This window comes from Camarhynchus parvulus, chromosome 1, assembly GCF_901933205.1.
Source record: "Camarhynchus parvulus chromosome 1, STF_HiC, whole genome shotgun sequence".
In the NCBI taxonomy this organism is placed as follows: Eukaryota; Metazoa; Chordata; class Aves; order Passeriformes; family Thraupidae; genus Camarhynchus; species Camarhynchus parvulus.
In genome coordinates, this window is record NC_044571.1 from 48756975 (window position 1) to 49045332 (window position 288358).

Below are 288358 nucleotides of genomic sequence, written 5' to 3' on the forward strand. Positions count from 1 at the left end.
GGGGAAGGGGAAGGGAAGGGGAAGGGGAAGGGGAAGGGAGGGGGGAGGGGGGGGGGGGAGGGGAGGGGGGGGGGGAGGGGGAGGGGGAAGGGAAGGAGGAAGGGAAGGGAAGGGGGAAGGGAAGGAAGGGAAGGGAAGGGAAGGGAAGGGAAGGGAAGGGAAGGAAGGGAAGGGAAGGAAGGGAAGGGAAGGGAAGGGAAGGGAAGGGAAGGGAAGGGAAGGGAAGGGAAGGGAAGGGAAGGGAAGGGAAGGGAAGGGAAGGGAAAATTATTCTTCTCAGACAAATTCTACCCCTTGAACTTCACTGGCGTGACCAATGTATGTAACTATTTCTAGTGAAATCAAGTGAGGGACTATTCTAACAAAAAGATTGGCAGAGGCAGAACAGTGCATCAGCTCACATTTTCATACTTCTTAGTTTTCTTGTAACATATGATGAAAGAGACATCTAAACCAAATGTATATTGCTCTAAGTTTCCTTGCTTCTCAATAGATCGAAATCACAGTCGGCATGGGTCAATCATTTCCCATAAAATATATGAGCTCAGGGAAGAATAAACTCCAAACAAAAATGACTCAGTTAAGTTCATACATTAGTTGGAACTAAACCAGTTCAAATTTTGACACTCACACTTATCAAACACCTTGTATGAGAACATGAAGCTCTCAGGTAAAAACCTGTATTTGATTCCTATTTGTGTATATTCAACAAGGCCTAGGCCATCAAATTCAGCCAACTTATTTTTAGCACAGAAATTGTTTTTAGAGTTTCAGATAGTCTCAAAAAATTTAATCATCTTGATGATTCATATAAAAAAATTCCATTTATCAGAAAACATTGTTTTTCATTTTTAAGTGCAAAAAAGTTAGAATGTCAAAGTCCCTTCAGTAATGTTGGGTATCCTGTGTCCTTTGCTCGTGACATATTTATTACACCTGGATTTTGTCCAGAAAAATAAGTGACTAGTGAGAATTTATTTATTTTGGTATCACTGCTTTTAAGATAATTGAATTCACAAGATATATTTATTATTAATGACCCCGTCTGTCCTTCCAGAAGACCAATGGGAGTGCTAGTATTGATTTCTCAAAGAAAAGGATTAGGTTAAAAACATCTGAATCAATGCCAAAGAAAAGTTTGTCTGAGCTTATGGCTAATTCCTTAAGCCAAAAATAGAGACAAAGGAAATGTTTCATCCTGATCATTAATATTAACCCATTTTAATCAAAGAATATGTTACCCCAACTGTGATTTTAAGTATGGAAACTGTATGGATTATGCACCCAGCCATTGTCTAGGAAAGGTGATCCAAATTTACTGGTGGCTTAAGTGGTGACTAATGTTACACGTGGAAAAATAATTGGTTAGGAAACAGATGTTAAGATGAGGAATGAATGATAGAAGAGACAATATGACATCATTTGTCCTTGAGTGTATCTAAAATTTATGTGACAAGACACAGACAAATTTAAGAAATCCCAATAAACTCAATAAACAGATGTAGGAAACACCTTTTATTTTTAACTTATTTATCCTATCCTAAACCTTCTTCAACCTAAAACCCGGACACTAAGCTTCACCTTATCTAGTTTTAAACAGCTAAAAGATTGAAAAATAAATCTGAATTAGTCACTATACTCTCACCAGACCCAAAGGAGAGAGAATAATAAATTACCCAGAAGAGAAATCCTCTGAGCCATCTTATAAGTCCAGATGCAATTAATCACCTCCAGAGACAACTGATTTTATTCATGCAAGGAAATCTTATAAAAGCTGCTTCAGGTTTAGCATCTATCATGCAGATGCCTAGCTTGGAAATTACTTTAATGCAGAGTGCAGCCTCCAGCACACTTTTTCTGGGTAAACAAGGAGATCAGGAAAAATAGAGCTCCATTAATCCAGAAAACATCAGCCATTGTCTAGTCATTGATGAAGGTTTTATTTGCCTCCTACTCTTGGAGAAATAACACAGTGCTGTTTAGACATACTATGGCCAAGTTGCAGAGACTCAAAAGGTTACTTAGGTCTCCACCTAGGTTTAAAAGGGAAGGGTTCTTTTTTGTTTCCCTGTTCCACAGCTGCAATTCCCTTACAGTTCAGACTGCAATGCTCCATTGTTTTGCCAGACGACCCTTTTCCATCAGCTGCTCCTCTTCTCTGCTATCTGCATTACAAGAGGATCCTGCTGTGACTCTGTGAGAGCTTTCTCTGCTTACATTGGGGCAGTGACTCACGAGTTGAATGTCATTCCTTGCTGGCAGAAGGCAGCTCCAAGATCCACTGTAACTCTGTCTTCAAGGCTTCCCTGGAAATTGCAGGATATGTCTGTAAATAGGATTAGGCAGGAACTCAGGCATGCTGCAACTTACTTGCACGCATCTAAACCCTCCTCTCCACAATGCATCCCATCCCATATCCACCAAAAAAAAGTGGCTGTGCCCAGATTCTTTACTGGAACAGTCTCAATCATGCATCATCCCATCCATAACACACCCAGGCATTATCTAGGTGTCTAGCTGGCACAGTCATAACCACACTGCTATATGGGGGTTCTCTCAAGAGTGGTGAATTTAACTCACCCACCCATTGGCTAATTAGAAATATGTGAAATTACACTTTCTTGTTTCCCAAAACTTGCTGTTGAACAGTAACATTTAGGCCCATAACTGTTCATGGTGTTCAATGGGCTGGCATACTCACAAAGCAAGTCATCTGCCAAGGGGCTGGCAATAAGTGGGATATTAAGCCCTCAGAAATTATGGTTGATGTACAGTCTTAGGAATATACTCATCAAGATCCAAGGGAATGGCTTGAAGTTTTGTCAAGGGAGGTTTAGGTTGGATAATAGAAAAAGTTTCTTCACCCACAGGGTGTTTGGGCACTGGAAGAGGATTCCCAGAGAGGTGGTCACAGCACCAGAGTTCAGGAAGCATTTGGACAATGCTCCCAGGCACATGCTGTGACTCTTGGGAATGTTCCTGTGCAGGACCAGGAGTTGCTCTCCTCGGTCCTTGTGGGTCCCTTCCAGCTCAGCACATTCCATGATTCTGTGATTACTCAGCTGCTGATATGTGGTAGGAACCACTGATTACATGTTTACAGCTAACTTGAAAAATTAGGGAAGGAATCTGATTCTCTAGCTGTTCCCTTCCTTTTTATTCCAGATGCAAGAAATATATATACCAGTTTCATCTTTCACCTATTGACCCTACTGGGGTTTAGAATATTAAAAGGGGCAAAAGGTTCACTTAAAATAGCAGCTGAAAAAGGAATGATGAGAAAGTGAGTGGAGCATATCTTTTATTAATATCGAGGCCAAGCACAGAGATACATTGGCAGGTTGGTCTGAAGCATAACAGTGTTAACTCCAACTGCCTTATGCCATCAATAAGCAGCAGTAAATCTGCCTATTTGCATTATCAGTCCATAAAAAGAATTCAAATTTAGTAGGAATTAATTTTAATATTTTTACATTTGTACTGGTAAGATACTTTTGGCAAATTGGATGCTACTACAAAAGTTATCAAAAGCAGAGAAAATTACAGTTGCATTCTTAAATGTAATGGCATCTTATTTTTGCCCTAATTCTCATGGCTTCTTGCTCTTTGTATCTGGACTTCTGGCATAACACAGCTTTCTATGAAAGAAATGCTCTCAGTCAAGTGACTCAAAGAAAGGTTTGCATCAATCTAAATGCACAGCAATCATTTCTGAAGGATTAATTTGTATTTAACCAGGAAATTCACACTAAAATAAAGTGTCTTGTTTGAAGAGCATTCAGTGTTTAAAGATAGACAAAGGAATGATGCTCATTCACGTCATTAGAGTAGGTAGGCAAGGAATCTGCATGAGAACATGGGCTAACGGGTTATCATTCTTTTATATTTAACCTAAAAATACAGCTTTGGTACTTTATTTTTAACATAATAGAAGCTAGTTCATTCTGCTGACTATGAACAGAAATGGGGGAAATGGCTAAGATATATTGAAATCCTCTTTGACATCTTGCCCAAATTAGAATGACCCTTTTGGAAGATGCAATATTTGGACTTGCTTTTCTTCCCTTTAATTTTCCTCCTTAACTGCTGGGCAGGAAAAGAAATTATGAAGAACCAAGTACAAAATAGTTATTGCACAATTTCATTCCTGACTAGAGACAACAACAAAAAAATAAATAGACATGGACATAGACTGAGATCTAGAGGGTTAAAGTTGTTTCCAAAAAGTGCCCAGGGCTGCTTGTGCTAACCCAAACTGATTGCACATGCCAGCTAACATGAGGTAATACAGTACTGTGAATTTCTGTTCCGTTACTTTGCACATTTTACATGGTCCCATTCTAAAAGACAATTGTATATGAATGTCAGCCACACCAGAAAAGAGGAACACAGGGCATGGGAGTAAGTCCCCAAATCATTTTATCCATTGTGCAGATTAGCGAGCACAGGAAGACAAAGATATGCTAGAGTAAGATTTCTGGGCCACCAGGAGACAGGCATGGTGGAGAATGAGAAATGAACACTACAGACCTGGAATGGTGAGAATGATGCAGAACAATCTTGGAAAACACAGCATCTACTTGTAATTTTCAAGAAGCTGAATATTTATTTATTTATTTTAAGGACAATATCATTATCTGCAGGTGAAAAACCCTGAAGAATTTATTCCCAGGTTACAAAGAGCCTTTAGCAAGATAGATTCATGTGGACCACAGCTAAGTTTGGAATAAGCTTTCTAAGAGCTCCTCACCTGTTTGAATAGTCTTTCTGAAACTCAAAGCTGAAATTTCAGCACAGAATTAAAGACATTTTATTCTGCCCACCTACGACAGAATTACAACTTATTCAGTTACAGTAAAAAAATACTATGAATACATCTGTAGGAAAATACTGGCATTATGAAGGAGAGAAGGTATCCATTTCTGCAAACAGAAAGAGAGCAAGATCAACTTTCCAGACGTAAAAATGAAACAGTAAAAAAAAAAAAAAAATCAGCAAGTTTCACCGATGAAAGAAGGTAGGATAATAGCAACAATATTTGAATATCAGTTTTGTTAGAACAGATATCTGAGTCATGCTGTTTGGCTGAGAATCTGTGATATGAAGGGTAATACATTCCTGTCATATTCAGAAGCTTTGAAGCAGGAGAGTTGGAGAAGAAATCAGAGAATTGCCTTGAGAAGAAATGGTATTCTGCGGCTGTGTCCTCCAGTAAAGTTCAAGTTCTTCTATGGGAAGATTTCAATAGATGTGGTCAAGGCTTCAGAAAGTATATCAGGTATAACAGGAAGAGATATGTCAGCAGCAGAATTTCAATGACAGGGTGATAAAAATATAATAATAATTTGAAAAAAATAAAGTAATCAAAAAACAATAACAAAAAGACCAGGGGAAAGTGAAGAAAGTAGCTGTGGAGAAGAATAAACAATGGAACAGAGATAGAGCTGGACCTTGAAGACTACATTTGTACCCCATGAGAACTAGGGGAAATGAAGTGTGCACTGATATTGTGCCATAATAGGGTAGAATATCACTTGAAAAAAAAAAGAATGGCAGTAGCAGAAAGTGCCCAGCTTAAAAAAATTATGGAAAGAGTTTTAGGAGTTAATTTCTGACTGACATTGAGGGGAATATGATTTCACTGGCCTGGAATCTTAAAAGAAATAGATACAGGTACACTTCTCTAGAAAAGCAGAGAAAGGGTCATGAAGGAGAGGTTGCAACAAAATGGTACCTAAAGGTCAAGGATGGGAGAGAGCTAAAAACAGGTTAAGGAGAACCTTTCCCTGGAGAAATCAAAATGTATTTTTGAGCAGGAAGTAGCTTTGGAGAGTTCCTCTTGAAACAAGAATACTCCATTTCCTGGAGATAAAAAATAGATTGCTGTTAGGAGCAAAGAAGTCCACTTCTGGGAATGGTGGCTTGGTCTAAGAGCAGATACATGACCGGGCTTCTAGAGCATCTACAAAATGTTATTGTGGATCTGTGAACTCAGAAACATGCAAGGTAATGCTCTGTTAAGGCTGCAGGTGGATTGACTGTACCAGATTCATGTTTGTGCCAGGCGGGTACCAGAGTTCTGGGCTACTCAGCCAAAAACAGACAGTGTGACTGGAAAGACAGCAGCAAAGAAACACAAAAATTATGATCTTCACAAGCCCCTTCCAACATCAGCCCTTATGTTATTCTGATGGTAGCGTCTGTGGCTACCAAACCTTCTCAACTGAAGGACCTAAGACAGCAGGAGAAAATGTCACACAAAACCACAGTAATTTAGAAATCAAAATGGATTCCAGAAAAACAGAGCAAAACAACTCCAATCCACATGGGAAAAAAAAGGACAGCAAACTAAGAGAAGAGTCCATAATGTAGCAACAGAGTGTTCAGTATATATAGGGACTTTGAGGTATTGCAAGTCAATACCTGTAAGGGTTATGTTAAAGGATTATTTTAATAGTGACCATACACCTAAACAAAAGGACCCTCTTGGGTCTTTCAGCCCAGATTCCTCAGTCTGTTAAAATAATGTAACACACTTTTGTAAGGGAAGTTTTTGAACCCAGAAAATCTTGGTATGACCGATAAAAAGTCAGATGTTGAGGCTTCTTCCAGAGGCCATCTTCTACAAATAAAACAGCATCTGGAGACAGAATTCCTGTATTGCCTTGGTTGACAGCATACAATCTTCTAGCACCAAATATAGATATATGTAAAACTGGATATTAACAATTTGAGCATTTACCATATAAAAGGAGAAGACTACACTTCATTACAACATTTTTAGATGCTAGAAGCTAGATTTTGTTCCAAAATGCACAAGGTAACAATAATAGATTCCTGTTTTCAATATATTAAGGGCTGTGTTTGTTAATGTCCTGATAAGACATGCATCTGTAGTAAATACAGAATGTCTACATAGAATACAAATCCTTCACAAAACACTTTGGAAAACATAGTTAAAGTAGCCATGTCATCAAGCAGCTGCACTGATTTGAAAGAGTGTTGTTTCAATTAATTATATCCGGGCCTCTCAAACACCTCCTGCCAAAAATGTGGTTTCCAGTAGAACCAGCCGTGTTAGGAGCTTCCAAAAGATAACAGCCAGCATCAGCATTTGCTGACCTGCGAAGACAGTGCTCTGATGTTCTCTGAATTGAGAGCTGATGAGCTACAAAGACATTTCCATGGCAAACACCCAAAACTGAGAAAATGTCCGAGCACTATTTTCATTCTCAATCCAACATTTATTTGAAATAAAAGTGAAGAGCTTCTTCAAGGGTGTCATCAGTAAGGACTTACACATGTGAGTGTTTCTCTTATGTCCTATAAGAGAAAATCTTAGAGCCCGAGGTCATGACAGAAATTGTAGAAAGACTTTTCAAGATCTCTGAGCATTTGAGTAGCTTCCAGTCAAGCACATAAACAGCACTTCTACCTCTTGGATATATGGCATCTAAACATTATCTCTTGCTTATTTCCCTGAGCCTGTCAGTGCAGTTTGGGGAAAGTTGCAGAATCATGGAATCATTTAGGTTGGAAAAGACCCTTAGGATCATTAAGTCCCCTCAAGGGAACAGCTCTCACCTTAGAAATTGAAGTTTCTCCCTCTTCAGTGCAAACAGAGGATCCCAGGGACTATTTTAGTTGTTAGGAAGTGCAGCCACATTACTGCCTGAAGGCACCCCAGTGCCTTTTGGCAAGAACCAGCTTCCATCACCACTTAGGCCTGGCCCCACAATAATAGATTTGATTTTGTAGCTAGGTGGAACCATCCTGTGCAGAGCCAAGCATGAAGTAAACAAGAAGCCTGTGGACAGCCAGCTCTCTGGCACATGAAATCTCTCTTTTAATTCACAGCATGGATTTCTTTGTTCTGAGGATTCTTAACTGAATGATTTTATTGGTGTGCAGCTTATCAGTACATTTTAAAGCCAGAATGTGGTGGCAGATTTTCTCTATCCAGATGAACACAGTGTTTGTATTACACGGCCACACTTGCAGAAAAACATGGATGAGTGAACAACAGCACCTCTTGCTGAAGCCAGGCATTTTGTCTGGAAATGGATTTAATCCAGACTTGAAAATCTTGCCTGGAGTAATCTCTGTGTACAACTTAAACAATGTATGGCCAGTTATCACCCCCCTTGCACAAATGCATGCATACATTACACAGCAGCTGAAACATGTACTTTTCTTTTAATAACTGATTTTATCTAGGCTTCCTTGGCAATTCTGATCCAAACTTATATTACAGCTGAAATAAAAGTTGTTCACCTTTATTCAATTGAAGTATTGTGGGAAAAAAAACAAACAAACAAGCAAAAAAATGTTTTAATCATTTCCATAAAATTCAGAAATGCTCTTCTTTCAAACCTGCAGCTACTTTCCCAAACCCATTTCAGTAACTTTTCCCTTAATACACAATGATCCAGTGTGTTTTATACCTCAGTTTAATTACATGCTGCTATATCAGTGTCAGAACTGTAATTTACCTTGTGATTTCCTTTGCTGCTGCTGAGTAGGAAGAATGAGGGGAATAAATTTAATAAGTGGCATATTGGCTTTAATTTTAGAGTTAGATGGGAAGAAAAATTTCAGCTATCAACCAGTCTAACTCAAAGGCTTGAACTTAATTTCATTTTTTAAATCCTCAAAATCTTATTAAAAAGACTATAAAAACAAGATGTTTTCTTCTTAGTACAAATTTGATTGTCTTTCATTGTTTTGGTCTTGCAATCATATACAATATAATCTACATTAAAACAGGTATCTGCATCCAGACTTCATGTTTCATTGGTGCTATCTACTGGTAATGTTTTATTGTAACTTTCTATGATAAATTTTGTTTTGTTGTTTCAAGAATTAAGTATTATGTCAATACACTGCAATTGACAGACAACACTATTATTTATGGAAGTTGCTTAGCTTTGTAGAAAAAAAAAGCGTAGCTACACATCATACTAAAAAGAATTCCATGCATTTGCATAAGTTTAGACTAAGAAAAAAAAAGAGACAGATAATGTCCACTACATGAACATACGCAGTTACAAAACTGCAGTATCTTAATTTCTCAAAGTACTTTTATTCTTTCAAAATTGCCATCGGTAATGTTTCTATAGTAACTTCTGTAACACAGAGGACTATTTTCTGACTTTAATTGAACTCATGCATCTAATGAGTGGCTCACACTGAGACAGCTATTCTTTCTATTCATCTCAGACTTACCCCAGTTAGTGGGCAAATTTCCACCAGACTCAATAAAAAGAAAAGCAGGCCTGATGGGGCAGACTTCTGAGGCTGCTTTAGTTGCTGAACAATATAAACAGAAAGCTGATGGGATTGGCAAAAGTACCTGCAAACTCACAACAAAATTCTCATTGATTCAATAAAGTATTACATTAATTAAAACATACAGTCCTGCAGCATGTCTCAAAAGCTTATTAATTAAAGGACTTTTTGATGCCATAATTGTGACCACTTCTCATGATTTGTCCTACACATAAAATAATAGTCTTTAAAGTCTTTCTGTTGTTAACAATCATCCTGGTGTTGGTTACAAGTTATCCAGACTTTTTACTTTGTAAATGGTATTCCAAATTAGGAAAAAAAAAGTCTGAACATTATCAGTCATTGATGGAAATGTTGCATCTGACTTATAATTAAAACAGTGACTGGCTAATTCATGTAATTGTTAATATCTGTTGGGATGAAATGGAGTGGAAGTGCAGAATGCAATAAAATGAGTAATAGGCAGTCTGGAGGATTCATCTTTTCCTGCTTTGTACAAAAGTGAACTTTCCATAGGACAAGGAGTATTTCTGCTACCCAGAAAAAAAAAAGGCCAGACACATTAGCAGCAGCTTACATAATCTTATATAATGTATTCCATACAGTCCAGTAAGGAATTTCTTTCATAGCTTAATTAGCAGAGGCCACTCAAAGGGCACAAGTTTATTATATTTACAGATGTTTTCTCTTGTTGCAGTCTAAATTAACCTTGGTAGTTGATCTTCATTCAAATTACAGTTAATTAGCCAAGATATCTGATATGGTCTTGGTATTTAATACAGTATTATCTTAATCCTCACATAAATTTATATGAAAATACTTTAATTTTCATTAATTAAAGCAGATTTATTCCACAGCATATACTGGGTTTAATTCCTCAAATATCTGAAAAAATACTAGAAACAACAAAGGGTGGTAAATGTAGCTAGTTGCAGCCAGAAGCAGCTTAGATGCTTTGTCATATGGACTCATTTTGTGCAATATTAAAGATGAATGTGCTTTGGGTATCAGCATCTGCCCAAAGTTCTGTATATACTGAGTTTGTATATAGTAACATCAAACATTTCAGAAATTAAATTGCTATTACTAAAACTTCTGGAGCTGGCGTAAGTGGTGGCAATGGAGATGCCACTACTACCAAACATCTTGTGGAGCTGTTAAAAATGTTAGCAAACATATCTCACTGTAGTCACAATATATTTCTCGATTGTCTGGATCAGCATAGAAGCCTTTGAGACTTATCTGGAACCTTGCAAGTAAAAAAAAGCATTTTGAGATTAAAGTTAATGCTGTGTTAATTGGCAAGAGTTTCTGAATGAATATTGCATTTATCAAAACATTGTTCACTTATGGATTGCTGAATTGGAAATCGAGGAAATGCAAACTTGAAAACTGAAAAGACTGTTTAAATATCCAGTGTTCATGCTTTTATCTTTGGGAGAGGAATCAGCCACGGTGTTTAAAAATTAATCATGTTGCACAACACAGTCTGGAAAAGTGTGAACTTGGAAAGATCAGTCTTGCACCTGGAATGCAATCAGCCTCCAGGTACCCTTGTACAGTTTAGAAGTGACTTGGATGGCTTTATTCCACAAATACTGTAATTTAAAATGGGAAAGAAAATCACTGTGACATAAATGAGGAAACTGATCAATAATGATTGAATGGGAAAGGTGATTAATAGAGAAGTCTTTTAAACAAAGATGGAGATGTGAAAGGGAAGATAAATGAGGACAAGGAAAGGCTGTCTGCTCCAGCAGTGCAAGGGTATGTTAGCAGGAGATGCTGGAAAGATTAAATAAATCAGATCACCAATATTGGGAAAAAAGCATGTGGTTTTCAGTGTTTTCCCACATGGATTTGTCAATAACGTAGGTGAGCAGGCTGCTTCTGTAACAAAGCATGTGTATATTCAAGGTTTAGCATCCAGAATGATTTAAGAAAAAAGATCACCAGGGAGATGTGCACAGAGATGCTGACAAACAGTTTTAAATTCAGCTCTCTTTAGTTAGACATGCAATTGTTTCCAACCTGCAGAGGCTGTTCTTAGTCTCCACAAAATCCTGTACAAATCTCTTTCCTCCTTTCCTTACGCTTCACTGAAGGGTGCAACGTCTGGAACGAGTTCGCTGAGATCAGACGCCTTGCTAAGGCTGCCCAAAGCGGCAACCAACCAGACAACCGAACTGCAACTTCAGGGCAGCCAAAATACTATTTCTGATGTAAGAAAGGTTTTGTGAAGCGCTTTAAAACGTGGCACTAAACTCGTAGATGTTGTTCAGGCAGCTTCTTCAGCATGTGCGCCCCTCGGGCTGTGCAAAGGGGTTTCTGCAGCGGGGAGAATCTCGTACCCAGCTACTGGGAGCGAGCCTCGGACAGGACAGCGGGGAAGTGCCCTCTTCTTCCCAATTGTCCTCCAGCAATGCCCATACCGCTTGTAACAACCCTCCTGAAAAATTGTATCAAAGCCCGCCAAGTCAGCCTGGTACAAGACAAGGGGGAGGTCGCAGGGTATTTTGCTTGGTCGGTGCCGAGGCTGGGAGCCCTCGGGCCGGGGGCACTGCTGACAGCGGGGATGGGAGGCTCCGCGGGGCCGGCGGCCGGGGGGGGCTGGGCCGGGCTGCGCTGGGGGCGGAGGATGCGGGTGGGGTCTGGCTGTGACTGATGGGCCAGATGCGGTTGAATGTTTTAGAAAAGGGGGGGCCCTGCACCGCCGGCGCGACTTTGGCTACGGCGTCTGGTGCGCGGCTGACGGACACCGGGCTCTGCCCCAGCACCCGTCCCTGCCGCCTTCCCGAGCGGCAGCGCCGGCCAGCGGCGGCAGCCGGGCCCGAGCGGGGACGCGCAGCTGGGGCGCGGAGCGCGGTGACAGCCAGGGGAGCGCGTCTGCCTTGCCTGGCCGGCGGGCGGGAAGGATCGGCTCGGCTCCGTTCGCCGAGGTGAGGGGCAGACACCGAGCAGGTCCGGCCGGAGGGGCTGCTGGCCGCGGCCGCGCAGCTTTTCGCCCCGGCGCTGCGCTGCCGGAGGAGCCGCCCGCACCGCCCGGGGACAGGCAGCGCCCCGGCCCCGGGGCAGCGAGCGGCGGGCGCGGTGTCCCCGCAGCTGACGCCCTGTCCCCTCTCTCCGCGCAGGTCGGCGCTGACGGCAGCGGGGGCAATCCGCCGTGCCGCGCAGCCATGCCCGCCCTCCTGCTGCTCCTGCTGCTCCTGAGCTGCCGCGCCGCCGCCGCCGAGGAGGACGGCTCCCTGCTCCGGCCCGGCCCGGGCAGGCAGAGCGCCGCTGCCGCGCCCCCCGACGGCCGCGACCCCCCGCGCTGCGCGGCGCCGAGCACAACGCGTCCCGCCCGGCCGCGCTCCCCAAGGGCCCGGGGGCGGCTGCGGGGCGGCCGCGCTCCGCCTCGCCCCCCATGTGCACGGGGCAGACGGAGATCAAGGAGACTTTCAAGTACATCAACACCGTCGTGTCCTGTCTGGTCTTCGTCCTGGGCATCATCGGCAACTCCACGCTGCTGCGGATCATCTACAAGAACAAGTGCATGAGGAACGGCCCCAACATTCTCATCGCTAGCTTGGCCTTGGGCGACCTGCTCCACATCATCATCGACATCCCCATCAATGTCTACAAGGTGAGGAGGGGCCGGGGATGGATTCGGGAGCCGGCGCGAGGGGTGCGGCGGTCACCGCTCGGTGCTCCTTGCCGGACCCCGCGGATGCCCGTCCCCGCCGCGGGGAGACGCGTCCCTTCCTGGCTGGGACACACCCGTGGACTTCGCCTCACGACAAAACCCGGAGGGTGGTATTCTGGTCAGATTTGGTCACAGATGACACCCTCTCTGTGCCTCAGTCCCATCCTTCTCAGCGTTCCAGGCTGGGAATGGGCCAGAATAGAGGTGGCCAAGCTCTGAAAATCACCTGGAAACAGGTGCTGTCGCAGGGATAAAGGAATGCGATAGATAAATGTTCAGTGGGCTGTTCGAGGAATGGAGGGGAGACACAGAAGACCCTCTCCTGTGGGTACCACTTGGTCCCTTGACTTTACATGGGTCTGTACAGTCCCTTTCCACGCAGGGGCTTTTCTAGGAGGAACCAAAATCGTTCAGCTAGGCGGTTTTGTGCATCTCTTGGTAGGGAGGCACGATGCTTTCCTGAGCTGTGAACCTTTTCACCCCTTGCCAGTGTTGCAGCATGGGCAGCTGAGAGGGAATGAGCCACACCTGCTCCTCTTGCACCTTCAGTAGTCTGTGCTTTGACTTGATAAGACCTGCCTTGGAGGGGAGACAACCCCCGTCTTCTCTACCCAGCTTGTGCAATCCATTTGTCCTAAGGAATTAGTTGGGCAGTTGAATCCAGCCTCTAGTTGCAATCTAGCACTCTTTGAAGGTATACTGGAAATAACAGAGCTCCTTCTGCTCTTCAAGTTTACGGTCTGGATCCCTGAGCACCCATCAGTGGCTTCATAAAGTCACTTCTTCTATCACCTTCTCTTCACTTTTTATGCATGATTGTAAACTAGGGGTTGTTACTTGTACTTTTAGAAAGCCACATTCAAGGGACGGATTTTGAATCCATAATAGTTATCCCAGAAGCTGCTGAGAGGAGAGAATCTCCTCTCTTTATCATTTTAAAGTATTTAAGTATTACAGAGTAGGGAATGTCATCATTGTATTAAATTCATTATCCACTTAATTGGGATTACATGATAGTTCTCAAATTTGAAGTTTCAGTGGTTTTTATACTATTTACACTCTCTTAATTCTTGTGAGAGGATAGTGTGCTCTTTTGAATGAAGGTGGAATTTAGAAAACAAAACAACTACTTTAAAAATGTGTTTTTGTAAAAAAATATACTGCACAAAAAGATTATTTTCATCTGTTCTCAGAAAAATCAAAAAGATTAAATCAATAACAGCTGTTCAGTATGAGACTTTGCAATGTCACTGATAATTTCAAATTAATGTTAATATGCAGTAATATACCTCAATTCTTATATTGATTGAATGTCACCAAGTGTATCATCATGAGTAGGTTGGAGCAGGAGGATTAAAGGGTCAGACTGCTAGCCAATAAATATTACACCAGCTGCAAGTCTGGGATCTTTATTGTGCTATTGATAATGCTAGGAGCTGTGCAATAGCTCTTAGGTGCTAAATCTCCCTCACTGCTACTCATCTTACTGAAGAGCCCATAATCACTTTAGATTAACCCTTATAGTAATGAGTGAAATATTTGCTATTTTAAAACAGAATTTTTGAATAAATGCAAGTTTTAAAAAACAAGGAAAAAAACACCTATTAGATAATATGTTTATTTAATCAAACTTTTGAGGGCAGTTTGAGTTGATAACTGTTTATCAACTCTACATCCCATTTCATTCCAGAGCAACAGGGAGAATACATACAGTAATGCAATAAAAAACTGTCTTTGATCACTCAGCAATAAAGCAGAGAAGCAAAGGCTCCCTCAGTAAATCAAGTGTATTTAGCAATTGTAACTTGCAGTTTGAAACAATTTAAGACTGCGTGAAACTGATCCAGATTCAGAATTTGCTGCCCCATTGTCAGTAAGGCAGCTGCATGAAACAGTGTGAGAGAATTTCTCATGTTAATAAAATGGAGCAGTTCTTTCCTCAACACTTGCTCTAGAAAGTGTGAAAGTGGCTGTGAATGCTTTCCAGACAGACTTGTAGGAGAAGATTCAAAAGCTGCACTAGAAGAAGATTTTTATTAGGTATTAAAAGGGATAACTGCAAAAGATGTCCCCTGTGACTATTTCAGTGAACGCATAAGTAGCTGAAAAAGTGCACAAATGACATCTCCTAAACTAAGGGTATCTAAAGAAAAACAGGTGTTATCTGGTCAGGGAGGCAAATGCACTCCAATGCATAGGATGCCAATTAGTCCATTGCATTCCTAAATTTGAATATAATGCAATATGTTCAGTGGAAAATGGAAAATATCAGAATCTGTCACACAGTCAGGAAACTGGCTATGAAATGAGGGCTTGAAGGGTGTTCAGTTCCAGCACGTAGAACCTGGCAGATCTTTTTGGCATTCTGGGTCCTGGTAAATTGTCTGGCTTTGCCTGGATCTCCAAGCTGCAGAATGGGAAGCCGAGGAAAGTCTGAGACCGTCATTCTGCAGTATGTAATGTTTTGGCAGTGTAGGAACTTTGCAAAATTGCTACTAATTGGATGTGCAGGTGATCCTATGCGGCTTCACTAAACAGAGTAAGTCCTTGTTAATTTGAGGCCACAAACAGCAATTAAGGAGCAGAGGGATGGAGTAGGTGGTCAGTGAGATTTTTATGTTCTTCTCTGCACTTAAACTTTGGAAGACACAACAGTGGCAGCTTATGCACCTGACAATACAGGTCTGCAGTTCTGGACAGTTTATGCTGACTTTCCCAAGCAGATAAAGTATTTAAGTCCCATGTCTAAGACACCAAAACATCAGGACTCAAAATTCCAAACTTACACTAGCTTTGCCTCTCATAGGCTTGAAAAACCATAATCAAATCACATACTAACATGCTTTCTCTTGTGATGCACAAACATCTCTCTCTCTTATTTTGTAATATTTACTCCTATATATTAAATCAAACTTATTGTCATATTCCAGTGGACTTTTAAGAAGGGGAGCAATCTAGGCTCTGCACATTATTGTGGGGTGTTCTGAACTCTTGAACTCTTGACAACCAAAAAATGTCTGAGGAAGAATATCTACCTGGCAATACTGTCATAGGTTCCTTTTTCTCAGAGCTCAATGGAAGAGTGGAGAAAAAAATGTCAAGGGAAGGAAAAAAATCTGGTCTTCATCCAAGCCACTAATCAAGGGCCAAAGTCAGCTTTGTAGGCACTGATTTCTTTTCGTTAACTTTATTTAGGGATTACATAAAAATTATGGTTAACATAATATGACATTATCAAGCACTGGAAATAAAAGAAAGACCAGATTAGGGACTCTATATACCATGCAGACACAAATTGGCTCCTTTTTAAATCCAGCTATTCTCTGAAAAAGGCTCTGAAAAAGATTTCCTTGGAAATTTATTTGTGATGAACTCACTAACTCTTGTAATGCAAGCACCTGTAGGCCACGCGTTATGATAAAGCCAACCTTTTTTTCTAACTTTCTAATCAAGGTGCTTCTCCTTAGAAAGGATTCTCACTCTTCCATATTAGAACTCTTGGTTGCTGGTTCTTCTGATGTCAAAGTTAGTGTCCATTTTATTGGAAGAAATGCATTATTTCCTTTCTTTCAAGGTCTGAACCACTTACTTGAGGTCTTGCAAAACTCATCTCAGAATTTCTTACACAAAGTTTATTGATTTCTAACCATATTAAGCTAGAAGTCTGTTTTGCTTAAAAACTCTTTATGGTGAACAAGTGCAGGTTATAGGCATTTGAGAAAGATCCGAATTGTCCAGTGAAGGAACCTGACTGGACTCTGCAGGCAGTGATGGGGAGGGGTCACTTTGTTCTGGATTTAGATGGGAGCAGTTCATTCTGAAGTCAAGTATATGGAGTAGTAGAAATGTTTGAATTCTGTTAAAAGTACACATACATAGTTTTCATGGTGGATCTCCAAACTGAAGTATGATGCTAGTATAGATTTGCAAATTGAAAGTAATTTTTTTCATTATGTATACATTTGTTGTGTGTACATTCACATGCATAAAAGATGCACGTGGCAAATTTCAACGCAAAGTTTGACCTCTTTTGGCTTCTGCTTCTACCCTGTATTATGCATCCCAATCTGACAGCAGCGTGGCTTTCTAAGTGGTTACTTTTAATGCAGTCTTTCCACTGGAGTTGTGAAATTGCTGAAATTTTTTACTTCAACAGCATATTACTAGGTTTCTGTCATTTTCAAGATAACTCCATAAAATTACCTTAAGTTTTTTATTAAGTTTCTAGGAGGAGTTATAATAAAGATACAAGAAAATAAAATAATTGCATGGCTCATATTAAGATTTTACACAGTTTATTGGATAGGTCAGTAAAGCATTCCAAGCTATGCTTGAAAGCAGGAAATATAGTTTCTTGTCTGTAGGGGAGATCCTCACCCTCACATAATTATCACTAAATAGTAATAAGTTTAATGTTGTCTGACTTATCCCTGACCATAACCTTAATTTCCTGGGCAGATTTTCTGTTTTGAAAAACATTTGTTCCTGTAAAATATCTGTATAACCTCCCTGTGTAAACAAAAAAAAAAAAATCAGGTGAAAATCTACCAGTTATTTCAGAGATACATTGGAAAACTGTTGCATGTGAATTAGATGTAGAGCTGCATGTCTGGTTTCTCTTGTGCCTGCTGTTTATAATGATGAAAATCAAGTCCAGTGTCCTGCGAAGGAGGCTTGCTGTGGACGCGCAGCTTGGCGGAAGCGCCAATTCCTGCTCTGTGTCCCATGGGCATTCACTGCTCGGGGCTGGGACACTGGCGGGAATATTCACACGCTTTGCTGCTTCTTCCTGCCCCACAGCAGCCCATGAGCAATGGTGGGTTGGAGCCAGGTATCAGCCTTCTGCCTGGGGAGCACAGCAGCTGAGCCCCAGAGCAGCACATCGAGCTCTCAGCCTGGCTTGTTCCAGCAGCAGATTGAGAACATCTCTCAGCTCTTGCACAACTAAGAGAAAGCAGAGTGGGAATTGTGATTTGCAGGTGTGTCTGTGAATCACAGCATCTCTTGGGGCTTTTTTCATAGCTCTGCAGCTTGCACATCAGTTTAGGCTCAGATCTGTCTGGTCTGAGAAAGTGTTGGCTAGGCATGCATCAGATGTATTGGTTCTTTTAAGTATGATTTCACTTCATTCATTGCAATGTTTTCCTTTTCCTTTTGATCTATTTCATCTTAAACACATTTCTGCTGCTCAGCAATTAAAACTTTGCCTGTGTAAAATAAGTGACTGTAAAACTTTGGAAAGGTCACTCGGAATACAGCCAGTGGTAGAGTACTCTTGGCATCTTACTTACGAAAGCACAACATTATTTTTCTCTTTGCTGCCACTTGGCATTATCTCCTCTCGTGGCTCCAAGTTATTTGTCATTTGTAAAATGACAATCTTTTTACAGCTACCCTATTGTGATGCAAAAGAGAATAATTTTACTCGTACAAAATTGCAATAGGCTACATCTGTATTTACTAAGAGTTATCATTGTCCATAAAGGTGATATTCCCAAATACTTTACATTGGATCTTCACTGTACTTCGAGGCCATATTTGAAGGGGCCATAGCAATACAGAGAACAAACAGAAGCATCAAGGAAATATAATTCAGCAATCAAAACTTTTTTTTTCTTTTACTTTCTTAATGTTTTCAAGCTTTTGATGTAAAGCTTGTATCATTAACCACTTGCAATACCATGATAGAGAAACTTGTGACTCATGCATTAAAATGCTCAAATTTCACAATACATCAGCTGCAAGACATAAAGCACATGTTTTCGCAATCCAGTGCAGACAGCTGCATGTCCATTCTGCCCTGATATAAGCTGGCTGAATGAAAGTAATGTTTTTATGTTATGATAAACCACCAAAGCTAATGCACCCTTTCTCTCAGTAGACTGCATTCAGTGGTGTGCCACGCCTCTATAATCCCAAACTGGAGCTGGCTCAGATCCAGTCAGTTTGGAGCACAGGTGTGACTGTCTGCACCTGAGTGATAAGTATTAGTTCAGCAAAATCTACAACATGTGGCTGAACTGCTGTGATTTTAGGGAAGAGAGACACAGAGTGTCTACACACCATCTAGATGTAAATAAAAGTTTTTAAAAGGTCCTACCAATAGAGATTTGACCAAATTTCTGCATTTCAGTAACAAAGAAAAGAATATTTTACTTCCAAGTGCTTTTTAAATGAGTTCTCTCTAGTATACACTCATGTACAATGTACAGTAGGTGCCATAAATAAGTATACAATGTACTTGCTACCTAATCCTTGATTTCTGTGGCAAATAGATATGAAAGGCTGGAATTTCACTGCCTGATATGAGTCAGTCCAGGTGTCATTCAATTCTGTAGGGTGTAAATTTAGAATACATGTAATTATTCACATTACAGTTTTAATAGTAGGTTGTTACTGTCACCCCCTTACAAAAATTCAGAAGTTGTTTCAGGGAGAGGCTTTACTGAAAATACTTTAATTACAGACTTTACTATTTTCCCACATCACATAAGCAAAAGATACTGTGTGGTTATTACAGCCTCATCCCTACTTCCTCTGCTTTATTACTTTCCATAAAATTATTGAGAAACATTAATCCTTAGAATTTATTTCTCTGCTTCATTTCTGCAGAGACATTGTATTTATTGTCTTACTTAAGTAGATCATTGAAGAAATAGAAAGCTGGGCCATGTTGCATTTTGTCTACTGCTGTTCTTTAAAAGATTCCCTTACAGCACAGAGCTAAAGCAGGTATTTGGAGGTGTTCTGGTATTTGAAAATACTGGTGGGCACTTCATAGAGGTTCCCAAAAGCCTGCAGCCATAAAATGTTCTTAACTTCCTTTGTGTTCAAATAAAATTATATTTAAATTATATCAGGACTCCTCAAAAAACTCTCATGGACCTTGTAAGTGTTTACCCTTAGATGGACATGTATGTTTGCATAAGGACTTTGCTGAACCAATGTGAGCAGGCAACTCTGTGGCTGCCTTCAATTATAGAATCATGGAATAGTTAATGTTGGCAAAGATTTCTTAAGATCATCAAGTCTAGCTGTCAGCCTTGCCACCACTGTGTTCATCCCTAAACCACTGGTCATGTCCCCAAGAGCCACACGTACATCTTTTTTTGAACTCTTCCCTGGTGCAACTTGAGGCCATTTCCTCTGGTCCTGTCGTTTCTTACTTGGAGAAGAGGCCAACCCCCAACTTTATTACAGTCTCCTTTCAGGCAGTGGTAGAGAACAACAAGGTCTCTTCTTCTCCAGACTAAATCTCAGCTCCCTCAGCTGCTCCTCATGCAACTTTATTCTCCAGACACTTCAATAGCTTTGTTGCCCTTCTCTCAACAGCCTCCAGCACCTCAGCCTCAATGTCTTTCTTGTAGTGAGTGGCCCAGAGCTGGACATAGCACATGAGGTGTGGCCTCACTTGTGTCAAATACCAGGATAACCACTGCCCTGGTCCTTCTGATACAGGCCAGGATGCCATTGGCCATCTTGGCCACCTGAGCACACTGATGGCTCATGTTCAGCCAGGTGTTACTAGCACTCCCAGATCCTTTTCTGACAGACCTTTCCAGCCACTTCCTCACCACTCTTCCAGCCTGTAGCACTGCATGGGGCTATTGTGACCCAAGTCTTGTTGAACCTCATACACTCGGCCTTGGCCCATCAATCCAGACTGTCCAGAACTCTCTTTAGAGACTTCGTAGCCTTTGTGGTTCCCAGAAACATCTGCGCAGTATGATGAGCTATTCTTCCGTTCTTACAACCCTCTTATATGAGTTGTTTGAAGAGACCCTTGTTTGAAGCCAAGGGAAAGATTTTCCAGCCTCTTTTGGGTAGTCCTCATTTTTCCTTCTCCTTTTCCATTTTGTAGCCCTGTATCTGCAACAGATTCCAAAGACCTCATTTGAAGAAAGCTATGAAAAACAGAGATGGGCTTAGATAATCTAACTAATTACAGAAACTCCAAAAGTTTACTCTTCTATATAACAATTGCGTCTATTTCTTGGCACAATCCTTGTTGTGGAGAATGTTGTTTTAATGAAAACTGGAAGATTTGGCTGCTGCTCTGGTGTATTTGACCATCAAAGAAGCTCACAGCAGAGTTCAAAGACTAAATGTTGCTGAACTGAGGCTACAGATGTTTGTCTGTTCATAGAATCAGCTCTGAGTAAGGTGCTTTCTGTGTCCAGTAAATCTTTTCCCCTAAATCAGATAAAATGTGCAGCTGGGGATGTGATAAGATTTCCATTAAAGTCTATGATTCAAAGTGTAAGTGAACCATCCTAAAGTGCATTGTGCTGTTTTCTCTATTTCTTAGTACTTAGGGGTATGCTGAATGTGCAGATAGTCCTTTTGGTATTATTATACAGAATGTTGGTGAACTGGTCAATAAAGACCATTAGTGAGGGATTCATCTGACGTTTTTACCTGCTGCAAAACATTTAGATCAAACTATCTGTCTATGCTCCTTGAGTGTCCTTTCATTTGTCATCAGATGGTCAGCTAAAAACTGGGGGAGGTACATTTCTCTTCAGTGTTGCCTGACTTTTCAGCTGATGGAGCCTAGACACTAAGCTTCAAATAAACCCCACCCCAGATATGCACCTATGGCTTTGTCCCTGTTCTGACCAGACTCAAGTAATTTTCTGTATTTTTCTGATCAAGAAATGTGTTATTTGGAACATGTAAAAAAAGCAGTGAATGCTCAAGGCAGATAAAGACAAATCAAAGATGAGGAAGATCCTCATTTGCTCTGTAATTTTTTCCCATAAACACTGGGGTGATGAATTTAGAAGCAAAAGGAGTGGAGTTTGCAGGGCTTAAAGAGGCAGGACTAGGACTTACATGATACTCTTGTCCCACCAGGGTGTGACTATACTGCTACTGTCTAGTTTTTAGGACACACCCCTCAGGGGCTCCCTCGTGAAAAGGTTCTTCTTGACCAAGTTTTGCATAGAATCCTAAAATGGTTTAACTTGAACGTTAGAGATTGTCTAGTTCCAACCTCCATGGCATGGCATGGGCAGGGAGACGTTTCAGTGGACCAGGTTGCTCAATGCCCTGTCCAACCTGGCCTGGAACACTTCCAGAGGTCGGGCATTCACAATATCTCAGTTTAAAGCCAGTCCCCCTTTGTTCTCTGTAAAAAGTCCCACTCCAGCCCTCTTTCGGGCCCTCTTTAGGTACTGAAAAGGTGTCCCCATTACTTTCTCTTCTCCGTTCTGAACAAACCCCATTCAGCAGGTCTTCATAGGACAAGACCTGGTGGAAAAGGAAAACAGTCAAGACAGAACTTCATGTTTAAGCACTGGGAATGACTTTTTAAAAAAAAAATAATTGTTGTTTGCTTTTCACAGCTGCTTGCAGAGGACTGGCCCTTTGGTGTCGAAATGTGCAAATTAGTGCCCTTCATTCAGAAGGCATCAGTGGGAATCACAGTGCTGAGTTTGTGTGCCCTCAGTATAGACAGGTGAGACCCATTTGGCATTGAAGTCTCTATTTTGTTTCCTATACAAGCATTGGCTCAAATTCACCTTTCCACTCAGCTGATGCAATGCAAATAAAATTAATTTAAGCCTGTTAAACTGGGTGAGTTTTCTTATATTTTGGATTTGTGTGTGTTGTTGCTTCAGGTACCGAGCAGTTGCTTCTTGGAGTCGCATTAAAGGAATTGGAGTGCCCAAGTGGACTGCTGTGGAGATTGTCCTCATCTGGGTCATATCAGTGATCCTGGCTGTTCCAGAAGCTATTGCATTTGACATGATTACCATGGAGTACAGAGGAAGGTATCTTAGAATCTGCTTGCTTCACCCCACGCAGAAAACATCCTTTATGATGGTAAGTCACTAACATTGATAAAATCTCTGGGAGAGTTCCTTGGATCTGTGCAGTGTTGTGTGGATTGTAATGTGCACAGGTGTATGTGACATGAATATAATGTCCAAATGAAATACTGACATTTCTGAAGCATACTGGTTCAAAGAAGAGCATTCAGAAATATTTGATTTTTTGTGGGCATTGAACGTACTGCTGTCTTGTCCTGTTTTCTCACCTGTAATGTACACCTTACAGAAATGCTTTTCAGGACAGGCTGACCAATTAGTTACAGCAAACTTAGCAAAAATGCTCAGCATTTAATTCCTAACCATGTTTTTGCTTTGCTTTTTTCTTTACAGTTTTACAAGCAAGCTAAAGACTGGTGGCTGTTCAGCTTTTACTTCTGTTTGCCACTGGCTATCACAGCATTTTTCTATACTCTCATGACTTGTGAGATGTTACGAAAGAAAAGTGGGATGCAAATTGCTTTAAATGACCACTTAAAACAGGTAAAAATTTATCCCTGGCCACTCTGTAACTGTAGATGGGCTAACTAATAACTTTATTGATTTTCCTGCCACATCATTCTGTTCTTGTATCACTTCGGGATTAGAAGCAAAGTGAACTTTGCTAGCAGTGGTGCTGCTGAACTCATACACATATGTATATATCAGAACCCTCAGGAACCTAAGATTTTAACTGAAAATCAAAAAATTGTTTCATTCTTGTTTGGTTTTAATGTTTCAGTTTTTATATGTTTTATTTCTCCTTTGCGGTAATGAGAGTTGGCTATTTTGTGATGCAAACTTAAAATCTTGCTCTAGTCTAGAAGGTGGTACTATAAAACTTAATTATTTTGAAGAAAATTCCTGCTGAACCCTAGTGAGGTTAGCAGTATATGTTCGCAGAACATATTCCAGCAGACATTCTGAGGTACTAGTGCCCCAGACACAAACATCACACATCACTAGAATTAAACTATGATTGTTCTATAATGTGTATTTGTGCTCCTTTCCTCTTACCTGGTTAGAACTGTAATTGGAATCTCTTGGGGCATTTAAAATAAGGTGTAAGATCAAAGCATAAGGAAATGCAATAGAAAAGAAGCTGGTATTTGAAAGTCATCTGGGAGACAAATATGTTCCTAATTTTAATTTAAATTATTGCTTAAACTAGTGTTTTCATGACCCCTATTTTTCATATTACTCATACTTCTTGAAATAAGAGATATATCAAATCAGTGTGAGACATCTCAAACAATAGAAAAGATCAAGCACATATTCCAAGAAAATAAGCTATTTGATGTTTTCCTAACTCCTATTGTGATAGGCTTTTTTAATCTTGTTTATTAAACTTTTGAATATTAGAAGACAACAACAATCCAGAGGGAGAGAGAGGAACTATAACACTGTTTTGTCCAATTTTCTTTCTCAGAGACGTGAGGTGGCCAAAACTGTGTTCTGTCTGGTCCTCGTTTTTGCCTTGTGCTGGCTCCCACTTCACTTAAGCAGAATCTTGAAACTCACTATCTATGATCAGAAGGACCCCAACAGATGTGAACTTCTAAGGTGGGAATGGAAAAATAAAATATCTGTATATTGTGGGCATTCTCCATAAGCATGTTTGTATTTCCAATTGAACTAGCTTACTCTGTGTTTCTCTTGTCCCTTCTTCTTCATCCGGGACCCTCTGCTTTCACTCCAATGAAAAAAGAAAGAAGAAAGAAAATTGTGAGGAGTTTCCTTGCTTTTCCCCATCTTCCTCCTGACCCTTTTTGGGATTGTTCTTCTGCCATGTGGTGCTCTTAGAATAGAAAGGGGATTTCTGTCCCTGTTTTCCCTTTCAACAGAGCAGCTAGGATTCAATTTGTGCAAAAAGACCTTGTGAACATCTTCCAAAAGTTAAGATGGTTGAACTACTTTCACAAGAATGGTCTTCAGACCATTCAGACTTTATTGCTGAGTACAACTGTTACCTGAATGAGTTAATCCTGTTGATTTAAGCCCCATTACTATTATATTCAATAGCTAGTCTTGATTAGTGAAACCAAGTCTAATGTCCATAGTTGTAAACCTCTGCTAAGCCTTTTCAAAGCAAATGACAAGTGTCTCACTTTAATTTCCACACAGCTTTTTTCTTGTGATGGACTATATTGGTATTAACATGGCTTCACTGAACTCCTGCATCAATCCAATAGCTCTGTATTTGGTGAGCAAAAGATTCCAAAACTGCTTTAAGGTAAGTGGCTGCTGGGAGTTGTTCCTCTGGTTAAAAGATGATGTCAGTAATAAAATTCATTCCTTAACATGCACAAAGTGCTTTAAACAGTCATTAAATTTTATTTTAAATTTTAATCAAGTTAGGGCAAATGTTCTCTCCCTCTCCTGCTGAAGCTCCGTAGGAGGGAACTAAGGTTTGAAGGTAACAAAAAGAGAAAGCAAAAGAGCAGATAATGAACCCTCTGGGACCATGCTAATCAGTGCTACATCACTTCCTGGCTGAAGCTGGCACCCAGCTACTTCCAGAGCCCTGACAAAGCAGACTCAGTCTGTGCTGCAGAGGTTCACGTAGCCATATCCTCTGCATCCTGCCAGGGAGGGTGCTGACCCTGGGCTCCCTCATCCTGACTGAGCACTTCAATCAGTCATGTGAGGCACAGGGTGCAAATCTGTCCTTGTCCCTTTCCAGTGCCAACATTTTATGAGACAGACCTGTTTGTAGTCCTGGCTAGGTCTGAGAGAATAGAGCTGGACATTAAATTCTCCACACAGGATTTCAGGCTCTGGATTGCATGTGGCTGGCAGCCCATCAGTCCTTCAGCCTTCGTGTCTGCTTGGAAAATGCAGCCAAGAAGGTAATATGAAGAGCTGGGCTTTTTTTGTGAACCCTTACTATCTTTACACACTGTATTGAAGTCCTTACATTGCCTATGGCAAATTGTTAATTTTTTTCTTTTCTTTCCAAGCATTTAACCACTGCTAGGGTTATTGCCTGGCTGTTTAAATTCCTTACTAGCAAGATGGAAACATCTTTCAGTCAGTAGCCAGTCAGCTCTACATCTAGTAGTGTTAATGTATTTCCCACATAATTGTGACAGCACAGGTTGCAGAGGTCTTAGTGCTGGTCTTGTCCTGTCTATGCTGCTGGCTCCCTGAAAGAGTCACTGCAGCAGAAAGCATGTGAGAGATCTCCAGCATCCTGAGCATGGAAGTAAGTGGGTGTGAGGAAGACACTTCCAGCACCCAAAGGCCAGACAGGACCATGAGAAAGAGGTCTGCAGTACATCTAGTAAATGTCTGAATTGTATGTAGGTTTTCACGCTTCTTCTAACTTCTCTTTTTTCCGTCTCAGAACAAATGAGCTAAATAGCAGCATCTTCCTTAGAAAGCATACATAAGAATACTTTTTTCCCAAGAAAGATTATCAGACAAAGGACAATAAGGGGTCATAATTTTATTTTCAGATGCAGTTAGAATTGCAGACCAGATTTGAAGGGGGGTGTGTGTGTGTCTGTTACTGTATATAACTACTCAGTATAACTCTTCCTGTACTCCAGTAGTAAGGTTGTTAATGAAGCCATTTGAGCAGCTCAGAGTTGAACCCCATTTCTGTGCTTTGTGCTCTAATCCCAGAGCAGCAGCTTGCACATTTGTCATTTCCTACTCTACCCCTGAGAAAGGGCAGCCTTTCAGTGCATTTTGCTACGTGTGCAAAAACAGAGTGATGTAAAACATTTCTTTTTTTATTTTAACAGTCATGCTTGTGTTGCTGGTGCCAATCCAAAGATCTGTTGTCCCTGGAGGAAAGGCAGTCCTGTTTAAAGTTCAAAGCTAATGATCACGGATATGATAATTTCCGCTCCAGTAACAAGTACAGCTCTTCATAAAACAAGCATAAAAGGTATATTCTCTTACATTAATGCTGGTGCCTTTTTAGGTAAAAGTGGCAATTACTTTTGACAAGATGGCAACATCCAGAAAAACCTAGTTTTGAATTTGCACAAAGAAAAGAACATTTTAAAAATTGCCCTAAAACTGTGTCACATTGAAAATCATGGACATTTATGAAATCATCATTTATGGAACATGAAGAGAAGCACAGAAAGAACAAGTCATTGTTAGCACTTGAATACTTCTGAATCAGCACTTCCAAATGATCCCTACTTCCTGTACATTAAGTTTGTATTCTCTGTAACACTTGTAGGAACTGAAGTCACAGTAATTATTAAGCAGCATAATATCAAGTTAATTGGATCAAAGCCATCATTATATATAACTCATTGTATTATCTTTTATAAAGCTAATTAACCACCATCACTATTGTGATTTTTTAAAATAAAAACACTAAATACTTTGTAATGGAAGTCTAAATGTTAAAAAGTAGAATTTTTATCAGGTATATTATAGAGGTAGCTACTGAAAATATTAAAGGATGCAGTAAAGCCAAAAGTGCATTTTACTTTGATGATTGTTTTTACCTATTATTGTCAGAAGGAACCTCCCAAGGGCTCCATAAATTCCTTTCTGTAGCCACTGTGTGTCTTAGTGCATTTGCCAGCACTTTGGGTATGAGTATTTGTGTCTACTGATAGCAAAGAAGAGAAAAACACACCAGAAGCAAAAAATTACCACTAGTAGAAACACGCAGACAACAGCTATAATTTCAGCTATTTTTTGTTGAAAACAAATGGATGGTATCCTGTGTAAAAAAATGGGCATTCCAGAGCCTGATGGTTCTTTACTGGAGATACTTTTGTGACAATTTAAACTGTTTTTGCAATCCAAATACTGTCTTGGGGCAAATTTTTTTAGAAATACTGGGTGAAAAAAAAAGTAACCAAGGTAAAAAGAGAGAATTTGAACTTCTATCTCCATTTAGATTTAAATCTTCATAAAGAAAATAATTCATGAACTGTACTTCTAGAGAAGAGTACTATGTAGCATACTTATCTTCATACTGTTTCAAAATATATTCTCCTTCTGTAGTTCCATATTTATGGGCCTAAGAAGATGTGTGATTAGTTTCTGCTTCTGTAAATAGTAGTGAAATTTAATTAATTGTAAAGTATTAAGATGTGGGCAGGACCCTGCAAGAACAGAAAAATATCAAGATGCCTGTAGTAAACATGATGTGTGTTGCCAGGAGCAATGCATGTTTTGGATGTACATGACAGGTCATTCTTTGACTTTGCATTTCCTGTTAATTTGTTGCAGATGTCCCCAAAGACTTATGAACATATTTCATGCACTAAGGCATGAGTTTATCAAGAAAAATTGTCATATAACATGCTTTTATAAAAGACATGTTTTCAATAGGCTTGGTATTTTATTATAATAAAATTATTTATCAAAACTCAGGAATTTTTTTATTTTAAATTTCCAGATCTCAAATGTAAGGATTTTTTTTTTTTCCAGTCTTGATCAACTTCATATTTTTTGACTAAAGTGCCTTAAAGGTGCTCAGGATGAAAACAGTTTCCATTAAAATGTTCAGCTGCTGTTACCTTATGATGGGTTTCTGACTTTAGGTAGCTACAGCTACCTTGCAGACAGCTAAAAACAGGGTAGTGAGCCCCATTCCTGGTGTTGCCCCAGCAAAAGCTGGTAAGTGAATGCTTGTATAATCAAGCTGAGGAAGACCCCTGCACATGCATTTGGGCATGGGCACGTGTGTGTTGTGTGTGTGAGTGTGTGCAAGCATGTGTGGTGTGTTTACCATAAGGTCGATGTTTCCATCTTGCTGCAGCACAGCCACTCAGCTGCTATAATGCTGAACTTTTATACATATAAATCTATTTTAGGTTTCCTTCTTTACATTTTTACCTTAATTTTCATGGTAACTTTCTCACAGTAAGCCACAGGTATCACTTCACATCACCCTACCTGCATCTATTTCTGTGAAATGCATTTCATCTGTTAAGGATGGATAATAAGTGAAATCTTAGATTTGATACTGGTCAGTGTTATTTTCATCAAGTTATATCATTACAATATTGTACATGTATATTATTGTTATTTTTATTTAAAATATAGCTGTTGTATTGGCAACTGTGTAACATACTTTTCATTATTTCCTGGACTAATTCTTTGTTAAGTCTTGCTAAGTCGGATATTTAGGTTTTGCAAATAAAGACCATATACACTGCCCCCTTTTTGGGTTCATATATAAATATTAGTACACTCTTTGTCATTTTTTCAGTATTATTCAAAGCAGTATTTTTATTGAAGCTTTCATTTCCTGTAATAAACATTTTCAAGACTTCTGTTCTTATACAGTTTTAAGATTAAGTCTCCTAATACTCCACACAGGTGTTTTCTGAAATCCTCAGTACAGGTTTGTTCCTCTGTTCACTGAAATCAGTAAACATTTAACCATTCAATTCAGTTTGAGCAGAATTAGGGCCCAGCATAGCTCTTTGAAAAACCTATCTGACACTCGCTACTTTGAACACAAAAAAAGAAAAAGCTAAATATTTTTTTTTAAGGAGTTGATTAGAAAACATAGAAAAAGAGGGTGAAATTAGCTTGTGGGGTAAGACATCCAGTCCAATGCTCTCTAAATCTCAGGTGGGGTCACAGGTAGCAGAACAATTGCACAGAGCCACAGGAGCTGCATGTGCTTGCCCAGAGCAGTGCCACAGAGCAAGGGTCATCTGTCCCAGTGGTCTGAAGAGTTCATAGAGAATGGCTCAAGGCAGAAAAAACAACTTGTAAGGAACTATATCACAACTCTGTGTTTTGGCCTTCAGATAGAAGTTAGATTTTAATTCCTAGCTGTTCTGAATTCTGCCTAAACTGAACTGAAACACTGGTACTTCACCTCAGAGAATCAAATGCAAAAGTTGATGGTTGTGGAGCATCTGCTGTGAGCTGTGACATTTCAGTGTCCCAAACAGCTCTTAATCAAGACAGCTGGCTTGGCAAGAGAATGTTGTATGTACTGAAATAATGTTTAAATGATTGTTCTGTAATGTTTAAAAATTGTTCTGTATAGCTGTGTAAAATAATTCTATATTTCACTTTCTGTGACCACTTAAAATAGCAACTTCTGTAGATCAAGCAGTGTAAACATTCTAAATTACCAATAAAATATTTGTAATTTTGATTCTTTACAAAAAGGCATCTGACCTTTTTTCTCCTAGGGGGTCCCATTTAATTGTTAAACAGTAACAGTGATGTGAAAAGAAGTAAGCAATCCTAATCTAAATATCAAAGCTTTTGACTGGGATGGTTTTATATAGCTGTTTGAAAACTGGAGAGAGTTCAGACTTGCATATGTGTTGCAAAATTGTCTGATGTTTATTGGAACAATCGTGCCTATCTTTGCTCTGCTTGTTTTAGCTCAGAATGTCAGTCGCAATCTGTTCTCTACACACCCTTATATAGTCACAAATTCTCTCGTGTTTGAGACAACACAAATAAAAGGCAAGAAGCTTTTAGTTCGTTAATTTAGAAGTTTATGCACTCAATGCTGGAATATGCTACATGAAAACCATCATCCTTTTGTATGCTGACAGTGTAATTTTGTGTGTATCTTAATTTGCCTTCCTTGACGTGGGAAACTGTATCAGACTAAAATATGCTGTAAGTGGTCAAATACATAACTTTATTTGCTTGTGGTATCTGTACATCCCAAAATGTGTTTGGTTTGATGCTTCCGCTGTTTTGTTGCAAATAGTTAATTTTCCTTCTCTTTACTTGGTGGCCTTGTTGCATCCATGAAGATTTGTCTTTTTTCATGGTCCCAGGACCTTTAGCATATAGTTTCAAGTTTCCTGTGCCTGGAACAGAAGCACCTATGGACACGAGATCCCTTGTAAGCAAATGTTCTACTTAGTATCACTCATGGCCTCTTCATTGCTTTTCCATTTGCTTTGTGCTGTGGTCCAAGGTCTTCACCAACTGCTCATTATGAGGAAGAGGAAGCAATTCTTGCACATGTTTTTTAAGATCCTACAGCCTTCTACAGGTAGGCCATAACTGCAGCTTGTTGTCAGTTTCTAAACATGCTAGAACTTTCCCATCAGTGTGCATGTACAAGTATCTTACATTCTTCAAACACTGCCTTACTCTGACCACTCTTGAGCAGGGCAGATTTGGCACTCTGGTGTGGCTGGAGCAGGATGACCCAGCTGGTAACCTGTAGCTGGGTCTGGTCCACAGAGTGATTCACATTTTATTGCACTGTCCTGTAGCCTGCTGCTCTGACCGCCACCTTCTTATACTGTGCTCAGGAAGACAACAGAGTTCTCCATGTATATGATGTGCTCTTGGGTTCAAGTTTTTAAGCCAAGTTGCTGAACACTTCAGAAGACCAAGGCAGACAAAAAGACTTAAAAGTGCTGTCATTAAATAAAGCCATGACATCTCTTTGGTCTTGTCAGCCCTCCTATATTCTGTCATTTAGCTGCACAGGCAGTGAAAAGGCACCATGTGCCCCTCCCCTTCTCTTACTATCTGTAAGAAAAATCTACCATAATGAAAAGTAAAACCTTCAGGAATAACTGGTTTACCTTAGTGATCAGTATCCTAAACCTTCATGAAATCATTGTGACAATCCAAGGATGTCCTGATTGTGGGAGGTAGTATGTGGAAGGAATTTTAAAGTACAGTGTGGCAAGTAGCCAGACACATCAATATCTATATGATACGCATCAGTAGATATCTTCAACTTCAGTGTTGCTATAAAACTTTGCATCTTGTGTAGCCAGCCTAGAGGAGTGCTTTGGAAAAAAGTGGGGGTCAAATCCTAAAACCCAGTAAAACCTGAAAGGACACACTGATGAGGAATAAAGGTAACTAGATCTTCTTCAGAAATCACATCCTCCAGAAGTTGCTTATACTATTCTTGCTCTTGGGTGAGTGGGATGAGGGCATTTGTTGCCCTTTTGCCTTTTCATGATCTTCATTTTCCAAAGTTTGTGTGAGTGACTGATACATCAGATTGCCCTGAAGAAACAGATTGATGGTGAAACCAAGGGAGTTAGACAGTGGTTCTCATTTGAAGCTATCAGGGAAAGAACAATGACAAATCCCCAGAAAGCTCACATCTTCCCCAGATAATTGGGTTCAACACATGCAGCCTTTGCAGGAGCAGGAGAGAAACAGGCCAAGTTAACAAAACCAAAACTGGTGGATTTGGTAGGTCTTAGCTGGAGCTGCAAGTGAAATGGCAAAGCAATTTGAGCAAACTGGAAATTTTTTTCTTAATTAAACTGTATGAAGAACCACAATTGCTAACAGGTGTTCACAGGGCCAGAGTGGACCTTGCCAAAGATGCAGGAAGCTTCTTCCTGGAAACCACCTACAGCATGTAGCACATCCTACAAATTTGCCCCCCCTGATCTTGAGGAACTAGCATAGATATAGCATGAAAGGGTCATATCTGCTGTAGTGAAATACTCAACACATGAAATAACCAGGTACATGCACTTTTGATGTGTATTTCATATGAGTACATAGATAAGAATACGTGTGTATTTATATATTTATACCTCTGCATATGCAAATAAAATATATTTCATGTTATGTAATATAAATTGTGTGGCATACAGAATGCTTTTCAATAGTTTTATCTGACAAATTTTCAATGAAATAAAGAATTTTTGAAAAAACCATATCACTCTGAAAAAATAAGGCCCTTTGTCTTAAAAAAAAACCACAAAGACACCACTTATAATGTGTTTTCTCACTTTAATCTCATATTTTGAATTTTAAGGGTGTTTCAATATGTTTGGAGACAGTCTTACATCTGTTCATGCCATAATATGAATAATGTAAGCTATGTGTGTCACTCATGCAAACTATGAATGTCTGCCTAACCACTGGACTTGTCTATTGCATTCTTAAACTTTGTGTTCATTAGCATGAATTATAAAGACTGCTGAGCACTGATGGAAATATTTTTACTGTTTTCTGATGTGGATATCAGTTTACATTAATAAAAGTTTGAAATATTGACAAATCATGCACTACTCACACTGAATGGCTAAACTATGAAATGTAATGAAATATGTATAAATGTTTATTAAGTGGTATTCATCAATTTGAAGGAGAATTGTTTAAGAATATTTTTATAATTTTGTCTTTTTAATAATTTATAATTTAAATAACTCATAGTATCTAGTTTGGGAACTTTTTAGCCATTAAATGACAACAGAAAATATACTTTTCCAAAAAATTCAGAACTTTATCTTTTTATAGGAGATGGAAACAGATTGTGAAATGACCCATGACATTAATGCTCTGCATTGAGCACCTCCACATAGGTTATGAAGACACTTCCTGTCAAAGTAACTACTAAAATTCTCTCGTTAAGTTTGCTTGCCCAAATTCCATGTTAAAGAACAAATAGACAAAGACTAGTGCAAGCTTCTTGATATTTTCAACTCATTATTTGGTATCTTGGAAGCATTTGATCTTATGACAGTATGCACACTGAAGTTGAAATATATCACTTGCAAATGTCTTCAAAGGAAAACCAAAATGTCACAAATAGGTGAGGCCATTTAATATTTGTTTACATATGCATTCAGTTTATGCAAGAATTCAACAAATTATTTTTAGTTGACTGAAAAAGAATAAATTGATATTGTAATAATGTGCAAGTCAAATGCCTTTAAATTACTCTATTAACATATCCCTGCATACGTGCATTTTTACTTCTGTGTGTGTGCAAATACCTACACAAATATACATAAAGTACATAAATCACAATACAGAAGATGCTGAAAAAACTAGAGAAGGTATAGCTGGGGGTAAAAATACCAGAAATATATAGCCTGTGTGATTTGCTGAGACTTCTACTGTGCTTTTGCCTGAACTGAAGAGCTTACAGCTTCCAGCTAGAAGTAACCAAATTTTCCAACTCTTCAAGGCTTGACCATCTTACTCCAGACTTCCCAATGAGTTGCAAAACCTGCAGTAGAGTGACATTTCATGGCCCTCTTACAACAGAGCAGGAATGCCAGCCATGGTGTCTTGGCCAAATGCCAAATTAAATAATTACAGTCTGTTTCCTCTGTTCCTCTCCCTTCCTGCCAATTGCAGCCTGGGTTAGCAGAGCATCCTGCCCCACTGCTCAGTTTGACACTGCATGGAGACATCTGCTCTGTCATGTGCTGGAGGTGACCACATTTCCATGCTAGAAAGTGGGAGCCTCCCAAATCTGTTGACAATTTGTAAAGTATTTGGGAGTGTTTCAGAATGAAAAGTGAAATTTAAATGTAAAATCAGTATCTCAGAGTTTCTTTAAGCATATGTCAACTCAAGGTTAAGTGGATCTAAATCACCTCTTTTTTACTGACTTTGTTAAGTTTTATAAACATATCTTAAAAGGCTTTAAAAACTTTTTGTATCATTTATTTGTATAGTTGGAGAGATTTATTATGATCTGGAATTCCTTAAATAGTGCTCAAATATTTGAAAAGGCATTAAGAATGTCTTCAAGGCTGAGTGTAGAAAGCCATGAGCTGCAGAGACCAGTGTTCTCCAGGCTCAGACTTGAAGCTGCAGTGCTTCCAGAGCAAACCAGAATAATTTCTGCTCAACTCAGATCTTAGCTAGACTGAGCTGGTGTCAGTCTGCTGTCGTGCGGGTGGATCCCAAGTGAGGGTAAACAAATTAAAAAGGCAAGACTAAGTGTTTGAACCATTAGACTGTACAAGTATAATGAGTTCATCATCATTTATTGCCTGTATTAAAAAAAAAATTAAAAAAAATTGTTGCTTGCTTATGCTCAGAAATTTCATAGACTGGTTTGGGTTGGAAGGACACAGTACTAGGAAGGAACAGCAACTACTAGACCTGGCTGCTCAAAGCCCCATCCAGCCTGGCCTAGAACTCTTTGAGGGATGGAACACCCACAATTTCTCTCAGCAAACTGTTCCAGTGCCTCACCAGCCTCACTGTAAAGGAAATTCTTGCTAATATCCAGCCTAAACCTGTAGTTTCAGTTTAGAGCTGTATCCCCTTCTTCTCTCACTATGTGTCCTTGTAAATAGTCCCTCTCCAGGGCCTCTCCAATATATTTGATTGCATTTGTTGGAAACAATCACAAAGAACTGGCAATATTTGCTTTAAGGTATCTAATTACTTAAATGCACTTTTGGAGGATTTGACAGATAAGGAAAGGTTGAGAGAAATGGGACGCCATACCCTGGAGGAAAGCGGGCTTAGGAGGATATAGCTGATGTGTAAATACCTGCAGCCTTCAGTGGGTATTTTGGAAAGATTCTCTTACAACACACCACAACTGACTTCATTGTTGAGAGGGCTGGACAGCTGAAATCAATGGACATTTGGAAGACAAAGATGTGTTGAACATTCTTTAGTTTAATTTAGTTCAGTGTGGGCAAATGCATATCAGGTGTAGTGCTAAGAATACTAGGCAAGCATGTTTACTTTTTAGTTTAAATATTCGAAGTCTGCATGTTTTCTTTCTGTGGACTATCTAGGATTTGTCTACCCTTTTATATCCTTCAATGGGGGTTAAGTTATGATGGTGTCTCACTGCATTATTATTTCATTGTATAGAAAATACAAAGCCCTGATCTCTCAAGAATTTCTCTTTCTGAATAGTTATTTTTTCTATAACTTGATTAAATAAGATGAACCTATTGCATCTTTTGGAGGATGAGAAGCAAAGGCATATGTTATTTGTAAGGTGACACTAGTGATAGTGTATACACACGCCTTCATTTTGTCCCATAAACAATTGTATGCATTTCCAGTGGCGTTGAAGTAGGAATTCTGCTGTTCAGAAACCTTTGATTTTGTTGCACTTCTTGAAAGGCAGGAAGGAAGTTGTGAAACACATATCACATATATACAGATGTCAAGTACAGTTAATGAAGAGAAGCAGATGCATTCCTTAATAGCAATTAAACAGGAGGAGGGAACACACTGTCCGCTTCGACTAGGAATTTTCTCTTCAAGGCTCCCTACTTGACAAGGATTGCCAGCTCCTTCACCTCATTTATATCAATATATTTTTACGTTACTCCTGAAAACATACACCACATTAAAAAAAACCCACTAGACTTCTGTGTAAGACAGGATTATAGATTTGCAGCTGCAGCTATAGGCAAAGTACTTAAAACAGTGACACTTTGCTGTAACAGGCACATGATAGACACTGACAAACTACTGCACAATATTTAAAAGATATTAAAATAGAAGTTAGCTCACAAAATACTTATCATACATATGATTCTCCTTTCAGCATGTTCCAAAATGAGATTTTGGAAAACTGACTTGATGAATCAGAGACCACTAAGGCAGACTGCCTTAGTGGTCTCTGATTCATCAAGTCAGTTTTGAATTCTAGTACCATCTCCCAGATTGCTTCCAGAGTCTATTTCATACTCAATTTCTTAAGTGCACACTGAGTATAAACAGCCCAAACCTGGAAAAGTGCTGAAGAGAATAACATACACAAATGATCCTTGCAAAGTCTTGCTTGAAATGATCCATTTGCTTGACAGAGATAGCTCCTGCTTGAGGATGTTTTTAGAACATTATGAGTTCAGAACAACCTTAGAGTGATTACCTTTTAGATAAATCTTGTTCAGGGTGTTCACGAGGACATTGCATGAGACAAGGTCAAGGAAAGTTGAAGTCCAGCCTCTAAGCTAGTCCTTATTTCTGTCTCATGTAAATCAAACAACATCATTGCTTGAACGACCTTTGAATATACAGATCTCTTGAGTAGACCCTTCCTTCTGTTCCTGTTCATGCTGTATCCAAGTGATTCTGTGGTGCCTTCTGCTGAAACTACCTTCCCACTCTGAGTTTGGACAACACGGATTGTGAGACACAGTAAGGAAGGACTGGAAACAATCCTATGGCCACCGTGACTATCTCAGCAAGACACCTCTTTTAAAGAGCTATTTTCTGGGATATCCCTTTTTCTGAACCAGAAGTCAAGTGAAATTGGTGTCCCTGTCATGGCTACTACTTTGAGCACAGCTAGAGATCTCAGCTAGAGGTTCTGGGCCTGAAGAAATGTTTGTGTGCAAGGGGGCAGGATTCTCAGTGCTGAACTGAACAGTATTCAAAGGAGCTGTGGGAAGGGAAGGGAACTCAAAAATCTATTTTCAGGTCTGCCACATGAGCAGCTCACTCAGTTCGTGAAACTATATCTGAAATACCTTCTTGAACAAAAAGGCAGAGGAAGAGGGAACACTTTCTGGTGCAGCTTGGTGCTCTGTAGATTATATTCTGTACCTCATGGTCCTCAGGTTTTAAAAAGCACAGTCATGGCACATGACCCTTAAAATAGCACAAAACCTGCTCTGGGATGACACAGGATTTCTCAGCAGCCTTGTACTGTCACATGTCTGTCAGATATGCATTGGCCATGACATGGACTCCATAGGTTCACACACTGATATCCCCATCAGACACTGGACTCTTCAAATGGAGATAGACTTTGTTTCTTGAAAAACTAATCTACTTTGAAACCACTGAAATACCCTAAGGACCAAACCAAATCCCAGCAAGTGAAGAACATTTAAGGGCTTATTTACAAACTGCTGTAGACAGGAGACAGAAGCATTTACTTTAGGAGGAATAATTCAGGAGACATCTAAAATTTAAATACAGATTATTCCCTTAATCTACCATGACTTAACCTACCTATGTGTTCACTACTTTTATACCCATCCTCAGCCTTCTCACCTATTTTTTGTGTAATTCTTATTTATTTTTCAAATTATTAAAGTGTTTCTGTGCTTGCATTTAGCGAGAAGGCTGTAATTTTAATTTTGAACTTTCATCATATATTTGTGTATGGGTATTACTTAGGGAAATCATTTTAGAAAGGTTTCTAAAATGTAGGAAACCCTTGTTAAAGCAAAGTATATAATATTCACCCCTAGCCCACACAGATATCATGGAATCAGAGAACATCTCTGGAAAATTCCAAGGATGAGACCCAGTAATACAAATAATTACTTGCATGTTGCAAATGTTTATCTGGAGTAAATAAAGAGTAAGAGAGGTTCTGGTGCAATGACTCACCTACTGACTGATATGATAAACAGTCACAAACAACTGTGAAAATGTCTCAATTTGATTTTTGTCATTTCACAGTTTTCCACAGAAGAGTTATTCATTTCCTCATCATCTATTTCCTCTTCTCAGTATGAATAATGTCACAATAAATCCTCTGTTTCCATGTTTCTCATTAAATGATGCAAGTAGGAACATCAGAGCCAAAAAACAGCAAAGAAAACCAGGAATAATGTGTCCTAATGTGGCTAATATGCAGAGAGAACCAGACACCCTTTCATGTCTCAGCTATATCTGGATGCATAAATGAGTTTAAAATACCACAATACAAGTTACAGTAATGACTCTACCTTCATTAAAGAAAGAAGCACTTTATTGTGGCCATTTTTTTTTTAGGACACAAAAACAAACTTCCTAAGGGTCTAAATTGAACTATACATACATCAAACAGCTGCACAACCCTGGACTGCGTAGAGCCAGCTCCACCAAAGGGAAGCAGCAGAGTCACTTTATCACAGATGATTGACTGGCCCTTGTGCTGACACAGTTAATTAGCCAGAGCTCATCACCAGAACGGCACTGCTGTGCTGCTTATCAGATCTCAGGTAGCATCATCCCCATGTCATGACATACAGATAAACAGCTCTCTCAGAGCACATGTCCATACAGCCACAGATAAAGAGCAGCAGGGCTCAAATGCCCAGTCTGATCCCATCAATGACAGAGTCCACAGAGTCTCACAGGGTTATTTTTGCTTCAGGATAAGTAAACTTGCCTTTTGAGACATGCCCAATGAAGATTTAAAAACTGTCAGCGATACAACATTTCTTCAGTGAGTGAATATAGCCATTAATTTAATGGATTGCTACGGAAAAAAAGTGCCTTATTTTGTGTTGAAGTTTTAACTTCACCTTTTTGACAGAGGAGTTTGTCAGACCTCTGACTGCTGGACTGAGCAGCTCTTTGCTATTTGTCCTGTTTTGTGTACCGTGACCAGTTATCCTTAAGTCATCACGTTGATAAACTGAGTAGATTGCACTGCTGGAGACTTTCCAGGTCCTTAATATTCCCATGGCTTTTTGTTGACCCTTCTCCAAATTATTCACATCCATCATGAATTCTGAGCACTAGAACTGGACACTCTATTCCAGTAGCAATTGCTTCTCTGCCAAGTGTGGCAACCCTGTAACCTTCCATTTCTGTCTGGTGGATATACCTAAGGATAGTATTAGCTAATTTTTTTCCATGTGGTCTAAGTATCATGTCCTCTTCAGAATCTCTATTTCACAGGAAATTCTTCTCTCTTGTTTTTATGGCTTACTTTTCTATTCCTAAATGGTACACCTTCTATTTGGCTGTACAAAACTGTCTCTTTTTTTTTTCCCTATTCTTGCTTACGCAGTGTCCCTGGATACTCTTTGTTCCTGATCCATCTTTTCTTAATTTTTCACTCCTGTTATCCTGTGTCATCACAAATTTTTTCCAGACAAAATGTGATGTCCTTTTGCTCAGTTATTGGTAAAAATGCTCAATTACATAAAGCAAAAATTGTCCCCCTGGGACCTCTTGGAATACAGAGTTAACCAAACAAGATACAGATACACTCATATTTACAATTACGTTTGGAAATAAACAGTTTTGCATCAGTGCTGCATTAACCTGTTTTTCTGTGGTATATTAATGAAAATCTCACAGTACCAAATCAAATCTCTACCAGAAGTTTCTCAGTTCTCCAACCAAACTTGGGTCTTCATTCAAAATATTCAGTACCTTTGCCAAGATATATTTCTCTCAGTTTCATCGACTGAAACTAATTATATTAAGACATCTTAATATTTTTAATGTGTGTATGTATACTGCTCCATTATTTGTCCTAATACTGTACTCTGACTGCCAGACATGCATTATTCAGGTCTGGGCTTTCATCCATTTTCTGTTTTAAAATAATGGCACAGTGTTATCTTCTCTGCAGTCCTCTGGAAATTCCAAGGCTTCTTGAAAAGCAACCAGAGGTTCTTTACATTAATCTCAACATTAATATTGACAAGGGTTTGGTTGCACGATTATTGCAACTGCTAACTTAAAATCGTGTGATGTCCTGCACCTGCTAGCTATGCTTTAGTATCGCTGGAGAATATCAGCATCATCCAACAGGGAAACATAATTTATTTTTCTCCCCAGTCCATAATAAATAACTGAAGCACGTATGGAACGCCTCTGCCTTCTCTATGGAAGACATTGCAATTCTATTAGGGTCATCCTGCTTTTATTATTGTTACTATTAGTTTTGTTTGGATCTACTCAGAAAATACTTTAACCCAGTTGATTATTCTTCCATTCCATAATATTTTTTCATTAATTTTCTTTATTTTCTGGCTTTTATGCTGTTCACTGACACCACTCATAAATATATCTCTAGTATAACTCATAAATATGTCTTCTTTTTTATTATTTGTTCTGCTCTGATTTCTCGTACATCAAAACTGCTTATTTTCTTAGATACAACACTGTTTTCTTTGGGATACTGTAGCTTTTTCAACCTCTAGTAACATATTTAGAAGCAAGTGCTACTATTCATATTTCTTTTCACATTTTTTCTTCTAACTGGATATGTATGTCATATTGAGTGATAAGGATTAGTTCTGTGTATACAACTAAGAGATGCAAACTGAATTGCAAAGGCTGCCACTCCCAGACTAATCAGGCATCCTGACACTTCAGCTATCTGGCAATGGACCAGCACAGGTTTAGCAAGAGAAGACAGCCTCAGAAGGATCTAGTTACCATTGCTTTGTACAGAAAGCAGGAAGAGTGTCCCCTTCACCAGACAGCAGTACTGCCTTCATGTCAGCAGAAAAAGACATATAGGAAAGTTTTGCTGACACTGAAGAGTTAAACTTGTGCAGCATTCAACAGCTACATCTTCGTAACAGCATATACAAGGCCAATGTCAGATATGGAAAAAAAATTACATTAGAAGTTTGTTGCAGTCCTTGGTAGTCTTTTTAATAATATATACTATTTGTGCATGCTTAAAATGTGGTTTTTGTTCTTTTTTTTAATATTTATTGCCTACCTAGAGGCAATTAGAGGAAGCCACAAAATAAAAAGATAAATCCCTCATCCAGTATTTGGTTTGGTTTTTTCTCTGGTTGTAGTAAGTAGAAGCTTTAGCGTGCGTGTTACAACTTACCCTGTTGTCTGATCCCAGGAAAGGGCAGAGTATCATTCCATTCTTTTTCTTGGCTCCACACGTCTAGGCTGCCAGCACGAACACTTCCTGTAGCACCTCTGCAAAAATTAATTCAACGGTTACAAATCCCAGCTGTTCTTTTGATGTGTGGATCTGCTGTTTTTCCCATCAGCCTTCCATGCCAACTTGCTTTCTCAACACCAACTTCATGGCAGAGCAGCATGGTGACAGAGGCCAGGTGGAAATAACTCCCCTAACCTAAAACCACAGCTTTTCTTAAACATGAAATGTTTGATTTTGGCAAAAAGGATGTGCCTATACAGAAACTCCGAGATCCTTAGAACAGAATACCTCCAGTGAAAGCTGCTACTGTCTACTGTGATGCTTTGGCAATCAGCTGGTAGGAAAATTAAGAAACTGAAACATAAGCACTTATTTATCACTAAAGAATAAATTTAGCAAACTAAAACCTTTCATGCTTTCTCATAGATTAAATCTGTCAATTAAATTATTTCATGTATTTAAAAAAATAAAAAGCAATGTTTCAGAAAAGTTATGTAATATATTGTCTTTTGCTTTTTTATAAGTCTCCTATCTATGTGCCAGTACCTCCAGAGATCCCTTCCACTTTTTTCAGCATTCATGGACACCCACTGCTTTCCCTTTGACAACACATCCAGTCATTCTCTTATAGAAGGCAATCAGATTTGGTTAAGTGTGATTTACCTAAAAAATGTAAATCATGTAAATTACATTCTTTTCCTCCATGTGCCTGGAAATGGTCTCCAGGTGGATTTGCTCTATAACTTCTCCACAGACTGAACTGAAAGTGACTGGCCTGTAGTCTCCCAGATCCTCTTCCTTGCACTTTTTGAAGGTGTACTTGACATTTGTCTTTCTCACATCTTCAAGGACCTCCTGCACTCTCTACTGCTTTTCAAAGACCATGCTGAAGAGTACCCCAATGCCATAAACCAGCTCCTTCAGCAATCTTGAAGTTATTCCGTCCAGCCCCATGGACAGAATTCACATGTCCAATTTGTTTTAGCAGTCTCTAATTCTAACCCACCCTACCATAGGTAACAGTTCTCTCCCCCCAGACTCTGCCACAGAGATTTGGGAAGCTGCAAAACAGACCTCCTTGCCAGTAAGAACCAAGTCACTCTGTCAATCTGTCTTTATCCTTCATCATTAAGTCATCCATCCTATTTAGTGGCAGATTTGTATTTTTGTTGGTTTTCCTTTTGCTCCCAATGTACCTGTAGAAGTCCTTCTCATTGCCTTTTCTATCACTCACCAGTTTAAATTCCAGCCCAGCCTGGGTTTTCATGACTTCATCCCTTCAAGCATAAGCTACAATTTCCATACTCCTTAGCTGATCCCCACTTCCATTTTCTGCGTATTTCCATTTTGTGTTTGAGCTCAGCCAGGAGCATGAGTTCCCCGTTCAGCTGAGCTGGCCGCCTGCCACACCTGCTGTTTCCTGCACCTCCGGATGGTCCCCCTTGTGCTTTGAGGAGTTGTCCCTGGAGATCACTGCCCTGCCCTGCTCCTTTGAGAGAGGCCTTGCTACGGAAGTCACTGCCAAAGAGTTCGGATTTTCTACAATTCTCCTAGAAGAACAGTTTATATTAGGGTTTCCTAATCCACTTCAGACAAAGCAAACTCGGTAAACTGCTTAAACTAATGAAATGAACCCCATCAGTTTTTCCCAAAATTATTTAAGTATTCAAAAATTGCTTTAGGGCTGGATATAGGGCAGTAAATGGCATAGAGGTGGTAACAAACAGCTGGAGGGAAACAGACCACTGGAACTCTGTGAATCTATGTCTTCAGCCCAGGAAATACTTAGAGCAAATTCAAATGGGCAATACTTGGACCAAAATTAGGAAAGGTTGATCCAGCACCAATCAAAGTGAATGTTTTTCAAGTTAGGTGGCAGAACTCCCACCTCCCAGCACACAACTTTATATTCATATATATATTATATATGTATATATATGCAATTATATACATATGCAATGTATATATATATGCAATTGTTGAACAAATTATTTTAAATTCGTTTTGATATTCTAAATACCTTATATACCACTAGATACCTGGGATATTTTGATATTTTCTTTCCTTGTATTTTACTAACATTGTTTCACTTTTTCTTAAATACTTCAATTATTTACATGTGAGAATGAATGATTCTTATAATATTCCAAACATGGGGTTTCAGCCAGATGAGCGGCAAGAGTCAAGATCATCTCAGAAAAGGGTAATATGTTGAAGTTGCAGCTTCTCTGTGCGGATTATGGGAGAAATCCTTAATTTTCGGGGGGGGGGGGAGTAGAAGCACTTTTAAAAATTTTTTAAGTGCATAAAGCCCTGAAAACGTCTGAAAAATAAAAACTACTCTTGTAGCTACTAACTGCTCTTGAACTAGTTGTATCCCTTCCTTGCAGTCCCCCTGGATATCTGTACTCCTGGAAACAAGTGCACAATCACTCCAGCAGGGTTTGTGGTGATTTCTGGTTGTTCTCACCTTACCAGCAGGCTTGGAAAGGTTGAAGAATAGTGGAGCTGGAAGAAACTCCCCACAATTACACATGGGCATTGTCACTGTGCAACATCACATCTCCTGCCCTGTTGCTACAAATGCTTTGCTGAATGGTGTGTCCAGCTGATCACAGACACCAATTTTGTGGTTGATATCCACTTGGGAACTGGTTTCTCCCACACTCTCAGCAGACATGATAGAGCCCTTGCTAGCCCTTGCTGTGCACCTCCATCATGGCTCTCATTTTGTCAGGACCATGAGGGCTAGCACAGCAAGCAGAATTTGGGAAGGCTTAATGACTGGTGCCCCGGTTGTGGGATACACCAGAGGCCACCTCAGCACATGGGTCCTGTGTGATACCTCTGCCAAAATCTCAAGAGATGAACAGAGTCCATCTATCTGTTCCCAACTAAACAACCAAATGTTGCTAGTTGCAAATATAGATTGAATTTACATGTACATTTACATTTCAATCATGTTGCTGGCAAATAACCAAACTAATAGGAGAAAATATTGTTCAGGTCCAGACTTCTATTTATTGCAACACTTTTATAAAAATTTGGTCATAAATAAATTATAAACATCAGTGCTTTGGAAAACCAAAAAGGCAGCAATTTTCCCCTTTCTTTCACCTTTTTTTACATACACCTTTTTTCCCCAGTTATTTCCTAGCTAAAAATTCTGGTGTTCCCCTCCATCACTTGTTTTTTTAATAATGATTTTGCCATTGTTAAATCTCCTCCCCTTTACTGGAAATAACATTTCATTTTTCCCTCTCTTCAAACATCCTACTCTGCCGATGAGCAGGATACAGAAAAAGGCACACCTACTTACTGAATCTAAACATGCCTGAGTTATCATGACATCTTCAAAGTGCTCCTCTTCCTTCCACTCTTCCCCCCACCCTTGTTACCACATACATATTACAATTGCTTTTGATGTCAATGTGTCTGGATTCCTGGTTCTAGTGACAACCATCCTTTAGGATACTTAAAAGAAAAATTGAAAGAGGAAGAACGAGTCAGACTAGGTCTATGTATTGTCACAGGAAGCCCTCAAAACATAACTCATTTTGGTCACAGAAATAATTGGATTAAGATCAGGGGGATTTAACCCATTTGCTTTAAGAAGATCCAAGGGCCAAAGCTAGATCCATGGTTTTGTAACCATAGCATAACTTGGTACGTTGAAGCATGCTAGGAAGCAGGAGCCCAAGAGCAGATTAATGGTATCAGCCATGCTAAGGCCCCAGTAGAGGTCTTCAGTTTCCTAAACACCAGTGACCAGAACAGCAGGAGGTGTCCTGCCTGCTCTCCCCAGTGTCCTTTTGTGTGGCATAGTTGATGTTCTCAGTGTAATGTATGGTGAGACACCTCCCTGAGGCCTCTGGGTCATGTCTCACAGATTCCCTCCCCAACTCCCCCGCAGTTACTGACCCAAAAAACAGCTCTACATGGACAGTGATGTTTTGGATACAGTCCCACATCTACACCAGTGAATGTCCTGTGACAGCCTGCATCTAAGCAAGCACAAGATTGGTCCTATTTTGGCACAGCTGAGCAGCTCAGCATATATCTCATGTTTATACATAACTGGGATTTTAAATTATGCCTGTTTTCTGAGAAACCCAGTCTGGCAGGTAGACTCTGTGCACACGTAACACACTTCTAAGGCATAAATTCCATGAAGAATACACCAGTCATGACCATCTTCGTTCTAAAATTCAAAACCATGGCATTTGCTATGCAAAAAAAGGTATTTATTATTAAAAAAAGTTATTCACTGTCTTATTTCTTCTCAACTCTTTATAGAGCAACTCAAGAGACACAGTACCTTCTAAGAGCAGTGGATGACAACACTGTTCTCAAATGTCAATTTGCCTTTCCTCACCTCCAAAACATGTACTAAACAACAGGCTGCAGGCTGTTATGTCAAGAAGCAAAGCTTATCTATCCCTGATGTTCATCTGTGCTACCATATATACATAAGAAGTGCAGCCAAGATTGATTAGTCTGGAAAACAGCAGTAAGCTGACTACTCTTCTCCAGCAATTAGGACACTCACAAATATGGGCTTCTCATTCCTACTCCAATGTCTGCATTTGACATGAAACAGTCACTAGCTAGCATGAGCACTGAGTGCATTCATGATTTTCTTCTATTGCTAAATTTTGCAAAGCCCTGAATGTAAAGAAAAAAAAACAATGAAGTCTTTCTTCACCAGAAAGAATACCTCATCAATATATTTCAAAAGTCATCACAAAAAAGCTGGATTTGCTGTCTGAGACTAAATAGGATCTATTCAAGTCTCTATTTAGAACAAGCACAGTAAGGTCATGGCAAGTCAGTCAGCAGAAGTATTTCATTCAGAAATCAAATTATTTTGCATCGCTCTTTGTATTTCTTGTTATATGTAAAAAGAGAAGAAACCCATTAAGCTGCAACTTGTGAGACATGCCAGGTATTAGTTCTAAATTCAGATTTTTTAAGGTGGCATAGATAGCAAAGATACATCAGTGTTAACATTGATACAGATACACGCAAACCTAAAATTGCTGATGGAAAAAGTCTTATATTTTTCTTAAAACAAACTGTAAATAAGACAGAGTCTACCTAAATGTCATGCAAAAAATTGCTTTGCAAATCTGGGATTTCTGTCAATGTATTTATGCTTTTTTTTTTCTTCTGCACTTAGAAGATTTTCTAAAATATGTTGAGGGGGAGGGTGTGTGCAATATTTTGGGCATGTAAAAAAACTATTTAAATTCTGTTTCATTTCCAGTACCATATATTATCTCTGAAGCAAAACAAACAATGAAACATGTCTAAAATATCAAATCTAGAACTTCACCTGTCGGTTCTTTTTCTTTTAATAAATTTACTTAATGTTTTAAATTTTAACAAGATCAGTGGAGAACATTATGACTTCTTGGTATACAGGTTCTTTGGGCTGTTTTAGATAGATTAATTAAGTTAATTTGAGAGTATGATATAATGGATGTTTTCAGTCCCAAATTCTAAATGTAGCCAATCCATATGTGTGCACGTTTCTGCAGAACATCACACAAAACGTCTGGGAAAATCCAGCCTCGACAACCAAGGGAAACTACACTCTTATCACCTCTAAAACCAGCAAAGCCCTATCTGTCTTGGCATCTGGTCTTTCACTAAGGTCACAGAGAGCAGACCACAGGCAAGCAGGCAACATTCCTACTCCAGGACAGAGGACCATTACTTCCCAGGCTATGCATTGCACGCAGGTTTTGCCTGGTCCAGGCAGCCAACAGAGAAGTGTGCAGGATCTTTACTGTTCCTCCGAACTCCTGAAAATACCCACAGTTATCAGTGGCCATGTTGCTTCACACATCTTCATTTTCTGCCTGGAAAGTTAACTTAGATAGATTAAAATATAACTATTAGGTAGATTTAAGAGAATATTCGATATCCATATAAAATTCAGTGTAGAAAACCTGAATATCCTGATTTTCTGTCTACATAAGCTGAATTTGTTTGCAGCATGACTAGAGATCAGCTGCACAGGAGGTTCACTGAGAATACGTCCCATTTGCAGCATGTTTCACATTTACTTTCACAGCTCAAATGTTGCCATTATAGTGCGAGAGTTCTATTGTCATTACATTAGCAAGGTTCCATGTTGCTAGAGTTCCGTACCTCCTTGATGTTTCTTGTAGGCAGCTCCTCTAGGCACTGACTCTTCCTTGTCCTCACAGCAGCCAGCTGACTCCAGCTCCCACAATCCACTCTTTTATAACACTCTTCTGATTGGCTAAAGGTATGGCCTGTTAACATCAGGCCTGCTCCTAATCTTTAGTAATTGGTTCAGCTGCAACTCTTTAGGGGGTAAGATTACTTTCTATACTTCCTTTATTTACCTATATTCTATTCCCCTACACTCAAACTGAAAGAGGGTAGATTTAGATTAGATATTGGGTTTACTCTGAGCATGGTGAGGCACTGGAAGAGGTTGCTTGAAGTTGTGGATGTGCCCTCCACCCCTTCTCCCCTCTTGGGACACAAGGAACACTCACATTCCTAGGACATTCTCTATATCAGGGATGCAAATGGTCCCCAGAGAAGTTTGAGTTATGGCGCATGCATCAAGCTCTGTTGTAATCCCTTTATTAAGAAAAAGTGGTTGAGCAGTCCCAGCAGAACTGAGCTGAAGCCAGGATGCCCTTCTTCCCCAAATTTCTGTTCTCCCAAGGATTCAGGAGCAGTGACCCGGCTGACCCCCCCATTACCTCACAGATGCTGCCATCATCACAGAACCACAGAACAGTTCAGCTTGGAAGGGACCCTGGTGGTCATCTGGTCCACCACCCCTGCTCAAGCAGAACCACCTAAAGCTGGTTTCCCAGGACCATGTCCAGACAGCTTTTCCAGTGGGGAAGACCCTATAACCACTGTGGGAAGCCTGCTGCAGTGCTCAGTCTTCCTCACAAAAACAGTAGTGTTTCCTGATGTTTGAGTTTGTGCCCGTTGCCTCGTACATTATCCCTGCACAGAGATTCAGCTTTAACAGCAAGTGAGGACAATCCCTGAATCTTTACTTTGACAGTGATTATATAAAATAGGAACTAAGGATTCAAAGTTCTTCGCAAAAAGAAGGAATAAGAAAACAAAGTTCCCATTTCCTATTTTATGAGTTCCATGTCCTGTCTACGTTCACACAGCAAAGTCGAGTAAGTATTTTCCATGTGCTCAGTGGAGTACAGGCATCTATCAACCGCAGAGGACTTTTTCTTCATTTTGTGCAGGTAGCTAAGGACTTTCCAGATATAGAAAGGCTTACAGTCCACAGGAATCACAGGTACCTCAACTGGTAGGCTTAATGTAGCCCTACATGTTCTCATTGGCCTGTAAATGGATCAAGTAATGCATCAATAGAAGAAGATCCTTGACATGTCAGATGGCAAAAGCTATTATATAAAATAAATTGTTAGTAGTATCTAGCAAACACGTCATGTCTTACACACTATCTTACTTTATTAGAATGTAACAAAGATTGGAAGACCTGAAGACAAGCAGCAATTACATTAATAATTTTGTTTATTGCTTGCTGAGTCACTTGAGTCATCCTGAAAGAGACTGAATTACTAGTTTGGCAAGTCTCTCTGAAGAACAGGTACTTAACATTTAACAGAGGCATTATTAGTTTGCCCTTTAATACCCCCTGTACTTCAAACCTGACAGCAGTTCAGCATTCAGCCTCCTCTGCACTCAATCTAAATCCCATTAAAGTCAATGCAGGTCTCTCCCATTTTAATGGGATTTAAATCAAGCCTTTAATCCTCGGTGTCTCTGTCCTTTGTGTCATTCACAGACAAAAAATTATGAATGTGTGTTCCTGATGTAGATATTGCTGCAATGGGAGGTGAATGACAGCAATCAGTGCAACTTACTGTGAAAAATATACCTTTGTGTCTCTTTCCTGTTGAGAGCAGAGTATCTTGTATACTTTAAGAAAAGTTAAAGAAAATATTTAAGCTGTAAAATCTTGGAGCCCTTCATTCTGCTAAATCTACATCTCTGAAGGGATTCATCTGCATTAATGAACTTGCCTAAATATTGGAATCTACTCCTTCAAGTTCCCTTTACAGTGCAAAAGAGTCACCTCCAGAGGGCAATTCAAGTGATCTGTCTTACATGTATGTTTTCAGCTGAGATGAACACCCTTCTTCTGATGCTTATGTCTTGCCATTGATCGTACTGGCTTAATGGATAACTCAACTACCTAATGTTTAGGTGTCTATAATTAAGGCAGATATATCTCACCTCTTACAAGGGAGGTTGTAAAACCATAAGAGCCTGGAAAGTAGGTAATCCATCTCTAGTGTGATGGTGTTCAGTTACATTTCTAAGGCTAGATGCAAGAGCACAACATGCTGGTTTTGAAAACTAATTTTTTCTTTAAACTCAAATACATATTTTAGGGGAAAACAACTGGTTTTATACACATATTTTGAATTACAGAGATATAATCACATGTCTTGTTAGGTTGTTGCTATGATTAATTATCCTTACTACTAAACATATTATTCCAGCTCTGGTAGAATTTCATCATTTCTTTAGTATTTGATGCAAATCCTCTCTAATAATTCGGTGTCCATACATGTAAGGATTGCATTTACCCTTTTAATCACAGGAGTATGTGAGGAGCACATAGATAATTTGTTCACAGAGACTCTTTAGTGCTTTTAGGCATGTTGCTTTTTAAGGCATATATCTTTGAATAGTAATATGATCTATATTCACTTTTCCTGCAGTAAATGCTTCATAATTAGCTGTACTATAAACCTGTTTCTCTCCACTGAAGAGGCTCTGCGAATTTGCTCTCTAGCAGAGCTATTTCAGCAAAACAAAATACTGAAAGTGTTTTTCCACCAGTGTGTTCACCACGCCTACTTTAATGATGCTCACTAAGCCAAGATTAGAGCTGCACATTGTGTGGACAGATAAATGAGTTTAGGGTCTGTGAATTTTTTTTTCCCCCCAGCTCAGCTGAGACATCATACTAACAGAAAAACTTTCCATCATCCATATCCATACCTAAAATTTTGCCCACAGAGCTTTATTAATAAAATTGTTACAAGGGAAAAAAAGCAACCAAACAAAAAGAAAACTTAATGTACACAGAGCTTTCAGTATTTACACCAGTATAAAAATATTGCCTCATTTCTAAGTATTTCGTTGCTACAGAAGTTCCACCCCAAAAATCTGTCCCTTGATGTTATTGCAGTGCTGAAAAAAAGTGTGGGACACCTGTTTGAGTCTAGCATGCAACATGAGCTGCAGGAATGATCTTTCCTCCTCACAATTTAACTGTTAATTCTCTGTGTTATTGACAAAATATAACTGTTATAAAAACTTACTATTATGAGAGTTCAGTTGTAGACATTGTGATGAGGTTTCTCTGTTATACATGATGTAATTATCTAACCATGAATTCTTTTGTTCTTTTCCTGACTTGTATTTGAGGGAAAAAACAAAATACTAGTTAGAATTGAATACAGGGAGGTCATTTTTTGCTGAATTTTCTAAAAGTATAAAAAAATCTGGTTAGAACTAAACTGCCCCTTGTAAACTAGACGCTGGAATACGTGTTAAAATACAGGAAAAGTTATTAGCCTGTGGGTCACATAAAAGATGTATAGCTATGAGCAAGAATGTTCTTCAAGTCACATGTAATTTTTACATGTAGCACATATATTAACCGGTATGTTTTCAGCTGAGGGGAGAGTTATGGTGACAGAAATATAAGGATCTTGAACAAGGGAACAACTTAATAGGAAAAAGTCTTTTATAAAACTCAGAAAGACTTGTATGTGGTTGAAAGTCTCTAACATTTTTCTGATAAAATCATTATCAACTAAGATACACTTGAGAGGAAAAAAAAAAAAAAGAAACAAGTAGGAAGAGCAAAGTGAATAAAGAAAATTGAGAACCAGGAGTTAATTTTTAATTTGTAGGACTACTTGAGAGCTTACAGCTCACAGCTACTGGCAGATGTAACCGCAGCAGTCGCAGTAGGTTGCTTGTGCCTTGTCTTCACAATGCTTCCTTTTGTGTGATGGCTGCAAATGTTTGACAGTCATTAGAAAGTCATCCAAGGAAATACTTCCTTTCCATGTACAAGATCCTCTTCGTGGTTTTTAACGCTGAGCATTCTCAGTAATTCAGCTATCATTAGCAAAAGAATAGTTTCTTACAGCCTGCCTCTGCCCTTAAGGGTCTTTTATAAAGAGGACAGAAGCTCTTTGTTGTCACTCCTTCACACGTTATTAACAGAGGTTTAACAGAAAGAAGAGGGGCTTGTTACATGCCCGCTGCAATTTGTTCTTTTTTGGGTTCATTCAGATTTCATGATGTCCACCAGAAGATGGATTAACCCAGATCCAGGGAGACTGTTTCCATACTGAATGATTCAAACAAGGCAGACAGAATAATCTCTCCCTGCAAAGAATCAAATAATCTAACGAGATGGTGACTATTCCAGCATGCCAGACAACATTTTTGTAAAACAAACCACTGTTTGACAAAGGAAAGTAAACACCAGTAAGATATATTATCTCGATAATTTGATATGATCATCATTTTACCATCATTTTTACTTTTTCGTCTCTGCTGCCTAATTCTTTCCATGCTACCTATGCACATCCCTTGCTGATCCTCCCGATTGTTCTGCACAAAGCAGCAATTTACGGTGATTGCTCCCAATCCCATCGCATTTGGGTCTGCAAACTGATAGCTGTGATGGGGCTGTCAGATGGTGTAAAATGGGAATGCTCTACTGATGACAGCTGACTCAACGCTAGCTGAACCACAGCTCCCTCAGTTCAGCCTTTGGCAGGGTCCAGGCCCCCATAATGACTTGCCACTTTTAGAATTCTCGCAATATTTTCAATGAATTTGGGACCACGTCCAGTATGAATCATACACAACTCTCCAGCACTGCTGCTCAGGGCAGGAAGTTGTAGACTTTTCCATCGTGGCCCAATGAGTCATTTAGGTTTCTGTGAAAATTTCTGTTGGTTCAGAACTTCATAAAGGGATGATGAAAAGTAAAGACACACAAATATGAAAAGGGAGTTCACAACAACTGTCAAGCCAGTGCTACACGTCATGCTGATATACTGAAAACTCTACTAAAAAACTTCTTGACAGTCAAGAGGTCTCAACCTAAGATATTTAAGAGTATCTGAATGATGAAGCTTAAAGACAAGATTGCTTATGTGCTGCTTATCCAGGAAAAGGTAGCTAACCTATCTTTTTCTTAGAGCCTCTAAATCTTCCATATCAAGAACAGTGCAGTGCAGGTCTACTGGTTTAGTTCACAGTAATTAGAGGACACTCCTTCCCTGCAAGTAAAGTTCTTCCAGCTATTGGATGTGTCCTCAATTCAAGGAATGTAACAGTCTCAGAGCCAGCATAGATTTGGTCATGTGTGTGTAAAGCAAGATGTTTTCTAAACAGCCTGGCAAAGAGAGCCAACAGTGCCCTGGTGGAGCCTGTGGGTTATACTGAGTCGTTCAGAGTAGTGTAAGCAAAGAGAAGTGTCCTGAGCGACTGAGCAGTAAAATGGCAGTTGGAATTCAATGCAGATAAATGTGAAGTCATGAGGAAAACCATTTGGAAAAACAGACCTGGTATCACATGTAAAAAATTGTATCATGTGAGCTCATGTATTCTGCAGAAAGATTCTGCACAAAGGAAAAGCTTAGGCTAGATAGCACTGTGAAAGCAGCAAGTCAGTGTTCAAAAACCAAGCAGAATATCAGAAAACATTAGGAAAGCATAACCAGACATAACAGGAAAATGTTTATGTCTTTGTTTAAATCCATCATTTATTCACACCTTGAATAAATATTGTGTACGGCTTCGATGCCTTAGTCGTAGAAGGGGTATTAGGAACTGACAAAATTTTGCCCAAATTTTCCTTCTTTTCATGTCCAGACATGGACATGGACACTGGTAGGGCAGGGTACTGTGCTGGACAGACTCTTTGTCTGAACCATTCCCCATGCCCTAATGTGAAGATTACTTTGTGACTGAGAGGTACAGCTTACAGTTCTGAAAAATGAGTGTTGGCAGCCAGTTCCAGCTGAAAAATGCAATTTGGCAATGGTTTACCTGTTGTATACTCAACATCATGCTTCCATCTGGGGATGGAGGGGAAGACTTAACTACAAAAAGAGCATTTGAAGCACTAAACATATGAGATCATCTCAAGCATAATCAGCAACCAGGGTAAACAACTTGGTTTGCCGCCTATACAGATGTAAAGTTGAATGCTTATGCACGTGGAAGTAATGCTGTAGAATGCAATAACTGCTCAGTACTGTGATCAGGATTAAAATACAGGTCAAAATCTTCACTGTGATCAAGCCATGACAGGTACAGACACATACTACAGTCATCTAAAGCAATGCTCTAACGGGGTTATAAAGTAACAAAAGGCTGCTGCACAGACAGGGCTTTTGATGCCATTCTCCCATGTTCAGTTCAAGCCCACCCCATCTTTCCCAGAGCTGCATACAGGGCACCACCAATGCTGGAAATCTCACAGGCAAATTTATGTGAATTCTGTATTAATGGTTGCAAATCCCACAAGAAGCTGATTATTCCCCCTTTGTATCTGCAATATTTGTGATGTGGGAAAGTACAAGCAATTCAAAGGATAAATTTCTGCTGCTATGCCAAAATAAAATGTCGTTTTCAGATCTCTGAAAATATCACAGACTCTGGTAACACAACAGTACCCTATTGTTGGTGGCAGTCACAAGTAACACACACCCCATTCACTTGGCTGCTCAGACACTAAGGGAGGTATTCTCTTCTTCATTCTGCTTCCCCTCCACTCAGCTGCTAAAATGACAAAAGGAGGCCAGCTGAACACTGTGGGCATTTTTACAGAGTATAAAGCTAGTGCCTTCACACAATCTTAGGAAAACAGTAGTGCAGACACACTCAGCTGCTTCAGAGAGACTGAGCAATATGGAGATACAAGTTGGACTGAGAGAGATCAGCATCAACTCACATCAGCACTGTGTCTATGCTGCTTGCTGACCATGAAAAAAATGGAGCTGAAAACCTAGATATTGCTGACAGTCTCTTGCTCAAATTTTATTTGGATTAGGGCTCACAAGCAGTTTGAGTGGCTAGTCACCCCTAGTACTGGTATTTCAGGTATCAGCTGGGAAAAACAGGTTAATAATTAAGCCAGACCTTGATCAAAGCAGTGGTGAGTTTTGGTGGAAGAAGGTCTAACTGGTCTAACTGGTGGAAGCAGGGACAACAGTTTTTCTGAAATGGGACTTGTGTACAGTATTTGTTTCAGAAACAAGGAGAATATACAACAATCACTGTGGCAGTAACAATGAAATACACCCTTAAGTATTATTAAAAAAATGGCCCACTGTAAATGAAAAGCAACATCCATAGTCAACGGGTGTCAAAAATGAAGGATCCGGAATAATAGTAGAAAAGATAAGGACAGTTAACTCTGTGATGCCATTCACTCTACAGTGAATCCTAGAAAATCTGATAGCCTAGACAGTATGCATGCAGCTAATAAGAAAGCTGCAGTTCATCCCAATACTGGTATTTAACCCAGGATTGCACAGTGAAGGGGGAGGAAGCCACCAAAAGCATAAGAAGCTGGAAGTAGTACCAGTAACAGAGGACCCAAATCCCAAAGATATCTTCACCCTCAAATAGTCTTTATGCAGTGCCACCACCTTCTTTGTGTGTTGTCAAGTGAAATTAGTGCTCCCCAGGTGTGTTAACCAGCCTGATCATGGTAAATCAACCTCCAGGAGCTCAGGTTCCCTCAGTTCTAGATTGGGAAACTTTTGAGATTATGTGGGATCCTGAGTTTTCAGTTCTTAGGGAACCCTGCACAGCAAGTCTAATTGAATTAGAGATTTGCAAGGGCCGTCAGCTGTCTGTTGTATCCTTATTTTTTCTTTTGAATCTTGGCATTAAAACTCAACCTGAATCCAGGTGAATGCATCTCAAATCTCAGTGTGAACATCTTAATGCAACGCTGTGTGCCTTTCTGCACCTAAGCACAATAGCAAACTATACCACTTCTCAAAATGTATTAAACCAAATTGAACAAATATGTTGCTATTGCAGATAAGGTGGTGCAAATAAGACGTCCTCACCTGGTGCTTTTCTCTCTTCCACATGGCAGGGCTTAGAGAAACCCTTCCTTAAATTTTATGGTTTGACTAGATACCTGAATTTATGTGAAATAAACCCAGAACATGTGGCCTGGACAAAAGGGTGTTCACAGTGAACAATATCTAGCAGAAAGGCCGCTTAAGTGTCTCTCTTGTCTCTCAGTGAAGCCAACTGGGTAATCATAAAGTACTATTCACGCACAATATTTATGTAAGAATGAGAAATACTTTCTACAGAAGAACATTCGCTGCTGCATTCCTTCAAAAAGCTGAAGTAGATCATCTTACCAGGCAGTGTTCGAGTTTGAACTCAGAAGGGAAAGCAGGAAAAAGAAGGGAAAACAACAGCAATGACCTCCCTCTTATAGTTTAGGAAATACTTGTTTGGAAGAGTTGCATGAGAACATACAGAATTAATGTTTTTGGTTTCTTATCAGGCTGGACCAAGTTCAAACCAGTGACCTCATGGTTAAAAGTCCTACATGTATTTTCATGTTTCTAAACAATCTAACCCTTCCTACTAATAAAATACCTTATTAGGAAGTCCATATGGCTGAATTACATACAGCTTGTAAAAACAACTAAGTCCAGATAAGGATGCTATGAGGTTATGCAGGCAAAAGATTTTAATTTTTTTTAGCCTAACTAGAACTTAATGCTGTCACTGCCATAAAAGACAATTTAAAAGATTTCTATAAATAGGTGAGCAAAAGAGGAGAATCTTCATCCTTTATTGGATGGATATTCTGGCTTGCTGGATGAGCTCAGATGATTGCGGCAAATGATGTTAAATCACCTGGTAGTCGGTCACAAAAGGGTGAACTCCAGGGTTCAGTTCTAGGGCCTGTTTAATATGTTTATCAGTGATCTGAATGAGGGGATTGAGAGCACTTTCAGTAGGTTCACAAATGACACCAAGCTGGGTGGGATTGCTCATCTGGTGGAAAGTAGGAAGGCTCTGCAGAGGAATCTGAACAGGCTGGATTGAGGGGCCAAGGCCACTTGTATGGGGTTCAAAAAGGCCAAGTACTAGGACTTTCATTGGGGTCACAACAATCCCTTGCAGAGCTACAGGCTCAGGGCAGAGTGTCTGGAAAGATGTCTGGCAGGAAAGGACTTGGGGATGCCAGTTGACAGTAGCTGATCATCAGCTGGCAATGTGCCCAAGGGGCCAAGAAGGCCCATGGCATCCATGGCATCCTGGCCTGTCTCAGAAATAGAATGGCCAGCAGGACCAAGGCAGAGCATTTTGGGTGACCTCAGTGACCTCTGAGGGTATATCAGAGATCTGTGTGAGCAGGAATTGCTTTGCCAAGAGCACATGGGTGCATATGAATGTATGTATGAGCCTGTGTGAGCAGAACTAGGCCAAATTCCATCCTGGGGAGGTGTAGTGGGCATAACTGGCAAGGTCTGGGTGGCAGAAGGCTACAGGAGTGACTTGAATGGGAGAAGGCCATGAACTGTCCTGTTCCATCACAGCCAGCTCAACAATCAATCCAAGCTGTGCCGAAACCTCAGCTGATCAGAGGAACACACAGTGCCTCTGCTCAGACATATTAAAGGAAAGGGAAAGGGAAAGGGAAAGGGAAAGGGAAAGGGAAAGGGAAAGGGAAAGGGAAAGGGAAAGGGAAAGGGAAAGGGAAAGGGAAAGGGAAAAGGGAAAGGAAAGGAAAAGGAAAGGAAAGGAAAGGAAAGGAAAGGAAAGGAAAGGAAAGGAAAGGAAAGGAAAGGAAAGGAAAGGAAAGGAAAGGAAAGGAAAGGAAAGGAAAGGAAAGGAAAGGAAAGGAAAGGAGCTGCCAGATACCCAAAGTGCATGTGAGGAGACCCAAGAGGAGACACAGGAGGGGACACATGAAGATACAGGAGGAGGGACAAAGAAGGGGACATTTTGAAAGGCACAGGGGGAGATGCACTTGAAGGAGGCTCTACTTGCCAGAGGACTGGAGCCCATGGATAAAAATGTGCCAGGGTGCACATGCCCATCAAGGGTCAGTGGTCTGTGGAGGACCCCATACCAGGGCAGAGCAATTAGAGCAAGTAAGTGTTTAGGAAAAACCTGGGTCAGTTGTTAGTGTTTCATTGAAGTCCCAAGTGTGATCCAGAGAGATGAGCAGTCTGTTCTCAGTAGGTGTAATTTAGACAGGGAGTATAAAGAGGCAAGTTACAATTGTCCACAGTAAATCACAATTTACTCAGTCTGGATGAGTCCAAAAGATTCAACTTCATCAACATCAAAGAATAAGTTCACCTCATAACAACTTAGGCATTTCAGAGATAGGCACTTTAAAATGGTTAAAAGGTATATTGTCTTTTATGACGCTTTTCCATGTAGCCACACAAAAAAGCCAGACTATTTTGTTATGTGAATTAGCTTGACAACTCAACCGGGTAAATTATGAAAGAAGTCTTTGCATCATATTCTGCATACCTGGATTCCTATAATAGAGTTGCTGATTAAAGCATATACTGTGTCTGAAAATTTCAATTTTTTCAGTTTAATGAAATTTTTGTTTTACTAATTCAGTTCTCTATGTTTGGCTGTAAACACTGCATATATTCGTATTGAATATAGTTTAAATCAAAATGCTGTTTAATTACATAAAGTTTTACTTTATTACAAAGAAAGGTAGTTAGTTCAATATATAGGAAAATGAATGTGTAATTACTATGACGTTACAAAGGTGAATGAGTTGAGGGAATTACAATAATATTATGGGGACACATCCCAAAAGACACTAGTTGAAAGAACTTTGTGTCATTAACTTTATTGGGAGTCCTTCCAAAAGACTCAAGTTGAAAGAACTCATGCCATTAATATATTTGGGAGTCATTCCAAAAAACAGTAGTTGGAAAATGTCTTTGTAGGTTGATTTTTTTTTTTTTATTTGTTGGTTGAAGCAGTTAACACTTTTTGGTATTAGATGCTGGATTTTGACAGAAATTCACTCTGCTAATGGCTTTTGTAAAGGGAGGTAGGATTTCCTAGACTAATGCTCATTAAATGTTGAAGTTAACCACTTGAAATCAGGTAACTTTTCTTCTGTCTTCTCCAAGACCCTTTAAATTTTTTATGGCATGAATACAAATATTTATTTTCTTGATTCTTCACAGTCAGCTTTTCTATATTCTCTCTGTCTTGTATTTATCACTGGCATGTGTTGTTACTATTACTTTTTCATTTGAATCATGCTTTTTCTGCCATAGCAGATCATGTTCCTGCAGACAAAACTCTCAAAATTTTTGATTTACTGGTCAGTGCTTCTGTACTGATAGTAGGTTGAAATGCTTACTTGTCTTCTTCCACTTCACGACTGCCTGAAAAAAGGATATTCTCTGTAGTACATAGACTGAATCCAGTACTAGGAAATTTTCTGTAGTCTCTTACATAATCAGGGAGATAGCTTGCATATTATGCTGGATAATATTGTATCACAGCTCCACCTTATTTTCATGTCTTTTCATAACCCTATCTCACTTTTTTTCTCAGATAATTTTGGGACAGGACTTGTGTTTTCTGTCCTTTTGGAAGAGCGCTGTATATAGAGGGTCCTGGCCACTGATTAATTCCTAATAGTGTCCTATTTTTGTAGCAATGGGGAACAAAGTCTCGCACAAATCTTTACTGTCATGTTGCTGTATCCCATGTTTCACGTTCCAGTCTCAGTCTATTGATCTTCCTGGCCACATGCACGCTGTTTACCATCCAGTATTCCTTGTGGGGTTGTGTTGGAAGGGCTGAAGCCTAAAGAGTTTACTTGTGAAAAAAAAATGCAAGCATGAACTGGAAAACAGTAAATGCCAGGGTTTTGTTCCTATATAAAACATAAAAATAAATCCTGGCAGATCTGGTTTCTTCAGCCTGTAGGCTTCATGGCCTTGTGTGCCCTTCCTGATTCTCATGCTATAGACCAAAACAACATGCCTTAACCTTGGCAACATGCTATAAAACATTCCTGTGCTAGATTGTGAGGCACTTGTCTTGTTTGTGTCCATTGCTGAACAAAATGGTGCCAAACAGCACATAAAGAAGTGGCAGCTGGAGCCAAGAGGAGATCAACACTCATGGTTTCACCACTTCAAATTCAGAAAACATCATCTAAGGCCAAAAAAATAAGCTGGAATTTGAGGGAAGTTTCAGTGTTTCCAAAATATGCACAACATCTTGGATGGAGAATTAGCTATGGAACACACCTATGAAACCATGTGCTCAGGCCACACCCTATACAGAGGTGCTAGATTCCAAGAGACAGGTCTGTGTCCCAGCATCTCCAGACTACCCAAGGCTGTGCAACATCCTACAGATGGTGGTAATCATGGGATTAACTGGACAAGAACACAGTCAGGACATTAATGAATCTCCTCACTGATCATCACTGCTCTGTGGGATCAGGAAGTGATGCCTCTACTGATTCACACAGTTTTAGCTCTTAGTACAGGGAGAGCTGCAGGAAAGTGTCCCTTTAGTGTTGTATATGCACAGTGGGAAGGTGCACTTATTGCTTCAGAAAGGCCAAGAGCCCAAAACAGGGAGGACAGGAGAAGGGTCTTACCTTACCTTCCCTCTGAGTTGGCTAAGTTAACTTTCTCTAAACCATTGTGGGGTGGACAGCTCCCCAGAGCCATTTCCAGTCCATGAGAGAAAGGTTCTGATGGTGCCATGTTGCTGCTGCAGGGCACAAATGAACTCCCCCCTAAGAACTTTCTATGTTCCCATTCCTAACTTCAAGTTTTGGAGGTACTTTGAGCATCCCAAGTCTAAAATATAATGCTGCCAGTAGATGCTGCCATCCCTCTCATCAAGAACTGTTCCTCAACAACAAAGTCTGTGGCTGCCCTCCTGACAAAGTGAGTTAAAGGGTTGTGTTACCATCAAAACAGCCTTGTCTGAGGGCATTGGAGACAAGAGGGGTCCATCTTGCCATGGTCTGCTCATCCTCTGCTAGACATCTTTCCTCCAGCAAAGGGGGTGTGAACAAACCTGAAATATTCTTCCCAGTCATAACCCTGTCAATAAGAAATCAGGAGCCACACCAATGGACAAATTACTTAAGAGGTCCAAATAAGAGGCTGAGTGCCTGTCTCTGTCATACAGAGAACTGGAGATATTTAAAACCCAGGTCGACAAGATCTTGAGCAGCCTGATCTAAGGTGACACTGCTTCAAGCAGAGTGTTATATCAAAGAAAATCAAGAGGTCTCTTGCAGCTTAAATTACTCTTTGATTCAGTGATTCTAACATACATCTATGTTAGAATATCATTATAGTCATGTGTAGGAGAAAAAATAATCACCTAACTTAGAAGACCAATGTGCAGTCAAAATGAAATCATTGCTAGTGATTGTGATACTACAATATAAAAGTTCTTCAGAGACTGAACATACCACCTTTCTCTCTGCCTTCACTGCATATGTGAAAAATAGAATACATATAATAAATAGCACGGAGTAATTTTCAAATTACTTTTTATGTACAGCATTTTTCTTTGCAGTAAATCATTCACTATACAAGATACATTAAGACAAATAATATATGTAGCATGAGACCACAATTTTTAAATGACAGTCTATATCTTGGACTCAATTTCAAGGGAGAATGCCATTATCTGTAGACTTAAACAAGAAACCCTCTTCTGTGGTCTGTCTTTCAAGACTAAATAGTTTAACAATATGTACCTAAACACAAGAATACATATCAAAAAACCAATATTGTCTCATCCAACACAGAGAAAAATTCTGCTTCCCTTTGTCATCACAATCTCTGACTCTGCATTCTCTCCCTCAAAGTTTGATTTTGAAATGCATATATTTGTGCATATCCTGTGCAGACCTAATAGAAGCTCATACTGTGCCTTAAGAACCACTAAGAAACATGTAATTTACCACGCATATAAATATACAATCAGGACCACAGAAATATAGAAACAGCATACACAGGACAGACAAAGGGCAGAGGAAAGGATGAACATACAAGCACAGCAAGCAATGTGGTAGTAGCAAATATTATCTCTGTTAGCATTGCTATTATTTGCTTTATTTGTTGCTTGAATCTCTTCAATGGAGTTTTGAGAGGAATTGGATAGGTGGGAAAAAAAAGATAGAAGTAAATCTGTGAGAGCAAATGGCAGATCTGTATGGACAACAGGCTATATGGAATTAAGACAGCAGAAATAAGCTTTTAAAATCATCACAGCTTTCAGCTTCCAGAGTTTGTGCATTGACTCTGTCATCTTTACTGTTTGGCTGGCTCAGGTCTGCTGCTTCTTTTGTAGATTTTGAAACCTGTATGGCGAAGAAAGGAAACATTTAAGCTGTGTCCAATTTACCATCAGTGATGTAGACTCAGATGTCCACACGATGGTCTGTTTAAGCAGAGTAACTTCTGCCCAGTCTTCATTCCTAGCTTTCACTGTAAGCCAGGAAAGCTGTGCCTCTCCATCACCCCAGTCGTAGATGCACTTCTAAGCCTGATCATCTAGACATAGCCTTAGTGATTCCTAGTCCATACTTCTCAGTTTGGAAAGTTATACAGGTTTACAGAAATCCTTAAGCATCAATTGCCTTTGCAGAGTACACAGCAAGGCTGAGTACTAGCTGAGGATATGGTTTTTAAAAAATAACACATGCAGAGGGTGGTCTCACCAATACTGTAAGAGGGAATTTCAGACTCAGATGGAATTTTGGACAGAAAAAGGAACATTTTTGCACTCCTGCTTTTATAAAAATACAGGTTATTTAAGGATTGAAAAAAACTGAGAACCAGAAATGCTTTATATTGGCTCAGCTGAACAGAGATATTGAGCAAACTTTCAAGATGTGTTGCATATGCCAGAAGAATAAGCCAAGTCAAGCAAAAGAGCCCCTATTGGTGGCACAGGAAATATTGTTCCCTTGGAGCAACATGGGCTTAGATTTGTTTAGATTGGCCGAGAAAATAAATGCACTTTTTTTTTCTAGACTAAGTTTACTAAGAAGCTATATTTTGTAAGTTTGGGTATAGACAAGTTATTGCTAGTATGCCCTTGGTCATAATCCAAGTGCCTTTGGAAAATTTACTACAAATAAATTACAGGATATGACAACTAAATACAGGGTGTCGCCTGTAGGTATTTGTTTTAGTAGACAGGGAGAATTCTAACACTTTTACTGAAGATAGAAGTCGATGTCAGAGTTTTGTGGAAGTATAAATACAGCTGTATGCAATATGATCAATCACCTGACTCAAAGCACTGTATATGCACATGATGGAAATTAGTGAGCAGAACACTAAGGAGATGGAGGAGCAAAAAGTCCAAGAAAAGTGCCTCTGCCATGCACTCTATTCATATGATGATTTACCAAATTTCCCCAATTTCCCACCTTTTCCTACTTACACTGTGGCTAGACAGAGATGGACTACAATACTACTGTTCCACGTGCTTATGAGAGCGACATCAGTAGACAGGTGCTGCTGCCTCCAGTTTCAGGAGAGGATGCAAGAATCATCCAGTGCTTTTTTTTTTTTTCTTTTCTAGTCATGCTTGGGCAGAAGTTACAGCAGATAAGACATCTAAACCCCAGGTTCTTAATGCTACCTAAATAAACAACTTACAATTTCCAATTAGCAACAGTTATGATATTTCCAGAGAGACCTGTCATCTCAGAGACAAGTCAAAAATACCTTAGCACATGATAACCAGTTTATGTAGTATGTTCATTGCAAATGTTTGGAAGCAAGCCCCATATGTGCTGATTAAGGATTAATATGTGAAGTATTTTGGTCAGGATATTGAGCAAAGAATTTCATGCTCTGCATGCATGGAAGATCTCTTAGATTATGCCTCTTTGCTGGCGCAGAGGGGAAAGTAGGGAAGCTGGAGGAATGAAAAAAAAGATATCCTTACGTATGTTTCATGTTCATTCCTTTTTGTATATCCATCTAAAAATTCATACTAAACACAGAAGTATTATGTAACTGCAACTCCAGTAAAAGGCCCTCTAATACTTCATCCTAAACTGGGAGATATTTGGCCTTGACACCTGGATGGTTTTACAGTGACTGAGACACAACCAAAAGTTAGTATCAAGTAATCAGAGCTCTGAAGTTCTTGAACTCAAACTAGAAGGGTAGAAGACATACATTGTTTCTGATTCCCTGCTTCCCCTCCTCCCCTTCCTCCTTCCCTCCTTTCTGCACTCTTTAGCATTGTTTAATTTATTAATTTGTTTGGTTCGTCACAAATATCTGGAGAATTATTTTCCAAAAAAAAATGTTTATTTTCCCAGGTTTCCAGGTGAATATTCAAATCTCTTTTAGAAAAGAAACGTCTAGCAGCCTTGTTTTGCTGCCAACGAGGCCTGAGAAAAAGACTGCTGTTGTTAAGTATTAGCTTGGAAAATAAACTATGGTGTTTGAAATCTTACCTTTAAGGAGTTCATCTTGGAAATTGTGTCACTGATCAAAAAGGGTATATCCACAATCACAAACCCTGAGGTTACCTGGTTTGCCTGTTGACCACAAACTGCTCACCAAAGCATCCCACTTTGGCTGGTGCCAGCATGCTCGCCTCAAACCTCCTGGTTTCTACGACTAACCTCCTAGAAACTTGGAGATATCGGGTTGAAACAGTGCAAAAGAGAGACAGGGAATGAACTAGGAATTAAACTATGTAGACCATGTTGGATGTAGTCCTTGAACTTCTTCCTCACCTCTCTTCTTTTCAGCAGCAAGAGGTCTCTCAACCAGGACAGAATGGAGGAGGTATCTCTGCTAACACTTTGAGGATTGCTCCTCAGAAAGCTTTGGTTATTTCAAGCTATTATGTGGTGTGGCCGTGCTATTATGTGGCTGTCACACCAGCCTTGCACCAATTTACTCCTCTGCATGCAGTGTGTTGCACCATTCACAGACATACAATAAAGCCACAGGGAATCTTCTGCAAGTACTTCCCAGAAGCTGACGCAAACACAAGAGTTCCTGAGCCTAGCTGTTAGCAGGGATGGTGCTGACAGCTCTTTGGAAGAGCCTAGTGATAAGGGATCTCAAGATGTCAGCCACCCTGCCCAGAGGTGGTTTGGAACCATCACACTGCATTTGTCTTTCCAGATCCCCTTTCAGATGGATGGCTTGTTTATCCAGAAAATGTCTCTTCAAGAGTCACCCCTCTTAAAGAGTTGCTGTCTCTTCTGCCAAGGCAAGGAAGGGACTGAGCTGTCACCTCAAAGCCTGTGCTATACTCATGTCTTTAGCTTTAAGGCAGATTTTAAAAATGTTCCAGTAACATAGAACATGCAAAGGACTTCCAGCCTGTGACAAAGCATATTCCTGGACCAGAGCTGCTAGAGGCATTATGTTACATGAATGGTCAGCTGTCAGTTTGTATTCAGTTGTATTTTCTTTTGGACATGGGAACATAGCCATTTAAAAATAAAACCCAAATCACTCTACCGTGCTTACAGATGTAATACTTCTTACAGATGTTATTAACTGCCCTCTGTGACAGAAAAATAATTTTGCTCATGCAAAATCTCTTACAAACACAATCCAGAGATGATTTTTAATAATATTTTTATCACTCCTTCAGGCATTACCTTTCTACAACATTTTAGCACATATGAGGTGTCATATGTTTCATTTAGCACATATGTCATATGGGCTAAAATGTTGTAGAAAGGTAATGCCTGTTGTATGTGACATTCTGTCATGTCACAGAATACCATATGACTAGCTGTAAAAACAAATTGATGTATGGTACTGCATAACAATATAAACATCCTAAAATGTATAAACGTGTACTCATTAAAACCTACCATATAAAATTCAAACAAATGAGAATGAAATGAGCATGAAAAAAAGGGTTTATGAGCTAAATAAACCCCAAGTCACTGTTACTTAGTTTTAACATAGTCTCATTTATCTAACTGGTGCTGAATCAATTACTTTAACACAAGGCAACTGTACACCAATTGGAAAAGTTCTCTTAATAAATAATTCCACTGCTCTCAACTAAAATGCCACCTTATGCCTACAAGTAGAAAAAATTGGCTTCTACAAGTCAGATCAAAACCCATTACAATCAGCAATCTATTTTTCTGAAAAATTTCTGTTAAATTCTGTCTAATGTCTAGCTCTCCAGATGACACTGAGAGTAGTAATTAAATGTGCTTTGATTATAAGGGGAGCTTAGACATGAATTCATTTGCAAGCATTACATTCAAGCATCTACAGTCTGGTACTAAATCCCACTCCTAAATGGTTTAAGTGGTGAAAACTTGAGATTACAGGACTTGATTCAAAAGCTTAACTAGAACAGGCAATCACACTGGGCCTCCTGCCTTCTGTAAGGGAAAAGCACAGGCCTCCCACAAATTCTGGTACTGTATCTCCCAGTCTCATGTGCATGGCTCAAGAGACCTTATGGAGCAGGCAAGTATGTTCAGAAAATTGAATTCGTTCCCACATTTCAGTTTCTAGATGTCATGAACAAATGCCTGCTTCTCTCTAATAAGTAAAAAGAAAGAATATCAGGTGGCTCAGGTATCAAAGCTGAGCAGAAGAATCCCACAGCAAATGACGTTGAGTGTGATGTGATGGTGACTTAACAGTAGCTGTTAAGTCACCGTTTGAAAAATCCTGAAGAGAAATTCAGTATGTAAAGTTCAGTCCAGTCTTTGTGCATATCCAGAGACAGATAAACTATCTTAAAAATGCATTGAATGTATCATCTTGAAGAGAAAACAAGGAAAGTAACAAAGTCATTTCCTATCTGAGGCTCATCTTGGAGAGAGAAAACTCCTTTTAATACCAAGCTTACAGTTTCCAGCTACATTTCAGTGCTTCCATGTGTCAGTAGTGATTGATTACCAACTCACGAAAGCTCCTGTACTGCTGTTTACCCTTCATCTTTTCCTCAGCCTTACAGCATGACAGGTGCAGGTACTCTCCAAGTATAATCTCACCCCAAAGAACCTGGTCTTGGGCCAGGGCAAGATGGAACCTGCAGCTTCCAAAGCTCAAGTCCATCAATAAAGATTATGTGTTTCAGAAGGAAATTAATTTTCTGGGGAATTAATGTTAGAACACACCCAAAAACTCCACACCAACAAACAGCAAGATGTGTCATAAGAAATTTCATGTAAAGGAGTTGTTCTTACTAAGATGGATTTTGTGGTGCGTTATATCAGAAAGGAAAGGTAAACAAGGATGGGGAAATCGTGTATGTTGGTATAAACTGAAAGAAGCTCAAAGCGTCTTCACCTTCATGGAAAAACACTGTGAAAACCAAACTAAATGGATGGGAAAATTGGGGGTTACACAATAAAGATCACAGTTTTATTAAAAAAATCAGAGCAAAAATCCCTCTTCCAGTGGATAATTAACATGTTGTTTTAATCTCCAGGAAAGATGGTATTAGACCTTTCTTTTGCATCTTGACATTTTCCAGGCTAAGATTTTTTTAATTTCCTTTACCTAAGTGCCAAGCGTTTCCATTTTCTATAACCACTCTCCTAGAGAAGAGCTAAAATTTCAGCACTGTCTTTGCTCTAAAAATGACAGTCCTCATTCTTTCCTACCATACTGAAAAATTTACTGTTCATAATTACTCCCAGTCAAATTTCAAGGGCCATTCTCCCACCTTGGAACTATTTTTGGACAGAGAATTTGTTTTGATTTTACTTCTCTGCTTCCTAAAAATTATTCTGTGTGATCCTCAGAGTCTTTGGCTTTTTCCTCTGCAGCAACATTATGGATAATGCAGAGTATTTCTGCAAGCTCTCTCTCTCTCTCTCAAATCCTACCTGCTATTGGTTGCATTGAATTCTCTGAGTTTTCAAAGTGTGTGATAACTGCTACACTCTCCATTCCCTCATCTGGACATCCTTTGTCTGCATTAGATACAGCACTTTGTCAGAAGTCATCATTTAACTCTAAATATCTGATGCTGCAGTCAATGGAGAGAAGAAAGCATTTCAGAAAGACTGAATTACCTTCCTGCTTAGTATTTCCCTCTATTGACTAAAGAGGAAATGAAATTAATAATTAAGATACTGTAGTTAGATCCCTGACTTTCATGAGAACCCCTCCAAGAAAAAAAGATAGAAATTATACTTCTAATATAAAATTGTGAAGTTGAAGCCAGGAGTCTCTTGTGGATGTCCCTCTACTTATTTTGCATATAATACAGTACAAAAATATTAATGTACAGCCATCAGGCTGAGGGACCTAGCTTGATTACTGTCAAGCCTTGAATTTTAAGGTAACATCTTAAAATCCTTGAAAAAAACTCCCTCAGTAAAAACCAGAATATTAAATTGTGTAATTTCCTAGTATATTACTAATATCACTAATACTAATATCACTAATACTAAATACAAAATTTACACCTCTTCATTGCTGTGACTCTCGCCCAACAAAATTCTGAAATAGGTGGTAGCTTTTTTGTACTGGAGTCAAGTAAAAAGAAAACTCAGTTTCTAGAATTTTTTTTTTCTGGTAATAAAGAAAAAAGACAAGAAACCTGATTTTCTTCTCTGTTATCTGGTAAGCGTACTGCTTCTTGCATATAGCTGCTACTTTGCAAAGCCACAACACATCAGCATGAAATGATTTATTAAACATTTACATCTGTTTAGGAATGCACTAAATGTGAATGACTCTAACTACCAGGGAAACAAGTGGTTCCTATAACTCCAGGAATCAGAAGTAAACAATTTGTGAGTAGAAACCACAGAGAAGCATACTTGTGTAGGGGATAAGAACAGCTGTAAGTGATGACAAATTGCCATTTAAGGATAAGAAACATAATAAAGTAAGAAAGTGATGAGATAAAAAAAACTGAGGAGAAATGTCTTATTCCTACATAATTAGTGTGATGGGTGCCTCCCCTGTTGCCCATCAGCACCTTATCTCTGCACAAACTCCAGGGGTTACTTGAGCATTTACTGTTCATCATATTTGCTTTAATGTCTAGAGTAACTTAGCAATCAGAATGCTTCAGACAAAAAAAAAAAAACCAAACTTGTTTACTATACAAGTGGTACAAACATTGTATGTGAGTACCTGCACAAAGAAGAAAGAGAAGGTTCATTTCCAGCACCATTTAAGTCTTTCTGAAGTTTCCCATGGGCACATATCACATGACAACAAATCACTTATTTGAAATGTGCAAACACACCCTCACAAGACGTCACTGAGAAGATAAGCAGTGTTTGGAAGAAATGAACCTTACTTTTGTCAATGAAAGAGCCTTTTAATTCATTTAGTATCAATCCTAATCTTCCACTGGCAGGAATCTTGAAAGCATGGGTAACACTCTTTGCATCTCAGAGGCTCTAGGACATGACAGGGATGTGTTAGATTGGGGACAGGGTTCCTCTTATCACAGAGTATGATTTAGTTCTTAGATCCTCTCTGGCCCTCTCAGCTTTAATGAAGAGACTCTGACACTTTCATGGAGAAGCCAACCTGAATAAATGTCTTGGTGAAAGAAAAATTGCTCCAAAGAGAATCTTATCTTTCTTTGTTGAATATGGGGAAATCCTGTATGGGACAGCTTGAAGGAGATACCTAACTTTGGGATGACTCAATTTCGTTTAAATACATCCCTTCAGAAATTATATTTTTTGCTATATGTTTTTTATATTTCAGAAACAAAGAAGAACAGATGACAGAGCAACATCGATACACCTGCAATGGCACTGAAGGAGGGGGCAAGGCAGTGGGCCCAGCAGGAGCAAATGGTGTGTACAGTGTGGTTATTCTCTATCAGTTACCCCATTTGGTAGTTTTTATCTCCACTTAGATTAATAAATCAAATAACAAAACCGCCTTTCTTGTTTTATTACTTGTTTGTACTGTTTTATGCGTTTACTGGTGCTGAACTGTGAATACATGAAAGCAACGAAAAAGCAGGCATATACAGTGGGCAAACACACAAATCAAACAAAAGAGAAAGGCCCCTTTTGTATTCGAAGTAGCAAATTTCATTTTCATGCAGCCAGATCAGCTGCTGGAGACTGTCTCATACTGACTGGAGAGATTGTGCCGTTGTGCCATTCAGATGTTACTGCTGGCAACTGCTAACGTGGGTCTGCATTTCATATTGACAGATTTAGGTCAAAACACAGAGGAAGCAATTCACACCTGGTCTGAAGATCTGGACAGGTTAATACATACTGATGAAAACCTTCACTGTATTTGGAGTCTAGTTTTTTCAGTGCTGCTGCGGTTTGCTCACTATATTAGCAGTCATGTACAGACAAGCTAACTTCTAAAAGCTGGAAGGGTATTCCTTCCTGCACTTTGTGTTTTAAAATTGGCCAATTGCCTTTGTTCGCTTTGGAGTTTCTTTTGTATAATTTAGCTACTGTTTCATGCAAAACCCTTAAAACTAATGAAAACAAATAGTACCCAAGAAACCTTAGAAGACATGGAAGTAATGATAATAAGCACTGAGTTATCTCCGCCAATGAATTTCCTCTCTTCCTGTGCTTCTCGTGCACTCTAGGCTATTCACATCCAACAGTAATGTATATAGAAATCATTGATAATGCTGAACACATTGCTTGTGTTAAACCAAAATCATCATCATTATGTTGTAGGAGACCTATAACTCCTGATAATGTTTCTATTGCCACCACAAGACACAGATCCCTCAGTGAGTTCCCTTGTCCAATGCCTCTGTCCAGAACAGGTACAGCAGTTCAAGCATTTTGAACAGTGCCCACTGTGAACAGGCAGCAGGCCATACAAAAGGCATCCCAGACATCAATGGGCACTTTATTGTAAAGAACTTTCTTCTTCACTTCCAACCAAACTTGAAAGAAATGAGATGTGTCAGCACTGTGTTAGATCTTCCTTTAGAGGATCCTTGCCCAGCAAACTGAGCAGCTGTGTTTTGCCCTATCTGAGTTTCCCAGGTGGCCTTTTCAGTGCAACCCCACCAAGACAGAGCTTTCCAATGCCACAGCCCAGTAGAATAAAAAAGGACATTGCTGTGGCTAGACCATTGCTCCAAAATTAGGCACACAAGCAATCCATTGAAATCAGAGCAGCTCCTTTGATTTTGTGGGCTAAATACATTCAGATTAGACCTGAGGCACAAAAGTCAAAAACATTTCCACAACAATTTCCCATTGTTTCAGAGATTTTCAAGGGCAAATGAGACCAAATAAAACCCTTAGTAAGCCAATGCAAATAATGACTTTATAATTTTAAAAACTTTTTCTAGCTGACAGTGTTGTCTTTCTCGATCAACAAGCAACACACCCATCCATACCTGAATTCAGGATTGCACCTGAATATAGATTTTCTCAACCTGAAATCCAGTAGACAGTACAGAGAAATGCTTGTCAGGAAGGGACATCAGCAGAAGCAGCATGAACACAGGGATACAATTATTTAATGTTCAGGAGATGCCATGGAAAGAGAGACAGTGGAAGAGCCCCACTGCATGGGCATAGAAATGTTGACAGAATTTGGGAAAAGAGGAACACAGACATGACACAGGCACCTGCAGTCCTTCTTCCTGCACTGTGCTGCAACTTCTCTCCAGGCCTGGAAGAGCAGCGCTCAGCTGCTCCAAATCTAAGTCACTTGCACAAGACAAGAGGGAAGAAAAGCAGGATTGGGAAGAAAATCAGGATTAAGAAGAAAAGAGAAATCTGTAAGTAATTTTCTAAGCAAAATGCTTTCTTAAAGAAATGGAAGAGAGGGAACTGAATGCACTAGTATACTGTTCTGCAGTAAAGCAAAAATGTAAGGATGCAAGAGAACTTGTATATAAACAATTCTAGAGTAAATGAAACATTCTTCTTGATAGCCAAAAAATGGGAAAGATACACTTGAAATTTTAAAAATGAGCTCCCTTTAATATAGTAAAGAAAAAACCTCCAAAATAGTGAGTAAGCAGGAGGGCAGACAAGCTTTATTAAAGATTAAACAAAAATTAAAAACCAAAGCAAGTCCCTTTTTCTTTTTTTTTATAAGAGTACTTCTTAAGCTGGAGTTAAGGAACCACACACCAGAGTGTTTCTGGTTTTTGAGTGTGCCTTAGTGGCACTCAGTATTGAGAATCATTCCTTAGGTGCCTTAAAATCCATGTATACTTTGGTTGTTACTGCTCAGGACTGTGTTTCATTAGAGCCACTTGGGTATCATTTGGGTATCCATAATTGTGGGTCAATACAGTTCATTCTGCTCAGATGTTTGACAAGATACTCCCTGTCCTAAAGGAAATGTGATTTACTTCACCAAGTATGAAAGATCTGCAGACATACATTGAGGCAAATTTCACCATCTGCAAAATCACTGAGGTAAGGGGAATATCACAACCCTACAAACCCTACAGTTTTTATTCTCCCTACAACAGAAATTTACCTATTCAGAGGGGAAGGATATACATATTTTACATGTTAGGTGGTAAAGTATCCTATTATCTCAGAATAAGAGCTTTCAAACTTGAGAATTCTTACTCTCCCTCCTGTCCTCTGGGCAAAAAAGATGCAGTGCAGTTTACCAGTGCTCTGGGGGGTGTGTCGTGCACAAAACTTTAAAAGTTCCTGTTTATTCTGAGAAGACATTTGAGATTCTGGGACACAGATCATAAAACGAGGCCTTTTTTCTTTTATACTTTGCCAGCAGCAGACTGTTCACTCTTCTGTGGTGGCATACATACATATGTAACAGCTTTTGGATCATCTGAAAGACCACATAAATGCAAGCTATAAGGAAGGTAGTGAAACTTGAGATTCATGTGTAGCTTGTCAGACTGAGAATTATGACAGTCATCTACCTTAAGAGGGAGACTATAAAGATGTCTTATGAGGAAATCCATTCTAATTAAAGCATCCACAGACAGCTGCTCATATTTTTAAAAAAATACTATTACCCTGCAGCACTAGCAGTCCTAGTTCTAGTAAAAAAAAATCCAAAAAACCCAAACAAAAACAAAACAAACAACAAAGCTGTGCAGTATTACTGAGTCATATGTTAGTGTGACAACTCCTGTTTATCTTAACTTTCTGCAGCTTTAAACATGAAATCTAAGAGGGAGGAAGCAGGAAGACAATTTAGTGGTCAAGAATAGCTGGTGTGAAAGGAAGGGAGGGAGCTTTCCCCTTGGGCTGTGAAAAGATAACTTGCAAAATCTTGCTGTTTCTTTCAAAATCCACTTAAAATTGAGGATGGTGATTTACTGAGTACACAGGTTCTGATAATTAATAGAAATAATTTCTGCCAACTTTTTTTTTCAGAAATATAATAATCTGCTTTTGGTCCAAAATATTTTTTTAGAAAGAAATAAGTTCCATAAAATGAACAAGAAGATTTTAGGTGACCTTTTGCATGCACATGATTTTGTGGTGTATCTTAAAAACATAAACTGGCTTGGGTTGGAAGGGACCTCAAAGATCATCTATTTCTAACCCCTTTTCCATGGGCTGAGACACCTTCCATTAGACCAGGTTGCTCACAACCCCATCCAATCTTGTCTTTTTTCCTTTATTTTCTATAATGATTTTGAAATCTAATTTCTATAGCTTACAACAGGAAAAAAAAACCAAACAAAAAGCAAAAAACAAACAAAAAAAAAAACTCACAAAAAACCAAAAAAAACCAAAAAAACACACAAAAAAACCCAAAAACAAAACAAAAAACAAAACAAAAAAAAAAAAAAAAAAAAAAAAAACAACAAAAAAAAAAAAAAACAAAAAAAAAACCCAAAACCAAAAAACCCTGGTAAGTTCAAGCAAGCTCTTGTCATTCAAGTTAAAAAAGTTTTGCTTCCAGTTCTAAGTTTTAAAATGATTTTAGAATGTATCTTTTCATACACTTAAATTTCCTTCAGGGAATGGGGTGGATATTCCATTATTTTAGCTGTGCAAATGTCCCCATTTAGGGTTTTTTGCATTCAGCAATTGTAACAAGGAAGAGCAAAACTGACTCAGCTGTGCTGCCTTGTACACTCACAGGGATGGATTTTCTCCTCACTCACAGGGAGTTTCTCTCCCCCAAACAAGCAACAAAAATGGTACAAAGTAAAGCTTTGGACACCAACAAACAAGGAGTTCTACAGTTCTTCACATGCCTGCATGATTTTGAGGACCTAGCCTGTGTAAATCTGCAATCTTGCCACCAAGAGGAATGAAGATTTAGAGCCATGCACATTCACATACTCAGAAGCCACAGGAGCTGCTGCCTGTAGCATCCTTTCTTTCACTGTGATAATTCAGTTACACTGTTGTAGCACTTCCACTCCAAAATTCATTTCCACAGCTTAAAATGAAGCTATGTGATTAAGCAAACTGCTATCTGTAAAAGAAAATTCCAGATTTATAGAGAAAAGCTCAATTATTTTTAGTGATGAGAAGGTCACAGATGCAAGAGACAACTGAACATGTCTTGAGCACAGGTTTTTTATTTACATAGAGGCTCTCAGGTAGACACTGGGACTGTTGGTGGTGACTCTGATGTGAATGCTGCTTTTCCAGAAGGCAGAGCGCTTGGCACAAACCCAAAAGTCATGAGACTTGCATGAGACACAGACATTACCATCTGTACCTTCGACCTCTTTTGTAAAATGCTAAGAACTGCCACTGTTCTCCCCTGAATGGCTTCTAAAAAGCCTAACTAATCACTGTTAATAAAGTACACTGAGGCTTTCTCACAGCACGGGTATTTGGTTCCCTGGGACAGAAGAAAATGAAAAAAAAAAAAAGAGCTATCCATGCAGAGTTGCAATTCCATCTTAGAAAATGAACTTTTATTCTAGGACTACTAAGTCACACAGAATGAGATCCTCAAAATGGCAGCTTTATTGAAGCCTGCTGAACTTACTGGATGTAGCTCAGTAAAATATATGGACCTGTGTTTTTAAGAAGTAGCATTTTAAAAATGTTTGAGAACTGGAAATTAATGCCTGACTGCTTTGGCTCTTCAGACTCAGAATAGCCCATACAGAGTTTGCAATTAAGTGTTTATTAAATATACATTGCAATTAATGTTAGGCACCTATTTTCATGCTTTCCTGAATGGGAGCAATGCCAGTGTTGGTTAACAGCTTTCTCAGTCAGTTTCTTCTAGCTGGGGTTATTAAAACAATCAGATAGATAGGGCTGTTTCTGAACCTTCAAAACAGAACTCCATGTCCCCTGTGTGTAGTGAAACAATATCTATTTAATGTTCATTTCACAGAATACAAGCTCTCTAAACTATTTTTCAACTGTATGTTCACAGTGTTCATTTCCCTGGTATCTGGAGAGGTTAAAGAGCCTTGTTCATCTGCAGCAAAAGCAATAATGTTTCTGCCAATACCTGGAATGAAAGCTGAAACAGCACTCAAAATACATCTTGAATAAATGTTCAAAAACATATCCTTAGGGTAGTTTCCCTTGTTACTGGCAAATCAAGTTTGCATGTGTCTGATAAAATGGTTTGAACTAGGGAAGTTTAATACTGCAAAGAATGTTTGATGATGTTAGGACATGCCATACGACAAGCTCAGAGCAACTCACAATTCTCCTGGTGCACCAGTTCTTGCTGCTAAAAAAAATCTATTAGATGTGTTAAGCTGGACATTCACTTCCTTCATCTTTCTAGCATTTTATAGTTAATTCCTGAAGTTTTACCCCCTACTATTTTTGATAAGCCTGAGAATTTGTATTAACTTGTCTTTGTTACAGCACATGTCATAAAGCTCCCTGAACTATTGTTCCTAAATGTTCAAAATGATAGTCAATGACTTTTACATTACTCAAGTGAGAAACAAGGCACATATTTTTGCCAGTGAGGAGGACAATTAGCAAAAGAAAACTTCATGAGGGAAAAATTCTTGTCTTTTTCTCTCTCCTGAGCACTTCAAATCATCACTAGGTAACTTCCCAGAGATTCAGGTAAACACAGAGGTCAGTGGTGAGATAAGTGGATAAACTTGTAGAAAACAGGAAAGATTTTAATCAACATAGAGTCATAAAAGCAAAGGAAAGCCTACTAAGCCAAGCCAAATGGAAAAAAAAAGGCAAGAGTAGTACTGCATTAAATAAGCTTAAACCTTTTATTGAATTCTAACGATTGAATTGGAGGACTTTACTGGGCAGAGATGCTCTTCCACAACTACCTTTGTAACTGCCACCCCAGCAACGTTTTATGTTCACCCCACTATGTAAAGTTCCACCAACAAGTGGGGAGAGCAAGCCAGTTATGAAAGACACCCCAGACACCAGAGGGTCTAGGATGGTGGGAAATATGGATCCAGTTTCTATTTATTTAATCAAATAGGGGCCCCTAAAAACTGAGGAATTATATTGCACAATACTATTTTCATTTGCAACATTAATTCCATTTTCTCCTACTTGTGAAATTTCTACTTTTCAGAAACAAGATGTTTCCCAATGTCCTATCAGTGCTTGTGGTGGTGTCAGAACCATGGAGTGTTGTATTGCACTAAAAGCCACGGATTTCTGCAATGGAGAACAAAAAGAAAAGCTTTTCAGTTCTCTATTGGTTTCTAGCCATTGAAATATTTAACTAGTATTTTGGCTGACACAGAGCTCTGGTCAAAAGAGAGAACTGGGATCATGCTAGAGACAAACCAGTGCTCAGCAACAGCTTGACTGCATTAAGCTTGATTTGGTGGTGACTCCGCACCATTTTAGGTTGCAAAATGTTCCTTGACTTCTTCCAGGACATACAAACTGCAAACATTTTTTTGGGGGGAAACTTATCAAAACCAATGCACATTAAAAGCCTCTGAAAACTGAGTACAACCTTTTTAAAGAGGTACTCCATAAAGGTATTTGCAAAATATTTGTGGATGGATACATTTGCCTTTGGCTATTATGTTCCAGTTTGCATCTGCAGAGCGATTAAAAAAAAAAAAAGTGTGTTTGTTTGGCTTATGGCTTTAAGTATAGCAACTAAACACTGAGGCAATTAATAATCCTATTATTAGGATTTTAGGACTGCTAATTTTCCCAGCCATCCTCTCCCCTCTTCTGGTCACATTTTGAAATAATAATTATAACTCTTGTAAGCCATGGCCACAAATAAAACCCAAACAGGCAGAAACCACAGATTCTGTCTGCTGATGCTAGTTACTACCACCTGCACAGAGGTTTGCAATGCTGAGTATGTCTAACAGCTGCAGCCCCTTCCAGAAAAAAAGCAGTGAAAAAAGCTCTATTACAACAGATGCATTTCAGATACTCCTGCTGAACACAATCTTTTCTGTGATAATATACACAGCCTGCATCTACATCTTGTACCTACATTTGTCATGACTGCTTTACAGTAACCTCTTTGGGGATTTTTCCAAGCTTTTTTTTTTTAAATAGAACCAATAAAAGGAACTGTAGGCATGTAAACTGCATGGTAATGCCTGTATTTAAGACCTGTTTCATCTACAGAAATAGTCACAGGAGAAAAGCAATAAATCAAACCTAACCAAATCAACACAGTGTTTTCTTTCCCTTAACTATTGGCATTCAAAGTTATGCAAAGTTATTCTCTCTCTCTGGCCTGAAGTTTCCAGTAGTCTTTTTCTGTCCAGTTTAACAGGAGAGGTTGAGGGAACTTCATGGCAGTGGCACTCCTTTGTAACCTATAAAATAGGCCTACCCATCACAACCATTGATGGCTGCATAGAGGGCTGTCGTCTTGGAGAATCTTTTAAGGCTGATAGTTCTTTTCAGGTCTATTAAGGCACATCTTTACTGCTAAATATGAGACAGAATTTGGGTTAAGCAGCAGACCCACAAATAATGCACAATATTTAAATGTTAGTTCACACACTGGTTCCTTTTCAGGCTGCTTCAGGCGACTCTCTCCAAGATAAATTTAGTTCCAGAAGAAGCCTCAGCTGTGCAGCCATGAGCCAGTTTGTGCCATTCGGCTTTGAGGCCACGGGTTGGCTCATGGCCCCTTTTTAATTAGCAGCATAAACATCTCTTCAAAGAACATATGTGGGTGTCAGCCCTCATTAGAGGATTTGTGGTTGTGAATCCCAAGTGAGCAGAGTCATCTCTGCTGAAGACTTAATCCAAGCACCTGCAGTCTAGAAAAAAAGGAAGGATTTAATTAGAATTTCTTATTAGTTAGTCCTAATGGGAGCACCCCTCTGAGGTGTTTCTCTTTCCCTCAGCAATTAGGATGCTTCCTAACTTTACTTAGCATTTTGGATTGCCAACTAGGACAGGAATGCCAAAGGTAGACATCACATTTTGTACCATGTAGGCAACCCACCTCCACAATCACATCCACCCCTACACTCCTCCACAAAGAATTATTCTTTTGCACGTTTTCACCAGACTAAGACTTAATCTCTGCTCATTCAGCCTCTGCTGATGCAAATTTAAATGAAGAACAGAAGCTTCCTGGTTGGAACTGCTTAGGAGTGGTTAAAAGCCCGGGCAGGACAGAACTTCACACAACAGGGGGAAAAAAAAGTGTCACAAGATTTTATAACATCAAATAGCAGAACCATGTTATTTTTCCTCTGCTGGTTTTCAAGTCATCATAGATGCTATCACTCCTGCTCTTCCTTTGCCCTTTAAGGGGTCAACATCAGCTCAGGGATAACCACAGTCGCGTGGTCACTGGCTCAGAGTCCTTGATCTCAGAACTAATACCTCAAGCCCAGCTCCTGTGGCAAATCCAAAAAAGAGGATGCCAAAGAAAGTTGCCAGAGACCTTTCCCTTTCAAGTACAAACAATCTAAACTATATCTGATTTGCTCTATAAAAGTACACATGGTTTGTTTTGTTTAGTATTATATTACTTTTTTTCCTTTCTTTTCAAACTTTTAAACTCTTCAAGGCAGGAACCTGTTCTTGACTTGATCCAGTTTTACCTCCTGACCAACACCATGTGCACAGCAGCTGAACGGCTCCAATTCTGCCCTAACACTGATTGCCCTGAGTATGAGAAAACAGAATGTATTTTTATTTAGATATTTTAACACACAAAACACCAAAGTGTTTAGATTGTGATGGGAAGGCCAGTGAATGCATAACTAATATTTACTATCAGAACACCATGTGTTCTAGCCCAGATGCGCTGGTTCACTATTACATTTGTGAGCCACCCCAATATAATGTAATATAATAACAAATACAGATGAACTGCAATTATCTCAGCTTTCTACCATCCTCTCTCCTTCTCCTCAGTCTTGACAGCTGAATTAGTAGCTGGCACCTGTAAGAATGGGAACAAGAGAACACTAATATTTCCTCCATTTTCTGCTACCTGAATTCAGGTCATACCTCTATCATCTTGTCTCTCCAACATCCCAGGAAAATCCACAATCCTTCAGGATAAGAATCAGTACGTGTGAGATTAAGGATGAGTAGCACTTATCAGTGCTTTTGATGTCTCTGGAGATTTTTTAAACCAGCTCTCTGTTTACAGCTCAAAGGAAACAGCAAAACAGCATAGGGACAATTAAGTGGCTCCCTGTTGTGGCCTTTCCACTGTTGCCCATGACAGATCAGTACCTCCTATGGAAGTCTCCTTGTCTTCAAACAAGTGCTGTTTCCTTCAATTACCTTTATTTCAGATTCTCTTTCTCCCCTTTCCTTTCACTTGTATTTGTCCTATTTTTTGCATTATATGAAAATATGAAACTTCATCAGCACACAGAAAAAATCCCACAACCCAACAGGTTGTGCATAATTATTTCCTTATGGATTCCTAAACTTGCTACCCAGACTTTGCTCATTGACTAAATGCACTGATAACACAAAATAATCCCATTCACACAGCATATATCTGTACAAGAATTTATTTTCAAACTTGAATTACAAAGTTCTGTTATTCTGCTGCTCTTCTTCATTGCTATCTTTGTTCAATAGAATCAAAATTTATTTGCTTCACTGTAGTTCCCATAAAACCTAAACACCAACTCTATGTGTACATGGTAAATTTGCTAAAACAAGAACTGTATGAGAAACTCGATTATGAAAGAACACAAAAATGATCAGCCTTAGAGAAAATGTATAGGAAAGAGAATCCAGGTTTTCTGATTTTCAGTTTACTGAACTGACTGTTCCTGTTTTGGAATTGGTTCTGCAATTCACTTGCAGCTGGAAGAGCTTTATTCACATGACAAGGTGCACAGAGCTTAGGCAATTCCCTCACTTAGACTGCCAGCTGCTTTGGACAAGGATTTTTTGGCTTTATTCCATGAAATCCAAGTTGCTTGCAGCCCACAGACACTACCAGAGCACAAACATTTAATCCCATTACTCAAGTGTGAGCATGTTAGGCAGGTTTTCTGGTACTACTGAGGTTTCAAGAAAATGCATTCATTTCTACTGCTTTGTGATTTTATCCGCAGGCTAACACATGCCATGAGATAGATTTTCCCATATCTCTTTTTCTACCAAGAGGAAAGGGGAAAAAAACCCCAAACTATTTCACAACAGACTTAACCGCTCTGTGGAACTAAGGAAAAGTTTCAAAACAGAGGGCAAAGCCGCCACTTACTGCTCCACAAAGGATTAAAGGAATATACAGGAGATGTAGTTCCTAAGTTCTCTTCAAGGAGATGGCCTGCTTTTATGTAAACTGCCTTTCATCTTATCATATATTGTTCACACTGAGGATATAAAGTAGACAGGATATCGAGTGAGGCTATGAAATGATGCAGCAGGAAACAAGGCTCTTTTCAGCAGCTTATGTTCCAAAACACTGCTGAAACACTCCAAGATTTCCACATCTCCCTATCTTTCTTGGAAATATGCTTGTGCTTATGTAAACTCCACACACACCTGTGATTCGTATTTTGAAGCACGATATCAGTTTCTGGAGCAAACTGTTGGTTTAATCTATATGGAAAGAGTAAGTCTGCTCTTGGGAATGATGGTAAGGCCTTCCATGATGGAGCCCTCCATTATGTTAAAGTCCCTTAAGGGTAGCTTTCGCTCTGCCACATCATAAAGTCAACATGGACTTTTATGAATACCTGATACTTTTCAATCAATATTGGCATTTACGCTCAATTCCGTACGAAGATGTGTGCCAGGGAAAATGATCATCCCAATTGTCTGGAATAGCTTGCCAAATAAATAGCACATTTCTTCCTGTTTCCTTTGGAAAACAGATCACTGACAATGCAAAACAATCTAAACCACTTCTTTTAACAGAATGTTCTGTCAGTGAGTTTGGAATTCCACAGAAGTACAAAATATCCATGCCCAGACACTGAATTTTATTCCAAGCCATTCTCAGTCAATGTCATTGTGAAAACTGCTTTCTGAGTAAACTTTAAGATACTGACCTGTGAAAATACAGTAATGAAACTTTCTTTTAAATGGGACCTTAGTAAGACAATATCAGGAAGATAATTTTTTGCCAGAGTCTAATTTCAGAGGTGCTAAAAGTCTTACCACTTGAACTAGATGCAGCTGGGGTTGCAAGTACTCAGTGCCTCAGAAAAGCATGCCCATGTTGTCAGACTGTGCATAATTACATTTGGCTCCTCATCAAAGAGAAGCACTCAGCTCACACACAAACCACAGGGCTGGATAACAAAGCCACAGATTTGTTATCAGCTAACAGCTACCAGGCTGATAGTACTGAACATGGTAAGGCAGATGCATGGTCTCCCTCCACCCCACCCACCCAACCACAGAGCTCCTCCTGCACAGGATGAGCCAAAGTAATAAGATGTCTTCAGAAGCAAGATAAACTCCACTAACACGCACACAGCTTCTGGATCAGACTGCACTTATCAGTGAGATGAGAGCATAATTAAAGGAGTTGAGCCCAGCTGCACCAACCCAAGTAGCTGCATCTGTAAATTAAATGGGATGGGACCCATTTTATATCATCGGTGCTGTTTCTCATTGATTGAAAGGATCAGGTGCTAAAAGTGTTCCTTTTTATAAGGCAGAAGTAGGTTGTTTAATGTGAATTGAGATCCGGTGAAGAGTGAGCCATTGATAAAGCTATACGTTTTTGTCTGATGCTTTTTTCCTGCTCTCATATACAGAAAAATCCTTTCCATTGAATATGTATTACCTACTCAGACCTCCATAATTTACTGCAGTCAGTGACTGCCTAGAAAAACACGGATTAAATCAAAACACATTTTTATGATTTTCTTTGGCTTAAAAAAAATATCAGTTTTTCTAAATTTTTTTTCTTCTGAGTTCCTGAACTTTCCTTCCAATTCTTTACATTTGAAAGGAACTGAATGGGATATTGGCAACATTATGTAAAGAAACTGTATTATACCCTGATGCTAGCTATTGGAATATTTCAGTTCTAGAAACAATGTAAGTCTCCTAAAGAGGTCAGTATTCATTAAACATATTGCTAAAATTGAATTCAACACATTTGTATTGGCTCAATGAAATTCACAGGAAAACAAAAAGCATGTATCAAGGGTTCCAAACTTGAAGTTAGTATAACCTCCTGCAGGAAGAGTTGAAAAGCAAAAGAAACATTAGAAGTACCTTTTCTGTTTTCTATTATTGCAAAACAAATGGTTCCAAAAATTTCAGATTAGGTGTATTTTAGTTGACATCCTCATCATGTTATCTGCTGCTTCGATTATTGAAAATTTCAGTCTTGGATACAGATAATATACCTTGTTTAGTAACATCTGCGTGCAGACTGCAAAGTATTAAGGGTTGGCTGGATTGCTAGAGCTCAGTTTGGGAATTTGGCCACAGGCTCATTCTTTCTATATGTCTGGCCACAAAGACAAAAGAATATTTTGTTTTTCTAGGGGAACAACAGAAATGTCAGGGGCAAGAAGTGAACAGAAACAAAGAAGAAACATTATTTCAAATTTTTTAACACAGAAGAAACATTATTTTAATATTTCTAACTAAAAATATTAGTCAAAATAGAAAACCACAACAACAAATGCATGAGCATAGTGAAAGAATTCTACAGAGCAGAAAGATCATGTCCGAAAAGGCAAAACATTATCTTTAAGCTATGCTCACAGAACAAAAATAACATGTTTGAGTATCAGTGTCTCGTTGGACTCTGCCCCAGAAATGAGACTCTTTTAAGCACTCAATCTTAGCAAGAAAGGAATGTCTCCTCTCTGGTACCTCCACAGAAAGCAGTGGGCAGCCAGGGCTGCATCTGGGTGCCAGGTGTGCAGGGGGTATCTGTGCTCCTGGGAAACAACAAGGCTACTGCAGAGCAATGGATCTGTCCTGCTGATCCACACTGCATGGCCAAGTCTACTCCATGGCTAGGAGCCACAAGGCCTTTTTTCTGACCAGCCACAAAAACAACTTGCACATCTCAGTATCTTTCAGATGCTCAATCCCTCTTCAAAGAGAGCTGAATTGAGTAAAGAAGCAGCAAATACCTAACAGAATTGCCTTCATTTTTGTGTATTTGTCATATATTTTTTCAAGTACAAGTCACTTAATAATCTGTGAACATTATCTGTTGCCTATCTAGCCATAGTTTCATACAATTTTGACATCTGCATCTAGGAAATGTGCACCCCTTTTGACTGTGTTAGATACCAAACTTCTCTCTACTTCCAAAAGGTCAAGATAGGCTCACTTTTGAAGTATTTCTCTGCAAAAAGTTTAAAGTTGAACCACCATTCATTGTCCAAACTTCTTACCGTGGTTCAGACAGCCAAATCTGTATGTCTGTCCGTTGTTCACATGAAGCAGTGTAAAAACAAGACTACCAGCTGCTTTTATACATATCATATGTCTGCTAAAGGTAATGCATGAATTAAGAAATGTGTTTACTTCTTTAAAGAATTAAGCAAGAATCACAGAATCATTAAAGTTGGAGAAGTCTTCCAAGACGACTGAATCCAACCTTTGGCAAAATAGCAGAAAGCAATATGTATCCTGGGCTGCATCCAAAGCCCCGTGGGCAGCAGGGACAGGGAGGGGATTCTGCCCCTCTGCTCTGCTCTGACCCCACCTGCAGTGCTGCATCAGCTCTGGGGTCCCAGCACAGGAAGGATGTGGACCTGTTGGAATGATCCAGAGGAGGGCCTTCAGCATGATTAGAGGGATGGAACATCTCTCCCATGAGGAAAGGCTGAGAAAATCAGGGTTGTTCATGCTGCAGAAGAGAAGGCTTCAGGGTAACCTAATTGTGGCCTTCCAGTACCTGAAGGGAACGTACAAGAAAGCTGGAGACTGTACTAGAGCATATAGGGATAGGAAAAGGGGGAATGGCTTCAAACTGAAAGAGGGTAGGTTTAGATTAGGTGTTAGGAAGAAATTCTTTACACTGAGGGTGGTAAGGAATGGTAACATTTGCACAGAGAAGTTGTGGATGCCCCATCCCTGGAAATGTTTAAGGCCAGGTTGGACAGGGTTTGGAGATCTCTGGCCTAGTGGAAGGTGTCCTTGCTTGTGGTGGGGGGTGTTGGAACTAGATTATCTTTGAACTCCCTTCAACCAAAACCTTTCCATGATTATGCCACAATCAACATTTGGGTACCAAAGGATTCTTGTTTGTTTGTTTGTTTATAGGTAAAGGATTCATAATGCTTAAGTCACCTAAATAATTATGGCTTATATAAAATGGCTTATTTAAAAGAGGAATGAGGTTTCAAGAATAAGCTTATCTAATCACTCCCTTCCTTCCATGAGATACTTTTATATAAACTATTGTTGAACTGCACATGTAGAAACAGCACCTCCTGGGTCTCTTTAGGTCAAAGATAATCCCTTAAATTTCCCTTGCAACAACCAGGCAGCCTGGTCACATCCAAGTGCAGAGGTATGACCCCTACTCACAGACATTCACTCAGATTAAGCACAACTGCTTACCTGGGCAGGTAAGAGCTGAAAGTCCCATTCATGGAGACAGAAGACACACTGAGCACTCAGTGCTCCCCAGGCTGGAGAGTAAGGAGCAGAACAGCAGGATGGGAATCTGCAGGTGGATGGTCAAGAACTGCACCAGCCACACAAGCCACAAGAGCATGTGTAATCACTGAGAGAGATCATGAGGTTTGAATCTGGGGAGTGCAAGGGATAGAAATATTGATGAGGGGGAAAGATGGCTGAGTAGATGGGCTGGCCAAAAAAGGAAAAAGAAAACTAAATCAGACTCAGCAGAACATACCCTTTTCACCTCAAAAGTGACAGGGAAAGTCACCAGGGCTCAGTCACCTCCTTTTTTAACAAGTAGTTCTGAATTAGTAAGTCATGCCAGAAGATTAAACACCACGTATCTGCTTTCTAGAGTGATTGTGCTACTAACTCAAATCCTTTAAAATGTAACCTCACCCATCATTCACAGTGGATATTTAAATAGTGTGTTCTATATGAAAATGCTGATTTTTAGTATGTGTATCAGTATACAGGCATTGTAATGGTGGGCCTGAAATCCTACTGGGCTTCATGCCTTAAAAATCCAAAGGAAAAAGACAGCAGTTTATGTCTCCAACAATCTGTAGTTCAGGTATAGCTATAATCACCAGTCAAATTTAAGATGATGGGCTTAAAAGCAAAAGATGATAACACTGATAATTTAACTGTGGTCCTGCTTTGAGTGGTACTATGGCAAAGAAAAAAATCTTTTAAGAAGTATTTAAAGGTGAATTTAAAAATGGAGATGCCCAGCAATCCCCTATAGTGAGGGACAACACAGAAGGAGCTAGCAGGTGCTTTACTTGCAGCATGCACAACACAGGCTGGCATAATGGACCTTGATATGGGAATTCACTTCAACACTCAATGAGAAACTAATAGTGGGGATGGGATAGTGTTCATGGCTTTGCAGAAGGGTACAACTAGATCACAACAATTATTTTCAACAGAGAGGGGAAAATCAGCAATACACATGAAATGGTCCAAGTAGTGACATTGTCAAAGCAGAATGAGAGAAAAATTATCTTAGCAGTTTTACTTTGGACAGATTGCACATACTGAAGCCACTACAAGGCCGAGGTTACCTCAGGTGAGGAGGTAGTGGATGAATTTCATATGTAGGGGTGAAAAAAAGAAATGTGTATCTTCAATGCAGGACTTCAGACTATTAGCTTGAGGAAAAATCAAAGACAATGCCCCAGATTATGGGGCTCAAAGACTGGAAACACAGGGGTTTTATTCCCATTGACTAAACAGAGAGGGGAAAAGACCTTTAGGAAAAAGGTTGTGACTCACCCAGTAGCTCAAGAGGTGAGCCCAAGAGTACAGTTTGGACTGAAGGAGATACGTCATTTTTAGGATGCAGCAACAAGGATGCAGGAGCAGGATGTGCATTCATGGACCAAAAGAGAAGAACCAAAGAGAAAGAAAAGGTCCCTTACACTTAGAAATTATTTTTTTCTTGCAAAAAGTTAAGTTTGACTCTTTATTTTTAAAGATAACTGTATTTTCCACTGTCCTGGAGAAGATTTTGCCTCTCACAAAATTGAGCCTGACAGAAGTGACTTTGCGCTGCATATTCCACTCAGTTTGCTCCCCTGAGACTTGGTGAAGTCTGTGACACCGTGCAGTAGTACCCTGGTTCAGTGATGCAACTTTGAGGGGAAACAGCCAGTTCCACCAGCTACAGGCAAACGGCAGCAGTACCACAGCCCGTGGTTGAAATGAGCGTGATTCTCTTGATTCTTAGATTCAGGTGCTCACACCTTGGGTATCCTTCTAGAGCTTGATGGCATCCAGAGTGACAGATACTTGACAAAAACACTTAAAACAGAAAAGCTGTAAGGTTACCAAATATTGACATCATGTGTTACAAGGGAACAGGGTAATTAAAAAGGAGAAAACAAATGGATCTTCTCAAAGAGCTCATAATATTCAGAGCCTAGAAAACAGACCAGCTTTAGCTACAAAAAAGAAAATATTTTCAAAGTATATGCTGCCCTCTTGTGTACAACTCGGTATTAAATACAAGAGCTGCAACCTATTTCAAAAACTGAAAATAATGTGGTGCTGTGGTGTCCCAGATAACGTAGGAACAGTGGTAAAATTCTGGCACTAGGGAACAAATTGAAGAGACAGTTCAGACCAGGGTTGTCATCAATGAGAAACTGATCACTGCCATGGGCCTTCATCCATCTCTTATGAAGATCATGCTGGATCCCTAGCACCAGAAGCCATGAGAGCGCAGAACTCCCCACAGGCAAAAGGCAAAGCACCCCCAAGCCGCCTCTGAACCCCACCACAATCACAGATTGTACACAAATGACTGACTGCTTTAACTAAAAGTAATTTCTTCCAATTAAAGCATCTAACAAGTTTGGTACACTCCTGCTTAAATACTTACCTGTGCCAAGTTAATTTCTTTTTTTGATTATTCTTGATACCTTCTTCAACAGCTCTGTTCTTTTGGAAAAGAAAAAAAAAAACATTTTATCTGTATTAAAAGAACTTCAGTGTGAAAAATTAACTGTTTATTTCTGTTAAACAATGCTATGCTGTGTACTAGTATACATCACTTCTCAGCATAATGAAAGTTTTACTCACCACTAAGTATTTCCCCTCTGCTTTTCAGAAAAGCAGGTCCTCAAGCAACTCTGGAGCAAAACTGAGGGCAAATTCATAGCCACAGGGAAAGGTACACAATTTCTGTTTCCCATTGTAAGTCATAATTGCATGCTCTAAACAATAAATTGAAAAACTCTCTTAAGATCAGAGTAAGACTGATTTGAGAATAATACATCTTTGTCTTCTAGCCATACCATGGCTTCCTAACACAATTTAAAAAAATAATTTTTTAGGTAACTCAGTTACTATTTGCAAAAATCCAGCATAATCTTTATAAAAGTTAAGTAAAAACTTATGGAGCTAAGTAGATGTGAGTAGCCAAATTCTCACAATGTTTACATTGCACACTGAAAAACAGCATTATTGCTGAAATAGATTCTTTATTTCCTGAAACATTCCAAAACAGCAGTATACACAGTTGTAATCAAATATTAAGTCATATGCCATTATAAGAAAGCATTGATTAGTGCAACTGGATTTTGTAAAAGATCTATCAAAAAGATTTATTTGCATTAAAACTCATTTTCCATAAGCAACTGTTAATAAAACATTACAATTTTATTCTTTGTAATAAAGTACTGAAAATCAACAGTAGTTTTAGAGATCACTGTACCTTTGTAAGTGCAATGTGATTTATGCTGCCATTTAAATACAAAACACTATGACAATAAATTAACAATTCAACAAATGGTGATAGACCAACTAAACCATGCTGACCCAGCTGGATGGCAATTTCCAGTGAATGCTACCATTTTTTTTTGTGCTTCTGCAACATAAATATACTGCTTTGTATTGCCAATTGGTAAGAATTTGTAAGATATGTTTCTAGCACTAAAAAAGTACATTACCCCAAAAATATCATTTATGGCACAGAAAAAGTTAAATTATCTCTCTGTAGTTCAAGGTCCAGGCAAGTTTAAATGAACTTAAGTATACAAAATAAAATGTACTGAAAACACTAGAAAAAAATTCAAGCACATACTTAAGTACCCCAAAATTCAAAATAAAATGTGTGATGCCTTTACACTGAATAAATTATCTCAGAACTTCAGTACGGCAAAGCTGCCCAAAAGCAAAATCTCCTAGCTCGTTCCAAGGAAATATTCTTGTATTTTGCACACATATAATACTTTCTTCAGTTCCAAATGCCAACACTGCCATTGTTAGTCTGATAACAATGCAGCTGTTCAGGTAACTGATTAAGTGCAATATTTAGTATTTGACAAGATGTTCATTTTTTAAAAATGACATGGCATTTTAGATGGTTACACATTAAGATCCAGTGGAAAATAATACTGTATGACCCTCCTTTTCCAAATCATTGTTACCCAGCCAGCTGGGTAATGAAATCCACATTATGTGTTCTCCACTGTTGAGGGGCATCCTTCATCAATAGCAGCCGTCTCTCCAGTTCCCATCTCGTATCGTGCTCAGTGATGACAGTGGCTTTGGAGGCTGAAGGAAACTGTATTAACCAAATGACAAAGGGGAAAAAAAGGAAAAGGAGGTCATAATTCCTGTGCAAGATCAAGGTAAAACACATCATTTACTTCTGCAGTGACAATGGCTTTGGGGCTTGCTTAGAGACATTCCTCTGGCACATTTCTGGCTACATCTTAATGCACATATAAAGATCTGTGGTGAAATTAAGGCCACTTCCAATGAGAAGAGCATGAAAGATTTGTAAATAGGAATTGAGTGAATAACTGCAGTAATGAATGAGATGCCTCTCAATGGCAAGATTTGGTTTTTCAGGGATAAAGATAGTAAAAATGTATTTTTGTCACTATGAGCAGAAGAGAGCTAATGGGAAACACTTTCCAAAAAGCTATTGTGCTCAGCATGCTCATGAAAAATCAGCAGTTTATAAAAATACTGTGCAAGCAGAAAAGAATTTTATCAGCTGGAGAACTCCACCAATTTCTGCTCCAGACTCTCTTTTATCTGTCACAAGACATGTGATGATGAGTTTCCAGAGCTACCAGTTCCAGCACTCCAACTCCTGACAGGAGCTCATCATCCCCTAGGACACCACCTCACACCTGGGCTGCATCTCTCACTCATCTACAACGACTTCCAAAACACTTCCTGACCATCTTCCAGACCCTCCAGGTACTACTGAGGCAACTATTTCAAGTAAAACTAAAGAAAGGAAAAACAACCATCTGATTTGATCTAACTACTGGTAGCACAGCAGGCTCTGTATCTTATTTGCCACAACTATAATTTTATCACACCCCAATTTGCTGAAAAAACTGTGTTTCAATTTTGTGAAACTATTTCATATAAAAGCAGACCTCAAGCCTTGTTTTCACACTACTCTGCTTTTGTTATAAGTTACTGATGCCTCCTCTCCCTTCCAAATGCTTTTTGCTGTAAAAAGGCAGAGATATCATGTAAAGCAGGCAGTCAGTCAGTCAACAGAGCAGCTTCAACTCTCTGCTACCACTGCTTTTCTAGTAGCAAAGACACTGAACCTAAGTAAAAACACTTGGTTAAAGTTAGATTCAGCCAAGCTGCTTTTGTGCAGCTCCACTTCAGTGCAGCATCATTTATCTTTGATGTAAATCCAGTTACTTGAGACTAAGAACACAATCTGCCTCTGCTGTTTTCTGCAACTGCTGCTTTCGTTTCCAGAGAAAAAAGAAAGTATATTAATTAATCTTCAAAAAAAAAAAACCAAACCGAAGAGGGAAAAAAAAATTAGCTAACTTAAAAATAATTTGTAAGAATAGTGCTATGTATCTAGAGGTGAATCTTTGCTACAGGGCACTAACAGAAAAACATGCCAGCAACGAAAACCATTTCAAACAAGCACAAGCTGCTGGTATGACATCATGTTGTTGGAGACAACAGAGTTTTGGAGGGGCCATAGTGCATTTCTACTTTTCCATCACCAGCTGGATAGCAGCACCTGGCTCCAGTACAACACAGCATGAATAGGCAAGCCCTGGTTCCGCAGGTATACTTACATTCCTGCCACACTTGTGCCTGGTATCTGGCATGATCCAGACCCTGAGCTACTGACGTTCTGGCTTTAGCTGGAACCTGTTTCATCACTGTGGCCTTGTCTGGAAATTGGGAATGTTGGCTGACCCTGTTCATTATCAGTGCTGCTCTAGGCTGGGCACTGCAGGGCAGCCCAGCTGTCCCACTCAGCTCCCTGCTCTAAGGGCAGTTGCCCCTACCACCCTTCACACTGCATAAGGTTAAAACACAGAGAACTGGAAGGTGGGCTCTGCAAGAAGCCAGACAACTGGAGCTGGAGAGGAATGAGGGTTTTGTGGATCCACTCAACAAGACCAAAAAAAAAACCAAAGATGTTGTCTGAATTCTAAGGCTAAGAAGAGATGGATTACACTATCACAATTTCTTTACACTGCTTGAATCACTGATGGTAAGGAGAAAACCAGTTAATATTTAGTTATTTATCCTGGCTATTATAATTTTATTACAAATTATTAAAAGCACTCCCTCATTCACTGTTTTATTCTATGCAGAAAATAATAAAGTTCCCTAATGCAACCCCAATATAATGTGTCTAAGAACCCACTTTAAGTATCTAAAATACCAGTAACTTGGCTACCTAACAGTCTGGCCAAAGGTAGGAAGACACATTTGCTCTGAGAGCGCACTTCTCCCTAAATATCTCATTTATTTAGAAAAATAAAAGACCTGCTCTATTTTTAATCAAGTCACGACTACAACCACTATTTAAGTTCGAAAGAAGACTCTTAAACTGATAATCAGAAATGCCATTAATTAGAAAAAACTGACAACTGAATTCCTTCCAAGGAAAGTCTGTATGAACTGAAACCCCTTGTGTTTTTCCAAATGAATCTATAAAACTGAATGAGGGTGTTGAGGAACTGCAGGCTGACATCCAGTCTACTTGGGGGTTCTGAGTCCTGTGAACTCCACACTCCTACAGTGCCAAGACCATCCATCTTCAACCATCACTGCTTCGGCTCTATGGCAACACAGGATGCTGCTAAGGCACATTGGAAGGAAAGGAGACAGGAGCCCAGACTTCCTGGACTATAAATAGCTTCGTTACTGATTTGAATCAGCTTCTAATAAAAACAGTGTTGAGAGCACAGTGTCTCAGTCTCCCACTGAAACCCCTTAATTTTGTTTTTCTTTAATATTGTCTGTTGTAGGAGAAGTTACAAAATAGCAAGGGACTGGTCTTCATGACACAGAAAGGCTTCCTCACATGTTGCTATGAAAGATTTAAGAGCTCTGCAGAAGAACATGAAGTAGAGGAAAGGAAAAAGAAAAAAGGAAAGAAAACCCTTAGCTATAAAGAAGTCTAACTGAGAGAGCTTCCTGCTGAGAGCAAAGAAGGTTATAATAGAAATCTCATGGTACAGTCTTCATCAAAGAAGAAACCTGACGGCTCTTTATCAAAGTTTCACCACAGTTGGTCAAAATCTGTTGTTAGTCACATCAGTGTAATCCCCAAGTAACTCAACCAAAGAGCGAATGTGAAACAATTGAACTTATTCTGGATCTAGCCAGTATGTAGTGAAAAGTACAAAAATGATGAGAGCTAAATAGTGACAGTTCATCCAACAGAAAATGAAGTGGCCACATAGCAGGCCCTCACAAGAGGAGGGATGTGCGCAATGCAAAGAAATAGTTGGAGGAGTTAACACAAGTTGAGAGAAGCTTTTTCTTGAGAAGACTTAATTTCTATTAATTACATAACATGCAGCTGAGAGTTGAACTTGCAGCTATGATAAGGTGATTAAAACACATCTTTCATCAAGACTATTTTATTACTTGACCTAAAAATAATTAATTTGAAAATTAATTTCTTTTTTTTTTGCATGCAAAAATTTGCATTTGCTTAACAGTACAGCTTATTGCAACTATGTGATATTCCAGGATTCCCTGTGTGCCTATTGTCTCCCAGCTGGAATTGATAAGATGCTGGTTCAACCCATGACTGTACTATCCAGGGTATTTCCTTCTTCACAACATGCATTTTCACAGACTACTGCCATTTACAACAACAGGGATGCAGCTCTTTGTATGTGAGCACTCTAAGATTAGCTCATGCCATGACACTGAAATAGCAGTAGGCACAAGTCAGAGAGAAGGTGAGCCACATCAGTTAATGATACGAGGTTTGTTTGGATTTCTTACTGACAGGTGGCAATCCATTCCTATTCACACGTGATTACACACTATCCATGATCAGAGTTTACTAGGGGCTACCAGCATGCATTGTCCATCACTATTTCTGGCAAGCCATCGTCACCCATTCAGTGACTCAGCACTGGGAGACAGAAGCTTATGTTTTATCGTTCCATATTCAGGAAGTAAAAAAATTCCACAATTTAAGCCTAAACCTAAGCCATCCACACAGAGACTGAGGCCTGTTTAACCCTCACCTTCGAACTGGCTGTGCAATTTTACTTCTGGGAATGCCACTCCCATTGACGGCCAGCGATGGTCTTGGAAGAGCACTGCGTCCTACGATGCCTTGACCAGCAGTCTTGTTTGGCATTGGGATCCCAGTGTTGGAGTATAGCTGTGAGTTGCTGGACACTGGAATACTGCTACTGGTACTACTCCCTTGTACAGTTGGGCTTACATAGGCAGTAGCTTTGAGAGGCTGTCTGACAGACACTGGAAAATGTCCCACACTGTGAACTCGGTGTTGAAGCTGTCCTGGTGATGGAACTGTGAAGAGTGGCAGAAAACAAAGCAATAAGGTTAGTGTGCAACAATTTAGACCAGGTAGTAAATGCTCATTTCTAGACAGATCTGAATAAGGATAAACACACCATTATACAATTTACTTGCCGCCTACAAACTGCTGAAAAACCTCTTGAATCCAATACTGTATCCAGTAACACTGCACTGAACTAAAATATCTTGTTCCACCCCATCCTGCAAAAAAATCCCAGTCCATATTCATCCTTCTTTCTCCCCTCAAAGAGATTAAATTAGCCATTAAAAGCACACTAAATCCACCTACGCATGTAGAGCTATAAACAGGAGAAACTGCTGAAGGTATAAATTATTCACTGTAAGGTGATTTTGATTTCTATGAGGTAGCATGCAACAACCACATCTTGCTCAAGCAACACTGCATTAAAGCATTATGAAACATCACAGAAGTTTAAGTTTTATGCAGAAAAACAATAAAAAGGCTATAAAAGGTCTTGAATGTAACAGCATATTCCACAGCTGATGTTATGTAAACCATCATTTTAAATCAAGGCTATGAGCTCCAGAAGCTTTATATATAGAGATTTTTCTACCCAATCCTGCCCTCTGGTGTGCGTTTGGCAGGCATCACTTTCTGAGTCCACTGTCAACAGCCTGAAGCATATAAATTAAGACACTACATTTAGAGCAACCCTTTCTCAAGTCTTTGGAAAAAGGACATCTTTAAACCATTTAAAGTCACAGGAAAAATTGCAGGGGAGTGATTCAATTAGACTGTACAGTCAATATATTGTTATGGAACACTTATCATCACATAGCTCCTAAAATACCCTAGCACAGCCACTTACTATGAATGGTTTTTTTAAAAAGTATTTCAGAAAAATGGAATTTTATACACACACATATATAAGAGCATGAACATACAAAGAAATATGTATCTCTAAAATAATAAACAAAATTAAACTTTCAATGCACAACCATGAAAATCCATCTGGAAACCTGAACTATTTCCATTCTCATATTCAAGCAGGAAAAAATACAACAAAGTAACCCATCAGTCAAGACTATTTTCCAGAAAAGAAGCAATTTAATTGAAGACATTTATAACTTGCGCTCAACTTTGAAAGAAAACACCCAAAACGAGCTTTTGCCAACTTCTCCCTCCAAAACCTCACAGAAATGGAGAGCATAAGTTAATCCCTTCTTCCCAAATTATTTATTTTTTCCTCTTTTTCCACAGGATTCTGCCTGTGTTCAGTGAAATTCACTTCTCCCATTTCCACTCAAGAACCTCAACCACTGTGCTAGAAAAGATGGGTTTGGATCTTGATCTATCTTGCTCACATTCTACATTAATAATTCACCTACTGGATCAGTACTCTCTTCATCCCCCCATAAAGAAGTTACCTAAATTAAACCAATTACAGAGAAATTTTAATTCTCCCACTCAACAAGTACATCATACTTGAGAATATAAGCCTCTGTTTACTGGATTTCCTCAGAAGAAAGTGGTTCAGTAGGAGCCACTGCAGTAGGAGAGAGGTCATGTATTTTAAGATAGCGTTTATACAGAGTACTGTACAACCAGCATTGTATAAATTACCAAGAAAAGCAGTTTTTAATTGTAGTATCAAAACTAAAAATGTGAGCTTACATGAATTAATTGCATTTTTGGTGTTTCTACAATATTACTATTTATTATTATTATTATTTCAGTTTTAATGCTAGCACAAGATAAACGGGCAAAGGAAAAAAAAGTGAAAAAACTTTCAATAACAAGACTGGCAGAATTTGCTTTCCAAAACAGAAACATTGAAAATCCTGAGGTATATTAAAATATGGTGCAAAAGAACAGTTTGCTTTTAATTTTTCATAGAACAAAGGATCAGTGATCAGGGCGTGTATTCTACCACTTTCTCCATCTCTTGTGCTCAGGTGAAGAACACAGGTACTTACTACATGACTGCATCCTTGAAATCCCATTACTGGCTCCATGCAAATTGGAGTCAAAGCTCTGACTATTCCTCACAGTGACAGGAGAACCAGCAAAGCCAGCAGTACTGCTGATGGTGGGGGTGCTTGGCATCCGAGCAAGGTTAGGCATGCTTCTGCGGAGTTTGTCTGCAGCAAAAGAAGACAACACCCACAGTCAGGTCAGAACTTCCAACAAACCCAAGCAGCCTCAGTGTCAGTCCTGCAGAAAATCAGAATTATAACAAACTATTTCAATAAAAATAGATGTTTTGCTCTACCAGAAGAATATGAATACATTATTGACAACCTTCAAATTGAACCATTATAGTTATTGTAACAGCATGATTATTCACAAGTAATTTTAAAGACACCAATAGGCAGTACATTTGCACAACTGCAAGGATTTAAACAATAAATAATGATGAGTTTCACACAGATGCGTAAAGTAGGTCAGGTGAACCATGCCCTAAATGCGCCTGTTTCTTGCAGTAAATACAAAAGCAAGCCTGCACTGGCAGTCAGACACAGCTATGCACTCTGTGGATGTTGAAAGACAGGTGAGAAATCCATCCTAAGTGATTGAAGTCTTGGTTTCGGGTGCCAGTAAGATGCTACATAACTCCATTCAGAACCTAACCTTGTTAGCATGTTAAGTATCTGCAGGCAGCCACAAGCAAAATCTGCAATGTCTTGATGCTGTTCAGTTGCTTGGAGCCCTGGGTCAACACAAGAATTTTCAAATCTGGTGTTTCTTCCCTCCTACCTCACTTGTAGTTCCTGATTTGGTAGGCATTTTCAGACTAGGTTTATTTGTAGGGCTTTTCACAAAAAGAAAGCTGCAAATGCCCCAGATGCTTTTGGGGCAGGTACAACAGCTAAGGCAAGTGTCTTAGAGGTCAGAAGATGTCTTCAATCCCATTCACACCAGTTTGTTTGAAGAGAGAAACTGAAACCTTCCTGACATCTCAAGGTATCTTCCCAAGCACAATACCATGAGGTAATAATCTAAGGGAAAACTCTTCTGGTCTCTTCTGCCATCAGACCAAAGGGAGATGACTCAGTTAAATGCAATCAGAAGGGACTGGGAGAAAGGCACAGACTGAAGGACCTGGTCCTGTGACATGGCAGACTTCAGTAAAGCACTGCTGTGGGAAAACAATGGGCATTTATTCAATTGTCATTGACAACATGGCCAAGGTTTGCCTCTTGGCCAGTCTCAGAAGCACAAGTGCTGTGCCCTGCCGAGGTGGCTACATCTCCCCTCACAGCATGGCCAGCACAGAGGTCACCAGCTCCTGCTCCACATAGGTTCCAAAGGCTGGCAAATGACAGCAAGACTTACGCTTCTTACACTGCAACAGAAAGCAGGGGTGTGCTTGTCCTGTCACAGCAGCTACGACTGCTCTCTCCAACAGACAGCAGGGCATTTCCAGACTGATGCTTTGGTTTTATGCATAGGAACAACACAGCACACTGCTTGGAACTGCTGCCACGGGTCAACCTCCTGGCTCATACAGGGCAAGTTCAGTTCACAGAAACTGCAGATTTATTTAGAAATCTCTGTTGATCAGTCCACATAAATATACAACCTATTTAGCACCATTATTAGCTCATCTAATCCTTAAAGCTGCTAACAAGTGAAAAGTAGTAAGATGTGACAGTACAGTTCTATCTATACAAGTTATTAGGAGTCACTGACAGTAACTTCAATATATGTGATGCCTACATAACTCCAGCAACCTGTGTCACAGAAAGGCTGTATCTCCAGCAGGAAAAGGAAATGTAAGGTTTGAATCCCTGGAATCCAGAGTACAGTGAAATCCTAATAAAGAACTACAATACAGACAATCTTTCACCAAACAAGCCAGAATTGTGCTTCAGTGACTAACTACTCACTGAAACTGTCAGTGGTACAGCAATGAACAGCAAGGGCATCACCACCGCGGTGCAGCCAGGTAGTAAGTATTAATATCAGTGATGTAACAATGATAAAACAGTAATCAGGCTTCCAAAACTGTCCTGGGGATGCAAACAATAGCACCCATACAGCTACTGTATGCATCTATCTCTAAAATATTCAAGATGAAGAGGGAACTGTCACCCTGTGATGCAATCCTTGGGCAAGATTGGCAAAAAAATCATGAATATTGGATGTCTGTAGCTACAGTTAATTCTGGAATCCTAGCCTAACCTTTCAAAGTCCTAGGTCCCAAAATCCTAATTCAACATCACAGAACTTGGCAAAGAAAGGTTTGAGCAGCAGGATGCCGGTAGGAAAGACAGCACTGCATAAAACAGCTTTTTAAGTATCATGTTGTATAGCAGAATTCTTTGGACTCTACATGCTCTTCCACTTAGAGACTGCATCAGCCACCCCAGGCATTATTTGTGCCTTGAACTGTCCAGTGGATGCAGCTACAATAGCAGAAAAATAGGTACAGAAGTAGCCTGGATTTTCTCCATGTCTTGGGTGGCCACGTCTTTTGCCTCCTGTTCATTAGTCCCTTCTTGTTCCAGCAGTTTGCTCTGCTGCTGATTCATTCATTCCTCAGGCAGCAGATTCCTGCTGCACCTGCAAATTTTCATCCATCAAGCAGCTGCGTTACTCCTTTGATGGGTCCTTGTGTCTGCTGAGATAAATGGCCCTGAAAAGCAATGAAAATAGCGGGTCAGTTCTGTGTTTGGAGAAACCCAGCAACGTTCGCCTTGATGGCATTTTGCAGCTTTCATCTCTGCGGATGATGCATCCTCTTTCATCTCCTTCTTGAAGTTTGTTCTGTCACCTGCTTCCCTCCTAAGAACAGTAGAAAGAGTCTTAGAGACGTTTTGTTTGTAAATGAAATGATGGCTCTTGTGAGCTTAATATATGGAACCAGAAGGTGGGAATTATGTGATTTTAAAATTATTTCAGGCTACTGAGATGTGAATAGATATGAACTTCCTGAAAATTTATGAGAAGAAAAAAATATTTTTCCATGCTGCTTTCTTTTTCAGACCTCTTTGCAGTCCTAAGACTGGTAAGAAAATTAACAGAGAGGAAAAGGACTAGGGATGTATTCTCAGTTGAGAATTAATTTGCTCAAACATCCTGTTTGTGATGAACACTGGAATTTGCTACAGTTTCTGCTACCTCTTCTGCACTAATCTGGTTCAGTGACAAACCTAAAAAATCATCAGTTGCTTGCAGTTGGTTTTGTTAGGAAGATGTAGATAGTAACACCAGTAAGGAACTTCAAAGGACCTATACCTGTTCAAGAAATGACTGGACATGGCACTTGGTGCCATGGTCTAGGTGGCAAGGTGGTTATCAGTCAATGACTGGAGTTGATGATCTCCAACAACATCCATAGTTGTTACTGTGACCCACTACTGAGTCTCAACTATAACTTAGGCTGAAAAAAATATGGTGTTTAAGTAGAATGCAGCCATATAAAGCACCACAGGTGTATCTTCACCTTTCCCATCCTTCTTTGAGATAAAATATTATGACCCACAGACACTGATTGTATTGTTGAGGTATTTGTACATGTGAAGAAAATTCGAGGATAGGTCATGCAAGGGGAGTTAATAATTGGTTCCTGGCTCTTACCACCTTCTAAGAATAATTCATGCATATACACACGTGCTTGTAATTTCATGAGCTTTCTTTGGGCAGCATACCTTGCCCTTTCACATATCTGCAGCAGAACTGCCTATCACAAGTTTACACTTTTCTCCACATGTGGCATCCATGCTGAATTAGCCCATTGCCTCTACAGCATGAGAAAAGCTGGGAACTGTGAAATACAGATCCTATGCCCTCAACTGAAAATGTACATGAAAAGGTCACCTCATAGCACAGATTGTATTCACTACTACTAGAAACAGGTCAAAAAGCAGGAAAAAGTGCCTTTGTCAAACTTTCCACAAAATGACAGTGAAGACAACAGTTCCTCTCTCACTCAGCTGCCCCAGTTCTGATCTTTTGCCAGGAGGTTCTTCCCCTGATGCTATTTCTTCTCTGAAGTCAGCTCAGGATCAGTGGCCCAGCTTCTTTCTGGCAGGACACCAGAACAGGCAGCACCTGCCTTCTGTCTTCTGATTCCTGCACCGCTGGTGGTTGTCCCCATTCCACTGCTGCTTTCCTTTCCCATTCCCTGACCTGAAACTATCACTCGCTGAAGATTAATTCCATGTAGCATGCAAACAGACCTTGTCCTCAGAGCAAAGCTGCTCCAGAAGAGGCTCACTCTTGGTGGGCTGCCAGATGGAGACTTTTGTAGCAGTTCTTGGTCAGTATCATCTTCTATCTGCCAAAATGCCTCATCCAATGAGGTCCTCCTTGTAGGGAGGGCTTAAGTTGACTTTACAGTGAAGTCTCTTAAAACACTTTTGTTCCTTCACAGTTATTCTCTGCAAGTGTTGTCTATGTTTTATTACAACAAAAGGACTCCCAAACCTCACCAAAAGCACAGAAATGTAATACAATGAATCAGAATTATTGGTGTCTCAGAGGAATCTGTATCTGTTTGAGCTACCTTAGCAGTTTCTCACACATATTTAAATCTTCCACAGAAACCTACAAATTCAATTCTGCCTTATTTGTATTGTATGTACAAATAGGTCAGGGTAAAGCCATAAGGAAAAACCCCCTGTTCTTGATTTTAAATACTATATTCTATATTATGTAGACATTCAGAGTGTGTTCTGAAATCCTTAACAAATTTATAGACTCTATAACAACTTCTTTGGTAGACTCTATTACTACCTCACTTTATGGGATTAATTTCTCTTCCTCATCTCTGAATATGTGAGATGAGTATCTGCATTATATTTGTCACAGTTATAGCATTTGTAACATCTCAAATACATCAGGGTCTTTTTAATGGTCTGCGGAATCACAAGCTGATACAACAGAGACATTAGTGTAAAAGCACAAATACAGATTAAAGCAAGTCCTTCAGCTAAGGGAGTGATGTCGTTCTCAATAATGTCAATACCTACATTTTATTCAGAATTATTACTTCATCTCATCCTGGCTCCACATGCTTATGTCTCCCACCACAGATAGTTAGAGCCAATTAAAGATTTTTCCATTAGCCTTCCATGAGTTCTTCCACTGATCACTGTCCTCAATATAATCCAAAGGCAGCAAAGTAATATTGTTTTACTCCTTTATTGTAATAAAGTCTGCCACAATTTCCTAGAAAGAATTTTTCCTTTCTTACCTAGCAAGAGAGGTTAGGAGCAGAGAACACCTCATAAGTCTATGCTGAACCCATATCTAGACCATAATGTACTGCTGCTCTTCTATGTCTGCCTGGAGTTTGCTTAAAAACCCAAACAACAAACAGAAACCACAACTGCAGCTTTCAAAATGAAGCAACTGCCAATGATGTCCATAATATTTTTGAAGTGTAGGCGAGAAAGTTACTCATAACTAGGAATTTCTGGAAAAGCAAATTTTTTCAAGTGAATGGTATCTGTGGCTTTTTTATGAAGGTATATGCCAAGCCAAAAACTTAAAAAGCAACATGAAAAGGAAATAGAAAATATACATTAATATTAACCACACTGAATGCGTTGCTACTCCATGAGCCATATATTTTTCATCCATTCCTTCTTACTGTATTATAATAAACTCCTTCTTTACCTAGAATGATTTGTCCAAAATACAAAGTTTCCAATTTTCACACATTATAAAAATGGACACTTTAAAATGCACATAAAATAAGCAGTGCCAGGATAAAAGGTTGTGAGCAAGCTGATCTCAAGGGATGGAAAGTAGGCCTGAACACAAGAAAATCAATCCCATTTTCACTATCTTGTCTATCATGGATCTTGATTACTCTGGATGATTCCACAGCACTATAGTTAACCATTACCTTCTGGTTTCAGAAAATCAGAAGTATAAAGGGCAAAAATACTATCAGCTAATTAATAAAATTACTAAATAGAAATAAAATATATTTTTTAAAAGTTGAAGTGAAAGCAGTTACTTTTGCACCAAAGTAAGAAAAAGAATGCAAACCTATGGACAATATAAAGCAGAAACCAGCTTGGTTTTATGAATTTCCATGGTATTTCTTCTATGAAAATTATTATATATAAAGTATTCTTGATATTAATAGTTAGCAGTGTTTTAAGTTGCTAACCAGTAACTTCTTCAAATTAGACTAAGGGGAGAGAGACATAAGCATAAATCTTTCCACTGCAAACATATTAAAAGTTTAATAAAGCATAAAACACACACTAACTAGACAAACTCACTTCAGTTAATTGAAACAGATACTTAAAAAGCTGTTCACACCATATCTCTCTCAGTTTTTCTTTAAATTATCTATTTTCTGACCCATCAACCAATTACAAAATCCCCAAAAATCAGGATACCTTAAAAAGTTTACAAATGTAATTTTTCTGATGTGTCAACTCATCATTACAAAAAATTCAGCTGATTTAGGAAGAGGGTGCAATTCAACAAGGAAAACAAATCCAGACAGATTTCACACAAAGCTTATCTATATTCTTGGCAGAACTGGCAATAAAACCTATTAGAAAGCAAAGATAACATACACACTCTACAGAGAGTGGCTGTGAAAATGCTGTTTAAAAGGTAACAACAAGTACACCTACAGCTCATGCTACAAGTGGCCCCACATACACCTTAAACACATTGCAATATATTTCACATCTAAACATATTAAGATTGGCACATACCTGCCACTTTATACTAGTGTTTACCAGGAGCCTTCCAGTACAGCAAGCTGTTAGGGACTGGCAGTAAATGTGACTGACACCATTCATTCAGACATGAGGGGAATAAGGCAAGATAAAGAACCTGGACCTGAGAGTGGGGGGTAACATGGTGTAGTGTGGTCCAAAAGTGTGTAATTTTATCTTCAAATAGATGTATAGCAATTTAAAACAGGGCAGAGTGTCAATATGACAGCAGGGGCAGCACTTTGCTACAACACATTGGCAAGAACAAAGCTCACTGAAGTATAGCTTCAAACAGAGCTGGAAAACATCTGAGAGACTATTCTCACCCCCAGGAAAGGCAGAAGATCACTAGAGCACTAGAAACTGCAAACCATTTATCTGCTACCTCAAATGCAACCCTCTGGGATGGAGAACAAGCAGACCTTTGGCTACAGTGAGAGACCAGACACCTGGTGCTCAAGTCAGAGCCTGTGTGAAGGCACCTCATGGCATCCCACAGATCCTGGGTTGTTTATGGAAGCTAAACAGCATAGACACAGGGTGATGGGGAAGCCAGGGTGCACCAAAGTACCTCATGCAATTCTACCAGGACAGCTGAATTAGGCCTTTCATACACAGGTAGACATCCACACCTCAGCACTTAAGTGCAGGTGCTTCTCATCAGGCAAACAATACTATACTCCTAGAAGAATTATTGAAGTTTTCCAGGTTTATCACACCTCCACCATATTTTTCACAGGCAGGTAATTAAGTACCTCAGCTAGAGGACCATGCCAAACAAAGATGACTGAAAGCAAGTAGGGCAGCATCTCTCAAACTATTTGCCTGAAGGCAAAAAACTGTAATAAAGCTAAATATGTAGACTAGTTTAGCAGAAATACTGTGTCAAAGCTAAATACTAGGGTTTTTACCCTAGACTGAGTGTCAAAATTCAACAGTCACTTGCTGCTTGTTCTTCTTTTATGAAAAGCTCTGTGAATGCCCAGATGAAGCAGAGGCCAGACCCTTGACTGCACATACAAGAACAAAAGTGATCTCTTTGGGAGAAGACAAAGGAATAAAGATTTAGGAAGACTGCTGGAATGGCCAAGAGCAGTACAGCATGTGGCATGTGTGACTTAATTATTAATTATGGATAATGCTTTCCACATATACTGAAGGCAGAAACTACAGGTTCAGTTTTTCCATTTTCCACCTCCTTCCTTCTCAATTGCCCTTGTAAACTAACAGTGTGGAACACACCATCCATCACAGAGAGCTACAGACAAATTCTTATTTTGCAGTCTACCTCCATTTTAATGTACAGGAATTCTTGAGAGACAATGAAATTGTTGCCAAGATGGTAAGTGCTGATAAGATGTCATACTACATAGACATCCTCAGTACAGTGAACACTTGCCTCCTTATCTCCTTGTCTGCCAAAGAACACAGTCAAACAAATGTTTCTCACCATCAGTATTTGCCACTTAGGTGGATCAGCGTTTCATGTGTTAGAGGCTGAAGGTGTAGAAGCTGAGGAGATCATTCCCTCCTAAAGACAGTGGTACAATTATAGCACTGTTTGTTAATGCTGCAAACAGGCAACTGAAGTCACGTCCCCAGCTTCTGTGTTATGCCAAACACATTATCCAACACCTCAAAGTTCTTGAGAAAAAAGTCAACCAGGTGATAAAACTGGTAGTCTTTTACATGTATACACTTCACAGTTAATAAACTAGGAGTCTAATGTTTTTAGTACCTTAAAGGTTTCCATGTCTTTCCATGCAGGAAATCCAATGCTTAAATTCCACTAACACAGAACATTAAAAAAAAACATTCAAAACATATTTGGGAGCCACATAAAAACATGGCAGCAACAAATCATTCTCTTACTCCTGAACAAAAATGTCCCAAAGCCTTCCTTTCAAACTGCCAACATTTCTGCAAGCCCAGCAATGCTGTCCCATTCTTGTACCTCCCTGACAAGAGAAGTAACATTAAAATTAATATGGCACAAATGCTGTACCAACAGACACCCACGCTGCTCTACCCTCTGTTAACATCACCTCTCCTTCTATATTGTCACTTGTCAATTATACTTCCATGCCAGGGCTTACTTTGAATAGAAGTGGTTTGGGCACCAACCTGTCATGTCTTGTTTGTCAGAAAAGCAACATGCATACCTGTAGCACCATAAATAGCAACTATATGTTGTTTTGAACAACACATTTATTTTCTTGCCCAAGGGTGAGCTGTAACCTGCAATGTTACAAACAAGACCCTGGCTGGAAATGGATTGTTTAGAATTAACTTGAGAGAAAGATTGAAGGTATAGGAAAGTAAAATGCAGCAGAAAGAAGAAAAATTGTGATCATAATAAGGAAAGAAAAGAAGTTAACACCAAAAATGGAGGGAAACTTAAATTGTGAGTAAGCACCGAGACACAAATCTTCCATATTCAGGAATGCATCTCAAATGCAGTGCAAAAAAGCAGCAATATCTCAGGATAGTTTGGGAGTGACATTATCTCCAGCTACTTTATCAATCAGCCCTATCAGACCTGGAACAGAAGCAAAGGGCCATAAGCACTCATCACAGCACAGCTGCATTAACAGCAAACTCAGGAATAAGAAAGGAAATTAAAACCTGAAAACCCAGATCTGTATTTTACTGCATCCACAACGGACGTGTACATCAAGCTTGAAAGCCCCAGAGGTTCTTCTAGCCAACTATTAGCCTGCTAAAACATGGTCTACTTTACTTTCTGCTTCTTTCTTCACTTGTGATCATCTTTGCAGCATTTTAAAACAGACTAAAGCAACAACTTTCATGACCAGGTCACAGATTACATTTTGTACAAAATTGCTTAACAATAACACCCCTTCATCATTTACGCAGGCTTAAATTATTTGTCACAATTTATGTACAATTCATCTTTAAAATGGCACTGGCACTTGGCAGAGAAAAGACCACTTCTCAGAAAAGCATGCAACCCACCTCCATTAATCCTATTTGGTTGCTGCTCTGGAGTTTGGGCTTGAGGAGAGTAGAAGGGCTGCTGATAGGTATTTGTAGGGAATTGTGGGGAAGTAGGGCTCCTCCTGCAGTCCCGGATACTGGAGAAAGTCTGTGAGTGAGGAATCCCTCTCTGGAAGGGGGAGCAGCGAGTCAGACGTGGCTGTGGAGGTGGGAGGTGGTCAAACTCTTCCTCATCCTCAAGACTATAGCGATCATACTCCTGGTCACTGCATGTCCCTTTTTTTCCCGTATTCAGAGAAACACTGGAAGTGTGCCTTGACACAGATGCTGAAGTTGAAGCATAATCTTGCCTAAGGCCTGTAAATTCCAAGAGGAGGATGATTCAGCTTCTGCTAAGTGATTAACTCTAGATATGCACTTCAATCTTGAAAACTACACAGGTAAGTAGATGGAATTTTATATCAAGAATTGAATTTAAAATGTAATCAGGCTGAGGATCTGATGTAGGATTCATACGATCTACCTTTCAGGCATCTACGCCTGATTCTCTCCTTCAAAATCTTTTTTTAAATAAAATACTAAAAAAGGATACAGCTGTCTCCAAACGATGTCTTAGATGCCTTTCCTAAGAGGAACTACTCTCAGGAGGCACATATTTCTTTGCCAATAAGGACTACACGAGTACTAAGTTTTTAACTTCTCAATACTCTTAATTAGAGGAATTACACACACATTAGTTTTCCAAGCTGCTGCTACTGAACATTTGTATTCGCGCAACAAAAATGTTTACAATGACATTTCTTAAACCTACAACCGATCTAAATCTTCTGGCTCGCCAACCTCCCTGAACAAGAACTAGTTCCTGATAGCATCCAGTCTCCTGGACAAGGCTTAGCAGTAACACAACTGTATTTACACAGGTACACAATCTTCTCAGACTGTATTTCACACAGTACACCCTCTTCTCAGAATGCCATGTTTTGAAAACCATCTTACAGTAAGCACTACCCTGGTAAGAGCCTCTTTGCTCCAGGTCGATGAGACGGAAACATCCACATCCCTTGCACATCCCTCCTTTCTCCAGATGCACAGCAACCAAGGAAAAACCACTGCACTTCCAAGAGCCAAGTAACTCTGAAGTAGCTGCAGATAACAACCTTCCTAGACCTTCCAGAAGCCCTAATTTTTGACAGATGTCTTTGCTTCATAATGCAAACTTCTTAATATGCTTCCCCTCCCTCTCCTCAAGAGGGTTTCTATTTGTGGCTGCGAAGAGAGCGTGCCTGTGTGCACGTATAGAACTGCCACTTTCCACGGGATTAAGTGGTCAACAACTGTCACGTGCTCAAACATTCTCCACCAGCTGCTACTACAAGGATGACATACAATAACTGCACACCACAGATTTGAAGAGAAACCAGCATTTTTCATTCCAGTCTGCCAATGACCTGATTCCTTAAAGAGCTAAGTACCTGAAGTATTTTTTAAACCTCACTCTGAAGGAGATGAGCACAGCTGTCATTTAAATAATGCAATCCTTTGTATCCTTGAAAGTCATAACTCTTTTTCTCTTTAAAATTAGAACACTTGTTAATTTCTCTGCTGAACATGATGCATGCCACCACACAGTCAGCAAGCTCTCCTGCTGGCAGGTGATGATCACTCTACCTGCCCAGTCTGGTGGCTTCAGCCAGATCATGGCTCTAATTTTTTCTGCTCATTTTATTATTTTTGTTTTTTATAATCACTTATTACTTGGCATTTTCATTCAAGCCTCGCCTGTGAATTTCTCTTGCTTTTAATCTCATCACTTCCTCCTTGATATCTCACTTTGCACTAACAGGATACGGGAGAAATACTCCACTCATTGTCTCAGTAACCTCTAAGTCAAATTCCCTTTATTAATAAAGACATTTTACAAAAATTACTATTAAGCCAAACTAAAATCTATGTCAAAGAAGACTCTAGACTCAGATTTGTGTATAATTATTAGTTTTAAACCAAGATATTGAATTTAAAAACCCCAATTCTGTATTTAAGTGGGATTTCATTTCAAAACTCATCTGAAAATATAAGAAAATTGAAGTGGAGGCAAAGAAGGCCAAGAGAGCTGCTTATTTTACCTTTCTCATTAAATGTATGCATGAGAAAAATGCTTTAGGATCTTCCCTCACCAGAAATAAAATTATTTCAATGACTATTCAGAAAAACATAAACATCAAATTTTGAAAGATCCAGTACCAGTTCAGATAAACGTGAACCCAACAACATGCACACCTTCTCCATGCAGGTGAAGAGTACTTCCACCTGCCACTCAAGAGGCAATAACACTTAAAAAATATTTACTTCACTGAGACAAGACTGGAGCAGTTTTAACTGTTATGGGAAGTCTTCCTCAGACTGTTATGAAAACCAAAAAAGTGCCACCTACTCTCCTCCTGTAGACGAGCCATGATCTGAACATCAGTGAGGTCCTGCAGCTTGTATCCCATGGAGATGGAATCATCCTCCAGCTCCGAAGTGCTCAGTTCACTGTCTATCGATGACTGTGGACTCAAAGGGGAACTCCTAGAAATGTACCCTAAGTAAGAAAGCATACACTTTAGGCTACAAATACGTCTGACCACCTTCATTCAGAATCATCTGAATTTACATTACAGTACCTTAAAACATTTTCTGAATAGCACATAAAAACTTTCAAAAGTGTAGTTCAATTCACTAACAATTAGCAAAGAGCTTTGATATTCATGAGAAGTAGTAAGTGTAGGAATGGATCATTAATTCCTTGGCTTGCTCCCAAGATAGCACTGCATAGCCCAGACAATGAATAATTTACCCAATACTGTTCTGATACATCTCAGATTAGTGTAGTCTAACCAACATCTGCATTTGCATCTCTCTTATGGGAATATATTTCTCCCTACTCTGTTTTGAAAAACAAGTGGATATGTGTTGCTGACTTCTGCTCAATACTCAAATGCCATTTAGCTAAATTTTACTATTCTTTTTTAAAACTATATATAATTATCATATAACTCAATCTTAGTTACAATTAAGGTTGAACATTATGCAACAGAGAAAGCATTACTTTTTTCATAGAGCTACCTTTTTGAAAGGCTCTGGATTTTTCTCTGAGTGTGATAGTAAAATATAAACTAATCTGCAATTAGTTGCATGAGCTAGTGCTTGTCCAACTTCAAAGAAAAATCCCGTCAACTAAAACAGTAAATAATTTTCTAATGCCCTCTGGACCACCAGAGACCCCCAGCCTACAGGGCATGAACTGCTGTGACTATGGCTCACCAGCTGTGACTGTATCACAGGTGTGTCTGCATCCTCTAGCACTGCTGAAAGCAGCCACCTAAAAGTCATCCTAAATTCAGCTATTTTCTAATAATATCTCCAAAAGAAAAGGATGGTCTGGGGATTACTTTGCTTTGGAAGGATTTGCTTTCTTAAATGTGCAAGTAACACCAGTCCCTGAGGTTCTGCAGAGGTAGTAATAGCTGTGCTCTTTTGGAGCAGCAGAGGGAAGCAAGACAAGGTACCTGAGGATATCTCAAATAGCATGAGTTCATTTAGGAACTAGGCTTCACCCCACTGAATATGGAAGACGTTTCACTCACACGCAGACAGCTACAGCAGGCACTCTGTCTGGAGCTGTTTCTCACCCACAGTGCTCATATCCCTTAAAATATAGATTTCTGCAGTGATTTCAAGCATTTTAAGGAACACTGCACACAGATGGGTGTGACACTGATGATCAGCCCATCCTCAACCCATGCCTGCTCCTGCCAGCAATAAAATGTTACTGCCTTTCACCCAGAAGATTGTTTTCTCCACTGCCACTGCAGTTTAAGGGAAGTGACAGATACAAACTGACTCCTGATATCTGTAGTGAAGAAGGAAAATGCAGATCCTTGCAATTTACAGACCACAGAAAGTTTTTTATTTTCCTAGAATTTGTGTGTACCCTGAAAAATAGTGGAAAACATAAAATAAATCTTGAACATTAGCAACAATATCAGCTTGAAAGCAGGCATGATTCTGCCAGCTCTTCTTATTATAAATTCTCACTGCCAATTTCATTACACAGCTGCACATATGTTTCTGTGGACACAAGGAAGGGGCACCACGGGGCAGAAACAAGCAACAAAGCTGGGGACTGTTTAAGCTGACACAGTCACAACTGCGCTACTGGGGAAATCATTAGTGGTATTACTAGCATCACTCTCCTGTAACATGCTGCATAACACTTGTAGTTAACAGCCAAATTTTAGGGCAGTAAAAAAAATGTCCAAAACTACAATTTCCCTCTGAGATACAAGTTCATATACAATCATCCAAAAAGAGTACTGCTGTTAAATGCTAGCAGGATTAGATAAAATGAAGCACTTTTGTAAGCACTGTAAATCAATAAAAAGATAAGCATTACCTGTCCGTTCAGGTGTTAGTATTGCTTTACTGGAAGTTTTAGAGAAGCTGGGACTATTACAGCCATTGGTATATGGGGTGAGTCTTGCAACAGGACTATAGGGAAAAGCCAAGGAGACAGGTGTAGAGAAGAGGTTCCGCCATCGGCTAGCTGTTATGGATGCGAGGGAGGAGGGGGAGAAAACAAGATTTACAGTTATTAATAGAACAGTACTGTCAGAGAGAAAAATCATCTCATCTTAATCTGTTCATCATACATTTTCTACTTATTACAAGAAGAAAAAAATGGTGAAAATTCAGCAGCGAATCAGAGGATCAGCACAGTCTTCTGCATGTGAAAGTGAGCTCTAAAAGGTTTTCTAGCAAATGTATCTGTTGACTATATTTTGCATATACACCTTTTTGGTATGTATTCATCACATACATCACTGGGTAACCAACACACAAATAACAGAGGAAGTAAAAACTGCTACAGTTAGCAGAGAAATAAAAATGAAATTTATAGTGCTCTTCAAGGAATTGTTCATGACAATTAATCATCACACAATTGAATTAGCAGTTAAATTATCAGTTATGGGAGTTCAGAGACAGAGCAGTTAAACGACGCTTAACAATCAAGTGCTAAAAGCAACTGTAATCCCATATCAAGCTTTTAAGCTACCATATTTTCCCTTCTCTTTTTACACCACCAAATTCCTGATTGCATAAGCATGATTTTTTTTCCCCAATGTTTCTGGAATAACAGAACAAGGCATCCCTTTTCTATACATTGTTTACAAAAAGCCTGCAAGGCATCTGGTTTTCTAAGCAATATCACAAAGCACTCCAAGTTGGTAAAAATTAAGCTAAAAGCTTATTTAATTTACATTTATTTAATTTACATTTTCTTACTCACCCAGTAAAAGTATTAATACAACTGTCCTTTGTTTGCCTATTTTACATACCTTGAAAAAGTGGAATAAACAACATTCACATGCTCTTCCAAAAATAAATAAATATTAGTAATACAATTGTTTTAAGAAAAAGGAAAATTTAAAAATATATAAATTCCAGAGAACTCATACAAATACAAGGAAAGATGAAAAACATATGATGGGATTGCTTTTGTTAAAATAGAATCTATTTTCTACTCACAGATGTTATGTATAGTGAGACAAGAGGGGGAGCCAGGAAAATACTTACACCTAGCTTTGAAATCAATGGCATAACCTCAATGTTCAGCAGGTGTTCTTTGCAGTGTCAGGTGCCACAAACTGATTTTCAAAACCAGAAGGGTCCAAAAGCCATTCTCCATCACATGGCTACTTAATACCACAATTTGGACTTGTTCAGCTGGTCATTTTACATGCTAACAGCCATTCAAATAATATTCATGCTTTCTGTTTTCAAACCTCCCTACCACCAAAATGATTTAGCAGGACATACAAACTTTATTCCTCCCTCCTGCTAACATCAACTTCAAGTAGCCATGGGAAGGACGTCTTGGCAGGCTGTCAATCACATCCTCACAACTTTTGGAGTAATCAGTTTGTCACCAATCCAAACAGTGTCATTTCTGCTCCTATTCCTTTTGCTTTGACCTACTTAAATCTATCCTGGGTTTTTAAGGAGTAAAAGCCTCTTCAACTCTTCCCGTAAGTGCTACTAAGCTTGGAACGAAGACAACTGCCTGGGTCCAGCACAGGCACACAGCAGTCTGCTGGGGACAGGGAGTACCTGCAGGGCTCAGGCTTGAGGAAGGTAGCTTAGTACATATAAGTAACATAAAAATTCAAACTGTGTTTTTTGCTGTCCCCTCACCGAAGAATTATTGTAATTCTCTCATTTTTGGTGATTCTAGCTCCTTCAAGCTCAAAGAAACCCAAAGTGCTGAGATCTTTAAATGCAGCATCAGCACCACTTTGAGGAAATCACTCAATGCCAACCAAGGCACACAACACAGACTTCCCAGCTGGAGTGTTTGTCCTCAACATTCACTAACATGATCAGTTCTAAAGTGAAGCATGCAAGTGTCTGAGGACAAAAAGGAGAGTAAACACAGATGAACATAACTCTACAAACCAGCAATTAACATGAGTCCCCGAGGATGAGATTAATTCACAAGGTGTTAATAACAGCAAATTGATCTAAGGTATTCACTGAAAGAAATCCATACAGTAAGAGCAGCTCTCAGTATCACATCCACAGCTAATGTCTGTCATTTCCACCAGGAACCATCAATAAGAGCAAGGGATGACAGCTGCCTGAGATTTTATTTTCATGTCTAGGACAAGTTACTGCTTTGTAGCAGCCTGATCATTTGCCAGGCCAATTAGCTGCCAGCATGTTCTCATCCCCAGATGTGGTTGGGCACACAGCATAAATAAACATCATTCATTACCCTCTACAATAACCACAGTGAGCTGGCCCACTGAGCACAAGGCAAGTTATCATGACTCTGAAAGCAAGAACCTACACCAAGAATTTAATTAGTATTTACAGCCAACCAGATTTCATACTCCTCTTTCAAACTGCATGTGTTTTCAAGGAAAGATGGATGGATGGATGGATGGATGGATGGATGGATGGATGGATGGATGGATGGATGGATGGGGCAAGAAGCTCTATCTACATTAACCTCTATATATACTAAATCTCTAGGGATACCAATGTAAAATATTCCAAATTCTACAAACTTCTGCCACTCTGCCTAAAATAAAGCTTTCTAGTTTAAACATCAGGAAATGATGGATACTTTTTAGGCATATGAGTAAATCCATTGTTTAGGATCAAATATAAAAAACAAATCAAATATAAAAAACAGCTTTCATTAGGTTTCAAGTGGAACTATCAATGAACATATTGAGCACTTTACTGTACTAACAAAGACAGCAAAATTAGACTTACTGAAGTCTTGTGTGAATGCCAAAACCATAAAAAGTTATGTAGGGAGTGCTATAGACATGTAAGCAAATACGTAAATTCATGTAAAATTTGTAAAATCCCAAAACTGTGCAATAGATAGTAATTTTAGAACTCTTATTTTGCTCCAAACTGAATATGAGACTGCCCTAGTTAGCATGATAGGCACCACTCTGCTATGCATGGATGAGACAATGTTGTTAATACCTTTATATAAAGTTTAAAATCCCAGCTGTTCAGCTCTGAATTTTACAGTATTTGTAAAATTCTGAAATTAAATTTGTAAAATTTAATTTGTAAACTTCTCAAAGTTTACAGTAGCTTCTTCTTAAACCCCAATGCCAGTTACCAATGCAGATGAAGTAAGATGACTGGGTACCCTTTAAAAACAAAGTTTCTAATCTTTGCAGTTGAATAGAAATATAGATAATTCTGCTCTGAGTAATTTATACTGAAGATGCACTGAAGGAAGAAAGAGATTCAGCCATGAAAAGGAAAGCACAGGCATCTAAAACAACAACCAAGAGAAAAGAAGCCAAAAAATCCGTTTCATTTGCTGACATCGAAGACGTAAACACTTTAAATTTCACTTCTTGAAGCATTAAGGTGGTGGAATGAATACTGTAGTAAAATACATAAATTGTATTTATTTATAAAAAGCATAAATAATCCCAGTCATCTTAAGTCTACAGCTATTAGAAGTGTCCAACTTTTTGCATATTATTTCCTTAGTTTTGTTAAATTCTTAATAACTAGACTGCTGCTAATGCACTGTGTTTTACAGTACCTACTCTAATATGTTAAAAAAAGGACCTTCAAACTGACCACATAAGTGAGCAATCAAAACCTTTCCTTCCAAAAATAAAATCGGCAACAAGTGAGACTGCTCATACCTTTTAAATATTTACTAACAGAACTGAAGGTTTAAAAATTAATTAACCTTATTTTTATAACATCCCTGGAGATATCAAAATGCTAAAACAGATGAAAATAGTAACTCATATAGGAAAATATGAACAAGTAATTAAAAAATAAAAATATTCACCATACTGACGCCTGTGAATAATCAGTATTTAATAAGAACTGTTGCAAAATTTCACATGAAAGCCTGAACAAGTGAACATCCATACAATTGTAGCACTCAAAAGGAACCACATACCCTGCAAAACCACAGGATTCTGTACCATTTTTAAAGCAATCCCATTCCTAGAACTAATTCCTTATTTAAGCCACATAAGGTAAAAAAAAATCCTAAACATACACAGAAGCATGTTTTTGAAAGGGAAGATGAAATTTACTATTTAAATTAATGGGAATGTTCATCAGCTGGAACACAAGGTAATAACAGGTAGAGATCCTCATTATGTTGTTTTAGTTATGAGGGGTCACACTGGTGTGAACAGGGACAGTTCAAGAACAGATCCTCTATTTGAGGAATCACATACACCCACAACATCATATGTGACCTATCTAGGACAAGTGGATGACCAACCTGGAACAGGTTGCCCATGGAGATTATGGAGTCTCCCTTACCGGAGGTACTTGAAAGCCATATGGACACAACCCTGTGCAGTGTGTTATAGGATAACCCTGCCTGAGCAGGGAGGTTGGACCAGATGACCCACTATGGTCCCTTCCAGCTTGACCCCTTCTGTGAGTTTGTTGTCATATTAGCTAAGCGTATAAGGGTTTCCAAGAAACCGAACCAAGTACATGCACATTTTAAACACCTTCCCATTTTCAGAACTCCATTATGAAACTCAGTGAGCTCAGTTTGCCAGAACAAGAACTTTCTTTCACTCTAAGCAACACAAATAAACAATATTTTTTGCTATAAAGACAGAAAACAATAAAATCATATATATCAGTGTTGTACTACTGACTAAACATGCTAAATTATATGAGGCATCATCTGGCTTGTTTATCCACTCAATTAGTTAATTTTTGTATAGGCCTCCAGGCAAAGTCAAACATACCTTTTAAGCTCAAGCTTAAAACAAATTATATAGCATACATGCAGACATTTGAATATGGGTTCTAATTACAAAGTCAGAATAAAATCCCCTTTCAAGCCAGCACTGGAGGAACATTTACAATACTGTCAATCCATAGTACTGCAAATAATTTTCTGCCAATACAATTTCTTTAGAGCAGAAAACCCAAACCACTTCCCCTGTGTATTCTGCATGGGTGTGGTTGCACAGCAGCCACACTTACAAGAAAAATCTCTCTCATGGGAGTAAAATACAGAGACCTACATGGAAAACAGAAGCATTTAGCTGATCACAGGAGAAAATCCGGAGTACTAGATGGGAATTCAAAACCCTCCCTTTACCACAGATAAGAATGCCTAAGCCAACTAAGAGGCATCACCTCAGTGAGGCATAACTAGTATCTCCCTCCCAAAGATAGGTATTTAACCTGTCCCTGTTAAAAAGCAATGCAGAGTTTGAGAACTACACCTGCAGTCAGATATACATCTGGGAATCGCTATGTGCCTAACATGCCTGAAAAGACTTTCAGGGAAAAACATGAAGATATTCCCCACTATTCACTGATTAGTGTTGTTATCCAATAACAGTACTGGCTCAAGGAGCAGGGAGCATGGGCTCCCACTACTCAGCAGCCTGTAGAGATTTACTTGAGTCACTTGAAAACCCAGAGTTCCTGTAAGAACTTGAAGCAATACAAGGTACGAGACAGGTGCTAGATACTTACCAGGAACCAACACTGTTGCTCCTATCCAATAAAAGAACTTCAGGGAGCTAAGCTTTCAAAAAAGCAGAATATATATTTGAAGTAGCTCAGTAGCTCCTGGGCACATGAACCTTCGAACTACGTGCAATCCTTTGGGCTGTTTCACAGGGTGAGGCCTTCAGTCCTGCACTCAGAAGGACTGTAATACCTTCCACAGTTTTTCAAAACACAGTGTTCAAAGCTTTCCTTTGCAATTTTAAGTCCTAAAAATTCACTTTTTAGAAAAAATTATGGGTTTATCATTTACAAGGTTGTAAAATCTGGGCTTAAGACAGCAATGTTTTCAGTTCTAGTAACTGTAAGTAAAGACCATTGAGTCGTACCTGTAAATCTGGAAGTTAGTTTGGGGCACTTCCATTTTCCCATCTTGTTGAGTGTTATACAGCAAACTTCTTGACTTTTCAAGGAGCACACAGGAGTTCCAGCCTCCCACAGCCATCAGCTTTGGTCATCCCATCAGCTTATTCAGTTTGATTTCCTAACCACAGCTGTAGCTCAGCCAGCCATCCTACTAGTGGCAGAAACTTTGCTATCAGGCACAGTCACACCTCATATGCTTAATGCACATTTGCAGTCACACTGAAACTGTCATTGCCCAGAACTATCTCCTTGCCCTGTCACAGAGATCACAAAATGCTTGAGGCTTGTTTGTCATTTCTGTCTGTTGATTTCTCCACCACGAGAGGGAGAGCACCCCCTCATTCTCAACTGCAATGAGAACAGAAACTTCCCAGTATAGACTGCACAAAGGGACTCCTTCCAAGAGTCAGAAGAATTGAGGGGTGGAGGGAAGGTGTTTTAAGATTTGGTTTTATTTCTCATTATTGTACTCTGATTTGATTGGTAATAAAATAAATTTTTCCCTAAGTCAAGTCTGATTTGCCCGTGATGCTAACTGGTGACTGATCGCTCCCTGCCCTCATCTTGACCCACAATCCTTCCATTAAATTCTCTCTCCCCTGTGCAGGGGATGGGAATGACAGCATAGTTTTGGTGGGCAGCTGGTGTCTAGCTAGGGGCAATGTACCACATGGACAAACAGAGACAAATTAGGAGGAGCTGAGAAAATTAATAATGCGAGAAAACTGGGAGTACCTGAGAAATTTGTTTCCCAGTTCATTCACGTGAACTGATCTAGTATTAGCATAGAATGAGAAAGCAGTTCAGTTGGTATGTATCAGCACAAAACTGCTTGATATACAGAGCTACAGCATATACCTCAAGAGCTGCCCCAGAAAAAATAGCACAGACCTCTTTTAAAGGTGGAATCAGAAAGACTGTCTAAATTGCAGAAGTTCCTGTAACTTTCAGCTATCACAGCAAGGAATACAATCAGAGTGGTGTCTGGCATACTGCTATTGGTGACAAAAACATAAATCTAAGATTCAGGACTAATACTTTGTGTGACATAGTCTAGTTGTGCCAATGATTACCTATTGGTGTGAGCAGGAAAGTTTCAAAGGTACTCGTAAATTACTCTTCTAGTTTGATGTATTCCAGTGAAACACTGACCTGAAAATTGTTTTTGTACACAATGAATGCTGAAAACAAAACCACAGCACCGTCCAGCTGCAGCATGCTGAAGAGCATGGAAACTCCAATCACCATTCACTGACCAAATTTTGTCACAAAAATTATTTTATGACATCAAAGGATTCAAAAGACTAGAAAGGAAATGGAATCACAAGGTGCAAGCTACTTCCTACAAATCCTAAAGAAGGATTTTAGCTATGCCCTTGGGAGGGTAAGGTTGTGGGTTTTTTCTTGTTTTGTGCGGTTTTTTTAACTTGGCTCTTTTTTGAAGGCAAACCTTTTACTGTATAGCTATGTAAACAGACAAGCACAGAGGCTCTGTGAAAAATGCAACTCTCTCAGCATTCATTTTCCTCCTGGGAGCAAAACTCTACCTGCATTCACACACCCAAAAGCAAATGTTCTGATTAAAGCTAACAGCCAAACTTGGCTTCCCTCCTTTGAGAACCTGGCCAAATACTATGCTGAAATATTAAGCCGTAGGCATGACCTAGGGCCCAAATATCTGTTCCCTCCCCAGTTCCCAGTTTTTACACAAGAAAGTCAGTCTGATGCATTTCCATTCTACTTGGTGGATTGACCAGAACCCATGAGCATACATGAGCAGCTCACATTTCAGCTAGTTTGAAGTAAGACAGACCTTTCTGAGCAGACGTCTCATTCTCATGTACCAATACACAGGGTAACCTGAAACAAAATATACAGCCCCAGATTCTTCTACCAAACTATTAGTATCTCATTCATTAGGAAGAGTGTTTACTCCACTTAATTTAAAAGCCTTCAAGTAAGGCCTTAAGAGCATTCAAAAACAGGATTTTGGTGAGGATTCTTACCAAAGGGCACTGTGAATGCAAAAACTAACACAGGAAGAATATACAAACACTCAAAAGAAGAATCCACCAAAGGTTAATAAATCACATCTAATTGAGAGTTCACATCTGGTTCTGTCAGTCACTGAACTGGCTATACAGCTAGCATGGTGTCAGGGCAGGCATATATAGTACTCCCCCATATTCTCCCTCTTCCAGTATCTATTTATGGTGCTTTAGGATGCTAGATCCTGTGCCCCAGCCACAAGGAAGATGCTCTTACGTACAGACATCAATGGCTGACCTAGTCACCTCAGGACACTATTTATTTACAAGAGGAAGGACAGGGCATGATTCATCTCACCTCTGCTTGCAAAGGACAAGTGAAAAGCATGATTCATCTCACCTCTGCTTGGAAAGGACAAAGGGGTATAGCTCCCCTTGCAAAAGGAGCTATACCCCTTTGTCTGCTCTGCCTACAATGGCAGCCCAGTGTGACTGGCTCCAATACAGATCTCTGCATACATTCAAACTAAACTCTCTGACTGCATTCATTACAGAGAACAATAAACAGAGCTTAAAAACAGAGTTCAAAGACTGCCTTCAGTTTTCACTTTTTCTAAGCAACGGAAAAAGACAACTCTCACAGCACTAGAGCACTGCAATGCTTGCATACATCCTCCTGAAACCAGCTTGTATTCAACTGAAGTCACCAAGCAACTTTCTCAGCAGCATTTCCAGTTGGAAGGGGACCTCAGTGTCAATTTTTTTAAGCAAGGAAGAGTTTCTCAATCCCCTTTACCAGAAAGATGAAGATCACTTGTACCATCACATTTAAGGGAGACATGAAGTGGAGAACAGTGGCAAGAGGGTGGGACAGCTGAAGTAACACTGCCTCCAAAAGAAACACATCAGAGAACAGCCTCCAAGGTGTGTGTAAGGGCAGGCGAGATGAATGCCATGTCTGACATCAGTCATTCACACACCCACACAGCACAGAGTAAAGCAAGAGTATTTTCAGCGTCTTTTAACAATTAGCAACAAAAAAGGGAACAAAATTGTAACTACCTAATGATGTCACTCACTGGATAAAGATCTACCATCAGGATGTGCAGACAATGCACCTCAGGCCACTAAATATCTTCCCCCAACTCTTTCTGGGCCAGCTGGATAGACCTCCTGTCTGCTGGTTCTGGCTGTAAATTCCCAGGTCTCTGGTAAGGTTCACCCAGCATGTACTGACTGAAATGGGCAGGGAAGCCATCATCCAATCATCTCTGCTAGTAGATCTGAAGGGGCAGCAATCCGTGTAAGCACAAATGAAGAGCTCTGAAGAAGCTCTGAGAAGACTAGTGCATCACCCAGGGGAAGGTAGGACTGTGGCAAGAAACTCTTCCACAATCAGCATACCTTGAAAGCAGCCAGCTGCACCCCAGAGGAAATTAATCTGTTGAAATAACTTTGCCAAAAGCTCCACACCACGCTAATTTAGCAGTTGTGGCCCTACTCCTCTAACGTGGAAAGGGCATCTTCACAAAGACTTTGCTATTGCAGTCTGTGGCACTAAGATTTAAGCAGAGCTGTGCCACAAGTCATATCATATCACTTCAACATTGTTGGAGCATTGTGATCATCATGAATCACATTTTACTCACTGCCTGCTAATCCAAAGGGGAATCATTTCTGCTGGCACAATTTGTGAAAGAGTTTATATTTTCCTTAATGAAACACATTGATTACACACATACACATTACTACAACATCATAGGCAAAATCCAAACTCTCGTACTCATTTTGCATAAACATTGTGAAAGTCATCCCAACCTGGTTTTCTCTCTTGAATTTGTTACCTTTGGTAACTGCTTAGTTTGTATTTCAGTGACAGTGTGATACAGCAAAATCCCACAGAATACTGTGGGAAGAGTATTTTGCAATCACTCAGAACTGGTTTAATTGTTCTGTTTGCCACAACATCCCACAAGCAACAAAAACAGGTACATTTTGAACAGAAAAAGGTCTTTTTGTCTTTTTCTTTAAATGCTGGTTGGGTCTGTGGCATCTTCCAGGTCTGAGAGACAGCATGTCTGGGTCTCAGGACATCTCTTCACTGCCTACTTGCTTGCAGAGCGCTAGCAGACTTTGTCTACCATATAGTTCATACCTTTTAAATCCAGTGGAGATTTGCTTTGCAGACCAGTATGACATATTCTTTCTAGGTCTGGAACAGTCAAGGGAATGTCTGCAGATATGCAGCAGCAAGAAGTATGTGGCTGTGACCATCACCTCCACAGCTGCCATAATTCCAAATCTGTAGCATCTTCAGCGAAGATGCCTGCCCAAGATGCAGCTCACATGGTAAAATACTGGTGACCAGTAGTTTGATAGCCACTGTGCCAGATTTATTACCACCACAGTTCTGTGGCTTATGGCCATTACCCAGAATTATGAGGATGTAGGTAGATCTGTTTTTCTGGCTCAAAACTGCTACACTTAGCATCTTGCACAGAGGTGCCTTGACTGTAACTAGACTGCTGACGTATCCTCACAGAGGAAAGAGGCACAATTTTGGCAACCTCACTCAAAATCATGTTGCTTGTAGGGTTTGCCACTGATTTTCAGGTCTGGTATAAAGAAACAAAGAAAGCTTAAAGTCAGGCCCTGATGGAGATATTTAAAAAGAAAACAAAAAACAAAAACCAAATTCTTTCCACTTTGATATGGAAAATAGTTACCAGAGGTGTTATTTTGCAAGACTGCAAACCACTTAACAGAAAGGCTGTAGCACTACAACCCTCCCTGGGCACAATCCCCTGGGGCAGGCTGAGCCCTCTAACTTACAACTCTTGATAGCCAAGATTTTGGACCAATGAAGAGAGAAACCTGGTATTACATTTAAAATTCATAATGTATGTTGGAGTGGGAGTTGCTTCTAATATAGGCCCATGATCAAAAACCCGTGCACTTAAATAAGTCCTTATCATCCTAAAACTTATCCAGTGGTGAAGTTGACTGAGAGGAATCTGGCCTGCTGCTTCTTTGGAAATCCATCTGGTATATACACTGGTTATGTGATTTCTGTTAGATGTCCTCCTCCTCCCCAGCCAGTCAGCTCTGTCCCTTGTGGTTATCCTTATATGAGGAGTTTGCCTCACCATCCAAGAGGAAGAAGCAGTTTCATGCCCCCTATTCAGAGGGCTTCATCCACCCGCATACACATCATGGTGGCTGTAGTGACAATTATCTTCAGTTGCAGTAGAAGCCAGTAAATTCATTTTTGGGTAGTTCTCTGTCAGATAACTCACCGTACTACTACTTATGACAATGCTGCTTTTCTTGGGCATCTATCTGCCTTGCAGCTAGAAGATACTTGTTTCCCCTAATCCATCTACTCCACACACCCACTCAATCCTTTGGATTCCTTAATATGAAAACCAAATAAGCCTGTTGGTGAAGGGGTATTTTGCCAACACAGTAGAATAATATCTGTAAATGACTTTTACACCACTGAGCAAAGTTGCTCTTTATAAAACACTCCACAAGCATTGCCATGAACTAGACAGGCTATAGCAATACAAGGAAAACTTCCCAGAACAAATGTATGTACATACCAGGGACTTGGCCAAAGCAGGTCATGGATGTACATCTTTCCACATTATTGATGAACAAAACCACGCTGCTTTCACATCTTTAGCACAGACCTGACCTTCCCAACACTTGTACAAATGGCAAGTAGCTCTGTTATATGAGTTAGAAGAACCCCATGGTGTCTAGGCAAGTTTTGCAAAGTCCCCCTGTAGTAAAATCTCTAAATATAGGGCATCAAATTCCAGAATTTGAAATAATTTGTACCGATCATTGCCAGCCAAATCTAGAGCATAAAATTACTTCTTTTTCAGTCATGTTGGAAACAATACACATGGAATTTCAGCTTACCACATTTTTAACCTCAAATACAAAGCAGAAGACTCCTCTCAAAGTAATTTGACACTCATTCCCCAAAAGCATACGATTCACAGACAAATACCTGGAGGAACATAAAGATATTACACAAACCCCAGGTAAATTAAAGACTTCCAGTGACTTCAGTAGGCTTTGAATCCACACAGTCTTTTTCTTACTACATTTCTATGATTTTAAGTTTTCTACTACTTCTATCTAGACTATGTTAGACATAATCACAGAAGATTTTTTAAATGGTATTTATTTAGTTACCTTCCTTTGTACCACAGAACTGGAGACACTTGATTCTTGTCTCAGGTTAGTCCTGAAGTTGCAGAAAGCCTGTTTTCAACAGATTTAATTCCAGTATACCACAGGGTAAGTAAAAGTTGGAAATTAATTTTGCTTGATGATTAAAAATTGTTATGAGAGTTACAGTACAGAAGTCAATCTGAATTTCAGTCACAGAGGAGAAGGAGAACATTTGGCAAAACACAGCATATCCTCAATCTTTAAGAAACTGTGACCTGTATTCATCTCAACTAGTGAACAATATTCAAAGGTGACCTCCAGTCCTAACCAATGATGCTACTCTCTGTCACTGGAGGAAGACAGATCTCATGCTCTGAAGATGTTGCTTTTTTCCAATTATAGTAACTGATTTCAAGCCTGAAGTTTAAGATGGCTAAAATAAAGTAGTATGAACCTTATCTTGAAAGCACTTACAGCATGTTTAACAATGTTTAACACACAGAGAAACAGATACGGTAACCAGAAACCTGAAAACCAAAAGATGAGCACTATCATGACATTCATTCACGATGGATCCCAGTGACAGCTATACCAACATGTACTACCCATGCAGCACTGAGCTGTGTAGATATATTGGAGCTAGGCTGCCTGGCATGCTCTGCAGGGCACAGACAGGCTGTGTGCACTGACAGGATCAACTCTGAAAGTCTCCTGTTAGGTACTTATGTTTTGGTAACACAACAAGAACATGTGAAGTCTTCTGTGTGTGTGGATATGCTCTGTATCCTTCAAGGCTACTAAGAACATGAGAAGCTTTTCTCTCATCAGCAAGTTCCTTTCTACATAGCAAAAGAAAATACTGTAAGACCCATAATTTTTAACTTCAGCCTGAGAAGGAGGCCTGTTTTCAAGACCACTTAGCCTAATCAGGCTTTTTTTGGTGCAGAAATAAATCTCCCCACTCTCTTAAAACAGTATATTAGACATCCCCACAATATGCAGCCAATAGCAGATTTAAAATCCCACTGATAGCAATTCATCCACTCTTTCAGAAATATTCTCAGTCCTTAGAAAGTAACAGCTGCTTTGTAATTTCAATTATTTGTATTGGTTGCTGCTGAGTCACTGCAATCACAGCAATCCCAGAGAACTCTACTGAAAAGACTCCCCTTCTGCAGCTTTGGTCTTCAAAGTTGAGTAAGTGATAGGAGAAGACAATAGTAACAGCACCATTGCAGAAAAACAAATTAAGGTCAAATCACCACTATGTAATAATCAGAACAAACATTCAATGACAGTATAAAAATTTTTTATTTTTGAAAAGCATTGAATATATTTCAAGAAGAGCTCAACTGCTATTTGACAAAGTGTACGAAGATGAAGGTGCCTCTGCCCTTTCACTCTGTAAGTCCTCGCTTAGGGAGTTCCTCTAGGATAAGGAGCAAGGCTTCTCTGTGTGATTTAAAGAACAGGTATTAGTTAACTCCCCATGTAGATCAGAGCTCAGCTACTACACAAGGTACTCTCATGCTGAAAATGTACTATTCATTTAGTCTATACATTGAACTAGTATAAAAAATGCTATTATGAACTGTTTAGTGGACTCTTCAGAGACAGTAACTCCAGTTAATAAAAGAGAATTTCATCTCCACATGCCACACAGGATGTACAACACTTCTCCTAAGTGGACATGTGCTATACTGCTAATCAGACAAAATAGCAAGAATTTGAATCAAAGGTATATTTTTGCTCTGAACAAGTTGCTGGAGGAAAAATATAGTTAAAAATATATAATTACCTTTCCTAAATTTAAATTTTGTGGTAGCTTACATAATTCTTTGTTGCAATACCATTGGCAAAACAGAGAAGAATAAAGGGTAGGGGATCCATTCTGCTAAAACAGACTCGAGGAAGGACAATTTCCCATTCTTCTCCTAACAGTATCTTTGTTATATACCAGGTAGAATTCAAATATTTTTGTCTATTAGGATATAACTCTCTTGATCATTTATGATAGATGAAAAGACAAAAAAAATTTAGTCCAATTAGTCCAGGAATAACCCTAAATCGCACTTTTCCTACCATTACTGTTTAGTCCTGAAATTCCTCTGCATCCCAGCAACACCTACACAAACACTACAGCTCCCCCTAAAACCATATCTGCCTGGTATCTGTATTCACAGGTTAAATTTCTGGCAGGACGCTTCTGCCAGAGAGCTCAATTCACAGTTTCTGACTTCAAGATGCCACACTCCCTTCTTTGTTCAAGTATATCTGCTGTCTACATTGAGGCAGACTGAAAAAGCTAAATCTAAGGCTCAAATCGAGGTCAAAAGCAGCACTTACCCTCCAGGAACCCTGTGGCTTTTGGATAAATATAGCAGGTGTCACAGTTATGTGATTATCATGGGAAACTGTTAACACTATTTCCAAAAGCAGAAAAAAAGATACAAAACACTTAAAAAATAAAAGCTACTGTGAAACAGAATTTTCATACTTCTAAAACACCATACAGGAAAAAAAATTCGTGAGAGTTTATGATTAATAAAGTTCTAATAGAGGTTTAACTGACTATTAAATATAATAACATATTCAGAATATGTATTCTCATACAGAATCAAGGTTCAACAACAACCTCGAGTCAAATTAAGAAGCACCAACCAAAAAATTGCTACCAGGAAAATGGGTAAAATGACACAAAAAAACCCATTATCATTATTGTCAAGAGAGTTAGGGCTTCTGCTACAATTTTGAAGCTAAGCAGACCAGCCTCTTCAGATTCCCTAGAGAAAGACCAATGTCTCCCGACACTAACTCAGAGCACACTCCTATATTTAAGGTTCCCTGGAGTGATTTCAGGTATCTCAAGGGAGACTCCTTAGGTAAACTTTGCCTTGCAAGTACCTTCCAGATGTACACTGCACCACCAGCTGACAAAGCATTTAACAAAGAGGCATTCTTTGCTCCTCACTAACAAGCAACACAGGTATCAGCTGGCAGAAGAGAGAGGAGTATAGTATCACTCAAGAACATATTACAACAGGGAAGGCATGAGAATGGCACACCAACAGGAGTCAAAAGCACACACATTGCAGAAGCACCATCAGCACAACTATTACACTGCTGCAGCATCCTTCTGCCTCTGTCTTACTGTTCAGGATAAAAGGTACTCTGCAGCATCTTTTAAGTGTTTCTATCACCAGAACCTGTCATGTCCACAATAAGCAGAAATGGGCTTGGACAATATAATCTGACCTATTCCTTCAAGCTTCTCTATAAAGAAACATTTTCTTTTTTCCAAATAATTATTAGAGATCTATCAGCATCCACATAAACCAGAAAGAGGTAAAATATTTTTTGCACTATGTCCTCCACAACAAGAACATATGTGCCTACATACAAATTGAGATTATTTTTTTTCCATTATAAAAAAGATACATTTGTGATGATAGTGAAGTATTTCACACCCAGTGAAAAAGAGGCAACCATGAGGCAGTTTGAATACTGGCTATACAATTACAATACATGAAGCAGAAATGACAAAATAGAAAACTGAGACACTATGGAGGAACATGCTGAAGCCAAGATTCGACCACTCCACCCTGCCCTGTTTCATGCTGGCCAGCAAATCACTCTATATCCTGCCTTTCCTATGGGTTAGAAAGGAGGAACAAAGAACATGGAAAAGGTTTGCCAGCATTTCACAGAGCTGCTTGAAGGACATGGTGGACTTTTAGGAAGAAAGGACATTGGGATGTTAGGATGCTGAGCCAACTCTCCTATACCTGAAGGCAACAACACAACAGATGACTCAGCTGCTATCACCCACATAACAGCAGGCCACAAAACCCTGGCCTGCAAGGACTCTGAACATGTTATGAAGAAAAAATTGCCTGAAGACAAAAGTCACAGATACATCCAAGTGCCAACTAAATCTAAAATAAAACAAAATAATTTTAAAATAGATGGTACCAGTCAGACGCAAATTCTGAAGATCTACTACTCAATCCTACTTTTTTATTAACTCTACACTGGAGTAGGACCTTGAGCCCGATGAAATTGGAATTTCATGTTATGATCCACTCCTAAAGAATAAAACAAATTAGAGCCCCCAGCCAGCCCTAAGAGCTCACTTTAAATTCTAACACAAATCTTTACATAATTTTCAAACGATTTTAAATGAAGTGGCAAGCAGCTAATACTACTTAAAGCCAACTTGCAGTGGCATACTTTCACCACATGAGTGATCTTGCACTTACTTTCTTGTGTGCTGATAATTTTTCTATGAAATGACAGCATCAACAAAAAGTGCATATTGTATTTTCTTATATGTAAAAAGAATATCTAAACAGAAAAGACAAAAAAATGCATACATACACACAGAAGGGTCTACTTGTAGACAGCCTCACTTTAACACCTACAGTCTGGAGCAAAACCAGTCCTTCAGCATAAACAGCAAGGGCATGATTCAGTCATCTAAAACCAGAATGTAATGACATTTTGGTGCTCCAGCTGGTCCAGTTCAGTAGGGCTGTCGTGCAGATTCTGTATCATACCCATCTGCCCACCTAGATACGCCAAGGATGCAAAAGAGTGTCAGATTATTCTTGGCACCCTCGCTAAGATCAATGGATCACAGTCAAAAGTGACTGAATCTTAAACTGTGTATTTACTAGACATAAATCTAAAATTAGGTTGAACAAACCAGGACCATTATATGTTCTATGAATTCACATAAATACCTGAGACCCAACAACAAGGTCGTTACAGCCAGACACAAGAGAAAAAGTTCCATGTCTGGAGATTGAAACTGAGACACAAAATGTACGTCCAAGGAAGATTCAATCACGCAGATGTACCTCTGTGACGCAAACACAACACAAAGCAATATCCCATGCATCTAACTTAAGACTGGCAGACAAAACAATAGAATTTACACCATTTCGCCAGTGATTGGAATGTGGAACAAAACTTTTGTGCCTTTCATAGAAGCTACTGATAGTTTCTGGTATGTGAAAAGACAAAAAAATCTGTAAGCATCCTGTATCCTCATTTTGGAGAATGAGTTTAGCTTCTAAAAAATTATTACAAACAAGGTCAGAAATAGTATGATTGAAGAAACAGGAGACCATGAGAAACTATCTCTGCATTAAAGGCACCAGGGCTATTGTTGCAAAATGCAGAAGGTACTCAAAACTTGTTAAAAATCCAAATCCTTCTGATGCTAAGTACTCCAAGATTTTTCTCTAATTAGTGGAGAGAAATTACCATCTCCAGACTCAGTTCACCCCACTGCTTAAGAACTGCTGGGTGGACTGCAGCTTTGGCTTTTTCAGCATCCGTGGACAGACAGCTTCTCCCAAGTATTTAGCTTAAATGACGTAAGGTTCAGTGAAATTATGCGTAACATTTAGTTTCAAAAAGAGCTCTTACAAATCCTTATCGTACTTAACTTGGAAACAATCCATCCTCCATCATCTACAGACAAAACTAAGAAAGAGCAACTGGTCTCTCCTACGTAACAGAGGACACAATCCATCAACATTTACAGAAGAATTTATCTGACTGCATGAGGATATCTTCCAAGTTATCCACCCCTAGCTCTGAGTAACCATTTTAGAATTGTGCACTTCAAGGTACAAGTCTCTTCACCCTGAATTAATACAAGGCAGGCAGCAAAATCAACACTGGTACTTGGTACTACCTAATGGGAAAAGACAAGTGAACACAAAGAAGCTTTCTTTCCAAATAGCAGGAGAAGTAGGAGAATTGTTCCAAATCACTCTGCACAAAGTGCAATGCCCCCCTCTGCATTAGAGGGGCACACAGGGTTGCCTAAGTTGAGCAAACAGCCAAAGTGAAAATACAGAAATAACCTTTTGGTAAAGAAGCAGTGCTACCTCTATCACACTTGTCTGCCTCCTGAAATGTTACTCCCAGGTCTCTTCTACAGACATGAAAAAAAACCAGACTGTGAAAGAAAGACAACATGAAAGACAAAAGCTGCAACAATAATTTGGAGGCTAACAAACAGTGAGTAAGTAAGCACATAAGACTATCAGAAGCAATAATGAAATGACAGCATCCACAACAATCCAGTTTTGAAAAGATCCTCATTTCAATAGAAAAAATATCTCCAGAGGATAGGCTTCCAAATGCCCTCAAGTCAATTACTAAAACCTAGGTTTCTTTTTAATTTCTGTACAGGAAAGTAGCTGCACATTTCAGAAGCCAACCCAGGGATTTAGTACTCTACTAGGTAACACTACATGTGCCTGTACTTTTAGCAAAAAGCAGTGTTGATGCTACTTCTATTGCTTTTAGACACACCCTGCATTACAGGCTTTGAACTTACATTGTGAGTATAAATTATTTTAAGTAAGAAAAAGCTTACTGAAATCCTCACATGAATTTTAACTGTGTTTCTAGCTGTTTAACCACTCATGATGATACGATAATCCCAGCTCAGCAGTCAGCATGGATTAAAAAACCACACTCTAAAATGGGATGATTGTCTTCTCAACTGAGGCATGATCTAACACCACCTCTCTACCTTGACAGACACTTCACATTCAGCTTCCGCTTGCAAGTAAAATGATAACCAGAACTCTATTCTAAGCAAATAATTATGAGCTGCACAACAATCAATCCCCAAATATGAAATTAAACTCTTAAATAGTATGTATATTGTAATTTAAGAAAAAATAGAAATCATATTGAAGAGCTGTAGTAAAAAGGCAAGAGATATCTCTGAAGTTAACAGAAAGTTAAGTGATCTTGTACACATTTGTTGCCATAAGGGTTTTAAACCAAACACTTCCATCTTCAAATGTACTTGCAGAGCAGCAATGTTACAGTGACAGAGAGAAATATTCTGTTTGAAATGCAAGTCAAGTATCAAACCTGAGTTTTCCCAAACTGAAATACACAAATCCTCAGCAGCTGTGCTACAAGATCCAGAGATATCAGCATTTGCAAAACCTCTAAGAAGTGTTTGGAGTTATGCAGCTGTTACAAGAAACTACTTCAAATAAATGAAATCTATTACGAAGTAACTGCTGTGCATGTATAGGTGCACGCCAAGCACTAAGCTCGCATTGCAGCACAAGATGCTTAAACAGCCTGATCTCCAAGATGTCACATTCCTCAAAAGGTGCTAAGATGTGGATAAGAGCTATGGCTGCTTATCACTTTTTATAATCAGAAACATACACAAAAAGGAACCAAAACTCCATGCCACTTTTTTCATTCTTTCTAGAGCTCTGAACACCTTATTTATGATGGAAACAACAATCATCTGTAAGCTTCTACACATTATTAGTTCCTGCCTCAAAAGCATTTTACATAGAACTAACCTGCATTTTATATGATCAAGAAAGCTACATGAAATTTTATTAATCCATTTAAGTATAACAACATACATATCTGATCCATCAATGGACAGAAAATAAAATTAAATCTAAAAAATCTGCCATAAAACAAAAAAAAGAAAACCAAAAATTCACCTTGCTCTTGTTTCAGCACCGGATACACCTCAAGCATACAAGATAAAAACTTTTGTTAACTTTTTTTTTCCCCTACAGTATTTTCTGTTTGTTTCTGGTGTTAATTAACTACAGCAAAAAAATTCCCTATGACAGTGGATTTTAACATTTTAAGTGTATTCCATATGTTGAAGACTCATTATTTCACTATGAACCTGTGGAAAGTGGAAGAGAGTTAGGATAAGGGGAGAGAACACTGCCTCTTCCTGCATAAGCCACAAGATACACATCCAGGTAAAACCTTCTGACTGGGGCCCTACCAGCTGTAACCTACCAGATTTTTTTTTTAAATAGGTAAAAAGAACACAGTACTATCAAAATAAATAATTTTGTTTGGTCTCCTCATGGTTTTTCTTCTGGGTATGCTGTGTGTTTGGATATCAACCTTAACTAGTACGTAACATTGGGATATAGCACAATAACAAATAAAATTCCTCTAACAAGAATCTTTATTTTGTGGAATCTCAAGCAAAGGAGAGAAACTGCAATGGATCTGTTTCACAACAAATCTTGTCATCCACAGATGACATAACAGCATTCATCCTGAAGCACAATAATAATTTAAGAAAGAAAACATAGTTTACCTCCCTAAAACTATAAACTACTGCAGCTAACTACAACACCTACAGACTTCAGCTGCCTACTGTTCTTGAACATCTGAAATGGTGTTTCTGAATAAGAACTCATCTAAGCCAAATTCTGAATCAAGCCAATATTTCATATTCCCCAATAAAGAAGAGCTTCCGATCTGGAAGGCTGAATTGGATGAGTTACACTATGCAGCCCTGCATAAAAGCTGAGCTCCTACAGACTGACTCCTTGCTAAGCCTCTAAAGTCCTCAGTTTATCCACCCGCCCGCCTAGGAGCATTTTCAGAAGTGAAGTTAGGCAGAGTATCTTCAGTAAGGGTGTCAGTCACCACCACCTCATCACTTTCAGAGGGGTTACACCCATCTGCATCAGCTAGGAAGTTTACATGTCTCATCTCTCTTCTCACTGAATTAATACATCTTCAACTACTGCTAAGAAAACACAGAAGAGGCTCTACCACACCAATAAGGCTGTTAGGTGGCCCTGTTCACTTCAATTAACCTAAAAAAATAAAATAAGACAGCAAGACTAAAATCCAAACAGCAAGCTAATTGACCCTACAATATATAAAGAACTGCTGTAAGCATAACAAACCAGAAAGGTTTCAAACAAAAGATAACTGATGAAGAGTAAGAACAAAGATGCAATCCAGTCCAGCCCACAGAGATAAAACAACTGAAACAAACAGCAAACAAATGTCACCTCAACACTGTAACTGCTCATGGAAAACAGGCACAATTCCAAGCAAAGATCCTATCATGGGAGGTTACATTAAACTTCCATCCTCCTTAAAGTAGCATGCTTAATCCACAGAAAAATGGTTTGTAATAAGCCTAGTTCATTATAAACATTATAAAAGCTCTACCTACTTAGTGGTAGACGAGAGGAATGCTGAGAAGCTTGCCCAAGTTCTCAGAGTGGCTCACAGAAGAACCACCTGCTGGAGACCACCTCTGTGCTTATAATAAACCTTAAGGATTTATGCCAAAATGAATTCTTAACTTCCACCATGAAATACTCAAAACAGTCATTTTCCCTAGAAAATAAACAGGCTGGTGAGCACAGCAAAGTGAAAAGAAAATACTACCATTCAAGCGATTTTCTGGCCTGAAAGACCAAGTAGCTGTTAGTGTATTTCACTGCCTTGGACTGCTTTGGCAGAAGTCTCTCACAAGACTTTCAGCTTTGTTATGAGATATCCTAATGCTGGGATATTTCAAAAAAACAAATGAAAACTTTTATTAAAATCAGGATGTAATGCAGTAAGAAAAATTCACATCAGGAATAAATGAGGGCAGGATTAAAAATCTTAGTAAGAAAATTGGAATTAGTTACAACTCAAAAATAAGACTGGCAATTTTTTCTTTTTTTTTTTGGCTCATAGTTCTTCTCCCTGCATGAACTTATTCAGATATGCTGACTTGGCAGTCAAAAATCACTTTTCATTGCTTTTTATTTCCATACGCACTCTGGTGTCTAAAGAGCCATAACAACTAAACTGGTTTAATTTTTGGCTAATGCACCATGCACTGAGCGAATTCTATCAAAGAGCCATTTCAGAAATCACACTCTGGTACACTATAAATGTTTTCTGACTACTCATTTAATAGTTTTCAAGTACTTCAGTGCTAACCATTGATTCAGAGCCAAGCAGAAGAGCACAAGTAAATTTCAAAATACCCTTGCAAGGCATATGGCTAAAAGGGAAAAACAGCATTCAACTTACAAGTACAAAGTTTGAAACTTTAGTACCAGAAAGAAGAATGGCATACTTAGTGAGTCACTTATAAAATCAGGATGGATTATGTGAACATTATGATTATTTATACATATATAATACTGACTGAGTGCCCTGCAAAACAAAACATGGGCAAGTCAGGCTACAGAAAGTTTGCTGTACTTCTAAAACCAAATTATTATAGTCTTACAAAAATCTCACATCTGGTTGAAAAACAAAGGAATAAATAAATATAGTGAAATCACCTTCTAAAAAATTAAGAGTAAGAAGGATGACATTTGATTATTATGTATTACTTACAAAGGTACAGGTGCTAAAAGAAAATATTTAGAAATACTAGTGCTAATCAAGTCTTAACTGAACTATTAATTAAAGCAATTTTATCAAAGAATTGCTGCAGTATAAATACAAGTCTATTCACTCCTTGAACATACTGCTCCCATAATAGGTTTTATTTATGGCATATAATTTCTCAGAAATTTACAGAGTTCAGGAAATTCATGAGCCAATTTCCACGAGCAGAACATATGGATCAGAGTAACTCATTGTCAACATAACTCGGTGACATATGCCATTTGCTGTGACTTCTGCAGAGAGAGAGACTGAACTGATAACCATAGAGTGATTTTAATTTGAAACCTTTATTGCCTATTCAATTTAAATAAATCTTTTTAAGAGAAAAAAATAGGTCATGCAGTCCTCTTGCTTGTCTCCACACTGACATTACAGGCTTGACTCAACTGTCCACACTTGGATGCGCCTGCGTACCTGAGAGGCCCTTGGGGAGGCCAAGGTGTCAATAAAGGACAGTAAAAGCACAGGACCTTTGGAAGGTCTGCATCTGTCCTGAATGCATGGTAACAGGCATTCTGCATCTGTCCTGAAAACAGGGTAACAGGCCGTCTCCAAGGGCACTAGTTACCTATGTGGGGCAATCTGAGCAGAGCTTCTACACCAGACTGCACTCCATTGTTGGATGCCCAACCCCACAGAGAGGCACCTTAAGGTAAGCATGTGGGGTTGAGTGCCAAGCACCCACTACTGTCAGTGGACTCAAGAGAGCTCCTAAATTTATTCTACAGTCAACACCTAAATCTTGTCACCTGAGCAGCTCCCCAGATTCCTCTGACTCTACACACAAATCTTTCATTGATATTCAAACATGACAATCAGCTCACCCTACTGAGACCTAAACTCAGATACCCAATTAACAAGCCAAAGTCCACCCTAAAACTAGATGGAATGATCAGCAATATAGGAACCACCGTTTGGCCCATGTAACTCGAGGCAAAGAGGCTCAACTAAATATTTCCAGATCAATAATCATTGTAGCATCATTCAATTCTTTTTTTTGCAGTCAATGCAAAGAGGCCAATGCCTTCAGAGCCTGATTCACTTAAACATTTGATTTTGGGTAAGACTTATCCAGCTACCCATATCCTCCAAAGCATACTCAATCTCTCTTAATGATGGCTGTAGCTAACTTATACAGCCATATGTTCACGCTGTCATTAGCGTTACTCCTTCTTCTGTCATGTTCATGCATTCTTCTTTCCTAGTGAGTTATAAACCTTAATATCCTCCCTTAACTGCTTTCTTCAACAACACTTAATACAATCTTAATGAGACCCCAGATGGTACAAAAATAAGAAAAGCACTGTCTGGTATTTATTTAAAACAAAAGTCAGAGCACACAGAGAACTCCACAAGTTCACCAGCACTTATCAGCCACCAGACAGATTCCAGTATCTGAGATTACAGAGAGGCCAACAAAACAGCACCACAGTCAAGTTACAGCTCTTTTTGGTGGGTGCTAAACTCAGCAAAGTTCTAACACTACATCATATGTTGACAAATATGTCTGTAAAGATTTATAGCCCCATGATAATTCTGACTTTACAAAAAACTACAAGCACCCTTTTCCAAACCTCAACAGATATACCAATAGTAAAGTTAGCATCAGTATTTCCTTGCCAGGAGGTCCTCTATTTTAAACCCTGGATGAAAACTGACAAGTTAGAACAACAAGTTGTGCAGGAGAAAAAAATGGATAACAAAGGAGGCAATTACTTTAAAAACTACATGATCAGAAATGAAAAAATTCAATCATTTGTTAGCATTTATGTAATGAAGGAAGACTTGCATACATATGAAGAAACTCCACATCTGCCATGTGTAAAGCCTGTTAAATTGTGAAAACATCATAGAGGAGTGAAACACCAGACCAGAAATGCCAACTTCATAATAACAAAATTAACACAAAAAGATTACCTTGCTCCAATCTAAAGCATAGGGAACGTTTTGCAGCTTCTATCTCAGGAGTTGGATGATCCAGAACACGTCTGCACCACTGCAAAGGAGTCAGTGATTTCTCTTGAGTAGCGTGAGTCTTGGTAGGCAAGACGTACAACCTTAACCAAAACACACAGAAGTATCAGCAAGATATGCAATACTGCAAAGTTTGCTTTTGTATGCTCACTTTCCTATTAGATCACTAATAATTTATAACATCCAAAGCCCTGCAAGAGGACAGCTAATAAAAAGAAATATATCCTAAAGTAGAAGAGTTTACATTTGTTTTCCTTCTTCCCTCCTCAGAAAAATAGGTGGCAAAATATCAACTCTACAGCTCTGGCATGTCCAAACAAAGTTCAAGCAGATTTCACATTGAAATCTATCTAATCACTACTATTGTCTGAATTTCAGCACTGCCCAAAGTTCAAATGTATTAGGCGCTGTATACACACCAAAGGTGCTCTTGTTTTTCCCTATACCTATATTTACTGGAGATTTAGATAATTTCAGCATCTGAATTTATCTTCACAGAGATGAACCAGATGTTGTTCAAGTCGTATTTGTAATGATTAAAAAATATTCAATGAGAAACACTGAAAATCTATTTTCAACATTCAACACCACCAGAAAAGACAAAAAAAAGCACATATGCAAAAGAAGGTAGCGTACGTGCATTATTCTCAGACAAGAGTTGGCAACTGATCAGTTGCACATCAGGAAAGCAGGTTTCAAAGCAGATTTCATGGGAGAATTCTTGAGGTTGAGATCTGGGTTGCTGCTGTCGCCCTGGCAGATTAGCAGACACAGCAGATGCCAACTCACCTGGGAGAGTGCAAATCTTCCAGGGAGCAAACTATTCTTGTCTGCTGGACAAGACTCCGACTCACAGCTCCCTGGCCTGACCACCTCTGAGATATGGGGCTAGGGATACCCAGAGCCACATTCTCAAGGCACCAGAAAAACACTTCACATGCCTTAAAGGTATCTGGGCTGTACAAAGGGGGAGTGAAAGGCAAGACCAAAAACTAAACAGGATTTTGCTCCTCAAGGGGTTACTAACAGGTAGCAGCAGCCTTTCACCGTCACAGTTTTGGCTCAACAGCTACCCAAGTCCCACCAGAGCACCCTTTCTCCAGAGTCTGCTCCATGGAGCTCTTTGCCATTGAAGTCAACCAGCACTGTCTATCCAGCTCACAAGGAACAAATATCCTCACTGCGATTGCTATCTCTCTCTCTCTCGGCAATCCCAGCAGATATCAACTACTGAAGAACTGCTCTGAGGAGAGGACTCATTTCCCCGGACTTCCTGCAATGCTGACCACATGTTTAAAAAACTATACTGAGAAAACCAAAAAGCAAAGGAAAGAAAAGCTTTCAGGTTTCCTGTAAACCTGCAGAAGTGCTTCAAAAGCTAAACATCTGGACTGATGCTCCTCCTGCAAAAAGCTAAACACTACAAAGGAATTTGACTTGTCTGCAGTTTGACAGGGTTGGTTGTTTTGGGGTTTTTTGTAACTGTAGTCAAAAACAAAACAAAAAAAAAAAGGCAAGCAAAACACAAAACCCAAAGGTTATTTAAGGCCTAAAATTACTAATCAAAAACTAGGATATGCACTGAAGGCTTTGGCTTTCCAGGTAGCAGTTTGCTTTAAAGACTGAGATTACAAAAAAGCCCCAAGCAACTGGCATCACATGCCTGACCTTTCATGGACAATGACAGAGATTTATCCTTGAACTAAAAACATTCAACAGCTAAAACAACTACTCCCAGTGCAATAAATTTGTTAACAAATCGCTGTCATGAAATTCTGCCTGTGGACACATATATGTGTGACATACAGGTAAATTTTGGCACCCAAATCTAGGATTGCTCCCAGAGAGGAAATCAAATCGGAAATTTCACTATGGCACATAATGCGACTATGACTGACTACCACTGTAAAATGTAAACAAGGAGAGCATTTTGTTTAACAAGACATTATCAAACAAATCTGATATTCCTTTAATGCTAGGAAAGCTAGAAGTTAGAACCAATGTAAAATTTGATTTAAGTCTGGACTGACAAGCCCAAACCAGCCCTGCAGACCAACCACACACACAATAAAGCAACGCTGACAAAAATTTCCACACAATTTGTACGATTCTCAAAAGCCGATTTCAGAAACACAGTATTGTGTACCATGAAGCACATACAACAATCAGAAACATTCCTGATATTAAGATTAATTTTTGAACATTTTATCTTAATTAAGGACCAAAATTAAGGGTATTTTAACACATCTTAGCTTCTTTATACTACATTTTATTCTCATCTGACATTAACTTACAGCTTGATTCAAAAACTAACCTCATAAAAAAGGAAAGCTGCATGGAAGCTTAGACAGATAATCTAAAACTTATTTAAATAAAGCTATTGACACTTGCAAACAAATTGAGCATCATTGACGTTCCACATGGCTACACGGCCAATACAGTATTCCAGCACTGCCCCTGTGATGTTCGCCCACGCTGCCGAAACAGGTTTTGAAGCACCAGCTTTACTGATCTACTTATACCTCTACCTTGCAGTCTCCCTTTCTGTTTCTTCTTACGGGAGCGTAACCGTTACGGGTTACACACGTTAACCAGTTCAGGTCGATTTCATCTTTTGCTCTGTCTATTTGCTATTCATTTCCGATTTATTCCATTTACTAGCACCCTGCCGTGCCTTTTGAAGCTACTTGGGCGCGTAAGATACACAATTTAGATCAACGTCTAAAAGACAAAAGCCCTCCCAAATCCCTGAAGATGGGAGTCAATTTGGCAGAGATTTTAGGATGAGCAGGCAGCGCTGCTCAGATCAAGGCTTTCCCGGAACGAAATTCCGCTATTTTTAATTCCTTATGTAAACACGGGGCTGAAACTAGGCTGAGATCTGAACGATATTCCTCGGGGTGGAAAACGAGCTCTGCTCCCCACGGAGGGGGCGACGCCTCGGGCGAGCCGAGCGGTGAAGCCCCGACCGGAGCCACGTCTCGTACACGGGGCCCTTCCCTCGGCACGGCAGCACGGTTTGCAGGGGGGATGGAGGGGGAAAAAAAAGAGAGAAAAAAGCAGATTTCAGGCTAAGCGGGGAGATCAAGTGGATTTGGGGGCTAACGCTAATCAGAGCCGGGAGACCGCTGCGGGAGGCCCGGCCGGGGGACACAGCCGGGCCGGGCCGGGGAGCAGGGCAGGGCCGAGCCGCATGTACCATGTATCCTCGTCCTCTCCGCAGCCGTCCTCAAGCTCCAGCACCGCCACCTCGTCCAGCACCGTGGTCGCCGCCCCCGTACCGCCGCCGCCTTCCTGCCCGCCGCCAGCGGCCGGCGGCCCGGCCGAGGGCTTGAAGTAGGCGAGGGGCTCCGGCGGGCACAGCAGGGTGGGCACCGGGCTGGGCATGCACGGCGGGCCCGCGGCGGGGGCTGGCGGGGCGCAGCCCGCCCGAGGCCGGCGGCGGGGCCAGCAGCAGGTGCGGGCTGGGCGGGCCGGTGGCCACCGCGGCGGCGGCGGCGCGGCTCCGGAGCTGTTCGTTCTGCTTCTCCAGCTTCCGCACCAGCTCCTGCAGCTTCTTCACCTCCAGCTCGGCGCTAACGGCAGAGCCGGCGCCGCTCCCCTTCACCTCCGCCATCATCGCCGGCTTCAGCAAGGCAGCCTCCATCCTGCCGGCCCGCTGCCGCCGCCGGCACCTGCTCCGCCGCGCCGCCGGAGGGCAGCGCCCGGCCCCCGGGGAGGCGGGAGCGCCGGGCAGCGCCGCTCGCAGCGCCGGAGTCCGGCCCTGCGCCGGTGTGCCACCCGCCCGACCGGCCCCGCTCCGCCGCTCCTGCGCCTGCCGTTAACGGCGGCGCGGGCGGGATCCCCTCCCACTCCGGCAGCCCGAGCGCCGCGCACACGCACTCGGCAGGAACAAAGAGCCGCCCGGCGCCCCCGCCATCCAGCCCCGGGGAAGGGCGGCAGGGACCACCTCCGCGGGGAGCCCCGGGTGTTTAAAGAATAAAGTGCCTTCCCCCAGTGCCCCCCACCGCGGCTCGCCCCGCCTCGGCCGCGGGCTGGATCCGGCCCAGGGCGCCGCGCCTCTCGTGAGCCGTGTAATTAGAGCCTGGTGGTGTCAGGGTTGTAATTATGCAGATTGAGAGTGTGAGGGGAATGGGAATCACAAATAGAGGCTTTGTTGGGTTTAAAAGGAACTAATTCAGCCAAAAGCCGCCGTTTGTAGGTTTGAAACATGCTGATTCTGGGAGTTTTGGCACAAAGCGAGGAAAGCGACACGTTTTTGAAGTTGCGTTGGTGGTGAAGCAAACACTGAGCCGAGCATTGCTGAAAACTACGTAGCTATGTTTTGGTTATGTATAGGAGAGCTCCTGAGGTGAAAGATGTTCTCGTATTGAAATGTCTTTCTTAACACAATCCAGATACATAGGTGGGCTTGTAGCTTGCAAATCTTTGACAGACAGAGATATGAGTAGTGTTCACTCACGGTAGTGGTTTTGCGTTGTCTTTCATTGCCCAGCACTGTAAGAAGCCATTGCTTGTGTCCCTTATGTCACCTAGAAGGTGAGCAGGGATTGTGTTGCCCAGGACGGCTCAGGCATCAAACAACCCTCGTTCAATTCATTTCCTCTGACTACAGCTTTAGGGGTCAACCTTCTAAGTCATAGTCCTAAGTCTCCTACGACTCTGATGTGAAATCAGGAACAAATCTAACGAAGTCAGGGCAGGTTTAGATTAGATATTATATTTCTTCACCAAAAGTGTTATCAAGCATTAGGACAGTGCCCAGGGAAGTGGTTGAGTCAGCATCCTGCAAGTATTTGAAAGATATGTAGATGTGGCACTTGGGGATGGTTTAGCCAGGAGCTGGCAGTGCTGGGTTAACAGACTCAGTGATCTTTAATGTCTTTGCGAGCCTAAATGATTCCGTGGGTCTAAGGGTTGTAAGTTGCTCAGCTGCCCACTAAAAGTAGCTATTGGTCAGTCACTACCCAATTATTGATCAGCTTTAGGCAGAGCAGCAGCACTGTCAGCCACTGCTGCCTTCACCCAGCTGCCTTCACCCCGCTTTGTTGCTGTCTCGGGTTTCTGGTGTAAGGAGGAGCAGACAGTGATTCTCTGTTCAGGGCACAAATCAACTTTGAATTCATCCAGCCTGTCACAATTTTGTCTCTTTTGTTTATAATCTGGAAACTTTCTTCTGCATGTGCACAGGACAACAGCACTATTGTTTGTCACTTTGAAGCACTCTTGCAGTATAGATAATAACAGGCAGTTCTAAAGGAATTACTAGAAAGGAAGCTAGAGTGGAGTACAAAGCATTGCCTTCTAGATGATATAATTTCTATCAGAGTAAAGAGAGAGAGTAAATACCCTCAGTAGCCCCCAGTGTACTACTTTGCAACCAGATAGCATTTAACCCAAAACTTTGGTTGGGTCTTCTCTGTCCCTTTGGAAGAAAGAAGGGGGAAATGTTGAGTGTAAAAACCATCTGGCCCCAATTCTGCCATGTTTTATTAGAATGAGTAACAGAATCCAGTTTTCTCTACTACAGATATCTGTAATTTTTATTCCCACAAGTAAAAGGAGAATTGAGCTTCTACATGTTTAGTTCCAGGCTAAATGTGTATCTCTCAGTTTGTTATCACTAATAGTGGTACTAGCCTTAATTCTTAGATGTGCATTGTTACTCCAGTAAGATTGCAAAATGATATAAAAAGATCAATTAGCAGCGTATGTAGTATTGAGTTTATTATACATTACTAGTGTACAATGAAAAAAAAAAGCCAAAAAGAAGTTTATTATAATATCAGCGCTTGATGATGCAATGAGACAGTAGAGGTGCAGTTATATATCATAACTTTTTTTTTCACTGAAAGAGTAGTTAGGCATTGCAATAAGTTGCCCATGTAGGTGGTGGAACCCCTGTCTCTGGAAGCATTTAAGAGGTGTCTGGATGTGGCAGTTTGGGATATGGTTTAGGAGTGATAACAGTGGTGCCAGGTTGATGGTTGGACTCGATGATCTTGAAGGTGTCTTCCAACCCTGATGATTCTGTGAAATACTCAAAAGAGAGTCAAAATGGAAGATTCTTTTTTTTTATTTGAACCAAGGATCCAAAGTCTTTTAGTGGACCAGCAAAAAAACCCACTAAATGGGTTTTTATTATTTAAATTTTCAGTTTTCATAACAGGAATATGGCAGTGTGATCTGGATATTGCATCAGATAATATCTTGATGCAGACACCAGTTTGGAGATACATCTGGAGACACATTTGAACACAGGGTAGAGCATGTAGCATCATAGCACAGGGTCTTAAGAGTCACCATGGGAATGCTTGTCCTCAGTTATGAGTACAAACAGTTGAAAATTTTCAAATGCTCTCTACTCTTTGTGCCACCTACACGATTGTTTCTTGCAGGCATTCATTTCAGAACTCAGTTGCCAAAGAGAAAAAGCTTAGGACAGTGTCGTGCCCTAGCATGGGTACAAATGCATATTCTCCAGAGAGATGCATTGATCACAGACAATGACATATCATCAAGAAAATGGTTCAGCGATTGGCTCCTCCTTGACTGGGACTTCTTAAGTGAGATACCCAGTAGTATGGGTAGAAAGCAGTTTGAAGTTGTGCATACTTCAGCTACGATGCTCACAGTCAGCGTGAGAGACTGTCTTTTTCAGGCCTTTCCTGTACAAGTGGATTTAGTAAAGGGTAAAAATGCATTTCACTGTGTTGTATTTGTTGCTGTATTTTAAATGTACTTGGAATTTCACTAACACACAATTCCACTGATAACATAGCTTCACACAGAGGTGCTGGCAGGTAAAATGTGTGTTGATGACTACAATGTCCCATGGTATTCAGTTTGAGTACTGCAAAGATGATTTGAACATCTTAGTCGTTCAAACAGTTAACCTACTTGTTTGGGTTTTTAAACATAAATTACTCTCCTCCCAATATTGGCATTACTAATAAATTGTTAATGAGTTCCATTCAGTATGCCAGCAATAAATTATGAGTTTGATAAACGCAGAACTTCATCAGCACTTTACAAACCACACTGAAGGCTTGATGGTTCCATTCTTTTTTTAAGGCATTGATAAAATGTCTCTAACACCAACCCCAAACATCCTAATGTGCCATGAAACCTGTTACTCCTGGACTTGAGAAATCATATGCCCTAAATCAGTAGAAATCTGCCATAGACTTCTACTTAAACTGTATCCTCTGTTAGGAATTTCTGAATCAGTGTAGTCTCTAATAGGGTGTCGATGCAGAGAACAAAGAAGCAGGAAGTCCGCAAATCCCATCTGCTCTTTTCTGGTAATAAGCTTGTTGCTTTATGCTGCAATAGCTGCAGGCAGGCTGGATCTGCCTTTCAGGCAAGCCAGTAAAGAATTAATTGCTGTAATCCAGTCTGGGCTATACAAAAGATGTGTAACAGTAAGGTCAGAGCATGGACAGTAAACTCCAAGTCTTGTGAGATTATTTTGAAGTGCAGTTCCAGTCTGAAAAATGGCTGTGAAAGTTGTTTTATAAAAATAGAGCCACTATCATGCCAGCAGAAGTGCATCCTATCCAGTATTCTGCCTTTAGCAAGGCCTGATAGTAGCTTTGTAAGGAAAATATCTCAGAAACAAGAAAAATATTGAGGGGTATTTTCCCTCTTTCAGAAGTCATTGAATCAGGACATCTGGATCATTTAATTTTGACAGCAGCCGATGTGTAATAATATTGCATTTGCTGAGACCCATTTTTAAGCCATTTAAACATGAGGGCTCTACAACCCCCTGTGGCAATTAGAGCTGCAATTTAATAATGTATTGTTAGAAAAACTGCTTCTTATTATCTACTTTAAAATCTGCTGCTTAGTAATTTGATTGGGTGCCCCTTAGTTCTGGTTTTCTGAGAAAGACAGAATGATTAATCATTCTCTATTCAGCTTCTCTTTGTCATCCATGACTATATAAAATTTAGATATTTCTCTTCCCAGCTGACAAGCCCTAATTTATATACCCTTATCCCCACAGAAGTCAGGCCAAACCTCCCATTGTTTCCTGTCTCACTCCATAATGAAAACGGAATTTTCTAACCCATTCTTTTTTTCTTTCTGTTCTCACTTCTTGTTTTCTTATAAAGCCAAATTTTCTCAGTTAAAGAAATCAGCTTAACCAAAAGCATATTGGCTTCTTCAGAAGCACTCATCTGTTCATGAGCATGCCCTGCTTGAAAAAAATCTCCTCCAAAAGATTGAAAAAAATCTCCTGTAGACTCTCCTCCAATGTGTCATACATATCCATAGCTTCTGTATTCTGTTATTTATTCCAGTTTGTACAAATTGGCTTGATTAATTAAAAAAAAAAAGACTAAATGAAATGTAGTCCCCAGAGCAGTTTTCATGGTTTTTTCAAGGCTGATGTCCCAGCTAATGCTTCCAATTTGTTTGGCGCCAAGCCTGCTTTGATTGGTAGGGTAAATGTTTGTGAGAAGTTCAACACTGTCACACTTGAGCTGCCGTAGAGAATTTTGCATAGGTCCTAGACCTAGCAATTTGTTATTGTTAAATTTATATGTTTTCTCTGCATTATTTGAGCAATTAATCACTTTCCTGTAGTTACAGCATGGATTCTTCATTCTCAGTGTGTCTTGCAAACATTTTGACTTCCTGGCTGTTGCTAATTTCATGCTAATTGACTTTCTGTTTTTTATACTGTTTCCTTCTCTGAACTACCATGGTTCCTTCGGGCTTTTTCCTTATTTAATTAATATTAAATTGAAGTACACTGTAATCACCATTAGAATGGATTTGCTTTAAGAACAAATCCAAAATTGCATCATTTCAGTGAGCTCAAATTGCTCCAGTGCTTATGGTATCTCAAGATACTGTCTGTGAATTAAACTCAGGCTCTGCTAGTTCGTAGATCCATCTAGACAGAATTATCCATGACAGCTCTTGTTCAAGGGGTTGTTATTTGATTGTTATCAAATCACTCTGACTTTCAAATGCTTTAGATTCCCTTCCCTTCCCTCCCCCCCTTCCCATTCCTTCTGTTTATTATAAACTGAAAGCATCAAGCTGAATCTTGCAAATCAGGATGGGTTTCTTTCTAATGATCTTCATCGATAACAAAGACTAATTAGACTTTCAAAGAAGTTTGAATATTTACATTGTCTCCAGTATACAAAGATATTGGAGAGTATAATTTGGTTTACCACTGATGAATAAGAAAGAGAAGGTTGAGGGGGAGATGTTCAAGGTGTTCAAGGTTGTTGATAAATGAGCTGATAATCTAAAAGTAAAGTTTTTGAACCACTGTTTGAGTGTGAAGTGGTGAAGATCATAATGACAGAAATACAGCTTCTCTCCGGGAGGCTGAAAATCCATGAAACACCTTCTTCCAAGACTCCAGATTTCAGCTTGACTTATCTTCAGGGAACAGTGGCAGTTGATTCAGGAAAAATGCCTTATTTCCTGATACAATGATTATAGGTATCATCTAATACTGGTTATGATTTTTTCCTTTTTTTTCCTTTTATTCATCTTCTGTCATCTTTACTTTTTGTCTATTTGCATATAGTTGGGAAAGAGATTGAAGGCATTAATCAACTTTGAAAAAAAGTGGAAAAAATTACTGTCCTTGTTAGTAAGTCCATCATGTGGATACATAAGTGATATTTACAGTTTGCAAAATGTTAGTAAGTGTAGGCCAACAGACTCAAGACTTTATGATGCTGCAAAGTGGTTTAGAAGTTATCATCCTAAAAAAATAAACAGCAATGTGCTTAGCATTGGTTATGTGATGTATGTAGGAAAAAAATTAAATCATAGAAAAAACCCTCAGTCCAGCAGTAATTGTGTTTGAGAAGGCACATCTGAATGGCAGCATGTCAAAGGAGCGTGGAAAATTTGCAGTTGCTTGAAAAGCTTTTCTTGTGTCAAAGTGGGCATGTTAGCTTTTCAGATAGGAAATGGTTTAAAAAGATTTGTACCTGAACTTTCATCCAGGTTCAATTTGGTCGAGCAAGAATCTTTGCTGACTATCCAGAAAAGCTCATGTAATTTATTTTTATCATTTATTTTTTGCTGTCAGGTGGGATAGAAAAAAAGCCTGTGAAAATAGTGTGTAAAAACTCGTGTGTAAAAACTTGTCCTTGCACTATCTATAACCCACTGAATCACAAAAGATACAATAAAATGGCAGAGATACCTAGAGGGTAATTTAGGTACCATTAGAAATCTTGCATCCAAGGTTTTTTTTCTGGACCCACTGTTGCATAAACTATTTAACATGCAGAGTACTTGAGATCTTTCCTGCAGCATCACTAGACTGGCATAAAACCCCTTGCCCTTCCTCCACCATGCCAGAGCTCCTGAGTCTGGGTAGTGATGGGTCTACAGCAGGCAGTGATGGATCTATCAATCTTACTCCCTCTGGGTCCCTTTTGTCCATCCTTGAGATGTGCAGTCACTGCTGGACACACTTCCAGGGCTGGGGGAGAGGTGGTCTAAAATCAGCCCTTTCCGGGACAATCTGTAAGTAGAAGAAATGCACAAGGTACATACAGCAAAGATATTTCTTGAGTACATTCACTGGATTGATGAATTGTGTATGAATTGTGGTATTACTAAAGGACTGTATTATTCTTAGCTAGATCTTTTCCTTGTGTTTGCTCCAATTTCATCATGAGAAGCAAAGTCCCTGCTATCTTCACTCCCAGTTTCATTTATGTTTCTACTAAGGAGATTCTGATTCTCAATTAAAAGGCAGGGGAGTTTTTAAAAAGTCCTGGTGATCTCCAAATTAAAACCCAGAAATCACAGTTCTCAAAGCATGTGCCCTCCTCTGACTGGGTATTTGGGATGTCTCTCTCTAGAGTGGAAGAGGCAGAAAAAAACGTTGCTTCTTCCCAGCTTTTGTCCTTCAGCTTTCCACAGATGTCAGTCATGTCAGAATTGGTACGCTTGCTCCCAGACAGAATTTTGCTGTGAGAAAACTGGTGTTTTGTTCAAAAGGCTTTTCTGTTACTTTCACATATGTCACTTGGGCAAATGCATAAAGTCAATGCTCAAATGCATTATCAATTGTGAAAACAGCTAAAAACAGTGTTTAAATGCATTATCAGTCACATACTTCTATAGATTTCCCAAATACTGTTTAACTATTTGGCTATTTGAAATTACAATGCTACAAGTATGGTTAGCTGGATTCTCATTCTTAATTCCAAGATTTGAACTACATACAGGGATAATATAATTCAAAGTTCCGTGGGTGGAAACTCCCTGGAGGAGTTATATCTTCTCCCTGGAGAAGATATGAAGACAGACCAATATTTTCTGGAATATTCATCTTACAGTCAAGTTTGACTATTAATTTCAATGGTACCATTATTTACAACAACACTAGTACTGTTAAAATTCCTTAATTGACTTATTTGCATAACTCTTTTATCTTTCTCATAATATTTTCTCCTTTTTCTGCTTCTTTTAGTATTTAAACATGCAAAAATGGCTTGAATGACTGAGGAAGTTTGTCCTTTCTTTCCAGAATTGATTGTAGTCTTTTTTTCCCAAGTAGTTTTAAAATGTTGGCTGCCAATTGTTTTGACCACAATAGCTGTCTAAGCCCCCTAAACAGATGTCTGATGACTGCACAGCAATGCCAAGATTCAGACAAGTGCTTTTGGCATGATTATATTCAGATATTGATTCTAACAGGACCAAACTAGTCGCTTTTAAGTCCTGGCACCGCCTACAATGCTGTAGCTGTCAATTTATAACAGACACAGTTATAAAAGCCCCATGAAAAGATATTCCATTTCCAAGCAGCTTTCTTGGAAAGGGAGGTAAACTCTGAATTTTTCTTAGGTCATTCATACAGGTGCAGCAGTACCACCCAGAGGCCACTGCTGTGCTGGACACTGCACAAACTGGAGTGAGCTCCTGTCCAAAAGGGCTCAGAGGCTGGAAAGGCAAAGAAAACACTAAGGCTTAGAAGCGATTATCATATAAAGATGTATTTGTAATAGTCCTCAGATGAAACCTCCCAAAATTTCATTCTCTCACTGTCTTACACAAGCCAGATCTGAATGGAGACCATTGACGCTGCTTTTAATTCTTAATTAGACCACTTGGATGAGATGATGAAATTGCAGGATTTGGTCTTTGGTCCCAAGACAACATATCTTTTGTTCAGGAGTCATTCCTCAGCTATCAATAAGCATATAATGAATGTGCAAGCAGTGTGGCTATCCAGTGGAACGTGGGCCATAAGGATCTAGCCTGCTCTGGGCAGGGAATGTGGCAAAAAGACTACCAGGGACATCTTGTTTATCCCACACATCCAGCTGTTCCACTGTGTTACACAACCTGCTTAGGTATGTTGGGGGAGACACTGAACCTGGCACTCCCATTTTCTGGGCCCAGTCCCTCTGTTCAGAGAACATAATCTCCATGGTTTTAAAAGGTGGTAGTTAGTGAGGTGTGAGGTGTTCAAGAAGGTCTCATTTTAGCAGATTGTGCCAAACAAATTAATTTGAGAATACCTGCAGATTCTTCTCTCTGAAATGCAAGGAATGTTTGTAAGTCCTAGTTTTACTGATGATATTAGAGTTGAGTTGCTCAGACCAGGCAAAGCACAAAACAGAAGAGGAGGCCCTTGAAGTCAAAGAGGGACCTTATCAGTTTAAGAACTCAGTTGTTCTGCATCAGTTAAGCAGCTAAACAGAGCTATTTTGGTCAACAATTTCAGACTTCAGCACATCAAACCTATGTATGTATTTAGTCTCCTTATCCTTTGCCTTTATGGAATTATGGATGTCTCTGCTGCTGTGAAGAAAAATGAGGTCTTGTGATGCAGCAGCAGGAAGAAAATGAGGCATTTCTCCCTTGTAGTCTGGCATCAGCTAGTCTGAAAGCTGAAATCACCTCCTGGTGTAATAGAGTAGCTACAATGAGCAATGTTCAAGTATGATCAGAGAGCTAAACCAACCAAGAAAGTGGGTACTTTTCATTCTAAGCAATGCGATTATGTTAAAACATCAAGTATCAAGGAGGCCAAGCAGAGTAGGAGAGTTCTGACCTTATTGTTGTGAGTAAATAAACTGAAGCTATCCCAACAGTGCATACATCCCTATACGAAGAAGCAAGGAAGAGAGGTGACCTACGGAATAAATGTGAGATCCATTTGATGTTTTTTACAAGCCTAGGTAAGGAGACTTTGTGAAGTAACAGAGAGTGTGTCTTGTCAAACTGACATGGATCTTTATTTCCAGAGGAAGAGGATGAGGGGACAGTGTTACAGATGTTTATCACTGTGTCAAGCACTGATAGGGAGGGATGCTCAGGCTGAGCGTTCTGTGGGACCCTACACAGGATACAACAGAATATATTAACACTGCAAAGATGTTCTTATGACATTCCTTGTTCTTGTAAGTATCAGTAGTTTTGAAGCAATCTACATATTTAAATGCATCAATATGCATTATATGTATTATTTTACTCCTTTCCTCTGATTGCTTGATTCCCCTCCCAATAGAGCAATGCCCCAGCTTTGTAAAATGAAGTATCCATTACACACTGAAAAAAATGAGCCTGATGAATCACAAACCCCCACATAATTTAGTACATCATCTCTCAATACAGCTTTTCAGTCTAATTTAATGCATTATTGAAGATAACACATTCATTAAAACAGCTGCCAGCAAACTCTTCATTTGGATTGTTTCATGGAAGGACTAGTCAAAGGGAAATGAAACACCACAGGCTAATGATATGCAAAAAGGACAAAAAACATTTAAGTTTTGATACATTGGTATTGAGATGTTAATATGATTTTTCTTAATGAGTACTGCTGTGCCAGATACAGTAAATCACAAACCTGGTGTTTCTTCTTAGGCAACTTGCAACATATAATAAAAAATAACAAAAAAACACATGGCAAAATTACCAAGGCTGTTCAGTGAGGATGACTTAATGAGCACAGAATTATTATTTATTGTTTCTTATTGCTACTTCTCTGCCAGTGAGCATTTAAGTAGCAGATATTTTCATCCAGAGCTCCTGGTCTCTGGGGGAGTGAACTGAAATCTCTCATCCCCTCAGACGCTAGGAAGTCCTAGATTCTAATGTGCTGGCTCAAATGAATGTCTAACATCTTCCATTGTAACTGAGCTTTAGCAATAAGTGTTGGTCTCTCAACAGGACCAAATTTGTGACGTTAAAATTTTGCCAGTACTTTTTTTGCCCCATTGTATCATTGTTTACTGGTAAACCATATAGTTTTAACAATGATAGTTTAAATAGGACATGTCATCAGCAAGAGACACACACCAGAAAAATTATCAATAACTAAAGATTTATTAGAGTTACTGACATTAATTAATAAGACAATCATAAAATTAATGAAACAAAATATCTGCTGTCTCATGTCTCCATTGCATAATCAGTCTGAACATCCTTTAAGCCAGACAACATACTTACTCAGCTGCAGGCCCAGTGCTTTAAATTACACAGACATCCATACCTCCTGCTTTCCCTATGAAATGTGCAGTCAAGGAGAGAGAGTTTGACTGGGACAGTTACTCACCAGTCTATTAATTAACCTATGGTTTTAATACTTTGCATGCTTTTAAGTTCTTGCCTAGGTCCAGCAGCCTTCAACACTAACTCTGTCATGTCCAGGAAGTCCATTTAAACTGAGATGTAAGGAAGAAGAATCTGTTCTGAATAAACTGTAATCTAAAGCATCTCATGACAAAGATTAGTGTCAATACCTTTGTCTGTCCAGTAAGCTACTGAACTATTGATTATTTTAGACAACATATTATAAGAAAGCATGAATTCTTCTTTCAGTTTCAATAGTTATATTCTCTCCAAAAGGAAAAAAAAAAAAGGTTTCACTGTAGTCTCAAAGGAAAAGCTGTGTAACTGACATAGTGTAGATGTCTAGAAATCTGAGCTGTTCATTCCAGGTTCCTTTGCAAACCATGGAAGTGAAGATGTACATTGATTAATGTCACAGTAAAATAGATGTTTGCAATCTGACCAACTGAATTGCTTCCTACAAATGTCTGCTTCTCTACATAGGATAGAATAAATCAAGTAACTCAAAAACAGAAATCTACACTGTAGATGTATAAATTTAGGCAAGATTAATAGATCCAAAGTGTTTTGATAGTCAGTTTAATAAAAGTAGGAAAGATAAATACAACAACATACTGTCATGCAAAGTAGGTGTTTCATTATTTCATGGCAACTATTAAGTGTGCACTTCTTAAAAAAATGGTGATTAAATAGTTACCAGAATTGCAAACATGGACTGGGGTAGTTCTTAAAAACCTCTAGCAATTTTTGTCAAGATTCCTTCTGCAGTAGTAGAGATGCATTTTCCAAAAATCATTTGCTCCGTCTCAAACTTATCATTTAAGTTATTTGGAGTTTGATGTCTCCCCTTGGAGATGCAATATGAACCTACTTCCCTCTGCATGAGAAACAGTCATTTAAACTGAATTACTGACTTCTAAATGGCTAATCTTGATGAGGAGAATTCCATTCATGCTATATTAAGTAAACAGGTCTTTATATCGGAGGAAAAGATAATACAGCCCCTTCAAAACAAATATGTAGGAATGTCCTGACATTCAGAAAATTTCAATAAATTATAATTGATTTTACATAAAATTTAGTGGTTTCACAGATCTGATAAATATACTGACCAATATCTTGTTTTGCTTCCTGCAATGTGTGTATGAAAATGTATCTAAATTCTCATTAAAATAATTCTTTTAATAACCATGCAGTAGGACTTCATTCAGAGAATTCCCAGGAGTAAAAATGAGTAACTTCCCTTAGTGTTTTGAATTAACAGGCCAATACAGTTAACTAAACAATAGTAATTTCTTCATCATACGTTCTGTATGTCAAAATTAGTAGATCCATTTTTCTGCAAAAGAGAAAAGATTGGTCAGAGATGCCAAGCAAAGCAGTATGCTCTAAGTGTCCAACAAGGAAACTTCAGATTTTTTTTTCTTGTTTTGAATATCTACTGAAGTCTGTCTGTCTTGTAACTTGATGAAATAGGACATGCCAATTTATTGTGCTTAATATAGAGATCCTTGGTATGTCTTTCTACAGTTTTATAACTGTTACCATACTTCATTCATTTTCTAATATGATTATTTGCAAAATTCCCCATTCCCATCAGATTTTGCAATGAATTAATAACAAAAGTATTTTAAGAAAACAAAGTTTAGTTAACATGATCAGAATTACATAGTTGAAAACCAGCTTGTCAGAGTATTTCATCTACATCTCTGTTTGTGTTAATTTGGTACAGAGGTCCTGATTTATATTATTGTGAAATAATAATTGCCATGAAGAGAGAAGACTTAAAATCTAGCAACTTCTGGAAAAATTAATAAAACAAAATGTTTATTTGTCCCTGCCTTCCACATTTTTTTACTCACTTTGCTCCTCACAAAGGTAAGAATCATAATCACATGTAATATCTTCATTATAATTTCAAAGATTTTATATCTTCTCTCATCACAATTACTCCACTAGATGAAAATAACTCTGCACCCTGGCTTATTTGTTTCAGTAGAACAATCTGATTCTCAGATGGCCTTGCAATTTATTCTCACTTCCAGGGCAAGATGCCATTGCCTCCCTCTATGTGTCTCTATTGATTGCACAGGTGCAACTCTACAGAGAGGCCTGAAGAGATGAACTTGCAGTGTGACCAAGATCTCCCTCACAGATACAGAATAATTGTGTCTAGAACCTGGGGTTGGATATCATCCAAAGCACACAGATTAACTGAAGCAGATGCTTGAAAAGGTTTAAGTACACACAAATGATCAAAAGCTGTGTTGTCATATATTGAACTTCATATTTGAATGAAGTTCACTAAATGGTTTTTCTCACCTTTAGTACTATACATCTTGTGCCTTACCTTTAACTTTGGAATAACAAGGCTCACAGTGCACAGTTTGTTTGTAAATCCAAATGCTGTCTCCTGCTTTTAGATCTTCCAGAGGTCTCTTACATACTTCACACTTCAACACACATGTCAAAGAATGAAGAAAAATTAAAATGAAACATTTCTCTAATACTCTTACCCAGCATGCTTTCCTTTAGGAAACAAGCAACCCCAGATTAGAATAGGAGTAATTGGTACTGCAATATAAAAAATGAACTCTGAAAGAGTAGTTTTAGAAAACAAGAAGTTAGGTATCTGACTATGTCACTTTTAGATATCTAAAAATCAGATACCAGTGTCTCAACTGGTTGCCTAGGTACTCATTACACTCAACAACCCTGTCCCTCCTCCAGACATTTCCAAAGGGTACTTTTACTTTCTCTGTCTTAGCTTAAGGGTTTATCCTGCAATAAGATGAATCACCATTTTGAGATCCTTTTCCTTCTTCACTGAATAAAGGGAGACTGAGCACACATAATCATCTAACTCAAAGACTCAGAGTAGATCTTAAAGAATCTAGATCTGATTATTTCAAAATACATTATGACACTTTATCTTAATAGTTAACTATGTTTCCCATTCTTGCAGTATCTGAACACTGCTTTCACAAACATCTCAAAAAAGGTAATTTTTTTGAGATAGAGAAGCATTTCCCATGTTTCACATATGAAAATGCACAGATACACACAGATGCTGACTTACCAAGATCACAGGTAAAGCCTACAGTGGATCAAGAAGCATGGTAATTCAATACAGAAACTAGGATCTTGATAAGCAGGTAATTTTATTTATTTATTTAAATCTGATGAAAGAATAGTAAATTCTGGTTTCTTTGCATATTTTATCCACTGATAAGTGAAACTCAGCATTAGTATTAAGGTGCTATTAAAACAACCTGCTGTCTTCACTGATTTTATATTTCTTTGTTTAAATCAGCAAAAGGGTGGCCATGTGTTCACAGCTCTGATGACCAATATGAGCTAGAATTTTTACACAGAGAAAAAAAAATCTAAAATTTGTGTTATTTAATTAATGTACTTTTGGTATATACCTTTACAAGGAAATGAAGATGGTGTACTGCTGTCAGCTATGTGCAAATCTCTAATGGATAATATTCCTGGCCAGACAGGTCCCCATTTGATAGTAGGTAACAAAAAAAAATATAGTTTCAAAAATAAATGTAAGTATTTAACAGATAATTCAGCCACTACCAACATGTTAATACTCCTAATGAAAAGCCCATTCTTCTTTATGTGGGTTGATCTGTCTAAAAAGAATGGAAGCAGAGAACTTACATTTACTTGCAATAATAGTATTGAGGACATATTATATAGTAGTTCCCATGGAAGAAAATGCCTTTCTGGCGCTCAGAGAGCTCAGAAAGTCCACAGGAAACAAAAAGCACATGAAGCTTCACACATGTGAAGTGTAACCTTACTGCTGTATTCTGATTTGTGTTACATTTCCTGTAGTAAATAGGGACTGTTGTCAGAAACAGAAGTAAAAGCTGTGAAGGACTGGGCAGAAGTATGAGCTATGCTAATGCAGTGACTTTGCTGAGTATTGTTTGTTAGAACAACAAACTCTGTGTGTAGAGGCAAGCAGAAATAAGATAAATGAGGCAGAAAGAAAACAGACTATGGGACTGAGCACTGCCAGGCATACCCTGAGAAAAGTTAAAGAGTGAATTTTAGGCTGAGGACTAGGGTTTGGAATTACAAACAAAAGAGAAATTTCTTCTGTGCTTTCATTCTTAATGGAAATAGGAAAAAATTACCTACTTTTTAATAATTATGATAGGATTAGATGTCAATAAAGAACACCTAAAAACTTAATAAAAAACTGAATAAAATTTTACAACAGGAAGAAAGTGTAAGTTGATATAATTCACTGTATCAGACTTGAAATGAAGGCTTATAAATGTGTAGGACTTTAAGAATACATTCACCTGCATCCTTTATCCTGCTTATGGTTGCAAGGAAGGAGAGGCAAGGAGGAGAGTAGAGGGAGAAGGAGAGAGGGAGATAGAAAGAAAAAGGAAGGGATTGTGTAGGGAAGAGAGGGAAACAGAGAGATTAGTATTTCCAACATTAATCTTCTCCTCCAGTCTCAAGATTTCGTGTTCTCACAGGTAGAGAAGGCCTAAGGCCTAAATAATCTCTTATTATATGTGTACTATAATGCAGGTCTTACAATCAAATTTCATTTCTTCATAGCAGGTGAAATCTTCTTACCTTGAAGCAAGTCGAATGACAGTGAATTTGCAAGGCATCTAAGATCATCTTGGCATCTATGCCCAAGGGCTTCCTGCAGTATGTACATATATCTTTTCCAATTATACTCCTGTGTATATAATATAACATCAGCTGTCAGAAAAAGAGCTGCCATTGAAATCTCAAGCAGAAAATTGATAAGGTTAGCACACTGCGTGGGAAAGACATTTGTATACTGGACAATGGCCATAATAGGAAAATGTCACTTGTGTATTCTCTCCATTCCAGTTGACAGGTGTTACACATGTGCTCCTGTGATGGGCAAATTGCTGAGCATAATTGTCAAGTAGCAAAAATACCTTGGTAGATAGAATGGTCTTCTCTGATAAACTGAATTAAGCTGCTGGATGTTTGGGAGCATGTATACTAAACAGGGATAAGGTGGAGAGGAATGATTTTAATGTTTTTATCTCAAAAGTAAACTGGTAGTTGAATTCAAAGTGCCATAATTTGATCAGTCTGTTTCACAGAATTCTCTGTGACGCAGAGGTGCCTGAAAACTTTTTTGACTTTCTGTGCTGCAGACAGAACTCATAGCTTCTTGGCAATTACAGCAAATTAATGTATGAACAGCCTGCAGGGTATTCCTGACAATAACATTTATAAAAATTTTCTCACCTCTTGCTGCACTCCTATGCGACATCATTCTGTACTCTGTCTAAATACAACTGTTGGTGTTGTTTTAGCATTCCTAAATCAATGGCTCTTGCTCCTTGCCTGTCAGGGACAAACTGCTGTACTAATATGTAATCATCCCCAAAGTTCCTTATCCTTATGTTGGAAAGGATCCAAGTTTTTCTGATTAGGTATTTCCAGGTAGTAAGGATGTCCAAATGGAATTGAAAATTGTGGGTGCTTTTAACTTCTTTTTCCCCATGAGGTAAGTTATTACAGATTGAGCAAATATCCTGCTTATATTTGGGAATGTCTTACTGGTGTGAAAAGATAGTTTTCAACAGCACTGTCACGTGAACCTATTCCATCCGCGCTTGTACATAAATTTGGTCATTACCATTCTCACAAAGGAAGGAAATTTTGCAGAGTAAGCGGCTGCCTGAGATAGAAACCTACAGAATCACAAAGCCAACTCTGTCGCTTAAGGCATTGGCTCTTGTTTCTATAGATATTTTCAAATGTCAGCTGTGACAAACCTAACATAATATTAGGCTGCTGAACTGTGGTAATGACTTGATGGCAAGATCTCACTGAAAGAGAGCTTTGTATGAAAGGCTGTCTCATGATGGTGACTTCTAGGGCTCTCTTTTGTCTGAAGACTTGAATGCTTATGTAAATGTCTGTGTCCTTTGCTACTCTATGATGTTATTATTGTGTACTTACCGATCAGAAGTAGAATAAACAGTTTTGATAGTATTTCCAGTTATATTTTTTTCATAGGCACCAAGTGATGATTCGCTGTGAAGCAAAGAGTACATAGCTATCACTAAACAGTACTACATTTTTAAAGGCTTCACTACATTGATGATAATATGCAAAAAAAACAAGACAACATGCTTGTAAAAAACATACTTGGTGATGAGTTCTTTTTCTGGTTTTTTCACAACCATCAAGAATAATATATCAAATAAAAAGTGTAAATTAGTAATATAGTAATATTTGTCATATAGTGTCCTTAGACTGTGTTCTATTTTCTAATGATTCTTCAAAATTAAATCCATGAGCCCACTGAGCAAAGTTTACATAACAGTATTGGGTTTCCTGTGCTGATATATCAGCCTAAATGATACATATCAGAAAATGGTGACAGACATTTTTTCGTTTTCCTCTTCTTCTTTCACTTGTCCTCAAAGAGCTGCCAAACAAAATTACAATATGTCCCTAGAATTAGAGTGAGAGTCTTTATAATACAGGCTTTTCAGTGTATGATTTGTGTTCACTACAGTAACTGTATTGTTCCTTTTATCAGAGTAGAAAGGAATATACTGAATTTAATTATCAGGGAAGTTAAATCTTTCATTTTTAACAGTCCCATTTCCAAGTTACTTAAATGTCAGTTTCCATGGAAGGGATGAACATGTATGTGACAGTTGAAGAAGTAATCTTGCCATATGTGTTTTGAAGATTTCCGAATTGATTTATTTATCCTTTTCTCCATAAATTCTTAAGGCATATAGTAATTATTACATGTTTCATATCACTCCTGAATAATGCTCTGCAACATTGGGAGCAATTGTTTATAATCATGTGTATTTACCAAATGTTGATTTTTTCCAGGAAATACAACAGATTGATAACGTGTGTGTAAGGTGTTATGAAGCTCAGATAGTCTTTTCTACATACCTGCATTTTGTAAAGTACATATGTCTTATTTGATTTCTGTGCAGCGCCAGAAATGAATTTAAATTGCAGTTACTGATAAGCTGAAATGATAAATGTTTTATTTATATTTCATAGAACATAACATAGAAATAACATTGGGCTTGTTATTTAATCAGAATGTAACAAACCTGGGTTTGCTCACCACAGAGGAATTATCTCCTCACATGAACACCTAGAGCTCCATTTATATTTCAGGTGAGATGAAAGTAAGCTAACTAAGTAGGAATGCAAACTAAAGTTAAGTGATCACTTTTTGAAAAAGTTTCTCTGACTGAGAAATTTTCTTGACCAAGAATGTGCACAACACATGTCACAGGGTGGAATATATTGGTAGTGCAGTTGCCTAAAGTTTCTTGTTACAGTGAAAAGTGGCAAAGGAATATGATTTCTTTGTTCCTGTGCTTGTTGTTTTTGTTGTTAGGCATATTTTTTTCCCAAATCTTAAATTCAACTTATATTTAACTGTGGAATCTTGGGGAAAGTGGTAAGTACTGTGTATTGGACACTCAACATAATATGGGCATTTTCGTGCTGCATGCCTGAAAGTAACATTATCTTACAGGAAATCAAGTGTCCTAGTGTAGAGAACAGCAGCCCTTGGATTTTACTAACTGTATTATGGTACATTAAAATACACAAAAATATATATAATCACAGCTTAGGTAGAAAACCACAATTGGACTGTGTAAAACAAAAAACACTGAAGCGACAGCAAAAATATTTCCAAAGCATCAGTTTCTAACCTTGTCAACTGAAAGTGTAAGGAAACTCAGAACATTTAAATAAATGCATAGTCTGACAGCTTGACGAGACACCAAGTGAAAACTGAGTCCCAGTGTAGCCTGAGAATTGTGCATCTGATCACGTCCCCTCTTTCAGTTCATATCAGTCACTCCTTTACTTGCTATGGTGTGACTTGTTCATACAGCAAACTACTCAACAAAAATACTCTGTAGAACCCATTGCATAAAACCTGAAAGAATAACCTACAAAGATCATTCATTTAATAAGTTTTCAGAATTAAAATGGGACTAGAGATTCAGGTAGAGGGTATAAAGTCTATCAAGTGTAAGGTAACATTGCATATTGCAGCACATTTTTTGCCCTGTTGTTCTTCTACTACTGTTCTCTATTTTAACTTCCAAAGATAATCAGAATATTACAACTCAGAGTCTGTATGTGCACAAAATTCCGAAAAATGCTAATTAATTTTTCTGTTGAATATTCATTTTTACTCTTAAATTGTAGGCTGTTCAGCTTTGCTTTTATTCTCAGCCAATTTATGGGTCTGTCCTTCAAGGTCATGCAGAATTTTCAGAATACACAGATTTCAACTGTATTCCAACTGCAGATGTGAGAATATCAGGGATTAAAGATCCTGTGCCCATTCATATCTACAGCAAGGATCAGGTGTGCATAAGGTTAAGGATGGGGACATTGACCATAATTCCTATTAAGTATCAGACTTTGACCTTTACTTTCCCTGTCAGCAAGGCTCAATAGATTTCTCCCCTCCCTGCTGAGTCATCAACCCTGGCCCAGGCAGTTTGCAACTATTATACAGCAATACAAACCTATAGGTTATGTCTTTAAACAATCCTTCCTACATAAATAATTAATCCATATAGATGGGTAGATTGATACTGAAGAGAGGTTTTCTTAATCATAAAAGGTCTTTCACTCAAGAACTATATATATTATACTTTTTGTTGTCATATTTTGTGAAAATAATTTTGACCGTGAAGAACAAGATAACGTTTCCTTTTATTTCAATTATTTCCTGATACCAATAGACATGGTATACAGCTAGTTCTATTTCTATTATCAGATTTTTCACTCAGGTTTGCAATAAGTGGGTTTGTAGAGGCAGAATCCAGCTAGAGCATGAAGACTGCAAGAGAAATGGTTTTTAAAATAGTTTGTTCTTGGTCAGAAAGTCAGAATCCCATGCCACAGTGTCAGTGATTGGGTTGATGATATGTGGGTTTAGATTCATCCCATATAGGTGTAGGAAGTTAAAAGGGTATTTTAAGGGAAGAGTGTAATGTTTTCCTTACAGTCTCATAAAGAAACAAGTTAATAAGAAACAAGAGCATTCAAGAAATGCCTTTCCTCTATTGATTAGATAAGAATTCTGGCTTAGCTGCCCTCCTAAATTTAATGTTTCAGCTCTCTAGAGCTATACAGGGTGTGTCTTGTTCTCCTCACTCTGTGTGCTAGAGTTAGGATTTGTGACCTTCTGTGCCTGAGATCCTGGAAGCAGATTTGGAAAGGGACTGCCATGATTCCAGAGACCAATGACAGCTTTCTAAGCATTACTGAATTTCTTGCATAAAAAAGCTTTTTATTAGTTTTTTTTTAAAGAAATGGCACTTTAGCCATTACAGTACCCAATTAATTTTCCACAGTACCTGGTCTTTTTTTCATTGTCACTAGAATACTTTATTTCTGGGAGATTATTTCGAGCCCTTGGAGGATTTTCATATGCTTTCTCAATTATCCTAAAATAAAAAAGAAACCACACAACAAGAAAATAAACAATTTTTAGAAATCTTTTTCAGCTACACAGTTTTAATTTACACTTACAGTCATGAATGCAGAAGCTTGGACTAGAAAAAGGTAAAATAAATGTAGCTTACTTTGGTCAAATCATTGGTGGTGAAAAATCATGAAGTCACTGACCTATAATTTTTAGTCCTCCTTTATGCTGATATATTCATATATATTTATATTGGAAATTTCATCTAACTTTAATTGAACTCTAGCTCTCTCAAAGTGCCCACTGGGGTTTTCAGCTGTGCAATAATTCTCAGTTGTTGATGGCATCCCACATTTTCTTGTCAGTATTCCATAATGTTGTATTCTTAGGCTTTTAGTTCCAAATTTTCTATTTTGGATGTACTACTGTTATGTTTTAATTAGAAATTACCAAATAAATGTAGATACGTAGACTAATTTCAAAAAGCAGGACTATGATTCAAGCAAGAGAAACCTCCTCCTGCAGTTTTCCCTGCCACAAAACATGACAGGCAAACAAACATAAAAATAGACCTTGTCATACAAATTATGGGATATCAGGAATAAGTGCTAATAATGTTTCTGATGATTTTACAAAGCAGCTCAGACAAAGGCTGCTCTTGTTCGGTTCTGCCAATGGATATATTCTGGAACAACGTGCTCATTATCTGCCCTAACTCTGGATGTGTGGGCTGCAGCTTGATTATTTCAGTGAGCTTGCCAAGGACAGAGGCTCTGCTGAGCGACCCTCACTCAGTGCTCGTGGTGCTTTATATGCAGAGCGGGGCTGCAGGAAGCAGCACCTCCTTTGTGCCCAACTCCTGATGGGGCAGGCCCCTGCCAGAACTGAAAGAGAAACTCATTTACTGGAGATGCTTAGTACATGCTTCCCTGGTAAGACTGTCCAGTGGAACTGCTGGATAAAAATATTTTCTATTAAAAAATAGCAAAACTGCCTATCTATACAGATAACTACATTCTCTCTCTTCATGTGGATATATAACAAAATGGAAGACTCAAAAAAGACACCATCAGAATGGTGCCTAAAACATACTACTAATCTCACTTTAATTGTTCAAAAATTGATCCTAGATTTTGTAAATAATGACATCTAGTAGCAGTTAAGCTTTTATACTAGGAATGCTTTTTCTTATAGTTGTTTGAGATGCCAACAGCTGAATTCACAAAACACTTAGATAAGCACAAAAATACTTAGGAGGATCTTGTCACTTGTCATTTTCATTCTCCGTGAGAGATTATAGGTTTGACTCATTGCTTATCAAAATACATGCAGCTTTATTGTTATATTTGGTTAATCAGGGACATTTTAGAAATAATACAGATATCTTACACTGGGCAAATTCTGTCTGCTTGTAATAGGAATTAATATTTTCTGATTCTACTAAACAACTACAAGTCTTGATATTTGATCATTAAACTTTAGAGGGAATTATGCATTGATTCTCACCACTTTTTACTCTGGCTATCAGCAGACTTTACTTCAGTGTGATCCCCAAGGTACTTATCTCTGAAAGTGAGAAAGACCTCAGAATTAATAGAAGTATTTTATTTAACCTAAACATATTAAATGGTCTAAATTATTTATGCTGAAGAAGAAAAAAAAACCTATGTGCATTTCCCAGGTAAGACTCCTGACTACAATGAGTGAGTTATCTGTTCAGGTTTTGATATTTTTCAGTTTCTTTCCAATGTGACCCTGCAAAAGAATTACAAATGGCTCAGAAATGTTGAGTCCATTATAGTATTGTAGGATAATTCAGGTTGGAATTCAGGGACTTCAGGACCTCTTTGGTCCAACCTTCTTCTCAAAGCAGGGGTAGCACTGAGGCCAGACCAGGCTACTCAAATATTTGTCTAGTTGGGTCTTGAAAACCTTCAAGGAGAGAGATGGCACAATCTCTCCAAGCAAGCTGCTCCAGTGCAGGACAGCTGTCCATACAGCCAGTCAGAATGTCTCATGTTTCAGCTCATGGCCACTGTGTGACATCATGGTGCCGCCCTACTGCTGAAGGTCCTGCCTACATCTTCCAAACTCATTGTGGCTCTGTCACTTTCACTTGGTAACTGACTTTCATTCAGTGCAGGCATCAGTACCATGAGCTATGGAAATGGCTATCAAAGCGTGTCCCTTGCTTTGTTATCATATCCAGTCCAAATCTCTCTTCCAATTGCTGTTAGCTAGGGTTGTGTACAATCTCTAGGTCCATGTGGTCACATTTATACCAATAACTCACCTATCACTGGCTGTGAAAAAGGTGATTTAATATAATAAATTTCATGTATTAACATACGTCAGGTATATAAAATATAATTTTACATTCATATTGGATAGTAAATGCTCTACAATAAAAATATGACCCATTGACAAATAGTTTAAGTTTGAAAAAAGGTCACTGTTGTCCTCATTTGAAAACAAATAAAAATCTAATTGTTTTTACTGAACAGAACCTATTAATACTAATATCAAATCCACCATAAATATTTTATAAGTATATAAGAGGCAGGTTATGACAGGCTTACCTCTTGTTTTTCTGATCAGCAGTATTTTTTTCAGTCAAATCCAAAAGGTTTTTTCCTCTGGAAAAAAAAACCCAACTAGAACTGTTAAGATATTCTCTCTGTCTAGGAAGGGATAAAGTGTCATAAAAGAAAGAAATATATATGCACACATTTAAAAGAAAAAAAGTAAACTTTTAGTTAATTTTTTGTTAAAATTTTGCAAAAATGAGTGTTCTTCAAAAAAATATGTTTGTAATTTTCCCCTAGCAAGGTAAAGTTCTGTACTATTTATTTATTTATAAAAATTATTATCTAGTACATCTAAGAAAATAAAAATGCTTTTTAAAATTGTATTAATTCCATAGTTTAAGATTGTTCTTTGCCAGTGAAGACAGTGAAGAAGAAACATGAAATTTCAAAGAATTTATAATTAATTTAAAGATTCCAAGCAGCTTAATCTATGTTTGCATCATTTATTTGCAAAAATAAAATTTTATTTAAACTAAGAAACTTCAGCTTCTGAAGATGAAACCTAAATATATGGCCACATGTCCAAAATTTCACTCCTGGAATGACAAGAAAGTACTTCTGTGTGTCATCATGGTTAACAATTAAAGCACTGATCATGTCTGTATTTATATTTAAAATGTTAGTATCTGAACACTCGCATATTTTACACATAAGGAAACCTTTTCTTTGATTTCTAAATGCAATTAAATTAGAGGCTAGCGTTTTTTCTATTTTCTTTATTATTTTAAAATGGTTCCATTAATTCAGGAATGGAATGACTTACGAAAATACTGTAAGAAAAGCCCCATGGTCTCTTTGGGTAAAAGGAGAGACCAAAACAGAAGGCCAAGTTAGCTCTGTGAAACTCCTAAGTTAATCTCTTCAGTTCACGATAGGCTTAAAACTTTGGATACTACTAAAATTCAGTAGTGTCTCAAAGCCTTGGACTCTATCCTAATAAATTCTCTATGAATTAACAGTTTTTTTAAAAAAAAGATACCCAGCTTAGAGTTTAGTGTTAAATGTATATCTGTATGAATGCCTATGTGTGCATATATGTAAGATTGTCTACCGTAAAATAGATGATCACAGGTTAGCAACATTTATCTGCTGTTACTGTTTAGAACATGGTTCTTGAAATTATTTGTAGAGTATTAGTGCTTAATGTGACAAATATTACACAGCTCTCACTACCACAGTACTCCACCAGTTCCTCCCTTTCTCTGTGCTGAAGGGCTGCTTGCAGACCTCCAGAAAATTGGCTTGAAACTCGTTGAACTGACACACTGTTCAAAAAAGAAAGTTCAAGCTGTTCTCTATGGATCACTTCCCTTGCTGATTGAAATGCATTGTTGCACCTTGCTGGGCAACACTTACCATCCATGAGTTCTACAATATTTTGTTTACTGCCCCTTCTCTAACCATATCAAAATATTTCAGTGATAGTTCAATTGTGGAAACATGTGAGGCATGTATGGAAGCTTGCCTTAGGTAGTACTTGTTGTGCTGACTGTGCACATGCCAGTGCATTAATCTGTATTTCTATATTCATCTTTCTGAATAAGGAATGCTACTTATTAATCTAGAAACAATTTATAAGTTAGCAACATTACCTTTCCTGACATTCTCATAGTTGCAAACTACTCACTGCCTTAGAAATGTAGGAACTTTGAACACTTACTCTTTGTCACTTGTGAAAGAACTTGGAATCGCTTTGCTGAGGTTAATGCCGTCTTGGTTCCTTTAGAAACAGAACAAAACCCAGATCAAATCACAATTAGTATAGCCAGCTGTCAATTAGTAAAATCAAGCACTCATTTTAAAAAATGTTATAATTGACACATTCTTTATGAAAGAAAAAATTTAACTGATGACAATCATTTTAGTAATTCAAAGGTATTCATAGATACAGCAATACGCCCACCATATGCACATTAAGCACATACTCTTCCTGGAATATAAAGACCAAATTATGTTTTGGAAAAACAAAGTTATATCTAGTGCTATTGTCAAAATGATAATTCATGCTGAACATTCTTTGTGGACAACTTCAAAGTGTGTCTGACCTCAAACATGCTAAGATACAAGAAAAAATCTTTACCAAGTAGCACAATCAACTAAATACTCCTGATATGTGTGTGAATCATATCTTACCTGAAAAGTGATTATGGACTAAGTCTTTCTGTCTAAATTAAAAAAAAAACCAAAAACAAAGTCCTTTTGTCTATTTGGTAGGCTATCTAGACCAGCTCCTTCCCAAGTAAACTCTCTCTTCTCACAAGAAATGTCAGATTTGAACTGAGGGGTGCTGAGGTCTGGTTACACCCACTGATTCTTGCCCTTCCAAACAGGGATAGAATGTCATTTATCATTAATATCTGATGTAAGGAAAAAAGTCTTCCTTAAATTACATCTTGTTGGTAAATTATTTCCCTTTTTCAATATTCTAATATTAAACATATATTAATCTAACAAAATTATTAAAAATAAAAATGTAAATTAATGTATTTTATACTTTTTGAATGAAATTTTTAGTAGTATCATGACAAAACATGGAGTGTTGCTTTGAGTACCTTTATTTTCCTTCAAAGTATTGCACTGGTGTTAACATTTCTGTAAAATACTTCATTTCTGTGAAAATGCATTTTCAAAAGGCAAACTCCTCTATTTGGAAAATTTCCAGCAGCTTTACCTAAAAAGCTACCATCTAGTAACATTCGCTTACTACAAAAATATTATAATTTTACTCCTCAAAAGAAAGCAAAGGGGAAAGAATGATGCTTTTGATGATATGACCTCCTGTAGAACCTGTTATATAACCTGGCAGTCAACAATGTTCCATGTGTTTGTTTACTGACTTTTAATTCTCACCTGTTCTGTCATGAAAAAACCTCTCCATGAAACATAAAGGTAGCCTTTCAGGTTTCTTCTTGGTCATATTTGTCAGATTTGGGGCTCCCTTTGATAAGTTTATCAAGGTCTCCATTTTTTTAGTAACAAAACAGTTCAGTGCAAGGAAAGTCAACTGCCATTTAACTAGAATCCCATACCAGTCATTAATAAACCATATACTTGTTTAAAATAAACCATATATAATAACCATATAATAAACCATATACATGTGGAAAATCTTATCATATTATCACAGACTTAACATTTTTCATAGTATTCCTTCAGAAACTGAAGCCTTGCAATTATCCAAAAATATCCTTTCCTTGGTGAACTGGATGGCAAATTGCTTCCTCACTATGTGAAGCTAGCAACACTAAAATTATAGTAAGAGTAAATAAGAGCTCAGGTAGTTACTTAACTTATATTTTTGCAACTTTTATTAAAAAAAAAAAAAACCAAAACAGCCAAACCCAGCTGTGCATATGTCTGGCTTGAGTAAATATGTGGTATTATTCTTGTCTCTTGCATCCTCCATGTCTTTCTGTTCTTAGAGTTATTTTAAATATTCACTTCAAGTCTTCTCTAAAGTCCACTGAAGGTTTGAAATTGCAGCAATGTCAATTATGATCTTTGTGTGCTGTGCAACCTGCACATATAAGTCAGCCTCAGTATTGTGTATTGACCCAAAACACAGGAAGCAGATTTGAGGCTCCTGTTCATTCTGCTTGCAATCACAGGATTATGTGCAGTTTACTCAGCACAGTTATCAGTAACCTTTCTGCTGACTTCTGCTGCCTTTCCCAGCGTGGAGCAATGGAAAAGCTGTGACAGTAGCAAAGCTGTGCCCTGCAGGCCACTGTGTCTGCACCCTCCCATGTCTGATTGTCAAAGACACGTAAGCATTTGCAGAACCAAATCCCAATGTGCTTCCAATGAGATTTTGTTCACTAATACAGATATGTTTGAAATTGTTACTCATGGTGTAGATGTAAAATATTCTATTCACTTTTGTATGATTTTCAATTTCATAGTTTTAATAATTCCTGTGGGCTCTTCTTTCAGAATTAGATACCTTAATTGAAGAAGCCTTCCTATAAAAATATTCCAATACAATGCAGATAAAATATGCTCTCACAACAAGGCCCAAAAACTATAACTTTCTGTGTTAATCTTTGTAAGAAATGTTAAAATATCTGAGTATTATTCTATGAAATACTACATAATTGCATGAATACTGCTATAGAAATATATTTTAGAGCACTGGGAAGTTGTATCACCTATATATTTGTTCTAGGTAGTAGTAGCTTTCTGTCAAAAGAGGTGCAAGAAGTTCCTTTCAGATAAGCAGAAAGGATTCTGGCTCTAAGACATGTTCTTTTTAAGTTTTCATATGTATTTTAACACCCTTCCCACATAACTTCACATTTTTTTGCCTTAAATTGCTCTGTTCACTTTACACAGAATTTTCAAAAACAGAATGACAGTTATTTAAAGTTGTTCAAACTTGGCCTACTGCCTATTTGGAAATAAGGGGGGAAAGAAATTTCCAATAATTTAAGACTTACTCCTTCAGAAATGCATGCACTAGCCCACATTAATCCTTGGCGCAACTTGAAGGATAGATGAGTTAGTTCCCTTCTGTAATCTTTAAATCATCATGACTTTGTAGCTGACAGCATTTTGTTATTTCCTCTCACATTATTCTGTTCTTGTCAGCGCTTTGGGTGTGCCAGTGCACTGACTGGCTTGCAAGAAAGATTTTACTTGCTACCTATGTGAGACTACATGTGCACTCCTTGTTATCTACAGCCTGATTCATAGAGCAACCCTGAAGGGTCCTAATAAGGAACAGAAAGAGTTGCTGCTGCAGATTGCAGCACAAAAATACAAGCAGACTGACCTGTTCAGCTACACATTATGGCTCCTATGAAAGAGAAGTTCTGTAAATGAGAACCTTGGAAGATATTAATTTATTGTACACTTCTCAAACTTTCAGGCCCAGGAAACATCTTGACATGACTGCAGCAAGTAACCAGGACTGATGTCCTGCAAGTTTTTTGCCCTGAGATGGCTGGCTTGGTGCAAAGCAGAGGTTGTAGGATACACAACTGCAAGCTACTGGATCAAGCATAGTTCAGGTTATTAGCAACTGAAATTAAAGAGCTGTTATTTATTAAAAGGACAAAATGTGAGGTAGAACAAGCTGTAGGACATGGGGCATAACTCAGAATTTATCTGATTGTGCTCAGGGCATACTTTTGCTGACTTTTTACACCTCTCTTTGTTCACAAAGCTATATTTACTTTAGCATTATCACCCAGCGCTATCAACCAGTGTTGATATTAGAGCATAATCCAGCCTCACATTGAAAGTTAGAGTAGATCTGCACTACAGAACCTAAGCAGAATTTCCAGTAAGGTTTCATTTGAGAGTTGTTACTGTGTTAAAAATCAGCAATATATCTTACGTCTTTTTTAATACTTCTAAAAGAGAGGACAAGTATTAAATTAGAAAAAGACTAAACTATATTCATACATTAAAAAAGCTCCTTGAATATCAGAGTATCAGATGTAGTGAAAGGCTCCTGTGGAGAAGGATTTCCAGTTGCAAGTATAATTTTCACTTGAATAAATAAACTATTGTTGCGTCCAAGGCTGGCTGAACTGAATTCATACTTCTTACATTTGTCAACAGCCCTTTAAAACATAGATGATGATGGAAAACAGCAGCATAAAACTTCTATACAAAGCAGTTTAGACAAACTAGGGGGAATATATTTCAAATACAGTAGGTGGCTTGGAATAGATGTTGACATTTTTCATAGGTCATCCCAAAGGACGCCGCCTCTAAGTATAGTATTTTCTGAGACAGCCATTAAATCCCTGTGAACATTCTGCCTAGGGAGAGTATTTTGAAATGGATGAGAATGAGGTAGGTCAGACAGCCTTCCAGAAGGAGAATATATAGTTTGCTCACAAATTTAATAGGATGAAATATTTTAATAAAGACTCAGGATATGGCTGGAAGTTTTTAGGAGCACCTAACTCAGGATAACTAATATGCATTTTTGCATTCTACATAAAAATGCTTAGAATGGCAGTACAGAAGATTTTGTATTGCATATGATACAAAAGGCTCTCAAGTACTGAAGAAAACAAATTAATTTATTATAAAATAGAAACATTAAGATTTGCATTAAGACCTAGGTATGCTTGTCATTATTGTTAAAGTATAGAAGACAATTCTCTTGATTCATTTACTTTTCTGTTTGTAAGTGACAACCTCCTGGAAAAAAAAAGCCTATTCTGTCTTTAACAACATCTTTGCAGAAAAATGCACAAAATAGCACTGTGAATCCAAAGAAAGCCCCACCCTGAATGATAGAAAAGCTCATGTGCAGCTGTGCTGCTGTGGGCCTCATGCTATAGACTTGTTAGCCATGAAATTCGCTGCTGCTCTCTGCTATTTTGCCTCTAGCTGCCTGTGTAAAATAGGATTAGAAATCTGACAACTAATGAAGACAGTCCAGCAGAATAAAAGAGTAGCAAAGAGTATAAGTAGGTTTAAAAAAAGCTGTCAAGGCAGGCTGCATGCAAGATGTGTTGCTCAGTTTAGCCAGGGACTCCTGTTCTGCTGTATCTTGGACCCCTATGCCCCTCAGACACAAGCAGAAAGGGAAATTATATAAGGCTTGTGTGACAAACTCTACAGAAACCAGCTAAATTGCAAAAGCTTAATATCTCTGATCCTATATCAATATCAGCAAATGTTCCTTCTTTATGGAACAAGTGTGGTTTGCATTACCTGATTGCATTAATGTTAGCTATCTCATGCCCTCCTTGATTAAATGTATGAAAGATCTATGGACATCTTCTGTAAGCAATCTTTAAAAGTAGAAAAATTAATGTAATATGTAATCACAAAGACTGGTTTTTTTCCTTTTATGCTCTGTATCAAAAAGTTAGAGAAATTGAATTGTCTACATTTTGCTTTGCTTTTCAGTCTGCCTTTGATTTCTAACTCAGTTCACTTGAGATAGAGCAATAATATAATACTTTTCAGTCCTTCTGCTCTGTGATCTGTGCTTGTGAATCTCACTTATTTCAGACAGTAGTTCTGGAATTCTGGTGTATCTGGTGACAAGTCAGATTACCATCAAAAAGAAAAACAAATTAATCTGATCCACACATTCAAGCACATCTCCTAGTTCTTTCTGATTTCTTGGGTTTTTTTTTAATTTTGAAAACATAAAGTTTCAATTAGGAAACATGAATCACACCTACAAAAAGGTTTAGTGATGTTATCCTTTAGTGAAAGCCATGAAAATATTTCTAATCTTTGCATTTAAAATTCTGAAGGCAATGAAGAAAGCATCAATGCAAATAAACTGTCACTAATGCTGAGGTGAAATTGAAGTCGATCCTAGACATGTGGGAGTGAAAAACAAAATTTTCAACAGACCCCAGCTAAGCTCTTGAACCTCAAGAATCAGGAAGCAGAGTATGAGCCCACAACTCTCTCATTATTTAGTGAATACTTCCCTAACCTGTAAAAGTCCTGAGCCTCTATCTAGTTCCAAATGTTCTTGAAGGCATTCTTGCCTTATTGCCTAGAATTTTATCATCCATCTTTGCTGCTACACCAACAGCCAACATTTGACATAATACCCAAGGACCAATAGCACCAATACTTTCTTATTTTATGGACTAGAAAACTAAAGGACCATACATATTTCAAACTTGTTGGGGCACTTGATGTGAAATCCAGGGATACTCAGTGAGGTTTTGAATTTAGTCACTCTGTGATTATTGATATAATCATGGGCAATCCAGAGGCAGCTTTATTAAAGGAATCATATACAGTATTTTTAAAAGATCTGCATCTGTTTTCTGATTAAAAGCCCTGAGCAGAATTATAAAAACTACCAAGATGACTCCCTATTTCTACTATATGATATAATAAGATATATATAAAATATGCTTAAATGTGATACCAAACAAGGTGCATCTGATGTCCCTTCTTTAGTGATCTCTCTGTTGACCTACAAAGCATTCTGGTCAACAGCTTCTTCTTCTGACATGATGGAATATGAAAAGAACACAATAAGAAGTCTGGTTAAAACCATAAGGATATTTTTGAATTGGTCATGTCAACATAGGAGAAGAAAAAACCAACCAATTGCCAAGTGGGCCTTCCAATGCTGAAATAAAAGAGTTGGTCTAGAGTATATTAAACAAGTCAGCCATCTTACTGGGTTAAGTTTAGCATCATGGGCCCAGCTGAATTTTGATCCTCTGTTATGGCTGCTTTACTGTCCCTGTAAATCCCTGTCCATCAGCTTTTGTCAAGCATAACTGAGGATGAATAAAGGAACTTTTTGAGAGAAGATTGGCATTTATCCTGGAGCAGGGTGCATTTCCTTCCACATTGCTATGCTCACTAATCAGTGCCAGGAGCCCTTGCTCAGACCTTTCATCAATAACAGCTGAGAGTTCGGGCACAGAATATGACTGCAGTCAACTGTGAAAACCAATTTATAATGTGCCAAAACAAGTGTAATGCTTAGCCCAGAGGATTTTGGTGTTAAATACCGAGGAAGAAGCTGTTGATCAGAATGTTTTATAGGAGATAGACTGAGAAAGACCACTGGAAGAAGACAGCTTTTTCAGTTTTTCTGGGAAGATATGTATCACCCTGTAAACACTGTATTAAAATTTCAGTTTGGAATAAGGGGCTTGGATCTCTTAAAGAAGCTGTGCAACAGTGAATCATTTGTATCAACATGCAGAAAAGCTGCAAACAAGTGTTACAGTCAATGCCAAATCTATCAGAATTGAGAGACAGAAGGAGTGTGTTACTTGGAAGGACCTTCTGATGAAATGCAAAAAAAAAAAAAAAAAAAAAAAAAAAAACTACTGTATTGACTTGTATTATCAAAAAATTTAGAAAGTGTAAAGTGACTTCACTTTACCATAAAGAAACAATTGTCATTGTAGCAAAAGCAAGCTAGTGAATTCTGGGTGTGCTTATATGAGTTCTGTTTCAGAATCCTTGCTTCCAACAAATATTGAGGGACAGAGGTGCCCTCCAGAACATTTTAGAGGTCTCTAGATGGTCTAGCTAAAAAGTCAAAGCAAATAAAAGACATCCCAAAGGAAAATTCCATATTCATGTAGGATCCATGTCTTCAAATTTTGGCCATCTAAACTTTAGTCCAATCTAAGATAATTCCTTTGAATATTGCTTGTGGCTCTTTGGAATTGCATATCTTACAGACTCATAGAATGGTTTGGGTTGGAGATAAAAGACCATCCAGGTCCAACCCCGTGCCATGCGCAGGGACACATTTCACTAGACCAGGCTGCTCAGAGCTCCATCCAGCCTGGCCTTGAACACTCCCAGGGGTGGCAATCTAATGAAAGCACATAATTAGCCAATGTCTCAAAATGCACCTACATGTTCTTTCAATTTTGTGATTTATGCAGCTCTAGAGCAAGAAAGGTTTTTTCAATAAATGTTTGTTTAGGAGACCTGACATCATGGTTTTAATTTCATTGGTTTGGAAAATTCCAAGTCAATAACAAGTCACTATTTTTTTTTTAATAGAACCCCTGCAACTTATCTTTTTTCTGCTTTTACAAGTTCCCAGTTGTTGATAGACACAGCAATGTGAGTCCTTATTAGATGAGTTAGTATAAGCACAGGTAATTAATGCATTCTTCTTTCACAATCTATTGCAGTGATAACTGGGAACACATCTTGGGTCAAACGGGAATATCATTAAAAAGAAGCATAGTACACACAGATTTACAGCATTGTCTGAATTTTCTGCTACTTGAGAGGAGTAATAATAGTGAGTTATCCTGTACACTAGGGGAAAAACTTGTACAGGAGCAAGAACATAGGATTCTCTTAATTATGCTAGAAAAATTTATTCTTGTCCCTTGTTTCTCTTCCCTAGAAATTGCCTCTGTCACCCACATACTTACAAATAAACAGCTGAGCTATTTTCTTCAAGATAACTTCTATAGCTGCTAGACCAAAAAGACATCTTTATGTGAGGGTTTCTGCAATATGCCCTTTGCCCCCACAGACTAATAGCCTTTCCCTGCTAGCAGACAATCTCACTACAGATGCTTTAAGAGCTAAGTGAGATCTCTCTCTTATCTCTTGTATAGCCTCTGTTATTATCACCTCAAAGCTTTTCCTAAGGTATGTCCAACATGAATTAATTCTGATATATCTATGAAAACTAAAAGATAAATCAATTAGTTCTACAGTTTATGAACTTATGGAAATACAACCTTTTGATTATTCTGCATTCTTGAGTGGTAGTAATTTTGCATGCCCTGGTAAATGTGGCTCACTGTGCTACACACCATTACTTTCTGTAAATATGTGTAGTTCAACACATGTGAACCCCATTATAAAAACCTTTTTATAGAAACATGGATTTTTTTTGTATCATAGGAGTAATCATTATTGAAAGACTGACTAAAGCTGTGTTCAACACCCTCAGAATGGTTGAAGTGGTTTAATGTGATTTTATACAGAACATTGTTCTTTAAAAAATGCCAGTTTTTAAACACCTGCATTTAATGGTTACTACAATTATGGAAAGGAAAAAGGCAGAATGAGAATCTTGCATCTTCGCTGCTGCAGAAAAAAGCACAAAAAGGACTTGATAAGCCATGAATAACAGGCCCATTGAGGAAATCAGAAAAATGTCTCTGTATATATCCAGTGTAGTGCTCATCTCCTGCTGCATTTGTGAGATACCAAGAGACCTTGATTTGACCTGTTATGCTCTGAAATGTGCACAAAATTTAGGCAGTAATCTTCTCTTCTTCTGTGTCCTAGCCTACTTGTGCTGCCTAGAGTATCTGTAGATGCCCTAGCTAGTCATGAGATGCCCATTCTCTGAATCAAATCCAACAGGTGAAGGTCCATAAATCCATGCCTTCAGATGTGAGATATGTGTGTGTGTGTGTGTGTATATACACTCTGTGTTTTAAGATGGATGCCAGGTCTAACTGTTGTCCTTAAAAAAATGCATTAATTGCCTTTTCTTTTTACAATTTTAGCCAGAAGAGAGTATCTGACATCCTTTTCAGGTAAATCCCTTCTGAAATATTTTCCTTGTATCACTGAACAGTTTGTTAGAAAGCCAGTTGCCATTTTACACTTATTTTATATTGAAATTAATTCCTTATTCCTTTAACATCCCTCTCAGAATCCTGAATGACAGACAATTAATGATTTAAGCCTGATGATAAAAGCATGACCCGAAAATCTTTCTAATCAGAGTAAAAATATAGGTACCTAAAGGATGTAAATTAAAACAGTATTCTAATACACATTTATATTACTATATATACTCTTCATGTAACTGTTTACTTGCCCTGTGTGACACAACCATTTTTGCCAAAAAGCATAGTATTTATGTGACATCTTTAAAAAAGGGTAACTTTTGCTGGCAACTGATTAATGCAATTTTTGTCTAGCAAAAATGTAACAAAAATCTGTAGTTTTGTGAAGCTAACCCATCAGCAGCAGATGCATGACATCTGAAGCACCAGCCAAATGTAAAGGAATTAAAGCAGCAGTAGAGAGGGCTGAATTTTGCCCACTAAGATTACAGACTACTTACAGTTTATATACTGACACAAATAGCAATGCAGTGTTGCCATAGAAACTTGTAGACCAGTAAAATATTCCTCCATCTCTTCACCAATGAAGGGACAGGAATACAGAGCTTGGTATGGTAATGAGAGCAACCAGGGGATGATTAATGTGAACTGATTGAGGGTGAGGATTAAGTCAGACCCTAACAAGCCCTTAGCAGTGAAGAATGGCTGTGACTTCCCTACTTAATACTAGGCTTATTTAATTCTCTAAGATCTCCCACGTTTGTTGACAGGAAAATGTTTCACTGAAACCACTGAAACATTGCTTTTTTTTTTTTTTCCTTTTCCTGGGGATTACACTGTCAGACATCTTTGGGATGGTTTCTTAGTCATTTTGTACTGGTTTTACATTTTTAGGACTTTGGGGGAGGGGAACAGGATTCAAAATAGTAAAGACTGTAGCTTCAGATCTCATAAAAATGAAGTTTATGAATCAAATTAAATAAAATTAACTAATTTAAATTAATTTTAATGTTTGCACCATTTAATATTTCCACATAAAAACTGCAAATGAGCTATTATAATTCTCAGTGCATATCTAGAAATCTCTTTCTAATTTAATCAATTTTATAATTGCATATTCAGGCATTTTACTCTGGTCAAGGTCGCAGAGTAAAATTTTTTTGCATGTTTGTAGAATCATAGAATCATAGAATGTTCTTGGGTTGGAAGGAACCTTAAAAATCATCCAGTTCCAATCCCCTTCCTTTGAGCAGGGGCATCTTCCACTAGACCAGGTTGCTTAGAGCCCTGTCCAGTCTGGCCTGTAACACTTCCAGGGACGGGGCAGTTATTGCTGATTGCTTTGAAAAATGTAACATCTCTATCAGTACAGGACCTTACAATTTACTGAAATTCTAGTTTAAAAATGTTTTAAAAAACTCCAAAAGTCAGTCTCTTTTCCACCAACAATTTTTATGGTATTCTGCAGACTTTCAAAGATTAGTTGATATGGCATCTAACTCGTCCCTCAGAAACAAGTCCATCTGTTGAGACATGCTAATTTTGTCACCCTAAAGGGTATATGTTGGGTTTTCACTATTCAAAATGATTACACCACAGTGCACAAGTTGGGGTGTTTTTGCATACATAATAAAATATAGTTACTACCTCTCCCATAATGTCTGAAAAGCAAAGAAAATACACTGTATAATCCATACTACCCTGATTTTTCTGTTTCCAAACATTTAGAGCAACTTAAGAAACATGTGCTGCTTTTTAGGATGCAGGCTGGACAGACTGGAAGATTAAAAAATTAAACAGCTATAACCTATCAAGTCAATGAGAGGGAACTCAGAGTCTTGGACTTCTAGGCCAATGGGTAGGACTGTTTAAATGCTGCATTAATCACACACCATGTCCAAACAAGCTATCAAATATAGAACTAAAGCAAACTGAGCACTTAATATCCCAATAACCAATGCTTATGAAAACACTGGTTTGATTGTACTGTTCATGTTACCTTACTGTAGCTTTATCGTCCACATCAGTCCCTGATTTCTGAGTCACCTGTTCTGATGAAGGGGCAGCCCTGCAACAGGAATGGTGAAAACATATTTAAGGCACAAGAAGACATTTGAAAACATTGTATCACTTCAATGGTTTATCATTGTAGATACTACACCTTCTTTCAGGTGTAACTACAAGGAGTTTGCGTTTTCTTTGAGCAATTTTTTCTGTTTTTTGTTTAAATATATATTTTATATCTATATATAATATCTGTATAAAGAATTATACATTTACTAATAAAGAAATGTAATGCTTTAGTTCGCTAGATTACCACATCCACTGAGCCTTTTGAAAAAACGAATATCCCTGGACTAGTTATTTGGCTAATATGGATATAGTAATAAAGTGGAGTTTCCTTTAGTGTTCAAAAATTATTTTACTAGTAAAAAACTCGAAAAACCTCTTCTCCTTCCTAATACATCTTATTTAGTAAAGACAAACCTTTTATTTAACTAAAAAAGTACCAATTTTTAAAAGCTAAATAAATAAACATTTACACTTTCCTATTTTTCTTTATGTGACCAATCAAATTGGTCACTACAGGGATACTAAAATTATAAGTAATTATAAGAAAAGGAGAAGATGGCAGATAGTGTTGATGAGGGTTACCTGCTTCTTTAGAGTATTTTTCTATTAGTATGGCAACTAAACCATGACAAGTTGCATAGCAGTCTTAATTATAAGTCATGAAACTGCAGGCTGGTTAAGTAATCTTAATTTAGACCATGTAAAATGGACATCTAATTAATGAATTAATTTAATAAATTTATTTTCTAAAATTAGAGCAATCTTTCCAGACACTAAAGTTTAGAGTACTTTGCATCGATTAATCTTAATGCCTTCTATTACAGGCCTTTGCACATGCAGAGCTTCTTGATTTAACTTTCTGTTTATTCACATTGCTTACATGCTCTTTAACAGTTTATTTTTCTTTGCATAGCTCACACTCTTTCGAGACTTTAGAGCAGCAGTTGTATATAAAAGAGTATTTGCATTCGCAACATATATGACTGTGGAATTAAAACTGCAAAGCAGTTTTTAATGTTTTATGCAGTTTAATGTTTTTTTCAATTTGAGTAAATATCCAGTGAAATATTTTAAGCTATATGCAAATAATTGCATTTCTGCAGGGAAGGAAGTCTTCTTCATGCAGTTCTGCAATGTCAGCTGCAGAGGAGCCCTCCCAGGTAAATTATACAGTGTTTGTATTATAAATAAATGTAAAATATAATTGAGGTTTATGCAAAGGAGCATGTTAAATTTCTAAATCTACTAAGAAGCAAAGTAAGACATACGTTGTTGGAGCCTCTGAATTTTCTGAAGTGGTTCTAGAGAAAGAAAAGAGTAAGCATTTCAGAAACCAAGTAGCCAAATGCTAATATTGAAGTACTTTGCAAGATTAGTATATTTATAAGATTCAAGATTTCAAGCAACAGCAATTACTTTTACTTTCCCTTCCTTCCAAGATATTTTTTTAAATGTAGAATATACATTTAACTCAAGAAACATAATACTAAATTCAAGCCATAGTCTTTATATCACTAAGGCAATCATTCTTCAATTAACATTCTCCAGTTAATCACTTTGATTAAGAGTGTTTTGTTTTCAGCACACAATCCACAACCATAAAACTCAAATACAGTGGGCTGCTTATAGTCTTAACTCCAACTGCAATTTCTTTCAAGTGTTCTGTAAAATGTGTTTAATCAACTGGAACTGAGGCAAAGAACTCTGGAAGTTTATATATTATGTTTAACTATAAAAGTCTAGAACATCTCAGAATCACAAAAGTACATAAATAACCCTGACCAGGAAAACCCACATATCCATGGTTGCTGGACTCCCTTCCTGACTGAGCAGAGCAGTCAGCCATTCTCAAATGTGAAGAAAAGACAGCTGACACAGCTCTTTGCTCAGTTTTTAAGACTGATAGTGACCTTCAGAAACTCTGCTTATTAGCATCTATGCATGGCACTTTATTTCCTGAAACTCACAGGCAAGTAAAAGGCTTTCCTTTGATAACTATTTTTTGTTATTATAATATTCATAAGTTGAAATAGCTTTCACATCTTCAAAGCACTTTTAAAAGCTAAACCAAGTAATCATTAAATGCCCATCACTTTTTTTTTTTTTGTGATGGCAGCATTGTTAGAGGATCTAGGAAGGCTCATGAAAGCTTCAGAAAGAATATGCCTGTTTTCAGTCTTCTCTGAACTGTGAGACTGGAGGAGTAACTGGATAATTAGTGTTAAGAAGAACACAGGAATTCCAGCTTGCTGTTGGAAGCTGGGTGGATGCCATATAGAGCATTATCCTATGCTTTCAAAATTACCATGATCTTAGCAAGATATTGAAATGAAGCCAGATAAATTCTTCTCAGCTGGCACATTGAGAACATCTAGTAAGGACTGACTTCAAAGAAAATAAACTTTAACATCTTTGAGCCATCTTTCTTCTGGGTGGAGAGTGACTGAATCTTGGCCAAAAAGATAGAGGGTGGTAAACACAGCATAAGATTAAAAATAATTGCAAAACTTGGTTTTAAGTCTTCCAGTGCCATACATTCCATAAACTCCCAGGGCAATTGTCTACCAAGGCTTATATCTAACATCACAGTGTATCCATTCATTTCTGTTTCATTTCATTTGCATCACTGCTGCACATGAGACTCATGTTGGAAATTTCTCAAGTTAAAACTAGGGAAGCAGAAGGTCATGATGCAGCAAATAGTGGGCACAAGAAAAAAAGATCATGAAGTTTTATTAGCTTGGTTAATATTTTGTTAATATTTTGTTAATATTTGTTAATATTTTAAACCATCCAAATTCTGCTTTTAGATAAAAGCACAAGAAACATTCCCTGTTCTCTTTCTATTCTGCCAGAAAACAACCACAACTTCAGAAATAAACATCAAACATTTATCTGCAAGTAACTTTAGTCTGATTGGTTTTGGATACTTTCATGACAGTAGATTAGTAGATTTTGTGGTTTTGTTCACAAAAGGGCCAAGGGTGAGCCTCTGAATGTAAAATGGCACCAACAGATCCCTGCCCTCATGGCGAGTCTCTCTACAACACATTTGCCTTGAGGAGAATTAATTGGAATAGTCCAAAGTGAAACCATGAAGAAAGAATTGCAAGCATGATGGAAAAATTCTGGGATCACTCATGTAACATCACGTTGCTGGCACTTCATATGCCCAGGCCCCAGTCAGTGCTGGGCATCAGGCTGCCAAGAGCCCAAACAGGTACTTAGGCATGGGATGCTTTCTCTTTGCATGGCATCTTCTGCATCAAGCTCAGACCACCAAAGGACTGCCCTGCTTTCTTGCTCCGAAAATGATCTCTAGCCAAGAGTTAGGAAATAAGCAGCAAACACTGATACGCACCGTTTGCTTTGCACTTTTTCTGTCGGAGTCTTGCTACTCGAAACTGGGGGAGGCATCCAAGATTGCCTGTAAGTTTTAATAAATAATTTTTTCAGTATTAGTTTAATGTTCTGGGCCTGAATGGCATATTGTGAATGTTAGAATAGAAGTGATGTAAAAATACCTGGAACTTTTCTGAAATTATCAGTATTTTTAAAGACTGCATATTCATACTTTTTAGACTGTATTTACAGAAAACTGAGTGGAATAGGAAATAGTACAGTAATTTTATTTATTGTGAAAAATTTTCTGTGACTCTAGGTGGTTTTTTCTGCAATCTGAGTGGTACAAATAAATGGATCATTCATGGAAAGGACAACCAGATAAAATGCACAAAGAGTGTCAAGTATCAACGCAAGAAATACAATCAGGCTATTAGAGGTCACATAAACAGCACAAGCACTTTCAGTTCCTTTTTTGTTTGTTTCGTTTGTTTTTTTACCCTCATAACTATCAATCCAGCAATTGTTTTGAGGTAAAAACAATTACACCAGAAGCAGTGCAATTCATTGATGGTCTTCCATATCTTCCAAGAGCCTGAAGAGAACTACTAGACTGAAAACAGCATAAACTTCCACTAAACAGGTCTGTTAATATAAATACAATGACATTTTCATTTCTACATTCATTAGTCTACTGATCACATTTTTATGCATTAAATATAAAATAGAAAATCGTGAATGAACAGAATTTGCAGCTGGGAAGGATGCAGAAAATTATGGCTATCACCGGCAGTATATTTTAAATTAAAAATGTATTTAGTTGTACACACTGTTTTTATTCTTGCCTAGATAATGCTATCTGAAATCCAGATTTTTAAAGGTAGCTGTGTATCATTAAGAAAACTGTGTGATTCATATGCACTGCAACAGCACAGGGTGAAGTTTGGCATCAGAGATTTCACAATTACAGTGAGCTACAATGCTTTAAAACTGGACTCTGAAAATGAGTACACCAGCTGAGTTAGGGGCTGCAGCCAAGAGTTAGCACCCATGGTGCCATAGCTCACCAAACAGGCTCTACAGAGATAAAACTTGTAAATCCCATGGAAAAATACAGAGGATGTAAAAGTTGCATTCTTGAAGCTTGCTGAGGAGTTTGAGTGTGCTGAAGGAGGAAGTAGGTAATTTTTTAATGTAATTGTGATACATTACTGAGGTTTAACACAGTGCTATAGACACGCTGGCAACCAAGCAGTGGTGATAATGAATACCTCTTTTTCTTGACTGGAGAAATGACTGTAGTGGTTGTGGATGCTGCATTAGGAGTCCAAGACTGTCTGTTAAGGAAATATATTTAGTGAGTTAATCTTCAGAAAAAGCATAATTTTAAATTATTAAAAGAAAAAAATATCGCATTTCTGCTATCAGAATGATACAAATGGGTATGGTAAATGCTATAACTATGTTTATATACTTCAAAGGACACAAGATGTGGGAGACCTTAAGGGGTTCTGATGTTTACACAACTGCATTTTTACTTGATATCCAAAGTAATTTCTGACTTCTTAAAATTTTGACTTCTGTACCTACAGTTTAGTCTCCAAGCACTATAATAATAATATCTTTCATTTTCTTACTTTAAACTTTTTTTCTTGTTTAATTAGAATGCTTTTTGTTAGGATATATTTGTAAAACTAAACTATAAAAAATCCAAGTCAGTGATTTCTTATAATATTTATCAAAAATGTTATTGTCTTATCCTCTGCAATTCTTAATGATAGCAATTGGCAATTCATAATAACAGTAATTGAAGAAGAGTGCTTTATAAATCATTTTGCTCTCTGGCAGGAAAAAAATACATACAATTTAAGTCTCTCTTAAGTCCCACTTCAGAATTAATTGTTGGTCTGTAAAAAACCCTCTCCAAAAAACATCCTATAAAATTCAATTTGTGTGATGATTCATGTGTCATCATCAGCATGATTTACAACATAATGGTGCGAAATTATAATTTGAAAGAGTGACCTCCGTTGACCTTTAAATGCCAGAGATACTGATTTTCTCTTCAGAGTAATATCTCAATTCTCCACAAGATGACTTTTAATTGCTGTGCTCTCTAGCAACTATGTTCTGTGTAATTTATTACTGACACGACTCTACTGACATTGATGAAGACACAAAGTGATGCATTTACAAGTATGGTGGCTGAGCTCTTCTGACTTCCTTAAATAATGAAAATTTCAATCAGGTACTAGGTGGAAGTTTTTTAGAAAATAATTTTTCAGTGTTGTGGAATTATATGACATATATAGAGTGATCGCCTCTGAATCATAGCAACTTTTTAAATAATGTATCAACAATGTTGTAGTAACTTCTTTTAAATTAAAACTGTTTTAATTAAAAGACTGGCCTTCTGATCAAAGAAAATGCTTCCACTGGAAAAATCAGCTAAGTTGTCAAAAATCTATATTTTATGTTTTGGTACTCAAGTTTTCCACTGGCAGTGTACAACGACATTTTCCACTGAAAGCATTAAATAGATTTTTTTTCTTTATCTTCCTCAGAATTATGTATTGTATTTGGTAGATTTTATGCAGGGAGTTCTAGAGCTCTAAAACACACCCACATTTTTCATAATACTCTTACTCTTTTTTTGTATTAAAATCCTGTAATTATTAAATAATCATTATGCTGAGTAAATGTGTAATCTGAGGTGGCATCCCTTTTAAACTGTGTGGAGAAATAGGATTCTTTAAGGAAAATTCTTCTGGTTTTAATGATTTTTTTTTCTCCTTATCAACTATAAAAAGAGATAATTTAGATATAGATGCCTACATTCCAGAGGTCAGGTGGTCAAATGAAGCCTAAACCAGGCCATATGCCGTACAAATAATTTCTCAGTATAATCTTGGTGTGTATATGAATTCTAAAGTTATGGTAATATATAACACTTAGATGATAATGCATGATAAATGATACATGAGAAATTATAATGCATAATACTTAGATGATAATGTTTCTGAGATTCATACCTGTTGTTTTGCTTATGGTTCAGAGTTGGGGACTTATTTATTTTAACAGTATCACTTCCAGCTGGAATTCTGTCAGAAACACAGGAATTATTTAAAATACACACTCTATTTTTATAAAACCATTTTCAATTAAATTAAAAGATGGAGTATCATTTTGCCCTGTGTACTGATATCCGAGAATCACAAATATCCCAGTATCAATAAAGATAGAGAACAGAAGCTGAAATTATATAAATTTAGTGCATTATTATCTGAAGACTCTGAATAGCTCACTGTAAAAGTTTTCCAAGATAATGTTCAAACAATAATACTGTATTAAACGTCACTGTTGCTAAAAATTTGTTACAACTCCTTTGAATTAGGTCAAAATACCAGAAAGAAAGCAATGTTAAGTCAAGCAGTACACACAGAACTATTGCCTTTTTCTTTGCCTCACCATTCCTAGAGAGATGCAACAGTCTTGTTTTATTTACAGATTTAATAGGTCAATGTGATACGAAAATAATCTAGTGCAAAATCCCTGGCAAAGCATGGTATTGACCTACAGGAGTAATTTCTATCAAAGAAGTTGGATTCTTTGTGCTTGAACTGATTTCACTAAGCCATGAAATTTACATGAAGAAACAACCACATGATTTTTCAAGCCCTTTATGTATTCTACAGTTGCTGCCTAAAGCCCTTCAAAATTTTTACAGAAAAAAACATGTAGCTATCATAGCTGAAGCAGATTAGTTTCTTATTTTATTCCAGTTTACTTCCTATATATGGAATTTTTTTTAGTAAGGACTGGGGGACTCAGAAAAGCTTAAAGTGATGTATATTGAAATAGAGGACAAATACTAAGTTGAAAGGGTGATTTAAATATTTGATTAAATCAGCTGAAACATATCTTGAGCTACAAATTACATATAATTTTTTTAAAATTATTTATTCTCATCTATCAACTGAAGCCATAGATGCAAAATAATTAATCCTAGAACTATAATCTGATGTAATATATAAAATATTTTGTGTCCTGCCTTCGAGCAGCACAGGATAACTGTTGTATTTAATGAAAAGCCTTCCACGGAGTTCTGGGACACAGTCTGCACCAGCGTGTGCTCTGTGTCTTTTGCAAATCTTAAATGCAGTTTTGCAAAGAACCCTCTCCTGTCAGGGCAGCGCGTGATGTGACAGCAGCTACAGTTGCAGGGAAGGTCACTAGAGGTCTCGCTAACCCTGCTGGCGCTGCTGCGGATGCAAACTCGAGCGTTCCCTCTCATTCGCCAGCGAACCAGCGTTTCTTTCGCGTTTCATCGCGTATTTTCAAAATTCCAGCACAATGTTTTATATAGTTTTCTATTTTCTCATTTTAAAACCAGCACTTTTTTCTACTTAAAAAAAAAAAGTAAAAGAAATGTAAGCATGATGTTCGCTTCTCCTTGTATTAATTTTGAGCTTCTGATAAGGAATCAAAGAATATCCTGTTCTCACCCACAACGCTGTTTCAACAGACATCCCTGGATCAATGGTCCATTTACACATGTAATTTTTATCTGAACCAAGTTAAATTTCTGGCCTCCACAGTATCCTGTGGTGGTGACTCCTACAATTAATATGTCCATTAAAGGCAAAACAAATGTTCCCTCTCCTCTCTCCTGTCCTCTCCTGTCCTCTCCTGTCCTCTCCTGTCCTCTCCTGTCCTGTCCTCTCCTGTCCTCTCCTGTCCTCTCCTCTCCTGTCCTGTCCTCTCCTGTCCTCTCCTGTCCTGTCCTCTCCTGTCCTCTCCTGTCCTCTCCTCTGTCCTGTCCTCTCCTGTCCTGTCCTGTCCTGTCCTGTCCTCTCCTGTCCTGTCCTCTCCTGTCCTGTCCTGTCCTGTCCTGTCCTCTCCTGTCCTGTCCTCTCCTGTCCTGTCCTGTCCTGTCCTGTCCTGTCCTCTCCTCTCCTGTCCTGTCCTCTCCTGTCCTGTCCTGTCCTGTCCTGTCCTGTCCTCTCCTCTCCTCTCCTCTCCTCTCCTCTCCTCTCCTCTCCTGTCCTCCTGTCCTCTCCTCCTGCCTCTCCTGTCCTCTCCTGTCCTCTCCTCTCCTCTCCTCTCCTCTCCTCTCCTCTCCTTTCTTTCACTCTTTCTTTCTTTCTTTCACTTTCTCTCTTTCTTTCTCTTTCTTTCTCAGTTTCATTTTTTTTCTTAATCCATTACCCAAACATTTATAGAGCATCTCCCCATTCTTACAGTACAACAAACAGAAAATATTATTTCATTACTCAGTTTCCCTATATTATTCTTTTCCAAGCTGAGGACTTTTTTTCTTTTCAGACATTTTTCATATAAGAGCTATTCAATCCTTTCTCACCTTCCTCTTTAATTTTTTTTTCTGGTTCTATTGTAGTTTCTTCACTGAAATGAAGCATGCAGCATTCAAGATGTGGAAAGCAGGTTCATACCACGCACTGCAATGGTTTCTGCTTTGCTCTCTGATCCTAGTAATTTCTATAATTCCAAAGTATTAGATCATTAATAAAGCAAACAATGAAAGTATGTAATTTGTTTCTGTCTCATCTATCCAGATCTAATTGCTGTAGATGCAGTTAGGATTTAGTGTTGCTGGAAGCTATTCCAGATTTAGGATTATTTAGTACATGGAAAAATAGCATTGTAATTTTCATCCCTACCTGACTTATAAGGTTTGTCTCATCTTTTGTCAAATACTGTTAGTTCCTAATAATACTTCTGTTTCCTCTGAGAAGGATGTTCTCCAGTTGGTACAATTCTTATTTACACCTAAAGTCCTCTTTTGATATACTTTGTCATCAAATGCATTTTAAGAACCCTTTATGTTAGATATTTGTGTTTGTGAAAAGACAAAGGTAGTCAGCTTACAACCTGAAATAATTCAGATACTTTAATATCTCAGCATAAACCAAAAAGATATAGAGTACAAAAGAACAGTGCTCCTCAGTGACCCTGTAGAAACTGGATTTGTCCTATGACTTCTAAATTAGCAATCAGGGTTTGAGGCATGAAAATCAAGCTTTAAAAATTGTTTTGAAGTGAGTGGCCACCTAGATAGGTGTGACATAGGTGATATATGCTACTTGAATTTCCAAAAAACTTCATAGAAGTCTGTTTTAAGTGTTCTTAAGTAAACTGACCTCCCATGGGTAACAGAGAAAAAAACTGCTTAAAATGTAAGAAACAAAGGTTTGAAATAAATGGCAAGTTTCCAGAGTGGAAGGAGAGATCTGTACAAAACCTGTGTTCTTCCATACATTCATGAATTATCTGGAAAAAAGGAGAGTGGGATGATGTTGCTTGCCAGTGTCATTACTTCCTGGTAGTCAAAACAAATGGCAACTTGCAAAGCTTTTCAGAAGTCATCTGCTAACATGTCAGATTTCTAAAATGAGAGATGACATTCACTTTTCTTGGATGCAAAGTAATGCCTGCCAAGAGAAACAATTGATCTCTGAACCAGCAATTATCACTCAGAAAAGAAATCTTGGAATTATATAGATAATGTTGGGAAAATGAAAACGCAATTCTTAGCAGCACTCAAAAGAGCAAACTAAATGTTATGAAGTACAACAGAAGGAATTGCAAATGAAATAGAAATCATTGTTATTACTCCTTTGTGTACATACAAGGTGTGCACAAGTCTTAAATACCTACATGGAGATTTGGATTCACACATCAAAAAAACTAATATGGAAATAGAAAATATACAAAGAAGAGCAACAGGTAAATTGAAGTTATAGAATGGCTTCCTCATGATGAATGAAACAATACAGTGAACCAGGATTCACTGGGGTGTAGAAGAATAGGCAAGATGATGATACTGAACAGGTCTCTAACCTATTCTTTTTCAAACTGCTGTGGAGAAAGTAAATTTTATGTAACAATTTTGCATTGTTTCTTACAAGAGAATTAAGGATCATGAAATAAAATAACACCGTGCTAAACCCCAACTAAATAAAGTGCAGTTTTCCCACAGTGTGCATTTAAGTGCTGGTTCTCATAGCCTCAGCATGTTCTGGATACCAGATGTTAATGTGGTTGGATTTTGAAGATGCAACACAGAAGGAATCTGCAAACACAAGCATGGTCATGTCTTCACCTAGCAGAGGTCAAGGCTGAACAGAACACTCAAGTTAAGCCCCTGTATGACAAGCATGACTGATGATAGTATTTGCAAAGAACTATGGGTTTAGCCATCTTGTGCTTAGCTATTGGAGACAGGACTTGGGTTTGGAGTTTGAAAAGGAGGAAACTGGGGAGGAGTGGTTATCAGTTGTGGAAAGATACTTGCATTTATGAGAACAAGAATACACAGAAACAGGTACCCAAAAAAAGAAGATATCAAAAGAACCTTTTCTCAAATCACATTTTCATTTGTCTCATTGAAAATTCATGCAAATATCATTCAAAGTCTTTTGCTTGGATGCTAATAAATAAGGAAACTTTAAAAAAGCGCTGACTTCATTCATGGTTTCCTTTTTAAGACCTCTCACATGCATGACAATCACAACATACCATATATCCAGAAAAAAAGCCCTACCTGTCCAAGGTGGTATCAGATCTGTATCGTCCAAGAACAGCTTTCTGATCTTCCTTTTCATTTGTGCTACTGCTGTAATAAAAAATTTAGAAATGCCACTTTGGTCACTGATTTTATCAAACAACTTTCATTAGTGAAAGAGTATCTATGTCTCAGATTAAAGTATCATACAGGGTTTTAGACCCTCCAGGTGTCAACAGATCAAACCCTGGCTCCACTGCAGTGATCATTTATTGACATTGGAGTCAGATTTACAGTGGAAATATGTATAGACTAAAACTGAACAAAGTTCTTTGCTTTGTTCATGATATAGTAAAAGGATACTCAGTTTTGTTTGGTAATTTAATTAGAAAGGTGTTCAGATACTCCACCATACCTGTGTAGGCTATCTTGGGATTTGTATTGGTTAAGCACCACCCTTCCGTAGTTTTCATCAGCACTTCATGCAAAAGAAAAACAGTAAGTATTAAAAATAGGTAACTTTTTCTTGGCAAAACATATTCTGTCTTCCATCAGATTTCACAGCTGTCCACTACCACTGTAATTGCACCAGCTGCAGAACTCTGCAGTAGAAAACTCCAGACATTTTGGAATAAGAATTATCTTTTCCTACAAGCTGTTCATGGACCAGATAATGGTAACATGATCTCAAGGCATTGTTTCTGCTGTAATTCAAGTCCTAGTTTACACTAGAAGAAATTTAAACTGATTCTGACTTAGGCTCCTTAAAAGAACTTGCAAAGATTTATAATCCTCTTGCTTATAAAAAATCATAGTCTTGCAACCTAGACATGTGGATTGTGGGATTTTACTTGTAGGGCAGAACTTTATTAAATACTTATCACTCAGAAGTCCCAATGAAAAACAGTCAGTGAATATTCAGCAAACTAAAACTTCCAAAAGGCAATCAATACCTCATCAAGATAAATAAATAAGAATTATTTGATTGAATTCCCCTAATTCTGGTTGATATCATCCATGTAGACGCTCTATGCAAAGGTACATGGCATACTGAACTAAATATGGAAGAAATGCATTTCATATTTTTCTTACCTTTCCTCCTCAGGCCTCTTCTTTATCCAGCTGTTATCTTGCAGAAGGGTCCGTCGTTTATTAATATCATGAGTAGCCTGTTGTCTGCTTTTAATTGCAACAGGAGGGCTCTTCTTATCTGCAAATGCAGAGAAACATGTCTTGAAAATGAACATGTAGAAAAATTTTGTCAACCTAAAGTACTATTACATAGGTTGAAATAGGCAGAAATTTAATACCAATTGAATTTTCAGTTATCACACCTGTTTAATCCAGATTGCTTCTTGAAAAGTTTGTAGCTTCACCTTGAAGGGCCTGCAGAAGCCCAGCTTAGCAAACTAAATTCAGTTTCATCCTTAATATGAAACTGCTTTGCCTGTTTCTAATGTAAACACATTTCACAGATCTGATAAAGGAATTATGAAATTTGCATACCACAGTAATCCCAGGAAAGTCAAACTAATGAATCCTGTTTCCTGGGGTGTTGTCTGTGGGCTTTGTATTTGCAGATGTGTGACAGGATACAAATTTGGAATGGCAGCTAATCTTGAGGTGACCACGTGGCACTTCTACTACACCCAGCTCAAAATATGTGGATTTTCATGTTTCTCAGAGAGTCAGACTCCCTCTGAAGCTTTTTCCTCAAAGGCTGAATGAACAGAGTTTCTTTACTAGTCAGTTACCTAATCTTAATCTGAACTTTATTCAAAGCAATATTTTTACATCAAATTAAACTAAAATTGGTGTATGGTTTCAAAGGTTATTGGGAGAGACAGACTGACATGCTGAACAAACATGGAAGCCTTATTTACTTTTGAAAACAACCTAAAACATCCTTGTCCAATGAGGCTGATATTTAGTGTATTGGGAAAGTAACAGTATGATATTCACTTGATTTGGGAGGATATGGATTCTTCCCAGTATTAGAAAGCTGATGTTTATCTCCTTTGGTTTTTTCATAAAATTCTGTCCCTTTTTGCAAGCAAAATATGCAATGACTAATCTTTAGTACTCTCAGTCCACCCAAGTTTCACATCATCAGCCTGTTTGAGGTAAGAGGATATATTTTTGTGATATTTTAACATGGTCTATTAAAATGAAAAGATAGAAGTTAAGACCAAAAAGAAATTCCATCTTTTTAATTGCTATATTTGCCCAAATTTTTGCAGAGAAGAGAGGGTGAAATATTAAATATGCAAAATCTTTGTTAATACAACCAAATAATAATTTTTTAAAATGTGGAAGATACAGAGGATCCTGTGTTTTCCTCTAAAGACCCTCATGAGACCAAATTCCTCACTCTCTGAGCATTCACACAAAAGGATTTTTAAAGTTCAGGAGGCATCACTATCTGGTGTTCAGTAACTAGACTGTAAATATTGTGTGCAGAAAGAACATGCTCCAGAGAAAACACATGCAGACAGTAATATGTCATTTTTCAGAGCTGTGTTTTGGCATTCTGCTCTGATTTATAAGAAAATGTACTCCTTGCATTTAATACAAGAACTTCACCTGTAGTGATAACATGAAAAAATGACAAATAGCTACAGTGAGTGGAAGACCGAATTGTAATAAAACATCAAAACATTTATCTTTAGTGACAACGGCCAAGAGCGAATTTTTAAATACTTTTTTTCCTAAAAGTAGATAAAATAAAGATAAAATTCTGTAAAAAGTATAAAAAGAGATCTGTAAAAAGAGATAAAATTCAGTCTAAAAGTGCATAAATGTCTGTTATTCAAAATGTGCCTGTTTCAATTCCCTATAGATATGTCCATACTGCCTAGTGAAAGAGAAGGAATTAAATGTTTGGACTCATCACTGATGTTGCCTAGTGGCAAATGTTCTCTGGTTCTGTGTTGGACTTGCTCTCTCCAAAACTGAGGTGCTAGAGAAGTGGCAGGTGTTTTAGGAGCCATGGCTGTGATAGCAGAGGTGTGTGCTTCCGTCTCTTGGCCTTGATACCCAGGTTTGGCTTTCTTCTTTTTATGCAGCAATGATCCAGCCAATTGACAAATGACCAGGGACAGGAAAAATTCTGATTGTAAGAATGAGCTGACAATCATGGTAGATTAACAAAAACTAATCTATCCTCACTGCATGAATTCTGCATCAGCCTGTTCACTGCCTATTGAGCTAGTTTCTATCTTAAAAATATTTATTAAAATCTGACTTTAAAGACTTCAAAAAAATGATGGCATCCCAGGCTTGCCTAAATAGCTCCAGTGGGTTGTCAAAAATCACTTGGATTTCTCAGAAGTCATGGCTTTTTAAATGGCTCAGTGCAAAGAATGTTTCATGAAACCTTGTGTAAAGCTGGTATTCCAGGAATAGATATTGTTTTCTTGTCAAGAAACACTTGACAAGTGTTTAGCAGATTAGCAAGCAATCTGCTAATGCCTGAGGCCCTGGGCTAGCAGAACAGTACTCTTTTCTGGCCTAATGAATTTTCTCCCAAGCTTCAGCTAAAAAATTAAACATAGATCTGATATAACAGATTATGTCACACGAGCACAGGCAGATGCAGCTCATCCCTGTCTCTATCTGACAATAAAAATTTATGTCCTCAATGCAGTAGAGCCAAGAAGCTCCCTGCTGTGGCTGCGTGAATTTTGGTGCACTTGAGCCTGGCACATCCCACCTGTACCAGGTCCTCATGCATCTCAAAACCTTTCAGTCTAAAGAAATATTTTTGAGGTTCAGGGAAATGGAAAATTTCATCATGTTTCTAGCTTGCCTCTGCTTATTTCTCTGCATAGAAAGAAAATTCCAGCCCTCCTCGAGTTTTACTCCTCCAGAGGACTAAATGATCCCGTCAGACAATGATTAAACAGCTTTTCTCTCCCCTTGCCCAATTCTACTTTTCTCAATTTCTCCTCATTTTCCCTGTGTGAGTCAAAGAGATGGTGGGGATACCAGTGGATCTTCCCGCTGTCCTTGCAGCCACTTTGCTCCTGTGGGTTTTCCATGACAACCACACTCCCTTGCCCCTCACCACCTGGCTCCACCACACTCCACTGACCAGTGGGATGTTCTGGCCTCAATCCCTGCCAGCCACATGCACAACACCAAGAGTTCGGCATCTAAAGTGGGTCATGGCGGCCCTGATCGCCCTCCTGCCAGTGCCCCATGAGGGAGCTGCGCCGGGGGCACGGAGAGGCCTGGACAGGAGCAAGGCCGCACCTCAGCCTGCAGCCCCCTGGAGCAGGAAATGGAGGAGACTCAGTGTTACCTCCTTGACTAGGAGACTGTTTCCGTATGTTGAAAGCTGACATTTGTCCCGTGGGATTGTTCCGTCTTTCTGCAGGAATCTAAAAGAAAAAGTGACAAAGAAAGGAAGTGAGCATTGTCAGCGACATTAGGAATCAGCCCCAAAGACAGGACAGGTTTGCTGTCCACTTTGGTCATCTCCTTGCACAAGTTTAGTCTGACAGGCTGGAATGGCTGAGGGCTGCCCACAGCCCTGCTCAGAGTGAATCTGGTGGCTTTTCCCTGCCTGGTGACAGCCATGTGCATCCCTGCCCTGCCCCTCTGCTGTCACTCTTGTGCTGAGAATGACGCCGGATCAGGGGGGAGGCAGTATTGTAGAAAAGAGCAAAAGAAGGCTTTATTCAAGAGAACCACGCAGTTTATATAGAGTGATATGATACATTCTATTTGATTGGCTAGTTTTAACAAAAGCACCTTTCTCATACACCATCCTCGAGAAGAACAGAGAGACAAAGTAGAAAAACACCACCTGCAGATTGCTTATACTTAACAAGTTATCGCATCCTTACAACTGCCTGAAAGTTCTCACAAGCTGCTGTGAGAAACGCTTGCCATTTCTCTCTCTCTGTCCCATGGCATCCAACTCTGCCTGTCACCCTGCCCCTTCCCTGTTGGGAGCTCCTGCCCTGGGGACACTTGGTGTGGTGAGAGCCCTCAGGGGTACTGTGGGATGGGTTGAGGTGACAAGCTTCAGGAGAAGATGGTGTCAGACCCTGGCACCGCACCTGGAGCACACTGAGCTCATCCAGCCCTGCTGACGGGTACCTCAGACTCAGTGGCCAGCAGCTGATGCAGAGGCCAGGACAGAAAGCAGTTCTGCAGCTCTGTAACAGTTTTCCAGTCACTGACTTCTTCCCTTACTTCAAATCAGCTTAAAAGCCTCCGAGATTGATGATTTAAAAAAAAAAATAAATTGGGAGTTGAGCCACTCAAAAGATTTCATGTTTTATTTTGAAAGTGGATTGTGAATACCAGGTTTAAAAGAGAAAGCATCAAGCAGAACATAATGACATTTTGATGACAGAAAATTGTCCCTTTAGTTAAAAAAGCCCCAAATGCTAACATTGACTTAGGAGTTTGGGCAAAACTGACCCTCTTTAGCAAATGGATTCCTTTTTGTAAAGCAGCATTTTCCAAGAAAACAGCGTTGTGCTGGAAAGCTCACAACCAACTCCACTGTCTCCACTATATTCTATGCTAAAATTTACAAAAGAACCAGAAAACTGACAGAAGCAGTCCTCAAAAATCAGAAACATTCCTGGTTCTCTGGATGACAGAGCTATCTTTTTTTTATTTTTGCAGATGTAAAGTGTATCTTTTTTTTTATTTTTGCAGATGTAAAGTGTATTGCTCACACACCTAAAACAGAGCCTGTGGCTCTTTCTCTTTACTGTCTTTTAAGTGAAGATTTTGGATTCTGGCAAAAGTGTAAGAATAATGCTTACACTGAAGAATAATGCATCCACAATAAAATATTGTGGATGCCACAAAGGATTGCACTTGAAGCAGATTTTTCTTTTCTATGCTTTTGCTGCCCAACAGGTACTAAAAAAAGATTATAACTAAAAAAAGTCAAAAAACAAAAAAAAACAAAAACAAAAAACAAAAACAACAAAAAAAAACCCACAAAAAGAATCCCAACCAATCCCCCAGGAAAAAAAAATAAAATAGCCTCTCAAAAAATATCACAACATAAACAAACAAGCAAACAAACAAAAAGAAGCATTAAACAACTAGAGATCTTTCTAGAAAGTAAAGATATAAACACAAAACTAATATTGGAGTCTGGAGTCTGAACTCTGCACTCTGCATGTATTTTAATCAGTTGTGAAATTCCAAATATTTCTTAGAGCTTAAAATTCTGGCATTTTGAAAGGCTCCTACCTGCATTCCATTTTTTTAACCTTAGTTGTTGGTATCAAGCAAGCATTGGCACATGGTGTGTAGAAAGCATGTGACTGCTGGATCTGGTTCCCACACAATAAAAATACGCTCAGGGCTATGGTGAGGCTTATTTATTTTGCAATAGGTTATAAAATGCCTTTTAAAAATATTTATGTAAGGTTTTAAGCATACATGAACTGAATTTCCTAGAAACTAGGAAAGGTTAGGTTCAGGTAGGTTATCAAGCAATCAGTTTTTTTAGATAGTTACCACTTGCACTATAAATTTTCCTGAATTGTCCCAAGATGATAGAGAGGTCTCTGATTTACTTTTTCAGCTTAGGTACAGCTGGACATTTGATGTAGTCAGTCCCAGGATAATAGAAAGTTTGATCTTTCAGTATATTTTCAAGCAATGAGAACTGGAACTCCTTCATCTCAAGAGGTAGTAGTTTGCATAGAAGGATTTTGGGTTTATTTTCTATTAAGTACTTTTAAAGCCATTTGCTAAGGGGAATTAATCATAAGACTTTGAAAAAGGAGACTTCTTTTGTGAAAATTAAACCAAATTAAAAGCAACTATAAAGAGGTTTGCAACTCCTCTTGTATCCATGAGAGTCCAGTGTGTTTCTTTCATCCTCCAAAATTTAATTAATACTGGGCTTTTTCTCATCTTATATTAATTTTTAATATTTTTAGGACGAAACAATATTTCTGTTTCACATGTGCACAGTATCCAGAATAAACTGCTGCATAGTGTCCCAGCCCAAAAGCAGAATGCATAAATGAATCTAAGAAACAGGTACACTTCCTTTTACAGTCAGCACTGAAAATGTACCAAGTAGTCTGAAATTTTAAACCCAAGAATTTTAGTCCTACAGAATACTGCCATTTTGTCCTTAAGGCTTTCCTCTTACCTCTGAGCTTTCAAGGTGTATATCAAAGATTAATTCATTAAAATTTAAAATGCAAATTTAAAAAAAATCTTACTTTAATCTGTAGCACAGACAATCAAGAATCATCTTGGTAAGATTTAAATTTTAGGGCTTAGAAATGAAAAGAATCTTGCATAAAGAGGCAGAATAGAGCTCATCAAAGCATTTTTCCTTGGCCTTCACTATTTTGAACTGTGTGCGTTTGTATCTATGTATTTGAAAAGGGGAGTGGACTAGAAATTATGAGGATCCCATTAGTTTAAAAATATCAGCTCATAAAGATCTGGGAACTGTCACATTATTCACATAAGTCAGTGAGCAGCTCATCTTCAGACCATGGGGAGATAAACAAAAAGTTTTTAACTTTGTAAATGAGATTGTGAGAAAGCAGAGTTATAGCTTTCTGTACTATGCTGTAGTAGTAAATTATGTTCAGACATTTTTAATAAGATCTCAACCACCGAAGCAAAACAACTCCACTGGAATGCAAAACAAAAACAAACAGGGATGCAACTCCAGTGTAATTTGAATTTAAAAACAGCGTCAGGAAACTCTAAACGAAAATTAAAACTGCCCTGGCCAGTCCAGTAAGCAGCTCCTAAATGGTTTTAAGACATGCCAGTCCTAGATTCAGACCCTCAAACATTTTGTGGGAAATCCAAACATAATCCCAAAGAAATTCAGAAAAACTTCAGACTTGGCTACAGGGAAAGTAAAATCCATCTAACCTGGCAAAAATTCCTCCAAAAACAGCACAAGTCTCTAGCACTATTTTTATCACAAATACCTATATTTACACTTCTACATCTCCTTTTCATCTCCTGCAATGACTGATCAGCAGAATACCTCGGGCCTGCCTTAAATTCTGAAAGCCAGACCTTCTAGTTTTCAGATCATCTGACCACACCCATTCCTCCAGCACGGAGTCCTTTTGCCTTCCTTCTGCTCTTGGCTGTAGCTGTCTATGTGATTAGGCTTCACACATATGCATTGCTGTATTTAAAAAATACATAATAATAGAAGCATTTCCTGTAAGATTAATGTTTTCCACATCAGACTGAACTAGTTCCAACAAAAAAATCTTTGCTCTTTGGCTTCTAGCTATGACAGTCATTAAGACCTTATTCATAAGAAGACAGTTGATATGTATTTTGCTTCTAATAAAACAAGATTAATTTCCACAGCTTAGAGGCAAGAGGCCTCTGCATTATCTGTATAATAAGGAATTCAGCATAGTAAATGTTGGAGTGTTGAGAGAGGTACACTTTCTTCTCTTAGAAGTCAAAATATTTGTTTTTATACTGAGGTTTTTCATTTAAAGCCTTGCCAAATTCAAATGCCTAAAACGTCACATTTCCCACTATTATTAATGAACTGGGTGATACAAAAAGTGGTAGCCGAACAACTGACTTGAAAAAAGGAATGTTTCAGAATTTGCCTGTCATCCAACTTCTCATGCTGTATTGCTAAACCAGCCTCAGTTGTAGAGAAGTTGCTGAGACTGGCATGTCCACGTGAAACACCAGCTGGAATAAATGGGTTCCATAAATGGCTCTACACAAACACAGCTTGCTGGCTGCTGTTTGCTACATGATCTTCAAGTTCCAGCTTTCTGAAAGCATCTAATATTTGCCATGTGAAAATAAAAATTGGCTTATACTTCATTCTTTCTTTATCCCAAATATGAAGCTTGTCACTAAAATTTGATTTTCTTGAAGAACTATTCTGCTCTGAACAAAGCTGAACAGTCAGTATCCTGTGAGCAACCAGAGCTCAAAATTGTAGAATCATTCCATTAGAACTGAAGACTTACTTCAGCTCTACCTTTTGTTTTCCTTTGTTTTCCCCTGTAACTCTTAATCTTAATTCTATAGTATGTGGCTTATCTTTCATTTATGTGAGTTGAATGTAGAGAATACAAAGGTTTAAAGAAAAGCACATTTGGTCTGAATCACAGTTATGAAAGACACAACAGAGTTACCTTGCTTTCAGTTAACAACTTTCAAGTCAAACTTCATTATTTCCTCCATTATTTCTCTTGAGTATAGTATGAGCAAGCAAGTGAATTATATAATCCTTACTTGATACAGGATAAAGATTTCCAAGCCCTACTAAGACACTGGGGACACACATAATTGCAGCTTTTCTTCTAGACAAGCACCCATAATTGTGTGAGGTAAAATCTTTCTGGTCTGGAAGTCAATAGCAATTTTACTGTTGTCCACATCCATCCTTTCTCCCCTCAGATAACAGTGCTGTGACTGGGCTGTCAGATCTGCCTACCTACACTTACACTCAAATAAGAATTTCCTGATTGCAGATAAAGGCTGTTTTGCAAATCACTATCACAGCCAGAACCATTCAAGGCTGTACAATCCTTTATAAACCTAAACTAGTTATTACAGACAAGAATATGATCTCTTCAAACAGCCTTAAAAGACCCTTCTGTCAAGAGCAGATCTCTATGTATAACTGATGCTCTAATTTCTTCCCTACACAATTCCAACAGTAACATGATTCTGTTTGTTTGGCAATTAGCTAGTCTTTTTGTCCTTTTGCTGAAAACTACATTTAAAAATTGGTACATTTATTTTACAGATTAATTAAACAATCACAAAAATGTGTTCCTAGACAGATTTTCAGGAGCTACACATCAGAGCAATAGCCCTATAATACATTTGTGAACTTTTGAAAATAACACATTGTGTTTAAATAAATATTTTACTCTCCCATTTTGTCCACAGAACTAATAACACAGAAAACAGAAATAACGTGTATTTGTGTGAGAAAGAAAACAAGCAAGATAGGACTAGAGACCACGTGAATGTATGACAGCAATCATTCACGTATTTGTAGCTGAAAGAGCTCTCAAAACTGGTTTTTCAAGATGTGGGCGGAGGAGATTCTGTTTTGAAAGAAGCTGTGGAACTGTCACTAATGTAAAATCAACTAAATCACAATCCAAATTTGTATGTATTTTCAAATTAGAAATACTCATTCAGTTTTAAACATAGTTGGTTTTTTTAAATAGAGTGTAGAAAAGGGGGTGATAATTTTAATTTTCTTTATTCAGCTCTGTCATTCAATTCACTAGATTTTTGATGAAGAACACTTCCTGTTTATACATGTGTTCAGGTCATTGTACAGATAAGCCTTGCATTTAAGTAGCATGGGTATTTTTGCAAAGGTGAAAATTAAAGGGAACTGTTGTTTTGGGCTTGTTTTTTTCCCCCCAAAATAATAAAAATAATTCAAGAAAATTATAAAAGAGTAAATACTCAATAATTTTAGACAAAAAATCCAAATAAAGAAAAAAGCTAAACAATAAAATGAATCAAAGAGCAAAAATGACATTAAAACAGCCTTTCATGAAAAGTGGTCTGAACAGTAAATTTATCAGAGAATTATCACTAGAATAAAATACAATTAGCAATATAATATAAATAATGAAATAATTAAAATGGTATGGACAGAAGTCAGAAAGTTCCCAGGAATCTGAGCGCCAAAACTGTATAAATTTCAGAGCTGCATTTTCATAGTCAAGTTCTCCATACTTCTTGAAAATCAGATCCTTTGAAATGGCATCCTAAACTGAACAGTAAGAAATCACAGAGCAACTGAAAATGTAGGAATTTCCCTACATGGTAGGAAACAGTATAAAACCAGAACAGTTAACATCCTTACCTAGGTATGGCAGAAGTTCGTGTCCTAGTGTGGCTCAGTGTGGTTAGTCAGCCTGGAAGGGAGGCACAATCAAAGCAGACTGAGAGCTGAACTGTTCTTCCCCATCCAGCTGTCTGAAAAGTCAAGAGGTTTCTCCTTCAGAGGCTGAGTCACTTAAGGAGGAGGTGGGAGGTGTGGAAAAGGGTGGCACCTTGTAGAAATACCAGATCAATTAAGAGTACGGGTGAGTTGTTGTCCTTCTGTGCTTGCTGTTCTTTTCAAGTGCAGTAGGGTTGGGTTTCACAAAATGAACTGCCTTCACAGACCTTGAAAAGAGAAAACCAAGCAATTACCATTTGGAAAAATATGCTAGAGTAATTTGGATTTTCCACAGACATACGTGTTGCAGGGCTATAGGGCTGCCTCTCAGCCAGAGTTGCAGGTATTTACAGGGATGAACATGAAGTAACATCACATTTCACCAAAGAGAAGTTCTGCAGAAGTGTTACGTGGGGATCACACGCTGGGATCTGATCTGCATTAGGTATTTGCACCGTTTGGGTATGTGGGCAGAGGCAAAAGATCTGGGGGGAAATCCCTCCCACATGAGATCTTGTTGCATGTGGCTCTTATCTCTGCACATTTGCATTTCTCCTTCTGTACTGCCAGCAATAAACAAAGGAGGGAAGAACTTGTGTTCACTTTTTTTTTCTTTCTTTAAAACGGCTGCAAATAGGTTTGTAGGCTAAGAACTACCTTATAGTTAGTAAATACAGCAGTATGAAATCAGTACTTTTCTTATAGGAATACTGTATACAACTCCATGCTTCTCTTTAAGATACAGAGGCTGGTTTTAATGTATCTTATACAAGCCCATGTTATTTTATATTTGGGCAATTTTTGTAGTGACATATGTGAGAGGTCATTTAGCAAGATGCTAGCCAATCTTTAGTCCTATTATCTTTTGTGAAAATTAAGAACTTCTTTGACCACAAAAAAGCAAACTGACATGAATTAACTTAGTAATGTCCTGTATTTTTGTCCATGGTTTCCTTTTCATAGGCTTGGTACTTAAGTAGTATGAAGCTATTCTCCAAAAATTGATTCTATTTGATAAAAGACAGCTGATGAAGCAGAGCAGCAGACAAGAAAATAACACATATTATACAAATGGCAAAAACTATTAACTACCACAAATCTCAGAATTAATGAATGCAAGCGCGCACACATTTCTAAATTTTGTACATCTCAAGTTCTGTGTCTCTTAAAATCAAAAATACTTACAGCAGTCCTGGAATTTTCAGGTACTATGTGTTTATCTTTTTACAGTCAAGAAGAAACTTTTGTGAATACATATTTTTACAAACACATTGAGAATTTAGTTGCCTCCCATATGAAACAGATATCTTTCCCCATAAGAAAAGAGCAATTAGCATTAAATGGGAATTTGCTTTAAAAAGTCTACATACACTTTAATTTGAAACTGACATCTAGCTTTTATACACTTTTCTTTCAAAACTCAGGTGCTACGTGATATGAATTTGTTATCAGTTTCCATTCAACCAGACAAACCCCACTTGTAAATCAGAGATATGCCTAACCTGTCTCACAGCACTACCTTCTTTAGCCAAAGTGTTTGGGAAATACAAATAGAGATGCAAACAATACAGTCTGGAAAAGTTAAATTTATATTTTCCTGTATGAATGGCCTTCGAACACAGAGAAGAAACTTTGGGGCAGAGCAGGCCAGTTCTGCTACTCCAAATAAGCCCAAGGCTTATTCTAAGGCAGTCCTTGCTAAGTCTTTGGTGTCTGGTGCAGCAGAGTAGACAGCCTATAGGAAGATGCATACATATGAAATTCCAACAATGGTGCTGACCTCAGCCTAGGAATGAAGCAGGCCAGCTGTCTTTTAGTGACTGGACTGTGACTACCAGTATATTCATTGGATGGTGAATTTTTGGTGTTAGTTATGCTGATTACTTAATATTTCAAAGCTGTAAAAATAATTCAACCGTTTTTTAGACTGAAATAAATCTGACTTACTTATAAACAGTCTGTCTCATTTCTGTATTGTAACCACATGCAAGCATTGTTCCTAGAGAATAAAGAATATATGATGCAGTGCTGTATATCAGGAATTGAACAGTTTCACTAGTGAAAATGACACATAAGTATTTTCCATGAAAAACTTCCCATGCTCTGAAGAAATTCAGCTTTCAGAAATTCAGAGGAACTCAAACTTTGCCTTTGGATCTCAGTATAACATGCAACACTTACAAATCCAGTCATGCCCAGAGTGTGGGAACTGTTCTGCAGTCACGTTTCATTTTTCTTTTAATTCTCTAGTGTAAGGTCCATATTAAATTTAAGGAAGGATAGAAGTGAAATACAGCAAAATGTAATTTCTCAGACTATTTCAGAACTTGAATTATATCTTTACTACCTTTCTTGCTCTTAAGAAAACATCCAAGTTGAAGCACAGGCAGATGGTATTCTAGACACAGATTTTTCCATAGTGTCTGAAAAGAGCAATGCAAAAAATACAAATAAGCTTGTATTGACAACTGATGACTGTTAACTGAGTGTGTAATTTACCTAATCATTGCACTGGGCATGTACTACTATTGATTTATATATTTCAACTATTTTTTTCTTTTTCTTTTTAGTTCAACCAGTGAGGTGCTTTGGTGCAAACAGTAACTTGTTTCATATCTATCTATCAATAATCTACTCGCTGGAACTTAAGTAAATACTCTGCTTTTGCTTTTCATTCTCTCAAGAAGAAAAGAGGAAGTTCTCTGAAAAGTAGATACAAACATAACTGGCAACATCCTAGGCTTATATAACCCCATCAAAATCATTCTGATAGCTTGATTTAGGAGAGTGTGTGGCCTGTCCTAATTTATGACAGAAAACAAGAAATATCTTAGAATTCCTCCCTACAATAAATCCTGTTTATCCTTTATCAGTAACCAGCAATTGGGACACATTAGTGATCAGTAATGAGAGGCCACTATCTCTTGCACCTTAGATCTTCGACACAGTTTGGAGGGCATTTCAAGCAGGCTCATTTTAAATACCTCATCTACAATGAAGGCTTATTTGCCATCCAAGGAATTCTCACAATGCCTGCTAAGAAACTGCCAGTAGGGGATGTTGACTTTTAAAACAGAGTAGCACTGGCAGAAAACTGAACAGAAGTATTTCACAAGTGCCATAATTTAGTTTTGAATGGCTTATTCAGTGTCATTAAAGTCAAAAGCTTATAGCACCCTATAAGCAGTGGCAATACATTACCATACATCCCTACTCTCACAGTTTTCTGAACAAGATGATTGTGTTCAGTGTTCTTAGCTTCAGCTTATTCACTTTTCTAAAAATTCTATGTCCCTAGATTTCTAGTAAAATACATTTTTCTCTACATTATTTTCTTGTCATTTTTTGTTGGTTTTCCATTTTTCAGTACAAAACCTACTGCAAAACATTGTGTTACCTCCACATCATTGTTAAGGTTTATAAGACAGCATAATGAAAATAGCATAGTGTAGCCTAGCTCCATTGAGCTTTTATGTAGATTCACAACACAGAGCTGGGAATGAGCAGTGACTCAGAAGAAAATTTTTAGACAAATATGGTTCTGTGACTCCTCACAAAAAGGGAAGAGTACTTTACTGAATATATTTTTTCTTACACTCAGTCCTCCAGAAGAAAAGTCCTGTAATACTTCAGACTTTCCAAGTAGGATAGGTTAACTGTGGTGTTATGGGTTATGAGATTCTATAACTGGTATGTCCAAAAGATCTGAAGACAGCCTAGCAAATAATGTTCAAAATTTTTAGTTTAAAGATAGGGTAAAGCAGCTACATTTAAGCTATTAAATGAAACATACCAAAGCCCATTATCTGCCCTGAGGACAAGGAGCACAGCATGTTCTGTACCCATATCACTAAAGTTGCTTTTCAAAAAGAACTGTGTGGCCTCATCCACACTCCTACGGAAAGCAGTCCAGAGCTTGTAACAGGGAGATCTGTCCATGCCTAAGTCTTTTTTCAGAGACAGATAATTGTCATGAACAATACTGTGTCAAGGACTGTGTGTGATAATAGTACGGACAAACAGAGGATATTGCTCAGGTCCAGATCCTATTCCTATTAAGTTAACTACTATGGTCCTATTAATTGGCCCTGATTTCTCCAAATTTAATTGTGTTCAATAGAGCTCATGTCAAAAGATGACTGAAACTAAACACTCTGAAACATATAGACAGGTGTAAGCAGTGGATGGTGCAAGGCAGCATTTAACAAACTAACACAGCTGGTTAATGTAATCTTTACTGGAGATGTGGGCTGCACATCTGTGCCACCTGCACATTTTTCTTGCTTAAGCTTAGTGTAAGCTCACCTAGGTACATAGACAGCAGTTCCAACAGGTTAAGTCAAAAGGGAAGGGGTCACTCATGCAAAAAACCCAGTGCAGCAAATAGAAAAGGAATTTATGCTCATGCATAGGGTGACACCTTCCTCTTGAAGGTGACTAACACAAGGCCTGCTCCTCCCTAAATTCCCAGTCCAGCCCTACATAAAATAAGCTGATGGTTCAGACCTGTGCTACGTCTTTTTACAGAGTTACTTTTCACTCTGGTCAAAATAATTAATCAAGGGAATATATTGCCTATGGGTACACCCTTACCAAGAGGTATGTGTGACTCAACCAGATTATGAATGTCTCTATGAATCCTAGCAGCATTCATGGCTGCAACACAGGGAAGAGGGAGAAATAAGTATGACTTTTCTCCATGGGCAGGCTATTCTAACATTATATATTCCCCCTGAGGATTCTGGTCCTTGTGCTCCTTGATAGACATCTAAAATAAAATATACTAATGATCTAATGTAAGATGGAGAGCCTTTTTCTTTGTGGGCTTCCTTGCTCCTACTAGGATATGGGTTTTAAAGGTAAATAAGCAATGTCCTTGGCTGCCTTGCAAAGGGCAAACACTGACAGTGCCAACTACCTCCAGTACTTTGTAACAACTTTGTTCCTTCCTTCATGCTCATAAATTAGAATCTTCTCACTAATTCATGTGTAAGGCTCATGCTGTTACAATCCAATGATTAAGAGGCGCCTCTGCACAGGTTTAGGTGCAGATGAGACCATATGCCCAAATCAATATTACAGATTTATTTGAACAATGAGTGTGAGGTAGAGAGACAGAAATAAATAGAAAAGAGGTGAGGGGGACAAGGGGGATGGGGGGGAAAGAAGAAAGAGAGAGAGAGAGATAGAGAGACATGGGGGTCCCAGGCTTGTTCAAAACTTTTCACCATTTATACATCTCTTATTAATTAGTATTCTTTATTGCTTAAGCAATTCTCTCCACTCTAAAGCTAATTAGTCTGCATGCTCAGTCTTTCTTTTCTTTTGAGTTAGTGGGTTTCATGGGCCAGTGAGTTATGACTTGGCTGTCATGATCTCCCTTGTGAATTTTGTTTATTAGTCTTTTCTTATCTTGGGAGTTATGCCAAATGTCCTTGTATCCTGTAGACTCTGCATTCTTTGTGTCCACAATCAGTGATACATTTTTCTTCCCAAGATTTTCTAACCTCCCCCTAGGCCTGAGATTGCTGAAGTGTGTCAAGCCCTAAACTTCAGCAAGTTCTACAGACAAGTAAATTATCCTCCAACACACAGACAGCAGTACCACCTTTATACAGCCCAAGTTCCAGGTAACCACAGAGACATATCTGGGGGGCCTTGGTGGCCATTGGTGGTCTCAGATGCCATCTGTCCCATAATTGGGGTGATCCTTGTTTGACCAGTGATATGTGTATGAGCCATTGTTTCTTTTCACACAGTTTGCCATGGTGAACATTTTTGTCGAGATCCATTAACCAGAATGTGCTGACCAGATCTCACCTTTACCAGGACTGGAATTAGGGCCTTCCTGTCTCAAATTCATCCCTTCTCTGCCCACTGTGGTGGCTTAATTTATGGCTAGTTCCTTCTGTGTCCTAGCAGTGTTTGAGAGAGGCAGCTGTGCTCTTTAACTCTTTAACACACACTTAACTCTCTCAAAGAACAGGACAAGAAAGCAATAGCTCACCAATTGGAAGGGTCACTTAGCATATGACTAAACCCAAGTTCAAATCATTCCTCCTTTTGATAACAGCTTATTTTTACCAGCAGACTACATAACCACTGAGTTATAATTTTTTGTGTAAGGGAACACAATTGCCTGGGTTTTTTTACCTCCTGAAAGTTTAAATATTCACTGGAGAAAGAATAATGCTACAGCCCTTTTACTATGGCATACAAATATTGGCCTCACTACTGTCAAAATGAATATTTAGATAATATGTATGGAATTACTTTTTTTTTCTTTTAATGTTGTAATTTCTCAGCACTATCATTTGAATTATTAAAATAGGTAGACATAAGAATTATTTTTAATATGGTGGAGCAACAGCTGCTGTGCAGAGGCAGAAGACCTTATAAATACTTTCACTAAATTAAGTTACTGTCAAAGGGAGAACAGCATTTCACAAAGTCTGGTATGAAATACCATAATGCACCAGAGATAATGTTGTGTTTTCCGGATTAACTTTTGCCAGCCAAGCTATTTCCTTTAGTTATTGTAGGTTGCTGGTCCTGGGGAAGACCTTTCAACTGGATAAATTAAGGCATGCAATCTTTTTTTGACCACACCTTTCTGAATACAGGAAGGAGCACTGTCAGAGCTTTTTCATATGCATTTTTTGAATGCTAAGAAAACCTTAGTCACAATACAGACGTATTTGCAGCCCATTGTTCTCCCAAAGGGTGTGGCAAAGTTCATAAACTAAAGGAGGAAGAAAAAATGTCATAAATATTATGCAAAATGTCTCAAACTTTTCACATCTTCTAGTTGCCCCAGAAAATGTCTGAGCAGTCTCTTCTGTTCATAGCAGGCGCCAGCACATTTCATGGAGGTACACAGTCTTCAATGTTATTGGGCCTGATTTTCTTACAATTGGAATAGGTCCAGACTCTGCATATAAGTAAAATATATTTCAGAAGTCCCCAAAAGCCTAGTCCATAGTATGCTAAACGTGAGTATTTTGATCTTGCACCACTGCCATTACTGCCTTAGATAAAGAACATAGTTACTAGATTTATCAGTTACTGATAAGATCAGTTATTTGAGGAAAATTGTGCTGAAAATCTGGCTAAATCCAATGACATCTGTCTGGCACTAGATGAATGGATGTAACCAGTTTTGTAGTTTATGTCATTGATAAATAGCTTATTTGTTAATTTGTTACCAGTTTCTGAATTAACAAAGAACATTCACATAGGTGGCTAAAGAATCAGATTGTGACCTACAGTAGTACAGGGAGTGTGAGAATTAGGATTAGATGGGCTTTTTTCATTAAAAAGTGACTTTGTAATATCTCTATCAAATCCCCACTGTGAGAGCTCTGGGAAAGAACAAACAGTGCAGATCTCAGGAAAAGCCATCTCTAAAATATGTTAGAAGAGGCAAAGTTAAAAAGAGAAAAGTTTTTTGCTGCTCCTTGTCTGAAATTTTCTTATAGCATTTAATTGGTCATGGGCACTGTAAATACATAGGAGACAACCCCCACAGGCTGTTCTTTTTTATGATGCAGATAAGGAGATGTATCTGCCCCAAAGAATGATATCTATGTGGGGAAGCTCACATTACACTTGTCTGATAGACTGGTTCTCTTCTCCTTGCCCTGGTATTGTGTTCTGATTTTCTGCTAGGGCTAAACAGCCTTCCCTTGTAATTCCTTCTTTTATTATTTGGATCAAATTAGATGACTGAGAAATTGATTGTCATTTGAAAGCCTACATGGAAATTCCATACCAATCAAAACCACCCAATGAACAAATATCCCACCTATTTAATGAAATCTTCCTTTGATGTACATTCCATACTGGTGTTATCAGCTCACTTAACTGCTGTACATGATAGCCAATTGCTACAGATGGTGATCCTGCTCTCTATCCACATAAAAACTGAATATGGACATGGAAGAAAGGAAGGTTCCTGGAAGATGCTGGCTGTGGTATAATTAGCACAGAACAGCTTATTGTAAAAGAGTTGTTAGAAAATGTGTTCTAAAATCAATAACTGCAAAAATAAGACACAGACCAAACATGTGAATTGGAAAGGATAGACTTGAACTTTAAAAGGTTCAGAGAAGAAAAAAAAAAGATGATTGAAGATGCATAATTACTTCTCCCCACACTGAGCAAGTGCATCAGCTAAGACTGTGGTGAAAGGAGGTGTAAGTGTAAAAACATCACAAACAGGATGAGAAAGGTGTATTTCAATTCTGCCCAGTACAAGAGCTATTTGGCATCAACAGAGAAGAGAAAAGAAAAAGGAAAAGGAAAAGGAAAAGGAAAAAGAAAAAGAAAAAGAAAAAGAAAAAGAAAAAGAAAAAGAAAAAGAAAAAGAAAAAGAAAAAGAAAAAGAAAAAGAAAAAGAAAAAGAAAAAAAAAAAAAAAAAGAAAAAGAAAAAACAGAGAGGTGTTTCTTTCTGTATGTAGGATGTAGGCTCTCCTTGCTGCAGGAAGATGTATCTCCAATAGTTTATTAAATAGTTTATTTATTCTCATGCCTGCCTGTACTTGTGCATGTGTGTGTGTGTGTGTATGCCAGTATGTACTTATACAGGCATGTGTGTGTACCCATATGTGTCAAATAGCTGAATGAGACACAAGCTTGAGGAAGAGAAAAGCAGTGATGGTTACTAAATAAACAGAAATTCCATTGGGCTAAAGAGGAGCCTGAGAAGGAAATTGATAGAGACTCTAAGGACACTTAGGGAAAGCAACTTAAATGCTCTCCCTGTTCTTCCACTCTTTTCTGAACTCCGGAATTTTGCTTTTGGCAGCTGTTGGAGACAGAATACAGGGCTGACCAAGGAGTGCCACTGTCACGTTATGCCCCTCTGGTGAAAATTTGTACAATACACATAACTTAAATTGCATTAAAATTATTTCCTAATTCTTTGATGATAATGCAAACAATTAGCAATACAATCAAAGTGATACCATTTTTCTGTGGAATGTTGATTCGTCAGGTATTAAAGTAAATCTTAGTGAAGGGCTTGTCATTCAGCCCCTCAACTGAGAGTTATAGAGCATTGTCACTTTAATTCTTCAGACTGCCTTCTCTGTTTACATGACAAATGTGGAAAGTATGCAAATATGTAAACATGGAGAGAATTTTACTTTGTTCATACATGTTTAAGACCCTTTCCTAACTAATAAATACCTTTGCAATCTAGTAAAAATTTTTCACCTGTTCAAATAACAGAAAAAATAGCAAAGCAGATTTATCTGGTTCATCTGCAGGAGTAAAATTTAAAATGGTATCACAGAAATGGCATCAGCCCTCCACATTCCCCTTCCCTGTAAAATAATTCAGCAGGCTTTTTGTTCTCCCTTATCCACAGAATTAGAAGGTTTGGTAGCATTTCCAAGCATCTTCCAAGGAATAAACTTCAGGTGCAGATTTCAATCACAAACTATGTGAAGGAAAGGAGAATACATTTCCCTAATCAACACATCTGCAAACAGGGCCTTATGAGCTGGGAAGCTGAAGGAATAACTGAGTTTTTTTCTTGCCTTTTCAAAAAACTTGTCCTTTGATATAAACTGGCCAATAGACTGGTATCAAAGTCAGTACATTTTAAATATCAATTTTTCCTTCGCTTTTATTTTGAGTCAATTATATTCTTCTAAAAATTGTTTTCCAAATTGTGAGTACTTTGGAAAGAATGTTGGCAGAAAAAAGAACTTTCACATGAGTTTTAATGTTCAGTACATGAAAAAGAATTGAAGGTTTTTTAATTTGTTTTTGTTGCTGCTGCTAAATGAAATTAAAACAAGGCTGGGCTTTGAAATTGGATGATTTTTAAATAATTTGGGTGATATTACAAGGGAAAGAATCAAAACAGAATTATTATAATTAACTGGATGTAATCACAGAGGCCCAGATAAGTTCCTCAGGTTCCAGATCCTGCCACAGTGCAGTAAGAGCATAATGTGAAGAACCCAGTAATTTCAGGTGTAGGCTTCTCTGGATCTCTCTCTTCATTAGCTCATCTTCCCTGGATCTCTCAGGCTATTAGCCTGGGAGAGCTAAATGCCAATTAATGTCTAAGAATTTGAATTCTACTCAATGAAGGAGACACCAGAGCAGTGACAGCAATTTTCAAACACTTGTTTCCTCAGAGCTGGGCGAGACTTTCCATCACAGGCCCTATTTAGCAAAAAAAAGCTAGGCTACATCAAAAGCTAGGCTCCTATCTCTAAATTTATCTCTCAAGACACCCCTAATGTAATCTCACACAAAAGCAGATTAAAGTAGGTCAGAGGCTTGGGCTCTGAAAGTTACTATTTCTCTCCACTGTTTTGAAAGGAAGCCTAAAAATGACAAGTCAGATTTAGGTACCTATACATGTCAAATGAATTCCATGTAGTGGCAGAATTTCAAAGTTTTCTTTTTCTCTTGCAGAAAGCAATGACTTCTTGTCATATTAAAAGGAAAAGGAAACAAGGATGCAGGGGTTTTTTTCTCTCTGTCTGGACAAAATTCAAGCGTATTCTGCAGCCTCAACAGTACTGCATCTATGAAAACGTGCTCCCCTACTCACTGTAGCCCTTCACACAAAAAGTGTGTCTAGAAAACTATAATCTGGCCATGTAGGAGTCTGACACACAAAGAAATTGTAAGATGAGAGAATAGAGAGGAGAGAAAAACAAATAAACAAAAAAGTGCTTTCCTGACAGTTTCATCCCTTCCACTCACCAGTACTAAGGAAATATTACTTTTATTCTTAGAAAGAATATGTCATATTTCTCTGCATTTGACTCCTCTAGCTATAGCAACAGTAAAACTTGAATTTTGGTGTTTAACTGCTTTACTTGTTGGTGTCTATATTCACTGTGTTCACATCCCTGACCTCCAGATAAAACAGTATAAATGAATTTTGGCACCTTCTATGAATTTGTGAATAGGACCTCATAGCATTGTACATAATCACAATCTTTGAATTCTAAATTTTTTCTTAGTTTTCTTAATATAACTTTGAAATAAGCAATTCTGCCCCAGAATATATGAGACTTCTAAACTCACAGTGCTGAACTCATTTTAGGTTGAAGCAGAAAGCTCCAAGCCAGTGAGCTTTGTTGTAACTTAATTATATGGCCAAGCTGGGTGTGTGAAAATATCCAGTGCGCACTGGAGAATAAATTGCTGGGTTTGGTTTTTCTTGATTTACAAGTTGCTATAAGTGGTGCATGTTCCCAGGGAGTGGTGAAAAGCAGGGGTGTGTTAAACAGGTTTAAGAACATTTTAAAGAAACACTGTCAGGTTTGAAACATAGTAGATTTGGTGTACATCCTCCCTCCTTCCAAATAACATTTTCTGTTTCTGTGGTTACAAACAGCTGAGCTGCACACTGACTCTCTGTTTAAGCAATACTACAAAATCTAGTGTAGCGGTTTTGTGTCACACTGTTGCTCTCCTTTTTTCTTTATTTTTGCCATCAGCGGGGAAACGAAACTGCCAGAATTGCTGTTCTCTGCACTCCTTGGAGAGCTCAATGCACATGCCTTTGAATTGAGCCAGTAAAATCTTGTGGTTTTTTTCTGCAAAAAATAGCTGTGGTGAGGACAAGCAGCTTCTGGATCAAACAATTTATCTGCTCAGAGTTGTACAATAGTTATTTGATAGTGTTGCTGGGGCCACCACTTCAAGGTCTGAAACTCCCCAGTATAAAGTCTGGGCTGCAAGTTCCCAGGAACCTTGGAAAAGTCACGTGACTTTTGAACCTAAATCTTTTTTGTTTGTCAGAAGTTTTGCATGGAGAATGGACATAATTTTAAATCTTTTATACACATAGCACTGATTTTGAGCCTTGGAGACCTAGTGGGTATTCCCTTCTTGTGGATGTCCTACTGGAACTAAGGAAAATTCCAATTGAATTGAAAATAAACTTTCTCAAACAGATTTCACAAGAGATGTCTGGAATATCCATTTCAATAGCTTGTTTAGTGTAGGAGAATAGAATCAGCTGAGCAGAGTGTATATACAAAATTCTGTACATACAAAAAGCCATTTGCCATAACTGCAAACAACACTGAAGTCTTTGTTTGGAAGGATTCAATGTTATTCTCTGGGCAACATTTAGAAACCACTTTTTCTTCCCAAAGCTGGTAAATCTGCTAATTTTATTTCTCTCTCCTGTGGCATTATGCTATAGTACTTACAGTGTTGTTCAAAATTGTGTAAAATAAAAATATTCAATACCAGAAGGTCCAGGAGAATCATAGAATATCCTGAGCTGGAAGGGACACACAGGATCATTGAGTCCAGCTCCTGGCCCTGCATGGGACATCCTCAAGAACCACACCCCATGACTGAGATCATTGTCCAAACACTCCTTGAACTCTGGCAGGTTTTGTGTCATGACCTCTTCCCAGGAAACCTGTTCAGTATTTAGTTATTTGAGTCAATACATCTTTTAAAGTCCCCCTTCCAAAGGTAATAAGGGAGCACCATGACATGTTCACAAATCATTGTTTGCCACAACAACATTTAGTCCATGAAAAGGGGAGAGTGGAGCTGTGACTTGCAAGTGCCACTGTTGGGAAGACACGGAGCAGAGGGAGACTGAAATTTGGAAGCAGGTATCAAAGTAGCTGAGGAGGATTTGAAATAAGAATGAAGGAAAAATATGTCAAAGGAAAAATGGAAGTGAGCAAGAAAGGATCTCAAAGGTCAAAGATCAGTCTGATTTCAAGTACCGACAATTCAAATCCTCCACAGCAATGTTCATGAAGAGTTTCAAGAACAGTATCCTTGTAAATAAAGATTAATGTCTTCTTCTACTTTAAGCAATGGTAGAAATGTTTGTGTAAAAAATAGAAAATTCTTTGCCCGGAAATTGTACACTTTAGAAAAACTGCAATCAAATGAAGAGAGACAGGATGAGCAGTGGTGTTGCATGAGAACTATGTCATGAACAATGCATGGTATGTCAGCTATTCCATCCCCATGGCTGGTGTTTGGGACAGATTAATATCTGAATTAGGCTGCAGAAGGAGAAAATAAAGGCAAACAGGGAGGATGAGAAAAGAGGGTTGATGAGTTGCAAGCAAGGGAACCAAGTGATTTGAAGACAATGCTGCAAACAAGCAATACTCAGAAGTTTGGGCATGAGGGCAAGGGCATTTATAGCCTCTCAATACAATTTTTTCTCAGGGTTTTGCAAGGTCAGCCTCCTAAACAGCCAAAGGTATCACTGCAGGGACTGCATGTTCAGGAAACACCACAGAGATTGTCATGAACCAGTATCTCTATAATTTATCTAACTGTACAGTGCAGTGATCCAGTAAATGGGTGTTGACAATAGGTTTTGCAGTGAACACCAAGGGTGTGGTTTCTTTATCAGTTTAAACTGATCTAGTACCACATTCCCACCAAAAGTAACAGTTGTGCCTCGCCTGTCCTGCCTTTGGCTGTGCTCTCCAACTAGATTGCCTTGGTCAGATCACCAAATACCAAGATTTAATGCACTGCAAGTCTCATAATCAAAAGGAATGAAGCAAAACATGAGGGGAAAAAATATTCCAGATAGACCAAGTCCATTCCATTGCCAGAGTGTGTTTGGGTGGTTTACATCAGTCAGGAGACCAGCTCTTTCAAGTTAGCACCTTAATTTAGGAACAATTGGAACCAAAAAAAACCTCAAAACCAATATTTTAACCTCTCTCTAAATTCAGTCTTATTGTTATAAGTGATTGTTATTAGTAATTTTCCTGCCCTAACAGCTACAGTGTTTTTAATACAAGAGGTGTCCCACAGGATTTCAATTGAAAGGATTTTCTAACACTTAGAAGGAACCATCTATGGCCTTTCTGAGGGTATCCAAAGTTTCTTGAAGTACTGCATTAGCTTTTCTTTCATCTACAAATCACACTTTGTTCAGATCTTTACATACAAATGTATGGGAGGGGTTAGTAAAAATATAATTTGGTATATATGGGTAATTTGCCAATTATTGCCAATTCATGTCCTTTTCCATATGGAGCATCTTTGTCTGATATCAGCACTTTTTTCATATAAATGGTCTTTGATACCTTTCAGGCACTGCTGGGAAGGGTAAAATTTGAGGATGGGATTTGAATGACAGGAACTATTATCACTTGAGTTTTAAAAGAAGCTGTCTGACCTGCAAAGTAGTCAAAAGTGCTGCAGTACTTTAGTCATCACTGCACTGGACTCACTCCAGGGACCCATATCATTTTTGTACTGGGTAATCCAGAACTGGACACAGTACTCCAGATGTGGCCTCACCAATGTTGAAGAGAAGAAGGATCCTCTTCCTCATCCTGCTGGCAATGCTCTTACTAATGCAGCCCAGGAAGCTGCTGCCCTTTTTGCCATGAAGGCTGTGTTGGCAGCTCATGGTCATCTGGTTTTCCATTTCCTGAAAACTTTTACTCCAAGGACCTTTTAAGCAAAGCAACTTTCCAGCCAGTGTGTCCCCAGCATGTACTGGTGCTTGGGGTTATTCGTCCACAGATATAAGGGCTTGTCTTTACCATTGCTGAAGATGAGATTTCTCTCTGCCCTCCTCTCCAGCTTGTTTCAGTCCCTCTGAATGGCAGCACAACCACTGGCACACCAGCAAGTCTGCCCAGTTTGTACCAGCTGTGAACCTGCTGCAGGTGCACTGGGCCCCTTTGTCCTGATCACTCATAAATATGGAGAGCAGTATCAGCCCCTGCACTAAGCCCTGGCACACAGCACTAGGGCCTTTACCAGATTAGATTCAACCTTCTAAAGCACTTGTGACCATCCTGCTTCTTGTGATGAAAGCCAATTTCTCTTCTCCCTAAGCAGCATGTACACCATATAAATTGCTACCACCCCAGAGGGAAGACCAAGCCAGAATTAATAACTTGGAAAAGAAGCCCATGCTTTTTCTCTTTAATTTTATAGATCTTCTTTTCATGTGACAGGATTAACCTGCTTCCTTCCTCATTTTGTCCCATTCTTGCCACATCCCATCTCTGACAACCATGCAGAAAAAAATTAAGGGCTTCCTTAAACTCTTCATTTAATAACAAACAAGAAGGAAGGAGGTAATCACTCATACATTGGCAACTCTATAATTATAAAGTCAATGAAATGTAAACCATCTTCACTACTGCCTTTTAAATAATTTCTTGTAATTACTAAAATGTACTGATTTCTTTTCATTCTTCTGTTATGATAGAAATTACTATTAAAAAGTTTGCAAAAAGAAAGAATATTAGAAGCCCAAAATCCAAAATTCACATGCAGGAAGATATTTAAATGTAAGCATAAATTTGTATTAGAAGCAAAGGAGATGAACATAATAAATAGGCATATTTTATTGCAGTCTCTCCACTGAGGTATTTAATCACTTGCAGTTTTGTGTAAGTACTAGGGAAGTAGTTCCATTGTGAACATCCAAGTTGATCTGAGTACAGATGTACTGTATCTCATTAGCAGTAGTACTAGGGAAGGAAAAATAAACAACTGCTTTGATTTATCAAGAAGGTACAGAATATGCATTCAGGTCAATATATGACCACACACTAAAAGCGGACTTCATAGATAGTATGCAGATGAGTGCACTACTTTATGTGTTTTAATTCCACAGTAAATTTAATGGATGCATAATATAAATATTAGTTTACTGAGCTTAAATATGGTCATGTACAAAATTAAAGTTCCACATGACAAGCTTTCTCTACAGTGCTCCTGAAAAGTGTGCCACCATACAATTGGAAGAAGTCTCAATTCTGGCCCCTGGGCCGTTCATGCAGTCTCTGATCCCAAGGTGGCCACATGTCCCTTCTATTACTTTCTCATCAATTTGTAGTTAATGGAGTGGTCCTAAGTCAATACCTTGAGGAAATGGTGGCGAACACCCACCTGCCTCCAGTTCCAGTTGGGTAGAGTTCACAATAAGGCTCCTGCAAGCCAGATGTAAGACATTCAACGCCCTCAGTAATTTTGCACTGACCACTCCTGGGTGACTGCACAAAGGGAAAGGGAATTTCAGGTGCCTCCATAATTAGGGATCTCTGGCTCCATGCATTATTTAAGGCAGGCAGAGATGGCCTGACTCAGGTTCGAGTGTAAAGTGGCAGACAAGTCACTGGTGTGGTGAGGTCACATATCCTCTGGTTATGTCTGACCTCCCTCAAACTTCTTTAATTTTATTGTTGAGACCTTCGAAAGCTCTACCCATAAATTCAGGGAGAAAGCTGAGATTAAGACCGAGAAAAATGCAAATTCTGAAATTGTCACAAAGCAGCACCAAACACAAGGGATTAAATTATTCCCTTGTAACAGACACAACAAAATGTCTGCTCTCCTCTCTCAATGGATAGTGATTTTCAGTAAACATACCTCGACATATCTAGGTGTGAATTTTTATAGGTCTTGGACTGGGATGTGCCCCAGCTATTGTAGCCCCTGCCTCCTAGCCCCATGCAGTGCCTTCAAGTCACAGCAGCCATTCCATTTTGTTACACTGAAGCTTCAAAGAAGGATCAGACTTGAGAGCTTCTGCTGTTTCAGAATCATTCAGTGCAATAGACAGAAAAATCTGTGAAGGGTTTATTCATTATTTCTGGCACCACAAGATGAATTTTCAGGAGGCTGCTCAAGCTGTATGGACAAATGTATTACTTTAATATTAATATTAGAGGAAGAGCAGTGCCCTCACATCTGACTGCAGGTCCTTGCACCTTCCTCTGAAGCTTCTCCCTCCAGGCTCCATCAGAAACAAATTACTGTCCTGGATGGTGGGTAGGTCTAATCTAATGTGTCCATGCCTCTCTAAGGGAAAACATTAAAAGCAGAAGTGCGCTTCATCCTACCACCCTTTGCAACAGAAAAGAGCGATTCAAACCAAGATATTGCCATTGAAAAGTTACAAATATTGAAGCAGGGTTACGCCTCATTTTTAAGTGTGATAATTTATTTAATTGATTTAATTTTCTGCACTCTCTCTCAAAAAAAACCCAAATAATATTTTCATCCAAATACTCATTAGTTCAAAGATCACAGGACAGGACTATATAGACAAGTCTGAAGAGGAGACATAGTGCTAATTTAATTTAATCATCTATTAAGTATTTACATAAATACAGTCCTCTAAGGAAATAAGCTTTTATTTTGCCAAGAGCAGTTCCTTGAAGGATGATATGGCAAGAAACTCTAAACATATTATTACAAAAGAGTATTTAGGAGTAAAAGTACTAATTTTAATTATATTGGATAATAGTGAGGCTTCCCATTCTTTCAAAAATTAATTTATTCTGCTTGCACCATTTGATAGTTGCTTTCAGACACAGGCAGTAGGTTTTTCTCCTGTAACAAAGTTGTGTGTTCCATCCCCTTGGAAAGACACACCCTCTCTGAAATAATACAAGACTCAGATAGTCTTCACCTGACTGGGCAACTGTAGAGAATAAAACAGTCCCTCACCGTACTATGATCCAAGACAAGAACAGCTGCTTCCAGAGGGGTGAGACTTCCTCACAGACCCCACATACAGACCCTGCCCTCTTCAAGGGCTGCCTTCTCTACTTTAGGTACATCCACAGCAATCCCTTCCCTAGTTTACATTTCCTGCCAGATCATTTAAGGACTCAAACCAAAGCAAACCTATGCTTCAATGCAGGAAACTTTCTTTCAGGAATGAGGAGCTCAGGTAGCAACAGCATAATACAATAGTACTGTTCGCTTTCACCTCCTCATGCATTCTACATTAAAAGCATTATTTAATTAATATTATTTCACAAATAAGGAGAATTTGACTGTAAATTAGTTTTGATTTTGCTATTTGAGCAAGAGGGTTGCATAACAGCAACTGGTGTTAACTGGAACGATTCTGTAGCTCAGAGTTCATAGCAATGTTCACATGGTAAAAAAGATACAGTATTTTAACAAGGAGGTTCTGCTAGAAAAATGCTGACCTATACAGTCCTATGCACTTAGTCTTCTGAAAGATTAAACAACTTGTTCTGTAAAATGAAATCTAAATCTAAAACTGGAACTGTGAAAAAACCTCAGCCTGCCTGTTGCCTCTACCCAGAAAAATGTAAATTCTGTAGGAAGATCACTGTATTTGGAGTTCCCTAATGGCATATATATATGCCTCTGTAGAGGTATCTGCATGTCTTGAAGCAAATAGCTTGGTGTCTGCCTCACATCTGAACTGGGAGAGGAGTATCCAGATGACCTAAAAGGAGTTTGGTGCAGTACAGGTTTTCAGGGTGGCTTAATGCAGCAGTCAGTGCTGGGCACATAATACACCAGAGGAGATGCAGAAGCTTTATTATAAAACAAATGTTATCACAGCTGGTGTAGTATGAAGAGGTCTCTCTTGTTTTATTCAGAGTTTATGACATGTTGTTTCCTTTGCGATTGGTACCCTGCTTTTACCCAGGAAAAGGCCACAGCTGTGCTGCCTCCTACCTGTTAAACCAGAGCTTACTAAGCTCTCCTAAACCAAGGACATGGCAGGTTCTTAGTCTGGGCATTAACTCATCCATATTTTGCACACACTCAAAGCAAAAGCGCAAGGGAAAAGCAGGAGCTCAAGCTGTTTTTCTAAAGAAAATATTCAAACTACGAATTGTTGAACAGGAGGTTCCATCTTCCCACACATCAGACACCAGGAGAAATAACCATCCTGTGTTTTTCAGATGGTGCCTGTGGTACAGCTAGGAGTTATTTAGCTATTTTGCTTTTTATAACCATATATATAATAAAATTTTTGTCTTAGAACCTGAAAATTATTTAAAACATCACTTTTCCTGTCTGTGTATGCTCGCATCTGTCCATAAGCCTCCTGCTACATTTGACAAGGTAAATCCACAAGTTGTGTCTTCAGCTCTTTTTAAACTCCTGAAAAAAATACAGATTTCATAGCCTATCACAAAATCTCTTTTTTTCATCCTGCAACACCATCAAGTTTTTGAATCCTCCATTTGTGTTACTAAAAAGTTATGATTGTTATAAATTGTGAAAGGTGCTTTACACCCTGAACTTATGGGGAAGGACTATCCAGATGAGTCCAGCTCAGAGCTTCCAGCTGTCTTTCTAGTCTGCATCCTGAGCATGCACTTTTGCCTGTGAGCATAATGAATGTCTCTCAATTACTGTGGTCCTTTTTATTCACATGCATTCATTTGTCTTCAGTTAACAAGAGAACTACCACCAAGAAATGCATCCACAAGAGGGATTCTGAGAGTTAAACCAAATAACTGACACTCCTGTTTCTGCACAGATCATGCAGCAAAGACCATATAGACACTTGACAGATTTTATCCCGGGAACAGGTGCATTTCATAAAAGTGATATTTAATTTTACACTTGCTTGTTTGTACTGCAGATTCCCTGAAAACAGAGAGCGACACCGAACTGCCGTTCTGGGTTCTAGAACATACGCATAGCTTGCTGCAATGTGCACTTTGAGCACTAGGTGGAAACAGAGCAATAAAAATAAGACCCGTTATCAACCCTTCAGCACAACAAATGGAAGGGCTTTTCTCAACATGACAGATCCCAGAAGAGGGGAATGGCAGCTAAAATCCACTTCATTTGGTTTGGGGGGCTTCTGTCATACTCTCTTTTTTCACAAGAATAAAATAAATTATTATCCTTAGTCTTCTTAAATTTGGTTTTTAATTTTCTTGCTTTAAATTTTGGGATACCATTATTCAGAGTGCTCAGTTACATTTCTGTTGGCTATTCTTCAAATTTTTCCATGGAAATTAGACACATAGCAATCTTTCCTCTACTGCTATTGCAGTTTTGCAAAATTTTATGTTGAATATATACTGCTGCTTTTGTCTGCTCCCATTTCCTTGTTAAAGATTCTAAGCAAACAAAATAGTGAAAATAGAAATGTAATGCTTTCCTTTCACTTGCTTATGCAACAAGAAAATCAGAGCTAGAACAGTTACCCTAATTTTGCTCCTTTTATCAGACAGTTCTGGGAGACTCTATCATAATGTTTTTTGGGTTTTTTTTTAATCTCAGGAAAGAGAACTGGAACAATATTTAGCTTTGGATGGCAGCCATATTTTATATATTATGTTGCTTGTGGAAAACTTGGCTACAGAAAAGTCCATATGCAACTGCAGCAAAAGCTCACAGAAATGAGGAGGAATGATGTGGCATTACACTGGAAACCACGAAGCAGAAGTGAGACACACCACAGCAGTTCTGGTCCAAGCATTCATGGTCAGGATGGGACACCCAGGCCTTCTCATGTTACTTCCAAGATCAATGGTGTAAGACCATCCATTTGAAAGGATATAGTCATAATTTATGTGCCCTTTCACTCTGTCTGCAGAGCTTGAAATGTCTGCGTTAAGCTGGTACAACAGCAAGGGACATCTCTAGTTTTATTTGGAGTTCATGACATGCTGTTTCATTTGACTGCTACCCTCTTTCATTTTCACTTCTTCCAAATTCTTTGGTTTGTTTTTTTTTTTCTTTAGCTAAAACATTGGTGATTACCAATAAGCTGCTCAATTTCATTATGCATGTTTGCCCAAGTTCTGCATCTATGCCCACCTTTTAACCAAGAAGAGGCCAGACAACTCATATCTCAAGCCAATTTATGAAGTGAAGCAGATTTCAACTGCCTGAGGTGACTCAGTCAATCAGTTCAGATGCCAGAGCAAGTACTCATACTGATGGAATTCAAATCAAAAGCTGAACTGAACTTGAAACCTGTTGAAGCTTGGGGGTAACTAAGACTATTGTTCCAGATCCAAGAAAATATCTTCTATCTACTGGGTAAATATATTTAATAAGTTAGATTCAATTCTTTCAACCACATTTTCTAAAATCTGTAGGAGCAAATGCTAAGCTAAACTCTAAGAGCTAATATCAGATAGGTGCATAAACCTACTGTCCACAATCCTGAAGGAAGTTTGAGCATCATGTGTATAAGGAAGGTTGGATAGGTCAATATATAAATGCAGTTATAAAGTAAAACCTTAGGTTGTGGAAAGGTTGTGAGGAATTCAGTGCCAGTTGCCATGTAATTAAACCTGACAGTGGAATACTGCATATTTCCTCAAAGATTTTTGAAAATAGTTTAAAAAATAAATAAATTCCATAGGACAAATAGTGTCTAGCTTAGTCCTTTATCCCTCATGAGGTGGTCATCCCAATCCTTATAATTATGTTTATCTTTTAGAGAAGACACACATTAAATAGCATGAAAATCTCCTTGCAATATAGTAAAAGAGTGTCACTCATCCTTCACTTACAACTGAAAGGTGATGAATTCCTAAATAAAGTACAGGAATTGTTAAACACATCTTTAAGAGGTTCCTGTATACATTCGCTAACATCTCTGCTTGAAATAGTGTCAGAAGATCCTGGCATGCCTTCAATTTATCCTATTTTTCCAACTCTGCTAAGTATTTAGAGACTGGATTTTGTATCAGTGGGACTTTTTAGTAGTCTAGCTACATGACTGAACAGTTTCATGATGGCAACTTAAAGAATTCATGTATTGGTTCTGAAATAAGAAGGAAAAAAGTACTTTTCAGGACAGTCAGAGCCCACATTACAGATAGCAGGAGTATAGGGGAAATTCTACATGTAAATTAAACAGAGATTATATGGAAAACACTGCAAGTCAAGCACAGATGTTCTTTTTTTAATTTCAAATTCATTCCCATTTCAAGTTCTTCAGGTAAGCTTATTGCTACAAGACAGACTTACCAATTTTGGCACTGAAGACTGTAGCTCAGGAGAGCTTTCCAGATGCAGAAACTTCCACTGCTCACAAAGGTTATGAAGACTTGACCACTGAATAGAAGATGCCTGATGTGTTTCCAATTACTTCCAACAGCTAAAATCCCTTTTCCACCAAGATTCAAGTTTTCAGGCTAAAGCAGACTGGAAGTTTACCTCTGCTGTTATCTGCTTTTGCTGGCTGGCAGTTGCTGTTGGTGACTGGAAGTGTTACTAGGAGTGGTTTTGGCTCTGAATAGGAGAGCTGTGAGTCAACATGTGGGATAAATCCAGACATGCCCAGCTTTCCTCCTGCTCTGTAAACACAGGGATCTGATACAGAAATCTGACTTTGAAGCACTTCAGATGCATTAAGTGTATCTCTGCCTTTCTGACACATAAAGACTGGCTTCATACTCAGCCCAACAGTCATGTGGCACAGGTTCTTTTTTGCGGCACTTGAAATTGCAATGACTTCCCTGCCTGCAAGGTCAAGCATAAGTGATAAGCATCAAAAGTAAGATCCTGGCTGCTGTAAAGCCAAGAGAAAAATCCCATTGATCTCAATAGAATAATGGCAGTGCCTCAAGACACTGCAGATCACTTTGCAGGAGACTTCCCACAGAACCCATTTTTTTCCTCTCCATTGTACTGTTCTGGCCCCTTCTTTAAATCTTCTCCATCTGGAGCCAGTATCTTATACCAGAAAACTCCTCGTGACAAATTTCCCTGTCCTGTTTCTTCAAACAGGCTGCTTTTATATTCTTGTTTGTTTTGATCAAGTGAAAGTCCAGCTAATACTGTTGTTTGGAATATTTACGTATTAATTTTTTATATTCTGGGTGAGCAGCTGGTTAAAGCAAGAGTCATTCAGCTGAGTTCTTTAGAGTACTCTTTAGAGTATGTCTTTATGCTACACATCAGGAGGATAGCAATTGCTTTCCTGGGTTTAATATCCCACATACCACACAAGTCTTGGCAGTGTAGAATGTCTTCTACAGGCAGACTGGATTTTAAGCAGGTGACCAGCAGTAAGATATATTTATTCATAGAAGCTACTAATCGACACAGTAAAAATGAAATTTCATATATGGAACATTAAATAAATATAAATATATTCAATAGACAAACTGCTACTGTGCTTTTGCAGGGGAGGACATCAGGAATTTGTGTTTCAAATGTTTAGAAATAAGGTGGTCATAGATGGAAACAAATATACATGGCTATATTCTTTGCAGTCTCTGCCTAATCCTGCTATCTCAAATAAGCAGAACTAACAGATATAAACACAGTTTTCAAAATGTTTATTAAGAAAATTCAAGGAGAAAAGAAGACAGAAAGAAATAAGAAGATTGACTCCAGTGAAGTCAGGATTCCTCCGTAAGTGGCTACTTATATCACCTACTTATCCCCTTATGAATCTGTGTATTTTTGTCCCTAAAATATTTTAGGATTAAAAAGAACCCTTTGATCTTTACTCTGACATCCTGTAAAGGCCATTGGCATCCTGTAAACTGTGAACTGCTCTGAATTTTGTTTATATTAGAATGCATTTTTATAAGGTGAAGTGGATAATATAATTTATCAGCCACTGTAGTATATATTTATTACAGATAGCAGAAAACTGGATCCTTGCAGTGACGCTAAATGTGCAACCCAGGTATTTGCAGAATCCATATACAGGGCATAAAAAAATTTGCTCATTACTCAAATTAGACTATCAAACTGGCAGGGCATGAAAGAATTCTCAAATGGTTCTCAAATAATTTTCCACCATCCTTTAACACTGTAAAATTTATTTGCTGTTGGATCTTTGAGTAAACAGCTATAGGTTAATCTCTCCCTTAGTCAACAAAAAGTTTGACAGCACTTGATTAAAATGTAAGCATCTTAGATGTAGAGCTGCTTGTAAGGCATATTTAGAAGCAGAAGACTTACCTAAAGCAAAAAGTAGTTTATCTATGTGGCTTGCTTAGCTTTTGGATGCTGGTCTCCCTCTTGGTAACTAAAATAACTGAAAGCAATTAGTTATGAGCTCTGCATACACAAGTGTGCACATGCATAAGCATACTCGTGTTTAATTGTCTCTACATCAAATTTCTCTTAGGAGTCTTGGCTATCATAAACTGTAATGGTATCATACAACCAAATAGACCAGTATCTGACAATACTCAGTGAGCAGCACTGAAAATACCACTTATATAATAATACATTAGGTTGATACAACCCTTTCCTATTGAACTAGTTCATAACTGAAATTTTTTTAGAATATTTAGCATACGCCATCATAAAATCACAGTGAATCATTAAGTAGCAGCGCAAAGAGCATTTTAATATGACAAGAGTGTATTTAATGTCAGTTAACAATAAGCGTAACTCTAAAAATATACACTGTCTGTGTTTCTTGGATAGCAATTCAGGATATGTTAATTTTATAATGTCAGTCCTCTGTCACCCCATCAGAACCTTTGATTCAGTGCCCTGTGCAAAGTGGCACAAGTTCAAGAGCATATCAAGGAGTGGAGAGCTTAAAGCACACTCAGTCACTTACAAGTATTATCATGCACTCAGAATAATTGATACTAAAAAAAAGCCAGGGGCTATCAAGCAACATTTTAATCTTAATTCAGAGTAACTACAATGTATTAAGCCCCTCTCTGCAGTTTCTAACTGGAGATCCTTAAAAAATCCTTAAAAATATTTTCCTTTCCAGCTGAAATTACAGGAACTACTGAGGAATTCTCATTAACTGGTGTTTCCTCAAAGTACAGGAAATCACAACAGATTTTCAGTTACAAATAGACACAACTCCTTTTTTATTGTTTTATTTAGATTAATTCATTTAGATGGTTTTTAGACAAACAATCCAAAACCAAGCTGAATTTTGACTGATAGCATATCTTCTCATAGCTGTGCTTTAAATAGAAGCCTATTTGGCACATGAAAAAGGAAAACTTGTCTTACTACACACAATATATAGAAGTGTAACTTGTATTTTAAGAATTCCGTTCATAGCATTTTGTGTTAACCTACTGTACTGTACCTTCTATCACTCTAGAGAAGACAAATAATAAAAATGCGTGTTGTATATAAATTGAAATTGACTGCTTTTGGTCTTGAGTAAAGAAATCACAAAATCATGCCATCCATTACAATGCAGTATGGACACATGAAACTTTAGGAGAAAAAAATTGAAAACTCCCAGAGGTGCAATTGTTTCATTCATAGAAGGTAGCTCAGCAAATCTGTTCTTCAGAACTGAAATGACACATCCTAAACTATTCCAAGACATCGAGGATGAATGCCAGTCTTATAGACGGCAAGAAATTCTTGTAAAATCTGCTGTGAACAAATCCAGGCCTGGTAGCTAAACCAGAAGGAAATATAACATAATTACTCCCAGTGCTCTCACGGGGCCTTGCTCAGAGCCATAACAATGAGGAGTAAAGCTGTGCATCACTCTTCTCATTAATTAACCTGTTTCTTTCTACAGGTGCAACATAAGAAAAAATTAAATTATGGAGACATGAACTGTCACCAGGTCTCTGAGCTTCGTTGTGCAGAGGGGCTCCATGGGAAAAGCCCCTTATTCACCAAGTAGCAGGGAGCAATTCCTGTCTCCTGCTGTGCCAGAGGAGAGCACGCAGGCGAGCGGACAAAGAAGTCAGCTGGTCACTCCAGATTCACAGAACCGGTGATCTCACCCTCTCCTCCCACTAGGACAGAGAAAAGAACTGCTACAATTTGACTGATTGGCTTTATTTTATTACCTACTCTCCTGATATTTAAGAGAAGTTCACGCCCAGTTCTTGATCACTTAAATTCATTTCAAATTATTGGACGCAAGCCAGCTGATGATGACAGAGCTTGGGATTTTCATCTCCCTATATGAAAAGGAAAACAGTGCTGGACAGTTACATCAGTGCTTTTTAGCAAGGCATTAATAAATCTTGTGGAGATTACTGATACTGATGATTACTCACAAGCAATATCTGAGAGCTCAAGTTCCTGGAAAGAACCAAGTACCTAAAATACATATTTCAATGATTATTTGTGTATTGAGGATGTCTGTCTGCTCTGTACTGATGACATGAAATTAATTCATGATTTATAGAATTACTATGGAAATGCTTTGCTTGATTCAATGTTATGTTTCTATAAAAGTAGGATGAGTATGAATGGAATCAGCTTCCTTTTGAGAATCTTTTTGTCGTGAACAGATGCCTAGGTTTATTCATTGTCATTTAATAGCAGAGTTTAAATTTGTCTCATAAGTAACAGAAAATATTGGTAAAAAATGCTGCTTCTCACTGCCATGGAAAATAGCAACACTATTTTTATGGCTGGACTGATTATCTACAGAACTGAAGAAGGGATACCGAAAAAAATCTACATGCCCAAATGCTATACAAGCGACTAAACTATTTCAGAACTGTGTCACCAGATCTATCTTGTCATTTGGCACACTGGCAAACTGCTGAAAAAAATACATTTAATATAGTTTGGCTCTTGTGATTCTTCCTTGCTTTGTGGTTTTATCCCCATCCCTCGATGTTCTGCAACCCTGCTTTTCTATTTCTTTAAATGAAAGCTGCTGCTTTGATCATCTCTAGCATGTGCCAAGACACAAGACAGATGCTCCAATGGTGCAGTTGTGCATCCATAGAAGGAAACTTAATACTGGAGAAAAAATTACCTCTGCATTCAAGATTAAAGAAAGGATTTACTCTTCCTTTGGTTATTCTCCTGCTGCAGGCAAAGTGCAACTGTGTCTGCAAAAGGCCAGGAGATTCCCCCTCTTCTCAGCAGCAGGGAATAGCAGATTGGGCTGGATTGCCCAGATTTGCAAACACAGGAAACCACCTACAAACAGCTCTCAGGAATGCAAAATGTGCAATGAAACATGTGGCAACACTGAATGATTAATAAATACATCACAGGTTACACAACTAAGTGGTAAAAGAGCCAGCTTAACAAAAGGACGCCTTCACTTATAGAATGCCTTCACTTTTAAAAATTTGGGGAAGGAAGGAAAGAAGGGAGGAAGTGAAGGAGGGAGAAAGGGAATAGAAGGGAAGGGAAGTGGAAGAAAATATAAAACAAAAGGGAGAGGGATGGTGGAAATACTTTGATTTTTTATATATATATTGTTTTATATAATTTTTTAAAATTTCCTGATGAACTGCATGAGTAAATAAAAAGATTATATTAGAGTACCAGAAGTTCTACAAAACAGCCTCCACAATTTACATACTCTGAGTTTATTTTTGTTTTAACAGTTTTTGATGTAGTAGAAATCTGTGCTCCATCACTTTCGCGTCCCCTGAAGATTTTCTGATGTAATCACCAGGACTGTGTTAACAATCCAGAATGACTCGGTCATGTTCTTCTGCCAGATCAAGCCCAACTCTCCCAAATCAAGCAGGAACTCTGTGGTTTCAGTTAGACACTTCAAATATGTCCTTCTGAAAATAAACATTATCCCTTATTTCCTATTATCAGATGAGAAGAGCCACATCTTAAGAGAGTCTTGAAATTTCTGAGATACCAAAATTGTGATGTTTATTGGTCCAAGAAAATCCCCTGTAAATAATTATCCAGAGTTAATAGTTTAAATATAATTATGGGTTTATACCAGAAATAACATTTATTGATATACCCATTTTGCTGTTATATTTTTGTACCAAAGAAATGACCCTCTTCAATGACCAGGTATACAATCTCTTTCAGAAAGGAACAAGATTAATAATAAACCCATTCACTTTTTTAATAGGGCTCTGTCATCCTTTCTTCTAAGTCTCAGAGGTATTTATGCTTATACAAGAGTCAGTTACAGTTCATCATGTTGCTCCAGCTCTACATTTGTAGCAGCACAATGCCATTAGTCATTTCTAGAACCATAGCTATTAGAGATTGAAGTGACCTTTTAATGTCATCACATCCTACCCTGATTCCTACTATCCATGGCAACAGACTAATGTCAAACACACAATTATGACTTCACTGCAAAGTGTAGCAACAGAGAAGCTGATTTCTAGTTTTAAGCTAAATTTCAGGAGTCAGAGGCTTTTGCCATCCAAATCAGTGAAAGTTACTTGTATTCCATTTTTAAGTTGTTCAATAGTCAAGGTATTTCTAACCACCCACCTAAATAAAAAAATTATTCTTTTTGGCAGAGGAGAGAAAATTAAAATGGCCACATCATGCAGAAATTGATGTTCAATCCAGGAATCTTTCAAACAAATTACAGCTTTTGTATAATATGGGGTGGACATGGTTTTTCTGTCTTCCTTACCCCAATCAAAGCATGAAGGCTCCTGTATTGCAGGGGTGGGGAACGTACAGGCCCATATCCATTTTATACAATATGGACTCCAGTGCAGAGCAGTTCACAGTTCCATCCCCCATCCCCCTGCTGGAACCACCCTGCCCCACATCAGACTAAAATAACACATCTGCAATGCAAGGTGTTGGAACCTGGGATAAGCGCAAGGTTCACCAATGTTGAAGTGTAAATACACTTTTGGAGATGAGCAGTCTCTACCTGCTGCACGTATTTGGGCGTGCGTGTATTGAAATGCATCACTGTGTGAAGATATTGCAGCTTGCTTTAGCCTAATTGCGATACAATACAGTTTAAATGTGGCACTACACTTATGGGAATTAGCCCTTCCTTGGAGGTGGGAATACTCACCCTGGGTCACTGCCATGCTAACACACATCTACTGCTCATAGGACCAGAGCTGGCGTGTATACAGGGATATTTACTGGGCCATACCTGCCCATTCCAAGTGCATTCCGCTTCACTGAAACTCACTGGCGAGTTTGCTTGGTATAAACATGATACCTTAACATAATAGAAACAATAATCAAGCCTCCTTTATTTGTGTTTAATGACATTCCTGCAGCAAAGTTGCTTGGCTTGCAAGAGTTTGTACACCAGGAGTAATCACATCAAGATCATTTATCAAGAACTGAGATGTGTGACCCAATTTTGTAGCTGGACCTCGGTCTCTAATGGGATTTAAAGGACATTTCAGAAATAATTAAAACCCTCACAATTATCATAGAGAGTTAGAGTCCTGTGACATCTCACCTTTGATATAAACCCACAGGCTGTTGCAGCTAGAGACCTATGGTAATATAGCACTAGGTAAGTACAAAATGCTTGAAAATGTACTCAGACAAGGTCATGTGTGAAAGGGAAATTATTTTGTAATGAAGAAGATTCATTTCCCACTGACATTCCAGCAATCAAACAGAACAAAGGAGATATATTCTTAATTTGTGTCTATTCAGGCGAATTCATACTGAAATAAAAAAGATACCCTTAATTTCTCTTCAAAAGGACTGAACAGGACTACATAAGGGCTTACTTAAGGAGTTGGCTGACAGCTTTGTAAAATGCAGTGTTGGGAAACTGAGCATCTGTGGTTTTATATTTCAGGGATGATGCAAGGTTTTTCAACCTTTAAATTACAGCTTGTGCAAGCAATACTCTGTTATTTAAAAGATTTGCAGATGTGTCCATCTCCAAGGTAATGGGCATTGCATTTCTGTCATTCAAAAGGCTGTGATTAAAAATAAATCCAAGAATGAATGAATCCAATCCTTCTCTAAAAGCTCTAAACACTACTTGGAGGGATTCTAGCAGAGACTATAATAGATTTGTATACAGATACTCTTAAAGAGTTTACAGATAAAAGAAAGAATTTTCAATCTCTATTTTAGAGAGAGGAAGGGAGGGAGGGAGGGAGGGAGGGAGGAAGGAAGGAAGGAAGGAAGGAAGGAAGGAAGGAAGGAAGGAAGGAAGGAAGGAAGGAAGGAAGGAAGGAAGGAAGGAAGGAAGGAAGGAAGGAAGGAAGGAAGGAAGGAAGGAAGGAAGGAATATTTCTTTGACTATTGAACATGAGACATAAATAGCTGCATAGGTTTATGACTAATAATATCTGCCGTGATGCAAGCTAAAATAACAGTTATTTCTCAGAAATAAAAGATGAGTTCAATGAAAGGAAATAATGTTACATGTGTACAATCACTGGGAAACACCGACTGGCATTTTCCCTTTTGACCTTACATGATGACAGTGCTGCATTCCAATGGAAAACCCTGCCAAGTCTCAGTTCAGTATAAAAACAACACTGAGGAAATAACTGTGTAGCAAACAAACAGAACTAAAAACTGTTCCAATATAAAAAAAAGTCATGCTTGGAGTGATCAGCATCTCTGAAAGCCTGTTTATTCTGTTGCCTGAAATCTGACAGGCCCATGATGAATTAAATGTACTACAATTAAAAGAAGTGTTTGGGGCAAACTAGAAACGCTTTGTTTTCTTTTTCTCACTAGGACTCAGCTGACTTACATACCACATCACAAGATGCAAGGATGTGGCAACTCTGCCCTTCTTGCTGTGTGACAAAAACTTAAAAAAAACCAAAAAAGCTATGATAAAATTAGAAATTGAAATCTTTAAAGTTTAATATTATGCAAGATATTCTGTAATAGAGGAATCTTTTTTTTTTTTACACTTCAGTTTCATGATTTGGAGCTGGTGGCTGTCAGTTTACAGAAATAAATCTCAGAGAGTCAGATTTGCGTGGGTCTTATGTGCTGCCTCAGCTCTCATAATGCTCTCTTTGCATTGGTTTGGAAATATCAGGCTCTTAACCTGCTTTTTCTGAAATAAAGAGATAGTATCTTTTACTAGGAAACATGTAAGATTTTACCAGATTGTCAAAGGTGTTAGTTGAAATGAATCTTCTAAAAATTAACCTCCTTGCTGTGCTGTTTTCCCTTCTGAAAAAATTTCTAACTCTGACCCCTGAGAAATTTTTTATTTCCCAAAAGGGACAGAAAATAAAGACACTGCCGGTAAAAAAGAAGCAACACTGTCGCTGTACAACAAAAGTCAGACCTCTCTCCCTTTTTCACAGTCAGGACAAGGATACTGAAGAAATATTCTTGAGGAGGTCCTCCTGCACTTGTATTGCTACTGCCTGGGCTGGAAGCAGAGAGATGAAGGTTTCCCACCAGCTCCAGAGGAGACTTTGGATCCAGAATGAGATCCAGGAAGATCTTAAAAAGAAGTCCACCTGGTTATGTCTATATTGGGAGACTGAGGCTGACATTGTGATTTTGCCTTCTCTATTGTTAAAGTAAAACAGTCCCTCGTATGAGGCCCTGACCAGTTCCCAAATAAATCTTCAGCTTAGCCCCAGAGTTAGAAACAGCCATGCACTATTTCCCAATAGTTAGCTGGGATGTAGCAAACTTGTTTATGAGCCTTCATTGGTAAGAACAAGACTAGTCCATGCCAGCTGGCCAGAGAAGATTGAAGCAAGGATCCTGGCACTGCTGTATTTGCAAGTACAGGGATAGCCCTGTGTTGATGAGACAAAATCTCTGATGTTTACTACTAGGAATGGGATGAAATCAGCATGACTCCCAACATTAATAACACTTGTGGAAGAGCCAAGAGAGCCAGAGAGGTGAAAAACAGCTTATATCCTGTAGAACAGTAACGTTGATTTGAGTAGGGAGGAAAGCAGATGGAGTGAATGGATGTGCTGCTCAGAGGAGAGGGGGGAAATAGGCTCCTCCCAGCACATTTTTGACATTAAAAGTCCAATGATTTTCCTTTTTTATTTCTCAGTGTTTGCAGATGTGTTCAATATTTTCAGGATTCAAAATTCTTTTCTGTGTTCCTTTGTATCTTGGTCAACTATATTTCAGGGCTTTGGGAGCTGTTGGCATTACAGCAAACCAAGATGGGCTTTCCATGTCATGGGCTTTTGTTACAAATCCAAAATGCTGAGTAAACTCCCTCAAATTTGCCAATTCTTTTAGACAAACTATTATGAGATAGAAAAGGCTAATCAAACTGAATGGAAAGGAGCAAGTGCACATCTACTAAATTATCATGCTTTATAATCTTTTCAAATGGATTTTCTATCTGTAGACAAAGCTGACCATCAAGTTCAGTAGCAAAAATAAGCCCTCTTTATTAATTTGAATTTACTGGTTAGATTCACTACCTCTGCAGTAAGAAGTCAGATGAAATCCCAAGAAGTCAGGGTGACAAATTTTAATAATTGCTTTGTGTTGGAGGAGGGAGTGGTAATTTTATATCATTACCCCTTTTTGAGATTATCCAATTGCCACGGTTAAAAACCTGGTTTTATCACCTTTAAAATTACTTTGAAACAAATAAGGATTATTTCAATTGCACTTGTAAATGAAAAAAACCTCATTTAGACTCACCAGCTTTAAATTCCTTTCCTTTATCATTCTTAATACAACAAAGTCAAAAGAGGCTATTAAACACTACTTCTTCTTTAGGAATTCATTAAGATAGATTAAATGCTAGGTTTTGACTATCTCATTTAATTAGAAGATAAATTTAGTTTTAGTACATGGAACCACTAAAGCATATTAACAGCTGTTTTATGTAGTTATTAATTTAAACCCCAAACCAGCAAAGATTTTGCATGTCCCTGAGCCCAAAATGATGTGGAGATTTTCCTTTTACATAGAGTGAGCTGAATTGAATGTTGATTTTATCTGCCATCTACTTTTGCTGAAGTTTCATTTCCTGTATGAACCTGTTCTGCAATGGCATTTTCACTGATAAATAACACACTAGATTCTAATGAAAGACAGGAGATCATCTTACAGCATTTCTTACTGCCTTATGAAATTGTTGTTTCACCCATTACCTCCTTACCACATCTTCATTAAACTGCCACACCCATATAACAATTTATGACAACAACATATAGAATACACAAATTTAAGGAATGTAGGGACCCCCAAGCAAATTTTGTTTCCAACAAGAGTCACAAGAAATTGACAATATAATGGAGATACCTTGAAAGTTTTGCTAGGATGGTCAGAGGAGAGAAAAGCCTGTGCCCTAATTTGCCAGTGCCACTTGACATGGCATCTGCTGTCTAGGTGGCAGCACTGCTTTTGAACTCCTCTCTACAGAGATGTCTTCCCACTGCACCACGGGGCAGAGCTAATCCTGACAAGTCTAAATCAGCTAATGATTTCACACCACAGGAAGCCAAGTTGTGGAATGATGACAGACTACAATGTGCCAAGTGCCACAGACACACCAGGGATGTGCATGTGAAGAGAAAGATGAACAGAGGCTTCCTCCAGAGCGGATCCAATTTCTTTCTGCCTAAAAGGGCCCGGGTGGAAGCAGTATATTGGGAATGAATATGTGGCTCTGTATCCAACATTGCAAGAGCAAGTCTGCTTTATGTGCCCTACCCCCAAAATCATGCAGACTCACCAATCACCTTCTTGTTTGGTATTAATTTGCTTTATGAGGATCAGCTTAACATACATATCCCAAGTGTCACACCAACCATAACCTGATACCTTCCATCTGCTTCATCTCCACAAAGATCCCAATCCAGTACATGATCTAAGAATAATACAAACTACAATAAAGTGAGGTTCCATAAAAATAGCAAATGGACTTTTTAATTTTTCTTTAGGTACCTCTAAAGGCAAAGATGATGGTGTTACCCATTCTGTGTCAAATTATACAAATATTAAGACACTCACCAGGACCTGGAACATTTTCCACATTTTGTCCTGAACCTGATGGAGACTCAAATGCACATCTCCCTTCTCTGAAAAGGGAATCTAACTATGGGGATACAAGTCATACAAAGAAACTAATAAATGGCAGAATTATATAGCGCCACAGCTCCAGAAACAGAAGAAAGGAGCATCTGAACCCAAAGATGCCTGGTAGAGAAAGGATTTTTCTAGAATGTGGAGAAGGTGGGGTAGAGCTCTCCATCAGCAGAGTAGTGATCTGAATCTTAGTTTTTCAATGCTTGAGCATGAGCTGAAATTATAAAGGAAAAAGCAAAGAGAACAAATCCATGCTGTGATTTCAACTTTTAAAATTAAGAGTGTGCCCTTTCCTTTTTTTTCCTTTCCTAAAGGAAAAAAAATCCTGTCTTCAGGAGGAGACTTTTAGTAGTACATCACAAGTAGAGAAAGGCTTTGTAAAAAGCAGAAAGACACAGAAAGACTCAGAGCACAGGCTGTGCCAATTCAGATGCTGTACTTGGCTTGGTGGTGCCATACCATGAAGTGCTAGTCAGTCTGGCTTTCTCTTTCTGCAGAGAATCACTATTACCCTTAGGAAAGAATGGAAAGCCTGCACCACTTTTGCATGGCTGCAAAGTCATCAGGGAACTCTTGAACCACAGTGCAATGAGGGAAGTTTTTGTCCATCCTTGGCTTTCTTCTCCCTCCTACCTTACCTTCAGCCAAGACACAAAGAAAGTGCAGAGCCTTGTTCTTCCCCTCAAATCTGACTTGGTGAACCTTCTGTTGAGCACTTAGGGAACTTGTTCCATTCACAAAGCATGCAGACACCACAAAGTGTTCTCACCTCTCAATTAATGTTTTTTCTTATCTAATTTTATCCCAGAATTCCTGCCTTTTAAAGCACTGATATAATCTCCCTGGATAATAAGATCAGGGATATTATCAGCTATTTATTTTTATAATGGTATTAAAAAGGCATGTGCTGGGTCTGAATCTTATTAAATGATTTCTCTACAAGTTTGGTATTTACATTCTATAGGCACATGGGAAAATATTGTAAATATTTATAGTACTCTGGATGAGGAGACTTGAAAATTAGCAGAAAGAAGGTTTCCATACTGCAGTGAAGGCTGTGAACATTTGCTTTCCTAGATGAGATGTGCCTATTTCCACTTTGAAGGCTTGCCAGGTGGTAAGACTGAGTTAAAGCACCTGGCAACCATGAGTTCTGCTACATCTGAGCTGGCAGTTGGGCCTGCTCCTGTTGCCCACGTGCACATGCCGGATCCTTCATGGAGCAACTTGGTATCCACCCAGCTAAACCTGGAAATGACTCAATGATAAAACCAGCTCAGGGCCTGCTCCAATAAGCATTATGGGTGGAAGCAAGCCAGCTCCCATCACCTCCACCTGGCCCAGCCTTCCAACCCCTTCCTAGCAGGCAGTGAGCTGTCATAATACATAACTCCTTATGCAAACACACCCTTGGCATCCTGCACAAATACACCAGTGTTTAAGATGCCTGGGAGTAAGTGGCTGCAAGGGATAGCTGCTGCATCTGTCATATCCTAGTGCTATAGATAGGGCCAGGCTGCTTGAGGGGGCGTGCAGCAAGTTGTAGAACACAATTCCCTTATTGAAGAAGTGGGAATCCATCCTTAGAGCAGGTGGTGGGACCAGCACAGACACAATCATCCTTTCCCTGCTGAATCCTTCCAGACAGAGGTTGTGTGCAAGCCAAACCCAGAGAAGCTGCAACTGAGAAAAGTCTGGTCATGCCAACTACTGAAGCTTATTTGAAGCTCATTTCCTGCTAAGTCCCAGCTTGAGAACTAGTATCAGCCAGTCACGCACTGAATGCCCTACTTACTTTATTTACTTGCCTATTTTTTGAGGGGCTTGTTGTTTGTTTTTATTTTAACCACTGATAGAGCCTGTGCTGAATGCTGTAGATCAGGTTTGGTTAACCATCATTGCCCTGGGGCTTCGTGCTGTGTACAGATTCCTGCATCATGCACACCCTACTTTTTCTTGTTTGGTGACTCCTCCCGGATTCATTGTCCACTTTCACCTCAATGTCTGTTTCTATTTTCTGTCCTTCTTATGGTTCTGTACAGATGCTTTATTATCGGCATTTTCTAGGATCTGTAAACAATTTTGTTATTTTTATCTACTTTTATTTTCATTTGGGTTTTTAGTGTTTTGGTTTTTTTCCCTTTTCTTTATGTCAGCTCTGTGATTACCTGCAACCTATTGCATAAGAACACAAACACAGTTCAAGCTTGGGGGTTTTCTTTGATCATTAACAACTGTGATTAAAATAATAACTCTCAACTCTACATAGGACAAGCAGACTTCTACATCATCTACATTCAATAAATTGCTCAAAAGTGGCAATCTTTTTAGTTTTCTGAGTTATTATTCAAATAAAGTGACAATTTATTGAAAATTGCTTTTGGAATAAATATTTAAAGTAATAACTGGTAGTTATTCAAGTAACATATTAAAATTCACATAAGAGCTATACTACTTTGTGCCTTTTACCCAATGTTTTTTCCAGCAAATGTTTTTCTTTGGCAATTTTTCTCCACTCAGAACCAATTAAGTACTGACTTAGATATTGCTCACCATATTTCTTTGTTCTGCAGACATCTGTCTGAAAATTTGATGACCTCATAATACTATAACTGATAAACTCTTTTCTTCATATATTTATTATTAAATATAAGTATTTTTCCATAACTGGATGGGGTTTTTTTTTCATTTTTTTCACCAATTAAAATTATCATAAAAAGTAGATTAAGAACTTAAGCATTCAATGGATATTTTAATACCTATATTCTAAACTTGTTCTCTAATCTATTTCACAAAGCCCTTTTCATGATGGTTTCTTATCCAGTGGTGGTAAAATTACCTGAGATTCTTCTACAAGAAAATTATTTGTTACAAAATATTTCTTAAATTGGGCTATAATCAAACCCTACTCTCTTTCATTCCTCATCCATTTCATCTTTCCCAAAACAACTTTTTAGACAGGCTTTACTTTCACTTCACATTTCATCAACACTGCACATGACCCTATTACTCTTTCCACCTTGCACTGTCTCTTTGTACTTATATTGGCCAGTCAACAAAAATCCCTGGAGTGGCAGCAGGCTCCTGCTGACCTCCGGTGTTGGTGGGTTCAAAATTAGGCAAGAGCCACACACGAGCCAGCAGTGCACCTTGGCAAAAGATGCTGAATTTGGCTGACATCATCCAGAACTGTATTGGCAGGAGAAAAGCCAGCATTTCTTAGGTCACATGAATAAGGGTATCCAGTTTTAGGCCTTCAGTACAGGAAGCAGCAATTAACAGGGATGAGTTCAGCAGGGGCAGCCAGTATGATTGTGGCTGGACCATTTGTCCCATGAAGCAAGGGTGTGGGACTGGGGTTTGATCAGTCTGGAGAGGACATGGCTTTGGAGGGGCATGACAGAAGCCCCCAGTATCTGCAGGGATGTCACTAAGGAGATGGAGCCACAGTGAGAGGTGTGAGGCTGAGAGGCAGCAGTCAGCTTGTATTAATTAACAAATTAATACAAGAGTGCACAGAGAGGATATGAGGAAAACCTTTCTTCCCATGAGCGCTGTCAGGAGGAGCAGGTTGTGTTGAGAGGTTATGCCATCTCCATTCATGGGAGAGATGACTGGATAAATCCCTGAGCATCCTGGTCTGACCTCAGAGCTGGTCATGATTTCAGCAGGAGGTTGGGCTGGACCTCCCAAGGTCCCTCCTATCCGAATTATACTGTAATTCCCTGGTTGCAAGAATTGCCTGCAGAGCAGCATTAAATATCACATAATACAATTCTCATAGATGCCCTTATTAAAATTGTTCAGATTAAGCCTTCTGGTTAGCACAAAGACTGCATTTCATCACTTGTAACAGTCATGGCTGATGGTGAGATCTAAAGCTCCAGCTCATTTCATATACTCTTTGCTATTGTGTAGAGACACTAGAGCACATTCATGCTCTTGTTCTTTGCCTTCTGTCTCCTAGCAACTCCATCTGCTGCTTTATTTTGAATGTTGGAAGTACAAGTCAGATTTATTTTTTCTAGTTGGGAAAAAGCTGCTCCTTCCCCGATTCCAACACACAGTTTTATATTTAAGATGCTGGAGTGCCTTTTGCACAAGTAAAGATGATTTCATCCTGCATTCTGTCATGGCAAGAACCTCTTTTCCACAGATCTAGGCCACTCCTTTACCCATGGGTTCTTGACCACATAGGAATTTCGTAGCTATTGGTATTGTCAGTTGTCTGCAAAAATCATTAACCCACCTTTGGTTTGAGGGAATGATTCTGTTGGTTTTTGTTATTGGTAATTGTTTGCTCTTTCATGAGCTATAAATAGACATTCTTGGCATCCATATTTCACACAAATCTCTCTTACTCATTCCCTGGCACATGACATATTTCCTTGCCAATATTTGTGGAGCACACTGTGAACTGAGTGGCGCTGAGAAGTGCGTAATAAAAGTGCTTGTCCTGTACATGCCTCTCAGTTACACACCCGTTAAATTTAACTCATCCAGCTCCACTGGGATATTTTTATCCTTCACAAGTGATTAACCATCACAGCAACATGATCTCTAATCCATCCAATGGATAAAACTATCAGGTGATGGGTAGAAAAAAGGAGGGGAAAATCAATCTACACATGGAGGATGTGAGAATGCCTCAAGAGAGCACCAAAATATTGCAAAATATTTCACCTTTCTTAAAACATTTGATTATTTATATGTGGAGGACTGATTTTTATTAACAAAGTAACAAACTGAAACCTAGCCCTTCTTTGTAGCCTACTGAAAAATCATGATGACTTTAACGTATCTTCAATAGAATTGGAGCCGAACCTTTTGTTTCAGACGTCTCTGGTTCCTTAGCCTGATTTTTTCCCTCGTCAATAGCTTCATTCCTTTCCATAGCTGAAATGTTTATGTCAGTCATCTCTCCAAAGCTCCCTCATTGATCTTTGCAACCCCTTCAGGCATTGCCTTTTCTGATATTAGTGAGATACACTGTTGGGCTGCTCATTTCTGGAGTGGAGTCTGCTCCAAATTCGAAAAGGTGAATTAAGTGGGGAAAATAGTCTGACCTTAATGCATTCAGGTTGGATTGTACCCTAAAACAGAATCTGAAATAGGAAAGCAGCCAGTGCAAAGGCTACAAAGTATTTTTTGGTAAACATTGAAATGAATTTTCAGCTTTATAAATCATCACTCCTTGGACTCTCTCTTTTGAGCTATAGGACTGAGTCGTGGCACTGAAACCAAATTGGTGCAGTGATTGTAGCAGTTTTAGGAGAACAGATTAAAAGGAAAGGCAATCATCAGAGTACATAACAATACAGGGATCTTCCCTTATACAATATATACTGTTTAGCTGTAGCACAGCCAAATTATTTGTTTTAACTCCCTTATATATTACTCCTTATATAGAAGGGTGAATTTCAAGAAAACCCACACAGCAGTGGTGTCCAGGATATTAATATTTAAAACATTCCCAAGCAATAGCTAATGGCCCATGATTAAACAATACATATGATCATTGTGCTGGTGTATAGGTGATGTCATCAACTACAAAACCCCACCTCATTCCCAAATTCCCATGTGGTAAAGAGTAGAATGTAGCCCACCAGCCCTTTTGTCTCCCTGGAAGCTGTTGAGGCTGTTGTGAACACAACCAAGAATCAGCCAATTTAACAGAGCAAAATTTTGATGATAAGTTTATCCTCCCAAACATTTTGCCCATGACACAGTAATAGAAAACAAACATGGAACACACTGGTTGTTTGTGTTTATTTCTTCTGTAGTTGCCCCTGGAAATTATAGCATGTAAAAAAGTATAATAAGATAAATATTGATTTTATTTGACAAAGAATATATAGTTTTGAAAACTTTAAAAATAGTTGGGGGAAAAAAATAAATAAAAAATGTGATATTTTTAAGATTTCTATTTTAATTTGCACAGCTGCAGTCTTCTATCATAGTGAACTAAAAGAAACAGTCAAAAAATACCAGGCAACTGACACTTAAATCATATATGTCTTCTAGTTTGCAGCTCAGCATCTGCTGCATCATTTCTCAGATTTCAAAGAGGCTGCAAAAGAGACCAAAGATAAGGAAAATGCATCTTTTCAGATGAAAGCATGTATTTTTCAGTGACAAAGGACTACAGGCCATTATCCATTGCTATTACACAATAGAGGGGCACTCTGCAAGTCTCATTTTAATTTAAAGAAAAATCTACCTCTACAATAGCAATTTGAGGGGTGAGGATGGTTACAGGGAAAAGAAACTTGATTCAAACATGTCAAATTTTCATGATCAGGAAAAATGAACATACCCATTTTTCCAAAAAAATTAATATTACAGTGCAGAGAAGCTGTTTCCATGGAGGGGTAATATCTTCAGGTACCTCCTGAAACCAGCTCAGGGAAATTGTTGTCTTTTGTACTCTGCAATAATGTTTAGTGCCAGAGTAGAGTTCTGCTTTCAAGGATTTCTTCCTTAAAATGAAAGGGCCAGATTCTTCTCATACAGTTACAGAAATTAGGGGAGAAAGACAATAGAGAAATACCAGCTCTGAAGCAAAGAAAGGATAAGAGTCAAGAGCTTCAATATAGCTTTATTTATCACCCTTTCATTAAAAGGAATTAGACTTAATTAGCCCAGCTTGTAGCAAAATTAAGATATTCCATATGTATCCTATTTAGTCTCTCTATTATCTCTCCCTACATTCTCTCTGTATTTGTCAGAGCTTCTATAAAGGAGTGTAGATACTTTGGCCCACATCATTAGCAAAATCAATATTTTTTAGTTTAGAATCAGATCAAAATACTGTAGCTCAAAAAAAACACAAAAAACAAAAACAAACACATTTGCCACAGAGAAAGGGAAAGCCAACCTTGAGCAGCCAATTCATGCTAAGGCAAATAAATCCCCAAAATCAGCAATCAGTATTTCACAAAACAAACATATCCATAGACTAGAATTTAGAGACTGGCACTCAGTACCAAAATGGGATGAAGTGGTGAGGTTCCCATCCTACACTGGTGTTCATGGGCTAACCATGGGGGTGCTGCCAAGCCCTAACTAGTCTGATGTGGTTAGAGCACCAGTTGGCATGAAGTTTTAGGAAAAACTGATTAACCTGCTGGGGCTAAGAATGGGGATGCTTTTTCTTCCTCCAAACTTCCCACTGAAAAACAATAACCTTGTTTGGCAGTTCTTTGAGTGAAACAAGCAGAGGTGTGGTCACAGCTGGAACAAATGGCTCCTTCCAATCAGGATTCACCACTGGGAAATATTTACTGATTCCTACAGATTAAAGGCACATCTCAAAAACCATTCCTGTTTCTTGAAGTACATCTGAAGGGTAATGAGCTGTGTTACATGCTTTCAGCTGCAGTCTCCATGTTCCTCATAACCATTTCCATTTTTCAGGCAGTAGGAAGGTTGTCCTGGAAATAGGGAATGCTCTCAATTCTTCCTGTTGAATATTTTTTACCTTGAATAAAACAACAAACTTGTGACAGGGATACACAAATGAAGCCTGCTGTCCAATTAGGTTCATTACTCTGGATCCTAGATTAATGCAAGTACTGCATGCAGGGTCATGTTGCTGTCTTTTTAAAGATAGCCTCCCCCATGTGTCTTACTGACCAGCAGCTGTAACAGCTCTTTATTTGACTTGATGAGGTTTTATGCTTCCCCCTCAAAAGCCCTGATTCTGTACAAACATGCACACACAAACACATCACAGAAACGCCTCTCCTGGTGTGCATGGTGCTCTCATCCCATGGTGCTACAGAGTGAATTCCGTGGCCAGCAGTGTCTCTGCAAGGCACATTTTGTAACAGCACATTTTTCTGTGAATGCAGCCCTGGTGTAAGAAGCCAGTTAGGTGCTTTTCAAAATGTTAGTCGTGTTGCTTGGTTGCAACACACGATATTTCAGAGCTGGACAAAACAGACTTAAGTAACCTGGCTCAAGAAATCATCTAAAAAACAAACTCCAGCCTACCATGTAACCCTTGTTCTGTACAAATACAGATGAAATGCTAATAAAGATGCTATTTTTGCCACAAAAATCAATAAAACAAGCTTTCCCCATTACGGCTCATTGACAATTCACCCAGTTTCAACAGTAGACACGAAAACTTATTCCTGAAAAGGTTATTTGCACATTGATTTGAAAATTGTGAAGCACAATTTCAAAACACATCTGAGAGTTTTTGCTCCCAGTATATCAGGACTTATTATTCATCTTCTTATGATCTGTCTCCTGTCAATAAAAAGGATTCCTGGGAATAAGAATTCTCTCTTGCAGGGCTAAATAAATACCATCATTAAGGCATCTAAGATACTAAGCTTCAACAGCTCACTTTTACAGCAGTAATTTACTAGGTTTTCCTTATGACATAGCAGTATACTACACACTTAACAAAGATGTTCATAATCATTCAAATATTGAGACAAACCTCTGGCTGTTGCTATGATACAGCACTCGTTTTACATTCCCATTTAGGTTAGAAGAACATTTGCTCTGCTGTTTACTACAAAAAAGGCAAGACAAAAAAAAAATCTGTGTTTTATTTCCTCCCCTATTTATGGGTGATTTAAAATGACTCACAATACCTCTCACCCTGCCTTTTGTTAGAATTACAGCACTGAGACATCACATTAGATAACAGCATTGAGTGTCCCAGCTTATTGCTTTTAGCCTAATTATTATAACACTGAAAATTAATAAAGAAAATAACATGTAGGCTCATATGATGCAATTTACATCTCTGATAAGGGAACAGCCCAGGAACAGTTACTGATGGTTCTAATTTTCTCTTCCCCTTGTTCCCAACCCAAGATTTAAAAGAAGCTAGTAAAGGGGGGAATCATGGCGTTGGCAGGTGTGAAGCTCGCTGTGGAGATATTTTTTTGGCATTGCAGATGAAGCAGAAAAATTAACAAGGAGAAAATTATTGAGTGAGGAAGATAAATAAGGGTCAGCTAAGGTGCTGCTCTTTTCTTCTGGTTGTCACTTTTCTTATAATTGTATTTGAAGTTCTTGCCCTGTGGTTTCAGGTAGGATCTGGTACTGGCTCTGCTGTATCTCAGAGTATTTCAAGCCCTGGTTGGGGGTGAAGGGACCTCTGAGTTCATCTGGTCCAACCCCCTGCTAAAGCCACTCTACCTAGAGCAGGCTGCACATGATTGTGATCAGGAGTTGGTTCATATGCCTCCAGAAAAAGAGACTCCACAACCTTTCTGGGCCGCCTGTTCCACTGCTCTGTCACCCTCAGAGCAAAGGAATTTGTCCTTATATTCACATAGAACTTCCTGTGTTTCAGTGTGCACCCTTTTCCCCTTGTCCTGTCCCAGCACCACTGAAAAGAACCTGGCCCCACCTTTTCAACCCCTCCCCTTAAGGTGTTTGTATGCAATGATAAAATCCCCTCCTCAGTCATTTCTCCAGGCTACACAAGCCCAGCTCTCTCATAACAAAATTGCTCCAATCCTCTAAAATAACCCTCCACTGGATCCTCTTCTCATTCCTTGTCTTTCTTGTACCAGGGAGCCACAAAATGGACAGAGTACTCCAGATTTGGCCTCACCAGGGCTGCGTAGAGGGGCAGGATCACCTCCTTCATCCTTCTGGTAAAGCTCTTTCTAATGCACCCCAGGATACCACCAGCCTTCTTGGACACAAGAGCACACTGCTGGCTCATGGACAGTTTGCTGTTCACCAGGACCCCTAGGTCCTTCTCTACAAAGCTCCCTTCTAGGACAGATTATCCTGCAGCTATTTTATGGCAGGATGGATTGTTTTGTCTGTTCCTGAGATGGCCATGAAGTTGCTTTACATTGGAAAATTTTGTCTCTTCCCAAACAGTCTTTTGTCCCATCTGAGGAATATATGCCTACAACTATAGGGTGTCATTCTGACTTTGCTGTGCTTTACATATTTTCCTTCTTCCTCTTTCCTTCTTGCCTCTTTTGCTTTTTTGTACAATTTGAGAGACTCTGGAGGGTAAAAAGAGGTAAGCAACATGGTTATCCAGGCCACCACAGGAATGAGAAAATCTGAAGGAGACCAGTGGCCATAGACAGGGATGAAGGAGTTTCCTTTTCACAGGATCTCATACCTCTTTTCTCTTGCTATCTATTGGTCCTACCTGTCATTTCCTTAGAGCCTTACAGATCTTCTTCTCTCATCTCTTAGCCCCATGGGATCCCATCACCTTTCTAGAAAGCTTCTTCTCAGCAAAAGCTTGTCACTGTCACAAGATTTGGGTTGGTTCTGGTCCTTAGCCAGAAGGGAAGTGGTGGCTTTGGAGATAAGGGAGAGAGAGGTCTATCAAGCATCACAGTGGAGAGAGGTCAAAGCTGATCATATAATTGCCCTTATTATAGGGTGGTCACATGCAATTCCAAACTCCCTGTTGGATGGGGGTTAATCCCTGAATGATATTGGCAGAAGGCTTGGGGGTGCCTGTGATAAACTCAACTAGAGGGGATTTCATGGCGATTGTTGGAGCTCTTTGTGTAAATATAGAATTGAGTATTTCAAAAAGAGCATCAACCAATATGCAGGAGAACACTTAAAATACATAGGAAATAATCCCAGGCAGTGGGTGAAGACTTCTGTAGGCGTAGCAGTGCAGCCACATGTCATATGTTCATACTTTCAGAACAAAGTTGCTGTCTAAAATGGAGAAATTTCTGGTGTAACTATTCTGGTATATCAGTATTAGGTTGTTACACTGGTCTGATTATACCCACCATAAATACACTGGTGAATTTTCCTGTGCAAACAAGCCTTGTACAGGAAAGTGCATTGTCTTTCATTACTTCCCAATGAAAGACTAAAATATAAAAAGAGCAGCATGCACAATCTGCCCTTTGGAAGGAAAAACAGTAATTCTGAGTGTCTGTCTTGCTAAGGCAAACACAAAGGAGTTGAAGGCAAGCCCGCGTTATGTCTGTTTCAGTGCTCTCTGCCCCTCATTTAATCAATGCACAGCACTGAGGAAGAGCTAAATCCTGCTTGTTTTACTCAGGCAAGTGATGCCGTTGACTTGAATTAAGCTACCTGCAGGATTAGAAGTAGAAAGATTAAGACCTCAGAGTAGCAAATTCATTTCACTCTGTTTTGAAATGCAAATAGTCGCCTCTCAGTTGTCAGCTTGATTCATCTGTCAGTTGTTTAGCACAACGCGGCTCTGATTCTGCTCCCTGATTGTTTCTCCTAGGCTGCTCTCTACCACAAACATACTCAACTTCCATAGAATAACTGGGATGGAAGTGGAACATAAGTCCTCTGCAATTTTTAAAAGATATACCAATATATATATTGATGCATAAATATATTTCAAACCAGGCAGAAAAACTTTCTCATAGAGAATTTGTTCCATCAGTTGGTTCCCTGAGCTTGCAGTTTGCAACATGGTTTTATACCTATTTTATCTCTTATGTGGACAAGTTTTTCTCACCTCTTGACCCCACTGTAATGCTGAGGGAGACACACTGACTTGACAGGAAATATAGGAAGTCTCAACATTATCTTACAGCTGATGCCACTATCCTGTGAAACCACTTTACAGCTGCTTTCATTAGAATGCCTTCAGCAAGTTAAATTACTCAATAATAACTCATCTGTAACCAAGAACATATTTTGATTGGAACTGCAATTTTAATATGTAACCTGTCATTTTAACATATATATTAGTTATTTTGGATGGGGCACCACTGACAAATTACTGTTTTATTTAAATTATTTGAAAGATCCAGTACAGGAGATTGCTCCTGTGTTTATCAAAAGCCTCACCAAATTATTGCTAATTGTACAATTATCCTGTGTTTATCAGAAGCCTCACCTAATTATTCCTAATTGCATACCTTTACCTCTACAGCTATGCTGAATCTTTCAAGAGCTTTTTTTTTGATAATCTATTTGATTCGTCACCAAACCTCTGTTTTATCTTTCTACAAAAAAAAACCCTCAAAACCATTAAGTCAATGTTATAATTTCTTTAGTTTTTGTTTTAAAGAAATGAAGATTGACATTACGTATTACTGAAATTTATTACAAAAGGAAAACAGTAATATATCATGAAGTTATATATCATACCAAGGTGTTGAGCTGCAAAGAGAAACTAAAAAATGAGGAAAAACCAGGAAAAGGATACAGCTTAGCAGAGCACATTTAAATGTTGAAACTGATTTTAAGAAAATATGATCCATTTGTCTGCATTTATAGTGTCTCAAAATTCTATTTTAAAAACCCCCATGGTTTATTTTAGGCACTTCTAACTTTGCAGCAAGGATCACTGTGTGAATCTTTGCTGCTTATATGAAAACGTTCAGCCTTCTGAAACTAATTTTTTTTTTTTAAATGGTGCTCATTAGAAACAGTATATTTACGTAGCCCACAGAAAATGAGGTGCTTTAGTGAGTGTTTGGACAGCAGGCTTACAGCTGCATTTGCCTACTCTGATTCTACAGAAGTCGATACTCCTGAGCATGTGCCATCTCTACCTACAATTATCACTGAGGAGCAAAAGCTCAGAAGTTGGCACACTTTTCTGAAAAAATATTTCAGGTCTTATTTCTTGAAGCTTTAAGGTTGTTAATTTTTTAAAATGTCTTGCCAGCTCAAACATTCTTGCTTTGGCTTTATATTTGCATTGTCCCAAACTGGCAGTAAGACTCATTTGAGGGAAAGGTGCCTCAGAGTATAGCAGTCTAGGATGCCAAATCCTGACCAAATCTAATAAAAAAGGTGGGAAAAACCCAATCAATTACCTGGCAATTCTGATTTTGCAGCAAGAAATACCCTGGATAAATTTATAGCTCAAGTGCAAAGTCAGATACGTGATCTGGCTTTAAAAAGTTAAAAGCTCCTGAAGGAAGGCATAACAAATATGGTAAAATTGGGACTTGACTTTTGTATTTAACATGTTGTGCTGGTTTTGGATGGGATAGAATTCATTTTCTTCATAGCAGCTGGTATGGGCCTATATTCTGGATTTCTGATGGAAGCAAGATTGATAACATGATGTTTTAGTTGTTGATGGGCAGTGCTTACACAGAGCCAAGACCATCTCTGCTCCTCACCCCACCCCACCAGCAAGGAGGCTGATGGTACATGAGATGCAGGGAAGGGACAGAGCTAGGACAACTGATCCCAGCTGACTCAAGACATATCCTTTACTGTCTGGTGTCATGCTTAGCATATAAAGTTGGGGGAAAAGAAGAGAAAGGGGAACATTTGGAGTGATGGTGTCTGTCATCCCAAGTTGTTGTCACCTTATTGCAAAAGTTCCATACCTTCTTGGTGATGTCTCATGGGCACCTCCTCACAGCACTGCGTCCTTCTTCTTCACAGCACAGCCAACAAACTCCAGCACCTTTTTCAACTGCCTAACCCACTCTTTTATAGCACTCATCCTTATTGGACACAGCTGTGGCCTATTAAGGGCAGGGCTGTTCCCAATCTTTGGTGATTAGTACAGCTGCAACTCCTCAGGAGTGAGATTGCCTTCTGCACTATTCTCTTACATTCTATCCCTCCACAGCAAGTCATCATTTTGTGTGGTGAGGCCCTGCTTCCCTGGAGATGGCTGAACACCTCCCTGCCCATGGGAAGCAGTGAATGAATTCCTTGCTGTGAATGAATTCCTTGCTTTCTTTGCATGTGTGGCTTTTGCTTTACCTGTTAAACTCTCCTATCTCAACCCATGAGTTTTCTCACTTTTACTCCTTCTAGTGTCTCCCCCGTCCTGCAGGTGGGGCAGGGAGTGAGCAGCTGTTTGGGGTGAGTTGCCTGCTGGGGTTAAACCGCAGCACATCACAAACTTTGGAAAGATGTGTGACACAATAATACAGCAGATTAATAAATAGTGAGGTACAAATTAGACACTTCCTTTTACTCTTCAAAGAACTGTTCAGACTGACAACAGACAGCAGCTAACCACACTTATTACAAGGTCATGGTGCAGACAAAGGCTTATGAATGAGGTAATAGAGCTAAGTGAAAAATAGATTATTTTCCTGGTGACACTTCAAAGAAACACCACACAAATTAAATGCTAAAACAAAGATATGCTTAACTCTGTAAATGCCCAGGCGAGTCTTTATTGTATTGCAATAAGCATTTTGCAGGTAAAATGGGCTGTAAATAAAACATTCATTTCAATGTATTAGTTCTTTAATCATAGGATTGCTAGAGGTCTGGCATGGCTCAGAGGATCAAAAAAGTGTTGAACTTCACTAATATTAAATGTAGGCCCAGGCAACTGACTTTACAAATATATGGCCAACCTGCACTGCATTTGATAGTAACTAGATTGTAAGTAGATCTTGGATAGTAATAAATTGCATCTAGAGTGTGGTGGTCAACAGCTCAGAGTCCTGATGGACATCAGAGACAAGCAGCGTCCCTGAGGGGCCCATACTGTTTAAACTTGTTTAATATCTTCATTCATGACATAGACAAAGAGTTCAAGTGCAGCCTCAGAAAATTTGCGGATGACCTGGCTGAGCAGTGCAGTTGGCACACCTGAGGGATGGAGTGACATTCAGAGGGACCTGGACAAACTCAAGAACTGAGCCATGGGAATCTCAGGAGGTTTAATAGGACCAAGTGCAAGGTGCTGCACCTGGACTGGAGCAACCCCCAGTACCAACACAGGCTGGGGAATGAACAGATGGAGAGAGTCCTGCCGAGAAGGACTTGGGTGTGCTGGTACATGAGAGGCTGGACATGATCCAGCAAAGTCCCCAGCACAGGAAGGACATGGACCTGATGGAGCATGTCCAGACAAGGCCACCAAGATGTTTAGAGAGATGGAGCACCTCTGCTATGAGGAAAGGCTGAGAGAATTGGGATTGCTCAGCCTGGAGAAGAGAAGGCTGCAGGGTGACTTAACTGAGGCCTATCAGCACCTGAAGAGAGCCTGTGAAAAAGATGGAGAGAGGCTTTTTACAGGGGCTTGCAGTGACAGGACAAGGCAAATGGCTTTAAACTGAAAGAGAGGAGGTTTATAGCCAATATGAGGAAGAATTCTTTGCTGTGTGGGCGGTGAGGCATTGGAACAGATTGCTCAAAGCTGTGAATGCTCCATCCCTGGAGTTGTACAAGGCCAGGTTGGATGGGACTCTGGGCAACCTTGTCAAGTGAAAGATGTCCCTCTCTGTGGCAGAGGGCTTGGAACTAGATTTTCTTTAAGGTCCCTTCCAACCTGAACCATTTTATGATTCTATGAAGCAGAATTCTCTCTACTGGCTGTTGAGTGACCAACATAAAGCACATCTGACAGACCTGTGGAGGACACATGGTCATGCTCTCAAACCCTTAATGCTAAGCTCAGAAAGTCCATAACCCATAAGCTCAAAAAACAAGTATTTGTGAATAAAGGTACAGTAGAATAAGGTTTCAGTTGCAAAGCAAGCAGGAATAGGTTTCATTACTGAGGTCCTTCAATGAGACTTCATTTAGCCCATAGCTCAGAATCTCTGTCAGCAGTATCATGGCACCTCTGCGCTGCACAGGTTGTCTTGCCTTATATTGAAATATATGCATATGTTTTTAGAAATAGTTTGGATTTTGTTGTTTTAACTGATTGTCAATTCAATCACAGAATATATTTGAAATAGAATGGCAAAAAAAGCAATTTTATTCCTTTCAGAATGATGCCTAACTTCCATTTTGCATAAAATAATTCACATTAAAAAGTCAGAGATGATCATTTTAAGACAAATCCATAGTAGGAACTTAGAGGCCTAAAAATCGTGTGATAAAGTAATGTGATGTAATAAAATGTCTCCTGAGAATGATCTGCATTGTCACAGTAAAGGGAGATGTCTCAGAATGGAATTGAAAACAGCCAGCATGCTAAGCAGGCAAGTGTCTAGACTTAACTAAAAGACATCTCAAATCCCACTGCTCAAGCTCAGGGTCTTTCCATCTGCATAATGTTCTCTTGAAAATATAGGTTCACATTATTTATTTCAATGAACTTTGTATGAATGCAAATGACTTTTTAAAGTGATGGCACTTTTAGTGACACCACTGTCACTACTCAACAAGACTCATACTTACCTGGCTGCTAAAAGTAACTCATGTCAGCACAATTGCCAGATTTTGAACATTCAATAATTATTCTTGGCATTTCTATGTTGCAGTGTTACTTTCTCTGCTATTCTCTTGCTTCCCAAAGTTTTGAACTGCTTTCAGGTTTGACATGGGGCAGGAGAGAGCCTGCTGTTAAGACATTGCCATGAAACTAATAGATTCTACCTCCTTCAAACACATCACTGAGTCAGTCACACAGGTTGGGTGGATGGCAACTCTACTGGGTTACTGAAAAATAATTATTTCCTTTCCTTCTTCTAGCTTTTTTCAATAAGAAAGGAGACATTTTCAACCAAGTTTTAAGAGAAGCCTGATTCATTATGTTTGTTGGAACTACTCCAAAAGCTCTTTTGATATGTGAGCTGTGTGTTAGAGGATATGCAAAGGACACGAGGACCCATTTTTTAGGGCCTCTAAGTAAGGTAATAAATTCTGCTGCATGTAATGCATCTTAAATGGAAACCATTTCTAATCAGATGGTTTGAGGAAAGTGTAGGCAGTAAAGAAATATATGTGTAGGCACAAAGATATATGCAATAGTACACTTGCATTTTAAAAAAGTTGGAAGATTTTCTTTGAAATTGCTTTATGGTGGAAGGGTATGATACGTACTTATCTCCAAAAAACCTGAAAATATTTAAATTGTATTAATTTCAGAACAGGGCATCCTGAATACGATGAGATAAAAGAAAATTTGATGCAAATGAAAGAAGAAAAAGGCAAACACACATCTTCTCATAATCTAAGATTTATTATATGTATGGCTTACTTGCAATGACACTGTCCTAGTATTTATCTAACTTAGAGTAAAATAAAAACCCATACTTCTACTTATGTTTGCTTTCCAGTTAATACCAAGGAAGTGTTCAATACTCATTCGATTAATTTTGCTACACTCCCTGTTTTCTCTTATTGGAGTACAAATACAAAGGCAGAGGAAATCTGAGTTTGATATGAGTTTAAATCACTTGTGTTTGAAATGGTTTGTAGCTTTGAAAAGCTCCATTACAACTTTTAACATATGACCAAATTTTGGTCAGAAAACAGATGAAGAGCTGGCCAGATATTTATCAGAATGATTTTCTAAAAACAAATTTTGTGTTGTAGCTATTAGTTCTCCCTTTTTTAATATCTCATGGTTAATGAAGCAAGTGACTAAGTATGTTGTCATTGTTATTTTAAAAGACAAAGTTTACTGGCTAACTCTTATTTTCTTTTTTTTTAATGCAGCAAGAATATGCACATGCAGTATGCCAGTTTCTAGAACACGGTTTTGAAGACATGCTTTCCCTCAGAAGAAGAGAATTTGGTATTGAACCCACAACCACTAGCATGTAGTGCCATTTTAGCTGCTTTATAGCATATGCTGCATCCACACCAGGTTGGTAGGTATGACACAAACCTTTTGGAAGGCTGCTTCTTTTTGAGAAGCCTTCTGTGGGGCTGCTTGGATTCATGCTCCTGGTTTCATACTTTAAAAATGCACTACTGTCATGGTTTCAGAAATTTTCTCCTAAGAACAAAATAAACAGCATGGAAAATTATCGGGTTTGTTTTGTGAGCAAAGAAAGGAGAATCCCATGGGACTCCAAGGAGGCTCTAGGCCAGGGTGAGTTGACTGAGAGCACCCTCCTGGTTGATGTGCATGGTAACAGTTCTCACCACCATAACCAAAACATTTTATTCCCATGTGTTTTCTAGGAGAGCATTTGCTGCACCAAGAGAGGAAAGCCAGGCAGTACCAGAGGTGCACTCAGCACAGTGCTGTCACCTGCATGGCCAAGTTTATAGAAATACCATACAGACATTTCTCTGCTCTGCAGCTGGAAAAACCCATGTTTTGTGGCTGATCATTATTTCCTTCCTTGTCCTCACAGTAGTGATTCATGATAGCAGTGATATCATGATTGATAGCATTTACAGCTGTGCAGCTAAAAAAGTCAAATACCTGGATTGTTATTTATTATAATTGTAATTCATAATGATTTATATAATATTTGCAATTCAGTATTCTTCCTTTAGATTTCTGTTTCTTATTTCATAAAACAAGTCTATCAATCATAGTAATTATACACCACTGTTTCAGTTCTGAAAGAAAGTCTTGGGACTGTAATTTTAACAATTTCTGTGACAGACAAACATTAATTTGTTGACAGCAGGAGTATCAACCTGGAAGAATGATTGAGGTGCTCATAGTAAAAATTGTAAAATAAATTCCCCAATTCTTGTGCCTTTTCCTTAATGTTAATGTCAAAAAGTATTTAAATATTTTGTATGGATGATTATTTAGAATATTTTATATGGATATTGTCTGTGGTTTTGTGCTCATTTTTGGTTGAAACAGCACACCAGAGCCCCATGCAGACATGATTCATCAGTTTACTGTGTTAAGAAAATAATAAATGTTAAGTAATTTGTATTATTTAAATATATATCTTTATATATTCTATAATTAACAAAACATTGACTAAAAAGCTCCATGTGGTACTCCATAGAAATTACCTATATTTTAAAATGACTGCAAATGAAAATACAGAGACCATCTCATTAAACTTCACTCATTTGCAAACAGTGTTTAGGCACTGTGGTACAACCTACACATTAAATTAGTCTTTTAAATATTCATAGATCTAAATTAGGTATTTGAAATAATTTCCATTTTGAGTCTTAATATGAATATTGAAATCCCAAGGCAACTTGCATATTTAAAACATATTTCAAATTTACTGATAACTTCTTAAAAGTGCAGTAAGCTGTTGAGTTAGAGCTTGGAACTTTAACCATAAGCAAAGTGTTTAATAACATGACCTACATTTTAGAAGAGAAACTATGGATAGATGGTTAGTTGGTTTATAGATGAATCCTGTGGATGTTTTTGTCTCCCAATTACAATCACAAAGAAGTTCTCTTGTCTTGTTTTCTGTCTGCATTGAATTAAAAAAAAAAAAGAAAGTCATTATTATATTTTGCGTAAACTTTAAATTCAAGTTACTAGCTGGAAATGAGGAGGAATCATTACATGGGTTTCACCAAAGCCCCCTGAAAATGGGAAAGACAGGTTATGCTACATGGACCAGTTATGGTACAAAATACAAGTGCAAAAATGATCACTTTTGTAAGAATGTCTGCTTCAACTATACAGTTCCAAACTGTCTCACAGCCCAAAGAAATTTTTAGGTCTATGCAGAATATTTCAGCTGAAATTTAAAACTAGTTTTGTCAGGTCCAGCATGAAAATATTCTAAATTGACTACTCATATGTCTTAAACTTTTGCTGTAGAACATAATGCAGAATACTGGCAGAAAGACATCTGCATGTTTTGAAAGAGATGCTGAAAATAAATTGGAAATTATTTAGGTTACCTTGCCCACACACTATGATAACTCAAGGTGATTTTGTTGCATAAACATCATGTCAGAAACTTCCCAGAAAAAAAATACGCCATGCAATTGTTTCATTATTAATGCTGGCAAACTTTGTAACAAACCCACAGGGCAAATTCTGACAAACTAGGTGAGATGAAGGTGACAATTCATTTCCCCAAGTGATGGGCAGATGAGTTTTTAGACTACAATACCTTTCAGGAAGATGGATAAGAACAAGATATGAAAAATATCTATTTATTAAACTTTCAGAAGTTAAATACCCCAGAATTTGTTCAATAAAGATATGCTTTTTTCCCCCCTACTTTTTACCCAAAGACTTTGTTCTTTGCATTCTTACAGTTTTTGATTAATTAGATTTTAGGAGAGCTCTTTGATACATCTTACAAATGCTTTGCAATATATCTGAGTGTGAAAAAGAATTGTGATTTTTCATTATACCAGAATTTTCATTTTGTTACCCTCATGCTGGTTCACTCAGTCCCATCAAGGATGCTTAGCAGGGTGGCCTCTAGTTGCAAGCCTGACTAAAGCAGAGCTATCACATCTGCTTATTTACTTGTGTTCCAAACTTGAGCAGACTGGCAATGCAGTAATTGCTGACATATGAGCTCAGCACACAGGGATGTGGGCATTCTTCCTCAGCTAATGTGGTCCACATTATGTGGTCTCAGGTTGCAGGGAGTAAGGCTGCTTGCAAATTACACCTCCCACTCTGCCTGGAACAAGGAATTTTGCAGCAACAGTGCCTTCCCAGTGAAAACTATTGATGCTGTAATTTTATTCATTTGTCTCCAGGATGCTTTCAAAAACTCTCCAAGGGAATCATTAATAGATTTCAGAAATCAGCTGTCACTTTAAAAGATCCTCCTTCCTCTTCTTCTCTTCTGTAGGGACTAATGATTTCCATTCAAGAAGATCAGCTTTTTAGCTGCACTTCATGCAAAATTCTCACTAAACACAAATGAACATAAATAAGATTCATTAATATAAGCTACTGTTTTTATATTTTCATTTGGGTTTGTTTTATTTGATCAGGAGATGCCACATGCAGCAAGTCTTATTTCAATAACATGATTCAGGTTCTCTGCTGAAACTTGGCATCAGATTTTCAGAGATTTGAAACATAAAATATCAATATGTATCATCTTGTATATAAAATTTCTGCTTTTTTTCATTATTAATGTGATTCCTAGAGAAAGGTACAAGCTACCCAGCTGCTAAGTCATTAATGAAGTCCTGCTAGCTAATTAATCAAAAGAAATAGCTATGGAAATGGCAAACCTACAAACATGTACTCTGAAACATTCTCTGTTCCTAAACTTTGGCATTGTCACACAAGTCCTAATACAAGGACTCCTAAGGCAAATCCTTAACCAGCAAGGTAATTCTGACCCAGCACCAGGGATTACGATAGGATACAGGTCTGCTCACTCTTCTAGATGGATGTTGTGAGCCTTATCCTAAAAGGGATATGGGTTTGAACTGCCTGAGGGACCCCACAAATCTCCCAGCTCAGCTCTTCAACATTTTCTCACCCCAGCTGGGTACTTAAAAGCTGCCTCCCACACCTTTTGCTTCTAACTGCTAATGCAATGATTGTTTCAAGAGAATTACTGAAGATATTACTTAATTGCTAATGTTCCCTGCCTAGCAAGAATATGCCCTGTACATAGAATAACAAAACAGACATAAATTGAGGAGAGATACTAAGTAACCGTATTTTCTGGCCTATTCAACTCCAAGATGTAATAGGAAATAATCTGTCTTAACATTGTTGGATTCTAGTTTTCTTTAAAATCTCATTGTAGTTAGGAGCTACATAAATAAAAGGTGAAAGGGAATTATTTAGTAATTATTAGCACAACAAATTTTTAGGTATTAGGGATTACTCCCTTATCAGAAAATGGTAAAGAAGCTGGATAGACAGACATCTTATAATTTGCGGCTTTAACAGGGAAATAGTAACTCATGCAAAAATTTACATAGAAAAAGAAATATTTAACCAAAGATTTTAGTTTGCTCAGGTTCCTGAAGATAGGCCTATTTAGTCTGTTCACTCTACTCAGCTACTGAAGAACACTCTCTTTGCAAGCTCTATATTAAACTGCAGCCTTATTTACATTTTACAACATTTCTTGCAAATTAGATCTCACGGTGGATGCTTGCCTCAGTCAAATATTTTTCAAGCACCTAGAAGGCACTCATCAACAGATGTTTTGCTCAGTCAAGCTTTTATCCCATGGTTCAATGTTCATGAAGCTTTTCATGAAGGATTTCCTATTAGAATGGATATTTGTATGTATGACATGTCCTCTAATCACAAGTGCAGTAAAGCATGTGTGAGCAAACTAATTTGTGGGCAGCAACTACTTGTTACTTCTTGAGACTTTAATTGGGAAACAAAAATGACATCTTATGATTTGAGTTGCCAGCATCATAGACAATCATGAACAGCAAGTCAGAAAATTGGCAGTAGCTTGGCTAACCTTGACTGATACACTTATGCAAATTATGATGCTTATAAATAAACAATGGAAAAATTTTAACTTAATCTAAAATTTAATTGTTTGAGACGGTTTATATAAATATAAATCAATATCAAGGAAGAATATATTAATAAAATAAAGCCATGAGAAAGAAAAAGGCTATTTTGTTATGCAACAAAAATCTTTAACTAAACACACAAACCTTTATTTATAGCAGACAGAAATACCAACTCATTTCACAAGGTGATACTTGGATCATCAGAAGATGTTAATCTGATATCAACATGGCACCTTTCTCCTAACAAACTTTACAAAGCACATATCACACCAGGAATGTGTGTAGCATTTCATGCCAAGAATACCCTAATCTGCTGTGTCCCATCTCACAAACTGTGGAAACTATTCTGTAGGTACTGCATGAGAGAATTCAAATTAATTCAGGCTGGATAGAGGCAGAATTATTGCAAGTATCAACATATTTTATACATACAGTCTAACAGTTTTTTACCTGCTGTAGTCTCCACAGGATCTTAAAAAGATTCCACCTGCTTTGATCAGATTACAGGAGTCAATCACATCTCCTTTGCACTACATTCCAGTAAAAGCAGCTCAGTCTCTTACCAACAGGATGTTCTGTTTAAACTGATTAAAAACTGCAAGAAAATGTCTTTCATTTGAAGGAAAGAAAATAAATCAACTTCTGAATTAGATTAATCATTATTATTTGGTACTACTGAATAAGTCCACAAAATCTTACCTTGTGCTTTAACTAAAGCTAAAATTCCTCTTTTGAAACTGCAGCGGGGAGAATCACAGGCAGGCTTATAACGATAGAAGGTGGCAACATGCCACTATTCTTTTGTTGTCACTGGCAAGAACACAATCATGTGCCCTTTAATCTTTGTTATTCAGCCTGCTGCTCATATGGATAACACAATCAACCTCTTCTTTCAATCAAAGGAATAGGGACAGAATCGGCTGCACTGAGAGAAGTGCCAGGAGCAGACTAAACTTGTGAAATCCAAATACTCAATAAAAATTTAGAGCGATAAAAAGATGTCTTTGTTTTGGTGTTGATTTACAAGACATCCATAGTGTGGCACAAATAAATTTCCTAGGTAATAGTTTTAACTTATTCGCGGATTTTTTTCACACATCACCAAATACAGTGTGCACTTTCTGCATTATGAGTTGTAATAATATTACTATAAATAGCCATACACTTGAAAAGTTTCATGTATTCACCCTTACAGCTTTTTGTTTTGTAGCTTTCCTAGTGCTCGGTGTCCCATTTAAGCCTGTTGTCTAATACTAAAGAACTAGAAACCCTGGTAAATTCTATGAAATATTTTAAGGTTCCTTGTCTGGTTTTTATCTCATCTGAGATTTTTTAAAAATAGTAACATCTGAGCAATTGATAACTGCCAATGCAATCTCTTGTTGACTTTCAAAAGGCAGTTAGAAATAGTTTCAGGCAATGGACAGACCTCTCTGATTCTGCGGTTCTACTAGCTCCTTTGAAAGGATTTTATCATATAGGATGATTATATAATATCATCATATATCATATCATGTATCATTTATTATATTATGAAAAGGGGAAAGGGGATTAGGGTTAGGTTCAGGGGAAGGGCTTCAAGGCAGCAGGTCACCCTTAAGTAGAACAGAGCTCAGACTTCGATGCAGAATGCAGGAAGGGCTGCCTGAATTTAGAGCAGTGAACAGCTATCCTAAAAAAAGCTGCATATTTTAAACTCTGCTCTTTTGTGCATGAAATCCCATGCATCCACATGAGATTCACAGTTCAGACCCTTATAGTAAGAATAGAGTGTTTCCAAGAGTGTGTCTCTATGTATTAACATTTTAGATAGGGCCTTTAAGATGGAGAAGGCCCATGTTTTTTTTCCCCTGTGTGCCTGAGATCAGAGATGCTTTGGCTGATACTGTCCAGCAATTCAGCACCTTGATCAACTGGAATTACTCAGGGTGCCAGAGGTGAGATGGGTGCTGTGCAGTTGATGGGAATAAGAAACTTTCACAGGAGTCAAAAGACAGTCATGTAAAGGCACACACAAAAAAGGTGTCTTCCACGTTTCAAATTAGACAGATATGGTCACAAAGGACCTAGAAAATCTGACTCTTCTTATAGAGTAGGCAGCTAATAAGATAGGAAACTTGTCTTTTTCATAAGAACTTAACCACCAGTACAGTTTCCCTTAGATAGGTCTTTGATTAAAAAACTGTACAGGCGCTTCCAGCCCGTGGATTACTGAGTGGTCATCCTCTATACCTTTCCCTTTTTTGGCTGCAATATATCCTGGTTTCAAGAAGAATGGAGGCACCACTCCCCAGACAAACTAAGACACTTTGATAAGGGTGAAAGTGTCCTCATGAAAGGACCCATGTGCAAATGAATCACCTCAGGCTGGAGATGATAGGAGCTCAGATTTCCCAGTTCTTTTGTACGTGTTGCAGTGATGAGTCTTCAGTGAAAAAAAAGGCCCTGTTGTGCCCATTGTGGTTTTTGAGAATGAAAACACTGACTTTTGTGCATGCCTCAGTACCATTTGCATGGATTGTTTGACTAAAATGCTTGGATGCTTGGGTTTCTCTAGGGGATTTACGTAGAGTGTAATGACCTCACAGTCTAGTATCTCAATTAGATAGGGAGCTTAAAGACAGAGACATCGTGTAAGTCCTGGGTAGCATGTTTTTTAAAGAGCTCTTGTACCATCAAATTTCACTCAGTTCTTGTTAGGAGCTGGGCAAGTCTTGAGACAATACAGTTTCAATTGTCCATGGCACTGATTATTACTTACAAGTAATATTTCAACACACATAACAGTTATGCTTATATTTAGAATATATTTAGAATATTTTCCTTGTAAGGAAACAAAACTTATTCTCTGTTCAGATTTTTCACAAAATGTAGTGGCATAGAGTTGGTACAGAACAAAATAAACAAACAGAAAAACCAACCAAACAAAACAACAACAACAAAAATAAAAGCAGTCAATGGACCATCATTTTCCTTACATGTCATATTCTAAAATCAGAAAAGTCACTGATCTGTCAAATATTAAGCTTGTGCTTCAGAGACTTCACTAACAAAAGTAGTCTGTAGATAATTTTTGCAGTTTTGTGTTTTATTTTACTAGTTTCAACTTCACAGGCAAGTGTCGACACAAAAAAATATTAGTAACTATACATGGAAGTTAGGTGTAAGAAGAATATCAGAATTGAAACACTACCATGTTGTGCATATGATCCTAATTATGATGTCATTATTTAAGAAAAGGTCTTGCTCATAAAAAAATCTGCCATTGGAATTTAGCTAAAACATGTTTACAAAGAAAATGGAACAAAACAGACTTCACAGACGGATGCCATTCAATTCTAGTTACAAATGCATATACTTTATACAACCACAATTCAGTATTGTTCCATTTGCATTAACTGTGAATATGAAATGTTCATTATTTGGATATGCCAATTTTGATAGTTCTTGGTAATAGATCCTTTGAAGCCTCAATAAAAACTAAAACCTCACTGAGTCCTTGTCCAGGCTATACCTTGTTTGAACGCCTTCCCACTGTCTACTATACTTCCCAATACTAATGCAGTGAAAACATTTCTGAAGATGATTCAGTACCATTTCCCAGAGCCTTGCAAGAAGATTTACAATCAAGACAAATTATGTAAATACAATCTCTGTTCTAACTAAGAAAATGCTAATACTTCATACTTGCCTTAAAACAATTTAAATAATTTGTGTGCAGCTCACCTTCATCTTTATGCCATTGTATACAGAGCTAATCATGCTCATACTAAATATTTTACACTCCTCAGGCTCTTGTGCGACTCGTGGTGGAGCAAACTAATTTTTCTAGGAAGAACTCTCACTAGAACATCAACACAAGGGGTAAAAATGCTTATGGTAGCAAAGGCCTGACATTTAAATTCATGACAGCTTTCATAAGAGCAGACTTTTAATTCCAGAAATAGATAAAATCTAGCTTAATTCCAGGTCTGTTGGTCTAAGATCATAGGCAGTCTGTCGTCTGTGGAAGCTTATCTATGGTGCAAACCCACTTTCATTCCTCTAATGACAGCTGGGTAACTTCACAGCTCCCTCATACCCTCTCACATATTTATGTGTTATGGACCTAACACTGAAGCATTCAACACTTTGCTAAAATGCCTTTATTACTACTCTGTCTAGTCTAATTTAAGAATGATCACTATAGTGCAATAGATCTCAAACCCTAGGCATTTTTCCAGACAATCTTCTTAAATTTCATTAATTTGCTTCGTTTTGCTGAGCAACTCTGTCTCTAGATTTCAATCAGTTCAGATATTTAGAGATAACAAACTCCTCAATTTTAAACACTCCATATTGCAAATATATAAAAATTAAATACATATATGTCTAGAAATTCTACAAATTTATACAGTATATGAATAATTACTTAGATATGCATATATTTACTTTTTTCTTTGTTTGTTTATACAAATACATTTTTAAGGCCAGGGTCTGGAACTTCATAGTGGGGTAGGCCCCTGGACCTGACCGCAAGCAACTGCCTAATCCTTTCCTAAACCCCAGGAAATTATCAGCTAAGCCTAATTCACTCTACATGTTTGACAAGGGAGTGGCCCCACTCTCCTGGAGACAGAAAGCAGTACTGTAATAATCACAGCAGTGCTTCACAAGTATCACCAGTTAAGTAGCCTGAGGTTCAAGCAAATGCAGTAGCCATCAACTAGAAATAAATAGGGCATTGAATTTCTGACACGAGCTACCTTTCTTGGCTGTTGAAGAAGGTCCATCCAAGAATAAAAGATTTTGCTTCATTTTGCCTAATCTTTTTTGAAGAAATGATAAATGAAGTTTATGGTACTATGATACACAGCAGAAGACAACAGCAGAAATGGAGCATCCACTGCTAAATGATGAACTAGGTGGAAGAGAAAAAGGGGAGGGGAGGAGAGGAGAGGAGAGGAGAGGAGAGGAGAGGAGAGGAGAGGAGAGGAGAGGAGAGGAGAGGAGAGGAGAGGAGAGGAGAGGAGAGGAGAGGAGAGGGAGGAGAGGAGGAGAGGAGAGGAGAGGAGAGGAGAGGAGAGGAGAGGAGAGGAGAGGAGAGGAGAGGAGAGGAGAGGAGAGGAGAGGAGAGGAGAGGAGAGGAGATATCTGATTAAAGGCCAGGGCACAGGGAGATATTCTCCAGCCAGGAATACATGAATATTATCTATTTAACATGATGCCTTAAAAATTAATTAACATATAAAATACTACTTTAAGTTACATTTGGTTTCTAATCAACAAGCCAGTTGTTTCAGGAGAAAAAATTAAGGCTAGGGCAGCCATCTCCATGTTATATTTCTTGACTTTTATCTATCAATGTGTAAAGCCTTTCATTCTTCATTATATAATTCAAACATAACAATTTCAGTCTGACTGACTCCTGTCAGTCAATATCACTTTGAGCTATCCTTAGTGCTCATAGACAAATTTATATTGCTTACAAATGTAGAAAACACCCTCTCTGTCCTTGAGACAAGACATTAGGAGTGGCACTAAGTAGCGTCCAGCCTCAGACAGGCTTTTGTGCAGCCCTTCTTGATCCATCCCTAAGCCATTGAAACCATTCTCCTGAGCTTTATTTTTGCACCTAGTTGAGCAGCCTTGCAGTAGGATTATTTTGATCCCTAGCTCCTGCATGAAACTGTCATGTGAAATGGTGCCTGAAGCCTTTCTGTGGTCAAAATAAATCATATCTGCTCCTTCTTTACCCATCAGCCCATTACCTTGTCAAAAAGACAAATAATGTGGTTTGACATGATCTGTAATGGACAAATTGATGAGAGCGCTTACTTTACATCTTGCTTTCAATAATTTTATTTGTTATTGTGTTCTTACATGAATTTAAGTTGTTTATTTGTATATAGCATCTTGGCTTACTTTCCCCCCAACAATTTTCAAGGATTAGTACTATTTTTGCCTTCTTACAGTTTTTTGGGACTTCATCCATTCTGCATGAGTTCTCAGATATAAATGCTAACAGCTTTGAGATGGTCTCATTCAGTTTGCTGAATCTCCTGCTGGGAATTTTACTTGACTGAACAGATTTGAAAAAGACTCATGCTCTTCCCTGTTTTTTTACTTATAGTACAGCGGTTCTTACCTCTATTTCCATATGTCTTAATTGTGTTAGCCAATTAGGTATTTTGCTGAAGAAAAAAAAAGACATTAAACACTCAGAATTCTCAGGATATTTCACTATTGCATATCCTATCCCTTTGTGTAGAGATCTTTCTTTACTCTTCTAAATACCAGTATGCTTTCAGATTATTTTTTGCCTCCTGATAACTGCATGTCATTTTATACTTTTTAATAAAAGTATGTACTTTTTATATACTTTATATAAATTTTATATTTTTTTGATTTTGTGTCTACAATTTCATGTTGTTCTTCTATACTCACCCTCAAGAAATTCTGAGAAATCCCCTCTGATGTGTAAGGTTGCTGAAGAGTTCATATCCCAGTTAAATTTATGGCATAACATAATTTCTAGCCTTTCTTTGCACTGAGTTCTGTATTTGTGACCCATAAATAACTTTTAAGAATCTGTCAGACTTTGTGCTCTTTATTCCTGTAACTTCACTTTCCCTAGCTTCTTGTCTATCACTTCTCTGAGTTCGTGCAAGTCTGCTTTCCTGAAAAAAAACACATATTAATCTCTTTCTCCATCTTAAGAGAAAAGAACTTCAAAATTCATATTTTCATATTAACCCTTATCCATCCACTTTCACTCTCTCAGTAAGGTCTTCCCAACTGGCCACAACCAAGTTCAAACAAGTATTACTGTCCATCACCTCACTTTAACCTGTCTGTTCTACCTCTTTGCAAGCTGATGCCTGAAGAGCTGAAAGTTTTTCACTGACAAAAAAAAAAGCAATCTTCCTAATTTTAGTTGGTAATTCCCCTTTTAAAAACACAACATCCAACACCTGCTTATATTCTATTGGAGACCTTGAACACAACAGTAAATAACCCTTATTCATTGGCCCCTGAATATGTTGGGTTGGGTAAGGATAGAGTTTATTTTCTTCACAGCAGCATGGGGCTGTGGTTTGGATTCTTGATGGCAGCAGTGTTGCAACAGAGATGCTTTAGTCACTGCTGAGCAGTGCTTACACAGGGTCAGGGTCTTTTCCATATTTCACCCACACCACCAGCAAGGAGGCTGAAGCTGCACAAGGGCTTGGGAGGGGACACCTCTGGGACAGCTGAGCAAAGCAATACCCCACAGCACATGGCATCATGCGAGTATATAAGGCCAGGGGAAGAAGGAGGAAGAGGGGCATGTTCTGTAAATATTCCAGATCACAAAATATTCTGAGTTAGGAGGGACCCACAAGGATCATCGAGTCCAACCTTTCAGTGAATGGCCCATCCAGGGATCAGCCCCCCAGCCTTGGTGTTGTTAGCACCGTGCTCTGACCAGCTGAGCTCATCTCAGGGTCACACATTCAGATTGATTATTGGGATTTATCTTCCCAAGTCACTGCTACGTGTGATGGGAACCTGCTCTCCTGGGGATGGCTGCACACCTGCCTGCCCATGGCAAGGGGTGAATTATTTCCTTGGCTTGCTTTCTTGCATGTGCAGCTTTTGCTTTCCCTGTTAAACTGTCTTTATCCCAACCCACAAGTGCTGTCACTTTATCTTCTAATTCTCTTCAACATCCCACCAGAGGAGAGTGAATGAGTGATCATGTGGAACTTGGCTGCCAGCTGGGATTACACCATAACACCAATTAAGTTCAACATGTTCTATGAGCATTTTAAGGGTTTGAATACCTTTACATGTGTCATTTATATTAAAGGCAATATCTTCTTTCTTTTCAATTCAAAATCCCACTTTATTTTCAAAACCATCAATATTCTAAATCTGTGAACTAATTTCCCATAATGAAAATCAAATCATTATTTCATTTGTGTAATAAGACATCAAGACCATCAATTGCATCTAAATCTATTCTGCTGTGTTAGATGAAACACCTAAAATGTTTAAAATACAACTTACAATATAACTTTCCTCTTTTCTATGTTAAATCTTTAAGACTAACCTGTAAATTTATGCTTCCATCATTTGCTAATCTAGACTAAAATTTTTCTCTCCCATAGCTTTGATGATATGCCTTCATCTTTGGTATGACCACAGTGAAAATTCCAGTGGAAGAAATGAACCTCACCTCTGTTCACTTGTCCCCCTAAGAACATCACTCATAGAAATGAAAATCAAGTCATCCTGCCTACAAGTCTGCAGATACACATTTTTATTCAATTTATCTATACCTATGTGGACTGTTACCAATAGCTATGGACACTAAAGGGAATTCCAGCTCAGCTCTCATTTTTACTCCAGGAGCTATGTAGCCACTTACCTTCCTGAGATGGCTCCTGGCAGCATCCATACAGCCTATGACTTGGGCTTATAAAGCTGTCAGTGCCAGCACTTTGGGTAAATTAATTAGTCTGCCTTCCCACCAATATTATTCTGTGGTTCCAGCACACTGTCTTCTCCCTTGTCCCTTTAAAAAGCACTATTTCCTACTTAATTTGAAAAATGTTACCCACCTGACTGTCCTACCACACTCTTAACCACATTTATTCTCTTCATTTTATCTGAAGCATATATATGTACTCCCCACCCCAAGTAGGATCTCACTTCCCTGTTCTGTTATGATTGTAGCAACTCTTAAGAGATGATTTATTTAAGAACATTTACCTCAAGACTGTACCTCTTTTCTTCCCACTGATCAAAGCTATTCCCTGACTTTTTGTACCTTTTTCCCCTCAGAATTACTGGAGCAACATATGCTCATTCAGATTTTTAGCTGATGTTTATCAGTCTGATCTCTTTAAATTCTCTATTTTTAGAGTATTATCTCATTGTCATTTGTGAACTCCCAAAAAGCTCTCAGGATGACCAAACTTGGTCCAAAGACTTACATGGTTTAACTTCTGCATTATATATGTCCAAAGGGATAAGGCATATGTGTATATGGCATTTTCCTTTCCAAATGCATTTCTAACAGGCTGTATCCATGCATGTGATGCTAAGAGAAATGACTGAAAAAAAACCCACATTTAAACAAATTATCATTTCTCAATTATAAGACTGGAAACATGCTTTTATAGAGTCTATTTGGCCAACTCCTTTCATTAGCTTGCTCTGTTGGCAATTCAAACTTGACAAATGCCTTTTCCCCTGCTATACTTTTAGAGTAGATCCCTTTTCTCTTGGGCACAATCAACCATGATATTTTCACAAATTCGAGTCACTCTCAGAAATTATTTTTCTCTGTTTCACAGTTATTTTACTTGGGTTTCCAGCTCTTACTCTGTCAGCCAGGTACATGTTCCCAAAGCTGTTGAGGCCAATATAGGTATCAGTCTCCAACAGCAGGTCAGTGGCCTTATTGCAATATTTTCCTTGTCTCCCTGCAGCTGCAATATACTGTCATCTGCAGCTTTGCTGGGGAAGAGAGCAAAGACATAAAACAGAAATTGTTCTAGGGAAGGTACAAAAAGAAAACTAGGTAGAAAGTTAAGAATGAATGTGAGAAAGATAAAAATATTCAGGAGACAGATTTCTTTTCTCACATGTCTCAGCTCATATTGATTATATCCACAATAAGCCACTTACACAGCCACAGCTCCTAAACTGTATATGGATTAAAAATATTGACACCAAGAAGCTGTCAGATAGTTCTTGATAACTTGTTAAGAAATGTTAAAGAAAGGAAAATTAGGAAAAATATTAGGCAGGGATAGAAATAAAGGAAGTTAATAATTTCAAATCTAGTAACTTCTATATATTTACCTTTTATATAGTTCCCTGGGTAGTGACACTAAACTGTCCCCTGCCTCAAGCCTCTTTCAAAGATCATGCAAACTCAAAACTTGCCTACATAATTTTTTTGTGTTAAGGAAAAAGCCCACCAAGTGGTAACTATATTGAGCATATCTCAATTTGCAAAAATTATTAAGAAAAACAGTTGAAACTGAAGAGTAGCAATGACAGTGGATATCATGAAAAAACCTCCTTGGTAGCCAACATATCTTGTCCTATTAATTTCATTGTTATTGTATGTATAAATAAAATGAGCAATTATATATGTAAATAAAAGGAGGCCCAATGAAATCTCTACTTCAAAATATTCTCCCAAGGGAGCCAATTATCAGCTCCTTCACTTAACACACTAAAATGCTGCAACATAAAAGAATAAAAAAACTTCTAACAGACAGCAAACTATACTAGATGATTCACCATGAAAGGTCTTTTCCATATCTGATTTCTATGAGTCAAGGATCCATAAAATCATCAATTTTCAGGGGCTGTCACCTCCATTTCCTCACTAGTAATTTCTGTTATCACTGGAAAACAAAGTTACCAATGAAAAGCTGCTAGTTGTCTGTATTTAAAATGCAGATCTTTTATTCAAATGCTGCTATGACATAACATTTCCCAAAAAACCCCACTGGTTTGCATACAATTTTATCCAAGTAAAAATATGTTGTAATGTTAGTTCCTGGAAATAAAAATAGAATTGAAAGTTGACACACTTTTATTCCTTTCTGCTCTCATCCTAATCTAGTACAAGAGTACAGACCTGATGCAATTCTATCCTGTAATTAGATGGTGCAAGATCAAATGTCTTGTGTTGCATTGTTAAAACAAAATCAGGACTATGTTAACTATCAATAGTTCAACCTGTCCTGTTCTCATGAATGGACTTCTTAGATGCATCGCGCAGTAAATGAGGATTAGAAAATAAATAAATAAATACATAAATAAATAATTTAAAAGACCAAATATATTGAATCTAGGTGTTTTTCAGGCATTTAAGTTGCTCATAATTTTATTTAGTCTACCATATTTATCTAATTTATGGGGGCTTCCTTAGAGTTCTGCTTATATTTTCCACAACGACTTTATTTTTCTGTTATCCATGAAAAGAAGAGTAATATGTTGACTTCCCATGAATTGTGAAGAAACAAAATTATTTATTTTAAAATAAATAAAATATTTGAAATTGTAGAACATAGATACCTGAGTCTTACTTATGATAACATTATGAACTAGTTCTACTCAGAACATGGGTAAGTAAGTGAAAATAAGCGAGAACACTTCTGTTATTCCAGCATTTGTTAACTTGTATTTTTTAACATGTGCACAAGAGGCTTACTTGGAATGTGAGAAAGTATGAAGAATAAAATGAGACCAATAAAAACAGTGGCAATAGAAATGAAAAATTAATTTCCACATTAAAGTTTTAAAATATAGGCTAATAATAAAACATCCAATTAGGTGGTTTTCCAGTCCAAAAGAACATCTTGTAGAACACCAGTTATCACAAACACACAGTTAAAACTAAGTACTAAAGAGAGGAAAATTTTGGTTTTTACATAACATTGAAGTTATGTAAGGTTTCTCATCACTCTCACACATGCAAACTCTTTCAAGCAGGTCAGTTTTGCCTAGCTTGACAAACTTCCAAATTAATTTCATAGCTCTGAAATACATAAAACATTCAAGTCTCCATGTATCTCTTTAGGTATTTGTGCTGGTTTTGGCTGGGGTAGAGTTAACTTTCTTCCCAGTGGCTGGTATGGGTCTCTGTTTTGGATTTGTGCTGCACACAGGGCTGGTGATATAGAGCTGGTTTTGTTATTGTGAGCAGGGCTTGCACAGAGCCAAGGCCTTTTCTGCTTTCTATAACAACACACTGGAGAGGGAGTTTGGGCGCTTGGGAGGTTGGGAGGAGACACAACTGGGACAGGTGACCCCAAATGACCAAAGGGATATCCCAGACCCTATGGCATCGTGCTCAGTATATAAACTGGGGGAAGAAGGAGAAAAAGCAGGGATGTTTGGAGTGATGGTGTTTGTTTCCCCATGTCACCCTTGCATGTGAGGGGGCCCCACTCTCCTGGAGATGGCTGAACACCTGTCTGCCCATGGAAAGCAGTGAATTAATTCCTGCATTTGCTTTGCTTGCATGTGAGGCTTTTGCTTTCACTATTAAACTGTCTTTATCCCAGCCCATGAATCTTCTTCCTATCCTCTCTCCAGTCTCTCTGCTGGTGGGGGAGTGAACAAGTGGCTGCATGAGGCTTGGCTACTGGCTCAGGTTAAGCCACAACAGAATAATGAAAATGTATCAAAATGCTTTGAAGAGTGATGTACAGTATTTTATTTCTTTATTGAAATTACTGCTCTCTAGTTCTCACAGCTACAGTAGCAAGATATTTTATTTGTAAGTAGTACATTTTTAATTTTTATATCACATGGTTTAATGAAAATGTCAGAATCCTAAGCCAGTGGCCTTAATCAGTTCTGACTGATGAAGGAATTTTGAGAAGTAATTTTTTTACTTCTTGTTGGCATTTTTTATGAAATCTGAAATACAAATGTTGTTTGTACAAAATGTTCTGAATTGATCATGCTCAGAACCCAAAATTTAGTATCACTGAACTTAACACTAACTTTTAAACACATTGCATAATGAAAGTGAAGTTTCTTATCATATGGAACGAAAATTTCCTGTATTTTCTTTTGCTTTTCAATGCATATTATTTATCTCTTTATGACCTATGAAGAACTTACCCAGAAAATTTTATTTAAGGAAGTATATTGATCTTAGTGTTGCCAAGGCAGCCAAGCTAGCTTTAATAAATGTAATGCTTACATCGAGTGAAAAATGGAGAAATATTTTTTCAAATGAAAAAACTTAATTTGCCCAATACATGAGCTGTACAAAGATCATTTTCCAACACCTGGCTTAGGAGAGATGATTGAATAAGTTTTTGTTAGTGCTCTTTTGTGTTAATCAGTTTGCTAGGAATACTAATTTGATAACAATGGTATAAAAGTTTGTTGACTGTCATATGCAATCCTACAGAAAAAAAATCCAATTGTTTAAAAAGATATCACCTTCAGCTGTAAATTTAAGGTTATATGAAAGCACAGCTGAATTCTAGTTTACTTGAGCTAGCCCTCCTTAGTTCACTCTAAGAAACCTTGGGAGAATACACTGCTGCTCTTAGGGCTCAGTACTAATTTTCCAAACTGCTCTGATTCAATTCGCAGTAGGTTGTCTCTCCATACCTCCATCTTCAATCCAAATAATGGAATAAAATAATGGTTTTTCTTTAAGCAGCACCATCTCTCAGCTCAGAAGACTATCAGAGGTGCATAAACAACTAAAACTGGCCCACACCTACTTAGCACACATAAGCAATTCAGTCAGTGTAATGCCAGTCTCTCTGCCTTCCAGGTCCTAAACAGATTACTAAGTTCAAAATTGCTCTTTCATTTATTCTTCAGCAGCATAATAAATCTTGAATTATTTTCTGCCCAGTAAATAGTGGAGCCTTGAAAGAAATGCCTTTTGCCACCATCCTCCTCACATCCCGACAGTGAGGTCACCCCTCAGAAATAGGAGCTCTTGGCTTGAATCACTGAGTCAGTGATCATGAAATCTGAGACAGCAGGAGCAGTCAAGATAGTGAAATCTGATGATGATTCTTTAAGACATACATGCCTAAAACTTTTGCTCAGAAGTGATAATACTAGCATCTAAATGACTCACCTTCCTTTCTGGTGGGAGATATTTCTGTGCATACACATAATTATATAAACATGTATTTGCAATATGACATCTTTATGCATTTCTTGGGGAAGAAATCTTTTCTTTAAGTAGAAAACTGAAGAAATAAAAGTGCAGTGTACCATGAACATTATGTTTTTCTCTTTATGGCAGTATATTATATGTACTAGAAGGCCTTTGCAGTAAGATTCAAGCTCATCTCAGATCTCATCTTTCTTAATTAAGGTAAATTAGTTGCTCATTCTTCACTGAAAATTCATTTTATCTTTCATATCTCAACTAGCTTGTTTTTTAGCTAATAGTGGAGATTTTTTTTTTTTACTTTAGCAGCTCACTTCACTATGTCTCTATAGAAGCTTTGTTTTGCTATAAGGTCAATCCTTGTTATCACTTCCAGGTAAGCTAAGAGCCATTCAAAGTACACAGCTCCTTCTATTTCAAAATAAGTGACTAATGAACAGCCCTTTGACATCATTATTTTTGCCCCTAATGTTATGCTTGATAATATGCTTTTGCAGCCTCACTGACAACAGGAGGATCATCCCACCTCTTCCTTTCAACACCTTATGTTTTAAATTTTCAAGTAGTTTATTTACTTTCAGTTTTCCCAACAGATATTTTAATCTTGTTCAAGTTCCATCAGCATCCTGAACTGGAATATGACTGAAGATCCAGACAGTTCCCAGAAAAGCCTGTCAGGAATTTGGATTAACACTTGCGCCATGAGAATTTGTATAAATTAAATGCCTTCTGTACTCATCCTTCGTTGATTAACCTCTCAGATATGACATGTGTGATCAAAACTATGATAAAATAGGATCATAAAATGCAACACCCCAAAAAACCCCCAACAAAACAAAGAAAACAACAACTACAAAAATGAAACAAACAAGCAAGCAAAAACCCAAAAAGTACAAACAAAAACAAACCAATAAAAAACCCAAGAATCCCCTTAGCAACTTGTAAGCAAGAACATGAATGGCTGTGGGTTATAGAAACTGTGCAAATGTGACAACAAAGCAGTACTGTGGTATTTGGTTTTCATTTTGGTAGTCATCACAAAACCAATATTTATATTTTACCCCATATAAAAAGACACTAATTAATCTATGAAGATAAATCCATCCAACTCTAATTTTCTTCTTCCAGGTGGTCTTGGATATAATCCCAAATTATGGGTTAAAATATGAAAAAGTAAAATAATTCAGCCTATACATCTATTTAAATAAAATTGCCTTACGTGATTGTTAGAAGAAAATAGATACCATAGAATATGCTGAGTTGGAAGGACCTCCAGGGATTATTGATTCCAGCTCCTGGCCCTGAACAGGGGACATATACACTGTCTTTTACATGGAGTTAAAGACCGTGCACTTGTGGCATAAGAAGACATTTCTATGCAGCATGTGAAGACACCAGAGCTTCAGAGAAGGGCAGAACTCGGGTACATTTCTAAATGCTTCTACTCTGTAACAGCATGCTCCATGAAGTCAGATGCATTGGTCTCTATTCTGAAGCTCCAAATTCCTTCCTTTCTGAGCACATGATTTCCAGGTCAGCAGCCCAAATTTCTTGTACAGTGCTCATAGGCACAGATGCCTAAAAGCATCTAAGACCTCTAACTCTAAGCAATTAAGATGTTTATTGCCTACAGCCTCTGCCTGTAACAGCATTTCCTTCCAAAGCCTCTAGAGCCTTAACATTGTAAGCTGTTTGATGAACTTCTCCTTTTACAGTAATTCCAGGTTTTTTCCATTTTCTCCTTCAGGAACAATGCCAAAAAATTTACTTTTCTGGAAAAGCACTTGTCTAAGGAAATGCATGATTTGATTTACATCTTAGGTTCTATATTATGTGCTCTAGAATGACCCTGGTTGAGCAGGGAGCTTGGACCAGATGACCCACTGTGGTCTCTTACAACCTGACCCATTCCGTGATTTTTAATTTATATTTTGTGTTAATGCTGATAATTAATAGGCTAAGGCCAGTCTTTTCATACTGTCATGGATTATAGAAAGTACATTAAATCTTGGAAGCTTGCAGAAGTTAGCAGTTCTGTCTCCTCTTACTGCCAGATCTGTTCGTCCCAGAAATCGATAAAGGTTTGAAGAATGTATTTACCCTGAACACACACACGTGAAAGTTTATGAATGAGAAGCAGCTGTAATTTAAAACTGTGCCTCCAGACAGATGTCATGAATTATTTTTAGTAGTTACAATAACATCTTGGGCAGAAGCCTAAAAAGCACTTGCATATACACTTGTACATATAAATCCAAATCTGAGATTCTCATAATCTTTCCTCAGTTTCTGCATAACCCTTTAAACTCTGCATGTTCCCCACATGTCCTGAATTTAAATGCATTCCTAAAAGAGCAAGTCTTAAAAAGCCAAGTGTTTTGGCCCAAACCTGCCTGTGACTAACAATTAAGCTGTCCTCTGCCTTTGTCCATGTCAGGCTCTTCAAGGCAGTGAAAGCTAGGTGCAGGCACAAAATGCAGGTGTGGCAATCCCTGTCCTTTGAAATAGGTCAATGGAAGTGTCAGGCTATCAAATGTTATATCAGGCAACAGTTAATTGATAAAAAAACACCTGCTCAGTGATAAATGATGGGATCAGGTTCCTCACAAAATGGAATGACATTTCCTGTAAGACAACGTAATGGTTATATGGTTTGCACAGGAGGAAACTCAATTAACTTTTTATGGTGCAATAAACTTTGAAGTTCTTGCTGCAATAGCTGGCACCTCTTTGGGAAATGAGATGGAAAGCATCTGCTCTCAAAACAGAGCATCCGCTGTTTAGGCTGACTCTCTAGAGATACAGATTTGAATCCCTCAGGGAGATGATGGCATTCAATCCAACCAGCTGCTTCTTCCCAAATTCTCTAATGTGGAAGGACAACATCACAGCACACTCTGACAATACAGCAAGGAGAGGCATCACTAACAACTCTCTGTCTTGTTAAGACCCTTCTATCACATTTTGAGAAGGGATTAGTTCTTCTCACGTGTGTTAGGCTTGCTCAGTTCAACTGTTATTGATTAGGCCAACAGGGACATTAAACATAAACTTGGCTGATAGACACAGATGGTATTCAGCCTGCTCAAGTCTATTTCTATAATGTAGATGTTCTACATTTAAAAGAAGTGTGAGAGCTTCTATTACTTTAACGAAGAGATAATTGGCCCAGTTACTGGACTCAAGAAAGCTGTTGATGTCATCCTGGGGTGGACACTCACACTTCATCACCTGAATATATATCTCCAGCTCTGGACAGCTATCAATCATATCTAGCTCTAGATATAATATAATTAGATCTAAACCACCTAGTTCACACACAGAAAACACCCCTAAAACTGATAGGTTGTATCCTACCTTAGCTGCAGAAAAAATCCAGGATGAAAAAGAGACAGGACAGTTACACAACTGGACTTGCATGGGAATAAATTCAACATCATCATCTAAAAAAATATCCAGGGATTGAAGCTAGGGAGTCAATCGTATCTACTGAGCAGACTCACTGGGTATCTTGGATAAGAGAATATTAATTTCATAGAATTGTGTGAGTTATGAGCCTGACCCCATACATTTGTTTAACAATTACCTACATGGCTTGGATAGTGGTCCCAAATTGAAGGTCAGCCTCTGATTCACTGAATTTACTCTGACTGGAGTCAGACAAGCCCAGAGCTGTTCACTGGCTTTACATCAGTGCTTTCCAGCTCTCACTTTCTCTCTGTGAGAAAAAGGTTTTCAAGCTTTCCAGAAGATTGCTGACAACCCTTTAAAGACTTGAAAAACCAGTCAGTGAGTCATGTTTGGTGGGATGCTAATTAGTACTGATAATTAATGCTTTATATTGTCTTTTATCTTCAAAGCACTTAAGAAATGCTGACTTGGCATTAATTCTCCCAGTGTCTTGTCTAACCTTTCTGAGATAGTAACAATTGAACAGCTGATTCAAAAGAAAAAGGAAAAAAGAAAAAGGAAAAAAAGAAAAAAAAAAAAAAAAAAACCAAAAAAAAAAACCAAAAAAAAAAAAGGCCAAGAGAGAACCCCTCAATGTCTAGTTTCTACCTGTGCTGTGTAATATTTTCATAAGCACACAACTCTGCAATAGCTCCCTATTACAGGCAGAAACCGACCATAAGTTCAGACATGGCTGAATAAATTCCTTAAACTTTAAAAGGGATTTATCAGTCATGTATACGTTTATGTTTATTTACATTTCACAGTGTGCATCCACACACTTTTTTTGTGACTTCAGTTCTTAGAATGCCTGAATACTCCAGAGCTCCAGACAAAGCTTTATTCCTTACGTCTTATTTGCAGACATAAATTTTAATATTTATCAAGGAACCCAACATCTAGCTGCTGCAAAACACAATTTCTGTTTTGTAGGGCCAGCCCCAAATGATTCATAGAACTGAAGTTCTGGAAAGTATCTCAAAGATCTTTCTTGTGCTCGTAGAGAAGATCAGATTTTATTTTTTAACCAAAAACATATTGACCAATTTCTCTTTCTAGAAGCATTAACAACAGAGGGAACAGAATGTAAGAGTATATAGGGTTGTTCAGGGAAACTTCCAAGGATGGAAATTTCATTACATTTCTTGGCAATCTATTCAAGTGCCTAACAATTTTCATCCTGAAATTTTGTTCCTCATATTCAGTTACAATTTTCTTTATTGCAACCTGTGGCAATTAAATATCTCTTGTCTTTTTGTTGTTCACCTCCTATAAGAGTCTGGCTTTACAAGGGACTTTTGGGTTACTGAAGACAGAAATTTAAACCCCTTTTTACTTTCTCATCTCCAGATCAAGAAAATCCAGTTCACTCCATCTCATACAATATGTGCTCCAGTCACTCAATCCTCTTAATGACATTTTTCTGGACTAACTTTAGTACTGGAGCATGCCAAGCTGAACATAATGTACCAGATGTAGCCTTCAAAATGCCAGGTGAAGGGGAATAAATACTTTCTTTAACAGCTTTGACCTGCTACCTACACTCTAATCTGGTGATTCACATTCAATTTTTTGGCCACCAGCACCCCAAGGTCTTTTTTGCAGTACTGCTGCCTCAGCAGCATGTATTGCTGCGTGCATTTGTTCTGTCTCAGATGCAGGATTTTGCATTTGCTTTAGCTAAACTCCATCATGTTTGTCTCATGAAAGTATTAAGTAGAATCATCCTGATACTGGCCCCTAGTTGTGCTGGTTTTGGCTGGGATGATCTTCTTTGTTGTAGCTGATTTGGGCTTATGTTTTGGATTTCTGATGGAAGCAGTGTTGATAACACAGGGATGTTTCAGTTATTGCTGAGCAGGGCTTACAGAGTGTCAAGGTTTTTTCTGCTCCTCACCCCACACAACCAGTGAGGAGGCTGGGGGTGCACAAGAAGTTGGTAGAGGACACAGCTGACCCCAGCTGACCAAAGGGATACCCCACACCATATGGTGTCATGCTTAGCATATAAAGCTGGGGGAAGGAGAAGGAAGGGGAGGATGTTTGGCATAACTGTGTTTGTCTTCCCAAGTCACAATAATGCATACTGGGGCCCTGCTTTCCTGGGGACGGCTGAATGCCTGCCTGCCCACAGGAGATGGTGAATGCATTCCTTGTTGTGCTTTGCTTGCATGTGCAGTTTTTTCCTTTGCCTTTATTTCAATCCATGAGTTTTCTCAATTTTAGCCTTCCAGTTCTCTCCAGAATCCCAGCAGAAGGGGAGTGAGCAAGCAGCTGCATGGCACCAAGTTGCCATCTGCAGTTAAATAACAATACTGAGGAATATCACTGCCAGTTAGAGTTCAATTTGTTGACCACTACCTTAAAGCCTGTTTCAGACAGTTTTCTATCCAGTTTATGTTCCATCCAGTCTGCATCTCCTCTTCTAGGCCACATGTTTGTTATGGGAGACTATTGTCAAAGGCCTTGCTTGTTCCAAGGCAAATGACACACACCACTCCCTCCAGCCTGTACAAAGAGTCACTTGCATCTAAGAAGGCAATCAGTCAAGCATACTTTGGCCTTGGTAAATCCATGCTGTCTGTTCCCAAACACAGTCTTGTCACAGGTTTGAAAACAATTTCCGTGAGGTCTTTCTCTGTAATCCTCTGAGAGAGTGAAGGGAGACTGAGTGACCTATTGTTCACTTTATCATTCTTCCTGCCCTTTTTGAAAAGCATGTAACATCTGCTTTTTCCCAGTCATCAGGGACTTCCTTCAATCACCATGAGCATTCAAAGATAACTATCAGTGGTCTCACAGTGATGTCCGTGCTCTTCAACCTTTCCTCATAGTCAAATTTTGTTAACCCTCTTACCATTCTTTTGATTTCCTCTGTACACTTTCCAGTTCATTGAAGTTTTTTAAGAACACAGTGACCAACACTGGACACGGTGCTCCTACTATTACATACCACTGCACCTTAAAATGAAGAGCATCATTGCATTGTTGACAAATGCTCCTGATAGATCCCTTTGATTCCTGATAGATCCCACACTGACTAAGTGGAAAGCACTGAAGTCCACTAAGGCAAAACAAAGACATTTTTGATTCATAATAAAAAGCTCATATTACCAGGCAATGCCTTTCTCTCAGGAGAGATTCAGGTTTCTAACATATTGAGTTGAGTGAGATTTCATGATTTATAGCATCCATCATGATCAGAATGATAAGATTCAGTGTCCTTGATCAAGAATTTTGTGACACAGAATTACTACAGATGAGCTAATAAAAATAATTCCATTGTTATATTAGACTCATTATATATGTCTGCCCTACCATAAAATGTGGAAATATTCTATTTCTTCCCCAAACTAGGTCACAAAAGTATTTTAGTAGCTGTTTCAGATAGTTTTGCATCTAATGTTAAATGCTTATTCTGAACTCCGGAGTGCCTACATTTATTAAATACAAATTTTAAATTTTCAAAGCAAAACAAAGAAAATGAAGGAAGGAATTTATAATCCTCACTCTGCAGCTGACTGCTTCAGATGTTCATTTCACCATCTAATTAAAACATCATTTAAATTTCTCACAGAAACGTACTATCAGTTACAAGATACCTGGAAATAATTTGACTTGATATTTATACACGACAACCAAATAAGCAGGCTGTCACAGCCTGCAGGAAGGGAACATGAAATATTACCTGATCCAGCCTTTCATAGGAAAGGGAGCCTAGATGATAGTTGTGGGAGTCAGACCAGCAGGGATGACAGTGACTTGGCCTTGACAGAGTACACAGGTGGCCTCAAGCTGAGACCTTGGGAAACAGGATGCTAAGGAGGGTAACATCCAGCTAAATTATGGAGAGGTGCATGGAATCATGGGAAAGGTTATGTTAATATGTTCATGCTAAATAAGGTGATGTTCCAAATTCTTGTTAGTGATTGGTTAGTTACATTTCTCCATATAAGGTAATGTTTGTAGTTCTTGTTGTTCATTGGTTCCCTGTCCTCAGCCACCACCATATCTATTGTCATGTTTTCCCCATTTTGAGGTCTTCGAAGTAACCCTGTAGTGTATTTTGGGGTTTTGTGGTTGAGATGACTCTTGAGGTATTAGAAAGGTGTTTTTTTTTCTTAGCTTTGTGACTGAGGAAGAAGTTGAGATTCATTGGTTTTGCTTTTCAAGGTTGTTTATTTTTTTTTTTATTTATTACAATTTTTTTCTCTGACTTGTTGAGATTTGTTTAGCAGACTGGGTTGTGGCACACTGTCTGCTTTTGTGGTGGTGTTAACTTTTTATATTAAGAACTAAGTGTATTTTATTTACAATAAATTTTAATACCTATTATTTATGTTAGACAGTTTATTTTTACTTTAAACTAATTGAGAAGCATCACTATTACAGTAGAAGATGGAGAAGAAGAAGGAGAAGAAGGACAGGATACACTTAGATTTTTTTATTTTGCTTCTTGAACTCTTATTCTAAAACTCTAAAATTTTACTTTTTTACCTTGTGAGAAATTAACTATCATTTTACTCGAACATTTGTGGCTTGTAAATCTTCACTTAAAGTTGGTAATTTTTTTCCATGGACTAAAATCGAAGGCACAGGTGTTTTTGACTTCGTGCCAAGGTTTCAGAGCTGTTTGCCAGGGTCTCAAATTACTCAGGGCAGCCAGAGGAATGTCCTGGGTCCCAACAATTGTATGCAGCTTATCCCTTTATTTGTACATTATTAAAGATTTGCTTTCCGGGTTTACTTCACTATTCCTGCTTCTTCATTGCCAACGTTAGGTGACGTTCCCACAGGTGGGCTATGTCACCAGACCTTGTCATCAAGGATCCATTGCCACTCCTGGGGCTGCACCAGGCAGCGACAGATATTGTCTAGAATCCTGTTGCACTGCATCTTGAAAAAACTTTATGTGATAAGGACTCTGTTGCATCCCTGCGGAGATTGTTCCAGTGACTGACTGTCTCATTGGAAACACTTGTTCCTGATGTCAAGATGAAACCTCTTCTGGGGTTAGTTGTACCCATTGCCCCTGGTCTTCTCCCTGCAGCTCCTAGTGAAAAGAGAGACTCTGTCCTCTTTCTAGCCACTCTTCAGGTACTGGAATACTATGGTGAGGTCATGTCACAGACATCTTTTCACTAAAAATCCTTTCTTAGGATTTTTTCCCTTCTGAGAAGCTGAGGCCTCAGAAACAAAATGTAAACAATGGTTATCTGCTGCTGTGGAATGCATCAGGTGGATTTTTGATTGGCCCATCTTGGATGTTTATAATGAATGGCCAATCAAGGCTGAGCTATCTCTGACAGAGTCCGAAACAGCTCCTTTTGTTATCATTCTTTCCTATTCTATTCTTAGCTTAGCTAGCCTTCTGAGATGAAACTTTTCCTTCTATTCTTCTTAGTGTAGTTATAATGTAATATATATATCATAAAATAATAAATCAAGCCTTCTGAACATGGAGTCAACATTCTTCCCTCATCCAAGAACCCCTGTGACCATTGTCACAAGGTCCCTCCTATGTCTTCTCTTCTCCAGGGTGAAAAGACCTAATTCCTTCAATCTTTCCCAACAGGACACGTTCTCCAGCCTTTTGATCATCTTTCTGGCCCTTCCTTGGACCCTCTCCAGCCTGTCTGCAGCTTTCCTGAATGGTGAATACCAGGCCTGGACACAGTACTCCAAGTGTGGCCTAAGACATGCTCAATACACTGGGTGACACACCTTTATCTCTGCTAGTAAAGCCCTCATGGATGCAGTTCAGGACCTGATTTGCCTTTGTTGCTGCAGCTTGACTCATGTTCATATTGTGGTCCACCAGGACCCCCAGATCTCTCACAGAAAGGTTGCTCCCAGCCACACAGATCCCAGCCTGCCCTGGGTTTTTTTGGTTATGTTATCCCAGGTTCAGGACCTTGCACTTGCCTTTGTTAGACTTCATACAGCTCTTCCTGCTTGTCTCTGTCTCTGACAAAGGGCTCTCCCTTCTGACAAGTCCACCTCACCATCCAGTTTGGCATCAGCAGCAAACTTGGTGAGCGTGTATTCAATCCCTTCATCCAGATAATTTATGAAGCCTGGAGCCCAATATTGATCCCTAAGGGACCCTGCTGGTAACAGACTGCCAGCCTGGGTAAAAAGCATTGATCACCACCCTCTGAGCGCAGCTTGTCAGCCACTTTGCTACTCATCTCACAGATCACACATTCAGCCTGTATCTTGCCAGTTTGCCTAGAAGAAAACTGTGGGAAACAGTGTCAAATGATTGTTGAAGTCCAGGCAAACAACATCCTATGCACTCCCTGTGTCGACAGAAGATGTTATGTTGTTGTAGAAGGTGTTCAGGTTAATCTGGTGTGATTTGCCTTTGGTAAATCTGTGCTGATTTTTCCCAGTCACCAGCTTCATTTGGAGGGTAGTAGTTTCTGGGAGGACTAATCCCATTATTTACCCAAAAATTGAACTAAGACTAATGAGTGTGGAGTTTCCTAGGTCTTCACTTTGGCCCGTCTTATAGCTGGGTTTGACAATGCATTTTAAAATGCTTATACTAAAATTGAACGTATAAATAAAAAAGGTTGATTTCTCTTACATTTACTAATATTATTGATTCTTCCATGATTATGGCTACTGCTAAGTAGTTTTTTATTGAATTTTTCTCTGCCTCAAATATTAAATTTGGGGAATTAGATTTTGTCTGTTTAGAAATTGTTTCATGAGTATTTATGAAGAAATATCAGTACTTTGAAAGTTATTAGAAAGTATAATCTACACTGCATTTTAATGAGGTCATGTAAAATTCAGATATTAATACTTTCATGTTTACTTCTAAATAATTAATTTCTAAATGTGCTATCAGATGCAAACCAAAATAATATTCAAATAAATCTTCATTTTCAATAAAATGTTCTTTAGAATTTTCTTTATTTAAGATGTAGAAGCAAACTCTACAGTGGCTTATTCATCCAACCTTCTACTCTTATACAGTTTCAAAGGAAAACATATGAGAAACAGTTGGAATCATATTTTACACTGTATTGAAATAGCGTGATATAAGATCAGCACTTTTTATCTGTTGTCCTTTTTTCTGGTGAGAGAAACTTGATCCAGACCTGCTATCTGAATGATTTTCTGCATTTTTGAAATATCCTGGGTCCATGTCCTCCATAACTATAAAAAAGCCCATCTAAAATTTTCAAAATGGTCTAAATAGTTAGAATATTCTGTAGTTAGAATAGTTAGAAACTTTAAACAGTCTTTCCAACTACACACCATCATATTTTATCTGTCTCTGATCAAACATCAAGAAGACCACTAGTATCATTTTACTAGAAATTAGAAGGAACAAGGAATATTTTTTTCCTCTCACTATTCAACAAACAGCAAATTGGCAAATCATTTTGCATAAGACTGGAAAGTCTCCAGGTAGATCAGTTTCTGAGGCAATTTAAAAATATTAAAATAATTAAATTTTCAAAAACTTTACTTCTTTTCTTTTCTTTTCTTTTCTTTTCTTTTCTTTTCTTTTCTTTTCTTTCCTTTTCTTTTCTTTCCTTTCCTTTCCTTTCCTTTCCTTTCCTTTTCTTTTCTTTTCTTTTCTTTTCTTTTCTTTTCTTTTCTTTTCTTTTCTTTTCTTTTCTTTTCTTTTCTTTTCTTTTCTTTTTCTTTTTCTTTTTCTTTTTCTTTTTCTTTTTCTTTTTCTTTTTTTCTATTCTTTCTTGTTTTTCACAGAGTGTTCTTCCTTTATATTAAATAATTTTCAGACATAGGTTTCCAGTGGGAAGATTCAGGAGCAGAAACACCAATCTCAATAGCCACTGTGTTAACAATTTACACATCCCCTTCCCTGTACAGCACAGAAGTGTCTCTCTGACTTCGGCAAAGATGAGAAATAATAAAAAAGCCCAGAAAGTATTGTTACACAGCTGCCAAGAACATATTTGTGGGAAGCACACATATCCTAGTCCTCTCTGTGTCACAGTGGTTTTTCATTACTTTGATATGAGATGGAAACCGGCCTGATGAGGAAGGTGGAGAGCAGCTGAGTTCCCATTTACACAATGGATGCCTCTTCCCTGCTACATTAATCTTTTTTAAAGTATTTTTCTCTTGAGATCAAAATGAATTATCTGTATCATAAACTTTATTCTCTTTTCTTTTTTTTATTTCTGAACAATGACTCAGAGTGGAACCTGAAAAATTAAGTGATATTTTCTACTGCTTCATTATTCACAGCTATTCTTGGCCTTAATATTTAAAATTGTTAGTAATACTGTTTTCTTTGCTTGTGACCCAACTTTTTTGGGGTTCAAAACAAAAATATAACTCTGGCTGTTTCTGAAAGCCTTTCCTGGCAGGGAATGAATGCACCAGTCACAGGTAAGCAGTAAAAAAAAAGCATCTTTTTCAGACATAGGAGGGATTCCATTTCTTTGCTCTGTGAGAAAAAGTCAATACGTTATCACCATAGCAATGCTCGCTCTGAGTTTAACAGTTTCTGTGAGGAAAGGAAATGCAGGCAGTGTTTTTTTGCAGACAGAAAATTATTTCAAATGGGTGCCCTAAGAAATACAGCACCGAATGCTTCATCCCTGTTCTTCATTATATTAACAGCAGATTGTTTAAACTTTCCAGGGTGCTAAAATTCACTGAAATCTTGTGCATTATTGAAATACCAAAATATTATTGATGATACCTTTCTCCTTCATATATTTAGTCTCTTCTTTAACACAGATGGAGAGAAAAATATCTCCCAATGAATTCACTGAAGAACCTATTCTTTAGGAGTTTTTGTGTTCTTTTGTACTGAATGGGAAATATTCAACAATTATTTTAGTAAAGACAGCCATTTTCTTATTCCACTACTATCCTGACAAAGACCTGCCATTTTACCTCCAAACATGTTTGCATTTTGTGCTGTTGAAACTATGGAAAGGAAAAAGCCTTCTCAAAAGCAGCATTCCTTCATGAAATTTTCTCAGAAACACTCACTGCAATCTTTAGATGCTCAAAGATTCAAAGTTCATTGAAACTCACAAAAGTCTAGGGCATATTGTGCATGCAAATAGAAGTAGACTGTAATTAAGTAAAGTTTGTAACAAACTCTCCACTCTCCCATTGCTTGTAATTATTTGGATTATGAAAACACTCTGAAAACATGTTCTTGATAACTGCTAATATTGCAGCATCATCATCATGTTGTATTTTCTATTTACCAGACAATTTTCTTTGTAACTGTTGGCAAGTAGTATAGGATAGATACTACTCACCCACCCAGCCTCTTATCTATTTTGAACCCAAGGTATGGAGTTCTGGACACAGTCTACAGCTTCACAATTAAAACAAAGGCTGAAAAGGCTGTGATATTCTGTGACATTATGTAACTCATCACTATATAGTGAATTTTATGTGAGGAAGGACAGAGCTTTTGGAGCTCTGAGAATGGAAGTTGAATTCCCAAAGCAACTGAGATCCACCAACTTCTCCTCAGTTACTACTCAAGACATGAGACAAAGAGGAAGAAATCAAGAAATATCACAGCAAGGGAAATGATACATCATGGGATTTGGGGGTTTAAACTCAATTGAATAAATTTTAGTTTATTCATATATTTCATATATGCAAAACTCAATGAATAAATTTTTAGTTAACTAAACTGTTTCAGTAGTTTAATGTATTCTAGGAAAAATTTGAGAAAACACAACAAAATGGCATTTCTGTTTCAAGACATGCAGTTTCAGTGAAACATTCATTAAAGAAAATACAGAAAATATCCTGTTACTTGAACTGTGGTATTCTGCCATACCAGCAGGTGCCTTACACCTTAGGCTTCAATACTAAATATCCTTCAGCTATTTTCATGTAGCTCTTGTGAAAAAGGAAGCTAAAGGAAAAAATATAGTTTTGAAGACTATCCAAATATCCAGTCTTCTGGTATATTCTCCCAGGAAGTTTTGGTTTACAGCTCTTTCAGCTAGAGCAGGTAATGGGATATGGCTGTCTCATTTCCTTGGCAAGTGTGCTAATCATTAGGTTATTCTGCGAAAGAAAAATGTGAGTCCAGCAGAGTTCTCTATGGAAGAGACTGTTGGTACCTACTTTCAAGTAAAAGCTTTCTCAGGTACTCTCTGCTGCTTTGTAAGCTTTCAGTCCGCTAAATATATTTTACTTGAAGTTGGTAAGATGATAAAGGAAATCATAAAAGCAGTCACAAAATATATATGATGTATTTGGCCCGGTCACTAACAGAAGAGTATTTAACACTGCTGCATTTAAATAAATCTATTTAAACAATAATTTGGCCCAAGCTGTTCACCTACCTACAGGGGTGGGAAGCCAAGGGCAAATGGCACTAACCACCTCAAATCTGCACTGCTTAGTTCTGGCCCCTTGATGAACAGATATGTCTGATGTGGAGGCAATACCACACAGAGACAGTGACTGAGCTAATATTTAAGCACCATGCTCAAGATTACTGTGGCCCTCTTCTATTTCATCACAGATGTACAAGAACACACACAAGTTACTATTTATGTTTTCTCAAAGTTTTCAAAGTCTTACAAAGGCTCCAAAAGTATTTAGTGAAGTGTTAATGTTAGAAATTTTTAAGATTTTATTTTAATCCTTATCTTTTCTCTTTACTTTTTTTTTAAATTCTATTTTAAAACCAGCAGTCCTACCTGGAACAAACTCAGAGCCTTCTGGTTCATAAAACTGCTTTGCAGTCAAAGGATGACCTTGTAACTGAATACAAGAGACAGGATCAGTTCAAATGTTCCCACAATAGTGAGCTAATGTACTAGCGATGTCATTTTCAACCTTTTCTACTTTTGGAAGCTTAGCCATTTTCCAGTAGTATATAGAACAGTGTAAACTCACTGGGAAATAATCATCCTGTATTTCTTAATTACCTTGGGGTTTATATTATTTAGACGGAATTTACAGTCCCTAGAAGTCTGTGTGTCATGGGTTAAAACCCATTAGGCTGGACAAACATCTCTATATCTCATTCTGCAATCCTGTCTCTTGCAAAATTTTCACTCGCCTTTCTTTTCTATTTAAGAGAGAAGTCTTGATGTGGTTTTTGGAATCAGTTGACCTCCTGTTTCCTAATTATTATATTTTTGTGGAGAAGGTGCTTTCTCACAGCTTGTTTCCAGATGATGGCTGAATGTCTCTTCTTTCCAAGGCAAATAGTTCCCTAAACTCTGTAACAGGAAAGGCAACTGGCAGATGTGTGTACAAACACAGCAAATTAAAATTACACTGAAACCTATATTCACCTAGGCTCATTTCATCTTGAAAACATTCTTGTTTGCATTTGATTTATTCTCAAGGTAACATAAAAATTAGTTACATTTATTCTGAAAAGCAACTGAATAATGAGCCAGTGTGAACTACATTGAACTACCTCATGAAATTTTTACCATCATATTCACTAGTTTTAAATCTAATATAATTTTTAGCATAACAATCTCTTCCCAGCCATCTTTTAAGAGCAAAAGCTGAGATTTTTCTATGGCTAAGGGATGTCATTTTTTCAAGGGAAAAAAACTGTAGTAGGCATAATAGAACATGAAATCTACCTGACAGCTGTCTCAGGAAACAAAGCTGTAGAGAAATGTAAAAAATATGACCTGTTCTTAAAAAAAAAAAACCAACTGACAACCGTTGTTTATTTGTCTTTCTTGGAGGTACTACCCAGGAATCCAGTCATGAGGAAGATACATCAGCAGCTGTGAATTAATGAATCCCAAAGGGAAATGGGAAAAAGACAAACTCCAAAGAACCTACCACTCTGAAAACTTGTCCTAAATAAGTCTATCTCCTAATGAAAAAATGAAACCTGTAGGACATTTCTAATGTCCTTTTTATTATAGGACAGACTTAAAAAAATTATTACACCCTATTAACTTATAAAGATATTGAAATGTCATTTGGTTTCTGGAGTTTAGACCAAATCAGAAGTACAGAGTCAACATCTGACTCCTCACCACAGAAAGAAAAGCTACCTACCATGCTTCTACCCACAATCTTCACATACCCTCTAAATTAAATACCTGAGTTTAGGTTCAGGTTCTGAACAGAGCTGGGGCTGAACTAAGCCACAGTGCCTGGACTCAGAAGGTGTTACTTTCACAGACACTGACATCAGCCTCCCTGCTGTTTCCCATTTATGTTCCTATGAAGAAATAGCAATTTGCTCCCAGCTGTCTTCCAGATATCTGGTGCTACTTCTGCCTTCCCAGTGGGGCACACAAAATAAACACATTGCAAAACAGCACTATTTTTAGTAGTTTTATATAGTATCTTTGCTCTTAACATTACATGTAGTACTCCTTGCCCTTCTGTTTGAAATGCCCATATAGTCTGACAGCTCTCTCTAACTGAATGTGCAGCAGTACGCACAACATTTGGTATGCTTCCAGGAGCCTTCCTAATACTGCCTATTAATCTGGTTATTAATGTCCTAATTGCGTTTGTTAATTTCAGGAAAGGGAGCGGTTATTTTGGACAACAGTTTACATCTTCAGTAAAAATATTTTAACTTTTTTTTTCACAATATCTGAACACTCCTTCAGCAAGTATTCTCCCATGGGAACAGCCTCTAATTCACAAATAGATCAGGTGCCCTTCTCCATTAACCTTCTGGGATAACGTGCTGTTCCTATCTCTGCAGGGAGAGCCTCGAAGACAAACTCCTTTGGAAAGCTCTATGTAGCTGAGGACAGAAAAGCTTTTCAAAGGTTTCTAAAGCTCTAATGCAGTCTTCCTTCTTTATTACTTTCCTAAAACCATCAATGTCAGTCAAAGAAGCAACAAGTGTGTGGGTAATATTAATTCTTTTACTAAAAGGTTAGTTGTTTACTTTTCAAGCGTTTCAGCCGGATGTCCCTTAAGATATGGATAGATTTAAGAAATCCAGAGAGACAGTTTGAACTTTATCCCTGAGCTGAGCTCCATGCTGTGTGTCTGGGTTAAAGAGCAATGCAGACAATTGCCAAGCCAGGAAGGAGTTGTCTTGCAGCAGTTGCAAGACGCAGGGCTTGCACTGAGCTTCCTGACTCAGCAGGCAACGTAGACACAGCACACACGTCCACATGACCAAATTCAACCTTGAGTTCTGTGGGTATATGGAGTGAGAAGTCAGTGGTTCCCTCTTCTTTGCATTCCTGGACAATTGTTGCATAATTTGGGCTGTCGTAAAAGAGCCAGATTGACATTTTATCAGATTGACATTTTCAGCCCACTAAATGGAAAAAAGATCTTGAGTAAACTGCTTTTAGACTACTAAATCCCATCCTGAGCAGTGCTGAGGTGATTACATAGACCCAGCAGTGTCAGAAACTCTATGTTAAACTTGCCTGGGACTAGACAAAGGGCTTCCCCACAAAGGACTATCATGAGATCATTAGTATACAATTAGTCTAACTTTTCAGGTTTTAACTGACCCAAATCCATTAAAGCAGTCTGTTCTGTATCTTCATTGGCAAATTGCATTTTTCTCCCAGCTATGGAGCAACTTGCACAGAATAAGGTTCATAGATCCACTCACAATATTAAATCCTCTTATCTCCATCTTCTTTTGGATAAGAGTTGCAGGAAGAATCACCTGAAGCATATTTATCTCAATGCCAACCACTCAGCCATACTTCAGCTTCCCTATCTCTGATGTATGCTGAGTGATCAGTTGGCTCCAGAAGGAGTTTCCAGATATTGCTTATGACAGAATTCTGCCATGTCATGTCCACTGACTCAAGATCCATCTGTGACATGTTCGCTTCAGTGGTCAACAAGGGTCTGATTCAGCTCTACAAAGGCACCAAAAGTGCAGGTCTCTCTTAGGACTTATGTCATACCTGCAGGTCCTCTGTATCAGATATCAAAGACATCCTGAACTCTCTAGGACAAGTGATGCTCATCAGTTATGTTGGGCAACAACTCTGCCCTTCTGCCATGAGACCACTCACTCCCAGCAAAGGCTGTCAGTTCTTTCAGTAGGGATTGTGTCCAATCAGATCTTGAGCCAGTAGCACCTCAGGTTTTCACTTAAAACATTTAAATGAATATTAATGCTGAAAACAAAACAAAATTGTGGAGAATATTTTATGAACAGAATAGAGTAGAGTATGTGGAGTCAGAAACATTCATGGGTTTATGATTTTGCTGTTTCCTCTCATGCATCTTACAGGGAGGCATGGTTAGACAAACTCATCCTCTCCCCTCCAAATGAAGCAACAGTCACAAAAAAATGGTGCTGAGGAAAATATCTGGTCCTTACATCTCTATATGGGACTACAGAGTCCATATCACAAGCCTTTTAGTGACATAGATGAATAATTTTATATAAAGTGATAGACACAAAAGTATATGGATACATATAGATGTAGGTATAGATTATATAGATATAGATACAGATATAAGGCATGAGAAGCTGGATACAGTTGCAAGAAGTGCAACTTCTTGTGTGTTTAAAGCTAGAGTTCCCCATGTAAATCACTGGTTTTGAAGAACAGATTCATCATGCAGATTTCCTCATCAACTCAAACTCTGATTGGAAAGAGAAGCCTTCTTTCATGGAAACGTTCCAGCAAGATGACTTCTGTTGTGATACCATTTGAAAGGCCTCTCTTATCAGACAAAGATTTTATCTTGCTAGTGTTGAAACCATACTAAGGTCTTGTAACTTGAATAACCCCATAAAAGTCTATGAATTTTTGTACCTATTAACAGGCTTGCAATTTATGCCATCATGACTTCTGTTTAAAGACATTGAAGAAGAGAGAAGACTGAAGTACAATCCATAGCACCTCCAGATGGCACAGGCTAGCCCTCCTTGCAGCTGAGTCATCCAGTGAAAGCTAAGAGTCAAGGCAATTACATTCCCAATACAGCATCTTTGGTCATTTGCCTAAAATTAGTTTGGAAAAATTTGGACTCTAAAATGTTTCAAACACTGGCTGGTTAAACTACTGCTGACTCTCACAGAATGAACTGCAATCTGCAGAGCAGAAAGCAGAGTTGGGAAAAGCAGAAATACTTCTATTTCTTCTACATAAGTAAACCAAATAATCAGATGAAGCACAGTTTCAAATTCAGCAGTGGTCCTAAGAGTTTTACATTCTCGTTATCAACATTAATCTTAAAAGGAGTACCTTAATTAGGATATCAAGTTGGTTTCGGTTTTTTGGGTTTTTTTTAACATAATTGCTTTCAGTTTTGCCCAAAGAAAATTAGTAAATCACGTTTGCAACTATATTTCTTTGGTTAATTTTATGAGACTAACTGGCTACTCTCTCTTTAATTTGCTAGTATTCTTAACGTTTTACTGATTCATTTCTCTGGCTGCTCTTAATCGTTATTTCTTACGGTGTGCCCTTGGTTCTTGTTACTGCCTGATAAACTGCAAGGCATGTTTTCATAGCTTCTAAAAATTCCTGCATGTCAGAATTTGTGAGCACTCTCTGTGTGGTTGATACACAAATAAGCGACCTCCTGTTCCTATGCTTTTGTGAACAAGAAGGTTAGAGGGATGAAGGTTTGCTCTCTACCTGATATGAGGTGGGAAGCAGCTGGAGTTTGTAGCTGGTCCCAGACATAAGGACATGCCCCCATGTTCCAGAGTTTAGATTGCCCTATGTGCTATTAGTATAGCACAAAGGAAGTCAAATAAAAACATAAAGAGTAGAAATTTGTTTTTCTCATGAGGCTACCTTCCCAGAGTGTAGTCATGGCTAATCATGTCTTTCCAGGACCAATGTTTAAAGATGTAAAATTTTGGCTGTCAGTTCAGACATTGACTAGCTTTGACTGAGTCAACATTCATTTCTTTGCTGCATTCAGTTTGGACTACCCACTTCAGGAAGGTTATAGGTTTCATTCAGTAGAAATCAAAAAGCAATCTTAAATTTATTTAACTACTAGAATCAAAGTTCCAGCCTGATTGCTTGTTTACCTCTAAAAAGCCCTAGCAGAAAGCATAGTTTCGTGTTAATAAACAAATTATGCAGAAACATATTTCTTAAGAGAAATATGTTTCTCTCCTCTTCATACCTTTTAGACTTCCCAAACTACCAAACATACCAACTTTTATGGCATATGTAAAACATCAGATTTACTGCTATTAGCTACACTCATTTAAACTGAATTTGTATTAGCTTTTATTACCAAGTCCCCATAGAAAAGTTACTAATATAACTTAACTTCAGAGTTGGCTGCTTTCAGATACAAAGCACTAAGCATCCAAGACATTCCAATTTCATAAAGAGATAGCTTTCATTTTCTTACGAGGCATAGAGTAAGATTTTTAAATAACAACTAGTGCCCTTCTGCTAGAAAACTTTTATTTATCAGCATACCCATAATTCAGTTAATTTTATTCAAATAAATCAAATTTCTTATACTTAAATTTTCACTCATTTCAATTCTGCAAAGCCAGATTGCTCTGGCAGCTTCATCATAAATTTTATACAGAAATGTTGCTAACTAAAAAAATTAATTAATTAAGCCTTAAATTTTTAAGAGATATTCCTACACTGTTCTTTAATATTAGGGAAAAATTGACTCCATAAGAGGGCTCACCTTATCTATGTATATATCTCAAAATTGAATGGGACTAGATGGCCAACAGCCTCCTAAATCCAAACCAAGTTTTGAATTTAGACAATAATAAATTAAATACCAGCTTTTCTATTTTTCTCAGAACATAGCAGAAGTAAAACTCTGGAAATTCATGAGGTAAAAAATATCTAGCAGAAACAAAATTGTAAATTTTAAAAGCAAAGGAAAAAACCTGTTGCAGAACTTCCTAAAACTGAGACAAGTTAAGGGATCAGCTGACACAGCACCTTAAACACCAGTCAAAAGCAGTTCCTATTAAAAAATGAAAAACAGAAACCCACAAAAACCAAGAACCACAAACCAAAACAGCAACAACAACAACCAAAAAAACCAAACCAAAACCCAAACCATACCTTGTTTAAGTGCAACGGAAAAATTAACTGGATGAGCTGCAGCCAGAAGCATTCCAACAATTAAGTTCTCAGGACTACAGTGGGATATGGCTTCAGCTAAAGGCGACTTGCTGTGGAAAGCAAAATGACAGTAGCTGATGGGCAAAACTCTTGAACTCTGAAAAACAACTTTTTCCATTGTTGAGGTCAAGGAATGAGATTAGTAAGGCTTGTTGGAAGACTTTTGGTAAAAAAGAGTTTAGGGGCTAAAGAGGATGAATATATTTTGAATGTATTTGTTCTTAGAACAGAGCTATAGTGAAAGGTAAACTGCATTCAATGCTCACCTGTAATCAAAGTAAACGGCCTTCTAATACATTTTAGAAAGACTTGCACCACAAGGCACATCTGCTTTCTTATTTTGCTGCTTTGCATTGCATTAAGATGAGTAAAGCAACTGGAAAACACATCATAACTGCCTGACTAAAGGTTTTATGTGCTATTTATCTGTTTCAAGCTCTAATTAAAATGTGGTGGGCACATCTGAAGGGCAATTCTTCCCACCGTAAAAACAAGCAGGATGAAGTGCCATTTGGACATACTCATGTCTTTTCATTTACAAAGGAAAGAGATTGTCTAGTGTAGGCAACAGAGCTAACACACACATAGGTGATTAAAACTAGGGAATCCTGCCTGAAGGATATTGATTATTAGCTGCTTGTGATAGATTGAGATATATACTTTTTTAGATTTTAAGCCAGATTGGTCTGAGATGCCTGACCTTTAGATGACTATTATTAAGTAAAGTAAGTTTTCCCTTTTTATGGCAAGAATGACTACTCTAAAGAAGGGGTTATAGGTCATCATTACAAGGTGTGACTGTTGTGAGCAGAAAATAATTGAAATTGTCATCAAAATGTAACTAACTAAATCTATATTACAATGAGTTGCTTTAAAACCATTATTCCAATTGCTGTTTTGAATGGAGTGAGGCGTTAAGAAGGTTCATTAATGTTAAGAACATTCAAAATTAAATAAATCAGCTAATAATCTACCTGCTCTATGAGCACCCAGTAGTCAGCCAATCATAAAATAAGAAGTTCTAATATTCATTCTAGTTTTTTGCTCTGTAGACTATAAAAATGTAAGATATGTAAACACATAGAGATGTAATCCAAATAGATAAGTCTCTACTAAAAAAGCACAGCAGCTCCTTTCCTGATGTCCAATGATTTCTACAAGACAGAATATTAGCCTGGCATTAAATTTATATTACAAGAATGCAATTTGGTGAATAGTTTTCCCACAAATATTTGATTCCTACTGCACCATCAGAACAAGCATTATAATATAGTTTACACTGTTGCTATTTTGAAAGTTGCTATTTTTAAAACCTTAAATTTTGTGACCTCATAGATGCCCATGTCAATGCTTGCTGGTGAGTTCAGTTGTTTCTAAATACTACTTTAATGTATTCATGAAACATACAAAATACATAAATGATTAGTGGTTTTGATATACTGACAAATAATATAAGAACCTGCATTTCTTCTCTGGTTCTTGGGGCATGGACAGTGGCTAGGGTCAGGTGTAATCCTTGCTCCAGCTACACATCTTTGTATTGCAACTTGAAGGGTGTTTCTATCCAAGCTTTTTAATGGCAATTTAAACTCCTTTAGGAGTGCTTCTACTCAATGCAGTGGCAGGAGGAATAGGTGTAACTCAAAAACATGATGTAAAATGACAGAATCACTTCTCCTCTTTCTCACTTCTCCATTCTGTAATTGAGGATCACATTTAGTCCTTTTTGATAACACTGTGCTTTGATGTTACAGACTTAGGAAATTAGCCCCCTTCACTTTGAGAAATAGTAGCACACGGCTGTGAATGTGATAAGGTATAAGGCATATGATTCCCAACTTAAGGCAGTCCCATCTCAAAGGCAGTCCAAGCTCAGAGAGAGGAACAATGTTATTGGGGGTGAGCAGATGAAGGAAAGAAAGGTGAGAGGTGTTGTGTGACCTGAAGGGGAGCAGGAGGATTTTGTCTGCTTGGCAACTGAATGAACTGAACGGCACTTTTTATGAGTTTGTGAAATAAAGCCTGTCTGTTTGATAGCGGCAGTAGTACAGAACTGGAAGTTGTCACAGCTATGCTACTTTTGTGGTCTTGTTTGTCTTAGAAAAAGAAAAAAAAAGAAAAAATGTGTAACAGAGGTAATTATTGATATTTTCTTAATGTCAATATTAAAAATGTGTGCTACCTGTGAATAATAAGTAACTTGATTGTAAAAATTAAAATATTATGTAGCTTCATGTCATGATTTTTGGTGGGTTTTTTAATATTTCTTTTCTTCTTGTACAAGACTAATCTTTCAGTTACTCTGTAGTGTAGAAGGAATTGGAAACTAGTCAGTTGCAGGAGAAGGTAGAAGTAAATCCAGTTAATATGGATAAAGCACATATACTGATACATCTCAAAAAGGACTTGTTCATCATCTAATCAATAACCTATTTATTTTATGTTCTATATGGTGTTGATGTTTGGGTTGGAATATTGTGTAGTACTAACCTAGAAACCTATACCTGTATTTCTGTCAGAGAGAAGGAAGATTTACATAATGAGACCTACTTTTGTGTAAGAGCATAACTAAAGCTATTTCATCTTTGACTGTCTAGCACTGCAGTCCTTTCTGTTACCTAAGGAGTAACATTAAAATAATTACAGAGTAATTATTGTTGTCATTCTGTTGGTACCTCATAAAAGCACAAGTTTAGTATTCTAGTTCTTTTTAAAGATCTCTAAGTACCAGGACAGTTCTAGGGGGCAAAAAAAAAACTCCAAAAATCAAAACCAAAACCAAAACCAAACAAAGAAAAAACCAAAACAAAAAAACTCCAAAAAAACAAAAACTCTTTGAATCTGGAGTCAGAGGTTTTAGACTTCTTGATGTGGCTTACCTCTGTGATCAGTTAGTTTTAAAAAAACTTAGTCCTGTGGATTTTCCTAACACCTGTCTTGAGTGTTAATGGAATGAAAAGTGCCTGGCTGCTTCAAGCTAATGCAAGTACTTCAAGAAAATAACTTTCTGTAAGTGGGTCAGTGGCATTTGAATAATAAGTGAGAAATGTTGATGGATGAAGACATTTTTACTGAGTGCCCGTATATGTCGTGGCTGAACCCCAGCTGGCAACCGAGTACCACATAGCCACTTGCTTGCTTCCCTGCCCTGTCCTGCTAGGGAAGAGAAACAGGAAAAAACAGTAAAACTCATGCATTGAGATAAGAACTGTTTAATAATTGAAACAATTTAAAACATAATATAATAATAATAGTAATTGTAATAGTAATAACAACAATAATAATAGCAATGAAAAGCAGAGAGAGATGAATAAATCCCAAGAGAAACAACTGATGTGCAATACAATTGCTCACCAGCTGCTGACTGATGCCCAGCCCATCCTTGAGCAGTGATCAGCAGCTCCTGGCCAGCTCCCCCAGTTCATATACTGAGCATGCTGTCCTGAGTATGGAATACCCCCTTGGACAGTGTGGCCAGCAGTCCTGACTATGCTCCTCCCAGCTTCTTGTGCACCTGCTCATAGGCAAAACATGAGACACTGAGAGGTCCTTGACTTTGGGTAAACATCACTCAGGAACTCAAACATTAGTGTGCTATCAACATTATTCTCATACTGAACTCAAAACTGTACCAGCTACCAAGAAGACAGCTAACTCTATCCCAGCTGAAAGCAGGACATTGTGACACTGTACTCTGGTGTGGCTTACTTTTTCTTGTTTGTCATAACTCTGGTTACTCTAGTACCATTTATTCCTTGGGAATTTTATCCATTTACAGGAATTTTAGGTATTCCTTTGATATGTTACCCCTCTTTTGGTAAATTTCTTGATTTTTCTATCTTTAGGTGGAAATAAGAGCAGAAGGGAGATCAACAACTGAGGAGGCCATTTGAGTGAGATCCATTCCTAGTCTTATCAGGTCAGTCACAAGTGTACAGGACAAAGACCCAATTGTCAATGTTACTAAAGCATGCTACTAAACTGTATGATAAACTTCAGTACATCAAAATCCATACCTTCAGATGCAGTCTAGCAGAGGAAACAGTAGAGATGTAGACTCTCCCACAAATAATGGCCAAATATGCTTTGCCCAATCTAAAAGCCTTAAAATGTAAGTAGAATAATAAACTGTGTGTTGGGTGCTTGCCTCTTGGTCTAACTGTTTAATATATGCTCCTAGAAATACTGGAAACTGCTTGTGCTCAGGACCAGTTGAAATGGAAAGTTCCTTTTGGCTGCCTTACTGATACATATTTGTAAGAAAATTATCTCTTAAGTGACTAATGTAGTAGTCCTTAGTAATTATAAGATTACAGGAAAAAGAGATCCCACAGGGAATAATGTGGCTAGTGCAGCAACAGGTATATGCACATACCTCAGAGTTCAGTAAATCCAATGTGATGATTCATGTGTAGAAAGTTTCTGGGTGTTTTAGCTAAAGAGCTGAGAAAGTTCACTGAGCTCTTAATTTAACTGAACCCCAGGACCCTGCATTTAATAA

At 38.3% G+C, this 288358-nt stretch overlaps 3 protein-coding genes across 5 annotated transcripts; 1 reads left to right on the forward strand and 2 right to left on the reverse strand.

Moving 5' to 3' along the window:
- The first annotated feature begins 11972 nt into the window (after positions 1-11972).
- Positions 11973-30491, forward strand: EDNRB (endothelin receptor type B). Its single transcript, XM_030955557.1, is given in 9 exon segments — positions 11973-12227; positions 12420-12587; positions 12590-12913; positions 22321-22433; positions 22597-22801; positions 23140-23289; positions 24215-24348; positions 24910-25018; positions 26535-30491. Coding segments are annotated over 8 exon segments (1290 nt in total). The 5' UTR covers positions 11973-12227; positions 12420-12464; the 3' UTR covers positions 26667-30491.
- Positions 30492-87011: 56520 nt separating this feature from the next.
- On the reverse strand, positions 87012-136456 carry SLAIN1 (SLAIN motif family member 1). Its single transcript, XM_030948052.1, is given in 8 exon segments — positions 87012-88116; positions 92051-92342; positions 94290-94454; positions 103983-104321; positions 106396-106545; positions 132734-132873; positions 135990-136196; positions 136198-136456. Coding segments are annotated over 8 exon segments (1608 nt in total). The 5' UTR covers positions 136437-136456; the 3' UTR covers positions 87012-88040.
- A 10735-nt stretch (positions 136457-147191) lies between these two features.
- On the reverse strand, positions 147192-216146 carry SCEL (sciellin). 3 transcript variants are annotated; one of them, XM_030951463.1, is made up of 19 exons: positions 216031-216146; positions 194232-194536; positions 187692-187770; positions 184481-184598; positions 183804-183866; positions 183428-183499; positions 178896-178964; positions 177135-177200; positions 175883-175948; positions 173790-173822; positions 172448-172516; positions 161088-161147; positions 159419-159475; positions 158346-158405; positions 156772-156861; positions 153362-153436; positions 151985-152093; positions 149724-149826; positions 147192-148712 (listed from the first exon to the last, which is right to left on the reverse strand). In XM_030951463.1, the coding sequence occupies exons 3-19, from the start codon at positions 187732-187734 to the stop codon at positions 148696-148698; spliced, it is 1170 nt and encodes a 389-aa protein (XP_030807323.1). In that variant the 5' UTR covers positions 187735-187770; positions 194232-194536; positions 216031-216146; the 3' UTR covers positions 147192-148695. The 3 variants fall into 3 exon arrangements, with proteins under 3 accessions (XP_030807323.1, XP_030807331.1, XP_030807314.1); XM_030951471.1 differs by lacking the exon at positions 216031-216146 and adding an exon at positions 194611-194734 and having other exon boundaries at positions 183428-183496; XM_030951454.1 differs by lacking the exon at positions 216031-216146 and adding an exon at positions 194611-194734.
- Positions 216147-288358: the final 72212 nt, after the last annotated feature.

Coding starts and splice junctions, on each gene's coding strand:
- SCEL (XM_030951463.1), bottom strand. CDS start 187,734: ATGTCAGCTTTCAACATACGGAAACAGTCTCCTAGTCAAGGAG. Junction 183,500..183,803: donor TCCCAAGATAGCCTACACAG/GTATGGTGGAGT, acceptor TTTTTATTACAG/CAGTAGCACAAATGAAAAGG. Junction 149,827..151,984: donor GTCATTCGACTTGCTTCAAG/GTAAGAAGATTT, acceptor TGTGTGTTGAAG/TGTGAAGTATGTAAGAGACC.